Here is a 252,392-nt window from a genome sequence, read left to right on the forward strand (position 1 = left end):
ACGAAGTACATGAGGATGGAGGGTCTGTATTGAGCTCTCTGTATCCTCCTGACTGGTGTTTGTTTTTTTAAAGAAGCTGAATATGCTTCTTTGCATCTCTGCAAAAATCTGGGTAAAAGATTGAAAGGAAAGTGAGTCTTATTCATGACATTTAGTAATTTCTAGGGGAAGTCGTGAAGAGGGCACGACAAAGCCTATTCCCATTACTGTGGAATATATTGCTTTCTTGTTCTGGACACTTCTCCCAGTCATGGTTAGGGTTGGAACTGCCTCTCTGGGTGTTCTGATGCTTCTAGTTTGGAGTTGTATGCTCATGATAACATAGCTACAGTATTTCACCTTTTCATGTGTATATTATTGCTTACTAGGTGTGTCCAATTTGGTAACCACTCCCTCTTCTAATTAGGGCTAATTGGAAAAGCCTTTCAAAAGAGGACATTGTATTCTCTTTTTTCTGTACTCCCTGACGAAGGCCATGCAGCCGAAACGCGTCGGTTTTTAAACAACTTTGTTTCTATTGAACATGCCATACTAATAAAGGCATTTTAATTAATTATATGAAGAGTGCCTTGGTCCTCCTTTCTTTTTGAAAGCCTATTCCCCCTCAGGAAACTAAAAAGATTTGGCATGGGTCCTGAGATCCTCAAAAGGCTCTACAGCTGCAACATCGAGAGCATCCTGACCGGTTGCATCACTGCCTGGTACGGCAATTGCTCGGCCTCCGACCGCAACACTTCAGAGGGTAGTGCGTACGGCCCAGTACATCACTGGGGCAAAGCTGCCTGCCATCCAGGACCTTTACACCAGGCGGTGCCAGAGGAAGGCCCGAAAAATTGTCAAAGACCCCAGCCACCCCAGTCATAGACTGTTCTCGCTACTATCGCATGGCAAGCAGTACCGGAGTGCCAAGTCTAGGACAAAAAGGCTTCTCAACAGTTTTTACCCCCAAGCCATAAGACTCCTGAACAGGTAACCAAATGGTTACCTGGACTACTTGCATTGTGTGCCCCCCCCCCCCCCCCCCCTGCCAACCCCTCTTTTTAAGCTACTGCTACTCTCTGTTCATCATATATGCATAGTCACTTTAACCACACCTACATGTACATACTACCTCAATAAGCCTGACTAACCGGTGTCTGTATATAGCCTTGCTACTCTTATTTTCAAATGTCTTTTTACTGTTGTTTTCTTTCTTTCTTCACACACACACACACACACACACACACACACACACACACACACACACACACACACACACACACACACACACACACACACACACACACACACACACACACACACACACACACACACACACACACACACACACACACACACCGTTTTGTTCGCACTATTGGTTAGAGCCTGTAAGTAAGCATTTCACTGTAAGGTCTACCTACACCTGTTGTATTCGGCGCACGTGACAAGTAAACTTTGATTTGATTTGAAGTCTAGCAACCTTTTTGTTTTTGTCTAAATAGTTAGACAAGCTACTCTAACTTGATTGATAGCCTGAAGTGGCTTGGTAGCTAGTTAAAATTTTGGGAAATGAGATGAGATAGTCATTCAAAAATAATTGAAAATACTATTATTGGACACAGAGTGAGTCCATGCACCTTATTATGTGACTTGTTAAGCACATTTTTAATCCTGAATTTATTTAGACGTGCCATAACAAAGGGGTTGAATATTTATTTAAACCCCTTTATTCATTTCAGCTTTTCATGTTTTATTATTTTCAAAAATATTCTAAAAACATAATTCCACTTTGACATTATGGGGTATTGTGTGTAGATCAGATACACAAAATCTCAATTTTATCCATTTAAATTTCTGGCTGTAATGCAACAAAATGTGTGAAAAGTCAAGGGGTGTTGTCACGTTCTGACCATAGTTCTTGTATGTTTTACTTGTTTTACATTTACGTCATTTAGCAGACGCTCTTATCCAGAGCGACTTACAGTAGAGTGCATACATTTTATTACATTTTTACATACTGAGACAAGGATATCCCTACCGGCCAAGAGCAGACGCTCTTATCCAGAGCGACTTACAGTAGAGTGCATACATTTTAACATACTGAGACAAGGATATCCCTACCGGCCAAACCCTCCCTACCGGCCAAACCCTCCCTAACCCGGACGACGCTATGCCAATTGTGCGTCGCCCCACGGATCTCCCGGTTGCGGCCGGCTGCGACAGAGCCTGGGCGCGAACCCAGCCCAGCCTGGGCGCGAACCCAGAGACTCTGGTGGCGCAGCTAGCACTGCGATGCAGTGCCCTAGACCACTGCGCCACCCGGGAGACGTTTTAGTGTTGGTCAGGACGTGAGCTGGGTGGGCATTCTATGTTGTGTGTCTAGTTTGTCTGTTTCTATGTTTGGCCTAATATGGTTCTCAATCAGAGGCAGGTGTTTTGTGTTGTCTCTGATTGGGAATCATATTTAGGTGGCTTGTTTTGTGTTGGGATTTTGTGGGTGGTTGTTTCCTGTCTTTGTGTTCGTTTCACCAGAGAGGACTGTTTCGGTTTGCCACATTTGTTATTTTGTTATTTGTAAGTGTTCACGTTATTCGTTCATTAAATCATGTTGAGCACGAACTACGCTGCGTCTTGGTCCGATCCCTCTTCAGACGAAGAGGAGGAAGGCTGCCGTTACAGGTGTGAATACTTTCTGAAGGCACTTTAATCGGATTATTAAAAAAACGTTAAGTATAATCAGTTACATTATCAGCTAAAATATTGTAATCCGATTACAGATACTTTTGAAAAACAAGATGATTACTTCTAGCCTACTTTAAATTCAGAAAGCATGTTTGCAAGAAAAAAAAATGCATTATGACACCTTTCAGTTTTTTTCAATGACATTCAATTCAGCACTGAATAAAGGCCACGTTTAGGTTTGTTCCACCGGAGCGAGTCTGACCTCAAATCAGACCATTATGATGACACACCAAATCAAATGTTATTGGTCATATACACATATTTACAGATGTTATTGTGGGTGTAGCAAAATGATTGTGTTCCTAGCTCCAACCAAATGAGTTTGATGGATTAGTAAATGTAACGGATTACATTTAGAAAGTAACCTTGGTGCTGAAGAGGAGGAAGAGTGCAATCTCAGACTCACCTCCAGGCAGCTCTGCTTCCATCAGGCTCTACAATTCTTTGAGAAAGAAGGCCTGCAATAAGAGTGAGGTATTTTAATACACCACAAGATGGTAGCAATCTACAGAAGTCTACAGTAGCCCACACTGACACATGGTATTAATACTGTATGGTAATAACAGTACAATGTGGGCTCCTCCTCCCTACTCTACCTTTTGCCCACATCTGTCTATTATTGAATGGGCTTCGTCATGATGCGCCGTGCCATGAATGTTGCTTTACTCTAGCCAGGCAAGCCATTGCAAAGAAACCAAGAGGGGACAAGTCCAAGACTAGTTAAACAACTGCAAAGTGTTCTCTGAAAAACATTTATGTGTATGGTTATTATGTGTTTTCTTGCAACTACTATGCTCACTTTTCTGCTTGGAGTGGCGGACTGCGCGGGAACAGAACAGACCGGGGTTCTTGACACCGACACGGACTGCCCGTCCCTTTGTAACTGTGAAGATGACGGCATGCTTCTGCGCGTGGACTGTGTGGACCTCGGTCTCGCGGAGTTGCCGTCAAAATTGAGCGTATTTACTTCCTACCTGTAAGTTTCAATTATATTCATAACTTGTTCGTGTGCTGGCAACTGTTGCGAGTGTAAAATGTACTGTATTATGGATGCTCTCCATACACGTTTGCACCTGTCTTTTCAGCAGGGGATAAAACACTAAATACCCACGCTAAAACAAGCAACCCTGCAGGTTCTCTCGGAAGTCTGTATAGTTCTACTGTGAGGACACTCTGACCCTATCCGTGCCAGCCTTGAGTAGGATTACTGGAATGGTTCTTGACAAGAGTTGAAAGACCAAAGGACTGACCTCTTTCTGAGCCAGGTCACAGACATGACATCCAAATATCAGAACATTCACTACATACTTTTGATTGTTGATGTTTGTGTGTGTGTGTGTGTGTCAGTGGCGATTTTAGCATGTCATTTTTGGTGGGGCAAACTCCCAGATTCTTTTACAGTATTTTCCCTGTACACCAAATCAGAACCATTGGATAAGTAAAGGGGGCATATAAGCAGACAATGAAAAGCAGGCTACTGGTTGCTTTGCACTGCTTGTAGTTTGCCACTGATTCCTTCCAAACAACTCATTGTTGAATTTGCGATTTCCAAATTGTTGTGTAATCTTTATGTCCAATGGACGATGAGCACCGATACATTTTATCTATAATTTCTCTTCATATGACAAGGATTAAAAAGGATTTGCCAGTATATTGTCGACTTGATTCATGATAATGACTGCTAGCTAAGACTTTGAAAGTAAGATGTTGACAGTCCAATCAAAACTACTGTACATATGACGTGATTTGATATCATTTTATCTGTGGCCAATGATTTTGAGCCTTATTGGAAGAGCACTTGTAATCTAACTCTATGGCAGGACCCAAAGGGCTGACATTTTGGATGTCTACCCTTACTAAGGACATAAACTTCACAAACTTCCCCATGAGTGACAGAACACTGAACCAATCACGGCGCAATGCTCCTATTTTTTGCTGGCTCGCCCCACCACCACAGAAGCACTGAGCTAGGTTGAAACACCTGCTGTCACGGCCGTCAAAAGAAGTGGACCAAAGCGCAAGCTTATAGAGTTAACAAAGTTAACTACCCACACTTAAAGGAGGGGAAAGGGCTACCTAAGTATGGTTCCCAATCAGAGACAACGATAGACAGCTGTCCCTGATTGAGAACCATACCCAGCCAGAACATAGAAATAAGGAAACATAGAAAACAAAACATAGAATGCCCACCCCAAATCACACCCTGACCAAACCAAATAGAGACATAAAAAGGCTCTCTAAGGTCAGGGCGTGACACCTGCATTTTGGGCCATGTGTAAAGCGTCTGTGTGTAGCTGGTGGGATGAGTCAGGCGCAGGACAGCAGATATGAGTAATGAAAGCAATTTTACTCAAATATATCACAATACACGTCATATAAATACAAGGCCACAAATACGGACCGCAATACAAAAACATTTACTCACAAACATGGGGGAACAGAGGGTTAAATAATGAACAAGTAATTGGGGGATTGAAACCAGGTGTGTAAGACAAAGACAAAACAAATGGAAAATGAAAAGTGGATCGGCGATGGCTAGAAGGCCAGTGACGTCGACCGCCGAACGCCGGCCGAACAAGGAGATGGACCGACTTCGGTGGAAGTCGTGACACCATGTGTGTATGCAGATTTATTAACTCAAAGATATATATATATTTTTTTAAATTGTTTGCAACCTGATATGTGACATATATTAATGCCAAAATAACATGCAAAACAGTCAAGCCCCCCCAAAAAAATATTTTTATATATAAACATAAGATTCAACAACTGAGACTTAAACTGAACAAGTTCCACAGACATGTGACTAACAGAAATTGAACAATGTGTCCCTGAATAAAGGGGGGGTCTAAATCAAAAGTAACAGTCAGTATCTGGTGTGGCCACCAGATGCACTAAGTACTGCAGTGCATCTCCTCCTCATGGACTAAACCAGATTTGCCAGTTCTTGCTGTGAGATGTTACCCCACTTTTCCACCAAGGCACCTGCAAGTTCCCGAACATTTCTGGGGGGAATGGCCCTAGACCTCACCCTCCGGATCACAATGGGATTGAGATCCGGGCTCTTCGCTGGCCATGGCAGAACACTGACATTCCTGTCTTGCAGGAAATCACGCACAGAACGAGCAGTATGGCTGGTGGCATTGTCATGCGGGAGGGTCATGTCAGGATGAGCCTGCAGGAAGGGTATCGCATGAGGGAGGAGGATGTCTTCCCTGTAACGCACAGCGTTGAGATTGCCTGCAATAACAACAAGCTCAGTCCGATGATGGTGTGACACACCGCCCCAGACCATGACGGACCCTTCACCTCCAAATCGATCCCGCTCCAGAGTATAGGCCTCGGTGTAACACTCATTCCTTCGACGATAAAAGTGAATCCAACCATCACCCCTGGTGAGACAAAACCGCAACTCGTCAGTGAAGAGCACTTTTTGCCAGTCCTGTCTGGTCCAGCGACGGTGGATTTGTGCCCATGATGTCTGGTGAGGACCTTTCCTACAACAGGCCACATCTGCAGTCCTCATGCTTCCTTGCAGCATGCCTAAGGCACGTTCACTCAGATGAGCAGGGATCCTGGGCATCTTTCTTTCGGTGTTTTTCAGAGTCAGTAGATAGGCCTCTTATGTGTCCTAAGTTTTCATAACTGTGACCTTAATTGCCTATAATCTGTAAGCTGTTAGTGTCTTAACGACCGTTCCACAGGTGCATGTTCATTAATTGTTTGGTGTTTGGTGTTTTGGTGTGTGTGTGTTTGTGTAAATACACACATGCTGATCTGCTTCATACATACTGTGCTTGTCCATAATAAAGGAATGAAAAAGGACAGCTCATTAACCCATTCCCTGCTGGAGACAGCCATGCAGGAACTGGGGGATTTTCATAGGAAATGCTATGGATTCCTGACATATGTACAACATAGCAGATGGTTAACTGAAAGTTGAAGGCAAAGGGGGTCTTTGTTAGGGACCAGAGGGAACTATGTAGAGAGAGAAGAGAGAGAAAGAAAGAGGGCGAGAGAAAAATAGAGAGAGGAAATAAAGAGAGGGGGAGAGAGAAAGAGAGAGAAAAGGGGAGAAGGAGAGCGAAAAGGGGAAAGACATCATCCGCCCCATGCTTCTCTGTCACCACTAAAAGCCTGCGAACAGAATGATTTTGTCAGTCATGTTGCCTGCTTCTCACATTTCACCCTCAGCAGCACTAATGCAATGTTCCTCCAGTGCACATCCAACCATTTTGATGTTCAATTTATACAAATGTTACGCCATCAAGTTTAAGATTGAAGAATTACGTTCTTTCAGTTTAGACCTGTATAGATTCTTGGTATATGATGTACATTTTTTACAGATACCTTGGCTTCTTAACATCGCACAGTACAACATCACATGTACGGCAGTGCCTAAGGCAGACAGGCTGTCACAGATAGAGATAATCTATCTAAATCGATCCATCCCCTCTGGTCCCAGACCATAAGTGTACTGGGGTACTGGCTCATTATGTTAGCTTTCTGTTTTTTGAATGTGCGCATGCATGATATTACATTTAAAGAACATTCTGGGTTTATGTGTTTTAGACTTGAGACTATTTGAAAAAGCTTGAAGAGAGATACATTGTAGTTCTAAAAGTTAGGTTCTAGACTTCTCTTTGGAAGATTTGAGAAGTCTAAAACATTACAACTGTCTAGGGAGGAAGGGGTTAACAGGGACACGGTGGCACTGTACTAGCATGCTTTGCATCATGACACCCTTGCTAATGTCAGAGGGTCTTACTTGTGAAATGTTAAGGACTCCACACAGAATCAACGCCTCATCAACATCGTCCATCCTTTATCTAGAAAAGGGGGACAAATCCCTCCTTAAATCTTAACAGACACAGTCAGCCCTCATCCCCATGTCCAATTCTTTAGAGATAGTATAGGCCTGCAACTTCCAAAGACCACTGGTGTTGCAGTGTTTTATTACAACACATTATAATACAAGGAATTGAACAGAGAACTTTCTTTCTGCTGACATTCCTCTGCAGTATCTACTATTTTCCTAAGTGGTCCCAATTTCTAGAGCTCGTTCCTTAAATACGCCATGGAAATATCACATTTTATGACCAGTTCTTACCAGATATTGATATTGAAATGATTCCATGAAATACATGAAAGAGGACACTGTGCAAATTGTCTTTAGAGGTCATGGTCAACGATCTCCTCTGGGTTTTCAAGGTCCCAAGGCTGCAAGGCCTGACAGCCAAAGGGACCCAAAACAAAGTCCTCTGCCTAGGGCTGGCTCCGATTAAAAAAAATCTTGGTCGACCAAAAGTCGTCTGTTCTTTTTACCGGTCGATTGGCCGAAATGTTTAAACATTAATTTTTCCATATATAGACACACCCTATGTGTTTTAATAAAATCAACTATATGCATTGAGCTTGTCTGATGCTTAAAGCTTAGGATTTGATGAAATAAGACAAATGCCTCAAGAGGGCGCCAGAGATCTAGAAAACCAGAAGAAAAAAAACGGAACTTGACCCAACTACTCTCCTACCAACCCTGCTGGCTTTCGCAGATTCTGCTATTACTCTTCTGAAGTTGCCAGTAATAGGCTACATGAGGAGTCGGCAACCTTTCTCATGTGTTATTACAATTTATCTTACAATTTCCACCGATCTGCATGCCAGTTATGGTTTTCATATGAACATTTTCGTGAAAGTTTCATTTAATTTATTATAACATCTTCATATCTCAAAATCATTGTCATCTGGTTACTCAAAATTCTATCCAAATCTAAATAAAAATAATATAAACCTAAAAAGTATCTTATGTTGCCAACTATGTAAAAATAGCATACAGAAAGCCAACAAATAAAAACATTGCAGGCTGCAAGTAGAAAGTATCCTGATAAAAATAAATATACTATAAATGTCACGACTTCCGCCGAAGTCGGCTCCTCTCCTTGTTCGGGCGGCGTTCGGCGTTCGACGTCACCGGCTTTCTAGCCATCGCCGCTCCATTTTTCATTTATCCATTTGTTTTGTCTTGTTCCCTGCACACCAGGGGCCTGTTGCACAAAACTAGGATAAGGGATTAAGCCAGGATATCTTGGTGATCCTGGCTCAATTGATCCGTAATCCGGTTGCACTAAAGATGGATAGGGGGCAGGAGGATATGTTATGGTATAAATTACCATGGAGATTTATTCTGTGGAGCTAGCCTGCTCCAGACCAGGCTAAATTCCAGGATCTATTTAATCTCATCCCTAATGTCAGTCAGCAGTCACCACAAATGGAAACCAATAGTTATTTCACTGCTCACTATACATTGTTATCACATATAACTAGACCCACTGTTATTATTTAAACATTTGTGATCATTAATTTCAATGATTTTGGATAAAAAATGATTTTTAGATGATGTTGCTATCATTAGATAATTTACAGTTTCCCATAGACTATAAGGCTATATATAAAATGATAGAATATTAGGGCCACAGAGGGGAAAAAAACACAAGTCATAATATTGTAACCAGTTGTTTTAAAGGAGGACAGTTGTTAAAATGACAGATGTGGGGCATTTCGTGAAATTGTACTTCAGTATGGTTTCATAAACAAAGACATGCTGATGTGCCAGAATATTAAGTATCACATTGTCATAAGTATCAAAACTGTAAAAACAATATGTAGCTTTTCTGCAGAAAGAACCAGCCTCATAAATTTATGACTTTATCCTTTTTCTTCAGTGTGGCCCTAGTACTCTGTCATATAAACAAATACACATTCCATATGAATATAAAAACACAATGTGTAACATTATGTTCCTTTATTGAATAAGGACAAAACAAAGCAGGTAAACCATCAGCTCCTTTCGAAACTGAAGTCACAGTGACTCTACAAGATGGAAAGCACAGAATCCAAGCATATTATACAAAATGATACATACACATTCAAAGGTCTGTATATAACACACCCTGCATGTCTGCACACTAAAATAAATGCAGGACAAATCCATACACATCAACTGAACAGACAAATGAATGGATGCAGTAGCCTCCCTGCAGCCTTGTATTACACACAGTATACCGCACAAACATCATAAGAGGCCAAATTCGTCAAAAAACGAACCCAAAAAACCCCAAATTCCTCTGCCACCGCAGGACATATTTAACCAAAATTGAAAGCACACATACTAACTAAAATAATTCAACACATATTGGTCCCTCAGCAGCCGACCACTGTCGTCATCAGGGAAGATTGCCGGATTGTCCCAGTCCATGGCTGGTGGCACTCTGGGGGCCCTCTCCTTCCTCAGGCAGGCCACATTGTGGAGGACAGCACAAGCCACAGTAATATCACATGCCCTAACAGGGCTGACCCTTAATTTGTGAAGGCAGTGAAAGCGTGCCTTCAGGAGGCCAAAGGTCATTTCAACTCTGGCCCTGGTCCTGGCATGGGCATGGTTGTAGGCCTGCTGTGCTTCCTGGGGGTCTGTGAAAGGTGTCAGGAGAAAAGGCTGGCAGCCATACCCCCTGTCTCCCAGCAACACACCAGAGAATTCACCTGTCAACACAAAATCTCATCATTACTACCTCATAAACACAGTGATATTCTTGACACAGCCATGATGGTTATAAATAGGGGTTGTGTGGCTTACCTTGTGATAGGCACTGATAGATTTCAGAGGCCCGAAAGATTCTGGAGTCATGGACTGAGCCAGGCCATTTTGCCACAACATTGCTGATCACACAGTCAGCATTGCAGACCATCTGAAATCATAAGATGAGGAATATTACACCAATCAATGCACATCACTGGCAATGCAGAGTGTTCGTCAATGGACAATATCAAAAAGTTATGTTCACCTGAACATTAATGCTGTGAAAGGATTTCCTATTCACAAAATCGGCCTCATGGGCACCTGAGGGGGCTTTTATCCTTATGTGTGTGCAGTCCACTGCACCAATGACATTGGGGAAACCTGTCACACAAAGTAATGAGTATCCTACTATGTGTTAACAGTTGTCCTGTAATTTGTAGATCCTCTTACCTGCAATCCTATAGAACTCCTCTTTGATGTCACAGAGTCTTCTGTGGCCAGGGAAGGAGATGAAGACATCTGCTAATGCTTTGATAGCCAGACACACACTCCTTATTGTGCGGCAAATTGTGGCCTTGTTCAGCTGTTCTGCATCCCCCACTGAGTACAGGAAGGCTCCACTAGCAAAAAAGCGCAAGGCCACACAAACCATTTGCTCCACACTCAGTGCATGGCTCCGTGCAGTGCGGTGCTTAATCCTGGGACCCAGTAGTCTGCATAGATACCTGATGCCATCTGCAGAAAACCTGTATCTTTCATATAGATGGTCATCAGGGAAGGCCAGTGGGTCCAACCGGTCCCTGAAGACCCTTTCTCGCCTGAAGGCTCTCCTCAGCACAAGTGCTTCTTCATCCACCACATCTCGCACGAATGGGCATGCCATTGTCAGAGCAGAAAGGAACACACAATTTTGGGCCTTCATATAGGCTAGTGGCCACACCTGGTGCTGGGGGGGTGGGCAAAAGAGGGCGATGCCTTATAACGATGACTTGGTTGTACTGATTGCTGGGAAAATAAAAAAAACCTTAGAAAGATGCCACCGTCCTGTGTGCTCACAATAAGAGCTCATATGTCATGGCTCACTTGACTTTACGAGAATATACCTAATTTTTATTTTGAGCTGTGTCATCTTCTTGGAGCTGGGGGAGGAAAGAAAAATAATGAATAATACATTTGTGTTACAGTTAGCATACAGTGTACATTGAAGGCATATCTCACCTCCCTCTCAAGTTTTTTTATTTCAAGGTCCAGTTTCCTAATTGTCCTCTTTTTTATTTCGGACTCCAGTGCAAGATTTTCCATCTTTTTCTTCTTGTACTGAATGTCTATGTCTGCCAGTTCTATTTGGCGCCGGAGGTGGTTGCCATACAACTTTCTGATAGCTTGTGAGCTCTGTGAACACAATACAATTAGCGCAGCTGGAATTTGGCAGGATGTGGTGTCCTTTTATTAATACGCACTATGTTGCCAGGCTGGTTTTCCCACTGTATAGCATCTGGGTCCTGTAAAAGAAATTAGATTTTTTGATTTTGATGAGGACTCCTCACCATTGTAGAGTAAATAGTACTTTCACAGTCTTAACATGATACCTCATGCCTTCTGGAATCCAGAGAGATGGTCTCCTCCTCATCATCGTCTCCATCATGTGCTGTTGCTGCTGCACTGGGGCCTTCACCCTATCACATTTAATCGGATTCATATTGAAGCTAGTAGACAAGACATGCCAGGCCTACAGTATGCCTTTGATGGAGTACTCACTGGATCAGCATCGTCTGGTGCTTGTGCTGGTGGCTCTAACAGGAACACAGTGCTGCCAGACACTGCAAGGCAATAGGTAAACCAAAGTCAGACAGTCCAAATTGATTCAATATGAATGTGGTTGTATCCCATGTAGAGATGGAAGGACATACCTTGAATGAAGCGGGTGGCATCTTGGGAGGAACCTATGCTCGTCTCTTTCCCCCCAGGGATCCCCTCTAAGACGGGCCTGCCTTTATTTAGCTCCAAGGCCATGTCCTCTGCTGGGGTAAGGTCAGCCTTTGGTGACCCACCACCCGTGCCTTGTCTGTGGGTATTCTTTTTCACTGCTAAAACAGTACAGACAATGTGTGAGCAGGCACCTTCTGGGTACAATATATGCTTGTGCTTTGTTAAATATTAGTCAGGGACCATACCATTCTGCAGAATGTTCTTGTATTTGATTTTGACCTGCTGCCATGTCCGTTTTGGCCCGTTCATGTTTAATCTACACACACACACACACACACACACACACATTTAATGGAGTCACACTGCAAAAAATTACTTGGTATTTTTGTCTTGTTTTCAGTAAAAATATCAAAAAATGTATCATAGCTTTATACAGTGTGATGGAGTTACTTTACACAATTTCACTCATATCTGCAGTGCATTTCAATTAAAAATTTAACCGTTTCATAATTACAGTACAACTGCATTTTTGGAGATGTGAATTAAATATTTGAATTGTAATTGTGATGTTCCGGAGTTCCAAATTAAGCAGCAGCAGCTGAAAAGATGAGCTCCTACAAATATTGAAATTTAAATGTTTTTTTAGAGTAAAGTACATCGAAAAAAAATCAAAAGAAAACTGCAAACTGAATAGGAGACCAAACAAGCAGCAAACAAAGAAGAAAGGCTTTTGAAAAAGTGGTGAATCGCATCTCTGCATGTCTGGCAGACATATCAGTGTGGATGACGGATCACCACCTCAAGCTGAACCTCGGCAAGACGGAGCTGCTCTTCCTCCCGGGGAAGGACTGCCCGTTCCATGATCTCGCCATCACGGTTGACAACTCCATTGTGTCCTCCTCCCAGAGTGCTAAGAACCTTGGCGTGATCCTGGACAACACCCTGTCGTTCTCAACTAACATCAAGGCGGTGACCCGTTCCTGTAGGTTCATGCTCTACAACATTCGCAGAGTACGACCCTGCCTCACGCAGGAAGCGGCGCAGGTCCTAATCCAGGCACTTGTCATCTCCCGTCTGGATTACTGCAACTCGCTGTTGGCTGGGCTCCCTGCCTGTGCCATTAAACCCCTACAACTCATCCAGAACGCCGCAGCCCGTCTGGTGTTCAACTTTCCCAAGTTCTCTCACGTCACCCCGCTCCTCCGCTCTCTCCACTGGCTTCCAGTTGAAGCTCGCATCCGCTACAAGACCATGGTGCTTGCCTACGGAGCTGTGAGGGGAACGGCACCCCCGTACCTTCAGGCTCTGATCAGGCCCTACACCCAAACAAGGGCACTGCGTTCATCCACCTCTGGCCTGCTCGCCTCCCTACCTCTGAGGAAGTACAGTTCCCGCTCAGCCCAGTCAAAACTGTTCGCTGCTCTGGCACCCCAATGGTGGAACAAACTCCCTCACGACGCCAGGTCAGCGGAGTCAATCACCACCTTCCGGAGACACCTGAAACCCCACCTCTTTAAGGAATACCTAGGATAGGATAAAGTAATCCTTCTAACCCCCCCCCCCCCTTAAAAGAGTTAGATGCACTATTGTAAAGTGGTTGTTCCACTGGATATCATAAGGTGAATGCACCAATTTGTAAGTCGCTCTGGATAAGAGCGTCTGCTAAATGACTTAAATGTAAATGTAAATGATGTTTCAGCGGAGCGGTGAGTGTGTAATTGTGCACTACTTACGCATTCAGGCGGTCTGCAATACTTTGCCACGCTTTTTCTCTTTGCTTTATCACTGTGGCGGTGTTGCATTTCTTCTTAATTATATCTTTTACCTCCTCGTATGCCTCCATGAGGATTTGTGCTTCCGACGGGGAAAAGTACGCGGCTCTAGTTGCCATGGTAAATCAGTTAATCTGTGATCTGTGGCGGGGTCTATTTGAGTGAGCCGTGAGCGCGCACCTATCCAGGATTGGTTTCACCTGGCTTAATGAATCCGTGTCTGCTCATCCTGGCTTGGTCTTTGTGCAACCAATTAAGCCTGGACGCACATGTTTTGGCTTCATTGAGCTCAGCTGAGTCATTTATCCCGGATGTCTTAATTCTACTTTTGTGCAACAGGCCCCTGGTTTTCATTCCTTAATCACACTACATGTATTTATTCCTCTGTTTCCGCGCATGTCTTTGTGTAGAATTGTTTTGTGTTGCGTGTCATGTTTGACGTGCCAGACTGGTGTTCGTATATTCCGTGTTTTGTCAGGAGGTATGTTTATTTGTTTGAACATAATTATTGTTACTGAGCGTTTTGCACTTTTGCCAATTGGCTGGAGGTTTTGACGCAGTGGCGTCCGTCTGTTTGTTTCTCCTGCCTCAATAAAGTGTGCGCCTGTTCACAACTCTCTGCTCTCCTGCGCCTGACTTCGCTTCCAGTACGCACACACCTGACAATAAAGTAAATCACAGTTGCAGACAGGCCATTTGTAGTCTAACTTGAAATATTGTATCAACTATTAACTTGGGTCCAGCCTGAAGCTTGCGCTAGCAAACTTTAAACATGCTATAAAATATTCTGGGCCCTCAGAGTTTCCCGGGCCAGTGAATAAAACATTACATTGAGAAGCTCCACATGTCATTAGTGGTGGAGCGTTAAGCCAATCAGAAATACTATCAGATCCCCAAATGGGCACATTTATATGCCTACATTTGCGCGCAGGCCAGGTAGGCTATAGGCCTAGTTCTATGTGTGCGCATCCTTAATCAAAATTAACAGGAGCCTCCAAACAAAAGACAATGACTAAATTGACAAAATTCGTAAATGGAAAGAATTGGACCAAATCTTGTTTTTCACAAGTGTTTTTCACATAGATTGTGCACTCTGAAAACAATGTCTTCACTCCAACAATGAGAACAGGAAGACTGGAATAATAATATTTGATGCATTAAAATAAATTACTGTAACCAAAGTAACAAACATTGGAGATGACAAATTATAGGAATTAACGGTAGATGTACTACTGGTGATATATGTAATGGGGAATTGATATACACTAACAATCAAATGCAAACAATTCACACAATTAAGTTATGAAACAATGAATGTGCACAAATTGGCGGGAGAGAGCACATTCTGGAGAAAGAAGTACATTGTGCATCTGGGCGCATGGTCAATCTGGCGTCTGCATTGGCTATTGTTTTGTCTGCTCCTTCTTCTGCGCTATAGGTCGCTGGGCTCCTGCGCCCCAGCCGGCTCGACAGGTTCGCCGTCAGGGAGGGGGTACTGTCACGTATGCGCTCTCTCCGGCCTCTAGGTCACCAGGCTGCTGATTATTACGCACACTGTATTAATATTATTACGCACACTGTATCCGAATGCACTGTATCAAATATATATATATATATATATTTTTAAATTACACATTTCAAAAGTGGTGTTGAATTTCAGATCAAGAATCCTTCATCAATAAGGGTTTTGAGAATGATGTATATGGTGGGGTATCCTAATGTTTTCTGTATGTCTCCCCCCTTCAGTCTTACCATATCAGTCAGGAAGTATGATGGCTTTTACTATGTGTGAAATGGACAGCTGGAGAGCCCAGTTGTGGCGCTAACACACCCATGTCATGCTAACAAACTGCTACTGTTTTGTGTTCCTCCATCAGTGATTTGAGTATGAACAACCTCACCCTGCTGCCCAACAGAGCCCTCTCCAACCTACACTTCCTCCAAGAGCTGTGAGTACTAGTCTAGGACAGATGGCACCCCTCTTTAGTAGGAGTTTGAGAGTATAAGCTCTGTCCTTCCTGGAGATTAGATTTCTCTGTTGGAAAATTTCTCTGGTCTGATGCTGACTGCTGAAGAGTATTACACGGGTACCCAAATTGTCTGTAATAAATCCCCAAGTAAAAAACCCAGAGTTAGTGTCTGCTCACTGCTGAAAACCCCCTCTCTAGTCTACATGTAGTATGAACCAGACAGTAAATATGGGGTGAGAGACAAACACAAAACAGAAGGATCAATGTGGCTCGATAGATGTGCTAACAGAATGGGCCGGGAGCCAGAAGCAGTAATGATGTTAATATTAGACTCCATTCTCTTTACTTGCCCATGTATGAAACAGCTTTTTGTCGGAGCTGTTGAAAGGGAGTCAGGAAATTGAAATTCAGCAACAACAGGTTCAGGTTACAGTTTATGGTGCCTGGTTGGCTTATTAATGAAATAAACTGGTGCCGGGTGAATCAGTGGAAGTTCAGTTGTTAAAAAAGAATAATCTGTAATGCAGTACAGTGTGTATGAGTGTGTGTGCACGTGTATTTCCCACACCCATATCATCATTTGTATCTTTCGTCTGCTTCTCACCCTGCAGACGACTAGCAGGAAACGACCTAACAGACATCCCTGAAGGGGCTTTCTCTGCCCTCTTCAATCTCAAAGTACTGTAAGTCATACATTACTAGCTCATACATGATCAATTTCTAAAAACCTGCATCTTTGTGAATTAATACCTTCTGTCTTTCTGAACAGAATGCTACAGAACAATCACCTAAAGCAGGTTCCCAGCAAGGCTCTTGAGAACCTGAAGAACCTACAGTCTCTGTGAGTATATCTGAACAACTGAACACATGCACTATTCATAAGCTACAAGATGACACTAGCTAATTCAAGACCCAGTTAGTTTTCTCTGTATGATGTCCACCTGAATATAGCCCCTTTGCAGCGCAGTTCGAGAAGGAGCTGAGCAGGGAATAGAGGAAGGAGAGGAGGAGAGAAATGCCTCCATATTGAGTCTTGACCATAGACATTGGATAGACATCGCATCATTGTCTGTGAGAGCACGGGCAGCGCCATTGAGGCCATCTCCATTTTTAAGTAGTCCATTTTCTTCTACTACTTCTATGAGTTTGCAAACAAACTGAAAAGGTGCACACTGCCACGTAGAGTATGTTGTTTGAACAGGTATAAAGCCATTTTTTACCACCTGCCATTATGGAATGTTTCCTCATGAGTTTAATTCATTGGCTGATCCCTCCTGGTGACCTGGATGGAATTATGTGATCGTTCCTTAACCCATAGGATGTCCCACCCAGTTGACGACTTAAAATTGTCCTCAATGGCGCTGCCTATGCTAAAACTGTCCTTTAACTCTATAGTCTTGGTACATCTGTCAACAGTCTTAGCCTTCGCCAATAGCTTATTGTGTGTCATTCCATCTGAAAAAAGAGACTCCTTGTATTTAGGAATTCTGACAGTCACTGATGATAGACAGACCTTATTTGACGCTAAGCTGAATTTTCAGGTTCATTTCATATGTTTTGTTTATGCTCTCACTGTTGGGAAGTATTATTCTCCAGAGGCAGGAAACACAATGCAACATTCAAGAAAAACATTTGTGGTTAAGGTGACTCAAAGAGCCACACATGTAATTGTCCATGTCATTTGTAAACATGGCACAATGTTGGTAATGTGGGAATGTTTTTCTCTCATTTCTCTCATTTCTCTCGTCGGTGTGTATGTGCCACACACATACACACCGACCTTCTGTTACACTTAATATTGAAAGTTCAGTAGCTTTAATATGTTATAATCGAAATCATATAGAACCACGAAAAGTGTAATGGATTATAGCCACACACACATTTTAGCAGATGCTCTTATCCAGAGCGACTAGGGTTAAGTGCCTCGATCAAGGGCACATTGACAGATTTTTCACCTAGTTGGCTCGGGGATTCGAACCACCGACCTTTCGGTCACTGGCCTAATGCTCTTAACCGCTAGGCTACCTGCCGCCCCACACACACACGAAACTCACTCCGTCATTATCCTCTTACAAAATGAACGGTTGTTACACTGAGCCCTGAGGCATCCCTAAACATGTTTACCTGATCCTCTGTCCTCCACATCTCAATCAGGCTCGTGTTTGAACGCTCTGGCCGGAGTAAACAGCTATCCATGTTGTTTAGACATACCAATCTGAAGTTCACACGTTAGACAGACAGACAAAGGACGACCACAAGTAAGCTGTCTGCTTGTGGTGGTGCCAGGACCCTTTGTCAGACAGCTAAGTCCCTACAGCGAATGTCAACACCAGAAATTACTACCATGCACCCAAAGAATGCACAGACCTCCCTGATCGAGGATGTCTCTCTGGAATAAAAAGCAGCTTGGAGATGCTGTTTAATATGAGAAATGAATTAAAGCACAAGGTCTACATTTATTTTGTGTTTTCCAAACAACTTTATTTTCTACCTTTCAATATAAATGTTTTACATTCATTTACTGGACATGCATGCTCCATGTAAAAGCATGTATTTATAGAAGAAGTAGATGGTGCATGAATTTGTTTGTGAAGTTAATCTAAATGAACAGATAAATGTTAATGAATAAACATGTCCGCTCCAAAGAAATAACTTGAGAATTCTTTCAAATGCACTTTGAATGTAATTGATTACTGTATTTTCAAGGAAAATCTGACTGAATGGGACACTGTCGGCGTCACTCTCCCTCTCTCTCTGTCAGGCGGTTGGATGCCAACCAAATTGCCAGTGTTCCTGAGAGCTCCTTTAGGGGCCTGGCGTCCTTACGCCACCTGTGGCTGGATGATAATACCCTAACGGAGGTGCCTGTCCATGCCCTGGCCATCTTGCCAACCCTGCAGGCAGTGACCCTGGCCCTCAACAGCATCACCCACATCCCAGACCACGCGTTCGCCAATCTCACCAGTCTGGTGGTCCTGTGAGTAGCATGGTTGGATTGACCAACGGTTGGTTGTTATATCATTTGTTTTTGTTGTTTAAGGGCCAGCCTTGCTCTCTCCGTCTTTCAATGTTCTTTGTTTTCTACCTTTTCTCTCTTTTGCTCCTATGCATACCTACTTCCTTTCTACCAATGTGTAGAACCCTGCAGGACGTTATTGGGTCTTCGCACTTTTTTGATATCTTTCCATGCATCTCTTCCTAGGCACCTCCATAACAACCAGATCCAGTCATTGGGTGATAGGTGTTTTGATGGGCTTCTCAGCCTGGAGACTCTGTGAGTTCACCTCTACCTCAAATGTACCTTCATCACCTTATGACTTGATTGACACAATTTCTTACGGTATAGAAATGACCAGGTATTTACTGAGACATTAGATTATAAAAAGCTAATGAACTAATAACCTACTAATTAATTATTTGATTCAAGATGACACGCATCACTACGCATCATCATATGTTTTTGCAAGTCTGGGTGCCAGTCTCTCTTTGCTTCAGTCAACGTTTTGTTGTTGAACGCATAGACACTCAGGTACCCAGGCTAGACACTGAGGTACCCAGGCTAGACACTCAGGTACCCAGGCTAGACACTGAGGTACCCAGGCTAGACACTCAGGTACCCAGGCTAGACACTCAGGTACCCAGGCTAGACACTGAGGTACCCAGGCTAGACACTCAGGTACCCAGGCTAGACACTCAGGTACACAGGCTAGACACTCAGGTACCCAGGCTAGACACTCAGGTACCCAGGCTAGACACTGAGGTACCCAGGCTAGACACTGAGGTACCCAGGCTAGACACTCAGGTACCCAGGCTAGACACTGAGGTACCCAGGCTAGACACTGAGGTACCCAGGCTAGACACTGAGGTACCCAGGCTAGACACTGAGGAACCCAGGCTAGACACTCATGTACCCAGGCTAGACACTCAGGTACCCAGGCTATGGATTTGCATGCCAGATCAGAACTCTGAATTTGCTTTTTTTACAAGACGGCCACCACTGCAGTTCAAACGATCACTCAACGATTTGGTGCACGTCAGTGTGTGGCCGCATGATGCAGCACTCTACCAATTACCCTGAATCTAGCAGCACATGTTTCCTCAGTGTTAGCAGGGTAATAGCCAAACAACATCCAGGCTACCAGTACTGTACACTAACAACCCCCATTATACTACTGACCAAAGAAAACAGAGAGTCATGTTGGAAGATACAGCAGTAGTTCACAAGTTACCACTATCAAAAAGACAAACATTTAAAACATGATATGTATTTGCACTATATTTACAGTACTGACTACTGTATTTACAATGCGGGGGGGGGGGGGGGGGGCTGCTTTAAATGCATCAGGCTGAGATCTGAAATATTGCTAGATTGGCCCATTATTGCAGCCTTATAACACAGAACCACTTGCGGTCTGTGCACACATGAGATGAGCCCTGTATGAGTCAACTGAAGTAAATACTGTACCACCGACTCTATAATGACTGTAATGTACAGTACATGAGAGCCAGACTGCTATTCTGTTGCAATATTTTGTTTGTAGTTATTTTTGTCTCCCCCAGTGCCTTCAGAAAGTATTCATACCCCTTGACTTTATCCACATTTTGTTGTGTTACAGCATGCATTTAAAATGGTTTACATTTAAATTTTGACAAATTAATTAAAAATAAAAAGCTAAAATGTCTTGCGTCAATAAGTATTCAACCCCTTTGTTATGACAAGCCTAAATAAGTTCAGGAGTAAAAATGTGCTTAAAAGGTCACATAATAAGTTGCATGGACTCTGTTTGCAATAATAGTGTTTAACATGATTTTTGAATGACTACCTCATCTCTGTTCCCCACACATACAATTATCTGTAAGGTCCCTCCGTCGAGCAGTGAATTCCAAACACAGATTCGTTGAGGGATTTCACCATGAGGCAAGGGTGACTTTAAAACAGTTACAGAGTTTAATGGCTGTGATAGGAGAAAACTGAGGATCAACAACATTACAGTTACTCCACAATACTAACCTAAATGACAGAGTGAAAAGAAGGAAGCCTGTACAGAATAACAAAATATTCCAAAACATGCATCCTGTTTGCAACAAGGCACTAAAGTAATACTGCAAAAAATGTGGCAAAGCAACTTTTTGAGCTGAATACAAAGTGTTATGTTTGGGGCAAATCCAACACAACACATTACTGAGTACCACTCTCCATATTTTCAAGCATAGTGGTAGTGGCATCATGTTAAGGGAATGCTTGTAATCGTTAAGGACTGGGGAGTTTTTCAGGATAAAAAGAAACGGAATGGAGCTAAGCATAAAGGCACCAACCTTTTCTGAGTTAAGATCACTTTCATAGTCAGAAAGCAAGCCAATTTTTTTTAACATGACTAAAATGTAACATTAACCTAATATAAACAGTTTTGTAGGAATGTGGTTTGTGCAGTAAACCTAATACTTTATCAGAGAATATTGGCTATATGGCTGGCCTGACAATATTTTTCTTCTCAGACCATTATTATATTTCAAAACTGGAGCTTTGATAACAAATCAGTTGGTGTAGCACTTGCGAGGCAGAGCTGAGCATACATTGAAATAATTGGCTTTTATATTTTACTGAACTGATAGTACCTGCATCTAATGGTCATGGTGCTTCTAAGACAACTGGGAACTCTGAACGAGATCAAGTCATGACGTCAGTGATGTTCAGGTAGAGAAAGTAAGCGCTCTAGAAAGATGCCCGAGTTTCCGACTTGACTGAGATGGATGACCCTTCAAAATGATTTTTCAGAGTTTCCAGTTGTCATCAACGCACAGAAGTCGGAGATTTACGAGCCCACAGTTGTTTTGAACATGGCATTAGTCGCAGCGGAAGTAGGGAGAGAGCAGCGGAGTGTCCTCCCATCACCGTCCCTGCTCTCTCCTTCCTTTCCTCTAGTGAGACTGACCAGAGAGAGGGGTTCATGTTGTTCTCCTATGACCAGAGAAAGTTAAATATTCCTAGATATTAAAATTGACACGACGAGCTGCTAATAATAATACAATTAACTGATACACTTGGCTACTTATTCATTGCACCCGCAGCGCGAGTGGAACTAGGCTGAAGCGCGTTTTATGTTTTGTAATAAATAGTGTTGAATAAAAATAGTGTTGGCAGTGCTGAATAAATACTTAGACATCAACTGACTCATAAAAACAGAAGCACTTTGCTGTATTCTTTGACAGTCTCTCTGGTCGGTAATGGTTTTTAAAGTTATCAAATCTCAAGTAGACCAGTATCAAACTTTGTTGTGGCCGGGGTCGTGGACGCTGTAGACATGGTGATTTGAGCTATCCAATTGGCCAGTGCAGTAGGCGTACTCGATTTAGCCACAGACCTCCCGGTCCGCCGGGTAGCCGTATTGGTCTTTTCAGACAAATAAAACGGTTCAAAATGGGAACACTGTTCGTAACCGATGCACAGCGCTTCTGAATCAAGTACACATACCGCCAACAGCGCAACACACACACACACACACACACACAAAAGGAGCGCAAGCCTTTATCGTTGGCTTTTCAAAATATTTGGTGATCGACTAGGAATGCCCTGTGGTCGACTGGTTGGTGACCATTGTCCTAGAGAAAAACTTGCTTCAGTCTGCTTTCCACCAGACACCGGGAGATGAATTCACCTTTCAACAGGACAATAACCTAAAACACAATGGCAAATCTACACTGGAGTTGCTTACCAAGAAGACAGTGAATGTTCCTGAGTGGCAGAGTTAGTTTTGATTTAAATCTACTTGAAAATGTATGACAAGACCTGAAAATGGTTGTCTTGCAATGATCAACAACCAATTTGACAGAGCTTGTAGAATTTTTAAAAGAATAATGGGCAAATGTTGCACAATCCAGGTGTTGAAAGCTCTTAGAGACTTACCCAAAAAGAGTCACAGCTGTAATCGCTGCCAAAGCTGCTTCTACAAAGTATTGACTCAGCGGTGTGAATACGTATGGTAATGAGATATTTCTGTATTTCATTTTCAATACATTTGCAAAATGTCAAAAAATATGTTTTCCCTTTGTCATTATGGGGTATTAAAAAATAATAAAAATCTATTCAATTCATTTGTAATTCAGGCTGTAAGACAACAAAATGTGGAATAAGTCAAGAGGTATGAATACTTTCTGAAGGCACTTCATGTCCTCACATGGTTCCAGGAAACCCCCCTGTACTTGATGTGTGTAAATCATGTTTAGCAGTACAATAGTCCCCTGCCCACGAAGGAGCAGGCAGGTTGTGAACTACTGTAAATCCTCCTCACCCTCCGCCTGGGAGCCAATCCAGACCTGACAGTTCTTAGCATAGACCTATAGGTTCCTCGGCATCTAGTTTGGACAAACAGGAAGCAGCCTCATTTACATTTACATTTAAGTCATTTAGCAGACGCTCTTATCCAGAGCGACTTACAAATTGGTGCATTCACCTTATGACATCCAGTGGAACAGCCACTTTACAATAGTGCATCTAAATCTTTTAAGGGGGGGGGGGGGGTGAGAAGGATTACTTTCATTTCATCTCATGTGAGAAAGAGGCTCTAATATGAGTGGTGTAAACTCTGGACAGAGACAGAGGGTCTGAAACCTTTCTGTACCTCACTGCAGCCATGAATTCTTGACAGGAAAGTAGAGTAAGGGAAGTTACTGTATCAGTGCCGACAACTGTAATAATTAATGTGTTCATTTTTTCCCCCGACCCTCAGAGATTTGAACTACAACGACCTTGCCATGTTTCCCACGGCCATCAGAGCCCTCCCTAACCTCAAAGAGCTGTGAGTGAAACTCATTACACTCCAGTGCTGCCACTTATAGAACAAATCACATTTTCAGTTATCTTAAATCTTAAATATTTGCCCTCAAGGAGTTTCCATAGCAACAACATCAGATCTGTCCCAGAACAAGCCTTCGTGGGAAACCCGTCCCTCGTCACAATGTAGGTGCTCTTGCGTCAACGTCCTGATGTGAAGTTGATCGTGAATAAGTAATTAATCATTATGATCGATTCACAATGATTCGATGAGTGAGGTAATTTTGATCCCGCAGACAATCGTGCTCTATTTCCTCTCTAACAGATACTTCTACAACAATCCCATCCAGTTTGTAGGCAAATCAGCTTTCCAGCATTTACCAGCGCTACGGATGCTGTAAGTCTCCATTATCCCTCTTCATTCTGTCCTACCTCCTTTGAGAAGAAGTAGATAAAAATTGAAGAAGAAAGCTAAGCAGGTGTGATTTTAAAATTTTTGTCCGTCTTTTTTGTTATTGTATAGATCACTCAATGGAGCCACAGATATCACAGAGTTTCCAGACCTCACTGGCACAAACAGTTTGGAAACCCTGTAAGTCTCAGTCCTCAAAAGTCCCTAAATACACCGAATACACCCCAGCTCCCATGAATCAGATTCAGCACATTAGCTAGGTTTCCATCCAATTGCAGACAGATTCTCATGCGAATATTCCAGAATCCACATAAAAGAAAAAATGTGCAGTTTCCACCAAATGGACTTGTTGCGGATAAAAACCAGTGCGTTATGAAGTAATGCACACTTAATGCACTTTTTTCACTTACTTCTGGATTTTGGCAATGAGGCCCTTTACCTACTTCCCCAAGGTCAGATGAACTTGTGGATACCATTTTTGTCTTTGCGTGCAGTTTGAAGGAACTTGTTAACTAGCATGTTAGCAGATACCAATAGACTCCATTAATTGTGCTAATGCTAGTTAGCATTGGCTTACAAAACTACCTCTAACTTCTTTCATACTGGACGCAGGGACATAAAAATGGTATCCATGAGTTCATCTGACTCTTGGGAAGCAGACAAAGGGCCTCCTTGCCAAAATCCCAAAGTATCCCTTTTAGTTTTAATGTACCAAATAAAAATAAAAAGTTCAATGTATTTCCATTTCTCACAAAAACTGTTGCGTTAAATAGCAAATGTGCCAACTCTGGTCTTGGCACGTGTGCTAACAGCTCGCAGATACAGTGCGGGTTAGCTAGTCTACATGAAGAAATTATTATGGATAAATGGCAGTCAAGCTTCGATCATCATGTCACCAGAATAAGACCCCCGAAAACAAAAACTGAAAATAGTAAAACAATAAATAAAAATACAAAAATGATAAGACCATCAATATTTATTGGAAAGGAGCGTCAAGCTCATCACTGTGCAAGTTCATCCTAACTTATTTAATCCTTAGCCTAATAAACTGCATGGTTTCCCGAGTTGTAGTGGGAGGACCACACACCATATTATCGACTGACTCCAAATTTACTTTGATGTGATGGCTATTATATAAACATTTGCGCATAAAGTCGTGTCCACCGCCATTTCCCGCATAATACATTTTACAGACATAAAAAGATCTGTAGACATTTATAAAATTACACCGAAATGTCCTGTTTACATCACAGCTGTTGTGATTTAAAAAAAAATCTATATGACTTTACTCGCATAAAAACTGTGGATGTAAATGTGGTTTGAGTCTGTCCTTTCTATGACCAAATTCTCTGTCTATTCAGAGCTGTCACAGGTACACACATCTCATCACTGCCAGGTACCCTCTGTGACCAGTTACCCAACCTGATACAGCTGTAAGTCCCTATACTGATTGACCAAATATCTTTTGATATTATAATATGTCTTGGTTCAGTATCTTAGAAATTAGATGTTGTGTTATCCTAAACATCATTTTAAATAAACAATAATGAACACTGTACCTGCAGGGATCTCTCCCATAACCTGATCCAGCATCTTCCCAGCTTCAGTGGCTGCAGAAAGATCCAGAAAATGTGAGTGGTTTCGTTACCATTATTGTTAGTCCTCAACCCAGCCATAAATACAATCCAGGGGACAGTTGTGATGTGTGTTGTTGTATTTAGTCACCTCCATCAAAACCATATCCACAAGGTCCCAGCAGACACTTTCCTAGAGCTGACTGAACTCAGAACCCTGTGAGTAACCTGGGCCATTTACACTTTACATACACATAGACATTGGCGCCTGACTTTGTCTGAAATTGTGGGTGCAAAATTATATTCAGTACCAGTCAAAAGTTTGGACACACCTACTCATTCCAGGGTTTTTCTGTATTTTTACTATTTTCTACATTGTAGACATCAAAGGCATCAAAGCTATAAAATAACACATATGGAATCATGTAGTAACCAAAAAAGTATTAAACAAATCAAAATATATTTTAGATTTTAGATTCTTCAAAGTAGCCATCCTTTGCTTTGATGACAGCTTTGCACATGTAACAGTGTTGCTTCCGTCCCTCTCCTCGCCCCAACAAAAGCCACGGCCCTTGCAGAGCATGGGAAACAACTACGTCAAGGTCTCAGAGCGAGTGACGTCACCGATTGAAACGCTATTAGCGCACACCCCGCTAACTAGTGAGCCATTTCACACTGGTTACACACACTCTTGTCATTCTCTCAACCAGCTTCATGAGGTACGTTCAATAGAGTTAACTGCACCTCAGATTGCAGCCCAAATAAATGCTTCACAGAGTTCAAGTAACAGACACATCTCAACATCAACTGTTCAGAGGAGACTGCGTGAATCAGGCCTTCATGGTCGAATTGCTGCAAATAAACCAATACTAAAGTACACCAATAATAAGAAGAGACTTGCTTGGGCCAAGAAACACGAGCAATGGACATTAGACCGGTGGAAATCTATCCATTGGTCTGATGAGCCCAAATTTGAGATTTTTGGTTCCAACCGCCATGTTTTTGTGAGACGCAGAGTAGGTGAATGGAGGATCTCCGCATGTGTGGTTCCCACTGTGAAGTATGGAGGAGGTGGTGTGATGGTGCTTTGCTGGTGACACAGTCAGTGATTTATTTAGAATTCAAGGCACACTTAACCAGCATGGCTACCATAGCATTCGGCAATGATACGCCATCCCTGTTGGTTTGCGCTTAGTGGCACTATCATTTGTTTTTCAACAGGACAATGACCCAAAACCCACCTCCAGGCTGTGTAAGGGCAATTTGACCAAGAAGGAGAGTGATGCATCAATCAATCACATTTAATTATAAAGCCCTTTTTACATCAGCCGATGTCACAAAGTACTGTACAGAAACCCAGCGTAAAACCCCAAACGGCAAGCAATGCAGATGTAGAAGCATGGATGACCTGGCCTCCACAATCAACGGGACTGCCGAGTGCTGAAGCACGTAAAAATCCTCTGTCCTCAGTTGCAAAACTCACTACGAGTTCCAAACTGCATCTGGAAGCAGTGTCAGCGCAATAACTGCTCGTCAGGAGTTTCATGAAATGGGTTTCCATGGCCGAGCAGTCGCACACAAGCTTAAGATCACCATGCGTAATGCCAAGCGTCAGCTGGAGTGGTGTTAAGCTCGCCGCCATTGGACTCTGGAGCAGTGGAAATGCGTTATCTGGAGTGATGAATTACACTTCACCATCTGGCAGTCCAACGGATTAATCTGGGTTTGGCGAATGCCAAACGCAACAGCATACAATGACATTCTAGACAATTCTGTGCTTCCAAATTTGTGGCAACAGTTTGGGCATGACAATGTCCCTGTGCACAAAGCGAGGTCCATACAGAAATGGTTTGTCGAGATCGGTGTAAAATAACTTGACTGGCCTGCACAGAGCTCGGACCTCAACCCCATCGAACACCTTTGTGATGAATTGGAACGCCGATTGCGAGCCAAGTCTAATTGCCCTACATCAGTGTCCAACCTCACTAATGCTCGTGGCTGAATGGAAGAAAGTCCCCGCAGCAATGTTCCAACATCTAGTGGAAAGCCTTCACAGAAGAGTGGAGGCAGTAGAGTGCAGCAAAGGGGGGACCAACTCCATATTAATGTTCATGATTTTTGAATGAGATGCTCGACAAGCAGATGTCCACATAATTTTGGTCATGTTTGATTGATCAAGATGGTGCCAACAGAGATGGTCGCCTCGCTTCGAGTCCTAGGGAAACTACACAGTATTTTGTTTTTTAATGTATTATTTCTTACATTGTTACCCCAGGAAATCTTAAGTCTTATTACATACAGCCGGGAAGAACTATTGGCTATAAGTGCGACGTCAACTTACCAACATTACGACCAGGAATACGAATTTCCCGAAGCAGATCCTCTGTTTGGACCACCACCCAGAACAATGGATCTAATCCCAGAAGCCATCCCAAAACAACGGCGCCGCAGATGGAGCGGACTCCTGGTCAGGCTCCATAGACGTGCTCACCGCTTCCGAGTATAGTACTTGCCAATGTACAGTCTCTTGACAACAAGGTAGATGAAATGCAAGCAAGGGTAGCCTTCCAGAGAGACATCAGAGATTATAACATCCTCTGTGTCACAGAAACATGGCTGTCTCTGGATATATTGTCGGGAATCGGTTCAGCCACCGGGCTTCTCCATGCATCACGCCGACAGAGATAAACACCTCTCTGGGAACGGCGGTGATGTATGCTTCAGGATTAATGACTCATGGTGTAATCATAACAACATACAGGAACTCAAGTCCTTCTGCTCACCCGACCTAGAATTCCTCACAATCAAATGCCGGCCATATTACCTCCCAAGAGAATAATTGTCAGTTATCGTCACAGCTGTGTACATTCCCCCTCAAGCAGACACCACGATGACCCTCAAGGAACTTCACTGGACTATATGTAAACTGGAAACCATATATCCTGAGATTGCATTTATTGTAGCTGGGGATTTTAACAAAGCAAATTAGAGAACAAGGCTACCTAAATTCTATCAGCAGATTGATTGTAGTACTCGTGGGGGTAATACACTCGATCACTGCTACTCTGACTTCCGCAATGCATACAAAGACCTCCCCCGCCCTCCCTTCGGCAAATCCGACCACGACGCAATCTTGCTCCTACCGTCTTGTAGGCAGAAACTCAAACAGGATGTACCAGTGACTACAACCATTCATCGCTAGTCTGACCAATCGGAATCTACGCTTCAACATTGTTTTGATCACGTGGACTGGGATATGTTCTGGTCAGCCTCAGAGAACAACATCGATCTGTACGCTGACTCGGTGAGTGAGTTTATAAGGAAGTGCATTGGAGATATTGTACCCACTGTGACTATTAAAATCTACCCTAACCAGAAACCGTGGATGGATGGCGGCATTCGCGCAAAACTGAAAGCGCGAACCACCGCATTTAACCATGAAAGAGGTCTGGGAATACGGCTGAATATAAACAGTGTAGTTATTCACTCCGCAAGGAGTGCCGGTTCAGGGACAAAGTGGAGTCGCAATTCAACGGCTCAGACACGAGACAAATGTGGCAGGGTCTACAGGAAATCACGGACTACAAGGAAACAACATCTCCACTTCGCTGACCCTCACACCCCCAACTCAATCATCAAGTTTGCAGATGACACAATAGTAGTGGGATTGATTAACAACTACGACGAGACAGCCTACAGGGAGGAGGTGAGGGCACTCGGAGTGTGGTGTCAGGAAAACAACCTCTCACTTAACTTCAACAAAACAAAGGAGATGATCGTGTACTTCAGAAAACAGCAGAGGGAGCACCCCCCTATCCACATCGAAGGGACAGCAGTGGAGAAGGTGGAAAGTTTTAAGTTCCTCTGCGTACACATCACAGACAAACTGAAATGGTTCACCCACAAAGACAGTGTGGTGAAGAAGGCACAACAGTGCCTCTTCAACCTCAGGAGGCTGAAGAAATTTGGCTTGTCACCCAAAACCCTGACAAACTTTTACTGATGCACAATCGAGAGCATCCTGTCGGGCTGTATCACAGCCTGTTAGGGCAACTGCACCGCCCTCAACCGCAAGGCTCTCCAGAGGGTGGTGTGGTCTGCACAACGTATCACCGGGGGCAAACTACCTGCCCTCCATGACACCTACAGCATCTGATGTCACAGGAAGGCCAAAAAGATCATCAAGGACAACAACCACCCGAGTCACTGCGGGGGCACACCGCTACCATCCAGAAGGCGAGGTCAGTACAGGTGCATCAAAGCTGGGACCGAGAGAATGAAAAACAGCTTCTATCTCAAGGCCATCAGACTGCTAAACAGCAATCACTAACTCAGAGAGGCTGCTGCCTACACTGAGAACCAATCACTGGCCATTTTAATAAATGGATCACTAGACACTTTATACAATACCACTTTAAATGTTTACATATCTTACATTACCCATATCATATGTATATACTGTATTTTATACCATCTATTGCACCTTGCCTGTGCCGCTCGGCTATCGCTCATCCATATATTTATATGTGCATATTCTCATTCACCCCTTTAGATTTGTGTGTATTAGGTAGTTGTTGGGGAATTGTTAAATTACTTGTTAGATATTACTGCACTGTCGGAACTAGAAGCACAAGCATTTCGCTACACTCGCATTGACATCTGCTAACCATGTGTATGTGACCAATAGAATTTTATTTGATATAGTGTATGTTCACCTGCCCAGGGACTGCAGATGTAAATTAATAAGCTAAATCTGGTGCAACACATCACTTATTCTGAGATTTGTTTTGTTGTACATTGTCCCTGACAAATAAACGTAATAAATAAATACTACATATTGCCTATTCAGCTCAAGCGAAACAATCCTGAACCACAGATTTCATATGCAGTACAAGTTATGATAGATTGACTCTCAAATCCAAATCCAAAATTGACTCAAATTAGCCTGGTTTGATGGTTTCCCATGTGAACAGCATCAACACTTATGATGTAGGACCATAATGAAAGACAGAATGAAATTATGTGGCCATTTTAATGTGAGATATTCATCTCACAATGTACAGCCCAAACAGAATGGCATTTGGTGTATACATGAGGAGGTATTGGAGGTCTTGGAGGGGTGTCATGATGTTGTCAGTGTTATTTATCATCATGACTAAACCAGTTGGACATTACAAGCATCTATGCCTAATCTGAATCCTAAAGAAACCCACCCTTCTTAGCAGACCTCTTTTTCTACACTTGACATTTCTGACAATACAATGTACAAATTCTAGCTTGGCATGGTAACAGGACAATAATGAAAGCCAGAAAGAAATTACTGTGTGATATTTCTTGCATTTCCATGACTGATCAAAACTTGTTTTATCATGGCTCTCTCTTGTCCCTCTGCAGCAGACATATAGTGAGCAAAATGTTTGTAACATCGAATCACAGTATCGAATTCGCAATACGTATAGTATCAACACCTAAGTATCGTGATATGGTATTGTGAGGTGATATGGTATTGTGAGGTGATATGGTATTGTGAGGTGATATGGTATTGTGAGGTGATATGGTATTGTGAGGTCTCTGGCAATTCCCCGAAGAATGTCATAACTTTTTCCCGATTACACATTTTTTGAAAGAACTACTCTAAAAGATGGGCATCGTTGTGTGTCTGTGTGTATTCCCTCGAAATGTAAATGATATTAAAGAACAAAAGAACAGTCTTTAAAACAGCCAGAACACTACACAGCTGATTCGAACAATCTTTGATTATTTGAATCAGCTGTCTAATGCTAGGGCAAAAACCAAAATGTGCACCCCAGGACAGAGTTTGAGAAACTCTGACAGACATGCAGACATACAATTGAAATAAAGTATCTTCTCTTTATCTGTGTTTCTTAATCCATTCCCTCAGTGACCTCAGCTCCAACCTGCTGTCCTCCGTCCCTATGGAAGGCTTTCAGGACCTCACACACCTCAGACTCGCTGGCAACACTGCCCTGAGACACACACTACCTGTCCAGAGACTACCTAAACTCAGGTAGGGGACAGAGTTAACGATTAAACTGGGCCCCTTTAAAACTATTTCAACTCAAGGTGAGACAGCGTGTGAGTGAATGTAGTGCAGTAAGTGTTATGGGGTTGTGTGCAGCTGTCTTACCATAAGCTATGCATTGTTCTCAGGGTAGTGGAGATGCCCTACGCCTTCCAGTGCTGTGCCTTTGTACCTGGAGAAAACTCAAAATCCCCCTACATCTGGAAAACGGAGAACATCAGTAAAGATCTCATAACTGGAAAGGAAATACACATCATAGCCAACCAAAGAACATACCTTCAAAAACCATCCTTGAAATATGTTTTGTGTTTTGTTTGGTGTATTAAGTGAAAGTAATGATTACTTACCATTTGCTTATAGAGGACGCTAGAGACCAGAATAACTTCCTGGTGGAGAGTGAGGTAGACGCCAGACCCCAGCACTCTGTCCACTGTTCCCCAGCCCAAGGTAGGTCTGTAATTGGTTTAATCAGGTGTGTTCATGTTAAGCTGGAACAAAAGCCTGCACACTCTGTAGGACCGTAGTGGATTCTATGCCCATACACACTCTGTACCTCTATAGGACCGTAGTGGATTCCATGCCCATACACACTCTGTACCTCTTATAGGACCGTAGTGGATTCCATGCCCATACACACTCTGTACCTCTATAGGACCGTAGTGGATTCCATGTCCATACACACTCTGTACCTCGATAGGACCGTAGTGGATTCCATGTCCATACACACTCTGTACCTCCTATAGGACCGTAGTGGATTCCATGCCCATACACACTCTGTACCTCTATAGGACCGTAGTGGATTCCATGCCCATACACACTCTGTACCTCCTATAGGACCGTAGTGGATTCCATGCCCATACACACTCTGTACCTCTATAGGACCGTAGTGGATTCCATGTCCATACACACTCTGTACCTCGATAGGACCGTAGTGGATTCCATGCCCATACATACTTCATTTGACACTGTCATGGATCTAATACTGAGGTAGTTGATTGACAACAGTTTGTCCCCAGGTCCGTTCCAGTCATGTCAGAGTTTATTTGGGAGCTGGCTGGTGCGAGTCGCTGTTTGGATTATCGTCATCCTCTCCTTGGTGTCTAACTCCCTGGTCCTGGTATCCATCGCCCTCTCCTCGAAGTCCACGACCTCTCCTACCCAGCATCTACTGGGAGTCCTGGCCTGGGTCCACCTCCTCAATGGCGTCTCTAGCGCCGCCCTGGCTGTACTAGACGGCATTTCATTTGACCACTATACTGATTATGGTGCGTGGTGGGAGGGTGGGCCAGGTTGCTGGATATTTGACTTTTTGTCAGTCTTCTCCTCAGAGGCCAGTGTCTTCCTGTTGACGGCAGTTGTCTTAGATCGTGGATGTACTGTCCGTGGCTCACAGTGGGCAGAGACTGAGGCCAGGAAGATTCCATTGGGGTGGGGGTGTGCTCAAGGTATCTCAGCTCTGTGTTGCTTCCTGGCTGGAGCCATTGCCGCCTTACCTCCCCTCACTATGGGTGAGTATGGGGTCTCCTCTCTCTGCGTGGCCTCTCCCTACGGACACTCTTCCCGTTTGGGCTACAGCTACGCCACGGCCCTGGTGCTGCTCAACTCCCTGTGTTACCTCCTGATGATAGCCATCTATACCAGACACTACTGCCACATGGACAGAGACACAGCAGAGAAAGAGGGAGTCACTGTCCAGGAGTACTCTGTGACCAAACTTATGGCCTGCCTCCTCTTCACCAACTGCCTCCTCTCTTTCCCTGTGACACTTCCCTCCTTCTCCTCCCTCCTCCAGCTCTCCAGCCCTAAGGTGGCTAAGGCCATCCTGCTGTTCGTGGGGCCCCTGCCCTCCTGTCTGGACCCCTTGCTCTACATGCTCCTCAGCCCTCATTTCAGGGAGGATCTCAGCAGGCTTCTCTATTGGACAACACACAGGCTAAAGAAAGGGCAGCGCCGCCCCAGTTTGTTCTCAGTGAACTCCGAAGACATGGAGAAACAGTCATGTGACGCCATGCAAGCCCTCGTCTCTCTCACACTGTAATTGGAAGAGGACGCCTAACTCCTTGCTGGTGCTAGTCCCCCTGCCCACTCCTATGTGTAGTACACCTCTCTCCAGACTCTAACCCAGGTGGCAAGCAGTGTCACTTCAGCACCACCACACTGTTAACAGGTTGGGGCATGGATAAGTCATCATGAGGTATAGATAACATTGAGGTGACCCTCAGATACATACACATGGAAGTGGTCTAACAGTGTTATTTTTAAGCAACTCTCGAAGTACTTGAAATATCAGTACATACACAGTAACTGTCACCATACTTCGACAATTATATGACCTCTGTGGAATAGTTTGTAAAGAATTATAATTGTTAATATTTTTGTTGCGTCCCTTTTTTCTAGGGATAAATATATATATTTTAAAGTATTTAGAAAGATTGGACCTCCTAGTTGATCTATGGTTTGTGAATCATCAGTTGGCCTATAGAGGAAATGTAATATTGTCAAGTCGTTTACCAAAAATAATATAACGCAAACACTAATGTAAGGACATGTTTGTTGAATGATATTACCAAATGTCACAGTAAGGTCAAATAAGTTTTAAATGTTGAGTGTTTGAAATGTGGGACGTATAAAGAAAATTATTTGGATCATGTTTGTTATTTATGGTCTGACTCCTATGTGCTTGATGGAACATATTCACATCTGTTTTCACTCTAGTTGAGAAGGTTCCCTCTTTGCCCAAACCCAACCAAATCTTACAAAGCAAATGAAGACAGAACAGAATAAATTAGAAAATAATTTAATATAAACACATTCAATTTCAACATACAAAAACAGTTGAAATACTTTCATCCTTGGCTCCTCCTCAAATACTCTTAACCATTATAATATATTTTTTACAAAAACAAAATTGCACATGAGAACATTTAAACTAATAAATGTTTGACTATCATCGCCTAGTGATGCGTTTAAAGGATCTTCCCCGCTGGTCAACTGGCGGAGAGGAGATCACAGCATTCAGCAGTCTGTGGCTGGCAGTCTCAAAAATAAACGTGTCAGTGATGATAGAGGCCAAATAGAAATACTTATGCAGGCAGCCATTTTGTTGTCACCATGGCTGGCCATTTCATTTTCATGTGGTTACTTTTTTTTTTTTATCACTTAAAACAAATATCGAAATAAACTAGTCATTTATCTCTTCCCTTGGAAGACACTGGAAAACAAAAAGTTACACATACTGTAGATAGCAGCAGCGAGCGTTACTATTGGGGAAAACATCCTTTAAAAAACACTCAAGACAGACGTATGTCAACATCCCTGTCAGGATGTCATAGTCTCAACTCCTCCAACCCCGTACATAAAGGTACAAATAAAAGCCAAATTAAAATTGACAGTACGAGAAAAAAAATATGTAAATTAAAAACAGAACAGCAAAGATGTCACTTAGTTAGCAGGTCTATACTTACGTACATGATGTTAGGTGATAGAACCCTGAGTGCGTGGCCCAGAGTTTGGACAGGGAGGAGGGAGTTCATTCATTGGCTTCAGGGATGACCGAACAACCATCCTGCGTAGGGGCGGACACCTCCCGACCGCCCAGGGAGAGTGCTACTGCGGGAGGGCTGCTAAGACAGCTAGCAGCAGAGTCTGCCCCTATCTGGCTAAACTAGGCAGTGGTCTGGTCTGATAGATTGAATCTAGTTTTTTTGATCCTCAGTGCTCCTCTCCCTCCATTTTGCTCGAGCATAAATTTAGGGGCTCACTTAGACTCACTCCCACCTCTTGACACTTGTCAACAAGTTTCCTCAGTTTATCAGTTTTACCTCCCTCCGCAGCTTCAAACAGCAGGCGCTGGAAAGGGACAGAGAGGAGAGGGAAGGGGAAGGGGGGTAGTTGAACATGCGTGCATTATCTGCCAGGTGGAACAAAAAAGTAGAAACTTTTTTTTTTTGCTGAGGTGTGTGTGTTAGATAGTAACTGAATGGGGAATTACATCTTTCCATAGGGTGGCACACAGTGGAAGGTTTTGCAGGGCTTGCTGATAAAGAAGCCGGACCTACAACAAAGGAAAACACCAAACGGGGGAGCCACATGTCAGTTTAGCAGAGGACAAGGACAAAACAGGAGAAAGAGCATGGAATAAGGTCAGTGGTTTTAGTGACTAGTATAGTTTTTACTCTAATACACCAAACAACATCCAACCATTCCATTTTGTCACCGTGGTCAGATGTAAGCCTTTTAACTGTCATACATTACATTGTGGCGAACACTGATAATAGCCTGTAGGGAAGAAATAGATTACAACAAAATGAAGGGAAGATCATGGGACAGCTGGGTCAAGGTAAATATGCAAAGTGAAACACCGACACACAAGAGGTTGTGACAGCAACACAGAATCAACAGACCAACATGCATCATTTACTTTCCATCCAAACCAGCCCCTGCTGATTTACAGTCCTCTCTCCCTCCATGTCAATATTCCTCTCCCTAAACTATTACCTTCATCCATCCACTCCTTTACCAGTCTATTACTCAACCGTCTCACTGCCCCATCTCACTTCTTTCATTCCCCCCTGCCCACCTACCCCTACTAACTCACCTCGGAGCGCTCCTTCAGTTCCCTCTCCACAGCGATCACTCTGCCGAAAAACACACAGCACAAAAGCCTGTCAGCACTTGAATAGCAGGAATTGCCTGTGCAGCAGCGATTGAAGTCGGACAGAAGCCACAATATGTATGTGAAAAAGTGCATTTGATAAGTGCAGTAGAAGAACAGTGAGAATCCATCTAGAAAAAATATTCACCTTGTTGCCATACCAGCAGCACAAGTGCTGTTCAGCGAAGAGGAGAGAGTTGGACTTACATTTTCCAGTTGGCCAGACAGTTTGGAACGCTACTGCTCAACATTCTGGCTTGGAATTTCAGATGTTCTATGTTTCCATCCTGCCATTCTTGATGCAGCAACCTATACAACAACAAATCAAACCGTCTGCACACTACAGGCCCAAGACAAGAAATATTAGACCCAGCCATAACACTATAACATATACCACAAACAGATAACTGCAGACATAACAGTGACTAATAAACCCAGCAGGCTACAGTTTAACAATAACAATTCGCCAAAACATCATTCCAACGGGAATAGATTTCAACCTCTATAACCTTCTGTCTATGTCCAAGCAAGCAGAACTAGTTAGCTACAATTGGCTCCTAGTTTGTCTGCTGTGTCTATCGAGTGCTTTGCGTACCTCAGGGCAAGTTCAGCATTGGTGGGCATGGTGTATCGTAGTCTCTCCAGGACATGAGGGTGCTGGGTATGAGGCAGACAGCTCAGGTAGTGGGAGACAACCTGAACGAGCACAAGTCCAGAGGTTTGCAAATATGAACACGTTTAAATTAAAGACGCAAACAATGCCACTAACCGACGAAAGTGAAACACTGTCAATTCCTGACAAACATAGGATCTGAGGGGTTAGGTGGATTTCTGGCAGTGGAAGCTGGTGGGGGACTATAGGACAGGCTCATTGTAATGTCTGGAATGGAATCAACGGAACGGATGTGGTTTCCATATGTTTGATACCATTCAATTCTAGTCATTACAATGAGCATATCCTCCTATAGCTCATCCCACCAACCCATAGGCAAACTTTGCAGATCGAAATGAGCAGACATGATTGCTTATTTTACATTTCAGAGAGGCATGTTTGTTCTACCATTATACACTGAGTGTACAAAACAATAGGAACACCTTTCTAATATAGAGTTGCACCACACATTTTACCCTTAAAACAGTCTCAATTCATCAGGGCATGAACTCTACAAGGTGTCAAGCGTTCTACAGGGATGCTGGCTTATGTTGACTCCAATGCTTCCCACAGTTGTGTCAAGTTGGCTGGATGTCCTTTTGGGTGGTGGACCATTAATGATACACATGGGGAACGGTTGTGTGAAAAACCCAGCAGCGTTGCAGTTCTTTACACACTCAAACCAGTGCGCCTGGCACCTACTACAATACCCCGTGCAAAGGCACTTAAAACTTTTGTCTGGCCCATTCACCCTCTGAATGGCACACATACAATCCATGTCTCAATTGTCTCAAGGATTACAAATCGTTCTTTAACCTGTCTCCTCCCCTTCACCTACACTGACTGAAATGGATTTAACAGGTTACATCAATAAGAGATCATTTACATCATAGCATTCACCTGGTCAGTCTATGTCATGAAAATATTTTTTGTACACTGTGTATATTTCTATCAGAACGTTCACAATGTTATTCCCTGCTGAACATGTCCCAGTTACCTACCTTGTTGTGAAATCTGAAGCAGTTCCAGTACTGGGCTGAGCTGAACGGAACCTCAAGCCTAGACGGGACAGTTACTAGACAACGCTGAACCAGGTCTGATAACACCCGGAGCTCTCTGCTGTTGGATGGGCTCCCAGCTAGCTTACTGCTGGTAAAGAGGAGATAACTGGAGAGAGAACAGTTAGACTGTTAGTTGGGTTAGGTCTCTGGGCCCTCCCCCACCTGGATGTGTGGACATGACATTCCTATGGCAGCCCCTCAGAGGATAGCTGCTAACCAACCACACTGTGGTCTGATTAGATTGTCATCCTGATTAAAGCTTGTACTACCTCGAGGCCCTTTTATTTTATATGTGCCTGCTATAATTACTATAAGGATCTTCCAATCTGGCTTGTTAAGTATGGCTTGACTCTGTTCAGACGTGTCCCGTTCACCCCATGGGATGATAGTACTATCCTTATGGATGACAATGGTGGGTGAGAGGCTGAATGCAATGGACGCATGCTGAGAACTTGTTGTAAGACAAGACTCACTCTATCCACAGCTTGTGAAGAACATCTAGCTGCATTACGGCTCCGAGGGCTCTCTCAAATGCATCCATCGCCTCCCCAACGTTACCGTGCACCCACTGCCACAGACTGCAAGACAAGACACCAAAAAATGAAATATTGTCTCACTGTAAAAAATTATTATGATCAGGAAGCCCAACTGTCGTCGTGTCTTCTTGTATTTCTACATTTTTAATAATCTAATTATAACCTTATTGTAAACTGTTACCGATAAATGTTAACGACGGTGCATTGAACTGCCATATAAGAATAAGAGCTGGGCTTCCGTGTAGTGCAGGGTCAGCCGGCATGTCACAATACTTACCAATGGACGAGGTTTAGGTAAGGCATCTGGTGGCTAAGCTGCTCTTTAAGTTGTTTTTTGATAACTGGGCCTCTTAGGATGTCCTCTGTTGGAATACCAAGGATGTACCTTGAAAAGAAGTGGAGATCACATTAATTCATGGTACATTCAACCGTATACCACTAGAGAAAGAAAGCAACTTCGTTTACAAAAAGTCAGGTTGTTTCTGACGTTTTAGGAGTTACAACATTCATTTCTGCTTAAGTTGGAGGAGTAACTGACTAACCGTAGCACATCCACAGGTTGCTGGTCACTTCTCTCCTCGTCACAGAAAGACAGGACGAACCCCCGGAACAGAGGAGCGATGCACCTGGACTTCTCCTGTTCAGAGATACATGAGACAGGCTAGCTAGGTCATGCTAGTAACTGTGTACAAGCAACATGAGACAGGCTAGCTAGGTCATGCTAGTAACTGTGTACAAGCAACATGAGACATTCAAGCAAAAAATGGAAAGGATTCAGCTCTTAAATAGTACGGTAAAATTTCTTGTCAATTGAAAAATCTTCTGTGAATCCTGTGGAGAATGTTAGTTGAGATGACAGAATGACAGTTAAATGTAAATTGACTATGCCTTGCTTAACTGGCCCTAAGGGGATGGCTACATAAAGTTGTATTAAAAAGGAGCTCCAGACAGCCCACTGACAGGGAGACTGACCTGAGCCATGAGGAACTTGCAGGTGTGGTAGAAGACCTCTGCGTTGTGTGGACACTGGGACAGTGCCCGTAGCCACACCCCAACACCCTGCTCTCCATCACCCTTCCCCACGTACAGGCCTGACAGGGCATCCAACAGGGCACATGAATGCGGGCACAGTGCCAACAGGGACTCACACAGCTCCAGGCCTGCATCGTACCTACAGGGTGCAAGTCAGTTTTATTATGTTTTAGTTAAGACTAGCAGAAACATTAGTAGAGTTATGACAACCACAAAAACACACACACACACTAACCTTTTACACTCGTTGGAATTTGCCTATATGGATAGTGGTAAATTGAAATGTTTCTTACAGAAGAAATATGAGCAATTGAAAGAGAACAGTTTGGAGCATTTGGGAAAATGATTAGACCAAAAGGTGAGTACACAGTTTGGCTGAAAAGACTGAATCCAAACATAACACTTGATTTTATGTGCATTTTAAAAGCATGCACTTTTTGCCACATTTGTTGATAACAAAATCAGAAAATATTCTGGATACATTCATTAACATAAGAATATTCCTGGAAAATGTGGGGTAGGTGAAACATAACACAACAAAAAAATAACAAGGTTGATGGAGAGAACTAACTGGTGTCTACAAGTGGCCACACACCTCTCCAAAGTGTTCACAGTTCCTAAGCAATTTCAATGCGCTTATGACAAAGAGTCATTACACTATAAGGTGCTTTGATGAGCTTGCCTAGCCGTGCCATTGAGGAACTAGAACAAGCCATCACACAATTACTGTCGTTTACGCAATCCAGAAACGCGCCACTGTAAATCGCAATCTAGGTCAGGTGGGCGTGGTTTCAAAGCCAGTATGATTTATATTTTTTCTCCCCAATTTCATCATATCCAATTGGTAGTTAATCTTGTCCCATCGCTGCAACTCCCGTACGGACTCGGGAGAGGCGAAGGTCGAGAGCCATGCGTCCTCCAAAACACAACCCCGCCAAGCCGCACTGCTTCTTGACACAAAGCACGCTTAACCCAGAAGCCAGCCACACCAATGTGTCAGAGGAAATGCCGTACACCTGGCGACCGTGTCAGCGTCCATGTGCGCAATGGGAGAAGGACATACCGGCTGGCCAAACCCTCCCCTGCGTCGCCTCATGGGTCTCTCAGTCGCGGCCAGCTGCGACAGCCCAATATCGAACTAGGATCTGTAGCGATGCAGCGCTTTAGACCGCCAATATGAGTTTTATAAGTTATAAAATACTATGTTGCAGTGTTAGGCTTTCACAAGGCAATTCAGAGAAACAGATCGCAATTCTTGTGCGCAAAGAAATGAGTCCTGAGCTCATTCAGGTGCGTGTGACGTGGCAAATGTTCATCACAATAAACACGCTTATTCTGTTCAAAACGACTCAGAAGATGACATGGCGTCATAACCTAACTGTACATCAAACATAGTGATCATAAACGTTGACACTGTATATGACATGAGTTTTATGATTTGGAAATGTTAAGTGCACATTTGGACTCATGGGTGTTTGTCTTGCTTGTATGACATCAAATCAGTATTTATTATAATCCTCAACGTCTTATCTTTCAAAATACATGAAGTCCTCTTTTACAGCATTACCCTCACTCAGACAAGAAAAACATTTTCTAAATTTGCCCAATTAGTCGGAGGGATGGGGGAAACTTCTTGTCGAGTACGGTGCTCAAGTTCAGAACGGTGAAGCACAGAGACTGAGCTCTGATATCATTTGTAGCATGTTACTGTACAGCCACTACGTTCCAATTTAGCCGCTTGTTAGTGCCCAGATCTGCCATTTTTATCGCGTATACGTGTACAAATGTAAAGGGTTAACACCTAGCATGCCCAAACACACAAGCCTGATTTTATTGGGTTCGGCGCGCAAACACACAGCTAGCAGAAAGCCAGCGTTGAGCTTACCTTCCCAGCAGGCTATAGGTAGTGATGAGGTTAGTGTGTAGAGGCAGACAGGCCAGGGTTCTCTCACTGGGAGGCAGAGTCTGGTCTGTGCACTGACGCAGTGCATCTAAAGGGTTGAACAAACCAGTATGACATCAATGCCCCTCTCTCTCTCAGCTGTCCACTACATTTACAAGTCTACTGTGCCAGAAAAACTGAAGCCTAGTGACTGAGCGGAAATAGCACAACTAGAAGCATAATAGTTTTATGTCCAAATAACCTATAAACTACCATGAGCAACTGTGGAAAAAGTCAACATAATTGTGTGAAAAAACTAAGTAGGAAACCTGGAAAAAGCATGGTCAGTTTCTATGTGGGTGTAGCTGAACCCCGTGTCGATGGTGACGGCTCACCTTCGAACACAGCGATTAGTGTGTCAGGCTCTGTGCGGACGTCGAGAGGTGTTCTCCAAGGGAGGGTGAAGGCCTCGATGCTGACCACCCTGGAGGGGTTGGAGTTAGCTGGGTCGTACAGACTGGCCGGCAGGCGGTCAAACTCCGTCAGGTGGATGAAGGACAGCCAGACCAGGCAACGGTCACTTATGGTCAGGTAATCAGCAATGCACCGCTCAGTGACTGACTTCAAGGCATTCTGAAATGAACAGGTTATCGTTCGCCCTTGAGCATCTTGGGAACCTTTTGCATTTTGTATAGCAGTAGCTAATCTAAGAGGTATGAGTTTGTTTGGCCTGATTGCAGCAGTAAGGTGTCATATGGCTTGGAACCGAATATTGATGTACGCAGCTATATTGGTGGCGCTCACGACTGACTTTTTTTGCAGTCTCTTACCTGTAGGATGGCCAGGGCATTCTGTAGCCGGCCTGTGAACACACTGAGTTGGACCCTGTAGAGTAGAGACTCCAATAGCTGGAAGGACAGCCTCTCAGAGAGACCACTAGTCCCCACACATTCCAGCAGGTACTGCAGCAGACGACCACACACATAGTCCTTCCCCTCAAACAAGCTCTCCGTGGTTAGGTACTAGGGAAGGGGAAAAGACAGCGGTTACATCCAGTCCTGCTGATATTCCTCTGTGCTATTTAACAAAGGACTCACTTCTACCTGGGAGACCAGGTGAGCGGTCATCTTCAGCCAATCAATAACATCAAGTGTCCAAGGAAAATAAAAACCATCAGGACTGCGAAACCAAAGGTCCTGAACTATGCGCTCTACAGCCAGGCCTCAGAGATGGACACACAAAGCCCTGTAGAGGAAATGCCCCACAGTAGGTCAACAGAGGGTTTGGTTGGACATGAGAACTTACACTCCACCAGACCTGGTAGTCGGGGGCGTGCTCCACAGCCATCTCACACATCTCCTGCACCTCATCCCTCTTCCCTCGGCGGGAGAACAGAGACAGGTAATAGCACCAGATCTCTGGGTTGTCCCGGTTGTCTTCCAGGGCCCGAGACAGAGTGTTCAACGAAGCGTCCAGGCACTCAGCCGCTGACCTACAAGGAAGCAACATAACACATTATATTGCATATCACATCATATATGCATGTCAATCTCTCCTGGCTGAAAGTGGAGGAGAGATTGACTTCATCACTACTTGTATTTATGAGAGGTATTGACATGTTGAATGCACCGAGCTGACTGTCTAAACTATTAGCACATAGCTCTGACACCCATGCATACCCCACAAGACATGCCACAAGAGGTCTCTTCACAGTCCCCAGAACAGACTATGGGAGGCACACAGAGCCATGACTACATGGAACTCTATTCCGCATCAAGTAATTGTAAAAGCAGTAAAATTAGATTTTAAAAACTGATTAAAAAAAACACAACTTAACACTCCGGAGGGTCTGTATTTGAGGGGCATCCACTTACACTTCTTTCTGGCTGAGGTACTTGAAGGCCAGTTTGATCCAGAGCTGTGCGTTGCGGGGGCTCTCTAGGACACTGGTCTCCAGGTTAGATATGTCGTCAGTTTCACTAATGAAGTAGCGCTTGTCGTCTGGGGTCACACACACATCCAGGGCAACAGACAGACTTCTCTTGGAACAACCGTCTGTGACAGGGAAGGAAACAGACAAACAGCAGAGGTTTAAGGTCAGATCTCCAGTTCTGCACAACTGAAGAGAAGCAATCACTGTTAGTGCTGCTACCATTATCTACACCGCGCTTCAGATGAGCTGTAATTCTGCTTGGAAGACTGGTTTGTTGCTAGGAGATGAGCCTACTGACTAACCAGTTCTCACCGTATTTGACTGGACCAGTGTCTCTACTCTCGTCCCAGCTGTCGTCCCCTGTGTTTGGGCTAGCCTGGTGAGCGGGCGGAGGCCTCCACCTCCTGAGATCCTTACACGTGGTGAAGGGAGGGACTAGACAAAACACAAGTTGAACAAGGCAGAAGGGTTCTAGTCGTGAACATTTTCTAAAAGACATCAACTGCTCAATAGTGTGTTCAACCTTAACTGCTGAGTGTAAGGATAGTGTAGGAATGGTATGGAAATCTCACCATGTCTTTTGCTTTCGTTCACTTTGCTGACGAGTAGAACAGCCTTCTGGTCCATCCCCATGCGATCGTTGTTAGCCCCAAACAGCTGTTTTATATACTTCTCTGAAAATAGTACAACCAATCAACCATTGTCAGTAAAAGCCTCATGTATTTATCATGGAATAGTGAACTATTTGGAATAAATCAATCACCAAGATACATTCTAAGCTCAATGGTATTTAAATATTGCCAGATGGCAGTGTGGTTCTATTACCTGTGGCAACATTGATGACATCAGTAGTACTGCTCTCAGAGCAGCCAATCAGGGCCAGGTTGTACGATAGGATATCCTGGAACAGCTGGTTTCCACCAAAAGCGCAGTTTCTCATGTGCTGCCTAGAAACATAGACCAGATCACCCAAAAGGGAGAGGTTGGTTGGTTATAATGAAACAGACATGAGTCTATATTCACATGCCTGTTTACACACACACACTAGGAGGAAGGACTTACCACTGGCAGTCATCGTCATTGCATGTGCCCGTGAGGTCAAAGCGACAGAAACACGTTTTGGGCGCTACAACATTGCTGTAAGACACAGAACTGAGTGATAACTTCTCCTTGGTCCGAAAGTATGGACTGAACCTGAAGAAAGGGACAAGATGGAAAGGTTTGATTGATGGCAGGGTGTTGTTCTTGGCACGAGCAATTGGGAGCAACCCTAGCAGTGAACCAGCCACCTACCGATAAGACTTAAAGACCAGGAGAGGGCTGCGATACGGTCCAAACGGGACAGGCTTCAGCTCGGCACAGCCTGATTGGGCAGCCATGGTGTCCACATCCTCCGATATCACCTGCACATCAAAGTAATGAACACAAACATTTCAGTCTCTCAACCATGCAGAATAGATGAAAAACATAGTTTTAGACCCGACAAGTGTGCTGTATGCTACAGTAACTGCACATATCAACCAAATAAGAAAACTGTCAAGACAGCATTTTTTAAACCACAACAAAAGGGAATTTGAATTCAGTGTTTGCGAGGCCAGTTAAAGTGATATATTATGGTTTACCTTCCCAGAAGGGGGTTTCTCAACAGTGCCTCCTAGCGCCCGTAGTTCCCCCAGCAGCAGCTCTCCCAGCCTGGCCTGCTGCTGGTCCCTCCTCTGCAGGGCCTCCACCTCTAGCCCCAGGAACAGCTCCCCGGGCCCCGAGGCTTTAACCCTGACTGGCTTGGCTGGACTATCCTTGACCAGCCCAGTCCCACCAGAGTCCAGCTTAGGCTTGGTGAAGGAGCCGGTCTCTCTGAAGGAGCGTCTACGAACACTCCGGGCCGAGGGCCTGGCTGTGGCGGCAGGTTCCAAGTCGCTCTCCTCCGTCTCGGTAGGGTCTTCGCTGCTGACCAGGGTGAGTTTATCCTGGGTGAGGTCATGCAGGGAGGGCTGGGGCAGGGGGAAGGGGCTGGTGGGGGGAATGCTGGGGTGACGAGCCCTGGGGAGAGGGGTGGAGGCGGCCTGGGGTGGAGGGGGTTCAGGGACCGCCCCTCTGTTGTGGAGGGCCTGGGCCTCCTTTAGTTTCTGGATCTTGAAGGCGTATTCTGACTCCAGCTGCTGCAGACGCTGCTTCTGGGCAAGGAGGTCGGCGAAGTGCCTTTCTGAGCCGCGGGGAGCGACGGAGACTTCCACACACAGACGTTTCACAGGCTGAAGAATGGAGGGTGGGCAGACAGATGGTTTAGAGAACTCTGGCCTTTACTTACAGCTGGTTGGTGTTTGGTAGAAAGGAAATGGGAATATACATTTTGAAACAGAGGAAGTGTTAGAACAATAAGTCCAATAAGAGTCATTTTCCGCTTCAAAGCAATTTATGATGTTCCCTAGTGGACATGTCCTTGTTGAACACATTTCTGTGCTTTATCAATCAACAAGGGCCCTGGCATGGTATAGTGTGGGTCGGTAAGGTGTGGTACGGTGCTCACCGAGGAGTGGCTGATGGCCGTGCGTCGTTTCTGACCGCCTGGCTTTCTGCCTGCGGCAGCCTGGGCCTGGACCAGCACCTCCTCCAGCTTCAGGCTGTGGTTCTTCTTCACTGACACGCGGTTCTGAACACGATGAACCTACAGGGTGGAAACATACATGGCAGATGTTAAAAGGGTGGTAACAAATGAGATATATACATACACACATATCTCATCAGAACCTTGGTTAACTGAATCAGGTGTTGAGTGAAAGCCTGCACACCCAGTATCACTCCAAGGAGGAGTGTTGGCATGACCACACCTGCTATATACACTTCCAAGGCAACGGAAAAAATAACTGAATGAAATGTCTTGTCCTTTACAGACATTCCTTTAGCTTGGCATTTTCCCAAACATTACCAGGAGAAACAACTCCTATTCCATTATTCAGCTTCCACTGACTAAAACCCTCAGCCATCCGACTCATTGCTATAAACATGGCCACCCAGGCGCAAATACCTCGGCTAGGAATTTACTTCACAGCTCATTCCCATTGAGTTTCATTCCCTCTGGGTTCCTTCCTGGCTCTTAACTCCCACCTGTTCCTGGAGTCTGTTGAGGAGAGTCTTGTTGGCACTGACTATCTTCTCTGAGGCCAGGAGCTGTTCTTTGAGCTTGGCCACTTTGGCCTCAGCTGCCTTCAATGCCTCCTCCTTCTTCTGCTCCTGCTGTAAGAGCTGCCTCAGGATGGCCTCATCCTTCAGGAGCAGATTCCTGAAAGGAGGGGTAGAGTGAGAGATGGAAAACCATAAGTCCAAGTAATTCCCTAATGTGAGACAATTACTTAATATACCATTGTGTTTGGGCATCAGCCTTCATCTAGGTGTTTTTTTTCCTTCTGGTGTTTGAGGGCCTCACCCGTGTTTGGTCAGCCTAGTCTCTGCCTCGGTCAGCTGCAGCTCGACCGCTGCCTTGGCAGCGAAGTCCACATCAGGCTCAGAGCCTGCAGGAGAGGGCACACCTCTTGGACTGTGGTCCTTCAGAATCTTCTGCTTCTCCCTACTTACATCAGACAACAACAAAAAAGATTGTTTAGATTTCAGTGAGTGTAGTCCACTCTGTTCCATCAGTGACATTTTAAAGAAATATCCTCTCTCACTTTGGTGCCATTAATATTGCACTGAATTTTAATTAATCGTTAATGAATTTCCCATCCATAGACAATGCTTGGGTGGAAAAACTATATCTCACTTTGTCAGACCATTCTCTTAAAAAAAAATATACCTGGCTATTTCTTCTTTGAGCAGCCGATACTCCGTCTTCTTCTCTTCAGATAGAGCCTCCGGCGTTCTGCCTGGCTTGTTCTCCTTCTCAGGTCCTGAAGTCGGTTTGGGTTTCGCTGCCTGGAAGTTGAGAGAGAAAGAGCATTACAGCCCATCACCCTTTAACCACATACAATTATTACACATCTCAAATTAGGATTCTGCCATTCATATATAAATTGAGAGGTCGTCCTCAGAGGCCAATCTGTTGGGACACACACATGTGCGTACCTCTGCGTTCCTGCGTGCCTCCTTGATCATGAACTCCAGGCCTCCAAAGACAGACTGTGTCTGTGTAGAGCTGCTGCAGGCCTCCATGTCTGAGTCACTGTCGTCTGAACCGTTCAGTTGTACCACCACCGCCTTGTGCCGTGGGAGCTGGGGAAACAATAAAACGTATGATTTGAATTGGCCATTGTGATGAATGGGCACCGACTTCACAACTCAAAATCAATTAATCTCAAAATAGGAGTGCCAATCTAGGATCAGGTCACCTCTGTCTTATTATGATCTGAAAGGCTAAATGTATCCTATATTAGCCCCCCTACTCTGAGAAGCTTTGTGAATACGGGCCCTGGGATGCAGTCTAAGGTGAGCTTATTGTACATGGGTGAGAAACCAGAGCGCTCTGGGAACATAGCTGAGGCCGGGTGTCATTGGGCACACGTGCTGCTGTAATGTACTGTCTATGGGAGCCCACCTGTGTTGCCTATGGCAGTATCAGAGTGAGTGCCAACTCATTGTTCTCATAAGACAACACTACATGGAGTTACTGAGCACCTAGATACCCATGGCCTCCAAAGCCCTGTTTTACACAGTTCAGCTGAAAAAAAAGTAGAATGTCATTGTTGGAAAATATGACTTTGAAGTTCAAATATTTCAAAATAGCATATTTTAAAACATGTTTTCAGCACATGCAAGACAAGACAGTTTTCCCATTCAGAGAAGAATCATTCACAAATCCACAGACATTTTCTGCATATTTCAATGAGTGTTTGAAACGGTTTGGAATATAGGTCAACAAATGAACTCTATTCCAGAAAATTGTGGTTGAAAGAGTGAAAGCTCTTCAGGACGTTAACGAACGTGAACTATTTGGATCTCTACGGTTTCTTTGCCTGGCTAGGGCAGATATGTGGTCATCACTCAATGTTTTGATTTCCTCCTATGGTATTATTCTTACCATCAGTGGTAGCCTGGGAAGGTGGTGCCCTCGGCTGAACTTGTTGCTCCATGGCTGGGGTGCCGTGTTGAGGCTGACCACACTAGGGTTGCTCCTGGGCACTGGTTGGACCAGACTGACCAGGAGGGAGGGAGAGGGGGGGCTGCTGTCAAGGGTCATATCCTACAGAGGAGAAATACATTTTTAAAGCCAGATTCACCAAGTCCACTGTTCAAAGACAAAGTGCTGCTGTAGAACTGGAAAATGATATGACTGAGTTGCCCATCTGATATAGCAGGGTACCGAGATAAGTTTGAACATTGTTTAACACTTGTAAATTAACAGAAGAGTGAAAAATATGCATCTTCTGTTGAGACAAATTAACTTTCCAGAGGATGACTAGGACCTAATGGAACCCTCCTCTACTCCTAACACTATACAGATAACACAGGCATGTCACTTTGTCCTCCTGTGGAGCCATCTAGTGTTATACCTCGGGCAGTGGAACCTTCTTGTTGGCCATGGACATGAGGCAGGTCTCTCTGAGCAACATCTCCTCTTCCTCTTCCTCGTCAGCGAAAGGCGGCTTTGGGGGAGGCTCCAGCTCATCCGGGGGTGGGGGCATTGGGGGTAAGGGTGGAGGGGGCGCAGACGGAATGACGGACAGGAAGCGTGGCTGTCCCAAATCCTGGAAAGAAAGAAGCTTGTTAGTTACCCCTATAAGAGATGCATAGAACAGTTCTTGTTTAGAGTTTGGGGTGGAACGTACCATTCTGCATTGAGTGGGGGAATCCATACGGAAAGGCATAGGCATATGACTGAAGCATCCTGGGACCTCAAATGGATCATGTACTGGAGAAGACGCTGAAAGAGAAAATAACTGAATTTTAGACAAATCAGATTCAGCCGTAGAAATAAAACTGTCAAACATTGCAATAAGAGGCCTGGATTGATGGCCATGTGCTTAGCTATAAACAATCCTTTCAGCATGTTGGATGCGTTCTATAAAATCACTTCAGATATGTTCAATAGTGCAGTGAGTGCATCGGCAGGTGAGCTGGTTGCTCACCTGGGGAATTGGTCTCACTATCTGTATCCATGGCAACCTCGTCGTAGTTGTCGTACTGGTAGAGGTTCCCTGAGGTGTCCAATCCCTGTTTACCAGAAGACTTCCTGGTGTGGTCGCTGTCCTTGGACTGAGATTGAAATGTGTCATTTGTCTGTCTCTCACATTTTCTCTTCTTCAATCATGTTGCATGTCCATGCTACTGACAGTAATATAGGAGAGCTCTATTCCAATAGAGTTAAGAGAAAGAACCCCTCATACCACATTGCAGGTGTTAAGCAGAGTCTATACAGTTTAAAAAAGGTTCATATATAATTGAAGGAATCAGATAACCTAAAAGGAAATGGCTTGGGTGTGGGGCAAGGTCTTTCTCTCCCTGTCCGTCTTACCTTGCTCCGGTTGCGCGGCGGCTTAGACCCGCCCACCAGCTTCATGAAGCGGTTGTACTGCTCGTCCTGATTGGAAAGGTCCCGGATCTTGCGGATCTCTTCCTCCCTCCGGCGGCGTTCTTCCTCCTCCTGTCTACGCTGCTCCTCCTGGTCTCTCTCCTGTTGGAGCTTCCACGTCCTGAGCTGCTGCTTTCGGAACGCCTGCTTTGCTGCTGAGCCTAGGGGATCAAAACCCATTTACTTTACATCACTAAAATACATATATATTCACAGAGATAAAATGCATTATTAAAATACACAAGAACCAAGATGTGACCAATATTTCCAAAATCAGAATGTCATTGTGATGGAACGCTTGGTACCAACATAGAGGACAGTTTGGATCTGAATAAGCAGAAAGGCCCTTCTCACCTGGGCTGACTGTCTTCCTCCCTGGATACCCCTTAACCGGAGCTTTGCCCTTCTCCGCTGGAGGCTTTGCCCCAGCCTTGGTCTTCTCCTGGGGCTTGTTGGCCAGAGCTTTGGCCTTCTCCGAGGCAGCAGAGGCAGACCTGGTGGTGACTCTGCCCCTCTCTGGTGGTTTGGCACTGGAGGAGCTGGATGTCTTCTCCTGGGAGGGCTTGGCCTTGGTGATCTTATCTTTGCTCTCCTTCATCACTTGCTGTTCTTTCTGCTGCCACTTCCTGCTGGCTGACTGCAGGGCCAGGAGACGCAGCTGCAGCTCAGACAGGTCCTCATCTTCATTACTCCCCTTCACTCCAGGCTGCAGAGAGACAGAGGAGGGCCGGATAACCCAGATTCTAACTTGACATACACACAATTCAGACATTGTGTCAGCGGACATTTGGACAAACGTTCAAAAGAGCTGCAAACACACATCAAGTTAATATTTGTGCCTTGAATCACTTACTCTTGATCCATGCCTTAAGGGGATAGCTCGAGATTTTGGCTATCAAAAAAAAAACGTACCTAGAGTCAGATGAACTCATTAACCACGTTTCGATTCTCAGTTTTTTATGCGAGTAAAGTCATACTGTATAAAAAATAAAAAAAATCACGACAGCTGTAATGGAAACAGGAAGTGTCGGTCCAATTTAAAAAATCACGACAGATCAGTTGTTTGTTCGACATGGTAGGATTTACGTCGGTAAAATGTATTTAGCTAGAAATGGCGGTGGAAACGCCTATATGCACAAATATTGATATAATAACCATCCTATCGAAGTCAACATGGAGTCAGACGATGATATGGCGTGAGGCCCTCCCACTACATCTCGGAAACCATGCAGTTTATTAGGCTACAGATTAAATTAATTATAATTCACCACCAAAAGGTGCCAAGACCAGAGTAGACACATTTGCTATTTAACGCAAATGTTTGTGACAAAACAATCGGTAGAGTTGAAAATGCGATGGAAACACATTGAAGTTTACATTTTTATTCAGTACATGAAAACTTAAGCGAGAAAGTACATTTGGTGTGTACTACGTCATCACACACTGATTTTTATCTGCAACAAGTAAGCTTGGTGAAAACACTACTGGTGGGAAAATGAACATATTTTCTTTATGTGGATTTTAGAATAGTCGCATGAAAATCTGTCGCCAATTGGATGGAAACCTAGCTACAGACACCATTTTTCTACCTCTGTGTGTAGTTTGAAGGAAGTTGAAGTTAGTTTCTGGAATTACTAACTAGTTTTAGCGCAATAACTGGAAGTCTATGAGATCTGCTAGCGTTAGCACAATCAGCTAGCTGATCCCATAGACTTCCAGTCATTGCACTAACGCTACTTAGCAATGGCTCCAGAAACTAACTTCAACTTAATTCAAACTGTATGCAGAGACATAAAAATGGTATCCACAAGTTCACTTGACTCTGGGTAAGTAGAAAAAGTTTTTGCCTTTTTTAAATAGATTCATACCTTGACAGGGGATTTAGTAGAGTCCTCTGATGATTTGCTGCAGCACACACAGCAGACTTTTGTATCCTTCTCACCTTCTTTCTTCAGGTAATCTGATTCCCTGCTACAGCAAACACAACATATTTTTGCTTCCTTCTCCCTCTCTTTTTTGTCTGCCTCTTTCTCCACACCATCTTTTCCCTCCTCTCCTGAAAAGACAGAACACAACACACACAGGGTGTTAACACTGTGGCTAATAAAACAATACATTATTTATTATAGTCGAGTCAAATTTGCTTCACGGTGTTGCCACAGTTTGTTACCACATTGCTGCAGTGTTGTGTTATATAGTGGTTGTTACACACCTTTGGGAGTAGCAGCCGGGATAGCAGCTGGTTCAACTTGACCTTTTTCCACGTCACTGTCCTCCGTCTCTGAGTCTTTCTTTTCCGTTTTTGTTTTGAGCGCGTCAATTTCTGCAGGAGTGAGGAGTTTCTGACGTAGAGGTTTGAGATTGAACGCCTGAAAACCCCTTTTCTCCTCCATCTTCTCTGGGCCTGACGGGTCCTCTGCAGCGGCTTCATTGGGAATACTGTTAGCGTCGAGTAATGGCTCGGTTTGGGGAATACTTGCAGAGACCTCAGACTCGTTCTGAGCAGGCAGGTCTTTGGGCTTCAGAACCAGGTTCTCTTCTTTTCTAATACATTCCAGCTCCAGCTGAATCTGCTTGTACTTGGTGAGCAGGTCCTCAAAACTCTCGTCAAGCCCATTCTCGATTTTGGCAACATTGTTGTTGTGCATCTGTTGGTTTCTTACCTGATTCCTCCCCAGCATTACCTTCTCTATGGTCGGGGAGTGAAGGAAAGGCACGATTATGAGTTTGATGAGATGGGTAGGCTACAGACTTTGACCCTAATAGAAAAATGTATTTCAATCCAAAACCCATTTCCAGCTCAATAACACTAGGTATTTTGTTTTTGATTAATAAAAAAAAGTATTAATCAATTGAGCCTTGATGATAGGGAGGGGAATGCTGTGTAATGATCAAAAGTCATTACAAAATGGCAGATCTGTTGTTAGTTAGATGCATTATGACTACACTGAAATCGAAGGCCTATATGACTACACTGAAATCAAGGCCTATTCAAGGCTAGAAGCTACAACCAGCCAAACAAATGTTACAATGTGTAGTTACAATGTTAAGGTAAAAGCCTAACAAATGTATCACACTTTACAATTACATAGATGTCGTGAGATGAATGCCAAAGGATACGTTTGCTTCTCGAGGGAGATTCATTCTTGTTACTGTGATTCTCCCCGGGCCCATAACGACCAGGGGGAGGCCTACCAGCCTCTCTCCCTCCCCCACACCCGTCTCCCCAGCCTCCTCGTCCCCAATCCCCGCGACCGTCATCTAGTTTCCCCCGGTGCCTCAATCGATCCAGGGCTGTGTGACTTCGTTCCCAGAAACTGGAACGCGGGCTCTGGTCACAGCGTGGTCCCAGTGGCGGCCGGTCGGGTCCACTTGGTCCGCCTTGCTGTCTGTGGTTTGCGGTAAAGCCGGAACTGTGCGAATGAGGTCCGCGGTTGTATGGAATTAAAAGTTGAAAATCTGTAGGCTGGCTACCCACGACAGGTAGTACATTTCGGGCCGGTTGTTTCAATTTTCGTGTATTCCGTGAGGAGTTGCTGTTATTCATGCTACTAGGCCTCTTTTTACCCTGCTGCTGCGCAAACACATTTTCCTCGGTGTCATCATCGCAGATCTCTCCGTCTTCGAGCTCCCCTTCTTCTCTCGGAGACCGATTGATTGACTTTGAATCCATTGTGTAGTCTAATCGAGTGTGACAGTAGTTCGATTAATACGTAGACTCAACATATGTTTATAATTACAAAATTGGATTTATAAATCGGATGTTATGTCAATATTAACGAATATAAAGCTTGTTCGCTAACTAGCTACGCTCTTCCTCTTTCCCCTTCTGCCCCGCTGATCTCGCGATACTTCCCATTCCACTTGAACAAAGATTCTTCTTCTTCTATGAGATCATTGCAGTCCACAAACAATCGTTTATGTGCATGCCGCCACCTATTGTGCTGGAAAGTACGATCAATCATGATCTGCCCAAATCTGTTCTACCATGAAAATATATATATTTTTTAATTAATCCATACTAACTTCTACCACATCCTCAAGACCCTCCCCAACAATTGGCCGAGCGTCGCATGGGTTCGGCTCCATTGTAAATAAGAATTTGTTCTTAACTGACTTGCCTAGTTAAATAAAAAGGTTAAAAAAAAAAATAAACCTACCCCATTAAACTTTATCTACATCATGCTGAAACACGCCATCCTTATGATTGTCAACAACCATTTCAACAGTAACATTTTTGTTTTACTTTTATTTAACTAGGCAAGTCTTATTTACAATGACGGGCCTACCCCAGCCAAACCCAGACGATGCTGGGCCAATTGTGCGCCGCCCTATGGGACTTCCAATCACTGCCAGTTGTGATACAGCCTAGAATCAAACCAGGGTCTGTAGTGACGCCTCTAGCACCTTAGACCGCTGTGCCACTTGGGAGCCCATCTGTTAACCCCAATATCTCTTTTGCTGTCTCAGTGGAGGCTCCTCAGAGGAGGAAGGGGAGGAATAAAAATGGTAAAACATTTTAAAAGTTATCCTTTTCAGATTAAACTATCCTAAATATAAATCACATGGCACCAAATAATTAATTAAACCACACTATTTTGCAAAGGTCTACAGTAGCCTCAACAGCACTCAGTAGGGTAGCACCATGGTGTAGCCGGAGAACAGACAGCTTCCGTCCTCCTCTGGGTACATTGACTTCAATACAAAACCTAGGAGGCTCATGGTTCTCACCCCATACCATAGACTTACACAGTAATTATGACAACTTACAGAGGACGTCCTCCAACCTATCAGAGCTCTTGCAGCGTGAACTGACATGTTGTCCACCCAATCAAAGGATCAGAGAATACATCTACTACTGAAAGCATAAACTACAGCTAGCTAGCACTGCAGTGTGTAAAAAGTTGTTGAGTAGTTGACTCAAAGAGAGAGAAAGACAGTAGTTGAACAATTTAATTTATTCCAAAATGAAGGAGAAGCAAGAGAGAAATAAAGTGTCTTTTTTTTCACTTTCAGCTTGACTTACTTAGTTAGCAAATGCAGCTAGCTAGTTTAGCCTACTGAAAAACCCTGCTCAAACAGGGATGCTATGTTAGCTAGCTGGCTATGACTTTCCAACAACACTGGAACTCTTCCAAGTCAAGGTAAGCTTTTGGTTTGACTAATGTTTTGCCACCGGGGCCTGCCGGTGTAACTCCTTACAGACTGTACACTAACATTACTGCATGATTGTAGCGGGTTTACTAACAAGTTAGTTATATTAGCTATGCTGACTATGACGTTACTTTAGCTAATATGGTGACAACGATGTAAGCTGTATGTAGCGGTTTGCCTAGGTTTGGCTTTTTCGCCTGGTCACATAGAGCTGATGTGTTGTGCATTGAAGTCCACAAGTGAAGGGACATGGTGAGAGGAGGAGAGTGCATAGATGCGAGAAGTAAAACAACGTGGCTGCTATGAAAGTGAACTGTGTTAACACGTGATCAGTGGTGTATTCATTCCTCCAATTCTGTTGAAAAACATTTCTTAAATGGAAGCAAACGGAACAAAACAGGGATAAACATACCCGAATTTGTCCAATAGAAACTTGTTTGCAAATGTTAGACTAATGATAGGGAAAATTTGAGAATCATGTAGTAGCCTAAACTTATCGCTTTTACATTGAACTGGGTTAATGAAATATGAATCCAATATGCCGTAATAGAAATAAGGCCATGCTCATGAAATTTTTTGGGGGGTCTTCCCTCATCTTAAACGGCACTGACCACCACTGGTCTCCACAATAACCTTCAACCTGGCATTTCTGCTTTCCACAACCCAAGTAATATTGTTAACACCAGCCCGACATTAGGTCCACTTACAACAGGAGCAGCCATGGAAGCTCCATCATTCCACACTGTAGTTCCACCAATCTGTCTTACAGCCTCTGCATACGATACATCAGGTATTACGGCTCAGGAAAAGACCCAGATGCAGACAGTTCAAATAATGGACGATTATTATATAAACAGGGGGCAGGCAAAGGACAGGTCAAGGGCAGGCAGGGGTCGGTAGTCCAGGGCAGAGTCCCTAAGGTACAGAACGGCAGGCAGGCTCAGAGGCAGGCAGAGGTCAGTAATCCAGGGCAGTGGCAAAAGGTACAGAACGGCAGGCAGGATCAAGGCAGGCAGAAAGATCAAAACCGGGACAGCTACGAAACAGGGGCTCAAGAAAACAGGAGTACAAAAAACACGCTGGTAGGCTTGACAAGACGAACTGGCAACAGGCAAACAGAGAACACAGGTATAAATGCACAGGGGATAATGGGGAAGATGGGGCGACACCTGAAGGGGATGGAGACAAGCACAAAGACAGGTGAAACAGACATCATGACTAATTCTATACCTCTGAGCCTCTCTCTGCTCCTGGCATCCACCAAATGCTGCACTATGCCCCCCCCCCCCCAATTACAACACCTTCACATTGCTCCCACATTCACCATAATCATGTTACCCTCCACATTTGGCACATCTTTTCCTTTACATTGAACAGCTACATGTCCCATTCTTTAGCATTTAGAACGCTGCAATGGGGATGGGACAAATTCTCTGACATTGAAACTAAGGAATCCTACCTGTATTTTCCCAGACATAACCTTCTCAAACCTCAGCAGCATCGATAGGCTTTCACTTATTTGACCTTCTTTCCTACTGATCAACCTTTTGGTCTCAATCCCTATTACTCCCTTCACAAGGTTTTGGCCTTTCTAGGGAGTTTTTCCTAGCCACCGTGCTTCTACACCTGCATTGTTTGCTGTTTGGGGTTTTAGGCTGGGTTTCTGTACAGCACTTTGAGATATCAGCTAATGTAAGAAGGGCTTTATAAATACATTTGATTTGATGTTCTTCAATATCATCTATGGACATAGATATCGGGACTCTAGTGATGACTCCCCTCAATCTAGCATATCCACCGGGGAACGGTCTTTTACATTTTCAGAATCTTCTCTTGCCGAGTCTGGCAACCACATAATATTAACAATATACAATTTCCAATGAACCGAGCTAATTTGACTTCACCTACCTCCTTCTCTACGGCATTAGTTAGTCGGACAAGATCTAAGTAAGGCCCTGTGGTCTCATTAAAAACTAACACCCCTTTCCAATCCAACACATCATTGCTCTTGCTTCCTACCTTGGCACTCTTTATGCTTTCTTTACTAGACGCTCCACTGCTTTCTGTATCACAATCTCTCTTCTTCCCGTCTTTCCACTACCGACCATTCGGTTCCTTGACCCTCACCCCTGCTCCATACCATCAGAACGGACACCCATATTGTTCGCATTCCAGCACAGCTGTTGCTTCACCAACTTTTTCTCCGTTTCGTCCGCACTACTCCGCGCAATATGCTAATTAACAACATTTAACAAAACTGCAAATGGTTTAAAGTGGCAATCAGCAGCTGCTACAAAAATTGTTGCACTTCTAAATTAACAGTGGTGTAAAAATACCCGAACCTTAAGTAGTTTGAGGTGTCTGTACTTTACTATTTATATTTCTGACAACTTTTACTTTTACTTTAATACATTCCTGAAGAAAATAATGTACTTTTTACTCTATATACTTTCCCTGACATGCAAAAGTACTTGTTACATTTTGAACAGGAAAATGTTCCATTCACGCACTTAAAAAGAGAACATCCCTGGTCATCCCCTGCCTCTGATCTGGCGGAACACTAAACATATGCTTCATTTGTAAATTGTGTCTGAGTGTTCCCCTGGCTATCCGTAAATAAAATAAAGAACATGTCACTGTCTGGTTTGCTTAATATAAGGAATTTGAAATGATTTATACTTTTACTTTTACTTTTGATACTTAAGTATATTTAAAACCAAAGACTTTGAGACTTTTACTCAAGTAGTATTTTACTTTCATTTTCTATTAAGATATCTTTACTTTTACTTAAGTATGACAATTGGGTACTTTTTCCACCACTGTAAATTAATGATATATACCCATTGATTCTTGAAGAATATAACTTATAAATGTCTCATGAGCTTAGTTCAACTGTCATACCACATCATAACCCAAAATTTAAGCGTGTTTTACTCCAATGTTCGTAGACAAAATACATGTAAACAAACACTATATAACCTCAAAACATGGTTAAAACTATAATTTTGATATAATGTATGGTCAGGCGTTTGCATCCATAGCTCTGTCTATGAATTTGAAAGTGGTTACATTTCTCCAGCCCCATCCCTTAGCTTTATACCGAAACAGGGGTAGGGAGTATGCTTTGTTTTTGTTTCTACTGCTGATTGCCACTTTAACCAAAATGCTCTCTTATCTCACAGAACAATAATGATGTAGAGATAAGTGACTCCTCAGGCTTCTTGAAACCTAATTGGGAATTTCCCATTACAGTGCCTCCCACCGGTCAGCCTAGGCCCATGTCAGGACAGCACCATCACTACGCCTAACAACCTTGTGTCCTACAGCTAGCTCTGAATAGGTTGGAGATACTTGAGGCAGTGGAAAAAGAGATGGAGAGGAAATGGAAGGAGTTGCAGAGGAAGTCTCCAGCACATACTGTGCCTTTGGAAAGTATTCAGACCCCTTTACTTTTCCCATATTTTGATAGGTTACAGCCTTATTCTAAAATTGATTCAATTTTTTTTCCTCATCGAACTACACACAACACCCAATAATGACAAAACATGTTTGCAAATGTATTAAATAATAAACTGAAATATTACATTTACATAAGTATTCAGACCCTTTACTCAGTACTTTGTTGAAGCACCTTTGGCAGCGATTACAGCCTTGAGTCTTGGGTATGACGCTACAACCTTGACACACCTGTATTTGGGGAGTTTTTCCCATTCTTCTCTGCAGATCCTCTCAAGCTCTGTCAGGTTGCATGGGGAACGTTGCTGCACAGCTATTTTCAGGTCTCTCCAGAGATGTTCGATCAGTTTAAGTCCGGGCTCTGGCTGGGCCACTCATTCAGAGACTTGTCCCGAAGCCACTACTGTTTTGTCTTGGCTGTGTGCTTAGGGTTGTTGTCCTGTTGGAAGGTGAACCTTCGCCCCAGTCTGAGGTCCTGAGAGCTCTGGAGCAGATTTTCATCAAGTATCTCTCTGTACTTTGCTCCGTTCATCTTTGCCTCGATCCTGACTAGTCTCCCAGTACCTGCCACTGAAAAACATCCCCACAGCATGATTCTGCCACCACCATGCTTCACCGTAAGGATGGTGCCAGGTTTCCTCCAGACGTGACGCTTGGCATTCAGGCCAAAGAGTCCAATATTGGTTTCATCAGACCAGAGAATCTTGTTTCTCATGGTCTGAGAGTCTTTAGGTGCCTTTTGGCAAGCTGTAATGTGCCTTTTACTGAGAAGTGACTGCCGTCTGGCCACTCTACCATAAAGGCCTGATTGGTGGAGTGCTGCAGAGATGGTTGTCCTTCTGGAAGGTTCTCCCACCTTCACAGAGGAACTGTAGAGCTCTGTCATAGTGACCATTGGGTTCTTGTTCACCTCCCTGACCAAGGCCCTTTCCCCACGATTGCTCAGTTTGGTCGGGCAGCCAGCTCTAGGAAGTGTCTTGGTGGTTCCAAACAACTTCGATTTAAGAATGATGGAGGCCACTGTGTTCTTGGGGACCTTCAAATGCTGCAGAAATGTTTTGGTACCCTTCCCCAGATCTGTGCCTCGACACAATCCTGTCTCGGAGGTCTACGGACAATTCCTTCGACCTCATGGCTTTGTATTTGATCTGACATGCACTGTCAATTGTGTGACCTTATTTAGACAGGTGTGTGCCTCCAATCAAGTTGTAGAAATATCTCAAGGATGCTCAATGGAAACAGGATGCACCTGAGATCAATTCAAGTCTCACAGAAAAGGGTCTAAGTACTTATGTAAATAAGTCCATTTTAGAATAAGGCTGTAATGTAACAAAATGCAGAAAAAGTAAAGGGGTCTGAATATTTTCCGAAGGCACTGTATAATCCAGAAAATGGAGCAGGAGATGTTAATGATGATGAAGACAATAGATGAGAGGGAGAACCACAGGGTCAGGATACTTGAAACTGTGGAAAAAGAGGTGGAGAAAAAATGTATGAAGATGCAGAGCGCAGGTGAGAAGGGATATAACAGCGAGGAGCAATTGACAGAAAGTAGTTATCAAGGAAGAGAAAAACAGGGAAGAACAGGAAGAGAACAAATTGATAGAACAGATGAAAGAAAGTCAGAAATGTCTAGATGAAATTAAAATAAAACAGGCTGAGGGATTTAAGATTGGCAGAGACATTTGACAAAGAGATAGAAAGGAAAAGAGAGGATGAAGATCCTGGAGAAGTTGGGGAAGGAAAAGAAAAGGTGGAAAAACTCAGGTTGGAGGAAGAAAAAATAAAGAGAAAGAGAGGATTAAGAACCTGGAGAAGGAGAGGAAATAAACAGAAAGGGAGGAGAAATGTAAATTGGAAGAAGAGAAAAAAAGAGAAAAGGAGATATTGAAGACCCTTGAGAATGAGATTAAGGAACAACAACTGGAAGAGAAACTTAGGTTTGAAGTAGAAAAGGAGAGAATAAAGAACCTGGAGAAATAAAAAGAAAAGGAGAAGAAAAGTTTGGATGAAGCAGAGAAAAAAGAACAAGATGAGAAGAAGCGCCTGGAGAAAGAGAAGAAGGATAACAAAAAAGCTGAGAAAAGGTTGGCTGAAGCTGAGAAAAGGTTAGCTGAAGCTGAGAAAAGGTTGGCTGAAACTGAGAAAAAGAAAGCAGAAGTTGAGAAAAAGGTACAAAAGCAGGAGGAAAAAATTGAGCGCTTAAACTAAGGAAATTAAAAAGGAGCAGGAAAAGAGAGGAAAGAAAAAGAGAGAGAAGTGAAAATGAAACTGACAGAAAAGAGAATGATAGAGAGTGAGGCAAAGAGGAGGAAGAGACAAACAGACATCATCAGAGGAGGATTAAGACTGGCAGATATGGAATGAGTCTGACTAATGGTGAGTGTTGAACCAAGCGTTAGCCTTCGATAGAATCTAAATAGAACCAGGTTGACAAGGTAAAAATCTGTCATTCTGCCCCTGAGCAAGGCACTCTTCCCCGGGCTTTGAAGACGTGGATGTCGATTAAGGCAGCCCCTCCACACCTCAGAGGTTGGGTTAAATGCAGAAGACACATTTCAGTTGAATGCATTCAATTGTACAACTGACTAGATACCCCCTTTCCCTTTCCCTTTAGCTACCAATAAAATCTGAATAAAGGTTGCTATGGAGTCATTTCAACATGCACCTGCTGTTCCAGATCTGTTGTCTATCTCTCAGGCTATTTAGATATGCTATTGCCTCACTTGCCAGGCTCATAACCTTATTAAACATGATTACTTCGGAACTAGAATAGATATGATAGAACAGTATAGCTTTGCGTCTGAAAACTATCTGTTTCCACCTCCCTGGGTATTATTCCTATGCTTGCTATGCCATATCAGTCACAGCTGTCTCAGAAGTTATAATAATAAGTGTTGAATTCTGATACAAGCACTGATAAGTGTCTTAGAACCAAAGCTAACTGCTGTGTTTGTGTTACAGTGATTTGGACTGAACTTGCCAGACATGTTGGATGAAGTCGCAAGGAGAAAAGTAAATAAGAAGGCAGAGGGGGAGAAAAGTAAATCATAAAGAGGAGTAAATGGTAGGATGTGGGGGGGGGGGTGCAGGGGGAAGAACATTTTTAAAGAACCTAGGGGATTCAGAGGGAATAAAAAATAAAAAAGGACAACCACCACCCACCCGTTCATGTCATTGGCTCATTTCTTTCTTCTATACATATTCTCATTTAGTTTGATGCCAAGTTTCACGGTTATTTGCCATGGGCTTCCAATGGCTATTCTGCTACAGCTCCTCGTCCTTCTGCTGTTTCTTCTGTCTCTTTTTTAGCTGAACATTCTTGGCTTCCTGGATGCTCTTGAGGACTTTGATGGCATTGTCCATCAGAGTCACTTTCTCTCTGAGGAGAACCACATTCTGAGACTCGGTGGGCTGCCTCTGAACAAAATGTATGGAAGGAGATGACCTTGTCAAAAAGTAAAATCGTCCTGTATGTGGACAACCTGTTGAGGCAAAATAAAACAATCAATATATAGCCAAAATCATTTACTTTACAATATATTAGACAGTTTTTGTTTGAGACAAAGCATCTAAAGATTTAACTTCCTTATTCAAAATATTAAATGGCAAATAATTCACGGTTGGTTATACTTCTTGAACAGCTGTATGCAGAGCCGGCCCTAGCCTTTTGGGAGCCCAAAGCAAACATTTTAGTGGCCCCCCTCTTGACAGCGGAGAGAAAAACAAATACGTTTTAGAGTTAATTTCCTGCAATTCTACACATTCTGCCATGACTTTCACAGTGTAATATGATATCTGAGTGAGTGTTAATTAACCAAATTGATAGGGGACCCCAGGGCACATACCCTGTGTGCCCGGTCGGTAATTAGACCATGATTACTACAAGTTTAGATAGCTGGCTAGGCTAATTTACCAATCTAAAATGTTTTAGCTGACATGGGCCAATTGAGTGACTGTCAGTGACTGACATACATGTAACAAGACAGAAACTGCTGATGCACACCCACATTTCGAAATTGTACTTTATGTATTCTACTATTATAACTCTCAACAGTAAGTTGAGACCCCGACTGAGTATGCAGGCCATGGAGGAACTGGGACATTTTCAGCTTCCAGGAATTGTGAACAGATCCTTGTGACATGGGGCTGTGTATTATCATGCTGAAACATGAGGTGATAGCGGGTGAATGGCACGACAATGGGCCTCAAGATCTCGTCACGGTATCTCTGTGCATTCAAATTGCCATCGATAAAATGCAACTGTGTTTGTTGTCCTAGCTTACGCCTGCCAATACCATAACCCCACTGCTACCATGGGGCACTCTGTTCATAACGTTGACATCAGCAAACCGCTCACCCACATGACGCCATTCACGCTGTCTGCCATCTGCCCGGTACAGTTGAAACCGGGATTTAATCTTGAAGAGCAAACTTCCCCAGTGTGCCAGTTGTCATCGAAGGTGAGCATTTGCCCACTGAAGTCGGTTACGATACCGAACTGCAGTCAGGTCAAGACCCTGGTGAGAACAATGAACACAGAGATGAGCTTCCCTGAGACGGTTTTTCGGTTGTGCAAACCCACAGCTGTTTGGGTGGCTGGTTTCAGGTGATCCCGCAGGTGAAGAAGCCGGATGTGGAGGTCCTGGGCTGTCGTAGTTACACATGGTCTGCAGTTGTAAGGCCGGTTGGACATACTGCCAAATTCTCTAAAATGACGTTGGAGGTAACTTGTGGTAGAGAAATTAACATAAAATTCTTTGGCAACAGCTCTGGTGGACATTCCTGCAGTCAGCATGCCAATTGCACACTCCCTCAAATCTTGATACATTTGTGGCATTGTGATGTGTGGCAAAACTACATGTATCAGAGTGGCCTTTTATTGTCCACAGCACAAGGTCCACCTGTGTAATGATCATGCTGTTTTATCAGCTTCTTAATATGCCGCACCTGTCAGGTAGATGGATAATCTTGGCAGAGGAGAAATGCTTCCTAACAGGGATGTAAATACATTTGTGGACAAAATTTGAGAGAAATAAGCTTTTTGTGCAAATAGAACATTTCTGGGATATTTTATGTTTCAGCTCATGAAAGATGGGACCAACACCTTACATGCTGCATTTATATTTTTGTTCAGTATATGTTAGCGATGTGGTCCTGTTCCATGACATATCCAACACTTTACAGGTTTTGGCCATTTTATGGCCAATGGTTGTGACTGTGACCAAGTTTAAGGAGGTGGAGGCTGGTGGGAGGAGCTATATGAGGACTGGCTTATTGTAATGGCTGGAATACATGGAACAGTCAAACATGTGGTTTCCATGTTTGATATCATTCCATGTTTTCCCATTCCAGCCATTACAATGAGCCCAACCTCCTATAGCTCCTCCCACCTGCCTCCCTTGGTTTAGGGTAAACCAGAGCTTTATATTCCCAAGGCTCTCTCTGGGATACAGGCTATATTCAATGCACCTGCCTCTCCATCTAATCAAGAAAATCCAGAACAAAACGGGCACTTTTTAGATGGTCCCTTTATTTGGGAATTCCGTCTGCGTGGTAACACCCAAGCCTTAATGCGCATGCGCTGCTATGGAAATGCGGAAGCTGACTTGTCACTGTTGTTGTGGAAGCTGTCAGGCACGTGAGCTGTGCTACGTCGTCGTAAGTGATAATAGGCGATATGTCGGCTGATACTCCTCCCAAGGTACTGAAAATGCACAACTTGTGGAATATCTTTGCGTCAGTTTTTTCGTATTCAGATGTATCTATCAATAAATGTGAATATAACTGTGGATGGAGTAGTGTCCGTTTATACAGACGCTTGATCTTCCCCACTGTTGGTGGTTTCCATCAGCTGTTTTTCTTTCTTGCTAGCTAACGTAACGTTAGCTGGCTTACCGCCCACAATGCCACGAAAACATATCAATATATCTCGGTAGTTGAATTTATGACCTCGCCTGTGTTGTACTCTGTTTCCGGTTTCAAGTTGCAAAAAACATCAATTAATCGGCCGAGTGTTTGCTCAATTAGCATCTTACTAACGTTACCTAGCTAGCTCATTGCTGGTCTATAACACTAACTAGTTACAGTAGTTTGTTAGCTAAACTGGCTGGCTATTTGGTTCAGTTATGGATTCCCTAGCTAGCCATCTAGCTACCCTCCCACTAAAATGACTGGTTTTCGAAATTGCTCTTAGTAGTACATATTATACCGCACTGTTCTTTCTGAGATCGCTACCTCTGTCACATGAGAGCCTAACTGACCAATGAACGCAAATGTCAATAATGATGTTTCAGTGGACATCCGTATCCAACGGTCTCGTTGTTGTAGTTGGCAAGTGCACTTGGATGTAACGTGTTACTATACTGCTAGACAGTGGTGGAAAAATGATCCACTTGTCATACTTGAATAAAAGTAAAGAAACTACTTGAGTAAAATTATTTGGTTTTAAATATACTTAATTAAGTATCAAAATTATAAATCATTTAAAATTCCTTATTAAGCAAACCAGGCAGCAGCATTTTCTTGTTTTTTATATTTACAGATAGCCAGGGTCACACTCCAACACTGACATTATTTAAACAATAAGGCACGAGGGGGTGTGGTATATGGACAATATACCACGGCTTAGGGCTGTTCTTATGCACAACGCATCGCGGAGTGCCTTGACACAACTTTTAGTCATGATATATTGGCCATATACCACACCCCTCGTGCCTTATTGCTTAAATAATGGCTGAGTGGTGGAGTGTGACCTGGCAATCTGTAAATAAATGGCTGTCAGTAAAAATACATATTTTGTCATATCCGTGGTATATGGGTAGGGCTGTTCTTAGGCAAGACGCAACGCGTGGTATACGGTCCGATATGCCACGGCTGTCAGCCAATCAGCAATTATAAACTGGGTGGTTCGAGCCCTGAATGCTGATTTGGCTGAAAGCCGTGTTATGTCGCACCGTATATCACGCGTTGAGTCGTGCCTAAGAACAGCCCTTAGCCCTGGTCTATTGGCCATATACCACACCCCCTCGGGCCTTACTGCTTAAACAAAGCATGTGTGTTTAGTGAGTCCGCCAGATCAGAGGCAGTAGGGATGACCAGGGATGTTCTCTTGATAAATGCGTGAATTGAAACATTTTCCTGTCCTGCTAAGCATTCAAAATGTAACAAGTTATTTTGGGTGTCAGGGAAAATGTATGGAGTAAAAAGTACAATATTTTCTTCAGGAATGTAGTGAAGTAAAAGTTGTCAAAAATATGAACAGTAAAGTACAGATACCCCAAAAAAACTACTTAAGTACTTTAAAGTATTTTTAATTGAGTACTTTACCCCACTGCCAACTATTGTTGGCCAATATTCTTAGTGATAGTGAGGAAGAATAACATGTAGAATGTCAATGGTAGGCTTTTAAGGCAATATAAAAACACATAGCTAGCTAAGCTGTTTGGAAATAATATCACCTATTCATATTCCTGCTGTATTGTCTTTTTCTTCAGGTGTTATTTGAACATGAAGGTGTTTTCATTCACTCAAATACTGAAGACAGTGAAGAGCAAGATCTGCTTGTTTCTGGGTTCCTACGGATTATTGATAAGGTATCAGTTGTTGATTGTATTTATAATATTTAATTGCTGGTTGCATGGTTGCTTATTGTGTTTTTAATGATTACCAGGATGGTGAAATCATCGTGGAATACAAACCCTTGGAGGACACTGTTGATCCATCCAACATGCTCTGTGCTGGCAAGGTTTGAAATTTTCTTTTTTTTAAATGTTTTATTCACTGAAATGCTACCCAGTTGTTCAGCAGCAGTGTACATTTACCACCATGTAAATTGGATGGAAAACCGGTAATGCGTTTCAGATCACAAGTATTAAGGGTATTATCTGATGCATCTTTATAGAAGATTTGTGTGTATTTGTCAAAGTTTTCAACAATGGCTGATAGGGATAGACTTCACAAACAACCGCCTTTCAATAACTTTCCCATTAACATTCTTTACGATTCAGAAAATTCCAGAACTCTAACAGTTAGCAGCACCTTTCACACATCTGTTTTAAGATTCTAGAATTTAAATGATAATGATAGGTAAAGGCTTGAATCATGTTGTTAATGAGGCAAATCCATTCCATTCCCCCAGGATTCCAGCTCAGTGATGGAGTGGGCCTATTGTCCTGGGGAAGAGAGGTCGTCACCTCAGCAGGCCGTGGTGCTGGAGCAGCAGCAAAGCTACGAGACCGAGTGGGACATGATCAACGCAGTCTCCTTTCCCAAGAGGAAACCCTGCTCCAACGGAGAGGGTGGGTGAACAATTGGGTGCATTCGTTGTAGCTCGCCCAGGACCACGGTTGGAATGCAATACATCCTACATGTAACATGAGCTTTGTTGCTGAGGCTTCCTTCAGACTTATTCACTCAACACATGAGTTCATTTACAGCAGAAGTTGACTAATAGTGAGTCACTCAGTAAACCACTACTCGAGTAAAAGTCCAAAAGCAATTGGTTTTAAATATACTTAAGTATCAAAAGTAAAAGTATAAATCATTTCAAATTCCTTATATTAAGCAAATCAGGCAGCACTGTTTTTTATTTTATTTTATTTTATTTTTTTTACAGGTGGCCAGGGTCATACCCCAACACTCATACATTATTTACAATTATAAACTGAGGTTCGAGCTCTGAATGCTGATTGGCTGAAAGCCGTGATATTTCAGGATGTCATTGAAATGTGTTTCTTGTATATCCCCCTGATATATATATGAAAGAATGATAATCTCTTGCCAAGGTTTGGGCTTTCCTTTGTCAATCTCCACTTTTCGTTTATTAAGGACTGAACTTAGTTTGAATTGCATGTTGACTTAACAGATAATGTCAGAATGAAACTTTGGATTCATTCCTTTGCTTTCTTCCAGGTGCATTGAACCACACGCATGAGAAAAGCAAGTGGTCCTTCACCTTCAGTGTGTGGGACTTGAGGTCTATCACAGTGAAGGACGAGGGCTGGTCCCGTCTGGTTTTCGGAATGAAGGAGCCACTCACCTCACTGCCATCCCTCCACTTCCACCAGGGGGGTAGTGAAGGCTTCCTTGACTGCCTGAGGAGATACATCATAATCACAGAGTGAGTCTCTCAGTGTCTGGTCTGCTAAACTAGTCTGCATGGTCCAACTGGCTCTGAAATGGAAAATAGTGGTTTGACGATTAATCAATCAAATTGATTTATCAGCAGTTGTCACAAAGTGCTATATTGTAGACACCAAATAGCCAAAGAGCCAGCAGGAGCAGACGTGGTCAGTGAAAAGTTGTTAGAAAGAAGAGACCTAGAGAGGAACAAGGATCAGACGTTGATTTATTCTGATTCCATCCAATACCGTGGTTATTGCAGGAGTACAATTTTGTTTCTAAGTGGAATCGTGGATGCTAAATGATCTCTGACAATGTTATGTAGGCCAGGTAATGTTACCGTAGTGGATGCAATGTAGTGAATCACCAGCAGAGGGAGCTTCTGAGCCCATTTGAATCACATGTTGATTATTTTCTTTATTACTACTCCAAAGGACAGTGAATGAGTGACAGTGTGGACAATGACTCAGTATAAAGACACTGTATGAGTGTGTATGTTTACAGACAGTCTAAGAAAACAGTAGTTACACAGTAGCATCAATCCTATTTGTGAGACTTTCTTAGACTGGATTACAAAAAGAAAACCAGCCCCGTCGCGGATGTTGACGTCTTGCTGCCAGACAAATGAAACAACTTTGCGCGCTTTGAGGACAATACAGTGCCACCGACGCGGCCCGCTACCAAAGACTGTGGGCTCTCCTTCTCCGTGGCCAATGTGAGTAAAACATTTAAACGTGTTAACCCTCGCAAGACTGCCGGCCCAGACGGCATCCCTAGCCGCGTCCTCAGAGCATGCACATACCAGCTGGCTGGTGTGTTTACGGACATATTCAACCAATCCCTATCCCCGTCTGTTGTCCCCACATGCTTCAAGATGTCCACCATTGTTCCTGTTCCCAAGAAAGCTAAGGTAACTGAACTAAATGACTATCGCCTCGTAGCACTCACTTCTGTCATCATGAAGTGCTTTGAGAAACTAGTCAAGGATCAGATCACCTCCACCCTACCTGTCACCCTAGACCCACTTCAGTTTGCTTACCACCCCAACAGGTCCACAGACAATGCAATCGCCATCACACTACACACTGCCCATCTGGACAAGAGGAATACCTATGTAAGAATGCTATTCATTGACTACAGCTCATCTTCAACACCATAGTACCCTCCAAACTCATCATTCAGCTTGAGACCCTGGGTCTTGACGTTGCCCTGTGCGACTGGGTCCTGGACTTCCTAATGGGCCACCCCGTCAGGTGGTGAAGGTAGGAAACAACCTCTCCACTCCGCTGATCCTCAACACTGGTGCCCCACAAGGGTGCGCTCTCAGCCTTTGCCTGTACTCCCTGTTCACCCATGAATGCGTGGCTATGCACGCCTCCAACTCAATCATCAAGTTTGCAGACGACCCTACAGTGGTAGTCTTGATTACCAACAACGAAGAGACGGCCTACAGGCAGGAGGTGAGGGCCCTTGGAGTGTGGTGCCAGGAAAATAACCTCTCAACGTTGACAAAACAAAAGAGATGATTGTGGACTTCAGGAAACAGCAGAGGGAGCACCCCCCTATCCACATCGACGGGACAGCAGTGGAGAAGGTGGACTCAGTGTTCATATCACCGACAAACTGAAATGGTCCACGCACACAGACAGTATGGTGAAGAAGGCGCAACAGCGCCTCTTCAACCTCAGGAGGCCGAAAAAATGTGTCTTGTCACCGAAAACCCTCACTAACCTTTACAGGTGCACAATTTGAGAGCATCCTGTTGGGCTGTATCACCGCCTGGTACAGCAACTGCACCGCCCACAACCCTAAGGCTCTCCAGAGGGTGGTGCGGTCTGCTTAACGCATCACCGGGGGCAAACTACCTGCCCTCCAGGACACCTACAACACCCGATGTCACAGGAAGGCCAAAAAAGATCATCAAGGGCAATAACCACCTGAGCCACTGCCTGTTCACCGTGCTTCCATCCAGAAGGCGAGGTCAGTACAGGTGCATCAACGCTGGGACAGAGAGATTGAAAAACAGCTTCTAGCTTAAGGCCATCAGATTGTTAAACAGCCATCACTAGCACAGAGAGGCTGTTGCCTACACACAGACTTGATATCATTGGCCACTTTAATAAATGGAACACTAGTCACTTATAATAATGCCACTTTAAGAATGTTTACATATCTCACATTACTCATCTTATGTATATACTGTATACTGTATCCTTCACTATCTATTCTTTATCTATTGCATCTTAGCCGCTCTGTCACTGCTCATCCATATATTTTATACTTATATATTCTCATCCTATTCCTTTACTAGATTGTGTGTATTAGGTTTTGTTGTGGAATTTGTTTAGATATTAGGTTTTGTTGTGTAATTGTTAGATATTACCTGTTAGATACTGCTTCACGGTCGGATCTAGAAGCATAAGCATTTCGATACACATGGTTAGCAGATGTTATTGTGAGTGTATGTGACCAATAAAATTTGATTTGGTTTTGAGGGATAAATGCCAAAATTACCTCTTGTAGCAATGCCCACCATTAGACCAGGGGTTAATTGGTAGGTACAATTGCTTAAGCTACCTGTGTTTTTCCTTTTTTGGGCTCTGACAATGTATTTTTTTTATCATCTGAAACACTGGACTTTTCATGGTGTTTCTTATCTATATGCTAATGCTAGTGATTTGCATAAGGTGTATAGCAAACACTTGGTTTCCTTCTCCTGGTCCCCTCTTCTGTCTGACTGACTGATGTTGGGGTTAGCGGGCAGTTTCTCCTCATGAAAGAGTCTGGTTTTCTGTTTGAGGCAAATATCACAACAGATAATTCCCCCTATATAGAGGCACTGTGCTCCTCTATCGCAGTCAGAGCAGATAGCTGTTATTAAAGTTCTTATCATGGCTTTTCATAATGAAATTGTTTGGATTAAGTGCCGGCCGGCCATTTTCAGCCAGGCGTCTGGTTAGAACTGAAAACAGGCGATGAATGACATCACATCCTGTACCATGCCTTGTCTCACATTGTATATCTTATTTTTGTATGATTAATCCTTTATTAATTGACGTGAATTTGAATAATATTGAGGCTTTCATGGGCTTTGCATGACAAAGAAATCCCTCACGTTTTTGAGGTATAGGGTATATGTTGTGTTCTGTCCCTCCCCTCATATAGAATGCCTTTATCTGAAATAGAGCTCACTTGATAGGGATGGATCTCTACTTAGGCTGATGACAACAAATACATATTTTTTTAATTCTCTATTTCCTCATGTTTTCAGGGCCCCAGATGATGAAACCTGCCTGCTGGTCAGCACTCCCAACCGAGCTCTCTCTCAGTCCTTCGAGAACCTTCTGGACGACAACAACTATGGCCTTGTTACTGTATGTGTCGTACATATACCTGTTATACGAATGGCACTTACCTGTATGGAAAAAAACTTACTGTAGCAAAACGGTTTGCACAGAATTTAGTTTTTGTTATTAGATTAGTTCAGGTAGTACATCTCTGTTTCAGTGAGTTTTTTTTTTTACCTCAGTTTGGTTGCCTAATTATATTGACCCTGTTTCCCCAACAGAAGCTGAAGAAGGATCCCTATGTGACGACGTTGGGCGGCTTCTCCAAGGTCACCAACTACATCTTCGACGCGTTCCGCGGCCCCGAGCTGGAGCAACAGCAGCGGCAGCCCCATGAGGAGGTAGCTGACCTGGACATCCTGGGACTGGGAGAGGTCATCCCTGGCCTGGAGATCAACCAGCAGGAGGAACCTGGCTTTGAGGTTATCACCAGGGTGAGTAGTACATAAAAACTACGGGACCATTCTATGCCTACATTATCTTTATTTCATGACTTTACTTGTGTCTTGCACCTGGACGTTGCTGTATGTGCGTACACTACATCTGATGTGATTAGTGAGTAGGGGATCCCCTGGTCTGACTATGGCTTTATCTTCCGAGGCAAGCCAGCAGCTGGATGCAGGGTGTAATGATAACGGCTGGTGGCACAATAGGTGTTTGGTCTCCAGCTGGGGTTTGTCTTTTAACGTGGTTACAGTGCAGAAGAGTGCATGGTCTTATTGGTTGCCGTTCTGTTCTGTCTTTCTCAGATGGACCTGGGCGCCAGGCCAGAGGTAACCAGGAGGGAGCCACTGTCTGCAGAGGACTGGGCTAAGCACCAGGACCAGGAAGGAAGGGTGAAAAATGTCCCTCAACTCAAGAAAATCATATTCAAAGGCGTACGTTGAGTTTTGAGGGGATTTGTAAAATTACCAGAATGATGAAGCACCTTCTCTAGTAAATCTCCAGCGAAACTCTCTGGGACAGTTTCCCAGACACAGAATAAGCCTAGTACGGGACTAAAAGGCACTTTAAATGGAGAATCCCTATTGAACATGCTATTTAGCCCAGGGCTAGGCTTAATGTGTGTCCGCCAAACAGACCTTCTAGATACATTGGTGTGGTAACTAACTATCCATAAAAATTCTGGGTATGTCTGTAAAGTGATTCCTGTTAATGTTGTGCTGATCCTGCAGGGCTTGTGCCATGCAGTGAGGAAAGAGGCCTGGAAGTTTCTGCTGGGGTATTACACCTGGGACAGCACCTATGACGAGCGGAAAGGCCAACAGAGGAGGAAAACGTATGTGTGCTTTACCAAGAGAGACATTATATATGAAACGGACATGTTTTTCTTTTAAGACAGGAATAGCCAAATGCAGATTTTGAGCGGTTTCATTACCATCAAAGTGGCTGTTCTTACCATGAAGGTCATAAGGTCTTTGTTGACATTTTCCTTTGTTAACCAGCAGAGCCATATGTGATTGTGAAATATCAGCAAAGTAAAATGTAATTCTGAAGATATTCTCTTCCCTCTCTTGCTTCCCCCTGGTGAATAAGGGATGAGTACTTCAGGATGAAGCTCCAGTGGAAGTCGGTGAGTGAGGAGCAGGAAAGGAGAAACTCCAGGTTAAGAGACTGCAGGAGCCTGATAGGTAATATATATATATCTACCCTGCTGTCTTAGGAGAGTTGTTGTTGATGATTCATTTCAAATCAAATGTTATTGGTCACATACACGTGTTTAGCAGATGTTATTGCGGGTATAGTGTAATGCTTGTGCTTCTAGTTCTGACAATGCAGTAATATCTACAAGTAGTATCTAACAATTTCACAACATATACCCAATGCACACAAATCTACAAGTCATTTTAAGCCTATTGGCTTTTGTCTGTTTCATCACTTGTGTTGTTTTTACTGTTAAATGTGTTGTGATTTTAAATGCACTTTTACATACATTTTGTTCAGGGATGCATCTGTAATGACTGCCTTAGCATGGTGTACCTTTCCTGAACTAGGCGTTGTATGGTTCTTTATTTATCATCTGTGAATGTGTTGTCTTCTCAGAGAAGGACGTGAACAGAACAGACAGAACCAACAGGTTCTATGAAGGCATAGACAACCCAGGCCTGGTGTTACTACATGACGTCTTGATGACGTACTGCATGTATGATTTTGATCTGGGTAAGTTATAGCATTATTGCCAAGACGTGCAGCAGAGATGATCATTTATATGTGAATGAAAAGGTTATCTGATTGGCATAGATGCAATCGATGTCCCTTATTAAGAAATGATTGTAATTTACCTCTGGTAACAGCAATCATGAGCTGATAACTGCATATCAGTGTGGTTTTTGTTACGATCACCTTAATTAACGTTGTGGGAATGTTTCCTTGTACTTGTCTCCAGGTTATGTTCAGGGTATGAGTGACCTCCTCTCCCCGATCCTCTATGTGATGGACAACGAGGTGGATGCCTTCTGGTGTTTTGTCTCCTTCATGGATCAAATGGTGAGTAATCAGATTAGCTTTGTTTTGTCTGCTGCTGATAGTTTTGTTTCGTCAATGTTAACTTTGATGTGCCTGAGTGTGACCCTTTCATGACTCAACCATAACGTGTGTGTGTACGCGCGCGCAGCACCAGAACTTCGAAGAGCCGATGCAGGGCATGAAGACTCAGTTGATCCAGCTCAGTACTCTGTTGAGGCTGCTGGACCTGGCCTTCTGGAACTACCTCGGTACGTAACACATTATAAAGTATTATATACTTTTATATATTTTTATTTTGCATGAAGCCATAAAGATTGAGGCAAATCCTGAAAAGAAAACTAAGCAAATATGCAGATTATCAACCAATACCAATAGTATTTTATAGGTTGTTGTTTTTAACTAAATTAAAACTATCTTTGAAAAGGAAGTAGCGACTGACTAACATCCTTGGTCCCATCTAATTTCTCTTCATCAGTGTTTTGTTTTGGTTCCTCCAGAGTCACAGGATTCAGGTTACCTGTATTTCTGTTTCCGGTGGTTACTGATCCGCTTCAAGAGGGAGCTCAGTTATCCAGATGTCCTTCGTCTGTGGGAGGTGAGTGCTGTTCATCCATCGACCTATCAGCGTAAGTGTCTCCCTTGTAATTTAGGGGGAAGTCAATCTGTCAGTCTCGCGCTTATGAGATTTATTTAATGATTCAAGTTGATGCTTTTATTACTTTTCTTTTTGACTTCATGGTTTATCTTTATGCATTCTGATGGATCTTGTTAATAAGACTTCCTGGTTCTGCTCAGGTCATGTGGACTGGCCTGCCCTGCCAAAACTTCCATCTGCTGGTGTGCTGTGCCATCCTAGACTCAGAGAAAAGGAAAATCATGGAGGAAAACTATGGCTTCAATGAGATCCTCAAGGTAACAGCTGTTATTTGCAAGTTTCAACTGGTTTGTCAGTTGAGTTCTTTTTTTTAATCAGACATATTTTCAAGGTGGGTTGTTTGGAGTGTTTTCTAAGTTATTTAGTTTTAAATGTCATTGTTTTGTATGTTATCACAGCACATCAATGAACTTTCAATGAAGCTGGACATTGAAGAAATCCTTCACAAATCAGAGGCAATTTGTATGCAGATCAGAAGTTGTAAGGTACAGTATGTTCAATGATTGCTATTTATTTATACTTTCAATTAAGTCAATAAACTGCAGATTCATAATTACATATTGGTTATATATATCTACATTTTCTTATTTCATTTCCTTTCAGGATTTGCCTCATTCAATAAGTGAGATCCTGGGATTCAACACAGAAAGCACATTTCCCAGATTAGAAGGGAGGGAGTTTGGAACTCTTGATTCACCTCAGTCCCCCATACCCACACAGAGACAGGAGGTCTTCTCCAATGGTCACAACAGACATTACAGAGAACCCCCTACTCACAACGGCTGCAAAGTCTCCTTCATATCATAGTGAACAATTTCATTCACACAGACTTTGCAATGTCCACATACCAGAAAGAGTATTTTGGATTCAGTTATTGGATAAGTTGGTAACTGAAACCAGTTTATCAAGTACCCTTAAGAAGAAATTTGAAGAGAAAAGAATGTAAAAATGATTTCAAATTGTATTGTTTTTGTAATTTCTTGTACCATATTGTCTTTCATTGAAATGGTAAGTCATTCCTTCAATCCTTGCTAAGGATATTTTGTAAAGACGGGCAAGGTGAGTTTGCATTGTAAAGTAACAATGTGCAGTTTTTTATTTAAACTATAACCTTTTCCTGAGTCATGCACACAAGTATTAAAATATAGTCCTGGGATTTCAATGTTTATTGATTCAAAATTTGAAAAGTTAAGGAAAGGCTACAGAGTTAAGATTTGTCTGAATATTAATTTGGTAGTAAATGACAAAAGGCTGTGCAATATGTGTTGTCTTGACGCTCTGTGATAAGACACTTTTAAAGATTAAAATATTTAGAACAAAACAACAACCAACATGTCCTTGTTACTCAGCTTTCCCAGTAAATAAAAATATAGCCTTTGATTGTGTACTCAAACTCCAGTACCAATGCATGTATTTAGGTTCATAAGATTGGACCTTTTCTTAGTGATGAAAGATTTAATTTTAACTCTCATTTCATATGTATCTGGTACTGTATTGATAAAGCCTCTTGAGTAGAAGGATCAGGTCCGACCTCGGAGACGTGGCCCAAAAATACTATTTGAGCAAGGTTGGGTCCGGTCCACCCACATCACTTGTACGTAACATTTTCCTGTAAGACTTCCTTTGACCATATTTGGCAAAAACTAAACCTGATTTTTGGGCTCCAAAATATCAATGATATTACAATTTTGTTGACTGTTAATACCATAATTTTTTAATACTATGTTTTGCTTGTTTTCCAACTATTTTAATTGTGGACTGTCTATCTAGCCCAGGAAGAAAACAGTAGTGAGTTCTTCAGAACTCATTGAGTTGTGGACTAATATTTAAGGCAATAAAAGCAGTTCTTTTAAGATTTATTTCAATTTATCCCGTTGAATATGCGACTGATCGTGTTACATGTGTTGTCATTTCCCAACTTTTTTTTAGCCAAATTACTAAGAATAGGATGTATTTCTACTGTTTTGAAATACTCTTTTTAGTGATTTGGCTACAAATTTGTCATCTCATAGTTTGATAATGCACTTGACCTCGGATTAAGAATACGTCTCTATCTTCACTTGAAAATGAATAGTTCAGTTAAAATGAATGTACTGTAGTGTCTGTGCACTGATAACAGATCCATATTTACAAGAACTGTTTCCTGTCACTTTAGGCATTGTCCTAATTCACATGGGGATATAGCTTTTGTGTTGTTGGTGTGTTGCAAGAAAACCTTAACCTGTTGGATTTTTTTGTTGTTGCAATTTTCCGTAATGTCAGCAATCTGCATTAGCCTTTGTCTCAAATATTTACATGGTATACGCCCTTTTTTATTCAAATTACTTCTTCCAGTGATTCAGGAAGTTTTGCAGAAATGTCACACTGTGAGTCATTTCACTGCTGCTTGAAGTATCAGTAACTCACGTCTTCCCCCATAATTCCACTTAAAATGCAGGCCATGCACAGCTTCCAAGTGGCATTTCGCCCTTTCAAGTCTGATAGACGTCAGGACGTGACGTTCTTCAGCCTTGAGGACAGTTCACAGTGATGCCTGTGTCTTTGATGGAAGACATTTGGAGATGTCTCAGACAGATTGAGGGTCTCAGACTGGGAGGGAATGGGAAGAGTGAGGTGGAGGTAGCCTGCCTATCACAACGATCTGCTCATAATGGGCAGGCAGTTAGAACAAAGCAGCAGCACCCCGGCCTCGGCTCCTGTCTCCCAACGCTCTTTCATTTCCTGTCCCACAGGAAATTGCCTCAGTCAGCCGATAGCTTATTGCCCACAACTATGATTTATTTATCTGTCATCTCCCTGGGTTTTCATTAAAGAAGAGGCTCAGGCTGCTTTGTGTTGACTGACAGGTGCTTACTCACCTATCTGTAAACATTGGGGTTGATAATGACTGAATGGCAGAAAGAGTCTGAGTATTCAGAATGGACAGCACAATTTGTTGGGAAGCCAAACACACCCAGTCTCATCAGTTTCGGTGTGATGATACACAATATTAGTTAATCCAACTATCACCATAGATTATGTAAATTGTATATGAAGATGAGAATTTTGTCCATTACATTCACCGTCCATGATTGTCTCCATGTTGTCATTTCCAGGGGTATGATGGAAGACCACACCTTATTGGATGGGGACAACAGATGTTAAACCGTATCTGAAGTACTCCATTTTTTCCCCTTTTTCCTTTGATCAAATGCCAATCATGGTTTTGTAGATCAGGTTTAAAGTACAGTAGGCCAATACCAGAAGAGGCTGGTGGTATGAGCTATAGAAGGACAGGCTCATTGAAATGGCTAGAATGGCAGACATGAAATGGCATCAGGACCACAATGGAAATACGTCCCAGACTTACTGCTGGTGTCCTTTACAAAGAAGGAGAGCTGTTCTACGAGTGGTCTAATAAAAAAGTCTATAGAGGGGCCGTTACTGCATCAATGCCCGCTACAATAGGGCACCCTGGAGGTTTTGTAACATTCTTGTGTAATTTCGGCAAAGTATAAAAAGGCAATTTTAGGGTGTTGAATAGCCAAAAAGTTGTTATTTGGTTATCTGACCAGAACTTAAATACCCATCCAGGACAGTAGAGAACGTGTTCTGAAATTGGACAGTGGGGTCACTTCTGTGTTTCTTGTAAAAGGTGTTGTCAACCAGTTGTCTATAACACTCATTTACATAAACAGTCCTATCCATGAGTACAACCGACCCACCCTTATTAGCAGGGCGGATAAAGGCTGACGTATCGGATTGTAAATCAAGCAAAGCTTGTTTTTCATCCTTAGGTAAATTATGGAAAGATATGTACTCCTGTTTGTTCTTAAGGAGATGAACATATTTTTCAACAAGTCTGCAATATGTCTCAATAGAGTGATTGCGATTGGCTGGAGGTAAAGAAATAATAAAATAACTTGTACTTCTAAAAGGAGTCGGAGTATGTGCAAGTTTGCAGACGACACTACAGTGGTAGGCTTGATTACCAACAACGACGAGACGGCCTACAGGGAGGAGGTGAGGGCCCTCGGAGTGTGGTGTCAGGAAAATAACCTCACACTCAACGTCAACAAAACAAAGGAGATGATTGTGGACTTCAGGAAACAGCAGAGGGAGCACCCCCCTATCCACATCGACGGGACAGTAGTGGAGAGGGTAGAAAGTTTTAAGTTCCTCGGCGTACACATCACGGACAAACTGAATTGGTCCACCCACACAGACAGCATGGTGAAGAAGGCGCAGCAGCGCCTCTTCAATCTCAGGAGGCTGAAGAAATTCGGTTTGTCACCAAAAGCACTCACAAACTTCTACAGATGCACAATCGAGAGCATCCTGTCGGGCTGTATCACCGCCTGGTACGGCAACTGCTCCGCCCACAACCGTAAGGCTCTCCAGAGGGTGGTGCGGTCTGCTTAACGCATCACCGGGGGCAAACTACCTGCCCGCCAGGACACCTACACCACCCGATGTCACAGGAAGGCCATAAAGATCATCAAGGACAACAGCCACCCGAGCCACTGCCTGTTCACCCCGCTATCATCCAGAAGTCGAGGTCAGTACAGGTGATTCAAAGCAGGGACCGAGAGACTGAAAAACAGCTTCTATCTCAAGGCCATCAGACTGTTAAACAGCCACCACTAACATTGAGTGGCTGCTGCCATACATGTAAAACATGTATCACTAGCCACTTTAAACAATGCCACTTAATATAATGTTTACATACACTACATTACTCATCTCATATGTATATACTGTACTCTATACCACCTACTGCATCTTGCCAACTTTATGTAATACATGTATCACTAGCCACTTTAAACAATGCCACTTAATATAATGTTTACATACCCTACATTACTCATCTCATATGTATATACTGTACTCGATACCATCTACCATCTATGCCGTTCTGTACCATCACACATTCATATATCTTTATGTACATATTCTTCATCCCTTTACACTTGTGTGTATAAGGTAGCTGTTGTGAAATTGTTAGGTTCGATTATTCGTTGGTTATTACTGCATTGTCGGAACTAGAAGCACAAGCATTTCGCTACACTCGCATTAACATCTGCTAACCATATGTATGTGACTAATAAATTGTGATTTGATTTGATTTGAGCAACCTACATGTTCAGTAGAAATATCACGATTAGGGGAGCTAAAGTATTCCCTTAAACGGATGATTCTAAAAAACTTAAACATGTCTACCTTAACATCAAAATCGTTGCACTGAGTTGTAGGCACAAAAGATAACCCTTTATTAAGCAAGAAGATATGGGCAGGGCTCAATATCTTGCTTGATAAATTAAAAACACTCAGTCCCGTATCCTCAATGATTTAACAAAGGAAATAAGTCCCAGACTTTGTGTGTTATCCTCCATGATTTAACAACGGAAATACATCCCAGACTGTATTGTGTGTTATCCTCCATGATTTAACAATGGAAATATGTCCCAGACTTGGTGTGTTATCCTCCATGATGTTACTCATGTGCATGTATGGCTTTTTCAAGTTTGATGTGTGCTTGTTTTTTAAAAAGGCCATATTAATAAACTAAAACTAAAACTAAAAACAAATGGAAACCACGTTGGACTGTTCCATTTATTCCATCCCTGCCATAACAATAAGCCTGTCCTCCTATAGTGCCTCCCACCAGCCTCCTCTGGCCAATACAATTATGATATACAATCTGATATGTCACTTAAATTGAGGATTCCTATGTATGGTTTCAACTCTTAATGATCGGCTATGAAAAGCCAACTGACATTTATTCCTGATTATTATTTGACCATGCTTGTCACTTATGAACATTTTGAACATCTTGGCCATGTTCTGTTATAATCTCCACCCGGCACAGCCAGAAGAGGACTGGCCACCCCTCATAGCCTGGTTCCTCTCTAGGTTTCTTCCTAGGTTTTGGCCTTTCTAGGGAGTTTTTCCTAGCCACCGTGCTTCTACACCTGCATTGCTTGCTGTTTGGGGTTTTAGGCTGGGTTTCTGTACAGCACTTCGAGATATTAGCTGATGTACGAAGGGCTATATAAAATAAACTTGATTTGATTTGATTTGCTCCTCTCTCTGGTGTGAATGAATGTATATTGAGAGTCCCTCTATTCTGTTACCATGTTTGGTGGATTTGCATTCAGAAAGGTGGATTAATACAGTGAACGCCATAGGCTGCATTTATAATATTTTTTTTCACTAATTGGTCTTTTGACCAATCACATCAGATATTTTTCAGAGCTGATCTTATTGGTCAGATTAATGGGTTCACCATAAAATGTATTTCCTAATCTATTCCCATGGAGAGATGGCTCTTCACACACACACACACACACACACACACACACACACACACACACACACACACACACACACACACACACACACACACACACACACACACACACACACACACACACACACACACACACACACACACACACACACACACACACATACACGCACCCCTGCCTGGTCTATATGCATGTCAACAGCAAAGAGAGGGAGGGGATGCCTTACATCACACTATTTAAAGGAGCTTCAGTGGTGCTGGCTGGCAGAAGACGAGCCTAGTGTAGCTCAGTGGAGGAGGAGGCAGTAGTAGTAGTAGTAGTAGCTATTGTAGAGAGTAGAGACAGGGTAGTACTGTAATAGTAATTATAGTAGACACCAAACAGGAACTCTGGATCTGGAACATCCTCTCCAGTGCATTGGAAGGTAACGCGTGACTCTCCATTATAACGTTTAGTAGAAATCAAATATTGAAAACATACTGTGACGTTTGGGTCTACAAAGAGACCGTCATCAACCTTCAACTTGAATTTGATTAGAACATTCTCTCCATGCAGGCAGCCCATGGTGATGGCGTCGTCCCAGCTGAGGAAGCGGGGCGGCGGCCCGGAGAAGAGGGGTGGCCCAGAGCCGGTGCCAAGAATGCAGCCTGCCATGATGATGTTCTCCAGTAAGTACTGGTCCCGGCGGGGGCTCTCTCTGGACTCGGCCATGTTCGACCAGCAGAAACAACACCATACCGGGGGACAGATGGTAAGTGAAAGGCTGCATGGAATGAGATCTAGTGTTCTCTGCAATGGATGGTTTGTTAGTTGACTGGTTGGTTGGTTGGTTGGTTGACTGATTGGTTGATTCATTCATTTAAACTGTCTGCAATACATGGATGGCTTGAAGAATGGGTTGATTGATTGATTGGTTGGTTGAGGTTTGAGGCTCTTCTGATAACTGCATGTTCTATTTAGTGCACACCATTTTATTTATTTTTCCACTGGACTGTATATTGCTGTGGACTTTCTTTTCTGAGTGAAGCACACTTCATCAGTTTTCTAGGCAACCATATCTTAGTGTCCATCACTCAACCAGGGGGAGGAAATCCTCTTTCTCATGACATGTTCTTATGGCTAGCTAGCTCATCTCTCTGGTCATGTCAAAGATAAGAAAGCGTGTTAGTAGAACGGATGGTTTAAGGCACTGAGTGAGACTATTGATTGAAATACTCAGGCTGGTTTTAATGTGGCCTACACTTGGGAAAATGGTTTGGTAATCAACATTCTATCTTCATGCATCAATCACTTATCAGATCTTGTATGTGCTGTGTTGACTTGTTTATTGTGTATTAATAATTGTGTTAACAGGTGGACATGTGCTGGTGTAGCGACGGTGGTTCAGTGACCTCCGCTCGCATGATGAGTAACCTTGCCTGAGACCCGAAGATTGTTTCTGTCTGAGCTAATGCCTAGCTAGGGTTTAGCTCAGTGGGTAATCCAGTCTTGCAGCGGGCAGACAATCCCTGTTTGAACCTGATCAGTCACATTGGATTACATCTGGTCATCTGTATCGACATGTCTGTGTCACTTTCTGTTCCCTGTCCGACAGTCGCGCCGGCCCTCCTTCTGTCCAATAGATGAGAACCCAACCGACAAAGAGATCAGGGAGAGCAGGGAGTCGGGGAAGACGGCTGTTGTTTTCTCTCTGAAGAACGAGGTGGGCTGCCTGGTCAAAGCCCTACGCCTTTTTCAGGTGAGTATCTACTGTCCTGCTCCACTCCATCTGCCCCAACGACATTCTCTCCTCTCCTCATTGTCTATTCTCTGCTCTTCTAGGAGAAGCATGTGAACCTGGCTCACATTGAGTCGCGGATGTCCAAGCGCATCGCTACAGAGGTGGAGATCTACGCCGACTGCAGCTGCAGCAAGAAGGAGTTTAACGAGCTGCTGGAGCACCTCAAAGACCACGTCAATATCATCTCCTTCAACACGCCCCAAAACCAGTGGTCTACAGAAGCAGGTATGACCCAGGAGTTTTGTTGTAGGCTTTCAGTTTGATCGTTTTTCAGGACATATTCAGGACATAAGCCACGGCTTATTTTGTTCTCAGTTCAACATTCACATCTGTATGGGCATATGTGGAATACTGAGTGACTTACAGCAAGAACATGAAGACATTTTGCTGTTCATGGTTCAGAGTGAATGTACACATCTTATCCATATCATCTTATGTTGTTTGTTGTCTCATCTTGTAGGGGTATAAATGTATCTGAATGGAGATCTGTGAGTACTGAGTGACTTTTAACCAGACAAAATGTGCTTTTGTTGACCATTTCTTCTTTGTACAATTTAGTGCTAGTGAAAACTATTTTGACATTTTATTGAATGAGAGTTCACCAATGACTACTTGCTATATGTGAAATTCTCAGTGTGGGTAGTGCTTCAGTTGAATGTGTGTAATGCTTTACCCTGTGTATATATGATGTGTGTGTGTAATGCTTTATCCTATGTATATATGCCTATGTATATATGATGTGTGTGTGTGTAATGCTTTATCCTGTGTATACATGATGTGTGTGTGTGATGCTTTATCCTGTGTATACATGATGTGTGTGTGTGTGTGTGTGTGTGTGTGTGTGTGTGTGTGTGTGTGTGTGTGTGTGTGTGTGTGTGTGTAATGCTTTATCCTGTGTATAGATGACGTGTGTGTGTGTAATGCCCTTATCCTGTGTACACTAAGGTTCAAAAGTTTGGGGTTACTTGGAAATGTCTTTGTTTTGAAAGAAAAGTACATTTTTTGTCCATTAAAATAACATCAAATTGATCAGAAATACAATGGAGACATTGTTAATGTTGTAAATGACAGACACCTCACAAGTCCTCAACTGGTAGCTTCATTAAATAGTACCCACAAAACACCAGTCTCAATGTCAACAGTGAAGAGGCGACTCCTGGATGGTGGCCTTCTAGGCAGAGTTGCAAAGAAAAAGCCATATCTCAGACTGGCCAATAAAAATAAAAGATTAAGATGGGCAAAAGAACACAGACACTGGACAGAGGAACGCTGCCTAGAAGGCCAGCATCCCGGAGTCGCCTCTTCACTGCTGACGTTGAGACTGGTGTTTTGCGGGTACTATTTAATTAAGCTGTCAGTTGAAGACTTGTGAGGTGTCTGTTTCTCAAACTAGACACTCTAATGTACTTGTCCTCTTGCTCAGTTGTGGACCGGGGCCTCCCACTCCTCTTTCTATTCTGGTTAGAGCCAGTTTGCGCTGTTCTGTAAAGGGAGTAGTACACAGCGTTGTACAAGATCTTCAGTTTCTTGCCAATTTCTCATATGGAATAGCCTTCATTTCTCAGAACAAGAATAGACTGACGAGTTTCAGAAGAAAGTTCTATGTTTCTGGCCATTTTGAGCCTGTAATCGAACCCACAAATGCTGATGCTCCAGATACTCAACTAGTCTAAGGCCAGTTTTATTGCTTCTTTAATCAGCACAACAGTTTTCAGCTGTGCTAACATAATTGCAAAAGGGTTTTAAAATGATAAATTAGCCTTTTAAAATGATACAGTTAGATTAGCTAACACAACGTGCTATTGGAACACAGGAGTGATGGTTGCTGATAATGGGCCTCTGTACGCCTATGTAGATATTTCATAAAAAATCAGCCGTTTCCAGCTACAATAGTCATTTACAACATTAACAATGTCTACACTGTATTTCTGATCAATTTGGTGTTATTTTAATGGACAAAAAAGGTGCTTTTATTTAAAAAACAATGACATTTCTAAGTGACCCCAAACTTTTCAATGGTAGTGTATATATGATGTGTGTGTAATGCTTAATTCTGTGTATATATGATGTGTTTGCATCCTTAGATGGGGAGGAAGTTCCTTGGTTCCCCCAGAAGATTGCAGAGCTCGACCAGTGTTCTCACAGAGTGCTGATGTACGGATCAGAGCTTGATGCAGATCACCCAGTAAGTTAGTGTATTTACTGCTTGGCCGGGTCATCATCGCAAAATTAGAATTGTGACTAAACTGAATGACCAAAGGTAGTAAATAAAACTTAGATACATAGTGTTTTAATATATACTGAGTATACGAAACATTAAGACCTGCTCTTTCCATGACATAGACTGACCAGGCAAATCCAGGTGAAAGCTATGATCCCTTATTGATGTCACTTGTTAAATCCACTTCAATCAGTGTAGATGAAGGATAGGAGACAGGTTAAAGAAGGATTGTTAAGCCTTCAGAAATTAAGACATGGGTTTGGTATGTGTGCCATTCAGAGGGTGAATGGGCAAGACAAAATATTTAAGTGGTGCCTTTGAACGGGGTATGATAGTAGGTGTGTGTCAAGAACTGCAACACTGGACCATCAAGAATGGTCCACCACCCAAAGGACATCCAGCCAACTTGACACTGTGGGAAGCAGTGGAGTCAACATAGGCCAGCATCCCTGTGGATGACTCTCAACTTGTAGAGTCCAAGCCCCCGACAAATTGAGGCTGTTCTGGGACTCAATATTAGGAAGGTGTTCCTAATGTTTGGTATACTCAGTGTACAACTAATGATCATAATTACATGATTATATATATAAAAATATATGTATATTTGTGCTGATAATACTCAAGGAATTCACAGGAACTACAGTATATCACCACTGTTGGCTGGTTGACATGACAGATAACTCTGTGTGATCCTGTTCCTTATCTAACTTCTGATCCCCTGCTCTGACTCCAGGGCTTCAAAGATAATGTATACCGCCAGAGGAGGAAGTACTTTGTGGAAATGGCCATGAATTACAAATAGTATGAGTAGTCTCTTCTCTTCTCTTTCTGTTGCTTTACTGTGGAAACACTCTGGTAACCTGTTATTTTCTTACACTAATACTGTTATACTAATTGCAGTGTTAGCACACTTTTGTTGGTATTACAATGTAAATACAGATAACAAATAAAAGCTCAGTGTGCATATGATATAACAAAATAGTGTAATATAAGTGTGGTTATATCCTTATCTGCGTCCACCTCCATTCCCCAGTGGCCAGCCTATCCCCCACATCAAGTACACCCCAGAGGAGGTGAGGACCTGGGGCGTGGTGTACAGGGAGCTCACCAAGCTCTACCCCACACACGCCTGTAGAGAGTACCTGAAGAACCTACCCCTGCTCACTAAGCATTGTGGGTATCGGGAGGACAACATCCCCCAACTGGAGGACGTGTCCCTGTTCTTGAAAGGTATAGGCTGATGAATACCTCTAACAACCCTGATGACCGTAACAACACATTGTTGTCACCATTATCAGTGTACAGTAGAACCATAACACATTCACTCATAACAGGAAGACTGAATCAGCCTCAGATAGCTTGGTAACACGTTCGTCCTCACTGACACTGTGTCTCACCTGTGTAACCTCAGGCTGACCCTAAAAAACCACATCTGTCATTGAAACTTCGGTCCAAAGAAGAAGACATTTCCTTCCTTCAAAGTTCCCTAAAGGCATTGGCCATAATGATCATATATTGATCCTGTTGTTTGTGTGCGACTGTTTCAGAGACGTCTGGGTTCACGGTGAGGCCTGTGGCAGGATACCTGTCTCCTCGGGACTTCCTGGCCGGTCTGGCTTACCGGGTGTTTAACTGCACTCAATATGTCCGCCACAGCACTGACCCGCTCTACACACCCGAACCGTGAGTACATCATCACCAGAGGTATAACATGTTCCGAGTTTCACAGCATTTGGCATCGCATTACTTGTTCAAACTGAAGCGCTCAACATCAAAGTAAAATAAACTATTGTATGATTATTCGAGAGGGAGAGAGAGATGGATAACGATAACAGAGAGAAAGAGAGAGAGAGGGGATAACGATAATGTGTAGTTTAGTCTGTAGCATATTGTTAGTTTCGATAGATGCCGTTTGCATTTCACTAGGCGATATCTAATGATATCAGAATATTATCTGATATCTGGATACAGGGACACGTGTCATGAGCTGCTCGGTCATGTTCCGCTCCTGGCCGACCCCAAGTTCGCCCAGTTCTCCCAGGAGATAGGCCTGGCATCTCTAGGGGCATCTGATGAGGACGTACAGAAACTAGCCACCGTGAGTACAACACCCTGATAATGCACCTAATGCAGGGTGATTTGTAAAAAATAATACAAAAATAAGCGTGATTTGGATTTTGTTACTTTGATTTATTTTTTTATAAAGGCTGACTGACTGTTTCGTTCTATGCCGTTGACAGTGTTATTTCTTCACCATTGAGTTCGGCTTGTGCAAACAAGACGGCCAGCTGAGGGCATATGGTGCAGGTTTGCTGTCATCTATTGGAGAGCTGAAGGTAAAGCGCGCGCACACACACACACTCACACTCACACACTCACTCAGACTCAGTGACGGGCTGATTATTTCCTCACAGCATGCCCTGTCTGACAAAGCCTCAGTGAAGATGTTTGACCCTGGAACCACCTGCTACCAGGAGTGCCTCATCACAACCTTCCAGGAGGTCTACTTTGTCTCTGACAGCTTTGAAGAAGCCAAAGAGAAGATGAGGTAAAACTAAGGGCAACCCAATGGCTTAATGGATAACAGTTTATTTTTAAGGATTGGGGCAGTACCACTCCTCTCACAATTATTTGTTTGAAACCCATTCTGCAGCGGTATATGTGTTCTGGAGGCAGCGACTTAGGCCAGACCACCCTAGGACATGAAGGTTGTGTGTTTGATTCCCACATGGGCCACCTATACTGAATATGAGAGTCTAGGAATCAGGACAAAGTTATTAAAATTGCTCGTAAAAACTGCATGCTCTGGTTTAGTAGGTTACATGCTGACAAGACAGGAGTCCACTGGTTTAGTAGGTTACATGCTGACAAGACAGGAGTCCACTGGTTTAGTATGTTACATGCTGACAAGACAGGAGTCCACTGGTTTAGTATGTTACATGCTGACGAGACAGAAGTCCACTAGTTTACTAGGTTACATGCTGACAAGACAGGAGTCCACTGAAGTAACTCTTCTTTGCAGTCAAGTATATTCCTTCTACCAACAGGGAGTTTGCCAAGACGATCAAGAGGCCGTTCTCAGTGTACTACAACCCCTACACCCAGAGCATAGACCTGCTGAAGGACACTAGGAGCATCGAGAATGTGGTGCAGGACCTTCGCAGTGACCTCACCACCGTGTGTGATGCCCTAGGCAAGATGAACACATACCTGGGAATATAGCACTTGTGTATCTTGGGCATATACTTGTTGAATATAACATCTTTGTGGAAATGAAACAGACATGACCTGTACAGTGCACAGATATCTCTTAAAATAAAAATAGATAAAATAGTAAATGTTTGAAGTGACATGAAAAATAAATCAGATCTATTTTCCACTCAGAGTTTATTGTATAGAGCAGGGGTATTCAACTCATACCCTACGAGGTCCGGAGCCTGCTGGTTTTCTGTTCTACCTGATAATTACACCCGTCTAAATCAGTCCCTGATTAGAGGGGAACAAATAAAAAAAAATGCAGTGGAATTGGCTTCGCGGTCCAGAGTTGAGTTTAAGAGGGATAGAGTATAATACATTAAATAATACATGGATATGTTATGCTTGAAATATATAGTATTTGAAATTGTTGGGGGAAATTTTGAGATATTTTTGACTTATTCTGTACAGTGCATCAAATTTGAAGAATACAACAGGATATTAATGAGCTTTGCATTGTTATGCAGTCAAAATGTGTCACAAATATGTCAAATGTAACTTGGCTGCCATTTGCTTTGAAATAAAGAAATGTCCCAAATGTAATTCAAATACAATACAAACACTAGGAAAAGAGAATCATTGTTCTAATATTTTTAATGTCAGGCTTCTCTGGCCTTAATGTTATAAGTATATGTATACATGTTATGCTTGGACTGGAATGGTTTATTCTCTCTGATAAGGTAACTGATTTAATGTTCCATTTGGAATCTGTGTACTTTTGCTTTCATGTATCGTTCTACTATACTGTTTTCACTGCACATTGCAAATGTATAGTCTTCATTCACAGCTTTACAAAGAGGAAGACAATTATATTCAAAAGAATACAAATGAATGACTATTAAATGACAAAACAAATCTTTAATTCCTTTATGGTATCAAATAATGTGTACTTTATCACAGTAACACCACTGGAATAGCAACATATCTCATTAACACTACTTTCTGTTGTAATATAAAAAAAACTGTTTGTGGGATAGAGGTTCATACACAATTTCCAAAACTAACAACCTAAAGATGATTATTGTTTCATCACATACCGGCTGCAGAAATGTATTAACCATTAGATTTATTTTCCACATACAACCATTTCAAGGCAATTCATTGATAATCCACACTAAGCAGTTCATTCATAAATCACAGGTTCAATGTCATTTTAGAGTTTAAGATAAATCCAAACATCAAGAAAGCTATACATTCCGTATAGGCCCTAATATTTAAAAACTTGAGATAAGGTGACTTAACATGGACTTTAGTAAAAAAAAAAAAACTTTAGTCCATGTTTTAATGACTTAAGTCCATGTTAAGCCTGTTTATTTCAAGTCTAAATTGGGACCAATGTTCAGTATCTAACAGTACATAACTTTTGAAGGATCTCTTTAACATGAACAAAATGTAGTCAGTTTCACTAAGAAACAGCCTTATTAATGTAAGAACAGTAAGTGAATCCATAGTTTTAGGAGCAAATTAAACATTTAATATTCAGCAAAATCTTCATAAAAATGTAAATTAGTTCCCATGAATGGTTGAAGCAGCTGAAATGCCTGGCAGGTCTAATCAGTGTCTTCACTGTCAAACACGTTATTCTGGAAGGAAGAAAAGACAGAATTACAAAATGTAGAAAACAATACATTGTTTTCCCCTGTTCATTTTTCTATCTTTTCTCTCATTTAGGAATATCATCTACTTTAAGCTGTTATTCCCCTTACACTCTCCTGACAGACGACCCTGCTCTGGTTCTGCAGTACTCACCCAGCCTCCGTGTTTCTTCACCCAGGCCGTGTGGTGCTCCTGGAGGTAGCGTGTCCCAAAGCCCATGGCCCGACTCATGGGGTGGAGGTCCAGGGCAGATAGCTTGCTAGTCACCTCGCAGGCCAGGGCAATCTGCTCCCTCTGGACCCTCTCCTCCTTCTCAGGGGCAGGGTAGCCTGTCTGGGCTACAGGACCATCACCCTCTACCCCTGTCACTCCCTGGAGCAGGGTGGAGGTCACCGTCTCAAACAGACTGTAAGTGAAGGAAGTCTGGAGGTGCCTCTGCAAGATGTGGTTACTCTTGATCTGAGATGGGGGAGGGTGGAGGGAGGGTGCCGGGAGGGTGAGGTCAGTAGAGGTAGAGGGAGTTGAGAGGAAGGGAGACATTTGAACACATAATTGTGAAAGAAGAGTGTACTGTACCTGGTCTTGGACAGAGTCTTATACAGTATTTGGTATTTATGCATTCGTAACATACTGTATACTGTATGCTGTTATTGAGAGTCAAGGGATGTTTGACTATGGAACAAGCTGATCATGGACTACAGGAAAAGGAGGGCCGAACAGGACCCTATTAACATCGACGGGCTGTAGTGGAGCGGGTTGAGAGTTTCAAGTTCCTTGGTGTCCACATCACCAACGAACTATCACGGTCCAAACACGCCAAGACAGTTGTGAAGCGGGCACGACAACACCTTTTCCCCCTCAGGAGACTGAAAAGATTTGGCATGGGTCCCCAGCTCCTCAAAAAGTTATACAGCTGCACCATTGAGAGCATCCTGACCGGTTGCATCACCACCTGGTAAGGCATCTAACCGTAAGGCGCTACAAATTGTAGTGCGTACGGCCCAGTACATCACTTTTGTATTTAACCAGGTAGGCCAGTTGAGAACAAGTTCTCATTTACAACTGCGACCTGGCCAAGATAAAGCAAAACAGAGTAACACAAACAAACGTACAGTCAATAACACAATAGAAAAATCTATGTACAGTGTTTGCAAATGTAGAAGAGTAGGGAGGTAAGGCAATAAATAGGTCATGGAGTCGAAATAATTACAATTTAGCATTAACACTGAAGTGATAGATGTGTAGATGATGATGTGCAAGTAGAGATACTGGGGTGCAAAAGAGCAAGAGGATAAGTAACAATATGGGGATGAGGTAGTTGGGTGTGCTATTTACAGATTGGCTGTGTACAGGTACAGTGATCGGTAAGCTGCTCTGACAGCTGATGCTTAAAGTTAGAGAAGGAGATATAAGACTCCAGCTTCTGTGATTTTTTTCAATTTGTTCCAGTCATTGGCAGCAGAGAACTGGAAGGACAGGTGGCCAAAGGAAGTGTTGGCTTTGGGGGTGACCCGTGAAATATACCTGCTGGAGCGCGTGCTACGGGTGGATGTTGCTATGGTGACCAGTGAGCTGAGATAAGGTGGGGATTTACCTAACATAGACTTATAGATGACCTGGAGCCAGTGGGTTTGGCGACAAATATGTAGTGAGGGCCAGCCAATGTGAGCATACAGGTCGCAGTGGTGGGTAGTATATGGGGCTTTGGTGACAAAACAGATGGCACTGTGATAGACTACACCCAATTTTCTGAGTAGAGTGTTGGAGGCTATTTTGTAAATGACATCGCCGAAGTCAAGGATCGGTAGGATAGTCAGTTTTATGAGGGTATGTTTGGCAGCATGAATGAAGGAGGCTTTGTTGCGAAATAGGAAGCTAATTCTAGATTGAATTTTGGATTGGATATGATTAATGTGAGTCTGGAAGGAAAGTTTACAGTCTAACCAGATACCTAGGTATTTGTAGTTGTCCACATATTCTAAGTCAGAACCATCCAGAGTAGTGATGCTAGTTGGGCGGGAGGGTGCGGGCAGCAATTGGTTGAAGAGCATGCATTTAGTTTTACTTGCATTTAAAAGCAGTTGGAGGCCATGGAAGGAGTGTTGTATGGCATTGAAGCTCGTTTGGAGGTTTGTTAGCACAGTGTCCAAAGAAGGGCCAGATGTATACAGAATGGTGTCATCTGCGTAGAGGTGGATCAGAGAATCACCAGCAGCAAGAGCGACATCATTGATATATACAGAGAAAAGAGTTGGCCCGAGAATCGAACCCTGTGGCACCCCCATAGAGACTGCCAGAGGTCCGGACAACAGGCCCTCCGATTTGACACACTGAACTCTATCTGAGAAGTAGTTGGTGAACCAGGCGAGGCAGTCATTTGAGAAGCCAAGGCTATTGAGTCTGCCAATAAGAATGCAGTGATTGACAGTCGAAAGCCTTGGCCAGGTCGATGAAGACAGCTGCACAGTACTGTCTTTTATCGATGGCGGTTATGATATCGTTTAGGACCTTGAGCGTGGCTGAGGTGCACCCATGACCAGCTCGGAAACCAGATTGCATAGTGGAGAAGGTACGGTGGGATTCGAAATGGTCGGTGATCTGTTTGTTAACTTGGCTTTCGAAGATTTTAGAAAGGCAGGGCAGGATGGATATAGGTCTATAACAGTTTGGGTCTAGAGTGTCTCCCCCTTTGAAGAGGGGGATGACCGCGGCAGCTTTCCAATCTTTGGGGATCTCAGACGATACGAAAGAGAGGTTGAATAGACTAGTAATAGGGGTTGCAACAATTTCGGCAGATAATTTTAGAAAGAGAGGGTCCAGATTGTCTAGCCCAGCTGATTTGTAGGGATCCAGATTTTGCAGCTCTTTCAGAACATCAGCTGTCTGGATTTGGGCGAAGGAGAAGCGGGGAGTGGGGCTTGGGCAAGTTGCTGCAGAGGGTGCTGAGATGTTGGCCGGGGTAGGGGTAGCCAGGTGGAAAGCATGTCCAGCCGTAGAAAGATGCTTATTGAAATTCTCGATTTTCGTAGATTTATCGCTGGTGACAATGTTTCCTATCCTCAGTGCAGTGGGCAGCTGGGAGGAGGTGCTCTTATTCTCCATGGACTTTACAGTGTCCCAAAACTTTTTGGGAATTAGTGCTACAGGATGCAAATTTCTGTTTGATAAAGCTAGCCATTCGCTTTCCTAACTGACTGAGTATATTAGTTCCTGACTTCCCTGAAAAGGTACATATCACGGGGGCTATTCGATGCTAATGCAGAACACCACAAGATGTTTTTGTGCTGGTCAAGGGCAGTCAGGTCTGGAGTGAACCAAGGTCTATATTTGTTCTTAGTTCTACATTTTTTTGAATGGGGCATGCTTATTTAAGATGGAGAGGAAAGCACTTTTAAAGAGCAACCAGGCATCCTCTACTGATGGGATGAGGTCAATATCCTACCCGGGCCAGGTCAATTAGAAAGGCCTGCTCGCTGAAGTGTTTTAGGGAGCGTTTGACAGTGATGAGGGGTGGTCGTTTGACCGCGGACGCATTACGCACACAGGCAATGAGGCAATGATCGCTGAGATCCTGGTTGAAGACAGCAGAGGTATATTTAGAGGGCAAGTTGGTCAGGATGATATCTAAGATGGTGCCCATGGTTACAGATTTAGGGTGTACCTAGTAGGTTCACTGATAATTTGTGTGAGATTGAGGACATCTATCTTAGATTGTAGGACGCCCGGGGTGTTAAGCATGTCCCAGTTTAGGTCACCTAACAGTACGAACTCTGAAGATATTCACATATGGTGTCCAGGGCACAGCTGGGGGCTGAAGGGGGTCTATAACAAGCGGCAACGGTGAGAGACTTGTTTCTGGAAAGGTGGATTTTTAAAAGTAGAAGCTCAAATTGTTTGGGCACAGACCTGGATAGTATGACAGAACTCTGCAGGCTATCTCTGCAGTAGATTGCAACTTCGCCCCCCTTGGCAGTTCTATCTTGTCTGAAAATGTTATAGTTAAGGATGGAAATGTCAGGATTTTTGGTGGCCTTCCTAAGCCAGGATTCAGACACGGCTAGGACATCCGGGTTGGCGGAGTGTCCTAAAGCAGTGAATAAAACAAACTTAGGGAGGAGGCTTCTAATGTTAACATGCATGAAACCAAGGCTTTTACGGTTACAGAAGTCAACACATGAGAGCAACACATGAGAGCGCCTGGGGAATGGGAGTGGAGCTAGGTGCTGCAGGGCCTGGGTTAACCTCTACATCACCAGAGGAACAGAGGAGGAGTAGGATAAGGGTATGGCTAAAGGCTATAAGAACTGGTCATCTAGTGCGTTCGGAACAGAAAGTAAAAGGAGCAGGTTTCTAGGCGCAGAAGAATAGATTCAAGACATAATGTACAGACAATGGTATGGTAGGATGTGAATACAGTGGAGGTGAACCTAGGCATTGAGTGACGATGAGAGAGGTTTTGTCTCTAGAGACATCATTTAGACCAGGTGAGGTCACCACATGTGTGGGGGGTGGAACAAAAGGGCTAGCTAAGGCATATTGAGCAGGGCTGGAGGCTCTACAGTGAAATAAGACAATAATCACTAACCAAAACAGCAATGGACAAGGCATATTGACATTAGGGAGAGGCATGCATAGCCGAGTGATCATAGGATCCAGTGAGTAGCTTGGCGAGCTGGAGACACGGCGATTCAGACAGCTAGTGGGCCGGAGCTAGCAGGATAGCAGAAGGGCCTTCGGGGGACGTCGCAACAGAAGAGGCAAAGCTTTCTGACATCCTGGACCTATATACTAGGCAGTGTCAGAGGAAGGCCCCAAAAAATTGTCAAAGACTCCAGTCATCAAAGTCAAGTTGTCTGTTGTCTCTGCTACCGCACGGCAAGCGGTACTGGAGCGCCAAGTCTCGGACCAAAAGGCTCCTTATAACAGCTTCTACCCCAAAGCCAAAAGACTGGTGAACAATTAATCAAATGGCCACCTGGACTATTTACATTGACCCCCCCCACCCTTTGTTTTTACACTGTTGCTACTCGCTGTTTATTATCTATGCACAGTCACTTTACAAATTACCTCGACTAACCTGTACCCCCGCACATTGACTCGGTACCGGTTCCCCCTGTATATAGCCTCGTTATTGTTATGTAAATATCTTGTGTTACTTTTTGATTTTTTTAAACTTTAGTTTATTTAGTAAATATTTTCTTAGCTCTATTTCTTGAACAGCATTTTTGGTTAAGGGTTTGCAAGTAAGCATTTCACTGTAAGGTCTACACCAGTTGTATTCAGCATTTCACTGTAAGGTCTACACCAGTTGTATTCAGCATTTCACTGTAAGGTCTACACCAGTTGTATTCAGCATTTCACTGTAAGGTCTACACCAGTTGTATTCAGCATTTCACTGTAAGGTCTACACCAGTTGTATTCAGCATTTCACTGTAAGGTCTACACCAGTTGTATTCGGCGCATGTGACAAATAAGATTTTATTTGAAATGGGTAGTCCAATTGCATTTGAAACCCTTCCCCTTTCTCCCCATGAAAAAACACACACACCTCCTCATTCAGCTTGTCTCCAGACGCCTTCAGCAACTCCACTAGTCTTCGGATGACATCTGCAGGGAGACAAAACCAATCAGTAACTGTCCATTCACATCTGTGGCATCAGAAAAGCACTAAGTTCAAGTTCAACTTTATGCAAATCATTGCATTACCCTACTATATCATGAAAAGTACTTTGAAAGCTACAACTGTAAGGAAAATCACTTAAAGGTGCTACACATATAATTTCTCAGAATTTCTCCCCTATGTGGAAGCCAGGTAAATTGCAACAGCACTTAGCTGCATTCAAAACACATCTCCCCCTACCCCGCATCCTATTTCCCCGTAACATGGTGGTGACTCACGCTTGAGCCTTTTACTTTTGGTTTTGGTCCACCAGCTTCAAACAGCTGTAAAAATATATTTTAGGGTTATTGAAAAATATATTTCTCAGCGATTTAGATGGTACAATAATTCCCTACACAATTCAGTGCTTGATTTCTCACATAAACTGAAATTGAACAGTGTAGAATTTTTGTAACCAGGAAATGACAGAGTGACTTCTACATTGGCCGCTTGACCCATTTTCCACTAGATAACACAGCCACACAGCATTCCCATTTTGACAACAGATGCTGCTCCGGTGGGAGAAATCAATAGGCGAATATCACAGCCAATCACAACACTGGCCGGTAAGTAATACTGTGAAACACTATAATTCCACTATTACTGCACATATATTATGGCCATTTTCTGAAATTACAATGCATCTTTAATAGATCGAATCCATTTATTATCATAAACGTTATTGCTGTAAGCGTGAAAGAGACCCACCATGTTGATCATCTGTCCCGTCTGACTCTATGTCGTCTGTTGTGATCTGCACAGAGTCTGCAATTTGAGTCAACCTGTCTGCTACTCCATTCAAGTTATTGCCCACTCCTCCTGCAGCTCCAGCAGCTGCTTTACACACACACCACACACACGCACACACCACACACACGCATGCCACGCACACGCACGCACACACAGTGTTTTTAGTTGCAGGGGTTACATAAATGTGTATGTTCTAAGTAGCACAATATTCTGTGATCAATCCATATATTTGACATATAATATTCTATGGTTCCGCACCAGAGGAGGCTGGTGAGAATATCTATAGGAGGCCGGGATAATTGTAATGGTTGGAATGGAACCAATAGAATGGTATCAAACATACGGAAACCACAGGTTTGACTCTGTTCTATTCATTCCATTCCAGCCATTATAATGAGCTTGTCCTCCGATAGCTCCTCCCACCAGCCTCCACTGTTCTGCACAGAATGTTCCAGTGCACAGAAACATACCTGTAACTGTATAGATACTAGGTGTGGATACATCCCCCTGTCTTTGTTGCTCCCTTTCCCACCACCACTGTTTTCAACTACCTCTTACCTGCCACTCGGCCATGTCTGGACGGAGCACTTCGAAATCCTCGGTGTATGGGACCGGTGTCATAAAATGTAGCATTATGTCTGGATGGAGGAGGACCTTCTTTTTGAATGAGGCCTTGAAATTGAGGCATTGGGCCAGACCGCTGCCTCTTCCTCTTGCCACAGTAAGCCATGAGCAGCCGATACTCATCGCTACGTTGGTCCACTCCGCATGCATCCACGGCGGCCCCTGCTGTTGCATGGTTCTCCATCTCACTGCCACGCCACACACAACCAGACAGCCTGGAACACTGCAGGATCTGCAGAATTAAATAGAAAAATAAGAAATGTAATGTTGACTTACATTGGTCGCTAACCATTTTAAAACAATAATCTCTAGTATAAAACAGGCGCCGTTTCCCTCTTCAATAATCTTTCTGGGGGACCCACAGACAGTGCAGGGTTTTGTTCCAGCACAGCAGGATAGGCTATTAACATCTGATTCAAATAATAAAGTGGAATCAGGTGTGACATATTACTGGGCTGGAACAAAATGTTACACAGCATGTGGGTCCCCAGGACCGAAGAACACCAAACACTTACTTAGGCCTACAGTGCAAAATTAGCCTCCCTGAAGGCTGTGGTGGACAGTGGCAGCGCGTGGGCAAAATCACTAGGGAAGCCAAGCCGAGCCAGTAGAAAAATCCATATTACAACCTATGTGGTGATATTTGCTTTGTTCTCTCTATAACCCATTCGTTCATACGCCACCGTGATGCACAGTACAATAAGGTTGAGACAACAAAAAGACAACACACAGTGGCGGAATAACTTCAACTATGTTTGTTTCATCACAAAACTGGAGAGCAACATCTGTCCACAAAGCAAATATTGTATTAAACAGTTACATAACCTGAAGCATGGTCAAGAAAGTTAATGTTTTCGACAGTTTACTAAACTACTACTGATCAGGGAGTTACCGCAAGTCAGAACAAAAACAACAGGAGCACTGCCTCCACTATTCCAGCACCCTTTCAACTTAAACATCATCAAATCAACTGGGCTACATATGCTTAGTTTAATACACTGAAAACAAACTTAAAGATACCAAAAACAACTTAGTCATATCGATGTTCCTAAATATCACGTGGCTGTCCGTGGTAGGCCTACTGATTTCGGTCCGTGTGTGTGTGTCAGTGGAGGCTGCTGAGGGGAGCACAGCTCATAATAATAGCTGGAATGGAGTCAATGAAATGGTATCAAACATGTAGTTTCCATGTGGTTGATAATGTTACATTGACTCCATCCCAGCCATTACTATGAGCCATCCTCCACTCAGCAGCCTCCACTGGTGTTTGTGTGAGAGTGTGTGCACAAGTAATTAAAAAAATAACAATTGTTGACTCACGCTAGTTGTAGACTAGTTGAACACCAATACCATCCTCCTCTCTGTCATGTTGGCCAAACGGTCCATGGCGCTGTCATACAGTACACTTTTAGTTTTTGTTTTCATAGGCTACCTAGCTAAAATGCTTGCTAGCCTAACTTCCTCGCATGGGCAACAATGAACCAGCTAAGTTAGCTAGCTAGTTAACGTGAGTCTACTAGGCTACATCTAGGCTACATATTGAACTTCAATCTTCTCAAGCCAGTGGCACAATATATTAATTTATGGTTAGATAAATGGATGTGATTTGATTGGTGTGAAGCCAAATTCAAACTGGCCTCCCCTACGGGGAGTTTTGCTGCGCCAGGGCAACCCACAGTTGAGCTCACCTCAACGCTGATTGGCTAATTATTTTATATTTTATTTATCAAGGGAGGCCAAATCAAGTGCTTCACCAGCAACATGTCATACTCTTTTGGTCCAGACAGCATCAGATACGTGGGCTACCCATACTGAGACAGAGGGGCGCTGTTTCCCTCGCTCAGATGATTTTTCCGGTGAAAATTGTGAAAACACAGAGAGACCAAAGATAAATAATTTTATAGGTCAAATATTTGGGGAAGCATGGCATCCATGAATACACGCCACTGGTGGTGGACAAACTTTATTTGATGTTATTTAATTTTTTGGGCCTTTGTTTTCTAATTTTGGTTCACCATATTACAAGCTTCAGGGAGTTATGAAAGGTTTTGGTATTGTTTCACATCAAGTTAGTTTCACTTTCATGGTGAAAGTCAAATAGCGGATAAACTTGACATGTAATTGCTTATGCAAAAACATACTTACTGTAGCCATACAGTATGCCACGTAGACTAAATAATTTGCTGCTCGGTTACAGACACCGAATGTGGGTTACCTACTTGAGTAAATAAGGTTACTTTCACTGTAATAATGGAGTCACTTTCTCTGAAAAATCGATGTGGCTGTAGGACAGTCTACACAAATAACATCGACAGAAAACCAAAAGCATACAAATAGTAGGCTAAACCGTAAACACTTACCTATAAATTCTTTCACCAAATATCTGATGATGCTTTCACCTTGAATAAGGAACCATAACTAGATTTGAGATTCATAACGGGGCATTCCACGTTACATTCTACTTCCTCCTACATTTTTCTGGCGAAAACTACTCTGTACTGCCACCCCCTGGATGTGATTAACTATATTTATTGGGCGCGTTCCTCTAGTCTGGCTAACCCCGAACTCTCATGTCCTCCTGACTTTAGAGTCTGATATGGCTCTTTGATGTTTTTCTTCTTCTATGTTATATTGGCGTTCACAGAATATCATGTGCACCTACTGTGCGTAGTGGAAACAGGATTCTCCCCCCAAAACGGAACAAACTACCAAAAACAAATAAAATAAAAATATACTAAATCAAACAACTTTTCTGTTAAAAATAGGTCATATCTGATCCCTACACAGGCTCCGCCTGGGAGGGCGGGCCGTATTCCGGCGCTTGTACCCCTTGCAAGTCTTCAGATGTAAAATCGTTAACTCCCAAAAACGTTTGTGGCAGTGTGAACACTGCGTGTAACACATCCGGTGTCAGGATACATAAAAAGCAAGGTCTGTTAACTTTCTTTGATTATGTTTAATTACCGCAAACAATGAATGGCAAATGCAATTTTCGTATATACGGTTCGCTGTTTCACCGCGCATGATGAACAGGGAACTGGCAAGAAGTACGTAAACAGCTGTTCTTATACCGTGATGACGTCGTTTCAACGCGTCTGTTAGCCTATCACAGTAGAGGCTGGGCTTGGTTTAGACTTTGCCCCCCTTTGCTGGCCCCTTGGCGCGTTCCTTTGTCCACCTCTGGTTGCTGGGTAGATTAGCTCCGTCTTGGGTCTGTCGATTCTACACTAAAACAGTTCCTAATATGGTATTGTCCAGTATTCTAACCTCTTGGTTGGTCTAGAGAGCTGCACCCTTCCCCTCTCCAGACTGTCCACAACTTTTATGGCCTGTGTTGGTCAGTCCTTACACCTACACACACTATACAGAGGGGGGTGTGCGTGCATGTGTGCAACAAAACAATATTCCTCTTCAACCAATATGCTAACAGGCTATTATGCATAAACATAAATCCTAACAGCAGGCAGCCACAATAATGTCCAGTTCCTTTGACTTCTTTGAGACTTGAGCCTTACAGTTTATAACTGTGGCAAAGAACGCCACAAAATCCACCATTTCAACACACAGGGTATCTTTTGACTGGCAACAAACATTTACTACAGGCTGTGGTGCATCCACTACCATATCTTCACTAGTGTCACTTTTAATGGCCTCTGTATAGGAGATTCGATTGACTACTCAAACTTTTGCCGCCTCAATCTCATTCACCCTTAAAGGCATTACATGGTCAATCTGCTGTCTGCATTGGCCGTGCAGAATTTACAGTGATGCGGCTTCTGCAGAAGTCAGGGCATTCATAGTTCTTTCTTTTTGCGGGAGCAGCGCAGAGCTGCTGTTGCACAGAGCTGAGCACACTGCTGAGCACAGCTGTTGTGAAGGAAGTTGTCAAGGAAGTGAGTTTGTGTTTATACAGGACCTCCCGCCCCCACCTACTGTCAACCAATCAATGTGGAGCCCTCTGGATTGTTTGAATTTGAGAGGCACACAGCGATGCGGTACTGAGCTCAACTTGGCCTCTACATGCCTCCAGAGGCTCCACAATTGCATCACACCCTCCATACGGAGCCTCTGACCACATTTTCAGATCAAGCATAAATTGGCTTTTACAGGGCACTCCAGGAACTCGTGATCATGATCCCCACCACACTTGCAACACCGTCGTCCTTCTACACACCATTCTTCAGTACACTCCATCCATCTGCACACACTTGAAACATGGCCAAATTCTTTACAATTCTTACACTGCTTTGGTTTGGGGACGAAAGCACTTACTGTAGTATCATCTAAAATAAGGAGGCACGACAACAAGGTTCTAGCTTCAGTATGTTTACTAGCCTAGTCTGCGCATGTCATACATAGGTACGGATACCCACAAGGGCCATCCTATTACGTCTTCCCTCTCAAATTAACAAGAATTCAACATTCATAACCACAGGAGCATAACTGAATTGGAAGCCAGTGTTATTCTCTTTAACACCACATCCTGAAATAGTATGAAAGCATTCAATGACACAGTCTGAACTCCTATGCATTAACTTAGGTACAGTCTCTTTTAGCTGGGTATGGTCCCCAGCAGTATTTCAGCCACTCTGGTGGCTTCACATCCCCTTTTGGGTGAGCTTGTGGCTCTGTGAGAATGCTCTCTCCTTCCCCCTCTTTTTGTGCATTGTCTGTGGCCTCCTCAGCCTGTGTGGCTGGTAGATCTGGAAGAGCTATGAGGTGTGTTTTCTTCCTTCATACCTCCTCTGAGCCTGTGTCAACCACATAGGGGCGTGGGGCATCTGCTTTCCTCAGCACTATTGCTGGTGTCTTTGAGTTTGTAATCCACACACGGTGTTGCTCCTCCACACACAGTGTGGATTAGCACGGTGTCTCCAATTAAAGTCTCCAGTTTGTGTTTGTTTCAGTTATTTGTCCCTCTCAGCGAAGACCTTCCTGTTAGGCCATTTTGGTTTCAACTGAGCCGGCGAGACAGGTAATGGAGAGCGCAGCCTCCTGCCCATCAGGAGCTCGGCAGGCAACAGCCCATGATGCAGTGGTTTAACTCTGTAAGCTAACAGAGCCCTGTAAGGATCCTTGTTCTTTTTCAGCACTCCCTTGACTGTTTTCACAGCTCCCTCTGCCTCATCATTACTCTGTGCATGGTAGGGGCTACTGGTCAGATGTGTGAAGCAGAAAATAAGCTATTGGAGAACTGGGGAGCGTTATCTGTAACCAGGACCTCAGCGACCGCTTGCCTGGAAAAAAATTGACTTTAATCCATTGATAACACCAGCTGATGTGGTTATGGGTGTCTTTGCTATTTCAATGTATCTTGAAAAGTAATCTACCACTAGCAGATAAGTGTCATTTTCCCAATAGAACATATCTGCCCCTACCTTTTGCCATGGCAAAACTTTGTTGCCATCATTGGTTCAGGATGACAATATTGACATTTTGCACACACCTCACACTAGACCACCAGCTTGGCAATCTGAGTACTCAGACCAAGCCACCACACCGACTGTTGAGCCCTCAGTCTGCATTTGGTTATCCCCATGTGTCCCTCATGTTTTCCTTTCATGAGAAGGTCTCCATTACAGTGGAAGTCACTTTGGTGCACCCAATAGAGCTTCAGCAGCTGAGGCAGTTCCTCCTGCCTGGGCCATCCCTTTTTGCACTGCTGTACTATCTGTTGGCAGATGAGGTCTCGCTGTTGCTCCTCTGCAATCTGCTGCAGTTTGGTCTGAGATGCAGGTAGACTGTCTCTTACTGCATTAATGGACACCTGTACCTCACCCTCCAGACATTGCTCCTCCTCTGTTAATGGACGTTTAATTGGGGCATAGAGAGTGCGTCTGCTGTGATCAGTGCCTTCCCTGGGACATACACCATCTTGTAGGTGAACCTCAGCAATCTGAGGCAGAAGCGCAGAACTCTGGGAGGCAAGTCATACAGTGCTTTAGTCACTAACAGAGCCAACAGTGGTTTGTGGTAAGTCTCTGCTGTAAACTGCAGGCCAATAAGATATTGGCAAAGCCTTTCACATGGCCATGTAATAGCCAACGCCTCCTTCTCCACTTGTGCATACCTTTGCTCCGTGTTGGATAAGCTTTGTGAGATGTATGCTATTGGACACCACTCTATGTTGTCCTGCAGCTGTGTGAGGTCCGCCCCTAGCCCAAAGGATGATGCATCTGCTGACACCTTTGTCTTAGCATGGGGACGGTACTGGGCCAGCACTCTCTGTGAGGCCAGGTCTCCTTTGATTTTGTCAAATGCCACCTGTTGCATGTAACCCCATAACCAGTCATTCTCTTTGGCTATTAAGTTTCTCAGGGGTTTGGTTGTATCTGAAAACTGTGGGAGGAACCCAAATATGTGGCCATTCCTAAGAAGGTCCTGATTTCAGCCACGTTCTGGGGGATGGGCGTATCTGTGATGGTGCTGATCTCCTCCGGGTCCCGCTCTATTCCAGCTGCACTGATTTTATGTCCCAAGAACAATACCTTTGACTGTGCATAGCTGCATTTTTCATTAAGTGTCAGGCCAGTCTCCTGGAGTCTGGTCAGAACTGCTGTGAGCATTTCATCATGTTCTGCTCTATCCCGTCCGCACACGAGCACGTCGTCCGCATGGACTATGTTGCCACTCAGCCCATCCATCAGCTGGGACGTGTGGACTATGTTGCCACTCAGCCCATCCATCAGCTGGGACGTGTGGACTATGACGCCACTCAGCCCATCCATCAGCTGGGACGTGTGGACTATGTTGCCACTCAGCCCATCCATCAGCTGGGACGTGTGGACTATGACGCCACTCAGCCCATCCATCAGCTGGGACGTGTGGACTATGTTGCCACTCAGCCCATCCAACAGCTGGGACGTGTGGACTATGATGCCACTCAGCCCATCCATCAGCTGGGGCGTGTGGACTATGTTGCCACTCAGCCCATCCAACAGCTGGGACGTGTGGACTATGACGCCACTCAGCCCATCCATCAGCTGGGGCGTGTGGACTATGACGCCACTCAGCCCATCCAACAGCTGGGACGTGTGGACTATGACGCCACTCAGCCCATCCATCAGCTGGGACGTGTGGACTATGTTGCTACTCAGCCCCATCCATCAGCTGGGACGTGTGGACTATGACGCCACTCAGCCCATCCATCAGCTGGGACGTGTGGACTATGTTGCCACTCAGCCCATCCATCAGCTGGGACGTGTGGACTATGACGCCACTCAGCCCATCCATCAGCTGGGACGTGTGGACTATGACGCCACTCAGCCCATCCAACAGCTGGGACGTGTGGACTATGACGCCACTCAGCCCATCCATCAGCTGGGACGTGTGGACTATGACGCCACTCAGCCCATCCATCAGCTGGGACGTGTGGACTATGACGCCACTCAGCCCATCCATCAGCTGGGACGTGTGGACTATGACGCCACTCAGCCCATCCAACAGCTGGGACGTGTGGACTATGACGCCACTCAGCCCATCCAACAGCTGGGACGTGTGGACTATGACGCCACTCAGCCCATCCATCAGCTGGGACGTGTGGACTATGTTGCCACTCAGCCCATCCATCAGCTGGGACGTGTGGACTATGTTGCCACTCAGCCCATCCATCAGCTGGGACGTGTGGACTATGACGCCACTCAGCCCATCCAACAGCTGGGACGTGTGGACTATGTTGCCACTCAGCCCATCCATCAGCTGGGACGTGTGGACTATGACGCCACTCAGCCCATCCATCAGCTGGGGCATGCGTCTTTGGAAATGCTCAGGACCGAAAGCGATTCCAAATGGCAAAACGTTAAAACAGTACCGCCCAAACGGTGTTATAAACGTGAGCGCCCTACTCTCTGGTGACAGGGGTATCTGCCAGAAGCCTGAGCGGGCATCCAGCTTTGTGAAGACTTGTGAGCCATCCAACTGAGCCAGCGACTGCTCTACTGATGGTAAGATGTGTCTCTCTCTGCAGAGTGCCTCATTCAAGTTAGTCATGTCCACACAGATCCTCATGTCCCCATTGGATTTTGGGACCACCACCATCCCTGTACACCAGTCAGTGGGACTCTCTATTTAGACACAGACCCAATTTCTTCCATCCTCCCAACTCTTCCTTTACTTTGTCCAATAAAGGGATAGGCACCCGGCAGGGGGGTGGTAAGGGCATAGGGGACCGAATCCTCTTTCAGGCAGATTTTGTGGTCACCTTCTAGCCTTCCTAGGCCAGAAAATACTTTTGGGAATGTCTTTTTGAAAACCTCCCCTGGGTCTTACAGTTCGCTCACTCTCTCAATGAGTTGCAATGCTTCAATTGCTGGCAGCCCCAGCAACGGTCTGGCCAGAGAGTCAATGACGAAGACAGGCTGGATGGCACTTTTGTCTTTACTCACCAACTGCCCTACCACTGGTAATATCTTATTACTGGGCCCGTACAGTTTTTTGTTTGTAGGGAGTAAAGGGCCATCTCTGCACACAAGGGCCATCCTACTACACTTACAGCGTGTTTTACATAACCAAGCTTCACATGTGTAGGTAGGTGCTCTTTATAAAAAAACAACAAGACTGACTATCAGACCTCAGGATAACACCCAGATGTAGACAGTTCGAAATAACAAAAGGTATTTACAAAAAGACAGGTCAAGGGCAGGCAGAGGTCAGTAATCCATGGCAGAGTCCGTAAGGTACAGAACGGCAGGCAGGCTCAGGGTAGGCAGAATGGTCAAAAACCGGGAGAACTAGAAAACTGGAACAACCGGGAAACAGGAGTAGGGGGAAAAAACACTTGTAGGCTTGACAAGACAAGACGAACTGGCAACAGACAAACAGAAAACACAGGTATAAATGCACAGGGGATAATGGGGAAAATGGGCGACACCTGGAGGGGGGTGGAGACAAACACAAGACGGGTGAAACAGATCAGGGTCAAGCGCAGGGCACCAACCAGATCAGGAATTATCTTCAGGTATTCAACCTGAACATCCATCGTCACCCCTGAGATGACTCCTTTGACGGGTGCTCTGCTCCGAAATTCAAAACACACAACTTCTGTTGTCCGGATTCTTTTGAGGCCCACTGCAATCTTTCTCTGTTCTTCAGAAATACAATTAATCAAAATAAGACCATGAGCATTCCCCTGTCATTGAGGTTGCTTGTAACAGTACAGGTGGTGATCTACGCAATGTGGAAAGTTGTCTTTGTCTTCACACACATAAAAACAGGGAGGCTTCAAACACTGAGCTCTGCTAGTCTCTCTAGACAGACGGGTTGCCTCACAAAATGTACCCACAATATACCACTGTTCCAGCCGTAGGTCTCCGCTGGGCCTAGGCCTACATATATCAGGTTTTAATTGAAGTTTTCAATTATTTTAATAAATAATAAAAAGTAGCCAACCTTATGAAGTCTATGTTTTGGACGATAGATTAAACATAGCTTAATATGAAACATTGGGGATGTTTTGAGTGAGAGAGAGGAGAGTAGGCCTACAGGATAGAGTCAGGTAGCCTAGGCTGTCAATTCAACTTGACATTTAATGATCACAGCCTCAATGATTTGGCCTGATGAATAATAAAGTGATATTCTATTCTATTTGACATTATGCTGACACTTGCATTGAATTATTTGATAAATAACACAACCATAGGTTTAATTGGAGTTTGTTTATTTGACAGTGGGAATTGGTCAGATGTTCCTCAACATTAGAGGAAGATCAGTAAAAAATTGGCATGTACTGTCCAGTTCTTGTCAAGCCCATCATCATCACCAGTACCTCTCTGCTATGCCCTCCATCCACCGGGGTAAGGGTGGCCGGGGCCACATGAAGTCAAGCCGCAGAGAGAACACGGGCTCCCCGCGCTTCGTGAAGTCTGTCACCGTCCAACTGGCCTCCACGTCTTCATCCGTCTTAGGCTTGACCCGGGACAGGACCCGCACGTAGCGCCGCCCTTTGAACTCCACCGACAACAGCTCATTACTGTCACTATGATCTTCGATGGTTGGTGTGGAGCTAGGCAGGTTTGGTGATGACCCTGACCCATAATGCGGGGACATGGCGGCTGACGCCCAATGAGCACTCCGAGGGGACGGAACGGAGTCCAGAGAGGCTGCAGATGGACATGTGTAGAAATTCTCTGAACCGCTGCACAGAGACTGCTTGTCACTGCCTCTCAAATCTGGAGAGTCTATTACTGGAGAATCTTCAGGTTGTCCTGCTGAATAAAAGCAGCCCTCTGGCGAGACAGAGTTTGAGACAATCCCTGCGGGCGCATCATCTCGTGCTGAGCCCTGTACCTCTCCACCGTCCTCTCCCAAAGAAAAGCAGCTCAATGGAGGAGTGAGGAACACCCCACTGTCTTCGTCTGGTTTGTCGGCAGGCACCGATGGCAGGTTGTACACCAGTAAATGGCCATAGTGAAACAGGCCTACATGTTCCAGTGTTGTGTTGAGTCGTGTGTGAAGGCCCGGAATGCTGAAGGAAAGCGACTGCAAGTTGTCCGGTGTCAGCGGGACCCGCAGGCGGTTCGTCACGCGCACATCCACTCCCTTGCCCCAGGCGAAGCTTATGTCTTTGCCTGGCAAGAAAGAGAAGAGGTTGATGTTACTGTATGTGATAAAAACTTAGTTCCAACTTATAAGCGTGTTTTAATCAAGGGCTCAGCATGAGCTCATAGGTCATCATGCAACAAGATCCCTACGTGCTCTTGCATCATACCAGCAGAATCATCCTTTGAGTCAAGCATTGTTGTGTAGGTCAAGGTCATCAAATATCTATCCGGGCAGGGTGTTAAATAATCCATTTTTTGGCTAAAGACCCTGCCCTACCACCTTTACCCGCTTTGGAAACGTCCCGAGCGCAATTACCCAATCAAAAATAATAGAGTGTATGGGGATGGGGACTTAGGTCAGCAGTCAGGTGTCCCAAGAGGACAAGTGGTATGTTTCTTACGTTCCAAAAAAGAATTCTGTCCATGGTAGCCAAATATGACATCATAAAGACAATTAACTCAATCTTCCATTTAAAGCGGTAATCAGTGGTAAAATAAATATCTGAGGGATGGAGCTGGAGAAATGGAACCACTCTCAAATTCATAGACAGAGCTATAGATCCAAAATTATAGTTTTAACCACGTTTTGAGGCTATATAGTCTACTGCTTGTTTACATTTTCTTTGTTTACAAACATTGGTGTAAAACAATTTTATATTTTGGTCTGATGGGGAACAACAGTTGAACTAAGCTCATTAGGCATTTGTAAGTTATATTCTTCAAGAATCAATGGGTACATATCATTAATTTGTCCAAAAATGGATGTAGCAACTGCTGATTGACACTTTAAAGGTCCAATGCGGCCATTTTTATCTCAATATCAAATCATTTCTGGTTAACAATTAAGTATCTTACTGTGATTGTTTTAAATTAAAATGGTCAAAAAGAAACCAAAATTGCTTCTTAGCAAAGAGCAATTTCTCAAGCAAAAATGTTGCTAGGACTGTCTGGGAGTTGTCTGAGTGGGGAAGTGAAAACGGAAAACTAGCTGTTATTGGCAGAGAGGTTTGGAACTCTCGATCTTATTGGTCTATTGGTCTATTAACTAATGTCACCCAGCAGGCTTAAATTTCAGGACGTTTTTCCAAACAACTCTTACACTAAAAAGGGCTTATCATAATTATCACAATTTCGTTATAGTGTGGAAATATACATAAAACACAGGAAAATCACATTTTGACTCCACTGGGCCTTTAAAAACTGACAGACCCTAGGGTTAGGCTATTCACATGTAAACTGCATGTCTGTCAGAATTCACTAAATGCCGACATACAGTAGCGCAAAATAACTTACCTACAGCAGAGCCAAGACTACGACCTTCAATACAATGGGCCATAAGTACAATGGGCCATCATCAACTAGCAAACATTATCTTGTGTTTGTATATGGCCTACACTTCTGTATTCTGTGATATCAAACCAACAATATCCTAGTGATATACCTATTGAGCAACATCCCTTTGTATCTGTGGTATTATGGTGGTTCCCCTGGAGTTGCAACATGATGAGAGCCATACAAAGATAAAGTAAGGTGAAGGATGAACGTAAAGGCGAAGAAAGAACAACTAGTGTTGTTGAGAGACTTTCTTCTTGGTGTGAAGTTACCAACCCACATTGTTTCTGTGTTTCAGGGGATATTTGCATGGTGTCGTTTTAGTCAGATTCAAAATACAAAACCGAGGAGAAGAAAAGCCCTATACCTGTCCTGGCCCCTCCTGGGTCTAGCACCTTTTCCTTTTCCACAAGTCCATCACAGGAATATGCTCCCTCTCTCTTTCTCTCTTTCTCTCTTTCTCTCTCTCTCTCTCTCTCTCTCTCTCTCTCTCTCTCTCTCTCTCTCTCTCTCTCTCTCTCTCTCTCTCTCTCTTTCTCTCTTTCTCTCTTTCTCTCTTTCTCTCTTTCTCTCTTTCTCTCTCTTTCTCTCTCTTTCTCTCTCTCTCTCTTTCTCTCTCTCTCTCTCTCTCTCTCTCTCTCTCTCTGACAAATTACAAATGCAAAGAATGAGGGGGAGGGTTAGAACATTTACATTTACATTTAAGTCATTTAGCAGACGCTCTTATCCAGAGCGACTTACAAATTGGTGCATTCACCTTATGATATCCAGTGGAACAACCACTTTACAATAGTGCATCTAACTCTTTTAAGGGGGGGGGGGGGGTTAGAAGGATAACTTTATCCTATCCTAGGTATTCCTTAAAGAGGTGGGGTTTCAGGTGTCTCCGGAAGGTGGTGATTGACTCCGCTGACCTGGCGTCGTGAGGGAGTTTGTTCCACCATTGGGGTGCCAGAGCAGCGAACAGTTTTGACTGGGCTGACTAGAAAACAGACAAACACTGTAGTTACATCACAGAGTCCTCATCAGCTATCCACCTTCATCTATCTGATCAGGTTAGTTCCCTCTTTTGTATACTAAATCGCAAGTCTTCACTTTTCAATTACAAGAGATAAGATAGTACTTATTAATCCCCAAAGGTGGGAATTTGTATGTATCAACTGGTACAAACAAATTTCCCCTTTGGGGATTACAGATGTAGGATCTTAATTTGTTTCTAAGAATTTTCCTGTACTGCAGGAAATGCAAACTTGTAGTGTATTCAAGGTTTTTAAAGTATTCTAAAGTTTGTAATTTCCACTTTAAAACATCAGATTTGACTTGCCAGAACAGAAAATGTATCAACCCTGGTATATTTCTCCATTTATTATACCCACATAATAATTCACATTTCCTGATGCTGCAGGATTATTTTCCTGCTGTAACAAACTGGCTCAAATTAAGATCCTACACCTTATAATAAAGTACTATTTTATAATGTAATTATGATGTATAGGGTTTATTACTTTGGTATCATAAGTTAAAGAACCTTGGAATTATATTGTTCAATGGCTTGAAGGTTGCCCTATAAGTAGATTTTTGTGAACAATTAAGATGTTCTGTAAATGGATTTCATTATTTTACATTTTGAAATACAATCTCAGGTGTGAATGTCAGGATTGATAAGCCTTATTTGTTAAATCTCAATATATGCAGAGTGGAGGGGAGTGTTTGAGACTTACGTCAAAATGATTGAGATGCAACCTATACATAAGAGATTGATGACTTCTTAAGTGTTAATTGATTATAAATAATAGTTATGATATCCCATTACCACAGGTGTTTCCCCCATTCACTTTGAATGGTTGGTGGTACTTTTCCTTATAAACATTCATTATTATGTAAATAAGGATTTGCTTTTGTCTACTGCAGAGTCTTCTGATACGTTTCCTCAGAAGAGACACCATGGGCATCAATAGCACTTCCTCCTATGGGGGTAGCCCTACGCCACCACCCTGCAACATAAGCAACACTTCTTTTTGCAGGGACCATAACTCCAATAGCACCAATAGTTTTGCCACGTCATTTGTTGAATTTTTCTGGTCATTCTACGGCGTAGATAGCAGCATAGACGAGGTGATGCAACAGTGCCACATACTTGCCGATTCTATTGTGTGGTTGAGCATCAAGATCTTCACCCTGCTGACAGGTCTCCCAGCCAACGTGGGCCTGCTGTGGCTGTTGATGAGCAGCAAGAAGGCCCTGTCAGCCTCCAAGGTCCTGGGCCTCAACCTGTCCATCCTGGACATCCTCTACTGCCTCTGCCTGCCCATGGACATCTACACTGCCATGCACCACGACGCGTCCCAAAAGATGCTCACGGCGGCCGAAGCCCTCTCCGCCCTCAACATCTTCGGATGTCCTCTCCTGCTGGCCTGCATGTGTGTGGAGCGCTACCTGGCGGCAGCCCACCCCATGGCCTACATACGGCTGGGGAAGTGGGAGTACCGCGCCGGGGTTTGTGCCCTGGTCTGGCTCCTCACCCTGGTGGTGATGCTGCTGGCCTACTTCCAGGGGGTGTTCTCCATGGCTCTGTATTTGGCCCTCACCACTTCAGTCCTGTTCCTGATCATGCTGATGTGTCTGGTGGGCATTGTGTGGGTGCTGTGCCAGAGCGGGCCTGGGGAGGGCTCTGGGTCAGGGTCTGGGGGCAGCATGAACCTGAAGAGGAGAGCTCTGAAGAACATCTTGGCCGTGTTGGTACCCTCCGTGGTGGCCTACACTCCTCTGGTGGCCCTGGTGCCCTTCATGTCCATGTGGCACCTGGAGGAGGCGGACCAGGAGGCTAACCGCATACACTGCCGCATCCTTCAGCTTCTCCTGGCCTTCCCCAACTTCGGCCTGTTCATTGGACCCCTGTTCTACCTGGCCCGCATCAGGCAGCTGCTCCCCTGCTGCAGGAATGGAGATAATAAAGCACTAGCAGAAACCAAGACACAGGCAGAATAGGCAATCTTTCAGGTGTCTTTAGATACACAGTAAATAGTTCAATATTCCTGTGCTCCAGTATGAAATGTATATTTATGACAGTTACCAAGGTAAAGATGTTTTAATCACATTGATATTTTTCTTGCCTGGGCACCAGTCTATTTGTGTCATCATGCTACTCCTTGCCACTCCTTGTTATGAAAAATATGATGAGGAGTTGACATGATAGCACAAACAGATCTGAGACCAGGCTAATATATTTATAAGTTTAATGATATGAAGTTTAATATCATATGGAATGTTTTATTTAAAGCTGTCATCCAATTTAGTAAAAATGATGAAAAAACATGTTTTTGTTGAGATGTTGTGGTTTTGTTGCCTCACGACCTCCCTCTCCACTTCCTCCAGGCGCTCACCTCGCAGAGTCAACAGAGTTAAAAGACCATGAAAAGGTTTGCTTAATATTTTCTTGTGACGCACCGAGGACTCATCCTCATCTTTTTCCATTCAGTGTGAAACTGAACCATGCAAATATCTTAGAAATGATAAACATTTGGATCTGCCGTTTCACTCAACTCACAGAAACTGAGACCAATTTGCCTGCTGTATAATGAGCAGTGTGCTTTTTCTCTGTATAGTGCTTTCATAGAGTTAATAGATGGAAACACCACATGTACAATTCCACAGAGGTTACTTTATGTCATAAAGTAATATAAGCCAATCTGTATAAATCATCATGCGCATAGGAAATCAATTGCTAATTGTAGGAACAAGTTGTCGGCTCATCAAAGCTAGCCAGTGTTTGTCTGTGTTACTACATGACCTGATGCATTGTGATGATTACAAAGCCAAGACATCAGATGAGGGTATGTTGAAATATATTATTCAATTGAATATTTAAAAATGAGAAAACACAGAGTTTTTGTTCAGCACACATATTGTGGCTATGGGTTGGTAGTAGAGCCACACACACAATCACTTTAGGTTTGGGCATCTCATGAGCCCTCTGGCGCCTCAGACTTGAGGCTTGAGGCCTAACCTTGGGATAAAACGTTTCTATAACCTCCACACAACCGTCTTCGTGGACCACCTCCTCAAGCTTTGGTCTGTCCAGCAGCCTCTCCTTTAAGTCTACCGTATGCCTTGGGCGTGACTATATGATGACAATGCACTAGCAGTACTAGCGAAGGGCTCCCCCACTGTGTTGTAGACGGCCTGGTACTCATTGACACTCAGTCCATGGATGAGCAGAGACGGTCAGTTGGCTTGGTTGGCTTAGTGGCATCCCTTCTGCACACTTCAGATAGCAGTAGAGTTCTATATCTCCTTTGGGATATGGAGGGTAGACACTTTACACTGCTTTAATGGAATTATACATACTCCCCTTCTCATTATTCGTTTTTTCCCCCCTCTTTCCTTCTTCAGCTTCTGTACAAGAAGAAGAGTGAACAGAATGTGAACAGATGGAATAGAGTACTATTCAAGTTGTCAGTACAGAGGAAGAGAAACTGCAATCCCTCTGGGACAGATTTATTAAGCAATTGCATCAAGTGCAAAGTTGGGACCAAGCTAATACAGTAGTTTACATCATAGAAAGAGTAATTTGGGCCGGGTGTTTATAGCACTGATAACCTAGTCTCAGATCTCTTTGAGCTTTCTTGTCAGCTTTGGTATGACAATGATTAACCATAGGAGTTCACAATACATCATAAACAGATCTGGGACCAGGCTATAGTGCAGTCAGTGTAGCTCATAGAATTAGGAATTAGAAAATGGTGTAGCTTACCTGTCTCTGGGGATGGATGGCAGCCTGGTCTACAGCCTTCTCTGGTCTCCCGGTGGTTGGATTCAGAGCCAGGCATGGCTGTGTACCAACACTGACCCCCAGCTCCTCCTGCTAACCCCTGGCCTGCGTGGCACTGCTTTTTTGACCTGGCTGTTGTTTGAACCCTGGCTTAACCTTAGTGGCTGCTTCTGCCAAAGAGATAATGATAAGACATATTATTATGATTATCCATATGACTTCATAATCTGTTATTTAAAATGTTTTATTTTGTTTGGGGCTACTAACTGTAGCTAGGCCTAAGCACTATTTAAATCTGTCCAATATCAATAGATGTTATGGAAAATGCATTTGATTTAGAATGAGAAATTAATTTTACTACATTAACAAGCTACTAACTGGCTACTGTAGCCTTTTTCTAACTCAAGCTGTAATTATTTATTAAATATATCAATATAAACCATAACAATAAAACGTGTTTCAAATGCACAGCAGCAAATTATGCTTCTTTGTGAGACTAATTGCGTTATAAAACACCATTACAATAGAAGAGATTGTTTTCCCACCTCAACCATTTCAAGTTATTTCAGTGAAAAGAGCTTCAACTGTTTCACACTGTTATTTTTTCAGCGACTTGTTTTTTCTTAACTAACAAAAACACATTCAAACGCTTGTATGTTCTAGAATTTGTGGGCTGATATAGAATTCTAGTCTTGTGCAATGAATGCAGTAACACATAACAAAAGCGTCATGTCAATAACATGCACCCCGTCTCACAATGAAATCCCATAAGAATGAGGAATTAAAGGGGCTATAAAACCAAAGTCCATAATTCAGACAGACAGAAAGTTTGTGTATTTTCCTCCCTACAGCGAAGGACATTAAGTCACAATCAAACAGAGTAGATTGTGAAAAGCAAAAACTGCCTAAAGACCCTTCAGCTCAATCAATATGTGCCACCATAGAGCTATTATTTCAGCCTGATGGCTACAATTCAAGCTACATTGTTTTGAATTGAATGAATTCACAAGACAATTGAGTCATACATTATCAAGTCCCTCCATGGACAACGGCTATTGACACACTGTTAGTGAGTGTAGGCTTGTACACTGTTAAAATGAAGTGCTTTGTAACACCAAAACTAGTGGCAACTGAGCAGCCACCAACTTGAATGAGACAAAACCTTAACTTTGCTGGAGTTTTGAAACATCATTCTGAGGTGTTTTGAAACATTACATGGCGTGTTGTAACAACACTTAATAAAGTGTTGTGCAACACCTTGCCAGGGACTGGGAACACTAACAGAAAAGGGTGAAAATGCTATTTTGGTGTTTCGAGTCCTGTTTAGTGCAGAATAAGATCCCTTCTCTTTTGATGTTGTTTCCTCCCTCTAAAGCTTGTAAACACCATTATGATGTTTTGAATCCTGTCTAGTACAGAATTAGATACATTTTTCAGATGTTTCTTAATGTTTAACATTATTTTATGTATTTGATTATTTGCCACTATACTGTATGCCGTTTTGGCAGGCATTGCCAAGCACAGTGTTCAAACTATCAGCAGTAACTGGAGGTTGAACGGCAAGAACTGAAAATGTTGCAATTTCCTCTTCCATTGACAATCATGAATGTGGGAATTGGTGCTGTCCTTACTAAATATAAATTTGCCTGAATGTATATATATATACGTTCATCGTGATCCATTAAACCACAACAATCTTAATACTAATATAGACATATACTTTTATTTCTTCAAACATGCATACAACATTGTGTGAAAGAATCATAAAGTCTAAAAATGTTGAATTACCCACAATCCTAAAAACAGAGTCACGTTGCAAGATGGAAAATTCAAGGTGATTAAAACCAAAGACTTCTAATTAGTTCAATCACCCTATCTTTGTTTATCCTCATGAAAGATACTTACATTTTGAGCAAAATATTAAAGATGCACTATGCAGAAATCGCTCTGCCACTTCCTGGTTGCTAAAATTCTAATAGTTCTCCTCATTTCAATTTATGTGACAAAACAAGCAATGTATAGTGTAGAGAATCATTGACCCATCTAAACCACTGTGAAATATATTTTCAATAAACAAAAATATTGTATTTTCAGCTGTTTGAAGCTGGTGACAAAATCAAAAGAAGCAAAAACTAAACATAAGAACGGGAAGCATAGAAATAGAGCACATAGTACAGATCTACCGCTTCTTAGACATGCTTTCAATGAGAGTGATAGATCTTTAACACACATTTCTATGTGAATTTGGTCTGGTCGCCCAAAAAGTTACATATTGCAGCTTTAAATTAGATTTACATTATCTTGGTAAAATTGAATGAACAAATCATTGAAACCACTTGCATACATACATTTCTTTTTTGTTTTGGGGTATTTTTACACTTTATTGAGACTGTTATGAAATGACAGAGGATTTACAGATATGGGAGAAACAGATTGAAGGGTTGGAGCGGGGGTCTTCGGTGGGAAGCGAGGTGACGTGTCTAAGCCAGGTGCGTTACCACTAGGCCAGGGGCTCTGCACGACTTGCATTCATTTTTATTCATTATATGTATTTTTTTCCTTCAATTTCAATTCACCCCAGAATAATTTCTGACAGTGTGGCTGTGTGGTTGAGTGGGTAAAATTTCAACAAAATGTAACATCTTCCTTGCACTTTCTTTATAAACTTTCAGAATAAAGCATACATTTTTTGGGGGGGGGGATTCCACAAAAAATATTCTCCATAGACCCTTATCATCAATCAATATTTAGGCTATAAACTATTTGCATTTCTAAACCATTGATTGTATGAGAAACACAGTTTTTGTGTTTTGATGCTGCCCTTTACATGCACTGAAACCCCAAAAAGTGTTTACTGCACTCTCTTAAAAACACCAATATTCAGGTTGAATAACCAATGTGGGTGTTTCAGAGTGCTACATTTCTGTTTTAAAACATACTCTGTGTATTAAAACACTTACTTTGGGTTTACATTCAATCACCCTTCAAACACCAGATCTCAGTTTAGATGCACTACTCTTCACGGTTTCATTACACAATCATGGTGTTTTGAGATTTTTTATTTATACAGTAGGCCCAGAATGTACCCAACTAAAACAGCAGAGGGTGATCAAATGCAATGTATTGTTGTCTGTGTAAGAAATCCTGCTTTCACATAGGATTTACGGTATTTTGCCTGTAAAATAAATTGGGCAATGTTTATGACCCCCTTACATACAGGCCAATTTTTACCACATTCTTGCCTGCATAGGCCTTTTATACCTCATGCGGTGAGGCGTGGTAGTAGTGGTGTGCAGATTTGGGTGGGCATCTATTTTAATAAATCCGTTGAATATACACCATAACAAATAAACCATTATTAATTTGTTTAGGCAGGTCCTAAGAAACATAATACGAATAATAACATGTATTTCCAAACCAATAGAATGGCATATTTATAGTTTAATTATGTTACTTCCAAATGAATGAGATCAATAGTTCATTATTTTAATCATTAAACAGACAAGACACACCCACCCCATCACAGTCAACACATACAGTATATTTTGTGGTAAGAATATAATGGAATATAACAGAATATAATACAAATAATATATTTCCCACACAACTTGTGTCATCGGAACGTGTGGAACCGCTGGCATAAAAAAGCAATATTTTGAAACAGAGGCAAACACCATGCTTTTTTTGTATCCATGTTTCATCTCTTTCCTACCCTCACTCCACTTTGTTAGGGAGTAGCCGTAGGGTTTTACATTTAGAGTATCTTCATCATGATACCAATAGAACATAATAGCAATCCTATTTTCAAAAGCATTTGAGTCTGGTGTTCATATTTCACAACCTCTGCGGGATTTAGGACTTGCCTATACACAATCTAGCATAATAATTAGCAAAATAATAAGCCTACACTGGGCTACATTATTATATGCTAAACGTTTCTGATGAGCGAACGAGATGAGTTTATACCACCGTCACTTATTTGCCCAGCCATAAACCAATTAACCAAATAGGCCTAGCCTATAGGCTACAGATGGAGATTCAGTGATACAAAATCACATTGATTGAGACAAATCAGTGAAGGCACAGGCTTTTGTTCGGGATTAGGCCTAGATGCTAAACAACTGCGAGTGAAGAGTAAAATAATCTACTAGGTAAACTACATGACATGCAATCAAAATGTTTTGATAAATGATCCAACTAGACAAGATGATCATGAGCAGTACTCAGTTAAACGTAGCTATTGCTTCAAATGTATTACATAGAATGGATGATTTTGGGAGTTTCAGTAAGCAACAATTTGATAGATGCCTTCAATTGTATTAGCCTACTTTATTCCAAAATTGTTGTTAAGAAAACAGTGCATGCTGGTGGGCTATGCGAAGACGGGAGAAGTGACACGCCTTGCAAAGTTAAGAACTGGCAGGAGGATGGTTCATTCGCGCTGCCTAGCGACCATCAAAGGTTTAAGAGCGTAGTGCGTGCCAATGCCGCTGAAACATTGTGGCTACATTTCATACTAAACCCGTAGGCAGAAGTTTACCGAAATTATTTAGGCTACTATGGTCGTTAGACGGAAATAAACGTTTCGGCTATGATACCATCAATACCTTTCAGATATAAGGAAAATGTGGAAAAAAGTTGGAGGTATATTAAAGTTGCCAGAAAAACGTCTTGGTATGAAAGGGATAACTATGCACTCTGATGTAGGCCTATAGTAGCTCTATGTCCTAATGACATTTACCGGGTGTTCTGTTTCAACACCAAATGCTGGATTGCTTTAAGCAAGGTGTTACATCTCCTTCTTCATCTTGTATAAAGCAAAAGGATGACAGACAAGAGGGTTTGTTCGTCAGGTAGCCTATAAAAAAATAAAACTCAAACAAAGGACACATCACTCATTCCTGCAGTCCATTCCAAAGGTCAATGTGGAAAATCAACAATATACCTTTCTAGTGTATTATTTTACTTTCCACAATACATTTGAAATTAAAGACAAAAACTTGTCATATTTAAGGGATTATGCTTCTGATAAATTGACACTTGATACATTTGTCATGGACAGAGAGCAGGTAGATCGAATCGTGGGAGTCGCCACATGTGATATGCAAACAAACACACATACACACAAGTTGACACAACTGTAGGTCTACCTGAGAGCTTGCGGTTTCCAGACCTTTGAAGCACGAACTATTATTGTAGCGGTTGCCTGGCAGTGTCGGCAGTATCAGCTGCATCGCTTTCCCATGGGACTGCCAGAGACTTAGAGAGCAAGAAATAGAAGCAGGGAGTTGCCGCGCTGCGCTCCACTCACACATTTGGCAAACCGCCCTTGTAGGCTACCCTACTTCTCTCACCCTCGAGCTACTCTCCAATCCTCGCTAGACCTAATAAGTGAATTCAACAGACAACCAAGAACGTGACTGCGTTAATGGAACGAATGGCAAGAAGCAGTGAGGTTCATTTATTTATTTTTATTTGCAAAGATATGCGAAAGCTGAGTTTTCAGTCGTGATGCTGAGAGACATTGTTGTAAATCAACAACCTCGAGCGAGAGGAAATTGACTTTCGACGAACAGGCGCAAACTCTTCTCAGCGTCAAAGACTGATGGTTATCGCTACAGAGGTGAGTAGGCAAATCACGCCTTATTACTATGTTATTAATATGTTATATACAATGTTATACGACCTTACCTTTGTATGCTGAAATTGTCGGGGTATATTTTTGGTAACTATGTGGTACTATCTGAATGAGAAAATAATTAGCTTTTTAATTTTGTTTGAATTTCGACATAATTTCACAAAAGGGGAAATTGCATGTTTTTGCATTCAAACCAAACACTGCGCTGTGTCCTGGCTTCGGCTTCTATGTGATGAAACTCTATCTGTAGGCTGCTTTATTAATCTATTCCTGAATGGTTATCCCATCACGTGGAATGGCATTGTGCATACGTTCTCCGGAGGTATGGGAGATATGTTAAATACATATATTAATTCAAATTCATTTTACAGACTCCATTGCAGTCCCCTGAAAGTGGTATGTTATGAAAAACACCCAGTTGACATAAACCTTGCAAGCTAAGTCATATACTGTCAAATCAAGTTTCATTAATTGGCAGTAGGTTAAGATGAATAAATATCATGATTATTGGCCAGGCTTTGGCTGTGCTGCGCTATTCAGACGAAGAAGACATCCATATCTCCAGTGTCTCCCTTTGACAGCTCACAGAAAGGACTGGGGATTGAGCCATAACGCTTCTAACAGATATCATATCCCCACTGTCATGAATTGAGAATAGTGGTGGAGAGATAGAAAATATCCCCACTGTCCTGAATGAAGACTGATAGAGTGGTAGAGAGAGGAGAAGGGATATTCGTCTTGCCTGTCTCCTCTGTGAAAAGAAGATTGGGCCTGAATGGAGAGTAGAGAGAGGAGACAGAGGGGATTCAAACAGATATCACCCCTTTCATTAATGGGGAGTAGAGGTAGAGAGGGGAAAGAGAGGAGAAGTGATGTTCGTCTTTTCACTTCTCCCTGTCTCCTCTGTGAAAAGAAGACTTGAATGACCTGCACTCTGATCACACTGAATTATTTCTCTTCTCCTGGCTATAAATAGTCTCATCCTGTCTGTGCTCTGAGCACCTCACAGCCCCTGGCCGGGGAATCTGTGCACTACAGGCAGGGCTAGGAATCTGTATAGACACACACACACACACACACACACACACACACACACACACACACACACACACACACACACACACACACACACACACACACACACACACACACACACACACACACACACACACACACACACACACACACACACACACACACACTGCAGTACAGTTCACTGTAGGAGCAGTCAACTGTGTCGGCTAGTATAGAGTTGACCATTCTTTAAAATAACATTGAAAAAGTATGTCATATGTCATGACAGTTTGTCATGAACTGATATACGTTATGGTTCCTTAATATCCTAATCAAATCTACTGGCAAGTATCTTAGAGATTACTGATAGCATAGAGCTTTCTAAATGGCATTAAATTCACTTAAGCTCCACAGCATGAGCTGGAAATATCAAGCCTCATTTCAGACCCACTTTCTGTATTAGGAATCAGTTACCATAAAGACATTTAAAAGGCTGGCATATTACGTCCCCTCTCACAGAGCAAATAGTATCCTTCCACCTTCTTCTAATGAGGAAAGCTACACGCCTTGATTATTCATCCGGATGTCAAATTACCCCCCCCCCCCCCCCCCCCCCAATAACTATTTATATAAAGGGTGAGAGCCATTAATAATACTTTTTGAAGGATCCCCTTATTTCGGTCTCGGATAGAAAGGGGACAGATCTCTGCTTGTTTTGTTCCCTCTCCAGGTCAACATATCCCCCAGAGAGTAGCAGCAGCAGCGTCATCCCACAATGACCTTTGCTGCCACTGCTAGGTTGTGGTTGTTTGGTCCCTTGGGACAGAACAGAGGTGATCCGGATTGGTTCATAGTGTGCGTCCCAAATGCTCCCTACATAGTGCACAACTTTTGACCAGGGCCCATAGGGCATCTCGTCAAAAGTTGTGCATTGGACCCGAGTCAAAAGTGATACACTGTATAGGGAATAGGATGCCATTTGGGACGCAACCATGGTGGTTAGGCATGGGAGGGTTTCGATGGCTGCCTTCCATTTGAAGGAAACAAGACTCCCCAGGGATCCCTGATGCATCTTATAGCGCTATGCTAATGGCTGCTAAGCATCTTCACAGAGCTGTGATGTTTTACACCAAGTCAGTGCTTTTATGTGGAGTGAAGTTACTTTAGCTCTCCTCCTCTCAAGTTGTCTGTTTTTTTTGGTTGACTATGTGCCCATGAGTTCCTTTGAAGGGTTCCAATAGAACTCTCTGGAAACCCAAATGAATTATATTTCAGGGGAAGGAGGAAGCTGATGTGTGTGTAGTTCTATGCTTTGTGTAATTTCAGTTAGACCAGTATATGAGTGACTGAGAGTAAATGTGCATAGGCTGGATTGTTGTGTAATTACTTGAGTTCCATTTCAGTCATGGAAATATTTTATTGATTGAAAGCATCAATTGCTTTTCATCTGATAATCCATCTGATGAGGGCCACTGAGTGTGAGGTGACCTTATTCTGTTGAGACCATTAGCAGGTAGCCTAGCGGTTAAAAGCGTTGGGCCAGTAACCAAAATGTTTCACCGAGCCGACTAGGTGAAAAATCTGTCGATGTGCCTTTGAGCAAATGCGCTTGTAAATTGCTCTGGATAAGAGTGTCAGCTAAATGACACTTAAAAAAAACTATATTGTTATTGGAAAGATTGCCTTATTGCTATGAATAATGTGACTGTATTCAGTAGCTTATAGTTTGATGTAAGGATGAATCTGTGAATTGACTTTTGCAGTTTTCTAATCATGGACCTTTGTCTGACCCTGACACGTTTACAGCAATATCCCTGACACGTTTACAACAATATCCCTGAAACATTTACAGAAATATCCCTGAAACGTTTACAGCAAAATCCCTGACACGTTTACATCAATATCCCTGAAACATTTACAGCAATATCCTTGAAACGTTTACAGCAATATCCCTGAAAGGTTTACAGCAATATTCCTGAAACATTTACAGAAATATCCCTGAAACGTGTACTGCAATATCCGTAAAAGGTTTACAGCAATATCCTCATTATCAGGAAGAGCTGTGGTGTTTTGTGATAGAAGAAAGTGCATCCAGTCTTTCTCTCATCCTCTCCTCCATAAAGGGCTTTCATATGGTGGCAACAAAGCAATAAAGCCCAAACTACGGGAAAAATGTGTCATATTTACTCATGCTGGAATACACTATATATCTTACAAAGGATAAGCTTGGATGAAATGATTAATTCTTCAGAGTTAATGAAAGGGGCAAATACAGTTTCGTTCAGATCAGGACTCTATAACAGAATATGGAACTTGAGTGCAAGAAAAGGTGATGTTGAAATAGGGGTTTCCAAAGCAGTTTGATAACTGCGGCTTTCCATTTCCGCGCTCCCTTGGGAGCATGACATTTCGTTAATTCACACCAATTTATCCCTTTCTCATACTCCAACCCCTTATTTAGTATGGGTAAAGGTTTTCCAAAATCACATGTAATGACTGAAATAATATGAGAGCTCACAGAAAGAATACTAATAGAGCTGCAAGCAGCAGTAAAACGTGGTGCTGGCTTCAGAGCGGGCTGAAAGAGACAGTTGCATTGCAGCGTTATCCATCCTCCCTCGTGTACATGTAACAACTGAAAACACTTTAGGTGCACGTTTCAAGTTGATAGAGCGAAGAACAGTGGAGTTATTAGGGTTTAATTGAGGACGCAAAATATATTTTTTTTTTACGAAGATGCCAAGCAAATGTGTTCCTTATGATGAGCAACACTGACAATCTGCTAATCTGCCAAGGCTGACCTCATTACTCTCGTGTAACTTCTGGTATTACCTGGCCCTCAAATTTACTCCAGAACAGTACAACAACCTTTACAATAGCTTTTCAAGTTTTGTGTTACACTCATGCTAACGTCAAACCATAGGGCAGAGCTAACAACTTTCATTATCCTGTCTAAGTGATATACACTGAGTGTACAAAACATTAAGGACATCTGCTCTTTCCATGACATAGACTGACCAGGTGATTCCAGGCGAAAGCTATGATCCCTTATTGATGTCACCTGTTAAATCCACTTCAATCGGTGTAGATGAAGGGGAAGATACAGGTTAAATAAGGATTTTTAAGCCTTGAGACAATTGAGACATGGATTGTATGTGTGCCATTCAGAGGGTGAATGGGCAAGACAAAAGTTTTAAGTGCCTTTGAACGAGGTATGGTAGGAGGTGCCAGGGCGCACCGGTTTGAGTGTGTCAAGAACTGCCATTCTGCAGGGTTTTTCATGCTCAACAGTTTCCCGTGTGTATCAAGAATGGTTCACCACCCAAAGGACATCCAGCTAACTTGACACAACTGCGGGAAGCATTGGAGTCAACATGGGCAAGCATTCCTGTGGAACTCTTTCAACACCTTGTAGAGTCCATGCCCTGACGAATTGAGGCTGTTGTGAGGGCAAAAGGTGTTACATCTCAGTATTAGGATGATGTTCCTAATGTTTTGTACATTCAGTGTACTTTGATATTGGCAAAATTGCAATTGGGCTTTGAGATATTGCGACATGTGTGGAAGTATAATAATAAGAAAGAAGAATTCCATCAAAAACAATAGGTTTAATTAAATATCGGAGTCAGTGCAGATAGAAAGATCGATTCACAGATACTAGGAAATGTAGATCATGATATCAGCAGTATAATCTGCTAATGTTATGGGTGAAGACATCCTCCTCCTCCTCCTCCTCCTCCTCCTCCTCCTCCTCCTCCGCAGTATAAAAATGCCTTCAATGGAGATTATTAATCCCTCTTCATACTCTGATTAAACATATCATCTTATACTTAATGATGTGGAGCCAGCTACAAACGACAGTACAGTACAGTAAATCATGCTCTGTAGCATCTATGTGTGTGTTTATCCAACAATATGTTTGTTTGGACCACTAACTGAACTGAGGTAAGGTAAAGGTTACATTATGGCCAAGAACAGCAGAACACAGAACTGTGGATAAGCATCTAAACTGCAATTGTATTACGTTTCCTTTTGTCCTTTATGACCAGTTAACTTTTAAAGGACAACTACAACAACAAACTGGACTGGGAGATATGGTCTAGGCCAGGCCTATTCAACTCTTACCCTACGAGGTTTAGAGCTTGCTGCTTTTTTGTTCTACCTGATAATTCATTACACCCGCCAGGTCTAAATCAGTCCCTGATTAGAGGGGAACAATGAAAAAAAGCAGTGGAACTGGCTTTGAGGTCTGGAGTTGAGTTTGATGGGTTGTTCTTGCCGAAAAGCAGACTTCAAATCACTACTTTCGAGCAGTTTGTCTGAATTGTCAATGGTGAATCACACGGGTTTGTCTTTTTTTATTCCTCGTGTTTTCTTTCCAGTAGAGCTTTGTACCAGGATCTAAACCAATAAGTCACTGGTAGTATTGCAGCAGCAGACAGCACCGGCTGCTCTCAAAGGACCCACTTCATCCATTCTTCAAATCATAACAGCGAGAGTCACAATATTGATACAGCAAACACGTTCTGAACGGTTCAATATTACCAATCGTTTCCAATTTCAGAGTGCTGATGATCCACCTCGGGGATAAATTGTGTGGTGATCAGCTGTGTGATGGATGGATGGTTGCAATCTTTGTCTCTCTGTCCATTCTGCGGATAGAGCTATTGTCTGTAGGTTATCATCAGACAGCTCCAGACCTGGGTTCAAATACTATTGGAAAGTCATTTAAAATACTTTATCTGGGCTTGATTAAGCTTGCCTGGCGCACTGGAACCAATATAACAGTCCAATATAACAATGTGCAAACCCCGCCCATCTGGCACTCCAGTCAGGCTAAAGCATATTTTATAAGTATTTGAAAGATTTAGAATAGTATTTGAACCCAGGTCTGGATTGCTCATACAGTGGGATTGAGATCACCATGTACTGTAGACAGTTATTGATCTGAGTGAGAGTTCTCCATCTGTCACGTTAATCTGTGCACCGTGGTAGATCTATAGACCTCTATAGGATACAGTCTTCTCAGCTCCAGATCTGATAAAAGTAGCTTCCGTTCCGCCTGAAAGTTATGACTCAAAGAGGTCATAGGTCAGCAGGGAATTTACTGTAGTTAAGTCTCTCTCCTCCTCCAAGCATTTGTTTTTGTGTTTCAAGTTTCAATGTCACGTGCACAAGAAATGCCTTTCTTGCAAGCTCTAAACCCAACAATGCAGTAATTAATAACAACGTAATACAACAAAAATAACATAAGGTAGAACAAAAACACAGGAGAATTAAGAACATAAGAAAGTAAGTAAGCAAACTATACAGGGTCAGTCAGTTCCAGACCATATTTACAATATGCAGTGATACTGGCGTGATAGTGGTTGACTTATTCCACATTGTTGTGTTACAGCCTGAATTCAAAATTGATTAAATTAAATGTTTTTCTCAACCATGTACACACAATACCCTATAAGGACAAAGTGAAAACATGTTTTTAGACATTTTTGTAAATTGACAGTTTTCTTTTGTCGCTTGGTACTATTTTCACAAGTTTGAGTTTGAGTTCATTTTTGTATTTTTACAGGGAGTTAACGTTTCAATAAAAGTGCTGGTTTTAGCCAGCCGGCACATTTTCAACCGCAGTCCCGAGGCAGGTTATTAAAAACAATTACAATAATAATACAGACAATCAATGAGCAGTGAGCACACTCAGCGCAACATAGGACAAGCAACACATAGCACGCGGACAGAGAAACATAGAAGAAGCAACAGGTAGCATGCAGACAGAGAAACATAGAAGCAACACGTAGCATGTAGACAGAACAACATAGAACAAGCAACACGTAGCATGTAGACAGAGAAACATAGAACAAGTAGCATGCAGACAGAGAAACATAGAACAAGCAACATGTAGCATGTAGGCAGAGAAACATAGAACAAGCAACATGAAGACAGAGAAACATAGAACAAGCAACACATAGCATGCAGACAGAGAAACATAGAACAAGCAACACATAGCATGCAGACAGAGAAACATAGAACAAGCAACATGCAGACAGAGAAACATAGAACAAGCAACATGCAGACAGAGAAACATAGAACAAGCAACATGTAGCATGTAGGCAGAGAAACATAGAACAAGCAACATGTAGCATGCAGACAAAGCAACATAGTACAAGCAACACATAGCATGCGGACAGAACAACATAGAACAAGCAACATGTAGCATGTAGGCAGAGAAACATAGAACAAGCAACATGTAGCATGCAGACAAAGCAACATAGAACAAGCAACACATAGCATGCAGACAGAACAACATAGAACAAGCAACACGTAGCTTGCAGACAGAAAAACATAGGACAAGCAACACATAGCATGCAGACAGAGAAACATAGAACAAGCAACAAAACAAAATACATAAAAGCAACAAAGTGTTTCCAAACCTCACAAGGTACAGACAACATGGAAAGCTGCAATACATAGCTGGGGATTATGTTCACAAAACTGATTGGCCTTTAGCCATGTTTTCATGTTTTTGTGAAGGTGTGATACTGTCGGTGGTGTGTTCCAGACATGGGAAACTCTCACAGAGAAAGCAGAGTGACTAAAGGTGCTTTTCCTTAAGGGGAAAACCTTGCGGATCTGCTGCCATGGGTCTGGGGTTTTCTGTTTAACAAAAGTACTAAGTGGGGGGGGAGCCAGGCCATTTAAGATCTTGAATACAATACATGCGTCTGTGTATTGCACAAGATTTTCCCAACTCAGGAACTCATGCTCTCTGAGGATGTAACAGTGATCATGGCTATTGGGCTTCCTATCAAGCACTTTGAGAGCCTTTTTGTAGACAGACTGAATGGGTTTTAGTGTTGTACAGCAAGCCTGGGCCCAACTAGTCAAGCAGTATGTTAGATTTGAAGTACAGGTTTGCTACCTCTCTAGTCAAACAATTTAGTATGAATCGGAAATGATCTAGGTTGAATTTGGTTATTTGAGTTACCTTTTTCACCTGCTTATAAAAGAGAGGTTGGAATCAAGTATGATGCCAAGGTACTTAAAATTGGATACCACCCTGGAGCTTCTCCCCTGACACGTAGACATCTGGCTCAGTAGCATGAGTTGCCCTCTTTGTGAAGAACATGCAGACTGTTTTTTTCACATCGTGATGCAGACATGAGTCACTGAGTCACTTTGTAACTTGGACGATTACAGTAGTGAGTTCTTGTGCAGCTTGTTGTTTGCTCTTTGCATGCACATACAGTACCAGTCAAAAGTTTAGACACACCTACTCATTCAAGGGTTTTTCTTTATTTGTACTATTTTCTACATTGTAGAATAATAGTGAAGACATCAAAACTATGAAATAATACATATGGAATCATGTAGTAACCAAAAAATTGTTAAACAGCTTTGCACACTCTTGGCATTCTCTCAACCAGCTTCATGAGGTCACCCGGAAAGGATTTCAATTAACAGGTGTGCCTTATTAAAAGTAAATTTGTGGAATTTCTTTCCTTCTTAATGTGTTTGAGCCAATCAGTTGTGTTGTGACAAGGTAGGGGTGGTGTACAGAAGATAGCCTTATTTGATAAAAGACCAAGCCCATACTATATGCAAGAACAGCTCAAATAAGCAAATAGAAACGACAGACCATCATTACTTCAAGACATGAAGGTTAGTCAATGCAGAAAATTTCAAGAACTTTGAAAGTGCTATGATGAAACTGGCTCGCATGAGGAACGCCACAGGAAAGGAAGACCTAGAGTTACCTCTGCTGCAGAGGATTAGTTCATTAGAGTTAACTGCACCTCAGATTGCAGCCCAAATAAATGCTTCATGGAGTTCAAGTAACAGACACATCTCAAAGTCAACTGTTCAGAGGAGACTGCGTGAATCAGGCCTTCATGGTTGAATTGCTACAAAGAAACGACTACTAAAGGACACCAATAATAATAAGAGACTTGCTTGGGCCAAGAAACACAAGCAATGGACATTAGACCGGTGGAAATCTGGTTTGATGAGTCCAAATTTGAGATTTTTGGTTCCAACCGCCGTGTCTTTGTGAGACGCGGTGTGAGTGAACGGCTGATCTCCGCATGTGTGGTTCCCACCATGAAGCATGGAGGAGGAGGTGTGATGGTGTGGGGGTGCTTTGCTGGTGACACTGTCAGTGATTTATTTTGAATTCAAGGCAGACTTAACAAGCATGACTACCACTGCATTGTGCAGCAATGCACCATCCCATCTGGTTTGCGCTTAATGGGACAATCTTTTTTTCCAACAGGACAATGACCCAAAACACACCTCCAGGCTGTGTAAGGCCTATTTGACCAAGAAGGAGAGTGATGGAGTATTGCATCAGATGACCTGGCCTCCACAATCACCTGACCTCAACCCAATTGAGATGGTTTGGGATGAGTTGGAATGCAGAGTGAATGAAAAGCAGCCAACAAGTGCTCAGCATATGTGGGAACTCCTTCAAGACTGTTGGAAAATCATTCCAGTTGAAGCTGGTTGAGAGATTGCCAAGAGTGTGCAAAGCTGTAATCCAGCCAAAGGTTGGCTACTTTGAAGAATCGTTTGTTTAATTGTTTAACACTTTTTTGGTGACTACATGATTCCATATGTGTTATCTCATAATTGTGATGTCTTCACTATTATTCTACAATGTAGAAAATAGTAACATTAAGAAAAACCCTTGACTGAGTAGGTGTGTCCAAACTTTTGACTAGTATTGTATATCTGTATCATCTGTATCATCTACATACATTTGAACTTCCAACCCAGTACAGACAGAAGGCAGACCATTTATGTACAGGCTGAACAGGAGGGGCCCCAGTATTGTCCCTTGGGGCACGCCCACATCATAGCTCATCGCTCACCCTGACACACTGGGTTCTGCCTTCAAGGTATGATTTCATCCATCTCAAGACATCGGGGCAAAAGTTGAACTCTGACAGTTTTGTGATGATATCCTCATCACAGTATCAAAGCTTTCCTTAGGTCTAGAAATACACCACCAACAACGCCCCCTTTGTCCATCTTGGAATTCACATTTTCCAGAAGAAAGCAGTTGGCCGTTTCTGTGGAGTCTTTTGCTCTGAAGCCAAACTGCATGGAGTGTAATGTGAAGGGGCTGTTGTTGAGGTGGGCAATCAGTGGCTCTGCTACACACTTTTCAGTAACCTTCAACACCACAGGTAATATACTAATGGGCCTGTAGTTACTCACGTCAGCAGTGTCACCTGATTTAAAGATGGACGTTATTATGGCCGACTTCCATACCCTTGGAAACACCCCCTGACCAATAGATGTGTTGGTGACCTTAGTAATGGGGCCAATGAGTGACTCTGTAGTTTTTAAGAAAGTCCAGCCCAAACACATCTTTGGCTTTAGTGTTCATTAGTGAGCTAATCACCTTGTTCACCTCTGACTCAGAAACCTCCCTTATGATGAAGATAGGTTGAGTGTCATTCACTAGCGCTGAGCCCAAGACACCAGTGAAGGGGTTCTGTGTCAGTAACTTGACAGAGTCAACCAAGTAAGAATTGAAGGCTGTTGCTATTTTGACTGCATCCTGTGTTAGACTGTCATTTACATCGAATCCAAGCTTGACATTGGTCTGCATTGATGTGGTCGCATGCCTCATCTATGGCCAGAAGGAGAGTGGCACACTCATGGGGATGGTCGATCATACACCTTCCACCTCCATGCTGAAAAAAATCCTCAATAGGGTTGAGGAAAGGAGAGTATGGGGGCAGGTATGGGGTCACGAATCGGGGATGGGCCCGAACCATGCCTGAACCACCTCTGCATGGAGGAACATGACATTGTCCCAGACAATAACATACGGTGCCTTCAGAAGGTATTCATACCCCTTGACTTATTCCACATTTTGTTGTGTTACAGCCTGAATTCCAAATGGATATTATAATAATTTCTTCTCACCCATCGACACACAATACTCAATAATGACAAAGTGAAAACATGTTTTTAGTAACTTATGCAAATGTATGAAAATTAAATACAGATATATCTTATTTACATAAGTATTCACACCCCCGAGTCAATACTTTGTAGAAGAAACTTTGGCAGCGATTACAGCTGTGAGTCTTTCTGGGTAAGTCTCTATGAGCTTTCCACACCTGGATTGTGCAACATTTGCCCATTATTCTTTTAAAAAATCTCTAAGTTCTGTCAAATTGGTTGTTGAACATGGCTAGACAACCATTTTCAAGTGTTGCCATAGATTTTCAAGTAGATTTAAGTCAACACTGTAACTCGGCCACTCAGGAACATTCACTGCCTTCTTGGTAAGCAGCTCCAGTGTAGATTTGGCCTTGTGTTTTAGGTAATTGTCCTGCTGAAAGGTGAATTAATCTCCCAGTGTCTGTTGGAAAGCAGACTGAACCAGGTTTTCCTCTAGGATTTTGCTTGTGCTTAGCTCCATTCCATTTCTTTTTTTATCCTGAAAATCTCCCCAGTCCTTAACGATTACAAGCATACCCATAACATGATGCAGACACCACTATGCTTGAAAATATGGAGAGTGGTACTCAGTAATGTGTTGTATTGGATTTTCCCCAAACATAACACTTTGTATTCAGGACATTTGATTTTTTGCAATATTACTTTAGTGCCTTGTTGTAAACAGATTGCATATTCTGTACAGGCTTCCTTCTTTTCACTCTGTCAATTAGGTTAATATTGTAGAGTAACTACAATTGTCACGATCGTTGGAATAAATGGACCAAGGTGCAGCGTGCGTACAGTTCCACATGTTTTAATAAATGAAACTCACCAAAACAAATACAGAAACAAACAAAACGTGAAGTAATGGAGTGCTCACAGGCACTACACAAAAACAAGATCCCACAAACAACAGGTGGGAAAAGGCTGCCTAAATATGATCCCCAATCAGAGACAACGATAGACAGCCTCCTCTGATTGGGAACCATACCAGGCCAACATAGAAACGAAAAACTAGAATGCCCACCCTAATCACACCCTGACCTAACCAAATTGAGAAATAAAAGGATCTCTAAGGTCAGGGCGTGACAACAATGTTGTTGATTAATCCTTATGGCTTGGGGATGGAAGCTGTCTTATGGCTTGGGGATGGAAGCTGTTCAAGCTTCCATGGCTTGGGGATGGAAGCTGTTCAGGAACCTGTTGGTGTCAGACTTGATGCACCGGTGCCGCTTGCGGAAGCAGAGAGAACAGTTTACGGCTTGGGTAGCTGAAGTCTTTAACAATTTCCGGGGCCTTCCTTTTACACCATCTGGTATAAAGGTCCTGGATGGCTGGAGCTCGGCCCCAGTGATGCACTCTCCGGCCCCAGTGATGCACTGGACTCTCCGCACCACCCTCTATAGTGCCATGCGATCGAGGGTGGTGCTATTGCCATACCAAGCAGTGATGCAGCCAGTCAAGATGCTATCAATGGTACAGCTGTAGAACCTTTTGAGGACTTGAGGGCCCATGCCAAACCTTTTTATCACTGGGGCCGAGGTCCCTGCCATCCAGGACCTCTATATGGTAGTCATTGTGGGGCAACAGGTAGCCTAGTGGTTAGAGTGTTGGACTAGTAACTGGAAGGTTGCAAGATCGAATCCCAGAGCTGACAAGGTAAAATCTGTCATTCTGCCCAGAGACAAGGTAGTTTAACTCACTGTTCCTAGGCCGTCATTGAAAATAAGAATTTGTTCTTAACTGACTTGCCTAGTTAAAATAAAATAAAAAATACAATTGTGGCATGAAGCAATAAGTACACAACCCCTAAATAAGTTCAGGAGTAAAAATGTGCTTAACAAGTTATAAATTGCATGGACTTTGTGTGCAATGGTGTTTAACGTGATTTTTGAATGACTACCTCATCTCTGTACCCCTGCACACCCTGTCTCCCTGCACAGACCTGCACCTTAGAGACTATCTGCACTTTAGAGATGATTTGCACTGACTACCCAAATATCCAACCCTTACACACAAACTTACACATACTGTAAACACACAAGCACACACACTCAGAACTCTCCCATAAATGTTCCATACACACAAAGAAATTATTTCTCTCCAATTTTGGCCACACATTTGTGAGCATATCTATTTTGCCAAGATAATCCATCCACTTGACAGGTGTGGCATATCAAGAAGCTGATTAAACAGCATGATCATTACACAGGTGCACCTTGTGATGGGTACAATAATAGGCCACTTTAAAATGTCCAGTTTTGTCACAAAACACAATGCCACAGATGTCTCAAGTTTTGAGGGAGCTTGCAATTAGCATACTGACTGCAGGAATGTCCACCAGAGCTGTTGCCAGATAATTTAATGTTAATTTTTCTACCATAAGCCGCCTCCAATGTCATTTTTGAGAATTTGGCAGTGCGTCCAACTGGCCTCACAATCGCAGACCACGTGTAACCACACCAGCCCAGGACCATCATATCTGGCTTCTTCACATGTGGGATCGTCTGAGACCAGCCACCTGAACAGTTGATGAAGCTGAGGAGTATTTCTGTCTGTAATAAAGCCCTTTTGTGGTGAAAAACTAATTCTGATTGGCTGGGTGGGTGGGCCTTGCTCCCAAGTGGGTGGACCTATGCCCTCCCAGGCCCACCCATGGCTGCACCCCTGCCCAGTTACGTAAAATCCATAGATTAGGGCCTAATTAATTGACTGATTTCCTTATATGAACTGAAATTGTTGCATGTTGCCTTTATATTTTTGTTCAGTATATTTATTCTACTGCGTGACGAAGTCCCTACCCACACCACATCTCTTTCTACTTATAATAGTTGATATTTTGGACTCTTATTGTTATTATTGATTAATGTACTGCATTGTTCTGGGAGATAACACATAAGTATTTCACTGCACCTTTTATACCTGCTTTAAACAGTGTATGTGACGATTGAAATTTGATTTAATTTGAGTGTGTGTGTGTGTGGAGCTGCAGGCTGGATTGTGCTTCTCTGTCTGTCAGAACATTCTTATTCTAACTTTGTTAGACTGTTAGCCATTCACCCCCCCCCCCCCCCCCCCCATCTGAGCTCAAATGTTTCTAATCACAGTTCATTGTCATGCATCATTCTTTTTATATCATCATAATGATTAAACAATGCAGTCAAAAGAACACCAGAGTTCAACTCAGTCACGTTTCAATATGATTTCCATTTATATTGTTTTATTAGACCCTCTTTATATTGATATATTATGAGGTCAGGTCAGGTTGCTGTCTGATTATTGAAAATGAACTACACAACCTACTGCTGGGAAGAATAAGAGTCGATTCAGAGGTGCTACTTAATTAGCAGGAGGAGATAGTACGTGTATTTTCCTCGTCAAAGCCTTCCTCTCGATGACAAGGCTGTGAGGGGTAAGTGCACTACGCAAATTTCATTTTAATGAACAAAATAACTGAAAAATAGCTTGAATGTATTGTGAGGAAATTATGAAATAGAATTATAACATTTGTGTGCCATACCATAACCTGGTGAACAAATAGTCAAAATGCTAATTCTAATTAAGAATATACATTTTCTAGGCATACAACATATGTCCTTAGTGGCTTGAACCATAGCGTTTGAAATTATATAATGTTTTAGTATGTTTATAACTATATAAGTGGATTATCAGTAGTGACTAACGTGCTATGGGTTAGATGGAATGATTTATGTGCAAATGTATTTGAGGCCGGAGGCAAGGTACATACAGGGCCTGTGTTTGAGACAGAATTGGGAAAGCAGAATGGAATGTGACTGGAGGGAGATCTGTGTGGCTCATAAATGAAGGAAGTGGGTATTAGAGTCTCTGTTTATAGAGGACCACTCCTCTGTGTATAGTGATATCAGGGGACAGCTCGTAGGAGAGGAAGGACAGCTAACTGTGCACAATATAGAGACTACTATGAAGTTAAATTGAACCTCACACATACCCAGATCATGGTGGGAGTAGGTGAAATAGTGTTGTCATTTCAGACACTATTGTCAACTTTCAGGGAGGGGTTCGTCAAAGAAAATACAACGCTTGAAGGATGCTATAGTCACAGCTGGACTGTAGCTTCAATAAGGGGATTTTAAAGTATGCGTCCTGGGCAGTGTTAACTTTGGTTTTTCGTTGTATACATAATTATGCATAGCTTAACACATTATTAATACTTGTTATGTTTTGTGTTTCTTTTTGCTTTTCAAGTCTTGTGCTATTACTCTCTTAGGAACCAGAAGGAGGAAATGGAGGAAGTCAAAAGCTCCATCTGAAATGTCATTATCAGTTGTCCGATGAGAGATGGAAATAAGAGTCTGCATAGTGTGATTATAGATCAGAGGCCATAAGTCTTGGAGGTGTAAATAGACAAATCAACTGTGAATGTCAATCATGTTTTATTTTTTGTTCATTTATAAGTCATTTCAAAGTTTATGTGATGTTAAACAGTATGGAATTACTATTCAAGTAGGAGGGACTATTGGGTTGTAATTTGGAATACTTGTCACACCAGAAGTGAATGTTTATATATAGGAGGAATGTATATGGCGGGGTCAATTAAGGGTGGATATGAGCCATGGGCTTGGAGAGTTACTAAGTGAGGGAAAAGGCAATCACATGGTTGCGTTCACTGACAATGGTGGATTGCTGTGGATTAGGGAGGAATGGGGGCCGAGGTCAGGTCAGGTCAGGTCACATGAAGGGAGAAGGAACCGTTTATTAGACACATCACTTGTGTGGTCACTTGTAACTTCCTGCCTAGCAACAAAGATGTAATGTTTAGAGAAAATGAGGAGACTGCCTAAAGTGGAGTATAAATACTTGTGCTGGTGGGAACATGTCTTTGTCTGTTCAGCTGTCTGACCCATTGGGTGAATAAACTTGGTTTGAGCTTTTCCTAGTTGTCCGTTAGTTTTTACTTTTTATTTTATTTATTTTTTTAGAACTTAACAGATGTAATTGCCAAACGCAACACCAAATGGCTGCAGGTACCTCCACCATGAAAGGAACATTGATATGAATCAGAATGCCTATTTTATCCATTTTAATCTATGGGCTAGACCAGAGGGAAAAGCAATCACCGCAAGAGAAAGAGGGTAGTTGGATTTCAGGGAAAAGCAATCAACACCCAATACAACAACAAAAAATGATGAAGCATGGGGGTAGGTGTAGTGGGTGTATTTCTTACCCAGTATTTTCTTGTTTTAGGAGATATTCAAATCACCCATAGCTGAACGTTTGTTTGTTTGTGTGTGCGTGCTTGCTTCCATAGGTATGTCTGTGGTGTCTGTGTATTTGTGTGTGGACACTTGATTTGTGAAGCTTGCCACACCTGCTGAGTGCTATTCTTTGAGCATGCTCCAGAGAGACAGATGTACTCTACATGGCCTCTTGGGAACAGGAAGCCTGCAGTCAGCAGGATGCTCCTCTTCAGGACTCCTGGAGAGTACACACGCGCACGCACGCACGCACGCACGCACGCACGCACGCACGCACACACACACACACACACACACACACACACACACACACACGCACGCACGCACACACACACACACACACAAACACACACACACCAGTAATAACAACATTCACGCAACAGCTCCTCTAACCACCTCTTCTCTCTGCAGACTCCACCCTCACTGCTTCCGACACCAATCCGTGAAAATACTCACAGTATTCACACTGCCACTCTGTTTGTCGCAAATAAATATTTTCCCATCTAGGTTGTGTTTAAATTGGATCTCTGGTTTATTATCCTATTTCACCACTACCTTACTGTACACCCTGCTTTTAAAGGCTCTCCTGATCTACTGTTATAAACAATTTATTTTAAACATTTTGTACAGTCTTTTGCCTCTGGTCATCTCTGGTGTAATTCACTACACTCTTTTTGTAATCTGTATACATGGTGTTATTAATTTGTTACCTATTACGTATTTATTGTGACTAGTCTATTTGTTTTTCTGCTGTTTTCTTGTTGTAATTTCTTTTTAAAAACAGTATGCCGCAAGTAAATGAACTCTAACTCCGCCTACAGCAGGTTCCCGTGGCTGGGCTGAGGAGGGATGCTCTTGGGGGAGTGCAGTAGTACCAGTAGGTTGCTGGAGGCTCTGTGTGGCAGGAGAAGGGTGGTGGTGTCGGCCATGAAGCTGCCCTGCTCCTTCTACTGTTCCCTCTGGTTCCTCCTGCTCCTGGGGGCCGCGTCCTTACTCCTCCTAGTCCACCTCCAGGGCCTCTCAGACATGCTCCAGCAACAGACCCCAGGTCAGTGTACTAGTCTACAGCACTTTTCAAAGAGGTGTACGCACATCCAGTAACTTGCATGATGAAAACCTTTGAGTTGAAACGTTGCACAACAACACTGCAGGAGCATTCAACAGTATACTGGTATCTACCTATCTACTTTTTGTGTTGGTATTGTAATTGTAGTTTTACTGATATCAGATAATGTGGGTTGTTTTGTGTTTTTTGTTGTTGTGAATGTCCAATAAATGAAAGCTTCTGGCCAATAAGAATACAGTAGTAGTAATCATGATTGAAAAGCCATTGAAAATGTCATCAGTTTTGAGAGGACCCTTGAGACACCCAGTAAAACTGTCATCTTCAGTAAGCCTGTGAGGAGATCTTTGTATTTGTTTAGAGCTGTACTGTGCCGTACTATACTGCTGTGCCGTACTGTGTCTATACCCTGGTGTGAGTGGATGCATGATTTCTGTGGCAACAGTGTCTCTACTGATAACAGCTATGACCTGGGAGACAGCAGAGATTTCCAGAGCTGTTATATTCTACTTATGGTCTGATACACACAGGTGACATTAAACACAGACAGAGTGGATATACTGTAACTCTCTGGTATTGAATTTGGCTCAGTGTTGTGCTTTGTGACTTTGCATTTATCCTCTCATTGTTGGGATTTGGTGGAGTAATGAAGAGAATATGTTTTAAAATACGTTCTCTTTTCAATTAGGCTAAACCCATTCTAGACGTTTTTATTGAACACTCAGCTTTTTTATTATCGAGGTTGTTGAAATGGCACACCTCGTTTGTGGAATAGAAAGAAGAAAAAAAAGCTGGGCAGAAAAAGCTGAAAAGCAGTTCAGTGAAGAGAGCATGTTTTGGAAATGGCCGAGTTAGTAAATTACATTTCACAGATCAATATAGCGGCATAGAATAAGCAACACATCAGAGGCCATGTTTAAATTGCCTCTCTTTGAGAATCATCAGTGAGAAACGCACAGTACCCTGAAATTGGTTTGTAATGCCTTTATTAGAAATTGCTTTTGAAATCTTTCACACACAAAATACATTAAACAAATGCAGATGTTCAATAATTATATAACCCCATGTAAGGAAATGTATGTAATTGTCAAAGTTAGAGCGCAGTGCGGTTCCAATGTCAGAGTACCGTTGTTGTTATGCTTCTGTTGTTGCCTCATGAAATACTAAAGAAACAAATCAAATTACCCAGATGTAAACAAACTTGGAGACGAAATGTGCTCATTTGCAACTAAATGATTAGCATGCCACTAGCTGATTTACCTAACGTTAAATAATTACCACCTGTACCCCTCAGTCTGTAAATCCAGTGAGTAAATTCAGCGTCTTTCTAGCACACATAGTTGCATAGTCAAGTTTAACAGATCACCACGTCTTTAGTGTTAGTTAGAACACTTCTCAATGACCTTCGCAGACCTTCAGCTTTACAGTCCTCTGCTGTCTGTCTCCTGTGCAGTAAGGAAAGAGGCCAGGGAGTGTCCTACTCATTAATCACATACTGTAATCAGTCCAGTGGCAGTACAGTACGGCCTCACTCTCTCACTCACAGCTGAGTCAACTGTCAATGTGGGCTGCCCAAAATATCATCACCAAAACATCTGTTTGGCTCCTCTGCCCATATGGTGAGGGTTGAGGGGAGGTGAGGGGAGGCAGAGGAGGGGGGCTAAGGGGAGGTGAGGGGAGGAAGATGAGTGGGGGTTGAGGGGAGGTGAGGGGAGGCAGAGGAGGGGGGCTAAGGGGAGGTGAGGGGAGGAAGATGAGTGGGGGCTGAGGAGAGGTAAGGGAAGGAAGAGGAGTGGGGGCTAAGGAGAGGTGAGGGGAGGAAGAGGAGTGGGGGCTGAGGAGAAATTAGGGGAGGAAGAGGAGGGGGGCTAAGGGGAGGTGAGGAAGAGGAGTGGTGGCTGAGGAGAGATGAGGGGGGCTAAGGGGAGGTGAGGAAGAGGAGGGGGGGGCTAAGGGGAGGTGAGGAAGAGGAGTGGGGGCTGAGGAGAGTTGACGGTCTAGAGAGGGATCAATACAATATTCAGCAGGTTAACTCAAACCTGGGCCTGCCACTCCCTCAGCCTTCATCAGACACTGGCCCTCTTGAAATACCACAGCTAGTGGTTCTACACAGGTATGAGAGCAACTCCACCCAGCAACTCCACCCTATTAATGCATACTCAAACCAACAATAATTCAGTTCATTGTCTATCTACCACTATCCTTTATTAATCTATATTGACTTCAAGGTTTGGAGCTAAAAGTATAGTTGTCTCCTCTCAATGATTGTTACAGTGTTACTCTGGTGTTACACATGAATTTATCTGATATTTAGGCTTAGGCTACTTGAATAGGTTATTGGACAAGCTTGGATATCCTCTAGCCCCAAACTCTAATTGATTAGCACATCATTGATTGCACTGCTCTCAGGAAGGGAAGAAAGTGCACAATGAGACTACAGAGAGTGATAATAACTCACATGCCGTTTCGGATGATTGTTCCTCTTTAATTGAATCAATGCACATCTCAATTTCAGAGATGCTTGTAAAAACAGCACTGTGCAGTATTTATAATCCAAATGGCATTTTGAAGTGCCACTATTTTCTTTTCTCACTTTCACTCTTTCTTTTCCCTCTATTTTCTCCAAATGAGGCTTACTCAGTACTGTATTTTAAAAAACTGCAACTCACAGCACACAAATTCTGCTGCTAATTCAAAGGAATCTACTAAGCTACTGAAGTGCATCTCTTCCAAATGATCTCATCATTTTACACTGATAGCTTTTTATTCAATAGCTCTCATCCAGAGCATATGCTATTAATTTATTTTGCTATACATCTCTGAAACACATTGCCAGGCTTTATATATATTTTTTTGTCTTACGAGAGACTACCTCGGGTAGCTAACTGGTAGTTAACTTATCAATGGCCCTGAAAAAGTTGTGACAGGCTCTTGTTCAGAACTTGGGGCTTTTCAAACAGAAGGTGTGAACAGTGGGTATGGCTGCATTCAGCTGAGGTGAGCCCGAGACAGTAAAGCACGTTATTAAATCACTTCAAAGCTTTCCTGGCTTCTTTTTTTCCTTCTCTTTCTCCCTCTCCCTTCACATCTCCCTCCCCATCTCACTCTCTCCCTGCACATCTCTCTGTCCATTTCTCTCTCTCTCTCCCTCCCTCTATTCTCACTGTGCGACAAATTGAATTCTCTCCCTGAAGTGACCTAATGCAATTTGAAAGTTTAACTATGGGTGTGTGAGACGTGTGATGTGTGTCCTATTTGAGTCAAAACAAAAAACATGTTACAGCAAGCTAAACCCTAATTTGAAAGGCAAGATTTAATTAATGTTCACCGGGGGTGGTCCAACAGCAGCCTACCCAATACATTTTCATTGGCAGCCACCCTGCTCTTCAAGATAAGAACATTGAAATGCATATTTATTCTAGTCTGTTTGAATATCTTTAGTGACATTCCCATTATTTTCTTTTGCCATTGTTATGCCGTTCTCGGGATAAGCCGTGGGTTTACGTCCAGGGTATCAATTGTCAATTCTGCTGCTGTGTCTTGAGCAAATGCAAACTCTCTCACATTGACAAGACATGTGAGCGTTTCTATGCCTGTCCTCCTGTTAGAAAATGTCTCTGTAACAATAGGTTGAGAATACACTCAGTTTTGTTTAGAACTAAACCCACCTCAATCCAGGGATTTGTGAGCCCACACAATGGTGGTAGTCTTTTCAATCCACACAGTTCAAGATTGAGGCTAATGGTTGCTTGGCAGTAACCATTCCACACAGGGATTCAAAAGGGTTCTTCGACTGCCTACAGACTTTATCTCCCTGCTTGGCCACCTCCCTCAGATGACCATTCCGCTACCCAAGAAAAGCAAAGCACCCTTTACAGGCTCAAACAGCTGGCCTAACACCAACCCTTATTACACTTTTGGAAAAAAGTGTGTTTGACAAAGTACAATGCTATTTCACAGTAAACAAATTAACAGATATTCAGCACGCATATAGGGAAGGGCATTCAACATGTCTGGCACTTACACAAATGACTGATGATTGGCTGAGAGAAACTGATAATATTAAGATTGTGGTTCACTTGCCTCATGAGGTTATGCCAAAACAAAGTGTGTATAGTAGGACACTTTGTTTTTTCCATACTGTGTCATGACCTGTCTTTGCAAGGAGACCTCATTAAAAGAAATGGACAAACAGACAGTGAGGGAGCGTTGTATGGAATGGGCCTGTTGCACCAGGTTAGCAAGGTCACGACTCGGTGTGCTGCCTCTCTGGAGGCACCGTTGGGAGGACACTCAACAGCCCTGGGGAACACAGAGAGCAGTGACTTGCTGCCTGCCTGGCTACTGTGACTAGTGGCTGTACACTCTTATAATAAAATGTGCTATCTAGAACCTAAAAGGGTTATTTGGCTGTCCCCATAGGAGAACCCTTTGAAGAACCCTTTGGTTCCAATTAGAACTGTTTTTGTAAAACCAAAAAGGGTTTTACCTGGAACCAAAAACTGTTTTACCTGGAACCAAAAAGGGTTCTCCTATGGCAGGGTTCCCCAACTGGCGATGATTTTAGTTGTTATTTTTGTACAGTTGAAGTCGGAAGTTTACATAAACTAGTTTTAATGACTCCAACCTAAGTGTTTCAACCACTCCCCAGATTTCTTGTTAATAATCTATAGTTTTGGCAAGTCGGTTAGGACATCTATTTTGTGCATGACACAAGTAATTTTTTCAACAATTGTTTACAGACAGATTATTTCACTTATAAATCACTGTATCACAATTCCAGTGGGTCAGAAGTTTACATACACTAAGCTGACTGTGCCTTTAAGTAGCTTTGAAAATTCCCGAAAATGATGTCATGGCTTTAGAAGCTTCTGATAGGCTAATTGACAACATTTGAGTCAATTGGAGGTGTACCTGTGGATGTATTTCAAGGTCTATCCAGGATGTGGCTTTTCTGGTCTACCTGTATAGAAATTAGTCACAAAGAAATACAGAATTATAAGGTATGGGAGCGGGCACGACGGGCAACTCACAAATCAACCGCCAAGGCGTCCGCTCACCTGAACTGGGGGGGCCCTGCCTTGATTGGGTAACTGATTAACACATTTTTTAAAATAAACTGCATACTAAATTAAGTTTTATCACAAGCACATACAAGTATCTGCCAAAATTAAGGAAACACCAACATAAAGTGTCTTAAAAGGGTGCTCGGCCACCACGAGCTGCCAGAACAGCTTCCTTGATATAGGTTCTACAAGTGTACCTAAACCATGCCAGGAAAATGCACCCCATACTGTAAGGTTCTGCTTTTCTTTGTCAACCTTGTGTTCTTTTTCTTTGTGTTCTTGAACGTAGCCCTGTTTCTTTGTGTTCTGGAATGTAGCCCTGTCTTTCATTTTTGTTCATTGATTTCACCTGTGTTCGTGTCTCACCTGGTCTCATCAGCTTCATATTTAGTTCAGTTCTTTATGTTTGTATGGTTGTGAGGTATTGTTTGTTTTTGACTACCTACCTGTGTTTGACCATTGCCTGTGACTATGATTCCTGCCTTCTGCGAAGGCTTATAGACATCTGCCGTGCTCTGCGCATGGACCTACAACTTTTCTCCCTGAGTATTCATTACAGAATACCTCACCTAAAAACATGGATTCAGCGGAGCTACAGCGGCGCCTAACCCAGCAAGAGGAGCATATGGAGGAAATCTGCCATCTTCTCTGCCAGCCTATCCCTTCTCCTCCGATGCCAGGTATCGTAACCCATAGCCCTCCTTCATTCATATCCATGCCTGGAAAATATGACGGTTTGCCTGGGAAATGTCAGGGATTTCTGATGCAATGCAGCAAATACAGTGAGTACAACCCCACTAACTTCGCCACCGACAAGAACAGGGTGGATTTTGTTGTCTCTACTCACAGGCAAAGCCCTGGAATGGGCCACCGCCATATGGACTGCCAGCAGCACAGAACTGACGAGGGCTCAACAGGGAGCTTCGGGTGGAGCTGACCTGTAGAGGTGATCTTCAGGATTAAAATCAATACATTCTTATGTCCATCTCCATCGACCACCTCATCGCCGACCGCCGAAGAACTGTGCCACCCAGGAACCCGAAGCCGTCTCTTTCCATGATTCCGTCATCCCGTCCGAGTCTTCCAGAGCCCATGCAGTTGGGCCATGCTTCTCTCTCGTGTATCGAACGTCAAAAGCGGATCCAAGAAGGGCTCTGCCTATACTGTGGCGGGATAGATCATCTACTCAGCCATAAAAACTATGAAATGACACATGGAATCATGTAGTAACCAAAAAAGTGTTAAACAAATCCAAATAGATTTTAGATTCTTCAAAGTAGTCACGCTTTACCTTGGCATTTACCTCTTGGCATTCCCTTTACCTCTTGGCATTCTCTCAACCAGCTTCATGAGGTAGGCACCTGGAATGCATTTCAATTAACAGGTGTGCTTGTTAAGTTAATTTGTGGAATTTATTTTCTTCTTAATGCGATTAACAATTTTTGTTTACTACATGATTCCATATGTGTCACTATGTCTTCACTATTATTGTAGAAAATAGTAAAAATAAAGAAACCCTGGAATGAGTAGGTGTCCAAACCTTTGACTGTCATATCAAACTAGTTTTTTAAAATATTTGTAAATTTTTTTTTTTTTTTAAATGAACTTAGTTTCAAGTAGACTGGGTCAGGGTTGTGTTGACAAATCAGTCTGGGTGGGAGATTATACAATTCCTTTAACATTTTTCACATCAGTCATTAATTCAATCATTTAGACATTCAGAAAATCTCCAGGCCAGACTGGAAGAGTTGGCATGGTTTACATCAAAATGTCAGTTTGATGTCTCTGTTGACATGCTGCTCTATTCTAGTCTAGGGAAAGATGCATATACAGTGGGGAGAACAAGTATTTGATACACTGCCGATTTTGCAGGTTTTCCTACTTACAAAGCATGTAGAGGTCTGTAATTTTTATCATAGGTACACTTCAACTGTGAGAGACGGAATCTAAAACAAAAATCCAGAAAATCACATTGTATGATTTTTAAATAATTAATTTGCATTTTATTGCATGACATAAGTATTTGATCACCTACCAACCAGTAAGAATTCCGGCTCTCACAGACCTGTTAGTTTTTCTTTAAGAAGCCCTCCTGTTCTCCACTCATTACCTGTATTAACTGCACCTGTTTGAACTCGTTACCTGTATAAAAGACACCTGTCCACACACTCAATCAAACAGATTCCAACCTCTCCACAATGGCCAAGACCAGAGAGCTGTGTAAGGACATCAGGGATAAAATTGTAGACCTGCACAAGGCTGGGATGGGCTACAGGACAATAGGCAAGCAGCTTGGTGAGAAGGAAACAACTGTTGGCGCAATTATTAGAAAATGGAAGAAGTTCAAGATGACGGTCAATCACCCTCGGTCTGGGGCTCCATGCAAGATTTCACCTCGTGGGGCATCAATGATCATGAGGAAGGTGAGGGATCAGCCCAGAACTACACGGCAGGACCTGGTCAATGACCTGAAGAGAGCTGGGACCACAGTCTCAAAGAAAACCATTAGTAACACACTACGCCGTCATGGATTAAAATCCTGCAGCGCACGCAAGGTCCCCCTGCTTAAGCCAGTGCATGTCCAGGCCTGTCTGAAGTTTGCCAATGACCATCTGGATGATCCAGAGGAGGAATGGGAGAAGGTCATGTGGTCTGATGAGACAAAAATAGAGCTTTTTGGTCTAACTCCACTCACCGTGTTTGGAGGAAGAAGAAGTATGAGTACAACCCCAAGAACACCATCCCAACCGTGAAGCATGAAGGTGGAAACATCATTCTTTGGGGATGCTTTTCTGCAAAGGGGACAGGACGACTGCACCGTATTGAGGGGAGGATGGATGGGGCCATGTATCGCGAGATCTTGGCCAACAACCTCCTTCCCTCAGTAAGAGCATTGAAGATGGGTCGTGGCTGGGTCTTCCAGCATGACAACGACACGAAGCACACAGCCATGGCAACTAAGGAGTGGCTCCGTAAGAAGCATCTCAAGGTCCTGGAGTGGCCTAGCCAGTCTCCAGACCTGAACCCAATAGAAAATCTTTGGAGGGAGCTGAAAGTCCGTATTGCCCAGCGACAGCCCCGAAACCTGAAGGATCTGGAGAAGATCTGTAGGGAGGAGTGGGCCAAAATCCCTGCTGCAGTGTGTGCAAACCTAGTCAAGAACTACAGGAAACGTATGATCTCTGTAATTGCAAACAAAGGTTTCTGTACCAAATATTAAGTTCTGCTTTTCTGATGTATCAAATACTTATGTCATGCAATAAAATGCAAATTAATTACTTAAAAATCATACAATGTGATTTTCGGGATTTTTGTTTTAGATTCCGTCTCTCATAGTTGAAGTGTACCTATGATAAAAAATATAGACCTCTACATGCTTTGTAAGTAGGAAAACGTGCAAAATCGGCAGTGTATCAAATACTTGTTCTCCCCACTGTACATGCTACTTCCCTTATGCTGCTTTTCTTCCAGACAAGTTTGATCATGACATCTGATCCAGACTACTTATTAGCGACACAGCGTTAGCAGCAATGTCTGGGACAAGCCACCCACAGAGAGAGAATAGAACATCAGGATGCCAGTAGGCAAATAGTCTCCACCGCTCCCCTCCCCCTTTTAACTACATGAAATACAAGGGAGAGTGGCAGTTGCACAAAGAGAAAGGAGAGGTGACAATAAAATGTCCCAAACATAGTTTCACTGAACAGCAATGACAGAGAAAGTGATGTTTTTATTAACACTCCCTATCCGTTTTGCAGAAGAGACACAGATCACAGAACTAAATCCTATTCCCAGCTCACATAGGTGCAACACCTAACTTCTACTTAAATCACATTTTTACTTAGTCATCCATTGACATCAATGGGAGACTAATGGTGTTTTCACACTTGTTCCCTTTCTGACAATTTTTGTGACCTCAGAACTGTGTGAACACTCCAAAAGAACTCAGACCCTCAAAAGAACCCCCAAAGCTACCCGAACTGAGACCATCTTGAGAGGTGGTCTGAGTTCGGTTTGCTTGAATTCCGCGGTCTGGTTCCCTTTAAGGCGATGTGAACGCAAAGCTCCCCAGGTTCGCTTGTCATTATTCCCGCACCACACACTAGACTACTGCAACACCGTTTCCCCTGCCATAAACCCTCACACTAGACTACTGCAACACTGTTTCCCCTGCCATAAACCCTCACACTAGACTACTGTCATAACCCCTCACACTAGACTACTGCAACAACGTTTCCCCTGCTATAACCCCTCACACTAGACTACTGCAACACCGTTTCCCCTGCCATAACCCCTCACACTAGACTACTGCAACACCGTTTCCCCTGCCATAACCCCTCACACTAGACTACTGCAACACAGTTTCACCTGCCATAACCCCTCACACTAGACTACTGCAACACTGTTTCTCCTGCCATAACCCCTCACACTAGACTACTGCAACACCGTTTCCCCTGCCATAACCCCTCACACTAGACTACTGCAACAACGTTTCCCCTGCCATAACCCCTCACACTAGACTACTGCAACAACGTTTCCCCTGCCATAACCCCTCACACTAGACTACTGCAACACCGTTTCCCCTGCCATAAACCCTCACACTAGACTACTGCAACACCGTTTCCCCTGTCATAAACCCTCACACTAGACTACTGCAACACTGTTTCCCCTGCCATAACCCCTCACACTAGACTACTGTATCACTGTTTCCCCTGTCATAACCCCTCACACTAGACTACTGTATCACTGTTTCCCCTGTCATAACCCCTCACACTAGACTACTGTAATACTGTTTCCCCTGTCATAACCCCTCACACTAGACTACTGCAACACTGTTTCCCCTGCCATAACCCCTCACACTAGACTACTGTATCACTGTTTCCCCTGTCATAACCCCTCACACTAGACTACTGTATCACCGTTTCCCCTGCCATAAACCCTGACACACTAGACTACTGCAACACTGTTTCCCCTGCCATAACCCCTCACACTAGACTACTGTATCACTGTTTCTCCTGTCATAACCCCTCACACTAGACTACTGTAACACTGTTTCCCCTGCCATAACCCCTCACACTAGACTACTGTAACACTGTTTCCCCTGCCATAACCCCTCACACTAGACTACTGTAACACTGTTTCCCCTGCCATAACCCCTCACACTAGACTACTGTATCACTGTTTCCCCTGCCATAACCCCTCACACTAGACTACTGCAACACCGTTTCCCCTGCCATAACCCCTCACACTAGACTACTGCAACACTGTTTCCCCTGACATAAACCCTCACACTAGACTACTGCAACACCGTTTCCCCTGCTATAAACCCTCACACTAGACTACTGCAACACCGTTTCCCCTGCCATAACCCCTCACACTAGACTACTGCAACAACGTTTCCCCTGCCATAACCCCTCACACTACACTACTGACATAACCCCTCACACTAGACTACTGTATCACTGTTTCCCCTGCCATAAACCCTCACATTGGTGCCACAAAAGAGAGATGATGATGTGCAGGTTCGTGGGAAAAAATGTGTGCTGTTTTTGGATATGGATTACTGATTGTCAAGGACGCACAGAAATTCCATAATGTGTGGTTTTTAGTTCAGAATATTTTAATCAAATTTTCAATCAAATGTATTTATAAAGCCCTTCTTACATCAGCTGATATCTCAAAGTGCTGTACAGAAACCCAGCCTAAAACCCCAAACAGCAAGCAATGCAGGTGTAGAAGCACGGTGGCTAGGACAAACTCCCTAGAAAGGCCAGCACCTAGGAAGAAACCTAGAGAGGAACCAGGCTATAAGGGGTGGCCAGTCCTCTTCTGGCTGTGCCCGGGTGGAGATTATAACAGAACATGGCCAAGATGTTCAAATGTTCATAAATGACCAGCATGGTCAAATAATAATAATCACAGTAGTTGTCGAGGGTGCAGCAAGTCAGCACCTCAGGAGTAAATGTCAGTTGGCTTTTCATAGCCGATCATTCAGAGTATCTCTACCGCTCCTGCTGTCTCTAGAGAGTTGAAAACAGCAGGTCTGGGACAGGTAGCACGTCCAGTGAACAGGTCAGGGTTCCATAGCCGCAGGCAGAACAGTTGAAACTGGAGCAGCAGCATGGCCAGGGGGACTGGGGACAGCAAGGAGTCATCAGGCCAGGTAGTCCTGAGGCATGGTCCTAGGGCTCAGGTCCTCCAAGAGGGAGAAAGAAAGAGAGAAATAAAGAGAGAAAAAGATTTAGAGAGAGCATACTTAAATTCACACAGGACACTGGATAAGACAGGAGATATACTCCAGATATAACAGACTGACCCTAGCCCCCCCGACACATAAACTACTGGAGGCTGAGACAGGAGGGGTCGGGAGACACCGTTTGTTTGCAATAAGTGACCTATATGCAAAGAGAGCGTCATAAGCGGTTTATTGATTGTGGGGTTTGAAAAGAGTGAGAAGACAATATACAGTGCCTTCAGAAAGTGTTCAGACCCCTTGACTTTTTCCACATTTTGTTAGGTTACAGCCTTATTCTAAAATCGATTACATTTTTTTTTAAATCCTCAGCAATCTACACACAATAGCCCGTAATGACAAAGCGGAAAAAGGTTTTAAGAATTTTTTGCAAATGTATTGAAAATAAAAAAACGAATTCCTTATTTACATAAGTATTCAGAACCTTTGTTATGAGACTCAAAATTGAGCTCATGTGAATCCTGTTTCCATTGATCATTTATTTAACTAGGCAAGTCAGTTTAAGAACATTTCCTTATTTACAATGACAGCCTTGGAACAGTGGGTTAACTGCTTTGTTCAGGGGCAGAATGGCAGATTTTTACATTGTCAGCTCGGATATTCGATCTAGCAACCTTTCGGTTACTGGCCCAACTCTCTAACCACTGGGCTACCTGCCCCCCCGACATTATCTTTGAGCTGTTTCTACAACTTCATTGGAGTCCATCTGTGTTAAATCCAATTGATTGGACATGATTTGGAAAGGAACACACCTGTCCAAATAAGATCCCACTGTTGACAGTGCATGTCAGAGGAAAAACCAAGCCATGAGTTGTCCGTAGAGAACCGAGACAGGATTGTGTCGAGGCACAGATCTGGGAAAGGGTACCAAAACATTTCTGTAGCATTGAAGGTCCCCAAGAACAGTGGCCTACTTTATTATTAAATGGAGAAGTTTGGAACCACCAAGACTCTTCCTAGAGCTGGCCGCCTGGCCAACCTGAGCAATCTGGGGAGAAGGTCACCTCCCAGACCAAGGCCCAAGAACCGATGGTCACTCTGACAGAGCTCTAGAGTTCCTCTGTGGAGATGGGAGAACCTTCCAGAAGGACAACCATCTCTGCAGCACTCCAATCAGGCATTTATGGTAGAGTGGCCAGACGGAAGTCACTACTCAGTAAAAGGCACATGACAGCCAGCTTGAAGTTTGCCAAAAGGCACATAAAGACTCTCAGACCATGAAAAACAAGATTCTCTGGTCTGATGAAACCAAGATTGAACTCTTTGGCCTGAATGCCAAATGTCACTTCTAGAGGAAACTTGGCACCAACCCTACGGTGAAGCATGGTAGTGGCAACATCTCGCTGTGTGGATGTTTTTCAGTGGCCGGGACTGGGAGACTAGTCAGGATCGAGGCAAAGATGAACGGAGCGAAGTACAGAGAGATCCTTGATGAAAACCGGCTCCAGAGCACTCAGGACCTCAGACTGGGGCGAAGGTTCACCTTCCAACTGGACAACGACCCTAACACACAGCCAAGACCATGCAGGAGTGGTTTCGGGACAAGTCTCTGAATGTCCTTGAGTGGCCCAGCTAGAGCCAGGACTTGAACCCGATTGAACATCTCTGGAGAGACCTGAAAATATCTGTGCATCCAACCTGACAGAGCTTGAAAGGATCTACAGAGAAGAATGGGAGAAACTCCCAAAACACAGGTGTGCCAAGCTTGTATCATCATACCCAAGAAGACCAGAGGCTGTAATCACTGCCAAAGGTGCTTCAACAAAGTACTGAGTAAAGGGTCTGAATACTTATGTAAACTAGCAAACATTTTCCTGTTCTTGCTTTGTCATTATCGGGTAATGTATGTAGATAGATGAGAAAAAATAGATGAGAAAAAATTCAAATTTAATCAATTTTAGAATAATTCTGTAACCTAACAAAATCAAGGGGTCTGAATACTTTCCGAAGGCACTGTATTTGGTGAGAATCCCAACATAGGGTACAAAATTGATTCTAGCTCTTAATTAAAGGGGCAGTAGCCTACCTTGGGTGTACAATTTCAATTACAGCATCATATATTCTGCAGTTATTCTATTGCTATTTATTCTGTTACCAATCAAATGGACATGTTAATAGTATCTTCTGACTACAATTATTATTTCTCATAGTTTAACTAAACACAATCTATTAGCTTCCAAAATGTAAGTAGGTATATCTAGCTGTCTTGTCCTGCACTTTGTAAAAACCCAGAGTGCATGTTAGAAAAAGACCTTGGTTCCTTTCTAAACAATGCAAAGAGGACTTGGTCCACAGAATAAGTGAACTGGCAAAAGAGTTGAGTCCTCAACTCTTTTGAGGAGTTCACTTTAAAGAGGACTGAGAATGGTTATTTTCAAGAGGACTATATGATAAAACACCCTAAGTGAAAATCCACCTTAAGTGGAAGATAATACATTATAGATCATCCTGGAGACAGCCTTAGCCAAGCTGAATGGATAGAGTGTAAAAGGACCATGTCAACAGGGGAGGATTGGCTCAGATTGGTTCAGGGTCATGGAGGAAAGCCAGTCGTCCTCAGCTCCAAATGACGGGTTCAGTCACAGTTCAGGAGGTGACGGTCAGAGCGCTCATCCCGCTGAAGCATGCCCCGCTACTGAACTTCAAATAAAGGTTGCGTCCTAAATGATACCCTATTCCCTATGTAGTGCACTTCTTTTGATCAGGGCCCATAGAGCTCTGGTATATTGATCAGGGCCCATAGAGGGCCCATAGAGCTCTGGTAGATAGATAGATAGATAGATAGATAGATAGATAGGAGGGCCCATAGAGCTCTGGTAGATAGATAGATAGATAGATAGATAGATAGATAGGGAATAGGGTGCCATTTGGGATGCACACAAAAAGTTCCATCCTCATAGTCTGACTGCTGAGTCAGAAAGACATGACAAGACTGGGCCACAGCAGAGGTGCTATCCAAGGAATCTCTTCCCCTTACCATCAGGCAGGCCATTCTTCACTCCACACTACAGAGAGGAAACTATTTGCGTCAACTAAAGCAACGATTTCTCTGCCAAATTGTCATAATGATAAAAAAATTTCATGTGGTGCGCTGCACAGTACAGTAAAACAAAATGTGCATCTATGTAAAAAATAATATGTATATTGTTATGCATATGTAAGAATATCCTCTTGAGCAGTCGGTATCCTCCTCACTGGTGCCACTTTTTTCTAAAGAAATGAAATATACTTCTCTGCTAAAATCTGGGTAAAAGATTCAAAGGAATGTGAGTCTTATTCAGACAGTACGTTTAGTTACTGCTTGTTTTTCTAAAGTCTACCAAACCTTGCTTGCAGGCATGCCAGCTGAGATAGTTAGAAAAGCTAGCTAGTTATGAGGTTGAGAGATTAGGAACCTATGATTTTTCTAAATAATAGGGCAAATCTGAAGGGGCACCTGTGCACACTTTGGGCATGACGCCTCTGATAACAATCATCTAGATTTGGCAGACTACCTACACTATCTTACAGATACAGTATCATGGTGTACTGAGCAGGACTGTTAATTACAGCCAGCCTACTATACATGGCAACATCAAGGTGCCATTTCTGCTGAGCTTTTCACTGCTTCATTTGTTTGTGTACTTCTGAAAAAGATGAGACACTGCACCATATGGAGAGAGAAACTGCAGTCGTCGTAGTGTCAGCGTCTCAGGAAGCGTGTGTTGCACAGCAATGGCTCATTAGCACTGGATTCTCTAAAAGACACATACCGGATTCCTCTCAGGAGTGTCATGAGAATATTGGGTTGTACGGGAAATGTGTCTGGTGTGTGCTTGTGCACTTGTTTGAGGGAGATGACGGCCAAAGCTGGGACAATTGTGCGCCGCCCTATGGGACTCCCAATCACAGCCGGTTGTGATACAGCCTGGATTCGAACGAGGGTGTCTGTAGTGACACCTCTAGTACTGAGATGCAGTGCCTAAGACTGCTGTGCCACTCAGGAGCCTATGTGATCAGGACTATTTTATAAGTAAGAGAACATTTAACTTTTTTTTTTTACTGAAAGATATGAATTGCCACAATTATGTTTGTTCTTCAAATTATGTATTTTATTCAAACAGAAAAATGAAGTAAATAGCCCAAAGTATCTTGAAACAAATAATTCAAGGTTACATTTAAAATCAAACAAATTGTGTGATGGGCACTTTTTCAATGGAAAAATTAGTCTAAAATAAACAGAACAGATGCTCAATTAATTTCTGGGTCCATAACTGTTAAGGGAAGAGATAGAACAACATCAGTTAAATTAGTGAAAGAATTTCAACAAGTGTTTGCAACTCTCTTTGTGGAATTGCAGTTTGTCATTTATCCTAAACAATATTTTTTTAACAACTGACCCACAGATTTCTTGTGAAAGAATCTTGTAAGAGTCTGCAGACTTCCACAGTCTTCAAGCTTCCCTTTAAGAGTCATTTTCTCAACTATCTGCAATACAGGTATGATTGAAGAATAAAGCAGGTGTTAATCATGGGCTTTGCTACACAGGAAGCAGCAGTCGACTATTCCATTGTCAACACTTTCATTAAATCAGCAGACCTATATCAATGTATTTGACAATACCATATAAAGTATTCATACCCCTTGACTTATTCCACATTTTCTTGTGTTATATTCTGAATTCAAAATGTAGTAAATTGATTTTCTTTCTCACCCATGTACACATAATTCCCCATAATGACAAAGGGAAAACATGTTTAGACATTTTTGCAAATATATTTAAAATTAAATACAGAAATCTCTCATTTACATAAGTATTCACACCCCTGATTCAATACTTTGTAGAAGCACCTTTGGCGGCTATTACAGCTTTCAGTAGTATTGGGTATTTTTGTATCAGCTTTGCACTTCTGGAGATGGGGAGCAGCGGTTATCAGCAATATTCAAATCTTTCCACAGATTCAGTCTTTCACGTGCCTTTTTGCAAACTCCAGGCGTGCTGTCATGTGCCTTTTTCTTACGAGTAGCTTCTGTCTGGCCACTCTCCCTTAAAGCCCATATTGATGAAGTGCTGTAGAGACTTTTGTCCTTCTGGTAGATTCTCCCATCATAGCTGACTTTGAAAAGGGTTTTGATAAAGTATGACTGGAGTTTATATATAAATGCCTGGAATATTTCAATTTTGGAAAATCTCTTTTAAAATGGGTTAAAGTTATGTATAGTAACCCTAGGAGTAAAATAGTAAATAATGGCTGTCTCAGAAGGGTTTAAACTGTCAAGAGGAGGAAAACAAGGCTGTCCACTATTGGCATATCTATGTATTATTACCAGTGAAATGTTAGCTGTTAAAATTAGATCCAACAATAATATTAAGGGATTAAAAATCCATGGATTAAAAACAAAGATGTCATTGTACGCTGATGATTCAGATTTTCTTTCAAAACCACAATTAGAATCCCTCCCCAGCCTCATAGAGGATCTAGATACTTTTTCTAACCTCTCTGTATTAAAACCAAATTATGATAAGTGTACTTACGTATTGGAACTTTTACATTACGGTGTAGTTTACCAATAAAATGGTCTGATGGGGATGTGGACATACTCGGTATGCATATCCCGAAATAAAGAAATTCTCACTCCAATACATTTTTATAGAAAGTTAGCAAAGGTACCATGGAAATGCTACCATGGAAAGGAAAATACCTGTCTATGTGGAAAAATCACCCTGATTAACTCTTTAGTCATATCAGAGTTTACAGTTGAAGTCAGAAGTTTACATACACTCAGGTTGGAGTCATTTAAACTCATTTTTCAACCACTCAACACATTTCTTGTTAAACTATAGTTTTGGCAAGTCGGTTAGGACATCTACTTTGTGCATGTCACAAGTAATTTTTCCAACAATTGTTTACAGATTATTTCAATGTATCACAATTCCAGTTGTTCAGAAGTTTACATACACTAAATTGACTGTGCCTTTAAACAGCTTGGGAAATCCTGTCATGGCTTTAGAAGCTTCTGGTAGGCTAATTGATATCATTTGAGTCAATTGGAGGTGTACCTGTGGATGTGATTCAAGACCTACCTTCAAACTCAGTGCCTCTGCTTGACATCATGGGAAAATCAAAAGAAATCAGCCAAGACATCAGAAAAGCAATTGTAGACCTCAAAAGTCTGGTTCATCCTTGGGAGCAATTTCCAAATGCCTGAAGGTACCACGTTCATCTGTACAAACAATAGTACGCAACTATACACACCATGGGACCACGCAGCTGTCATACCGCTCAGGAAGGAGATGCGTTCTGTCTCCTAGAGATGAACGTACTTTGTTGCAAAAAGTACATATCAATCCCAGAACAACAGGAAAGGACTTGTGAAGATGCTGGAGGAAACAGGTACGAAAGTATCTATATCCACAGTAAAATGGGTTCTATATCGACATAACCTGAAAAGCCGCTCAGCAAGGAAGAAGCCACTGCTCCAAAACCGCTATAAAAAAGCCAAACTACAGTTTGCAACTGCACATGGGGACAAAGATCGTACTTTTTGGAGAAATGTCCTCTGGTCTGATGAAACAAAAATAGAACTGTTTGGCCATAATGACCATCGTTATGTTTGGAGGAAAAAGGGGGAGGCTTGCAAACCGAAGAACACCATCCCAAACGTGAAGCATGGGGGTGGCAGCATCATGTTGTGGGGGTGCTTTGCTGCAGGAGGGACTGGTGCACTTCACAAAATAGATGGCATCATGAGGATGGAAAATGATGTGGATATATTGAAGCAACATCTCAAGACATCAGTCAGGAAGTTAAAGCTTGATCGCAAATGGATCTTCCAAATGGACAATGACCCCAAGCATACTTCCAAAGTTGTGGCAAAATGGCTTAAGGACAACAAAGTCAAGGTATTGGAGTGGCCATCACAAAGCCCTGACTTCAATCCTATAGAACATTTGTGAGCAGAACTGAAAGAGCGTGTGCGAGCAAGGAGGCCTACAAACCTGACCAGCTCTGTCAGGAGGAAAGGGCCAAAATTCACCCAACTTATTGTGGGAGGCTTGTGGAAGGCTACCCGAAACGTTTGACCCAAGTTAAACAATTTAAAGGCAATGCTACCAAATACTAATTGAGTGTATGTAAACTTCTGACCCACTGTGAATGGGACGATAGACATAAAAGCTGAAATAAATCATTCTCTCTACTGTTATTCTGACATTTCGCATTCTTAAAATAAAGTGGTAATCCTATCTGACCTGAGACAGGGAATTGTTACTAGAATTTAATGTCATGAATTGTGAAAAACTGAGTTTAAATGTATTTGGCTAAGGTGTATGTAAACTTCCGATTTCAACTGTACCTTCTTTGGTTTGCAAGCCTCCTCCTTTTTCCTCCAAACATAAAGATGGTCATTATGGCCAAACAGTTCTATTTTTGTTTCATCAGACCAGAGGACATTTCTCCAAAAAGTACAATCTTTGTCACCATGTGCAGTTGCAAACCGTAGTCTGTTTTTTTATGGCGGTTTTGGAGCAGTGGCTTCTTCCTTGCTGAGCGGCCTTTCACGACATAGGACTCGTTTTACTGTGGATATAGATACTTTTGTGCCTGTTTCCTCCAGCATCTTCACAAGGTCCTTTGCTGTTGTTCTGTTATTCTGGGACTTTTCTCACCAAAGTACGTTCATCTCTAGGAGACAGAACGTGTCTCACTCCTAAGCGGTATGACAGCTATGTGGTCCCATGGTGTTTTCACTTGCGTACTATTGTTTGTACAGATGAACGTGGTACCTTCAGGCGTTTGGAAATTGCTCCCAAGGATGAACCAGACTTGTGGAGGTCTACAATTGTTTGTCTGAGGTCTTGGCTGATTTCTTTTGATTTTCCCATGATGTCAAGCAAAGAGGCACTGAGTTTGAAGATAGGCCTTGAAATACATCCACAGGTACACCTCCAATTGACTCAAATGATGTCAATTAGCCTATCAGAAGCTTCTAAAGCCATGACATCATTTTCTGGAATTTTCCAAGCTGCTTAAAGGCACAGTCAACTTAGTGTATGTAAACTTCAGACCCACTGGAATTGTGATACAGTGAATTATAAGTGAAATAATCTCTCTGTAAAGAATTGTTGGAAAAATGACTTGTGTCATGCACAAAGTAGATGTCCTAACCGACTTGCCAAAACTATAGTTTGTTAACAAGAAATCTGTGGAGTGGTTGAAAAATGAGTCTAAATGATTCCAACCTGAGTGTATGTAAACTTCCGACTGTATTTGCTTATGGTTTTGCTTACACCTAGTGACCAGCTTTTTAAATCATATGAACAAAAAATATTCAATTTTATTTGGAATGGCAAGCCCGACAAAATTAAAAGGGCCTATTTATATAATGAATATGAATTCAGAGGGCAGAAATTATTAAATTTAAAGCATTAGACCTCTCACCAAAGGCATCATTCATACAAAAGTTATGCTCAAATCCAAAATGGTTCTCTAGTAAATTAGTAAGAATGTCTCAGCCCATGTTCAAGAATGGCCTTTTTCAGATTACAACTGCTCACTTTCGGTTATTTGAAAATGAAATCATTTCCAAAATGTTGTTATTTTTTAAACAAGCCTTAGAAAGTTGCTTAAACTCAAATATACAAATTTATTTAAAAAAACATATTTTTCAATACATTTAAAAAAAAAAGTATAATCTTTGTAAATGATATCATAAATAGGACTGTTGGAGTTTTGTCACACATGCAGCTAACACAGACATATGGAAATGTCTGCTCTACCCAAAATTACACCCAACTAATTGCAGCATTACCACAAAAATGGAAGAGGCAAGTGGAAGGTGAAAAAAGTAAGGAAGACCAACAATGGATAAAGAAAATTGTGATAAGTAAAGATATATACCAGTTTAATTTAAGGACCAAAAAATTGACAGCTGTGCCATATAAATTGCAAAATAGTTGGGAAGAGATTTTCGATGTACCGATTCCATGGCACATGGTTTATGAATTGACACTCAAAACGACGCCGGATTCAAAACTTCAAATTTTTCAATTTAAGTTATTATTCAAAATTCTTGAAACCAATAAAATGTTAAATATATGGGGGATACAATCTTCCCAGCTCTGCAGATTTTGCTGTGAGGAGGCAGAGTCATTAGATCATTTATTTTGGGACTGTCCATATGTATATCGTTTTTGGCCACAGGTCCAGGAATGGCTGAAGAATTGCAACATTTACCTAGAACTAACGCTGCAGATAGCAATACTGGGTCATTTGAAAAGTCGTAGTCAGTCGATCAATAATATAATAATTATTTTAGCAACATTTTTTATCTTTAAATTACAATATGTAGAAACTATGAGAATAGAAAGGTTCAGTACTTTTGTGAAGCATCACAGCACAGTTGAAAAATATATGGCAAATAGAAATCCAGAATGGATGGTGTCAGGAGATAGATGGGAGGGGTTGAATGGAGCTGAAGGGTGGGACTAATAACAACAAGATAACAAATGTAAAACATACAGAGTCTGTGGAATATATATAGGTTTGGAACTTTTGTGAAATAGCACAGTTACAAATAGAAATCCAACCAGATGGACATCAGAAATAGAGAAAGGCCAGGACTAAAACCAAACAAAATATAACTATTGTAAAATAGATGGGTGGGTGAGCTGAGACAAGGCAGGGCTTAACCTAGCAAAGACTTATAGATGACCTGGAGCCAGCGGGTTTGGCGACGAATATGAAGTGAGGGCCAGCCAACGAGAGCAAACAGGTCGCAGTGGTGGGTAGTGTATGGGGCTTTGGTGACAAAACGGATGGCACTGTGATAGACTACATCCAATTTGTTGAGTAGAGTGTTGGAGGCTATTTTGTAAATGACATCGTCGAAGTCAAGGATCGGTAGGATAGTCAGTTTTACAAGGGTATGTTTAGCAGCATGAGTGAAGGAGGCTTTGTTGCAAAATAGAAAGCCGATTCTAGATTTTGGATTGGAGATGCTTAATGTGAGTCTGGAAAGAGAGTTTACAGTCTAACCGGACACCTAGATATTTGTAGTTGTCCACATATTCTAAGTCAGAACCGTCCAGAGTAGTGATGCTAGTCGGGCGGGCGGGTGCGGGCAGCGATCGGTTGAAAAGCATGCATTTAGTTTTACTAGCATGTAAGAGCAGTTGGAGGCCACGGAAGGAGAGTTGAATGGCATTGAAGCTCGTCTGGAGGTTCGTTAACACAGTGTCCAAAGAAGGGTCAGATGTATACAGAATGGTGTCGTCTGCGTAGAGGTGGATCAGAGAATCACCAGCAGCAAGAGCGACATCATTGATATATACAGAGAAAAGAGTCGGCCCGAGAATTGAACCCTGTGGCACCCCCATAGATACTGCCAGAGGTCCGGACAACAGGCCCTCCGATTTGACACACTGAACTCTATTTGAGAAGTAGTTGGTGAACCAGGCGAGGCAGTCATTTGAGAAACCAAGGCTGTTGAGTCTACCAATAAGAATGCGGTGATTGACAGAGTCGAAAGCCTTGGCCAGGTCGATGAAGACGGCTGCACAGTACTGTCTTATATCGATGGCGGTTATGATATCATTTAGGACCTTAAGCGTGGCTGAGGTGCACCCATGTCCAGCTCGGAAACCAGATTGCATAGCAGAGAAGGTACGGTGGGATTCAAAATGGTCTGTGATTTTTTTGTTAACTTGGCTTCTGAAGACTTTAGAAAGGCAGGGCAGGATGGATATAGGTCTATAACAGTTTGGGTCTAGAGTGTCTCCCCCTTTGAAGAGGGGGATGACCGCGGCAGCTTTCCAATCTTTAGGGATCCCAGACGATATGATTGAGAGGGTGAACAGGCTAGTTATAGGGGTTGTAACAACTACGGCGGATAACTTTAGAAAGAGAGGGTCCCGATTGTCTAGCCCAGCTAATTTGTAGTGGTCCAGATTTTGCAGCTCTTTCAGAATATCAGCTTTTGGAGAAGTGGGGGGGGGCTTGGACAAGTTGCTGCGGGGGTTGCAGAGCTGTTGGCCGGGGAATGTAATAGTCCGGTGGCCATTTAATTAATTGTTCCGCAGTCCTATGGCTTGGGGGTAGAAGCTGTTAAGGAGACTTTTGGTCCTAGACTTGGCGTTGCGGTACCGCTTGCCGTGCGGTAGCGGAGAAAACAGTCTATGACTTGGGTGACTGGAGTCTCTGACAATTTTATGGGCTTTCCTCTGACACCGCCTATTATATAGGTCCTGGATTGCAGGAAGCTTGGCCCCAGTGATGTACTGGGCCATACGCATTTCCCTTATGGTCAGATGCCTTAGCAGTTGCCATACCAGGCGGTGATGCAACCAGTCAGGATGCTCTCGATGGTGCAGCTGTAGAACTTTTTGAGGATCTGGGGACCCATGCCAAACCTTTTCAGTCTCCTGAGGGGAAAAGGTTTTGTTGTGTCCTCTTCACGACTGTCTTGGTGGGTTTGGACCATGATAGATCGTTGGTGATGTGGATACCAAGGAACTTGAAACTCTCAACCTGCTCCACTACAATTTAAATATATTTTACCCCTTTGCAATGTTATCAGAGAGCACAGCATTGATTTTCACTGCTACGGAGACGATACACAACTTGACATTTCTGTCGGATAAATTGTTAGACTGCATTAGTGATTTAAATACTTTGATGGCTCACAACTTCCTCCAACTTAATGAAGGCAAGACCGAGGTACTTATTGTTGGAGCCAAAGCACAGAGAGAGAATCTAGAAGCACATTTTAATTCACGAGCAATTAACATAAAACACCAGGTAAAAAATACCAAGGTGTTATTTTAGATTCTGAACATTTAGTGGCTTTTGTTAAAGAAAATGGCTAAAAGCATAGGACTACCCCTTGTTAGTTTAAGATTTTTTTTAAATGTATGGACCTGATATAACGACGCTTTAGCAACCCTTTATGCTAGAAACAAGCTGTAAAATACAGGGGAAAGACATGACTCCGATGCATATAGAAAACCTTTGGTTTTTCTGAGGCTGCGCTACAACCTTCTACAGCCGAGGAGACAAAAAATTGACTTTGCTTGGGAAGTAATTTGTGATTCTGTCACTATCAATTGACGTTCAACATTTCAACAACGTATTAAACAAAATACTAACTCAAAATCAGTCAGGAGCAAGCCAGGTAACCTCAGAAGAAACGAAAATGTATTATTTAGGCTATATTATTTTGAAGGCTATAGCCTGCCATTTGTGTCTCGATTCAGGAAACTAGGCATATTTTTTAAAATAAATTGTGAAGCATTTGTGACACGCTACGGGCTGATAGGAGTGTTCAGCATTTCAACAACAGACTAAGAAAATCACTTCAAAAACATGCCTATAAATTTAGCATTTAAGCTTTTTAAAATGAAATTTGTTTTGTTTAACTTAAAATTACACTACCAGTCAACAGTTTGGACACACCTACTCATTCAAGGGTTTTTCTTTATTTGTACTATTTTCTACATTGTAGAATAATAGTGAAGATATCAAAACTATGAAATAACACATATGGAATCGTGTAGTAACCAAAAAAGTGTTAAAGAAATCAAAAGATATTTTATATTTCAGATTCTTCAAAGTAGCCACCTTTTGCCTTGAAGACATCTTTGCACACTCTTGGCATTCTCTCAACCAGCTTCATGAGGTCGTCGTCTGGAATGCATTTTAATTAACAGGTGTGCCTTGTTAAAAGTTAATTTGTGAAATTTCTGTCACAATTCCAATGGTGAAATGAAGGAGTCAGGTGCAGAGAGCAGGGTAGTCCCGAGCAAGTGGAATTTATTATTTCAACCAGAAATAATCTAGGAGACGGCTACGCCACACAACAAAGGGCGCGTCAAAAATTACAGTCCAACATAAAATAGGACTGAATCCACTACATCAATCACCACCACAAAAAACAGAATAACAAGCCCGCACAAAAGTCGGCGGGCCAACTGGGTTTAAATAACACCCTAACCCTAAACACAAAACAGGTGTAACCAATTAGACAAACCTAAATGAAAACAGAAAAGGGGATCGGTGGCAGCTAGTAGGCCGGAGACGACGACCGCCGAGCGCCGCCCGACCGGGAAGAGGCACCATCCTAGGCGGGATTCGTAACAATTTCTTTCCTTCTTAATATGTTTGAGCTAATCAGTTGTGTTGTGACAAGGTAGTGGTGGTATAAATAATATAGCTCTATTTGGTAAAATACCAAGTCCATATCATGGCAAGAACAGCTCAAATAAGCAAAGAAAAATGACAGTCCATCATTACTTCAAGACATGAAGGTCAGTCAATACGGAAAGTTTCAAGAACTTTGAACGTTTCATCAAGATCAGTCGCAAAAACCATTAAGCGCTATGATGAAACTGGCTTTCATGAGGACCACCACAGGAAAGGAAGACCCAGAGTTACCTCTGCTGCAAAGGATAAGTTCATTATAGTTAACAGCCTCAGAAATTGCAGCCCAAATAAATGCTTCACAGAGATCAAGTAACAGACACATCTAGACATCAACTGTACAGAGGAGACTGTGTCAATCAGGCCTTCATGGTCGAATTGCTGCAAAGAAACAACTACTAAAGGACACCAATAATAAGAAGAGACTTGCTTTGGTCAAGAAACACGAGCAATGGACATTAAACCGGTGGAAATCTCTCCTTTGGTCTGATGAGTGCAAATTTGAGATTTTTGGTTCCAACCGCTGTGTCTTTGTGAGACGCAGAGTAGGTGAACGGATGATCTCTGCATGTGTGGTTCCCACTGTGAATCATGGAGGAGGAGGTGTGATGTTGTGGGGGTGCTTTGCTGGTGACACTGTCTGGGATTTATTTAGAATTCAAGTCATACTTAACCAGCATGGCTACCCCAGCATTCTGCAGCGATACGCCATCCCATCTGGTATGTACTTAGTGGGACTATCATTTGTTTTTCAACAGGACAATGACCAAACACACCTCTAGGCTGTGTAAGGGACAAAGAAGGAGATTGATGGAGTGCTGCATCAGATGACCTGGCCTCCACAATCACCAGACCTCAACCCAATTGAGATGGTATGGAATGAGTTGGACTGCAGAGTGAACGACAAGCAGCCAACAAAATAAATGCTTAACACTTTTTTGGTTACTACAATACATGATATGTGTAGTTCATAGTTTTGATGTCTCCATTATTATTTTACAATGTAGAAAATAGTAGAATAATGAGTAGGTGCGTCCAAACGTTTGACTGGTACTGTATATTACTATGAATATGAGAATAGGCTGACCCATAGCAGATCTCAAACCCAGGCCACCAGCACCAATAACAACCATCCTAACCACTGTCCCAATAAATTATATCTCCATGGCATATGCTTATTCAGAAAGTATAGTTAGGCCCTGTCCAGAAAAGACCCTAACCCCTCCTCCCTAGGCACTGTAAATCTGAAATAACTTGATAGGTGTAAGCAACAGGGTAAATGCACTTTGAAGTAAGTCTCAGCTCTGTCAAAAGTATACTCAATAAAAACTTGTATTGATCATTGTGATTCAGGAGTATCATTAAACAGGTTAATATAACCCACCAACATTAGACAACTATACATAAAGCCTTTCAATTGTTGAAATAAATAAATCAAATCAATGGTGAGAGAATAAACAAAGTAACTGATAACTGACACAGACATGGTGGTATAGCAGGAAAATTTTAATGCTGCGAACCAAGAAGTTGTGAGGTCAAATCCTAGATAAATACATGTTGAATAGTAGTTACTGTATAAATGAATATGCACAATGTATTTGTGTGTTAAATATGTAAGTTGAAAACACTGTAGGTTAAAAATACTGTGTGTGAGTAATCCTGACCTTGCCAAAAGACAGAAAGAGCTGTGAGTGGTTCACCAATCAGGGTTTAGATGGGTTTGGCAAAGGTACGTGACGTGTAAGAACTTTTTTTGGGAGGGAGAACGTTTCTTTGGGACCATCAGGTAACGTCCTGACAACTGATACACAGAAATGTTATTGCAACGTTTCAATGAAATGTGTCTCGGACATTAGTATTTTACATTCTGAGAACATGGCATGGTCTGTGTATGTTTGGTGGGACATTAATGGAATATTCTCCTAACCCTCAGAAAACTGGACACATAAATGTTCTTGCAACATCCCATAAAACATGCCGAGAACATTAATGTTGTATATTTTGAGAACATTGTAACCACGTTCTAGATAAGTTCTGCTTGACATTAAGGGATTGTTCTCTGAACTTGAACACCAAAACATGGTAAAAAGATTATCAGAATGTTTTGCTAACATACTGTAGATTGTTCTCCTAACTAATGGAAAACTGGACACTCAAACATTAGGGGAAGATTGCGGGTAATATTACAAAAACTTTCTCTCTCCGTAGAATTGTTAGCTGGGATAGGGCTCTGAAGGATTTGGGTCAGTCATCAGGCTCATCACTAAAGTCATCAGTGGGTTTCCTTAGTTTCCTCAAAATACAAATTAACATGAATACTATCTGTCATGGAATATTACCTATCATCATCTCACAAGTATCAGACACGAAGCCTCCAGTGATGATCCATGGCAAGAAGCCTCCAGTGATGATCTATGGCACGAAGCCTCCTGTGATGATCCATGGCACGAAGCCTCCTGTGATGATCCATGGCACGAAGCCTCCTGTGATAATCCATGGCACGAAGCCTCCAGCGTCGCCCTCTAGTCTGGAGCCTCCAGCGTCGCCCTCTAGTCCGGAGCCTCCAGCGACGCCCTCTAGTCCGGAGCCTCCAGCGTCGCCCTCTAGTCCGGAGCCTCCAGCGACGCCCTCTAGTCCGGAGCCTCCAGCGACGCCCTATAGTCCGGAGCCTCCAGCGACGCCGTCTAGTCCGGAGCCTCCAGCGACGGGCTTCAGTCCGGAGCCTCCAGCGACGGGCTTCAGTCAGGAGCAGCCAGAGTCTCCCTCCTGTCCGGAGCAGCCAGAGTCTCCCTCCTGTCCGGAGCAGCCAGAGTCTCCCTCCTGTCTGGGGCCCGCTGCGAGGTTCCCCGGTCCGGCGGTAAGGGTCCCCGCTCCAGAGGCGCCACCTAGGTGGGCCAAGACTAAGGTGGAGCGGGGTCCACGTCCCAGAGGCAGCTGTCTATCGTTGGCTCTGATTGAGAACCATATTTAGGTAGCCTGTTTTCCCACTTTGAGTTGTGGGTGACCACTGGAGGCTTCGTGCCATGGATCATCACTGGAGGCTTCTTGCCATGGATCATCACTGGAGGCTTCTTGCCATGGATCATCACTGGAGGCTTTGTGCCATGGATCACCACTGGATGCTTCTTGCCATGGATCATCACAGGAATGGAGAGACACATAGGAGGCCTGGCTCTGGGAGCAGGCACAGGACTCACCAGGCTGGGGAGACATGCAGGAGGGTTAGGGCTTAGCACAGGCACAGAACTCATCAGGCTGGGGAGAAATGCAGGAGGCCTTGTCCTTGGCCGAGGCACCGGATGCACTGGACCGTGGAGGCGTACTGGCGGTCTCGAGCGCAGAGCTAGCACAACTCCTCCTGGCTGGATCCCCCCTGTAGCCCGGCAAGTGCGGGGAGTTGGAACAGGCCGCACTGGGCTGTGCTGGCGAACCGGGGACACCGTGCGTAGGACTGGTGCAGTATACCCCAGGCCGAGGAGACGCACTGGAGACCAGATGCGCTGAGCCGGCATCATCCCTCCTGGCTCGCTGCCCACTCCGGCCCGGCCGATTCGAGGAGCTGCGATGTAGCGCACCGGGCTATGCGTGCGCACTGGGGACACCGTGCGCTTCACCGCATAACACAGTGCCTACCCAGTCACTCTCTCGCCACGGTAAGCACGGGGAGTTGGCTCAGGTCTCCTACCCGAGTCCGCCAATCTCCCCGTGTTCCCCCCCCAAAAAAATTCTGGGGCTGCCTCTCGTGCCCGTTACCTCGCGCCAATTCCTCGTAGTGTCGCCGCTCCGCTCTAGCTGCCTCCAGCTCCTCTTTCGGATGGCGATACTCCCCCGGCTGTGCCCAGGGTCCCTTGCCATCCCAAATTTCCTCCCATGTCCAGGAGTCCATTTTCCCACGCTGCTTGGTCCTTTGGTGGTGGGTGATTCTGTAACGAACGTCGTCGGGAGAAGGAGAAGAGGACCAAGGTGCAGCGTAGTAACTATTCATAATACGTTATTTTAATAAATATGAACACTCAAACAAAACAACAACACGACAAACGAACAATTCTGTAAGGTGACGAAAAACACTAAAGAGAAAATAATCACCCACAACTCAAAGTGGGAAAACAGGCTACCTAAATATGGTTCTCAATCAGAGCCAACGATAGACAGCTGCCTCTGATTGAGAACCACACACGGCCAAACACAAAGAAATAGACAACATAGAACACCAGACATAGAATGCCCACCCAAACTCACACCCTGACCAACCAAAATAGAGACATAAAAAGGATCTCTACGGTCAGGGCGTGACAACTATCCGATCCTTTCCACATTGACATTATCCCACCCCTAGTTAACCACAATTGGCTTAAAAAGCCAAACGTAAAACAATATCTGCCAAATAATTTCCAGCAATATTGCCTCCTTATGTCTGTGTGGTGCACGTGTTTGTCTATCATTCACTTCATGTAGCTAGTATGTCTGTGTGGTGCATGTGTTTGTCTATCATTCACTTCATGTAGCTAGTATGTCTGTGTGGTGCGTGTGTTTTTCTATCATTCATTTCATGTAGCCAGTTAGCTATAATAGCTGTCTTCTGGGTAGACAGAAAGACTTTCCCCAAACCTTCTCAAATAAATGTTAACTGCAAAGTTAGCTTACCTGGCAGAATTATATAATGATTAATTGTATCAATCGGATGGGCTTTGTATTGCAAACTCTGTCATGACATATGCAGCAGCAAAAACATGGCTAGACCAGCACATTCCTCTCGTGCAAAACAAAATGCACAATTTCAGGGGTATTACACTCAAATCAAAATGTGTCCGTTTTTTTTCCAGCCCTCAAAAATTGTCTTCAGATGGGATTTAAGCATTGACATCGACTCAGAACACCACATTTCATTGTTTCTCTATAAATAATGGTAATTTTGAGAGTTAAAAATAAATGAGAGAAAACTGAATTTGTGAAAATACAAAGAGTGTATTTGAAATCTAGGAAAAATTAGTAGCTCAAAACATAATTTAAAAGTAGCTTGTGCTAGAAAAAGTTGGAGACCCCTGGTCTAGACACTCCAGTTTCATGGGCTTCACCCTTATGGGCCCTTGTCAAAAGTAGTGCACTAAATAGGGAATAGGGCCTTATTTGGGATGCACCACTAGTAATCAAATTGACGCAGTCTGAAGTCTTCATAACATCACACAGTTACACAGTGATTGATTGGGTGAAATGCATTAGTCTGGCTTTTAGCTGGAGTCTGGACCACAACACATTATCTCATGCTGTTAGCGGATCTCAATAAAACGACTTCCTGCCATGCTGGCTTAATTGTCTTTTTCACCTTTCTGACACTGGGCCCCAATTCAATTTATGGCCATTTCCTTATGAGCGAAGATGTCAAGGGGTAGATAAAAGGTCTGTGTTTTGATAGACTAGTAGTGGGATACCATTCGATTTAGTCATTAATGTGTACATGTTACGCATCTCAATCAGATTGCAGTCTGTACTTTTATGAATAAAAAGAGTCGCTTGTGTTGTGAGGCCAGGATGACTAGAGAAGATGTGTCTAACCATTACGCTACTTATGACAGGGTTAATGTAAATTGGTATCTATGCAGCAGGCTATTAGATTGATATACAGAAGAGAAGTGCTACAGTGTGCTACACTATGCAGGCGTGTGGATTGATACTGTACACAGAGAGTGCCTGTTTCGTTCCTCTGCCATAAATAGTACCTTTGTTCTCAAATAGTCCATAGAGAATCCTCTTGAAAGTCACCCACACTGCATTGTCAACAAGTAAGCCGCTCGTCTGCCTGTACAGAAATATTGACTCTCTTCCTCACATTGTGGTTCATGATCAAAGTCTTACTGGTGTAGATCTCAGGAACTAACTATCTCCACTGATCAATAATATAAAACGCACTTCATATAGGGAAATCAGTCAATTTAAATAAATTCATTAGGCTCTAATCTATGGAAGAAATGGGTCATTTTCAGCTTCCAGGAATTGTGTACAGATCCTTAATAACGATAATAGGCCATGCATAATCATGCTGAAACATGCGGTGATGGCGGCTGATGAATGGCACCACAATGGGCCTCAGGATGTCATCACGGGGTCTCAGTGCATTCAAATTGCCATTGATAAAATGCAATTGTGTTCGATGTCTGTAGCTTATGCCTGCCCATACCATAACCCCACCACCACCATGGGGCACTCTGATCACAACGTTGACATCAGCAAACCACTCGCCCACATGACGCCAAAAATGCTGTCTGCAACCTGCCCGGTACAGTTGAAATTGGGATTAATCCATGAAGAGCACACTTCTCCAGCGTGCCAGTGGCCATCGAAGGTGAGCATTTCAAATCAAACCATCAAATCAAATGTTATTTGTCACATGCGCCGAATAAAACAGGTGTAGACCTTACAGTGAAATGCTTACTTACAAGCCCTTAACCAGCAATGCAGTTTTAAGAAAAATAAGTGTTAAGAAAGTATTTACTCAAATAAACTGAAGTAAAAATATATATAACAATAAATAAATAATTAAAGAGCATCGATAGAATATCAGTAACGAGGCTATATACAGGGGGTACCAGTACAGAGTCAACGTGCGGGGGCACAGGTTAGTCGAGGTAATTGAGGTAATATGTACATGTAGGTAGAGGTAAAGTGACTATGCATAGCTAATAAACAGAGAGTAGCAGCAGCGTAAAAATGGTCCGGGTAGCCAGTTGTTTAGCTGTTCGGGAGTCTTATGGCTAGTCTTGGAGCTCTGGTACCACTTGCCATGCTGTATCAGAAAGAACAGTCTATGACTAGGGTGGCTGGAGTCTTTGGCAATTCTTTGGCAATTTTTAGGGCCTTCCTCTGACACCACCTGGTATAGTAGTCCTGGATGGCAGGAAGCTTGGCTCCAGTGATGTAATGGGCCATACGCATTGCCCTCTGTAGTGCCTTGCGGTAGGAGGCCGAGCAGTTGCCATACCAGGCAGTGATGCAACCAGTCAGGATTAGAGGTCGACCGATTATGATTTTTCAACGCCGATACCGATACCGATTATTGGAGGACCAAAAAAGCCCATACCGATTTTTTTAATTTTAATGTATTTATTTATTTGTAGTAATGACAATTACAACAATACTGAATGAACACTTTTATTTTAACTTAATATAATACATCAATCAAATCAATTTAGCCTCAAATAAATAATGAAACATGTTAAATTTGGTTTAAATAATGCAAAAACAAAGTGTTGGAGAAGAAAGTAAAAGTGCAATATGTGCCATGTAAAAAAGCTAACGTTTAAGTTCCTTGCTCAGAACATGAGAACATATGAAAGCTGGTGGTTCCTTTTAACATGAGTCTTCAATATTCCCAGGTAAGAAGTTTTAGGTTGGGGTTGTTATAGGAATTATAGGACTATTTCTCTCTATACCATTTGTATTTTATATACCTTTGACTATTGGATGTTCTTATAGGCACTTTAGTATTGCCAGTGTAACAGTATAGCTTCCGTCCCTCTCCTCGCCCCTACCTGGGCTCGAACCAGGAACACATCGACAACAGCCACCCTCGAAGCATCGTTACCCATCGCTCCACAAAAGCCGCCGCCCTTGCAGAGCAAGGAGAACAACTACTCCAAGTCTCAGAGCGAGTGACGTTTGAAATGCTATTAGCACGCACCCTGCTAACTAGCTAGCCATTTCACATCGGTTACACCAGCCTAATCTCGGGAGTTGATAGGCTTGAAGCCATAAACAGCGCATTGCTTGAAGCATTGCGAAGAGCTGCTGGCAAACGCACGAAAGTGCTGTTTGAATGAATGCTTACGAGCCTGCTGCTGCTCAGTCAGACTGCTCTACCAAATATCAAATCATAGACTTAATTATAACATAATAACACAGAAATACGAGCCTTAGGTCATTAATATGGTCAAATCCAGAAACTATCATTTCGAAAACAAAACGTTTATTCTTTCAGTGGAATACGGAACCGTTCAGAATTTTATCTAACGGGTGGCATCCCTAAGTCTAAATATTGCTGTTACATTGTACAACCTTCAATGTTATGTCATAATTATGTACAATTCTGGCAAATTAATTACGGCCTTTGTTAGGAATAAATGGACTTCACACAGTTCGCAATGAGCCAGGCGGCCCAAACTGCTGCATATACCCTGACTGCTTGCACGGAACGCAAGAGAAGTGACAATTTCCCTAGTTATACATTTACATTACATTTAAGTCATTTAGCAGACGCTCTTATCCACTTACAAATTGGTGCGACTTACAAATTGGTGCATTCACCTTATGATATCCAGTGGAACAACCACTTTACAATAGTGCATCTAACTCTTTTAAGGGGGGGGGGGGGGGTTAGAAGGATTACTTTCTCCTCTCCTAGGTATTCCTTAAAGAGGTGGGGTTTCAGGTGTCTCCGGAAGGTGGTGATTGACTCCGCTGACCTGGCGTCGTGAGGGAGTTTGTTCCACCATTGGGGTGCCAGAGCAGCGAACAGTTTTGACTGGGCTGAGCGGGAACTGTACTTCCTCAGAGTTAGGGAGGCGAGCAGGCCAGAGGTGGATGAACGCAGTGCCCTTGTTTGGGTGTAGGGCCTGATCAGAGCCTGAAGGTACGGAGGTGCCGTTCCCCTCACAGCTCCGTAGGCAAGCACCATGGTCTTGTAGCGGATGCGAGCTTCAACTGGAAGCCAGTGGAGAGAGCGGAGGAGCGGGGTGACGTGAGAGAACTTGGGAAAGTTGAACACCAGACGGGCTGCGGCGTTCTGGATGAGTTGTAGGGGTTTAATGGCACAGGCAGGGAGCCCAGCCAACAGCGAGTTGCAGTAATCCAGACGGGAGATGACAAGTGCCTGGATTAGGACCTGCGCCGCTTCCTGCGTGAGGCAGGGTCGTACTCTGCGAATGTTGTAGAGCATGAACCTACAGGAACGGGTCACCGCCTTGATGTTAGTTGAGAACGACAGGGTGTTGTCCAGGATCACGCCAAGGTTCTTAGCACTCTGGGAGGAGGACACAATGGAGTTGTCAACCGTGATGGCGAGATCATGGAACGGGCAGTCCTTCCCCGGGAGGAAGAGCAGCTCCGTCTTGCCGAGGTTCAGCTTGAGGTGGTGATCCGTCATCCACACTGATATGTCTGCCAGACATGCAGAGATGCGATTCACCACCTGGTTATCAGAGGGGGGAAAGGAGAAGATTAATTGTGTGTCGTCTGCATAGCAATGATAGGAGACCATATCCATGTGAGGATATGACAGAGCCAAGTGACTTGGTGTATAGCGAGAATAGGAGAGGGCCTAGAACAGAGCCCTGGGGGACACCAGTGGTGAGAGCACGTGGTGCGGAGACAGATTCTCGCCACGCCACCTGGTAGGAGCGACCTGTCAGGTAGGACGCAATCCAAGCGTGGACCTTGCCGGAGATGCCCAGCTCGGAGAGGGTGGAGAGGAGGATCTGATGGTTCACAGTATCAAAGGCAGCCGATAGGTCTAGAAGGATGAGAGCAGAGGAGAGAGAGTTAGCTTTAGCAGTGCGGAGCGCCTCCGTGACACAGAGAAGAGCAGTCTCAGTTGAATGACTAGTCTTGAAACCTGACTGATTTGGATCAAGAAGGTCATTCTGAATACGAAATTCATGTTAGTAGGCAATATTAACTAAATATGCAGGTCTAAAAATATATACTTGTGTATTGATTTTAAAGAAAGGCATTGATGTTTATGGTTAGGTACATTGGTGTAACGACAGCGCTTTTTTCGCGAATGCGCTTGTTAAATCATCACCCGTTTGGCGAAGTAGGCTATGATTCAATGAGAAATTAACAGGCACCGCATCGATTATATGCAACGCAGGACACGCTAGATAAACTAGTAATATCATCAACCATGTGTAGTTAACTAGTGATTATGTTAAGATTGATTGTTTTTATAAGATAAGTTTAATGCTAGCTAGCAACTTACCTTGGCTTCTTGCTGCCCTCGCGTAACAGGTAGTCAGCCTGCCTCCTCGTGGAGTGCAATGTAAGGCAGGTGGTTAGAGCGTTGGACTAGGAGCCGGAAGGTTGCAAAAACGAATCCCCGAGCTGACAAGGTAAAAATCTGTCGTTCTGCCACTGAACAAGGCAGTTAACCCACTGTTCCTAGGCTGTCATTGAAAATAAGAATGTGTTCTTAACTGACTTGCCTAGTTAAATAAAGGTGTAAAAAAAAAAAAAAGGCAAATCGGTGTCCAAAATTCCCGATTGTTATGAAAACTTGAAATCGGCCCTAATTAATCGGCCATTCTGATTAATCAGTCGACCTCTAGTCAGGATGCTCTCGATGGTGCAGCTGTATAATTTCTTGAGGATCTGAGGACCCATGCTAAATCTTTTCAGTCTCCAGAGGGGGAATTGGCGTTGTCGTGCCCTCTTCACGACTGCCTTGGTGTGTTTGGACCATGATAGTTCGTTGGTGATGTGGACACCATGGAACTTGAAGATCTCAACCTGCTCCACTACAGCCACATTGATGAGAATGGGGGTGTGCTCGGCCCTCCTTTTCCTGTAGTCCTCAATCATCTCCTTTGTCTTGATCACGTTGAGGGAGAGGTTGTTATCTTGGCACCACACTGCCAGGTCTCTGACCTCCTCCCTGTAGGCTGTCTCATTGTTGTCGGTGATCAGGCCTACAACTGTTGTGTCTTCGGCAAACTTAATGATGGTGTTGGAGTCGTGCTTGGCCATGCAGTCATGGGTGAACAGGGAGTAGAGGGGACTGAGTACGCACCCCTGAGGGGCCCCAGTGTTGAGGATCAGTGTGGCAGATGTGTTGTTACCTACCCTTACCACCTGGGGGTGGCCCGTCAGGAAGTCCAGGATCCAGTTGCAGAGGGAGGTGTTAAGTCCCAGGGTCCTTAGCTTAGTGATGAGCTTTGAGGGCACTATGGTGTTGAACGCTGAGCTGTAGTCAGTGAATAGCATTCTCATGTACACTACCGGTCAAAAGTTTTAGAACACCTACTCATTCAAGGGTTTTTCTTTATTTTTACTATTTTCTACATTGTAGAATAATAGTGAAGACATCAAAACTATGAAATAACACATATGGAATCATTTAGTAACCAGAAAAGTGTTAAACAAATCTAAATATATTTGAGATTTGAGATTCTTCAAATAGTCACATTTTGCCTTGATGACAGCTTTGCACACTCTTGACATTCTCTCAACCAGCTTCATGAGGTAGTCACCTGGAATGCATTTCAATTAACAGGTGTGCCTCCTGTGACAAGGTAAGGGGGTATACAGAAGATAGCCTTATTTGGTAAAAGACAAAGTCCATATTATGGCAAGAACAGCTCAAGCAAGCAGAGAAATGACAGTCCATCATTACTTCAAGACATGAAGGTCATTCAATAAGGACATTTCAAAAACGTTGAAAGTTTCTTCAAGTGCAGTCGAAAAAACCATCAAGTGCTATGATGAAACTGGCTCTCATGAGGACCGCCACAGGAATGGAAGACCCAGAGATACCTCTGCTGCAGATGATACGTTCATTGGAGTTACCAGCCTCAGAAATTGCAGGCCAAATAAATACTTCACAGACTTCAAGTAACATACACATCTCAACATTAACTGTTCAGAGGAGACTATGTGAATCAGGCCTTCATGGTTGAATTGCTGCAAGAAACCACTACTAAAGGACACCGATAAGAAGAAGAGACGTGCTTGGGCCAAGAAACACGAGCAATGGAAATCTGTCCTTTGGTCTGATGAGTCCAAATTGGAGATTTTTGGTTCCAACCGTTGTGTCTTTGTGAGACGCGTTTTGGGTGAACGGATTATCTCCACATGTGTATTTCCCACCGTATAAAGCATGGAGGAGGTGTTATGGTGTGGGGGTGCTTTGCTGGTGACACTGTCTGTGATTTATTTAGAATTCTAGGCATACTTAACCAGCATGGCTGTCACAGCATTCTGCAGCGATACGCCATCCCATCTGTTTTGGGCTTAGTGGGACTATCATTTGTTTTTCAACAGGACAATGACCAAACACACCTCAAGGCTGTGTAAGGTCTATTTTACCAAGGAGGAGAGTGATGGAGTGCTGCATCAGATGATCTTTGTAGTCTGTAATAGTTTGCAAGACCTGCCACATCCAACGAGCATCGAAGCCGGTGTAGTAGGATTCAATCTTAGTCCTGTATTGACGCTTTGCCTGTTTTATGCTTCGTCGGAGGGGATAGCAGGATTTCTTATTAGCGTCCGGGTTAGAGTCCTGCTCCTTCAAAGAGGCAGCTCTACCCTTTAGCTAAGTGCGGATGTTGCCTGTAATCCATGGCTTCTGGTTGGGGTATGAACGTACGTCACTGTGGGGATGACATCATCAATGCACTTATTGATGAAGCCAGTGACTAATGTGGTCTACTCCTCAATGCCATCGGAAGAATCTAGGAACCTATTCCAGTCTGTGCTAGCAAAACAGTCCTGTAGCTTAGCATTTGCATCATCTGACCACTTCCGTATTGAGTGAGTCACTGGTACTTCCTGCTTTAGTTTTTGCTTGTAAGCAGGAATCAGGAGGATAGAGTTATGGTCAGATTTTCCAAATGGAGGGCAAGGGAATGCTTTGTATGCATCTCTGTGTGTGGATAAAGGTGGTCTACAGTTGTTTTCCTCTGGTTGCACATGCTGGTAGAAATGAGGTAAAACGGATTTCAGTAACTTGTTTCAAAAAATTCAAAAAAATAAAAAATAGAAAAGTGGTGCGTGCATATGTATTTACCCCTTTTGCTCTGAAGCCCCTAAATAAGATCTGGTGCAACCAATTACCTTCAGAAGTCACACAATTAGTTAAATAAAGTCCACCTGTGTACAATCTAAGTGTCACATGATCTGTCACACTATCTCAGTATATATACACACACCTGTTCTGAAAGGCCCCAGAGTCTGCAACACCACTAAGCAAGGGGCACCACCAAGCAAGCGGCACCATGAAGACCAAGGAGCTCTTCAAACAGGTCAGGGACAAAGTTGTAGAGAAGTACAGATCAGGGTTGGGCTATAAAAAAAATATCAGAAACTTTGAACATCCCACGGAGCACCATTAAATCCATTATTAAAAAATGGAAAGAATACGGCACCACAACAAACCTGCCAAGAGAGGGCTGCCCACCAAAACTCACAGACCAGGCAAGGAGGGCATTAATCAGCGAGGCAACAAGGAAACCAAAGAGAACCCTGAAGGAGCTGCAAAGCTCCACAGCGGAGATTGGAGTATCTGTCCATAGGACCACTTTAAGCCGTACACTCCACAGAGCTGGGCTTTACGGAAGAGTGGCCAGAAAAAAGCCATTGCTTAAAGAAAAAAATTAGCAAACATGTTTGGTGTTTGCCAAAAGGCATGTGGGAGACTCCCCAAACATATGGAAGAAGGTACTCTGGTCAGATGAGACTAAAATGTAGCCTTTTGGCCATCAAGGACAATTCTTTGTCTGGCACAAACCCAACACCTCTCATCACCCCGAGAACACCTTCCCCACAGTGAAGCATGGTGGTGGTGGCAGCATCATGCTGTGGGGATGTTTTACATTGGCAGGGACTGGGAAACTAGTCAGAATTGAAGGAATGATGGATGGCGCTAAATACAGGGGAATTATTTCGGGAAACCTGTGAGGCCAGTTGGACGTACTGCCAAATTCTCAAACTTGACATTGGAGGCATAGCCATGGGAAGGAGGGGTGCTGAGGGTGCACCCCTCGAAAATAAGGGAATAAAAAATATATATTAATAAAAAATAGAAATAAACACGATTAAAATGCAATGGCTGTTTACTGTAATGGCAGACTTTAGGACCATGGAGAGCATTCCACGGAGAGCAGCTGCCAGCCTGTGCTCCTTTTCTGTCACTTTTAGAAAGCAGAGGGCAGACACAGTGCCATTTGCTTTGCCGGTCAGCTGTTTAGGCAGTGCGTCGATTGCTTTGAATTTGATGTTGGCATTTGAAATTGGCCTTGTAAGCCTTGTTGTAATCTGATAGTCAGGGGTTAATTTAATTGGGAATTGGGAGGTGGGGGGCCCTCCTTTTTGGTGACCATTCGAAACCATTTTTTAAAAATTGTTATTAAAATATAGGTTGTGATAGCTGTAAGCCTAATTGTTATTTTCATTTTTTTGCCCTGTAGGCTAGTGCAATTTTGATTTAATGTAGGCCTATTGGTATGAAAATAAATAACTGAACAATTTGGTATTTAGAGCATTTCCCCAAAATACATGTCTTCTTTTTGGCTTCAAAGACAATAACAATTGTAGGCTATAACAAATGTGCGTTGTCATGCAGTGACAGAATGATAATTGAGATAATGCAAATAATTAATGATAACCTAGTTGGGATAGCTTTTTTAACTTCTTGCTGTAGGCCTACATCATCATCCTCTGCCTGCACCCCTACCTGTAGCCTACCTGCCTCTGGTATAATGCATTTCCACCTCTCACTCTATCAGTCTTACTTGTCCATCTTCCTGAATTAAAATGTGATATTCTAGCAGATCAATCTTGCTGGCAAAACGTAACTCAATATAGCTAAGTTATTTAGCTATAGTGTGGATGTAGGGCTGTTTTTGTACATAATGAGCACCCAGATGCTGCGTAGGCAACACAATAATATCAGACAGAGACAAGCTGGTCTGGGGATTTTTTTTTGTGTTGGCTACTATGTTGCAATATTAATATTCTCAGAGCAGTCTTATTCCATTGCGAATAATGCAGACAGGCAAATACAAAAATGAGCTGAGCGTACACATTATAAGGAACATCTCTGAATGCAGAGCAACAATTTTGGTGTGGAGCGCACGAGACAATCACAATGTCATAGTACACTGTATGCGCCGTTACACAAGGGGGATTTCCTATAGCCTATTGCAGGGGGTCTGCAACCTTTTTCATATGAGTGACAATTTACAATTGATCCTACAATTTCTAAAGATCTGCGTGCCAGTTATCATTTTAATTTAAGCGTTGTAGGCTACTCAACTGTGCCCAGAAAATGTCTAACTGCCCACAAACTGAATAGCCTGATTCTAGCTGGCTACTAGACAGAGACGCTGTACATTCAGCCACACCCCATGGAGCTCCACTATGCCTACCTGTACCGAGGCGCTTAGTGTGTAGATGTTTCTTCATTCCTTGGTTGAGTTTGTTTGTCTTTATGTGTCCCTGTCGATTGTAGGCCTAAGTCATTCCTTTGATGCATACCTTTTATTTCAATGCATGTGTAGGATTTATCTAGCATAGTTTGCATTTGCATTTAGCTGTTTTATGCTCTGGTTACGTTTACATTGATATCGGTATTTGAAGTCAGCCTTGATAGCGTGTATAATGAATCTACTTCATGTTGCATTGTATGCACTGTTCCACAAGTAGGCTAAATTAGTCAATTTAGCCTAAGTATGATGAGGTTGAGTAGTACATTGTACACGCCATTCCACAGATTTTAAACCAAATATATTGCAGTGATAATTTCCAGGGGACATTTTTGTTTGTTTTTGCTGTTCTCTCACCCCACAAATCGGCGAAAAAATGCAGCACACGCAAAAAACGTCCGCAGGTATGGTTGGAGGCGGCTTATGGTGGAGAAATTAACATTACATTCTCTGTCAACAGCTCTGGTGGACATTCCTGCAGTCAGCATGCCAATTGAACGCTCCCTCAAACTGTGGCACTGTATTGTGAGACAAAACTGCATATTTTAGAGTGGCCTTTTTATTGTCCACAGAACAAGGTAAACCTGTCTAATGATCATGCTGTTTAATCAGCTTCTTGACATGCCACACTTACAGTGAGGGAAAAAAGTATTTGATCCCCTGCTGATTTTGTACGTTTGCCCACTGAGAAAGAAATTATCAGTCTATAATTTTAATGGTAGGTTTATTTGAACAGTGAGAGACAGAATAACAACAAAAATATCCAGAAAAATGCATGTCAAAAATGTTATTAATTGATTTGCATTTTAATGAGGGAAATAAGTATTTGACCCCTTCTCAATCAAAAAGATTTCTGGCTCCCAGGTGTCTTTCATACAGGTAACGAACGGAGACTAGGAGCACACTCTTTAAGGGAGTGCTCCTAATCTCAGTTTCTTACCTGTATAAAAGATACCTGTCCACAGAAGCAATCAATCAATCAGATTCCAAACTCTCCACCATGGCCAAGACCAAAGAGCTCTCCAAGGATGTCAGGGACAAGATTGTAGACCTACACAAGGCTGGAATGGGCTACAAGACCATCGCCAAGCAGCTTGGTGAGAAGGTGACAACAGTTTCTGTGATTATTCGCAAATGGAAGAAACACAAAAGAACTGTCAATCTCCCTCAGCCTGGGGCTCCATGCAAGATCTCACCTCGTGGAGTTGCAATGATCATGAGAACGGTGAGGAATCAGCCCAGAACTACACAGGAGGATCTTGTCAATGATCTCAAGGCAGCTGGGACCATAGTCATCAAGAAAACAATTGGTAACACACTATGCCGTGAAGGACTGAAATCCTGCAGCGCCCGCAAGGTCCCCCTGCTCAAGAAAGCACATATACATGCCCGTCTGAAGTTTGCCAATGAACATCTGAATGATTCAGAGGACAACTGGGTGAACGTGTTGTGGTCAGATGAGACCAAAATGGAGTTCTTTGGCATCAACCCAACTTGCCGTGTTTGGAGGAGGAGGAATGCTGCCTATGACCCCAAGAAACCATCCCCACCGTCAAACATGGAGGTGGAAACATTATGCTTTGGGGGTGTTTTTCTGCTAAAGGGACAGGACAACTTCACCGCATCAAAGGGACGATGGACGGGGCCATGTACCGTCAAATCTTGGGTGAAAACCTCCTTCCCTCAGCCAGGGTATTGAAAATGGGTCGTGGATGGGTATTCCAGCATGACAATGACCCAAAACACACGGCCAAGGCAACAAAGGAGTGGCTCAAGAAGAAGCACATTAAGGTCCTGGAGTGGCCTAGCCAGTCTCCAGACCTTAATCCCATAGAAAATCTGTGGAGGGAGCTGAAGGTTCGAGTTGCCAAACGTCAGCCTCGAAACCTTAATGACTTGAAGAAGATCTGCAAAGAGGAGTGGGACAAAATCCCTCCTGAGATGTGTGCAAACCTGGTGGCCAACTACAAGAAACGTCTGACCTCTGTGATTGCCAACAAGGGTTTTGCCACCAAGTACTAAGTCATGTTTTGCAGAGGGGTCAAATACTTATTTCCCTCATTAAAATGCAAATCAATTCATAACATTTTTGACATGCGTTTTTCTGGATTTTTTTGTTGATATTCTGTCTCTCACTGTTCAAATAAACCTACCATTAAAATTATAGACTGATCATTTCTTTGTCAGTGGGCAAACGTACAAAATCAGCAGGGGATCAAATACTTTTTTCCCTCACTGTATCAGGTGGATGGATTATCTTGGCAAAGGAGAAATACTCACTAACAGGGATGTAAACACATATATTTTTGTTCAGTATAAATACCTTGTCACGTTACTGATATCATAAAGGAAGGTTCAGGAATTTATATTTATTGCAGACGCATTTTGGAATGCGCTCCTTCGTCACTTTATTAGTGGTCTGCTCTCTGTGTCTGCAGCCTGTAGCCTGTGTATTCAGACTGTAAAGCTTCCAGTGTTTTAACATTTAGTTGTACATTTCTCACAGTAATCATCTGGTCGTTTACCTAAACAGATTAGTTCCTACTGATGTTTTATTCAAAAGATTTTTTCTCTCAGAGGCCTTGCTTCATATCATATCGCTTGTCGTTGCCTTGAATAGACGTGAGCTCAACAACTGTCATATGAATAACACAAAGCCCAATGAATAATACATTACAGAGGACTGTGTGTGTGGGTGAGTGTGAGTGTGGGGTTGAGTGGAATGGTGCCAAACAAACCATGAGCTCACTTTACAGGTTAATTCTTGGAACTATAGGGGGTGCTGTTCCGCATTAGCATATTTTGGTCTCCAAATTAAACTGCCTCGTGCTAAATTCTTGATCGTACAATATGCATATTATTGTTATTATTGGATAGAAAACACTTTCTAGTTTCTATAGCCGTTGGAATTTTGTCTCTGAGTGGTACAGAACTATATCTACAGCACTTTTCATGACAGGGGTCAGATTTCAGAAATTTTTACCCCTGATCTGGAGTCTGTTTTTAAGGTGACAGTGAATGCTATGAAGAAACCGACACTGCCTACGTCTTCCTCTGGGTGTCTGTACGTCATCACGTTTTGAATGGAGTCGATTGCACAATCACAGCCACTATAAAAGAAGAAAACGTGGAGTTACCTCCCTTTCTCGTCGCGCGCCTGAAGCGTGAAGGACATCGGACTTGCCTCATTCCAAATCGTTGTTTAGGCGGCAATATTTCTCTGGTCATGTTTTTACTCGTTATAGTTGTTAAAAACATCATAATGTAGTTAATTTGAACCGTTTTATAGCAATTTATATCCGTTTAGTGCGATTCTGAGGAATTTCTTTGTCGTGCACTTTCTAGCTTTGGGAACGTTTCGGGGTCTCGGTCGTTGTTAGTGGACATTTCGAAGGACAGAGGACATCTATCGACCAAAAGAAGATTACAACATAGAAAGGATACATTGCCCAAGAATCTGATGGAAGAACAGCTCAAAGTAAGCAATATTTAATATGATAAATCGTTGTTCTGTCGAAATATTTTAAACGCATATTTCGCCATTTTGTTTGTTATCGCGTCACTTGGCGAACCCTGTATTGAAAAGTAAGGATAATTTTAAAAATGTAAGTCAGCGGTTGCATTAAGAACTAATTTGTCTTTCGATTCCTGTCAACCCTGTATTTTTTAGTCAAGTATATGATTAGCTTTCAATTAAACTAGATCACTCTGAAAGATGACGTCAGACATTTTGAGGCTTGATTTCCTAGTATTTTCATTGTGTAACCACGGTTTTGTATGGCTAAATATGCACATTTTCGAACAAACTGTATATGTATGTTGTAAAATGATGTTACAGGAGTGTCATCGGAAGAATTCTGAGAAGGTTAGTGAAAAAATTAATATATTTTGGCGGTGATTACGTTATAGCGCTCTTTGGCTGGAATCGATGCTCTGGTAACGTTTTCACATGTGGTATGCTAACTTATCGATTTATTGTGTTTTCGCTGTAAAACGCTTAGAAAATCTGAAATATTGTCTGGAATCACAAGATCTGGGTCTTTCCATTGCTATGCTTTGTCTATTCTTATGAAATGTTTTATTAAGAGTAAATTGGTCATACACGTTGCTCTCTATAGTAATTCTAGTCGTCTTGTGATGGTCGGTGCAATTGTAAACTGTGATTTCTACCTGAAATATGCACTTTTTTCTAACAAAACCTATCCTATACCATAAATATGTTATCAGACTGTCATCTGAAGAGGTTTTTTCTTGGTTAGTGGCTATCAATATCTTAGTTTAGCCGAATTGGTGATAGCACCTGAAGTAGTAAGAAACTGATGGAGTTAGAAAAGTGGTGTATTTTGCTAACGTGTTTAGCTAATAGATTTACATATTTTGTCTTCCCTGTAAAACATTTTAAAAATCTGAAGTGGTGGCTTTATTCACAAGATCTGTATCTTTCATCTGGTGTCTTGGACTTGTGATTTAATGATATTTAGATGCTACTATCTACTTGTGAAGCTATGCTAGCTATGCTAATCAGTGTGTGGGGGGGTGGGGGGTGATCCCGGACCCGGGGTAGAGGCTTGTTAGAGGTTAAAACACTGACCCCCTCTCATATATACAGTACCAGTCAAAAGTTTGGACACACCTTCTCATTCAAGGGTTTTTCTTTATTTTTACTATTTTCTACATTGTAGAATAATAGTGAAGACATCAAACCTACGAAATAACACATATGGAATCATGTAATTATAAGGGCACAAGGCGAGAACCAGATGCAGACAAGGGAGGCAGATGGTTAGAATCCAAGATGTTTATTAACAATCCAAAAGGGGTAGGCAACAGAATGATCGTGCACATACCCTTCTCATTCTCTTCCCACATATCCTACATTGTGCCACCCATAAGTAAGAAATATACAAGTATGCACTGATCATGGCCCATGTTGACTCCAATGCTTCCCACAATTATGTCAAGTTGGCTGTGTGTCCTTTGAATGGTGTACCATTCTTAATACACACAGGAAAATGTTGAACGTGAAAAACCCTGCAGCATTGCAGTTATTGACACAAACCGGTTCGCCTGGCACCTACTATCATACCCCGTTCAAGGGCTCTTACAGTCAAAGGCTCTCCCCATTCACCATCTGAATGATACAAATACACAATCCATGTCTCAATTGTCTTAAGGCTTAAAACTCCTTATTTAACCTGTCTCCTCCCCTTCTTCTACACTGATTGTACTGGATTTAACAAGTGACATAATAAGGGATCATAGTTTTCACCTGGATTCAGTTGGTCAGTCTACAATATGTCATGAAAAGAGCAGGTGTACTTAATATTTTGTGTACTCAGTGTAGGCCATATATTGGGTTCCCTACAGGTTATAGAAAATAGTAGAAATGCTGAACTATCTGTTTAGACCCCAGTCCTGCCTATCGACAGGTTATGAAAAATGTGCTCTTTTAGTATTTCTCCAGTAGGTTTCCTCAAGGAGAAAGCCTCTGCTTCTATGTCAAATGTAATATAACAAAAACACTATAGTAAATGCTACAGTAATGCCTGCATAAACACTACAGTAAATACTAGAGTATACTACAGTCCGCAAAAACACTAGAGTAAATTCTACAGTATACTACAATCGTCAAAACCACTCCTTTAATTACTATAGTATATACTACAGTTTTATTTTACTACAGTATTTATACTATAGTTAACTATTAATTTATTCCATATCATAAACTGGGTGGTTCAAGCCCTGAATGCGGATTGACTGACAGCCGTGTTATATCAGACCGTATACCATGGGTATGTGTCACGTTCGTTATAGCGATGAGACCAAAGCGCAGCGTGGTTTGAATACATCTTCTTTAATGAAGAAAGAACACAGAACGAACTATACAAAAACAATAAAACGAACGTGAAGCTATATAATAATAGTGCTGACACAGGCAACTAACCATAGACAATCACCCACGAAATACTCAAGGAATATGGCTGCCTAAATATGGTTCCCAATCAGAGACAACGATAAACAGCTGCCTCTAATTGAGAACCAATCTAGGCAACCATAGACATAACAAAACACCTAGACTAGTAACAACCCCATAAACATATAAAAACCCTAGACAGGACAAAAAACATATATCACCCCTTGTCACACCCTGACCTAACCAACAATAATAAAGAAAACAAAGAATATTAAGGTCAGTATGACAAAACATTTATTTTTACTGCTCTAATTACATTGGTAACCAGTTTATAATAGCAATAAGGCACCTCAGGGTTTGTGGTATATGGCCAATATACCACAATATCCAGGCACTCCGCGTTATGTCGTGCTAAGAACAGCCGTGGTATATTGGCCATATACCACACCCCCTCGTGCCTTATTGCTTAAATATACTGTACTATTTCTTCATGTGGGAAGGTAGGGGTTTGCAATGTGGGGGATGTAGGTAGGGAGAGAAATAGAGAGAGGGAAGGAAGGAAGTGGAAGAGATGAAGGAGCTTGAGTAAGGCACGGTGTTGGCAGGGCGTTGTAATGTGGGCGAAGACGAGGGAGAGTGTCCAAAGTGTTGATTCATTCTAAAAAGAACTGGCAGAGACACAATAGACTAGACACCGTCCAGCAGCGAAGACACTGTGACCTGTTGGCTGGGCAGAGTCATGGAATGTAGAGCGTCCACACTGTGTCACGACACAGACACTGTCTGAACAGACGGCTGCACTGCAAAGACAGTCTAGATCAGGGGTGGGCAACTGGCCCCCCTTTTAGTAGACCCGCAAACCAATAAAATAAAAAAATCTACTTTAAAACTAAAAACATTTCTCTTCACTGTCACGAGGGAGACCGTTAAACTGTTTTGCTCGCAAGGTGGGGTGCGTATGGATGTGGGTACGCAGACCCACAAGCCTCTGTGACCCCTTATGATGAGTTCAGTTTTTTTTGTGGCCTCCACCCCCATCAAAGTTGCCCATCCTTGGTCTAGACACTATATAACCCCAACAGGACTCCAAAGACAGTCTAGACACTATATAAGCCCAACAGTACTCCAAAGACAGTCTAGGCACTATATAACCCCAACAGGACTCCAAAGACAGTCTAGACACTATATAACCCCAACAGGACTCCAAAGACAGTCTAGACTCTATACAACCCCAACAGAACTACAAAGACAGTCTAGACACCACATAACCCCAACAGGACTACAAAGACAGTCTAGACACCACATAACCCCAACAGGACTACAAAGACAGTCTAGACACTATATAACCCCAACAGGACTACAAAGACAGTCTAGACACTATATAAGCCCAACAGTACTCCAAAGACAGTCTAGACACTATATAACCCCAACAGTACTCCAAAGACAGTCTAGACACTATATAACCCAAACAGGACTACAAAGACAGTCTAGACACTATATAACCCCAACAGGACTACAAAAACAGTCTAGACTCTATACAACCCCAACAGAACTACAAAGACAGTCTAGACACTATATAAGCCCAACAGTACTCCAAAGACAGTCTAGACACTATATAACCCCAACAGTACTCCAAAGACAGTCTAGACACTATATAACCCCAACAGTACTCCAAAGACAGTCTAGACACTATATAACCCCAACAGTACTCCAAAGACAGTCTAGACACTATATAACCCCAACAGGACTCCAAAGACTGTCTAGACACTATATAACCCCAACAGGACTACAAAAACAGTCTAGACTCTATACAACCCCAACAGAACTACAAAGACAGTCTAGACACTATATAACCCCAACAGGACTTCAAAGACAGTCTAGACACCACATAACCCCAACAGGACTCAAAAAACTGTCTAGACACTATACAACCCCAACAGAACTACAAAGACAGTCTAGACACCACATAACCCCAACAGGACTCAAAAAACTGTCTAGACACTATACAACCCCAACAGGACTCAAAAGACAGTCTAGACACCACATAACCCCAACAGGACTCCAAAGACAGTCTAGACACTATACAACCCCAACAGGACTCAAAAGACAGTCTAGACACCACATAACCCCAACAGGACTCCAAAGACAGTCTAGACACTTTAAAACCCCAACAGGACTACAAAGACAGTCTAGACACTTTACAACCCCAACAGGACTACAAAGACAGTCTAGACTATATACAACCCTGGATGCTTTGGTATGGACTTGACATTTAAAAAAACATATACCATAATAGCATTTAACATGATTTTTGAATGGCTACCTCCTCTCTGTACCCCACACATACAATTGTCTGTAAGCCGAGCAGTGAATGTCAAACACAGATTAATCCACAAAGACCAGGGAGTTTTCCCAATGCCTTGCAAAGAAGGGCACCTATTGGTAGATGGGTAAAAAAAAAGAAGCAGACAGTGAATATCCATTTGAGCATGGTGAAGTTATTCATTACACTTTGGATGGTGTATCAATAAACCCAGTCACTACAAAGATACAGGCGTCCTTTCTAACTCAGTTGGCAGAGTGGAAGGAAACCGCTCAGGGATTTCACCATGAGGCGAATGGTGACTTTAAAACAGTTACAGAGTTTAATGGTTGTGATTGGAGAAAACTGAGGATGGATCAACAACATTGTAGTTACTCCACAATACTAACCTAAATGACAGAGTGAAAAGAAGGAAGCCTGTACAGAATAACATAAGGCACTAAAGTAAAACTGCAAAAAATGTGGCAAAGAAAGGAACTTTATGTCCTGAATACAAAATGTTATGTTTGGGGCAAATCCAACACAACACATCACTGAGTAACACTCTTCATATTTTCAAGTATGGTGGTGGCTGCATCATGTTATGGTTATTCTTGTCATCGGCAAAGACTAGGGAGAATTTCTGGGGTTAAAAATAATTGTAATATAGCTAAGCACAGGCAAAATCCTAGAGGAAAACCTGGTTCAGTCTGCTTTCCAACAGACACTGGGAGACAAATTCACCTTTCAGCAGAACAATAACCTAAAACACAAGGTCAAATATACACTGGAGCTGCTTACCAAGACAATATTGCATGTTCATAAGTGGCCTATTTACAGCTTTGACTTAAATCTGCTTGAAAATCTATGGCCAGACTTGAAAATGGCTGTCTAGCAATGATCAACAACCAACTTGACAGAGCTTGAAGAATTTTTAAAATAATACTGTGCAAATATTGTACAATCCAGGTGTGCAAAGCTCTTAGAGACTTACCCAGAAACACTCCCAGCTGTAATCACTGCCAAAGTTGATTAGAACATCTACTGACTCAGGGATGTGAATATTTATGTAAATTTGACATTTATGTATTTCATTTTCAGTAAATTAGCTACAATTTCTAAAAACATGTGTTCACTTTGTCATTATGCAGTATTGTGTGTACAGTCGTGGCCAAAAGTTTTGAGAATGACACAAATATTAATTTCCACAAAGTTTGCTGCTTCAGTGTCTTTAGATATTTTTGTCAGATGTTACTATGGAATACTGAAGTATAATTACAAGCATTTCATAAGTGTAAAAGGCTTTTATTGACAATTACATGAAGTTGATGCAAAGAGTCAATCTTTGCAGTGTTGACCCTTCTTTTTCAAGACCTTTGCATTCCGCCCTAGCATGCTGTCAATTAACTTCTGGGCCACATCTTGACTGATGGCAGCCCATTCTTGCATAATCAATGCTTGGAGTTTGTCAGAGTTTGTGGGTTTTTGTTTGTCCACCCGCCTCTTGAGGATTGACCACAAGTTCTCAATGGGATTAAGGTCTGGGGAGTTTCCTGGCCATGGACCCAAAATATCGATGTTTTGTTCCCTGAGCCACTTAGTTATCACTTTTGCCTTATGGCAAGGTGCTCCATCGTGCTGGAAAAGGCCTTGTTCGTCACCAAACTGTTCCTGGATGGTTGGGAGTAGTTGCTCTCGGTGGATGTGTTGGTACCATTCTTTATTCATGGCTGTGTTCTTAGGCAAAATTGTGAATGAGCCCTCTCCCTTGGCTGAGAAGCAACCCCACACATGAATGATCTCAGGATGCTTTACTGTTGGCATGACACAGGACTGATGGTAGCACTCACCTTGTCTTCTCCGGACAAGCTTTTTTTCCGGATGCCCCAAACAATCGGAAAGGGGATTCATCAGAGAAAATGACTTTACCCCAGTCCTCAGCAGTCCAATCCCTGTACCCTTTGCAGAATATCAGTCTGTCCCTGATGTTTTACCTGGAGAGAAGCTTCTTTGCTGCCCTTCTTAACAACAGGCCATCCTCCAAAAGTCTTTGCATCACTGTGCGTGCAGATGCACTCACACCTGCCTGCTGCGATTCCTCAGCAAGCTCTGTACTGGTGGTACCCCGATCCCGCAGCTGAATCAACTTTAGGAGACGGTCCTGGCGCTTGCTGGACTTTCTTGGGCGCCCTGAAGCCTTCTTCACAACAAGCCTTCTGCTCTTCTTGAAGTTCTTGATGATCCGATAAATGGTTGATTTAGGTGCAATCTTACTGGCAGCAATATCCTTGCCTGTGAAGCCCTTTTTGTGCAAAGCAATGATGACAGCACCTGTTTCCTTGCAGGTAACCATGGTTGACTGAGGAAGAACAATGATTCAAAGAACCACCCTCCTTTTGAAGCTTCCAGTCTGTTATTCAAACTCAATCAGCATGACAGAGTGATCTCCAGCCTTGTCCTCGTCAACACTTACACCTGTGTTAACGAGAGAATCACTGACATGATGTCAGGTGGTCCTTTTGTGGCAGGGCTGAAATGCAGTGGAAATGTTTTTGGGGGATTCAGTTCATTTGCTGAAGGCAGCAGACTTTGTGAAAATGTATATTTGTGTCATTCTCCAAACTTTTGGCCACGACTGTAGATCGGTGAGAGAAAAATATATATTTAATCCATTTTGAATTCAGGCTGTAACAACAAAATGTGGAATAAGTCAAGGGGTATGAATACTTTCTGGCATGTAAATACTTCAGGGAATTAATGTTCATGGGATGTCCCTCAGGCTATGGCAATCATGTACAGTGAGCTCCAAAAGTATTGGGACAGTGACACTGTTTTTGTTGTTTTGGCTCTGTATTCCAGCACTTTGCATTTTAAATTATACAGTCACTATGAGATTAAAGACTGTCAGCTTTAATTTGAGGCTATTTTCATCCATATCGGGAGAACCGTTCAGAAATTACAGCACTTTTTGTACAAAGTCCCCCCATTTTAGGGAACCAAAAGTATTGGGACAAATTCACCTATATGTGTATTAAAGTAGTTTAGAATTTGGTCCCATATTCCTTGCACGCATGGTTACGTCAAGCTTGTGAATGTACAAACTTGTTTGATGCATAGGGTTTTGTAATATAATCCATCCATATGGTTTCAAAAGCATTCTTAAAATCAACAAAACATGCAAATACTTTTCCTCTGCTGTTGTGATGAACATACTGGCTTATTAGTGTGTGTAATGTGTGTATGTGGTCTGTTGTTCTGTGTTTGGGTAGAAAGACAATGAGTTTTTTGCAGAGAGCGTTGTGTGAGGAATGTTTGTATTCGGTCATTGAGAATACAGCAGAAACGTTTCCCCATGTTACTGGTGACACATATTCCCATATTGTTATTAGTGTCTAATTTGTCACCTTTTTATACACGGTACCATTTTGGACTCACCTACTCATTCAGGGGTTTCTCTTTATTTTTACTATTTTCTACATTATAGAATAATAGTGAAGACATAAAAACTATGAAATAACACATATGGAATCATGTAGTAACCAAAAAAGTGTTAAACAAATCAAAATGTATTTTATATTTGAGATTCTTAAAAGTTGCCACCCTTTGCCTTGATGACAGCTTTGCACACTCTTGGCATTCTCTCAACCAGATTCACCTGGAATGCATATCCAACAGTTTTGAAGGAGTTCCCACATATGCTTAGCACATGTTGGCTGTGAGGTTGGATGATTGTGGAGGCCAGGTCATCTGATGCAGCACTCCATCACTACCCTTCTTGGTCAAATAGCCCTTACACATGACTGGGGGGTCAGGCCCAGCCAATCAGAATGAGTTCCCCACAAAAGGTCTTTATTACAGACAGAAATACTCCTTCGTTTCATCAGCTGTCCGAGTGTCTGGTGTCATACGATCACGCAGGTGAAGAAGTCGGATGTGGAGGTCCTGGGCTGGTTCAGTTACACGTGGTCTGAGGTTGTGAGGCTGGTTGAACGTACTGACAAATTCTCTAAAACGACGTTGGAGGCGGGTTATGGCAGAGAAATTAACATACAATTCTCTGACAACAACTCTGGTGGACATGCCTGCAGTCAGCATGCCAATTGCTCGCTCCCTCAAAATTTGATACATCTGTGGCATTGTGTTGTGCACATTTTAGAGTGGGCTTTTATTGTCCCCAGTCCAAGGTGTACCTGTGTAATGATTATGTTGTTTAATAAGCTTCTTGATATGCCACACCTGTCAGCTGGATGGATTATCTTGGCAAAGGAGAATTGCTCATTAACATGGATGTTAACAAATGTGTGCACAAAATTTTAGAGAAATAAGCTTTTTGTTCATATGGAACATTTCTGGGATCTTTTATTTCAGCTCATGAAACATGTTTTGTTCATATTCTTGTTTAGTATATATGGGCCCCATTCTGCATGGAGAGCTCTCAGCTCTGTTTTTTAAGCATTGCGCTCATGGTATGCTCTTATCTATGCAGCTGTAGGGGTTTGGAGTCGGACAGGCTCTGCTATACAATAGACAGTTTAGTTTGAGTTAAGTCGGGTCTCTTTCTCTCTCAGTCTCTGTCCCTCTCCTCTCACTCACTCTCTCCCTCTTCTCTTCTCTCCCCCTTGAGGTGGATATCAAGTGATCTGGAGCAGTCCTTGCAATAGATTCCCACTTCTATTTTCTATTAGTTTACAATTCTAAACTTGACGAAAAGGGAATGGGAATAATATCAAATAAGGAACATGGCATTCTCTCGCCCTCAGCTTGCAGGCCTGCTCTTGCCCATGTCAAACATGTAGGTGTACTAGCCTAGCAAGCAACACAGCGCTGGGCACGGCCCAGCGAGTGGTGCTTTCCACCCACTGGTGCTGGATCGAGGTTAGTGCTTTAGCTGTCCATTTCTGTTCAGTTTTAATAGGCACAATCTTAATTACAACACCCCTCTTGTTATCTCTCTCACACACACCTGTTGTAATTACAGTGCCTTCGGAAAGTATTCAGACCCCTTCACTGTTTCCACATTTTGTTACTTTACAGCCTTTTTCCAAAATGGATGAAATAAAAAAATGGCCAATAAAATCATCAATATACACACAATACCCCACAATGACAAAGAAAAAAAAGAAATTCCTTATTTACATAAATATTCAGACCCTTTGCTATGAGTGTAACGGCTTTCTTCTGTGGACGAAGAATCGGACCAAAGCGCAGCGTGGTTAGTGTTCATCATGTTTAATTAAAGCCAATAAACGTGAACACTACAAAATACAAAAACAACAAAATGTGAAAAGCCGAAACAGTTGTGTCTGGTGCAGACACACGAAGACATGAAGACAACCACCCACAAAACCCAACACAAAACAGGCTACCTAAATATGGTTCCCAATCAGAGACAATGACTAACACCTGCCTCTGATTGAGAACCATATCAGGCCAAACATAGAAACGGGAAAACTAGACACACAACATAGAATGCCCACTCAGTTCACGTCCTGACCAACACTAAAACAAAGAAAACACAAAAGAACTATGGTCAGAACGTGACAATGAGACTCGAAATTGAACTCAGGTGCATCCTGTTTCCATTGATCATCCTTGAGATGTTTCTACAACTTGATTGGAATCCACCTGTGGTAAATTCAATTGATTGGACATGATTTGGAAAGTTACACACCTGTCTATATAAAAGGTCCCACACTTGACAGTGCATGTCAGAGAAAAAACCAAGCCATGAGGTCAAAGGAATTGTCCGTAGAGCCCTGAGACAGGATGGTGTCGAGGCACCGATCTGGGGAAGGGTACCAAAATAATTCTGCAGCCTTGAAGGTCCCCAAGAACACAATGGCCTCCATCATTCTTAAATGGAAGAAGTTTGGAACCACCAAGACTCTTCCTAGAGCTGTCCTGAGCAATCGGGGGAGAAGCGCCTTGGTCAGGGAGGTGACCAACAACCCAATGGTCACTCTGACAGAGCTCCAGAGTTCCCCTGTGGAGATGGGAGAACCTTCCAGAAGAACAACCATCTCTGCAGCACTCCACCAATCAGGCCTTGATGGTAGAGTGGCCAGATGGAAGCCACTACTCAGTAAAAGGCACATGACAGCCCGCTTGGAGTTTGCCAAAAGGCACATGAAAGACTCTCAGACCATGAGAAACAAGATTCTCTGGTCTGATGAAACCAAGATTGAACTCTTTGGCCTGAATACCAAGCGTCACGTCTGGAGGAAACCTGGCACCATCTCTACAGTGAATCATGGTGGTGGGGGGATGTTTTTCAGCGGCAGGGACTGGGAGACTAGTCAGGATCGAGGGAAAGATTAACAGAGCAAAGTACAGAGAGATCATTGATGAAAACCTGCTCCAGAGTGCAAAGAACCTCAGACTGGGGCGAAGGTTCACTTTTTAACAGGTCAATGACCCTAAGCACACAGCCAAAACAACGCGGGAGTGGCTTTGGGAGAAGTCTCTGAATGTCCTTGAGTGGCCCAGCCAGAGCCCAGACTTGAACCCGATCAACATCTCTGGAGAGACCTGAAAATAGCTGTGCAGTGACACTCCCCATCCAACCTGACAGAGCTTCAGAGGATCTGCAGAGAAGAATGGGAGAAACTCCCCCAAAACAGGTATGCCGAGCATGTAGCGTCATACCCAAGAAGACTTGAGGCTGTAATTGCTGCCAAAGGTGCTTCAACAAAGTACTGAGTAAAGGGTCTGAATACTTATGTAAATGTGATATTTCAGATTTGTTTGTTGTTGATACATTTACAAACATTTCTCGAAACCTGTTTTTGTTTTGTCATTATGGGGTATTGTGTGTAGATTGATGAGGTGGAAAAAAATACATTTAATACATTTTAAAATAAGGCTGTAACATAACATAATGTGGGAAAAGTTAAGGGGTCTGAATATTTTCTGAATACACTGTCTGCAGTTCAAAGAAATGTGCGCTCTGTTCACAATGGTCTATTCTTAGGCGCCGAGTGAAGTGCAACATTGTAGCCTATCAAATCAATCAACTGGGTCCGACCCAATGACTGTATATATGAACGTCCGGCCGAAAGCTGTCGCTAGCGAACTTGCAACATTGTATATCAACTAGCCTATTCTGGGGCCTCAGAGTTTCCCACATCAGTGAGCTCGGGGCAGATACAGCTGTTTTTTGCGCAAAGTGTTCAGGTATTATAGGATGTTTCCACTGGATACTTTATATGGGATCCTCAGAGCATGACATTTTGCACCTTCACACCGAGGCCCGGTGATTATCATTGGAAAGATTTTTCAAATACTGTAGCTAGGGTTCCATCCAATTGGTGACAGACTTTCATGCAAATATTCTGATATCTGCATAAAGAAAATATCAGCTTAAAGGACTTTCTGCGGATAAAAATCAGTGGCCTACACGAAATGTACTTCAATGGGTTTCCATCGCATTTTCAACTCTACAAATAGTTTTTTTCACAAAAACTGTGCCTACTGTGGTCTTGGCACGTGTACTCTAGCCAACAGCTCACAGATACAGTGCAGGTAGGATAGTCTACATAATGAGATTATAATGGATAATTATTGTTATTATGGATTATGGATATTATTATGGATACGATTATTATGAATAAGAATAATGCAAATAATATTTGTATTTGTCAAATGGCAGTCAATCATCGTTCATCATGTCACCAGAATCAGAGGCTTGATATTTATTGGAAGGGAGCATTAAGATCTCCATGCACTTTCACCATCCTGTGAAGTTATTTCATCTGTAGCCATAGCCGCGGGACGTAGGGGTGCTGAGAGTGCTATAGCACCCCTTGAAAAAGCAGAATAAAATAAAAAAATTACAAAATATAACATTGGGGGTTGGATTATTATTATTATTATTATTATTACTAGTCCTGTATTAGTGGACTGATATAACCGTCTGTAGCGCAGGCAAAACATTTATAATTTTATAAGGTATGATTATACACGCATAAAAACTGTGTATGGAAACATGGTTAGTAAGAAACTACTATCTTTCACAATGGATATATATATACAGATGAAGTCGGAAGTTTACATACACCTTAGCCAAATACATTTAAACTTAGTTTTTCCCAGTTCCTGACATTTAATCCTCGTAAAAATTCCCTGTCTTAGGTCAGTTAGGATCACCACTTTCTTTTAATAATGTGAAATGTCAGAATAATAGCAGAGATAATTATATATTTCAGCTTTTATTTCTTACATCACATTCCCAGTGGTCAGAAGTTTACATACACTCAATTAGTATTTGGGAGCATTGCCTTTAAATTGTTTAACTTGGGTCCAACGTTTCGGGTAGCCTTCCACAAGCTTCCCACAATAGTTTGGGTGAATTTTGGCCCATTCCTCCTGACATAGCTTTTGTAACTGAATCAGGTTGGTAGGCCTCCTTGCTCGCACACGCTCTTTCAGTTCTGTACACACATTTTCTATAGTTTTGAGGTCAGGGCTTTGTGATGGCCACTCCAATACCTTGACTTTGTGGTCCTTAAGCCATTTTGCCACAAGTTTGGAAGTATGCTTGGGGTCATTGTCCATTTGGAAGATCCATTTGCGACCAAGCTTTAACTTCCTGACTGATGTCTTGAGATGTTGCTTCAATATATCCACATAATTTTCCATCCTCATGATTCCATCTATTTTGTGAAGTGCACCAGTCCCTCCTGCAGCAAAGCACCCCCACAACATGATGCTGCCACCCCCGTGCTTCACGGTTGGGATGGTGTTCTTCGGCTTGCAAGCCTCCCCCTTTTTCCTCCAAACATAACGAGGGTCATTATGGCCGAACAGTTTTATTTTTGTTTCAGCAGACCAGAGGACATTTCTCCAAAAAGTACGATCTTTGTCCCCATGTGCAGTTGCAAACCGTAGTTTGGCTTTTTTATGGTGGTTTTGGAGCAGTGGTTTCTTCCTTGCTGAGCGGCCTTTCAGGTTATGTCGATATAGGACTCGTTTTACTGTGGATATAGATACTTTTTTACCTGTTTCCTCCAGCATCTTCACAAGGCTTTGCTGTTGTTCTGGGATTGATTTGCACTTTTCGCACCAAAGTACGTTCATCTCTAGGAGACAGAGCGTGTCTCCTTCCTGAGTGGTATGACAGCTGCGTGGTCCCATGGTGTTTATACTTGCATACCATTGTTTGTACAGATGAACGTGGTACCTTCAGGCATTTGGAAATTGCTCCCAAGGATGAACCAGACTTGTGGAGGTCTACAATTGTTTTCCTGAGGTCTTGGCTGATTTCTTTAGATTTTCCCGTGATGTCAAGCAAAGAGGCACTGAGTTTGAAGGTAGGCCTTCAAAGACAGGTACACCTCCAATTGACTCAAATTATGTCAATTCGACTATCAGAATCTTCTAAAGCCATGACATCATTTTCTGAAATTTTCCAAGCTGTTTAAAGGCACAGTCAACTTAGTGTATGTAAACTTCTGACCCACTGGAATTGTGATACAGTGAATTATAAGTGAAATAATCTGTCTGTTAACAATTGTTGGAAAAATGACTTGTGTCATTCACAAAGTAGATGTCCTAACCGACTTGCCAAAACTATAGTATGTTAACAAGAAATTTGTGGAGTGGTTGAAAAACGAGTTTTAATGATACCAACCTAAGTGTATGTAAACTTCCGACATCAACTGTATATATTTGACTGACTTTGTTGACGTACTGTGTAAGGTGAAGGAAAATTGCTGAGATTCTCAGCTTATTAGTGGTGATGAGTTATGACAGTCAGAAATCACCAAATGGGTACTTTCCTACATTTGCACACAGCAGGCTAGTTAGCCTACTTACTTGTTTAATTAGGCAAGTCAGTTAAGAACAAATTCTTATTTACAATGATGGCCAAGGAACAGGGGGTTAATTGCCTTGTTCAGGGGCAGAACAACAGATTTTTACCTTGTCAGCTAAGGGATTTGATCTTGCAATCTTTCAGTTACAGGCCCAACACTAACCACTAGGCTACCTGCCGCCCCAAGTTTATACGTGTGCTCTGTCAACATTAAAAGGACAGTGAAACCAGACATATGCTCATTGCTCACATGGAGCTCTCCAAACAAAATACAATGGAAGAAATTGACCAAAATCGTAAATTACAGTACGAAATAAAACAAAAGTTGTTATTCAGAAGTGTAACAGGTTGTGATCTCTGCAAACAACGTTTCCACTCTGAGAATGAGAACGGTAAATGACTGTAGGCCAACATCTTCGCCACACACCCTTCCTCTTCTTTTCTTAACATTTCAAATTATACTCACGACACATTATCTTCACGCATATTTTAGATGCATTGCTTTTCACTGACAACCGTATCTCAATAATCAGGTAGGCCTATTGCCACTGCCCAAATTGTGGGCTTCCAAACTAGGCATATACTTGTGATTTGAAACAATCCACAGCGTTAAAATAAGCTAATGATTCTCTGTGGCTAAGTCATGCTCTCTGGTGAAGTATTAAAAGGTTCTGGATAGAACCAAAAAGGGTTATTTTGCTTGCTTCATATGGCACTCCTAAAGGTTCTATGTACAGTAGGAACCCTACAAACCCCACAGCGGGTTCTGATAGAACCGTAAGGGGTACCATATATTTTGAAGAGTGAATCTTATCCTATGCTTAGACTACTCATCACATTAGTAATTGTATTTTATTGGTAGCCTGTAAGCACTTTATTATAAAGGCGATTTTTTTCAAACCCCGTGCTCAGCACCCTCTACTCAAAACTTCTTCCCCATGGCTATGACTCTATTAGTAACATCCATAACTCTGCACTGGGCTCTTTCTAGTCCTCATCATCTACTACTCTCTGTATCAAAATCTACTGTAAAATACTCTAGTTGTGTCAACTTGAAAAGGATAAGTTACCCCTCAAGAGTCGATGTCCAGGCCCCCGCTGAAATCTAATTAGCACAATAAAAGAATCCCCATCAAATTCCGTCTGTTTAAGCCAGAAATATCTGTTTCTTTGCGTGGGCTGTGTGTCTCAGTCCACCCCATCCACCGATTACGACCTTCCGCATTCGTATGAAGTCGGTACCGCCGATCTGCCAACTTCTGTCTGTGGCATCCAAACAGTATGGGCTACACACTAATATGACTCTCACGAACACATACATGTCAGTTGTTTTGCTCTAGGATGTCCACATGCCTCACAAGACTTGTCTTATGGTAACCCACTACCAGTTAAAAACATTAATGGAAGTATACTGTATATGGAAGTAGTTTAGTGCCAAAAAAAGGGTTAAGAATGGGTTAAATATTTATAAAAAATTATTTCCTAATCTTTCTTATAATCCCTCAGATATAGGACAGACACTTCAAAACAAACTTCCTGTAGATTTTTTGGACTGTCTGTTTTTCCAGATCTGTTATTCAATGTGTTTTTATGGGCTAATCGCAGTAAGGCAAATTCAATGTTTAATCAAATATTTTTTCTTTTTTTTTCTTTAATACCTAAAGGGGTACTAAAAATCCTTGGTAAGATGATCTTAAAACAATTCCATATGTTAGCTTTGTATAATCTCATTAGATCAAGTTGAGTAGACTAATCGTATTCTGTCTTTATTTTCTCTCTCACCACTGAACAAAAACGGACACCACAACTCCATAGAGACTAAAACTTTCCCTCTTAACTCAAAGAAGTGCAACTGTAGCTAAACATTAATGTAGCAAAACAAAGCAACAAAGCCAACTCAAACTCCTCCTGATCATCGTCACAGCACAGGTGCGTTTACTGACATGTGACCTGGGCTGATGGTGTTCCTTCATTCCTGTGGGAACCTAATTAATTACACTCTGTCATGTTTTCTGCTCAGCTCAGCACCTGCTTCGGCCCAGCCAATCCCAGTGGAGCCTGTGTGGTGTTCTACAGCTGAGGCTTTGGCCAGTGACCTGGGAATGCAGTGGTGCTAATGATAGTGGGGGGGGGGGGTTCTCACTGTCCCTGACACATGCACATACACAGAGTAAACACTTGTACAGACACACACAGAGACACTTGAACAGACACACAAAGACAATCTTGCTGATACACACACATACTGTATACAAACACATGTTCACACACGTATACGTAACAATGGCGCCGGAGAAGAAGGCTGACGTTTTACGTGTCCCCAACCGATTGTGTTTATTTATTTTTTTTTGCGTTTTTTGAAACATATTTTTTAACTTATTTTGGACATAATGTTGCCGCTACCGTCTCTTATGACTGAAAATAACCTCTGGACATCAGGACTGCGATTACTCACCACGGACAGGCAGAATCCTTTTTTTCCTTTAGCGTGTCTGACGAGCCCGACACAAATAATATACTGCTTTCTCGGGAACAGGCCCAGATCCCTGTGATTTGCATGAAGAGGAGGTCGGAGAAAAAGGGGCCAGAGGGCGCCTGCCTTCTGAGAATTCGTAGGCGATCGAATAAACCCCCACTTCCTTCCATTCTGCTAGCAAATATGCAATTTTTGGAGAATAAAATCGATGACCTACACGAAAGATTAAACTACCAACGGGACATTCAAAACGGTAACATCTTATGCTTCACGGAGTCGTGACTGAACGACGACACTATCAACATAGAGCTGGCTGTTTATACACTGTACCGGCAGGACAGAACAGCGGTGTCTGGTAAGACAAGGGGCGGCGGACTATGTATTTTTGTAAATAACAGCTGGTGCATGATATCTAAGGAAGTCTTGAGCTATTGCTCGCCTGAGGAAGAGTATCTCATGATAAGCTGTAGACCACACTATCTACCTAGAGAGTTTTCATCTTTATTTTTCATAGCTGTTCACATACCAACACAGATGGAGGCTGGCACGAAGACAGCATTGAATGAGCTGTATTCCGCCATAAGCAAACAAGAAAACGCTCACCCAGAGGTGGTGCTCCTAGTAGCCGAAGACTTTAATGCAGGGAAACTTAAATTTATTTTACCAAATTTCTATCAGCATATTAAATGTGCAACCAGAGGGAAAACAACTCTGGACCACATTTACTCCACACACAGAGACGCATACAAAGCTCTCCCTTGCTCTCCATTTGGCAAATCTGACCATAATTATATCCTCCTGATTCCTGCTTACAAGAAAAAAATGAAAGCAGGAAGCAACAGTGACTAGATCAATAAAAAAGTAGTCAGACGAAGCAGATGCCAAGCTACAGGACTGTTTTGCTAGCACAGACTGGAATATGTTCCGGTATTACTCCAATGGCATTGAGGAGTACACCATGGTCCCCACACGGTCCCCACAGTGACCGTACGCACAGTTGAAGTCAGAAGTTTACATACACCTTAGCCAAATACATTTCAACTCAGTTTTTCACAATTCCTGACATTTAATCCTAGTAACATTCCCTGTCTCAGGTCAGTTAGGATCAGCACTTTATTTTAAGAATGCGAAATGTCAGAATAATAGTAGAGAGAATGATTTATTTCAGCTTTTATTTCTTACATCACATTCCCAGTGGGTCAGAAGTTTACAAGCACTCAATTAGTATTTGGTAGCATTGCCTTTAAATTGTTTAACTTTGGTCAAACGTTTTGGGTAGCCTTCCACAAGCTTCCCACAATAAGTTGGGTGAATTTTGGCCCGTTCCTCCTGACAGAGCTGATGTAACGGAGTCAGGTTTGTAGGCCGCCTTGCTCGCACAAGCTTTTTCAGTTCTGCCAACAAATCTTCTATAGGATTTAGGTCAGGGCTTTGTGATGGCCACTCCAATACCTTGACTTTGTGGTCCTTAAGCCATTTTGCCACAACTTTGGAAGTATGCTTGGGGTCATTGTCCATTTGGAAGACCCATTTGCGACCAAGCTTTAACTTCCTGACTGATGTCTTGAGATGTTGCTTCAATATTTCCACATAATTTTCCATCCTCATGATGCCATCTATTTTGTGAAGTGCACCAGTCCCTCCTGCAGCAAAGCACCCCCACAACATGATGCTGCCACCCCCGTGCTTCACGGTTGGGATGGTGTTCTTCGGCTTGCAAGCCTCCCCCTTTTTCCTCCAAACATAACGATGGTCATTATGGCCAAACAGTTCTATTTTTGTTTCATCAGACCATCAGACCACAATCTTTGTCCCCATGTGCAGTTGCAAACCGTAGTCTGGCTTTTTTATGGCGGTTTTGGAGCAGTGGCTCCTTCCTTGCTGAGCGGCCTTTCAGGTTATGTCGATATAGGACTCATTTTACTGTGGATATAGATACTTTTGTACCGGTTTCCTCCAGCATCTTCACAAGGTCCTTTGCTGTTGATTTGCACTTATCCAAAGTACGTTCATATCTAGGAGACAGAATGCGTCTCCTTCCTGAGCGGTATGATGGCTGCGTGGTCCCATGGTGTTTATACTTGCATACCATTGTTTGTACAGATGAACGTGGTACCTTCAGACATTTGGAAATTGCTCCCAAGGATGAACCAGACTTGTGGAGGTCTACAATTGTTTTCCTGAGGTCTCGGCTGATTTCTTTTGATTTTCCGATGATGTCAAGCAAAGAGGCACTGAGTTTGAAGGTAGGCCTTGAAATACATCTACAGGTACACCTCCAATTGACTGAAATGATGTCAATTAGCTTATTAGTCAATTATCAGAAGCTTCTAAAGCATGACATAATTTTATGGAATTTTCCAAGCTGTTTAAAGGCAGTCAACTTAGTGTATGTAAACTTCTGACCCACTGGAATTGTGATACAGTGAAATAATCTGTCCGTAAACAATTATTGGAAAAATGACTTGTGTCATGCACAAAGTAGATGTCCTAACCAACTTGCCAAAACTATAATTTGTTGACAAGAAATTTGTGGATTGGTTGAAAAATTAGTTAAAGACTCCAACCTAAATGTAAATCCGACTTCAACTGTACATACCCCAACCAGAAGCCATGGATTACAGGCAACATCCGCACTGAGCTAAAGGCTAGAGCTGCCACTTTCAAGGAGCGGGACTCTAACCCGGAAGCTAATAAGAAATCCCGCTATGCCCTCCGACGAACCATCAAACAGGAAAGGCTTCAATACAGGACTAAGATCGAATCGTACTACACCTACTCTGACGGTTGTCGGATGTGGCAGGGCTTGCAAACCATTACAGACTACAAAGGGAAGCACAGCCGAGAGCTGCCCAGTGACACCCAGTGCCTACCAGACGAGCTAATTATATGCTCGCTTCGAGCAGATAACACTGAAACATGCATGAGAGTACCAGCTGTTCCAGAAGACTGTGTGATCACGCTCTCCGCAGCTGGTGTGAGTAAGACCTTTAAACAGGTCAACATTCACATGCCCGCAGGGCTAGACGGATTACCAGGACGTGTACTGCGAGCATGCGCCGACCAACTGGCAATTGTCTTCACTGACATTTTCTAATACAATTTGATTTGATTTGTATAAACAACGCATGCTCACCATTGTGTATAAAGGCACATGTACACACACACGATCAAAAATGCAGACTTATATAGAATAAACACATACTGTAAACTAATCTGTAAATCCTATCATTACACAGTCCTGTCCACTCTTCCATCGCAATCATGGATGTAATATTCTAGAGGGATACCAGTTGCTTATTAAAAGGCCTTTAGGATCTTATTTATTGGTGTGTGATGTATGACTCATGCATGCAAAGACAACGTATCTATAGACCAAAGCAAAGCCAACAAAACATGACAAAGCACAGAGACAGATTTTTTACATTTAACATTTAAGTCATTTAGCAGACGCTCTTATCCAGAGCGACTTACAAGTTGGTGCATTCACCTTATGATGTCCAGTGGAACAGCCACTTTACAATAGTGCATCTAACTCTAAGGGGGGGGGGGGGGGGGTTAGAAGGATTACTTTATCCTATCCTAGGTATTCCTTAAAGAGGTGGGGTTTCAGGTGTCTCCGGAAGGTGGTGATTGATTCCGCTGACTTGGCGTCGTGGGGGAGTTTGTTCCACCATTGGGGTGCCAGAGCAGCGAACAGTTTTGACTGGGCTGAGCGGGAGCTGTACTTCCTCAGAGGTAGGGAGGCGAGCAGGCCAGAGGTGGATGAACGCAGTGCCCTTGTTTGGGTGTAGGGCCTGATCAGAGCCTGAAGGTACGGAGGTGCCGTTCCCCTCACAGCTCCGTAGGCAAGCACCATGGTCTTGTAGCGGATGCGAGCTTCAACTGGAAGCCAGTGGAGAGAGCGGAGGAGCGGGGTGACGTGAGAGAACTTGGGAAGGTTGAACACCAGACGGGCTGCGGCGTTCTGGATGAGTTGTAGGGGTTTAATCGCACAGGCAGGGAGCCCAGCCAACAGCGAGTTGCAGTAATCCAGACGGGAGATGACAAGTGCCTGGATTAGGACCTGCGCCGCTTCCTGTGTGAGGCAGGGTCGTACTCTGCGAATGTTGTAGAGCATGAACCTACAGGAACGGGTCACCGCCTTGATGTTGGTTGAGAACGACAGGGTGTTGTCCAGGATCACGCCAAGGTTCCTAGCGCTCTGGGAGGAGGACACAATGGAGTTGTCAAGCGTGATGTCAAGATCATGGAACGGGCAGTCCTTCCCCGGGAGGAAGAGCAGCTCCGTCTTGCCGAGGTTCAGCTTGAGGTGGTGATCCGTCATCCACACTGATATGTCTGCCAGACATGCAGAGATGCGATTCGCCACCTGGTTATCAGAAGGGGGAAAGGAGAAGATTAATTGTGTGTCGTCTGCATTGCAATGATAGGAGAGACCATGTGAGGATATGACAGAGCCAAGTGACTTGGTGTACAGTAATCCCTCGTTTATCGCGGGGGTTACGTTCCGAAAATGACCCGCGATAAGTGAAATCCGCGAAATAGAAAACTTTTCTTTTTTTTTACAATTAGCAACTATTACATGTATACAAATACAGTGACTCACGTGTAGGCCGTTTCGTCGACATTATGGGTTTAGGAGATGTTCGAAATTACAAGATAATTTGGCCAACTTAATGTAAATTTGCCAAGCTGTTTTATGTACGTACACATAACTGCACGAGACGACAAAATGATAGCACAATTCGTAGCATGTTTTGATACAAGAAGCGGGAGTGAGTTTTTAGCGAATCAGAATGCAGAGCACAATGCACCAAAAAAAAAAAAAAAATGCATTATGAAAATCCGCGAAATAGCGAATCCGCGATAAGTGAACCGCGAAGTGGCGAGGGATCACTGTATAGCGAGAATAGGAGAGGGCCTAGAACAGAGCCCTGGGGGACACCAATGGTGAGAGCACGTGGTGCGGAGACAGATTCTCGCCACGCCACCTGGTAGGAGCGACCTGTCAGGTAGGACGCAATCCAAGCGTGGGCCGCGCCGGAGATGCCCAACTCGGAGAGGGTGGAGAGGAGGATCTGATGGTTCACAGTATCAAAGGCAGCCGATAGGTCTAGAAGGATGAGAGCAGAGGAGAGAGAGTTAGCTTTAGCAGTGCGGAGCGCCTCCGTGACACAGAGAAGAGCAGTCTCAGTTGAATGACTAGTCTTGAAACCTGACTGATTTGGATCAAGAAGGTCATTCTGAGAGAGATAGCAGGAGAGCTGGCCAAGGACGGCACGTTCAAGAGTTTTGGAGAGAAAAGAAAGAAGGGATACTGGTCTGTAGTTGTTGACATCAGAGGGATCGAGTGTAGGTTTTTTCAGAAGGGGTGCAACTCTCGCTCTCTTGAAGGCGGAAGGGACGTAGCCAGCGGTCAAGGATGAGTTGATGAGCGAGGTGAGGTAGGGGAGAAGGTCTCCGGAAATGGTCTGGAGAAGAGAGGAGGGGATAGGGTCAAGCGGGCAGGTTGTTGGGCGGCCGGCCGTCACAAGACGCGAGATTTCATCTGGGGAGAGAGGGGAGAAAGAGGTCAAAGCACAGGGTAAAGCAGTGTGAGCAGAACCAGCGGTGTCGTTTGACTTAGCAAACGAGGATCGGATGTCGTCGACCTTCTTTTCAAAATGGTTGACGAAGTCATCCGCAGAGAGGGAGGAGGGGGGGGGGGGGAGGAGGATTCAGGAGGGAGGAGAAGGTGGCAAAGAGCTTCCTAGGGTTAGAGGCAGATGCTTGGAATTTAGAGTGGTAGAAAGTGGCTTTAGCAGCAGAGACAGAAGAGGAGAATGTAGAGAGGAGGGAGTGAAAGGATGCCAGGTCCGCAGGGAGGCGAGTTTTCCTCCATTTCCGCTCGGCTGCCCGGAGCCCTGTTCTGTGAGCTCGCAATGAGTCGTCGAGCCACGGGGCAGGAGGGGAGGACCGAGCCGGCCTGGAGGATAGGGGACATAGAGAGTCAAAGGATGCAGAAAGGGAGGAGAGGAGGGTTGAGGAGGCAGAATCAGGAGATAGGTTGGAGAAGGTTTGAGCAGAGGGAAGAGATGATAGGATGGAAGAGGAGAGAGTAGCGGGGGAGAGAGAGCGAAGGTTGGGACGGCGCAATACCATCCGAGTAGGGGCAGTGTGGGAAGTGTTAGATGAGAGCGAGAGGGAAAAGGATACAAGGTAGTGGTCGGAGACTTGGAGGGGAGTTGCAATGAGATTAGTGGAAGAACAGCATCTAGTAAAGATGAGGTCAAGCGTATTGCCTGCCTTGTGAGTAGGGGGGGAAGGTGAGAGGGTGAGGTCAAAAGAGGAGAGGAGTGGAAAGAAGGAGGCAGAGAGGAATGAGTCAAAGGTAGACGTGGGGAGGTTAAAGTCACCCAGAACTGTGAGAGGTGAGCCATCCTCAGGAAAGGAGCTTATCAAGGCGTCAAGCTCATTGATGAACTCTCCAAGGGAACCTGGGGGGCGATAAATGATAAGGATGTTAAGCTTGAAAGGGCTGGTAACTGTGACAGCATGGAATTCAAAGGAGGCGATAGACAGATGGGTCAGGGGAGAAAGAGAGAATGTCCACTTGGGGGAGATGAGGATCCCAGTGCCACCACCCCGCTGACCAGAAGCTCTCGGGGTGTGCGAGAACACGTGGGCAGATGAGGAGAGAGCGGTAGGAGTAGCAGTGTTATCTGTGGTAATCCATGTTTCCGTCAGTGCCAAGAAGTCGAGGGACTGGAGGGAAGCATAGGCTGAGATGAACTCTGCCTTGTTGGCCGCAGATCGGCAGTTCCAGAGGCTGCCGGAGACCTGGAACTCCACGTGGGTCGTGCGCGCTGGGACCACCAGGCAGCGGCCACGCGGTGTGAAGCGTTTGTGTGGTCTGTGCAGAGAGGAGAGAAGAGGGATAGACAGACACATAGTTGACAGGCTACAGAAGAGGCTACGCTAATGCAAAGGAGATTGGAATGACAAGTGGACTACACGTCTCGAATGTTCAGAAAGTTAAACTTACGTTGCAAGAAATCTTATTGACTAAAATGATACAGTGCTGCTGAAGTAGGCTAGCTAGCAGTGGCTGCGTTGTTGACTTAGTTTGAAAGTGTAGCTGGCTAGGTAGCCTCGGTAACTGGCTAGGTAGCCTCGGTAACTGGCTAGGTAACCTAGACAATTACTCAAAACTACACAATTATCTTGACAGCAAAGACAACTATGTAGCTAGCTAACACTACACTAACCAAGTCGTTCCGTTGTAATGTAATGTAAATGTAATAGTCTCTACAGTGCTGCTATTCGGTAGACGGTGGCTAGCTGGCTAGCTGCTGGCTAGCTAGCAGTGTTTCCTACGTTAAGAGGGACGACAAATAGCTGGCTAGCTAACTTCGGTAAATTACGATAATTACTCTAAACTAAACTACACACTCTAAACTACACAATTCTCGGATACGAAGACAGCAAAGACAACTATGTAGCTAGCTAACACTACGGTAATCAAGTCGTTCCGTTGAATGTAATAGTTTCTACAGTGCTGCTATTCGGTAGACGTTGGCTGCAGTCAGGGCCGGTCAGGGCCGGCTTACCGAACGGGCACGTGCCCCAGATGTATAAAATCGAGTACACAGCCATTAGGCTTATTAGGCTACAGCAGGTGCAAGCTTTACAATCGCCCCTAAATGGATATGTAAACAATACAGTAACTAACTGCCAGTAGGTATTGAAGCTACACTATATATACAAAAGTATGTGGACACGCCTTCAAATTAGAGGATTCGGCTATTTCAGCCGCACCCATTGCTGACAGGTGTATACAATTGAGCACACAGCCATGCAATCTCCATAGACAAACACTGGCAGTAGAATGGCCTTACAGAAGAGCTCAGTGACTCAATGTGGCACCGTCATAGGATGCCACCTTTCCAACAAGTCAGTTTGTCAAATTACTGCCTTGCTAGAGCTGCCGTGGTCAAATGTAAGTGCTGTTATTGTGAAGTGGAAACGTCTAGGAGCAACAATGGCTCAGCCGCGAAATGGTAGGCCAAACAAGCTCACAGAACGGAACCGCCGAGTACTGAAGTGCGTATTCCTTAAAAATGGTCTGTCTTCGGTTGCAGCACTCACTTCCAAGTTCCAAACTGCCTCTGGAAGCAACATCAGCACAATAACTGTTTGTCTGGAGCTTCATGAAATGGGTTTCCAAGGCAGCCGTACACAAGCCTAAGTTCCCCATGCGCAATGCCAAGCATCGGCTGGACTCTGGAGCAGTGAAAACGCTGGAGTGATGAATCCCGCTTCACCATCTGGAAGTCCGACAGACGAATCTGGGTTTGGCGGATGCCAGGAGAACGCTACCTGCCCCAATGCATAGTGCCAACTGTAAAGTTTGGTGCAGGAAGAATAGTGGTCTGGGGCTGTTTTTCATTGTTCGGGCAAGGCCCCTTACTTTCAGTGAAGGAAAATCTTAACGCTACAGCAGACAATGACATTCTAGATGATTCTGTGCTTCCAACTTTGTGGCCACAGTTTGGGGCTTTCCTGTTTCAGCATGACAATGCCCGCGCTCACAAAGCGAGGTCCATACAGAAATGGTTTGATGAGATCGGTGTGGAAGAACTTGTCTCGCCTGCACAGATCCCTGACCTCAACCCCATCGAACACCTTTGAGATGGGGTTGGGGCGGCAGGTAGCCTAGTGGTTAGAATGTTGGACTAGTAACCGAAAGGTTGCAAGATCAAATCCCCGAGCTGACAAGGTAAACATCTGTTGTTCTGCCCCTTAACTAGGCAGTTTCCCTGCTGTTCCTAGGCTGTCATTGAAAATAAGAATTTGTTCTTAACTGACTTGCCTAGTTAAATAAAGGTTAAAAATAAATAAATAAATAAAAGATGAATTGGAACGCTGACTGTGAACCAAGCCTAATCGACCAACATCAGTGCACGACCTCACTAATGCTCTTGTGGTTGAATAGAAGCAAGTCCATGCAGCAATGTTCCAACATCTAGTGGAAAGCCTTCCCAGAAGAGTGGAGGCTATTATAGCAGCAAATGGGGGACCAACTCCATATTAATGCCCATGTTTTTGAATGTGATGTTCGACGAGCAGGTGTCCACATATTCTTGGTGATGTAGTGTATATATAAATGAAGGTTGGGGGCCCCCAGATAGCATATGAACACACCATAAGCACACCATGTCAAAACTGCACAATTTTCTCTGTCTCATGTCAAAATCAAATCAAATGTTATTAGTGCTTCGTTAACAACAGGTGTGAACTAACAGTAAAATGCTTACTTACTGGCCAGTACAAAAAATTCAGAAAGAAAGAAAATAGAGAAATAATAGAAAATAAGTCATAATAAATACACAATGAGTAATGATAACTTGGCTATATACAAACTATATACAAGGGGTACCAGTATAGAGTCAATGTGCAGGGGTACGAGGTAATTGAGGTAGATATGTACATATAACTAGGAATAAAGTGACATATAGTAAACAGTAACAGCAACGAATGTGATGAGTGAATAAAGTTAGTGCAAAAAGGGTCAATGCATATAGTTCTGCTAGCTATTTAGTTAATGATTTAACTAACTATTTAGCAGTCTTATGGTTTGTGGTAGAAGATGTTCAGGTTCCTTTTGGTTCCAGACTTGGTGCATCGGTACCACCTGCTGTGCGGTAGCAGAGAGAACAGTCTATGACTTGGGTGGCTGGAGTCTTTGACAATTTTTAGGGCCTTCCTCTGACATCGCCTGGTATAAAGGTCCTGGATGGCAGGGAGCTTGGCCCCAGTGATGTACTGGGCTGTACACACTACCCTTTGTACTGCCTTGCGGTCAGATGCCAAGCAGTTGCCATACCAGGCGGTGATGCAACCAGTCAAGATGCTCTCAATGGTGCAGCTTGTTTTTTACTTGTCCATTCCAAATCTTTTCAGCCTCCTGAGGGTAAAGAGGCATTGTCGTTCCCTCTTCAATGACTGTGTTGGTGTGTTTGGGCCATAATAGATCCTAAGTGATCTGGACACAGAGGAACTGAAAGCTCTCGACCCGCTCATCTACAGCCCCGTCGATGTGAATGAGGGCGCACTCGGCCCTCCGTTTCCTGTAGTCCACGATCATCTCCTTTGTCTTGCTCACATTGAGGGAGAGGTTGTTGTCCTGGCACCACACTCTCATCGTCGTCGTTGATCAGGCCTACCACCGTCATGTCATCAGTAAACTTAATGATAGTTTTGGAGTTGTGCCCGTCCACACAGTTGTGTGTGAACAGGGAGTACAGGTGGGGACTAAGCACGCACCCCTGAGAGGATGCTGTGTTGAGGGTCAGAATGGCAGATGTGTTGTTGGCTACCCTCGTCAACTGGGGGCACCAGGAAGTCCAGGATCCAGTTTCAGAGTGAGGTGTTAAGTCCCAGGGTCCTTAGCTTAGTGGTGAGCTTGGAGGGCACTATGGTGTTGAACTCTAAACGGTGGTCAATAAACAGCATCCTCAAGTAGGTGTTCCTTTTGTCCAAGTGGGAAAGGGCAGTGTGGAGTGCAATAGAGATTGTGTCATCTGTAGATCTTTTGGGGCGGTATGGGAATTGGAGTAGGTCCAGGGTGTCTGGGATGATGGTGTTGATGTGAGCCATGACCAGCCTTTCAAAGCATTTCATGGCGTCAGATGTGAGTGTTATGGGATAATAGTCATTTAGACAGGTTACCTTGGCGTTCATGTGCACAGAGACTATGGTGGTCTGCTTGAAACATGTAGGTATTACAGACTGGGTCAGGGAGAGGTTGAAAATGTCAGTGAAGACACTTGCCAGCTCGTCAGTGCATTCTCTAAGTACGTGTCCTGGTAATCCTTCTGGCCCTACGTTGCTTGCCTCGAAGTGAACATAGAAGTAATTTTGCTCATCTGGTAAGCTCGCATCACTGGATGTTCATAGCTGGGTTTCCCTTTGTAATCTGTGATAGTTTGCAAGCCCTGCCACATCCAACGAGCTCCAGAGCCAGTGTAGTAGGATTCGATCTTAGTCCTGCATTGACGTTTTGCCTGTTTGATGGTTTGTTGGAGGGCATAGCAGGTGTCCGGGTTACTGTCCGGGTTACTGTCCCGCTCCTTGAAAGCGGCAGCTCTAGCCTTTAGTTCATCACGGATTTTGCCTGTAATCCATGGCTTCTGGTTGGGATATGTATGTACGGTCACTGTGGGGATGACGTCGTCGGTGCACTTATTTATGAAGCCGGTGACTAATGTGATAAACTCCTCAATACCATCGGATGAGCCCCGTGAAACATATTCCGGTCTGTGCTAGCGAAACTGTCCTGTAGCTTTGCATCTGCTTCATTGGACAACTTCCGTATTGAGCAGGATATGAAGACTAGCATGAGAGGAGCTATAAAACTGCAAATAAAAGTCTCTGCTCCATGGAAAAATCGGTTGAAATCCATGAAGATAGCTGCTTTTCAAAGAAAGTGACAAAGCACACAAACTCATTGCTGTACTGTATGTAAATATATGCATTCTGTCGACATTGTTTCTTGTGTGAAGGATGTATACTACTTTCTGCATGAAAGTATGGAGAAATCAAAGAGTACCAACAATTTATTCATGCTCAATCTTTTATTTCATTCATGCATCAGCCATGGCAGGGGTCGATTGAACTTAGTTCTCTGCATAATTGCTATCCTCCCACTTTGGCCCACATAACCTGAATTGAATGTATAGTAGAGCTGCAGCTCCAGCTCACCTGGTCACAGTCAATAGTTGTGTGCACAGAAGACCAGTCATGTAAATGTAAGTCACGCATTCATCAGTGAAGAGCCTGGAGAATGTAGGCTACTATACGATACGGTTGGTTTCTTGCTAGTGTGTGACATAGTGTTCCCATTTTTTCTCTACAATGGCGAATCACTTGAGAATGTGTATGTATACATACTGTATGTACTGCATGCATAGTGTATGTCAAAATGTTTAAAGCTAGAATCCTTAGTTGCTACATCCATTTTGGGATTTATAAATTAATGATATATACCTATTGATTCTTTAAGAATATAAATTATGAATGCCTCATGAGCTTAGTTCAACTGTCGTACCCCATCAGAACCCAAAATATAAGCTTGTTTTATTCCAATGTTTGTAATCATGTAAACATATCTAAACAAACACTGTATAGCCTCAAAACATGGTTAAAATTATACATTTGATATCATGGATGGCCAGTCCTTGCATCCCTAGCTCTGTCTTTTAATTTGAGAGTGGTTGCATTTCTCCAGACCCATCCCATAGCGTTTTAACGAAACAGGGGTGGGGCGAACACCTTGTTATTTTTTCAATTAAGGATTCTAGGTTTAAGTGCACTTACGCAATGAAACCTTTTCCATTTGGTTTGGACATTGTTCCCAGCCAGTCACACCAAATCAGAAAGATATTCTGATCTTCACAAAAAATTCACACCCCTTGACTTTTTCCACATTTTGTTGTATTATAAAGTGGGATTCAAATGGATTTAATTGTTGTTTTTTGTCAATGATCTAAACATAATACATTGTAATGTCAAGAAAAATTCTAACATTTGTAAAAAAAAATATGAAAAATAAAACACTAATATATCTTGATTACATAAGTGTTCAACCCCCTGAGTGATTGCAGCTGTGAGTCTTTCTGGGTAAGTCTCTAAGATCTTTGCTCCACCTGGATAGTACAATACATATTTGTACATTATTCTATTATAAATTCTTATAGCCGAATTAAGTCAAAACTGTAACTAGGTCACACAGGAACATTCACTGTCATCTTGGTAAGCAACTCCAGTGTATATTTGACCTTGTATTTTAGGTTATTGTCCTGCTGAAAGGTGAATTTTTCTCCCAGTGTCTGTTGAAAAGGAGACGGAACCAGGAACCTCTAGGATTTTGCCTGTGCTTAGCCCTATTCCGTTTCTTTTATCATTTAAAAAAACTAGGAAGGACGTCTGTATTTTTTGAGTGACTGGGTATGTTGATACACTATCCAAAGTGTAATTTATAACTTCACCATGCTCAAAGGTATATTCAATGTCTGCTTTTAACATGTTTTACCCATCTACAAATAGGTGCTCTTCTTAGCGAGTCATTGGAAAACCTCCCTGGTCTTTGTGGTTGAATCTGTGTTAGAAATCCACTGCCAGACTGAGGGACCTTACAGATAATTGTATGTGTAGAATACAGAGATAAAGTAGTCATTTAAAAATCATGTTAAACACTGTTATTCCACACAGAGTGAGTCCATGCAACTTATGTAGGTGTGCCATAACAAAGGGGTTAAATACTTATTGACTCAAGACATTTCAGCTTTTCATTTTTAATTAATTTATACAAATTTTGAACCATAATTCCACTTTGACATTATGAGGTATTGTGTGTAGGCCAGTGACAAAACAACTCAATTCAATAAATGTAATTTTGTGGAAAAAGTCAAGGGGTGTGAATACTTTCTGAAAGCACTGTAAATTATCCAGTGGAAGGACGCTCTTACCCTTGCTAAGAAGAATTGAGACTGAAATCTACACCAACAATCATTGACTCACTTTTTAATGTACTCAGCTCTTGGTCCATTGGGTGCAATTCTGCTGAAGCAGGCCTTATCACTCAAATGCCTTTGCATCAGGAACAACAACTAAGGGGGACCTAAGTGATATTGCACTGTAGAGAAATGTTTCACTCTATACCCTGAAAATGTTGACTACAAACAGTACAGCAATATTGTGATAAGAAAGAACCATCCTAAGGGGATGAGTTTGAGTTTTATTCAGGTTCTGACACATCACAGCTTGTATTGCACTATCTTCTGACAGAGTCATTTTGTATACCCCATCAACTAATGTATGTGAGATTCTCTATGCATGAGAGTACCTGCGCTATGTGTACAGTTGGTTTCTGACCCTATCAGTGCACATGCCCATATGACTAGTCAGAACCCGCTATTCTTTGTCTGTCGACACCAAAGCTTCCATATAAATATAATTGAATGGGAATATCTGTTCTAGTAATCCTACTTCTATGGAAACTCATCAGATTCTCCATTCCAACTCAGTGCCTTGACTCATTACCTCTGCACTGAGCAGGAGACACTGTGACAGGGATGGCTCTCTCACCACACAGCGCAGAGCACTGTGGAAGCCTTTCAAGTCACGCTGAAACACCCTCCAATATTTATAACCTTTCCATCAATTAAAGATACCCCTTCGGTGAGGTAAGAGCGGAGAAAAGCAGGAATGGGGAGCATGAGAGAGAGAGAGAGAGAGAGAGCATTTAGCCATGCACTGGATTGTACTATAGGGGTAGGACAAATAGTGGCCAACAGGAGGGTAACCCAGACCCGACCATAGCTCAGCCTCACTGCCAGCCCACATATGCAGAGGCAGCCTCCGGTAAGAGTCAAGAATCAAGAATGGTCCACCACCAAGCATTGGAGTCAACATTGGAGTCAACATGGGCCAGCATCCCTGTGGAATGCTTTTGACACCTTGTAGAGTCTATGTCCCAATGAATTGAGGCTGTTCTGAGGGCAAAAGTGTGTTCCTAATGTTTGGTATGCTCAGTGTATAAGATAAAAGAGAAATTAGTTTCACATTCTGAAATGATATGAAGATATAGTCATTTTCTTGTTGTCTATTTATAAAAATATATATTTCCTGCTACTGAAGAATGCTCTTAGTTGAAACACACAGCACAACATTCACTCTTGTGTTGGGCATGGTTGGTGCACTGTTGGGCGTGGTTGGTGGACTGTTGGGCGTGGTTGGTGCACTGTTGGGCGTGGTTGGTGGACTGTTGGGCGTGGTTGGTGGACTGTTGGGCGTGGTTGGTGCACTGTTGGGTGTGGTTGGTGGACTGTTGGGCGTGGTTGGTGCGCTGTTGGGCGTGGTTGGTGGACTGTTGGGCGTGGTTGGTGCGCTGTTGGGCGTGGTTGGTGCGCTGTTGGGCGTGGTTGGTGCGCTGTTGGGCGTGGTTGGTGCGCTGTTGGGCGTGGTTGGTGCGCTGTTGGGCGTGGTTGGTGCGCTGTTGGGCGTGGTTGGTGCGCTGTTGGGCGTGGTTGGTGCGCTGTTGGGCGTGGTTGGTGAGCTGTTGGGCGTGGTTGGTGCGCTGTTGGGCGTGGTTGGTGGACTGTTGGGCGTGGTTGATGCGCTGTTGGGCGTGGTTGGTGGACTGTTGGGCGTGGTTGGTGCGCTGTTGGGCGTGGTTGGTGAGCTGTTGGGCGTGGTTGGTGCGCTGTTGGGCGTGGTTGGTGCGCTTAGTCTAAATATTGTGCGGGTGTATCAACCACACACATAATACAACACACATACCATACTCTATTTCCTCAGTCACATCAACTGCTGGAAATAACACACGTTTGGATGTTCCTGTTCTATATTTGCTTGTGTATTAATTTCCTATGTACTTTACTATAACCAAATTATATATAGATATACTGTATATATTTATAAACTCAGCAAAAAAAGAAACATAACTTTTTCAGGACCCTGTCTTTCAAAGATAATTCGTAAAAATATAAATAACTTCACAGATCTTCATTGTAAAGGGATAAACACTGTTTCCCATGCTTGTTCAATGAACCATAAACAATTAATGAACATGCACCTGTGGAACGGTTGTTAAGATACTAACAGCTTACAGACGGTAGGCAATTAAGATCACAGTTATGAAAACTTAGGACACTAAAGAGGCCTTTCTACTGACTCATAAAAACACCAAAAGAAAGATGCCCAGGGTCCCTGCTCATCTGCAATGTCCGTACTGTGAGACGCCTAAGACAGCGCTACAGGGAGACAGGACGGACAGCTGATCATCCTCGCAGTGGCAGATCACGTGTAACAACACCTGCACAGGATCGGTACATCTGAACATCACACCTGCGGGACAGGTACAGGATGGCAACAACAACTGCCCGAGTTACACCAGGAACGCACAATCCCTCCATCAGTGCTCAGACTGTCCGCAATAGGTTGAGAGAGGCTGGACTGAGGGCGTGTAGGCCTGTTGTAAGGCAGGTCCTCACCAGACATCACCGGCAACTACGTCGCCTATGGGCACAAACGCACCGTTGCTGGACCAGAAAGAACTGGCAAAAAGTGCTCTTCATTAACGAGTCGCGGTTTTGTCTCACCAGGGGTGATGGCCGGATTCGCTTTTATCGTCAAAGGAATGAGCGTTACACCGAGGCCTGTACACTGGAGCGGGAACGATTTGGAGGTGGAGGGGCCGTCATGGTCTGGGGCGATGTGTCACAGCATCATCGGAATGAGCTTGTTGTCATAGCAGGCAATCTCAACACTGTGCATTACAGGGAAGACATCCTCCTCCCTCATGTGGTACCCTTCCTGCAGGCTCATCCTGACATGACCCTCCAGCATGACAATGCCACCAGCCATACTACTCGTTCTGTACGTGATTTCCTTGAAAGAGAGGAGTGTCAGTGTTCTGCCTTGGCCAGCGAAGAGCCCGGATCTCAATCCCATTGAGCACGTCTGGGACCTGTTGGATCGGAGGGTGAGGGCTAGGGCCCTTCCCCCCAGAAATGTCTGGGAACTTGCAGGTGCCTTGGTGGAAGATAGGGGGATCTCACAGCAAGAACTGGTAAATCTGGTGCAGTCCATGAGGAGGAGATGCACTGCAGTACTTAACCTCTCTGGGATATGTGGGACGCTAACGTCCCACTTGGCCAAAAGCCAGTAAAAATGCAGAACGCCAAATTCAAATAAATTACTATAAAAATCTAACTTTCATGAAATCACACATGAAAGATACCAGATTAAAGCACACTTGTTGTGAATCCAGCCAACATGTCATAATTAAAATAGGCTTTACGACGAAAGCACACCAAACGATTATGTTAGGTCAGAGCCAAGTCACAGAAAAACACAGCCATTTTTCCAGCCAAAGAGAGGAGTAACAAAAAGCAGAAATAGAGATACAATTAATCACTAACCTTTGATTATCTTCATCAGATGACACTCATAGGACTTCATGTTACACAATACATGTATGTTTTGTTCGGTAAGGTTCATATTTATATCCAAAAATCTGAGTTTAGGCGGGACGTTACTGTCTCACTTGGCCAAAAGCCAGAGAAAATGCAGAGCGCCAAATTCAAATAAATTACTATAAAAATCTAACTTTCATTAAATCACACATGAAAGATACCAAATTAAAGCTACACTTGTTGTGAATCCAGCCAACATGTCAGAATTCAAATAGGCCTTTCGGCGAAAGCAAAAAATGCTATTATCTGAGGATAGCAACAGAGTAAACAAAGAGAGAGAAGCATATTTCAACCCTGCAGGCGCGACACAAAACACAGAAATAAAAATATAATTCATGCCTTACTTTTGACGAGCTTCTTTTGTTGGCACTCCAATATGTCCCATAAACATCACAAATGGTCCTTTTGTTCGATTAATTCCGTCGATATATATCCAAAATGTCCATTTATTTGGCGCATTTGATCCAGAAAAACACCGGTTCCAACTTGTGCAACGTGACTACAAAATATCTCAAAAGTTACCTGTAAACTTTGCCAAAACATTTCAAACTACTTTTGTAATACAACTTTAGGTATTTTTTTAACGTAAATAATCGATCAAATTGAAGACGGGATGATCTGTGTTCAATACAGGATTAAAACAAACTGTAGTTAGCTTTCTGGTTACGCGCCTCTAACAAACAGGACACTTCGAGTGACCCTCGTTCAAGATGGGCATACTTCTTCATTACACAAAGGAAAAAACCTCAACCAATTTCTAAAGACTGTTGACATCCAGTGGAAGCGGTAGGAACTGCAAGAAGGTCAATTAGAAATCTGGATTCCCAGTGAAAACCCATTGAAAAGAGTGACCTAAAAAAAAAAAGGGATCCATTATTCCACTTCTGTTAGTCACATGTCTGTGGAACTTGTTCAGTTTATGTCTCAGTTGTTGAATCTTGTTATGTTCCTACAAATATTTACACATGTTAAGTTTGCTGAAAATGAACGCAGTTGACAGTGAGAGGACGTTTCTTTTTTTGCTGAGTTTGTGAAATGAGATCATTAACATTCAGTTCTTGGTATATCCAGGGCTTGTACTCCTCTACCTTACGTCTTAAGACCAAAACCCAGATTTTCTTAAAAACACCAACAGTCAAGACATAATAATACTTCTAGAAACATGGTGTCGTGGTAGCATAGATCCTCAATGTCCTTCAGGCTATAGGGACATTATACTCCCATCATTAAAATGTAACTCACGGTAGGTACTCGGGAGGAATGATCATATGCAGTGGCGATTTTAGCATCTTGGTGATTTTAGAGTGGGATGCATGCCAGCAAAGCCACTACAACACAACACTAAACAATATATTAATTGCACTATAACGGTGACAAAACGGTGCCCACAAACTGTTAGGGCCTTCATAAAGCTGTCCCAACAACAGAGTCCCAACAGCAGTCCCAACATCTTACCACTGCTACACCTGGCTTTCAGCAGAACTTTGTCTGGCAGCGAAACAGTTCGTTCAGCCTCATTTACTGCCTTTAAAAAAAACATAGCTTATATGGCAGACTTGGGGCATACAAACAGACAATGAGAGCTCTTACAATATTCAATGATTAAAAACAGGTTCTAGGCTATTTGTGAACCACCAAGTTAGAACAGTAGGCGAAATGAAGTGGTGAAAATATACCAAATTATTAGGGTGAGGCACATTGAATGCCGTTTGGGTCTTTGTGTGTCAAAAAAGATACACGTCATATAACACTATTTGACGCGTTAAATCGGCTTTTAACTTGACACGTCAAATAACACAATTATATTATAGAATGTTGTGTGTGTTGAATTTGCACGTGCAAGCCGAGCACCACAACTACTAACGTTATGTGTTTACAATACCGCGTTGGTGAAAATAGACCAAATTATTAGGGTGAGGCACATGGGCTACTAACAGCTTACTACACAACATACACTTAATATTACTTTCTTAGCAACAGTATATATTTCTCCCTTGCATATTACATCATTTATGCAGCAGCATACAAGACATTTTTGGACTCACCTTGTGGAGGTGGCGCAGCGGTCCTTTGTGGGCAAATGTTGTCATCAAACTTTGTCATCAAAGTCTGGCATTCTCTGGATTTATGGTGGTAACTCGGGGGGAAAAACACAGCCACTCCACTGAATAACAGGCTAACATTAGTGGTTTCTTTGCAACGCTTACAGTTAGCCACTGAGTCCTTCCAAACGACTCATTAATGAATTTGCGATTTCCAACTTGTGGTGTAATCTTTGTTTACAATGGCCGATGAGCACCGATACGTTTTATCTATAATTTATCTTCATATGACAAGGATTAAATAGGATTTGCCAGTAGAATGTCGACTTGATGACAACTGATGATGACTGCTAGCTAAGACTTTGAAAGTAAGATGTGACAGTCCAATTAAAGCTACTGTAGCTATAACGTGATTTGATGTCATTCTATCTGTGGCCAATGACCTTGAGCCTTATCGGATGGGCACTTCTAATATAACCCTATGGCAGAACCCAAGGGGCTAACATTTTAGAGCTCTAACCTTAGATTTGGGGATGACGTACTGTCCCATGAGTGACAAAAAACTGAGCCAATCATGACAGAAAACTGAGCCAATCAGGCGCAACGCTCTGTATTTTGTGCTGGCTTGCCCCATCACCACAGAAAGCACTGCGCTAGGCTGAAACACCTGCATTTTGGAGCTGCCTTACTCAAGAAAGCAAAAAAGAGATCATGTTTGTATGCGGCCTTATTATCTCAATGACTTTTTTTGCAAACTGATAAGTGACACGTATTAATGCCAAAATAACAAGCAAAACAGGCAAGCCCCCCAAAAAGTCATTTGGGGGATTTTAATGGTAGAACAGGTTCTGAATCTGAATGTGTAGTAGACCCTGAGGGTAATAGACATATATTTGACATATACCCGAGTCCCATCACTAGTAATAGAAATAGCTCTGACCAGGTAGCGAACAAAAATGTAAAGGAGTTAGTGCATCTCTGTTGAGCCTTAGGCCTGTGTTTTTCTAATGGTAGGATTAGATGGGATTCTAACTTACTGCTTAACTCTTGGGACTAGTGTTGTTGACTATGCAATCTCAGACTTGGATCCCTCCTCTATTAGTGCATTCACTGTCAGACCACAGACACCATTGTCTGACCGCTGCCAGATTGTCTTTTTGAAAAGACTTCGCCACCCAAAGACCACACAAACAGAGCCCTGTACACTGCTTCATCCAAATTAAACATACAGATGGGCCACTGACAGCGCAACACACTTCAACACAACAATGCACTGCCCAGAAATTACAGCCTGTATAAATGATTTCCTTTCAAGTGCATTCAGCCCAAACCTCCCTGACATAAATTTGGCTGTGAATAAATTAAATGAGATCTATCAAAAAGCTGCCACAAAAGAAAATTTATGCAAAATAAAAACTGTTCTAATTGGAAAATGTAAAAAGAGAAATGGTTTGATGCTGAATGTAATCTCATAAGGAACAAATTGAGATATTTATCAAATAGAAAACATCACTAACTACAGGTTAGAGACGTTCGGTAAGAATATTGTGTCACATTGAAAGAATATAAACATAACCTAAGCTGGAAGAAACAGAAGCATTATGACAACACTCTGAAAGAGATTGAAGACTCCATTGATAGAAGCCAGTTGTGGGAGAAATAAAATGGTCTAAATGGACAACAGAGGAATGACCTAGTCATTCAAAATGGCAACATTGTAAAATATCGTTTTGAACGTCTTGATGGAATAATACCATCAGAAGACCTTACTTTAAAATTCAGCTCCCTAGAACACACATTTAAAAACAACAAGAACCCAATTGACTACCAAATTACACGATTGAAGAAAATACAAAGCATGTTGCCCTGACAGCATCAGGAATGAAATGCTTAAACACAGTCCTCCTGAGCTGTAGACTGACAGTGGAGAGACCTTAGACAGGGGGCCTAAATCTGGTGCTTGGCTGGGAAGTAAGTAATTGTCACACACACGCGCGCACAAACACAGTCACTCACATCACACAGTACAAACACAGTCACTCACATCACACACAGTACAAACACACACACCTCTCTCTCTCAGTCCGTCACCAGCAGTAAGCCTCCACAGCTCTGGCATGTAATCGATCCTGTGACGATCAGTGTGACGGCCTTGACACAACTCTCATGTCCTCCCCGCTGACACGTGCCGTCAATCAGGTCGCCCCCCTCTCGTCATCTCCGTCACAGGCAGGCCAGGGTCATTACAGGGTTGACAGCAGCAGTGTCTCCTCACCTGTCTGCCTGCCTACCTGTCTGTCTGTCTGTCTGTCTGCCTGTCTGTGCGTGTCGTTAAGTTGCTCAGAGCAGAGAGTAAAGTTTAAGCCCCAGATTTGAGCTTAGTTAGTGATTGCCAAAGAGGGTAAGCTAAATGACAGGTGTAGAAGTGGTGGAAGTCCTGATTCAACACTGACATTGAGGAAGGGGGCTGGTGGTGTGTGTGTGTGTGTGTGTGTGTGTGTGTGTGTGTGTGTGTGTGTGTGTGTGTGTGTGTGTGTGTGTGTGTGTGTGTGTGTGTGTGTGTGTGTGTGTGTGTGTGTGTGTGTGTGTGTGTGTGTGTGTGTGTGTGTGTGTGTGTGTGTGTGTGACAGGGGGTTATCGGGGTACAGCAGGTGCAAGCTTTACAATCGCCCCTAAATAGATATGTAAACACTACAGTAATAACCTTAAATGCAAGTAGGTACTGAAGCTACTGTATGTGGACAGGACAAACTTAACACATTCTATTTCTTAGACAGCCAACACAGGGGCCATTGACAACTTAACACATTCTATTCCTTAGACAGCCAACACACTGGCCATTGACAACTTAACACATTATATTTCTTAGACAGCCAACACACTGGCCATTGACAACTTAACACATTATATTTCTTAGACAGCCAACACAGGGGCCATTGACAACTTAACACATTCTATTCCTTAGACAGCCAACACACTGGCCATTGACAACTTAACACATTCTATTCCTTAGACAGCCAACACACTGGCCATTGACAACTTAACACATTCTATTCCTTAGACAGCCAACACACTGGCCATTGACAACTTAACACATTCTATTCCTTAGACAGCCAACACAGGGGCCATTGACAACTTAACACATTATATTTCTTAGACAGCCAACACAGGGGCCATTGACAACTTAACACATTCTATTCCTTAGACAGCCAACACATTGGCCATTGACAACTTAACATATTCTATTCCTTAGACAGCCAACACAGGGGCCATTGACAACTTAACACATTATATTACTTAGACAGCCAACACAGGGGCCATTGACAGAAGCATTACTTACTGTTAATGTATGCCTTTGTAGACATTCTTCATTCTCTTTTATAATGCTTCATTATATCCCCTCATACAATGGATAGTCTTTGTGATTTGCTTTCATTGGGCCAAGCTCACCCAGATATATTGTTCCTTGCAAGTGTGCAAAAAGTGGGTGACTTCTTGAGAGCAGTGAGAGATTCTTGATGGCTCTTTTGACACGGCAGCAGTCGGAAAGCAGTAACCTTCAGTGTCAAGATGATCCCAGGGCTGCCGCTGTGAAGCCATCTGGATCCCCCATTACCCCTGGCACATTCACATTAGCAAGCCTCCTGTGTGTGTGTGTGTGTGTGTGTGTGTGTGTGTGTGTGTGTGTGTGTGTGTGTGTGTGTGTGTGTGTGTGTGTGTGTGTGTGTGTGTGTGTGTGTGTGTGTGTGTGTGTGTGTGTGTGTGTGTGTGTGTGTGTGTGTGTGTGTGTGTGTGTGTGTGTGTGTGTGTGTGTGTGTGTGTGTGTGTGTGTGTTCTAGTAAGGAGTAAGCAAGGTTGTCATTGTTATGTAGAGGATCAGTCACCCCCCATGGAGCGGCCCAACAGCCCTGCATGTATTCAGTTTTGTTTTCTTGTAGCCGTCTAGTGCTATCGAGCGATAACACATAAGATATTGAGAACTGGCACTGTGTCATTATACTGTAAATTCTAGATGAAACATTACATGAATGTATGTAAAAAATAGCACTGTAGTTACTGTAGTTCTCACTAGCAACATCTCTAATGACCATGTGATGTCTTGAACATCTGCTATGGTGACTAATTATGTTTTCTGATGTTTTCCTCCATCTCTTGGGTGTCTACTTCCCTCCCCCAAAAATATGTATTATTCTATGACTGATTTATAATCACAATCTGAAAGACATAATTGTTCTGTGCATCCCTTGACTGTTTTGTTTGAGGCTGATTTTAAGTTCTTCTCTAACAAATCTGTTTTGTGATGACAAAGCCATTTTTGACATCCCCATTCCCCTGTCCTGTAACGATTTCTGTCCTATTATGTATGGTCACGTTCCTCAGTCTGAAAAATATCACTTGGCTGCACTGGGAAGAGAGAATCTGTTCTCAGTAACTCAACAATAATACAATAGGTGAAAGTGTTGATAAAACGTGATAGGTGGCCGGTAATCTAAGCGTCGCCAAGGTAACATGAGCATCACTCTTTATTTCTCTCTTTCTATCACACACACACAAAGTCAAACAAACACACAAAGTCAAACAAACACACACACACACCTGGCCTCTCTATCAAAAACCTAATCTTGTGATAAAATGGAGTCTTGTCCTATAGCCCCATCTGTAATAGACACCATCTCTCCTCTAGGCTCTGTCTTGATACCTATTTCAGCTCGGCTGGAGAAGCTTGTTACAAGCAAAATACTTTTTGTAATACGTAATGTAGGATTCTCTCTCTCTCTCTCTCTCTCTCTCTCTCTCTCTCTCTCTCTCTCTCTCTCTCTCTCTCTCTCTCTCTCTCTCTCTCTCTCTCTCTCTCTCTCTCTAGGTGCGAAGTTCATGGTTGCTCCAAGGTGGCCAATTCAAAAGGTAAGATTACTTGATCAGATCAAATGCCTGCTTACATTCAGCTCACTGAGCTGCTGAGCTCCCTCAAAATAATGTAATGACGCCATCTTGTGGATTATTGAGGAACAAGCAATATCTCCATCTTGTGTAAAGTTGAGCTTCTGTTAACAATTGTTCCATGTGACACAGGATCAGCCCTCAGACAGTGCAGTCGTTGAGGGCATCAACCTAGGTGGAGGTCTCCATGGAGCTCCAGGGGAAAAGATATCCTCTAACCCCAGCCTCCCTAGTCCTAGCCCCAGACAGCCCCCTTCCTTACAGTGGCTGCCCCACTCATCCACCCCAACTTCCGGAGACCAACAAGCCGAAAGCCCCAGGCCACCGGTCACTAAACGCCACAGGAAGCTGCTGTTAAAGAGCGGTTCTGTAATTCCTAGTGGTGCCCCCCCTGGTGAGGAGGACCGTCAGTTACAGGGCATGGCTCATACCCAAGTGTCCCGCCACCACCTGCTGAGGGAGGTCTGCACCAAATACCAGCCGGGCGTCACCGAGCACCCCGTCTCCAGCCGGCAGGTGTCCCGCGTCTACGTGGAGGATAGGTGTTGTAACTTTAGTGGTTAATTTCATTGAGCATTATTTACAGTACATGTAAATAGTAAATACATTACATGATTTACATGTATAATTGTATTTCATTGCAATTCATGTTCAGGGCTGATCTAGAGGTCCCCCTGTCCATGTCATTTTATTCATTGTGATCTAAAAGGCCTAACTGATCCTAAATCAGGACTCCCACTCTGAGATGTTAGCCCCAGATAACTATTCATATATTTCTGTTGTATTGGTTAATTAATAATAGGTCAGGCCTGCTGTACTGTGAGGTGCCCAAAGCTGGCTGCTCCAACTGGAAGCGGGTGCTGATGGTCCTGGGAGGCAGTGCCACCTCCACGCACGGCATCGCCCACGACGACGCCCACTATGCCAACCAACTCCGTCGACTGGACGCCTACAGCCAGGCGGGCGTGGCCGAGCGCCTCCGCTCTTACACCAAGGTCCTCTTCGTACGGGAGCCTTTCGAGAGGCTGGTGTCGGCCTTCCGTGACAAGTTCGAGAGCCCCAACTCGTACTACCACCCGGTGTTTGGCCGGCCCATCATCTCCCGGTACCGGGCCAACGCCTCGCTTTCTGCCCTAAGGACCGGCGCCGGGGTCACCTTCAGGGAGTTTGTCCAGTACCTGTTGGATGTGAGGCGACCCGTGGGCATGGACATCCACTGGACGCCGGTCAGCCAACTATGCAGCCCCTGCCAGCTGCACTACGACTTCATCGGGAAATTCGAGAGCCTGAAGGAGGAGGCCAACTTCCTGCTACGGAGCATCGGGGCACCTAGCAACCTCACTTTCCCTGACTTTAAAGACAGGAACCCCAAAGCAGAAAGGACTTCCTCCACCATTACCCAGAGATATTTTGAACAGTTGAACGCCACGGAGAGACAGAGGGCCTATGACTTTTATTACATGGATTATCTGATGTTTAAATACCCCAAACCCTATAAAGACCTGTACTGAAGTACAGGCTGGATTGACATGTTTAGATGATTCATTTAAGATTATAAATATGAACCACTACAGAAGAGATTATTATCCTGTGGGACTTGAATAAGCACTACAGATACATTGATGTAAAGTATTCTACGTGTCTTATTTATATCTGGTTACAATTATGATTTGATGTGATTACTTTGAGCATAGGTTGTACAGCTTTTGGTCATAACACTTTGTATAGTGTGCAAACTGATGTGCTTTCTTTGTAAAATGCACTTTTATTGATTGGCAGACATAGCCTACATACAACATCCTCTCAACAATCAACGAGATATTGCTCTCAATCAACAGCATAATGACTTCTATGAAGTGACCTATACTCTGAGTGAAGACTTTATCATCTGTTCATTTTCTTCTTTTTTTCAGCCTTGTTATATGAAGGTATACTTGTCATTTTGGGTCACCGTCAATCATGTGACTATTAAAATGGAAAACGTGTCTTGTTTTTCTGCAGACTTTTATAAAAAGAAGGAAAAGAAGAAAAAAAAGGGGAAAAAAGCTATAATCTCCCAAAGCAAAGACTAGTGTTTGCAGATACTGTAGCAGATTTCACAGTTACTGAAATCCTACATTGCCTACTGATGAGAAGTACCATGTGTCTTAGACCATTTTAATATCATTCAATTTGATTTCAAAACCACATTTGCTCTTGAGGTATTTGTTTTCTATTTTACATACAGAACATACAATAAACTTGTTACAGAACGTACCTCAAGGCGGAAGGTAGCCTAGCGGTTAAGAGCGTTGGGCCAGTAACTGAAAGGTCGCTGGTGCAAATCCCGAGCCAATTAGGTGAAAGATCTGCCGATGTTCCCTTGAGCAGGACCCGTAACACTAATCGCTCCTGTAAGTCTTTCTGGATAAGAGCATCTGCTAAATGAAAACAAACTAAGGGACAGGAAACACATGAAATAAGGGACAGTAAAAGTATATCAATGTCAGTTGGTAGCTCAGTTGGTAGAGCATGGCGCTGCCAGGATTGTGGGTTCGATTCCCACAGGGGACCAGTACGAAAAAAGTATCAAAATGTATGCACTCACTAATGTAAGTCACTCTGGATAAGAGTGTCTGCTAAATTACTAAAATGTAAAATATTGCCTTTCAGATACAACTGTGGGTTCATGATCTTTGATTCTGTAATGTACAATAGGGTTTCTGGGTAACTGTATGGGCCTCATGTTACAATACTAATGATTACACTGTAAAGAGTGAATGTATTGTTTTACATGTCTGTGCAGAAGTGTTCTATCTACAAACACGATTTCAATCCCCCAGCCTTAACACTGCCAATTTGGCTAATTTTGTTTGGGTTTTCATTTGTTTGGGTTTTCAAGCACCATTACCATTAATAAATGTTTTATCAAGCCTTTACTAATTAAACAAAAATATTTCTCTGTTGTTTTTCCACATCTGGTTTTAGGAAAAGTGACAAAAATGTGTTACAAATCTTTTACGTTGTTCAAGCTAAAAATCATTTCCTAACAGACACAATAAAGTCATTATCAAGCATCATCAATTATCAAGCATTATCAATACATCCCTCTCCTAGAACAGCCAAATCAAATCAAATTTGATTTGTCACATACACATGGTTAGCAGATGTTAATGCGAGTGTAGCGAAATGCTTGTGCTTCTAGTTCCGACAATGCAGTAATAACCAACGAGTAATCTAACCTAACAATTCCCTAACTACTACCTTATACACACAAGTGTAAAGGGATAAAGAATATGTACATAAAGATATATGAATGAGTGATGGTACAGAACGGCATAGGCAAGATGCAGTAGATGGTATAGAGTACAGTATATACATATGAGATGAGTAATGTAGGGTATATAAACATAAAGTGGCATAGTTTAAAGTGGCTAGTGATACATGTATTACATAAAGATGGCAAGATGCAGTAGATGATATAGAGTACAGTATATACAGTGGGGAGAACAAGTATTTGATACACTGCCGATTTTGCAGGTTTTACTACTTACAAAGCATGTAGAGGTCTGTAATTTTTATCATAGGTACACTTCAACTGTGAGAGACGGAATCTAAAACAAAAATCCAGAAAATCACATTGTATGATTTTTAAGTAATTAATTTGCATTTTATTGCATGACATAAGTATTTGATACATCAGAAAAGCAGAACTTCATATTTGGTACAGAAACCTTGGTTTGCAATTACAGAGATCATACGTTTCCTGTAGTTCTTGACCAGGTTTGCACACACTGCAGCAGGGTTTTTTGGCCCACTCCTCCATACAGACCTTCTCCAGATCCTTTAGGTTTCGGGGCTGTCGCTGGGCAATATGGACTTTCAGCTCCCTCCAAAGATTTTCTATTGGGTTCAGGTCTGGAGACTAGCTAGGCCACTCCAGGACCTTGAGATGCTTCTTACGGAGCCACTCCTTAGTTGCCCTGGCTGTATGTTTCGGGTCGTTGTCATGCTGGAAGACCCAGTCACGACCCATCTTCAATCCTCTTACTGAGGGAAGGAGGTTGTTGGCCAAGATCTCGCGATACATGGCCCCATCCATCCTCCCCTCAATACGGTGCAGTCGTCCTGTCCCCTTTGCAGAAAAGCATCCCCAGAGAATGATGTTTCTACCTCCATGCTTCACGGTTGGGATGGTGTTCTTGGGGTTGTACTCATCCTTCTTCTTCCTCCAAACAGGGCGAGTGGAGTTTAGACCAAAAAGCTCTATTTTTGTCTCATCAGACCACATGATCTTCTCCCATTCCTCCTCTGGATCATCCAGATGGTCATTGGCAAACTTCAGACGGGCCTGGACATGCGCTGGCTTGAGCAGGGGGACCTTGCATGCGCTGCAGGATTTTAATCCATGACGGCGTAGTGTGTTACTAATGGTTTTCTTTGAGACTGTGGTCCCAGCTCTCTTCAGGTCATTGACCAGGTCCTGCCGTGTAGTTCTGGGCTGATCCCTCACCTTCCTCATGATCATTGATGCCCCACGAGGTGAGATCTTGCATGGAGCCCCAGACCGAGGGTGATTGACTGTCATCTTCAACTTCTTCCATTTTCTAATAATTGCGCCAACAGTTGTTGCCTTCTCACCAAGCTGCTTGCCTATTGTCCTGTAGCCCATCCCAGCCTTGTGCAGGTCTACAATTTTACCCCTGATGTCCTTACACAGCTCTCTGGTCTTGGCCATTGTGGAGAGGTTGGAGTCTGTTTGATTGAGTGTGTGGACAGGTGTCTTTTATACAGGTAACGAGTTCAAACAGGTGCAGTTAATACAGGTAATGAGTGGAGAACAGGAGGGCTTCTTAAAGAAAAACTAACAGGTCTGTGAGAGACGGAATTCTTACTGGTTGGTAGGTGATCAAATACTTATGTCATGCAATAAAATGCAAATGAATTACTTAAAAATCATACAATGTGATTTTCTGGATTTTTGTTTTAGATTCCGTCTCTCACAGTTGAAGTGTACCTATGATAAAAATTACAGACCTCTACATGCTTTGTAAGTAGGAAAACCTGCAAAATCAGCAGTGTATCAAATACTTGTTCTCCCCACTGTACATATACATATGAGATGAGTAATGTATGGTATGTAAACATTATATTAAGTGGCATTGTTTAAAGTGGCTAGTGATAAATTTTTAAATACATTTCCATCAATTCCCATTATTAAAGTGGCTGGAGCTGAGTCAGTATGTTGGCAGCAGCCACTAAATGTTAGTGGCCAGCTATGTCCCAGATGTTCCGGTTGCACCTGGGCAACACGCGTCACAGCATCAGTGACGCAGACCTGTGTAAGCTCGCCAAAAAGACAGAAAGCTACTCTGGGGCCGATATCAGCGTCATCGTATGAGATGCCCTCATGCAGCCTGTCAGGAAACTGCAGTCAGCCCCACACTTCAAAAAGGTCATTTATACACACAATAGTAACTCTATTGCAGTCAACTCTTGCTTACAACACTAAAGGTACATCTCTTTCTCAACCTTTAAGGATATTTAAGATAGTGTGTTGTTGTAATGGTACTCTAGGTGCAAGGTCCATCCAGTGCCAACAGTCAATTGATGGTGGATGACCTTCTGACCCCGTGCTCGCCTGGGGACCCGGGAGCCATAGAATTGACCTGGATGGATGTGCCTAGCGACAAAATTCCAGAGCCCATCATCTGCATGGTAAGAAACACACATTGTCAAAGACTCCAGACACCCTAGTCTTAGACTGTTCTCTCTGCTACCGCACGGCAAGTGGTAAGGAACGCCAAGTTTAGGTCCAAAAGGCTTCTCAACAGCTTCTACCCCCAAGCCATAAGACTCCTGAATAGCTAATCAAATGGCTATTTGCATTGACCCCCCCCCCCCCCCCTTTACGCTGCTACTATTCTGTTTGTTATCTATGCATAGTCACTTTAACTCTACCTACATGTACATTTTACCTCAATTACCCCGACTAACCTGTGCCCCCGCACATTAACTCTGTACCGTTACCCCCTGTAAATAGCCTCGCTATTGTTATTTTACTGCTGCTTTTTAATTATTTTTAACTTTTTATTTTCAATTATTTACTTATATATTTTTTTACTTAACACTTATTTTTATTTTTTTCTTAACTTCTTAAAGCATTGTTGGTTAAGTAAGTAAGCATTTCACTGTAAGGTGAAATGCATCTGTTGCACCTACTGTCTACACTTGTTGTATTTGGTGCATGTGACAAATAACATTTGATTTTATTTTATTTGACATTCACAGCACAGACATACTCACTGTGTTCATTGACATTCACATTCACAGCTCACAAACATGCTGGAACATGTTGTTTCAACATACACATCCTGGCATTGCACACTGACTCTCACATTTGTGTAATTGCTGAACCATGCTAATGCTTTTGTTTGTCTTCTCTGTGTCCCTCTGCCCTCCAGTCTGACATGCTGCGCTCACTATCCACCACACGGCCCACAGTACAACTGAGGACTTGTTCAAGGTCAGGAAGTTCACAGAGGACTTTGGACAGGAGGGCTGAAAGGTCCTGGTCACCCGGGGGGTTCAGTTCTCCTTACCCTGTCTCTCCTCCTCTCAAGCCCCATTCGTACAACCTCCTGTCAAATACAGTAGTAGCTACAGAAGCTACAGTACTACCACACTACAAACTTGGACTTGTTTGGCTAACCTGCATTGGCAAGAATGATGGAGCATTTTAACTTCATGCATATTCTTTCCCTGTGATCATACACAGATTCCTGTAGACTAAAATACTATTTCTTTCTTTGCCATCCTGCACTTTTTGAAGTTGTTTTTTGAAGTGACTCATTATGACGGAGTGGTGTTGAAGCGCTTTGAACAATTACGTTACGTCATTTTCTTGTCTTGCATGTGTGTAATTGCATGTGTTTTATTCAATGTGTAAGTCTTAATGTATGTATTTTATGTGTTTGATTGCTCGCTTTACTTTGCTTTTAAATTCATTGAGTATTGTCTGACCATAGCTGCACCAGGTTTGCCACTTGTCCCAGTCCCCACTAGAGCTACCCCTTCATTACAGGCAGTGTTACTTACAGTATTTAAGATTATTCATTATATTTCATTTCATCAAGATTTTTGTTGTGAATACATGACTGATGATGTACAGAGCTCATCATTGAGTGGGAGAGGTGTTTACATTTAAGTATTTCTCTGTATTTTTCTGTATTATATTTTTATTTTGATATGACTGAAGACCTTTTTAATTGCTGGATTTGAACATTGAAAATAATAGTTCCACGATACACTATCATATTGTTCCAATACTGTTGTCATAATAGTATTGCTATGTCTCTGTATAATTGGGGGAATATTGGTTGAGTAATACTGAAGTCAGTTCTGGTACCAGAGGGGATCTCACTGCTGTTACACGTAGCCATGATGACCAAGTTACCCTGACTTAATAAAAGATGAATAAAAAAATAAGATGTGCCTGTTATTACTTTATTTTAACTTTACATTAAACTTACATCTTACTTTTGCTGTCATACCTGTAAAGAAGAAAATGGCTGCACTTCAGTTACACATTCATTTAGTACAGAGCTCATATAATAGAGTTATATAACACAGACTACAGAGAGACTGGGGCAGTGTAAAGTAATAAGGCAAAAATAAAAAATAAAAATCCCAATCCCAATCCCATCATTAGTTAGGCTTTTTAACTGACACTAGATAGGGTAGTTGTTCAAATTGAAATGTTGTATTACTAGGTCTCTCTTTATGTTATGTAAGCTGCACTGCAATTGAGTTTTCTTTAACTGCCAATGTGCTCCATTGTGGCACATGTATTTGTGTAAATAAAATCTATCTATTCAGCCTGGTCTCATAGACTAAACGTAACATAGTAAATGGAAATCCGGGACATTCAAATTAGTATGATATGTTACGTTTAGTATGGTTACATAAGACAAAAGATTACTTAAGGCAAAAACTAAAGGAGGGTGGTTGGTCGGGTGGGCGTATAATACCAATGTCTGGCAACTCAAAGGTTGCGTGTTTCAAATCTCATCACTGGCAACTTTAGCATTTTAGCTAATTAGCAACATTGTAACTACTTACTATTATTTAGCTACTTAGCATGTTAGCTAACCCTTCACCTAACCCTAACCGTAACAATTTAACCTATCACCTAACCCTAACCTTAAAACCCCTTGTCAAGCTAACTTTAACCACCTATCTAATGATAGTGTTAGCCACCTAGCCACCTAGATAACATTAAATACAACAAATTGGAATTCATAACATATCATACTTATTGCAAATTTGTAACATATTGTACGAATTGCAATTCATAACATATCATACGAATCAGTGGCGGGTGGGTGCCTTTTAAGATGAGGGAGGGATTTCTTTATTTCTATTACAGCATATTGGATGACTGTCATTAATATTACGTTCACCCATCTCAACGTAACATCGATAGGTATAGGCTACTAAATTAAACTCAAATTTCCCCTGTACCCGAATTTCTCTATACCCATCATGAGGTTGCGACAACAGATCGAGAGAAAAATGTGAGTAATCCAGACAGTGACACATTCAATATCATTTTGCACACTCTTGCCTGCATCTGGCTAATCTAGGGTGTAATCATTAGACCAACAGTTGCAAATTAGAGTTTCTCTTGAACAAATTCAGGTATGTTTATCCCCGTTTCATTCTGTTTGCTTCCGTTTAAGAAACGTTTTCCAACAGAATCGGTGGAATGAATACAGCACTGATCACCACAAACACAATTCACTTTCATAGCAGCCACATATAAACAGCATGATCATTTGATCTTCATATAATTCCTTCTCGCATCTACGTGCTCTCCTATTCTCATCTTTTCTCTTCGCATGAGGATTTCAGTGCACAATAAGCTGTCTTTGACCTTGCAAAAACAACTTTCCAATCCAAACCTTCATAACATAACTGCTATCCGCTACACACAGCCTACATCGTTGTCACCTAACGTTATAGTCAACATAGCTAGCTACTAGAACTAATGCGTTAGCCATGCAGCCATGCAGCCATGCAGTACAGCCATGCAGTACAGTGTACAGCAAGAGGTTAAGCAGTTACACCGGTGGACCCTGGTGGCAATACATTTATAAATCCAAAAGCTATCTTGACTTAGAAGAGTTCCAGTGTTGGATAGCCATAGCCAGCTAGCTAACATAGCATCCCTCTCCGTTTGAGCCGGGTGTTTGAGTAGGCTAAACTAGCAAGCTGCATTTGCTAGCTAGGTAAGTGAATGTGAAAGTGGGGGAACAAATACAACATATATAGCTAGCTCTCTCTCTCTCTCTCTCTCTCTCTTGTTTCTCATTCTTTTTTGAAGAAATGAATTTGTACAAAACTGTTCAACTATTGTCTTTCTCTCTCTTTGAGTCATCTACTCACCACATTTGATGCACTGCTGTGCTAGCTAGCTGTAGCTTATGCTTTCAGTACTAGATTCATTATCTGATCATTTGATGGGTCAACAACATGTCAGTTCATACTGCAAGAGCTCTGTTGGGTTGGGGGATGTCCAGAAGTTATCATAATTTCTGTATAAATCCATGGAAAGGGGTGAGAACCATGAGCCTCCTAGGTTTTGTATTGAAGTCAATGTACCTAGAGTAGGACGGAAACAAGCTGTCCTCCAGTTACATCATGGTGCTACCCCAGAGAGTGCTGTTGAGGCTACCATAGACCTTCATTGCAAAACAGTGTGTTTTAATCACAGGAGGTTGGTGGCACCTTCATTTGGGAGGACAGGCCCCGTGGTAATGGCTGGAACAGAATTTGTGGAATGGTATGAAATACATTAAACACATGGTTTAATGCCATTCCATTCGCTTCGTTCCAGCCATTATTATGACCCGTCCTCTCCTCAGGAGCCTTCACTGGTTTTGATCAATTATTTGGTGACGTGAATATATCTAGTATAGTTTTATCTAAAAAGGATGCCTTTTTTATTGTTTCACTATTTAAAAAAAAAATGAAATTCACTGAGGGGGATGGTCCTCCCCTTCCTCCTCTGAGGAGCCTCCACTGATACGAAATGGAATTCATAACATATCATACGAATTGTAATTCGTAACATGTTATACAAGATGGACATCCACAAATTAATACATACCAGAGGTGGGACCAAGTCATTGTTTTACAAGTCACAAGTAAGTCTCAAGTCGTAGCACTCAAGTCCCAAGTCAAGTCCCAAGTCAAGACAGGCAAGTATCAAGTCAAGTCTTAAGTCCTAAACTTTGAGTTTCGAGTCCTAAGCAAGTCATAATGTGCTCTTCACCAAATGTAATACCGTTTCATATTTTTAACAAGAGTAATAGTTAGTATATTACATTTACGCAAATCATGAATGCTTTTAAAAAGATCTATATATTTATTACTTTCCAAATAAACGTTATATTTCCATGGAAATACATAGCCATGAGAAAGAACCCCCCCCAATATTGATCGACTATCGAGGACCGCTATGGGGCGCAATTGGGCGATGTAGGCTTGTACACAATCGCCCAACCGGCTACAGTCCGGTTTAAATATTATCGATTATTTATTGTAAAAACAACCCGAGGATTGATTATAAAAAACAAACATTTATTGTGTAACTGGGAGTCTCGTGAGTGCAAACATACGAAGATCATCAAAGGTAAGTGATTAATATCTCCCGGGTGGCGCAGTGGTCTAGGGCACTGCATCGCAGTGCTAGCTGCACCACCAGAGTCTCTGGGTTCGAGCCCAGGCTGGGCTGGGTTCGCGCCCAGGCTCTGTCGCAGCCGGGCGCAACTGGGAGATCCGTGGGGCGACGCACAATTGGCATAGCGTCGTCCGGGTTAGGGAGGGTTTGGCCGGTAGGGAGGGTTTGGCCGGTAGGGATATCCTTGTCTCAGTATGTAAAAAAAATTAAAAAAAATAAAATGGAATAAAATGTATGTAAGTCGCTCTGGATAAGAGTGTCTGCTCTTGGCCGGTAGGGATATCCTTGTCTCAGTATGTAAAAATGTAATAAAATGTATGCACTCTACTGTAAATCGCTCTGGATAAGAGCGTCTGCTAAATGACTAAAATGTAATGTAAATGTAATTTTATTGCTTTTCTGACTTTCGTGACCAATCTACTTTGCTGCTAGCTGTTTGTAATGTTTAGTCTGCTGAGAGCTGTCCTCACATAATCGCATGGTTTGCTTTCACCGTAAAGTCTTTTTGAAATCTGACTTGCCGGTGGGATTAACAACAGGTTAAGCTGTGTTTTGGTGTATTGCCCTTGTCATTTCATGAAAATTAAATATTTTTAGTAATTTAATTTTAATTTGGCACTCTGCAATTCACCGGATGTAGACGAAAATGATCCCGCTAAAGGGATCGGAGTGGCAAGAGGTATTTAACTTAAATAGCGAGGCGAGTTTGATGTGATACGTTGTCTGTTGCCTAAATGGTCTGCTGAAATAACATTGGTAAAAAATAGGAGTCATATTTAAATTACTGAATCAAGGAAGAGACAGTTACCTAAATCTAATGAATAAATGTGGCGCTGTACATGTTATTTTTAAAGTCTTGGACATTTCATAAGTGTGAAGCCGAAAGAGAAAAGAAAGTTGTAAAGTTTGATTTCAATCTTACGATAGAGGTAAGGCAGAACGTTGTTTGAGTAGGGGTTATATTTTTACCCACTGGTAAAAAAATAGGAGAGTTGTGTGTGTTGGGATATGTTGAGCTGAAAGTGATTCAGGTGTGAATAAGGAAACATTTTGTGATAATGTATTCTGATGATTATTGTTGCTTGGTTTATTGTTTAGGTAACACCGGTGAATTTGAACAGGAAGTTAATGTATTCTAACATTATAATCTGTTTCCAATACGCGGAACAATGTCAGGTCATTAAAGTGGATTGCAGTTTGAGTTAATTTTTTATTTTATAGGGACAGTGCACATTAATCACAGTTGTGTGTGTCTAACGGCAGGGTATTCCAGACATGGGAAGCTCTCACACTGAAAGCAGATTGACTAAAGGTGCTTTTCCTTAAGGACATACAGTCATCTCTCATGGCGGATCTTGTGGATCTGCTGCCATAAGGTTTGAGTTTTCTGTTCAACAAAAGTACTGAGTAGAGGGGGAGCCTGGACATTTAGAATCTTGAATACAAGATAGGCGTCAGTGTATTGCATAAGATTTTTTCCAACTCAGGAGCTTATGCTTTCTATAGCTATTGGGTTTCCTATCAAGTACTTTGAGAGCCTGTTTGCAGACAGACTGAATGGGTTTTAATGTTGAACAGCAAGCTTGGGCCAAACTAGTCAAGTAGTATGTTAAGTGGGGGAGTATCATAGATTTGAAGTATAGTTTTGTTACCTCTGTAGTCAAAACAATTTCATATGTTTTGGAAATTAGCTAGGTTGAATTTGGTTATTTGAGTTACCTTTTTCATTGCTTTTTAAAAGAGAGGTTGGAATCAAGTATGATGCTGTGGTACTTAAAATCAGATACAACCTGGAGCTCTTCCCCTGATACATAGACATCTGTCTCAGTAGCATCAGATACCACCTGGAGCTCTTCCCCTGATACATAGACATCTGTCTCAGTAGCATCAGATACCACCTGGAGCTTTTCCCCTGATACATAGACATCTGTCTCAGTAGCATCAGATACCACCTGGAGCTTTTCCCCTGATACATAGACATCTGTCTCAGGGGCATCAGACACCACCTGGAGCTTTTCCCCTGATACATAGACATCTGTCTCAGGGGCATCAGACACCACCTGGAGCTTTTCCCCTGATACATAGACCTCTGTCTCAGGGCATCAGATACCACCTGGAGCTCTTCCCCTGATACATAGACATCTGTCTCAGGGCATCAGATACCACCTGGAGCTTTTCCCCTGATACATAGACATCTGTCTCAGGGGCATCAGATACCACCTGGAGCTTTTCCCCTGATACATAGACCTCTGTCTCAGGGGCATCAGATACCACCTGGAGCTCTTCCCCTGATACATAGACATCTGTCTCAGGGCATCAGATACCACCTGGAGCTTTTCCCCTGATACATAGACATCTGTCTCAGGGGCATCAGATACCACCTGGAGCTTTTCCCCTGATACATAGACATCTGTCTCAGGGCATCAGATACCACCTGGAGCTTTTCCCCTGATACATAGACATCTGTCTCAGGGGCATCAGACACCACCTGGAGCTTTTCCCCTGATACATAGACCTCTGTCTCAGGGGCATCAGATACCACCTGGAGCTTTTCCCCTGATACATAGACATCTGTCTCAGGGGCATCAGACACCACCTGGAGCTTTTCCCCTGATACATAGACATCTGTCTCAGGGGCATCAGACACCACCTGGAGCTTTTCCCCTGATACATAGACATCTGTCTCAGGGCATCAGACACCACCTGGAGCTTTTCCCCTGATACATAGACCTCTGTCTCAGGGCATCAGATACCACCTGGAGCTTTTCCCCTGATACATAGACATCTGTCTCAGGGGCATCAGACACCACCTGGAGCTTTTCCCCTGATACATAGACATCTGTCTCAGGGCATCAGATACCACCTGGAGCTTTTCCCCTGATACATAGACATCTGTCTCAGGGGCATCAGACACCACCTGGAGCTTTTCCCCTGATACATAGACCTCTGTCTCAGGGGCATCAGACACCACCTGGAGCTCTTCCCCTGATACATAGACATCTGTCTCAGGGGCATCAGACACCACCTGGAGCTCTTCCCCTGATACATAGACCTCTGTCTCAGGGCATCAGACACCACCTGGAGCTTTTCCCCTGATACATAGACCTCTGTCTCAGGGCATCAGACACCACCTGGAGCTTTTCCCCTGATACATAGACATCTGTCTCAGTAGCATCAGATACCACCTGGAGCTTTTCCCCTGATCCATAGACATCTGTCTCAGGGGCATCAGATACCACCTGGAGCTCTTCCCCTGATACATAGACATCTGTCTCAGGGCATCAGATACCACCTGGAGCTTTTCCCCTGATACATAGACATCTGTCTCAGGGGCATCAGACACCACCTGGAGCTCTTCCCCTGATACATAGACATCTGTCTCAGGGCATCAGTTGTTTTCTTTGTGAGGGACATGCATACTGTGTTTTTATTTTTATTTTTTAGATGCAAACATGAGTCATTGAGCAAGTTTGTCATCTGAACCATTACAGTAGTGAGTTCTTGTGTAGCTTGTTGTTTGTTATTTGCATGCATTTATCACTGTATCATCTGCATACATTGGAACTTCAGACCCTGTACAGACAGAAGGAAGATCATTGATGTAGGAGCTGAACAGTATTGACCTTTGGGGAATGCAAACATTGTAGATATGAATGGAAAAAAGTTAGTTTTGATTTTTACGCTGATGTGACAGCGCCAACTTTGAAAGATTTTAGATTTGTTAAAAATCAGTTTTTACTAAACATATCAACAGGTTGAAATTATGAGATTGCTGATTAAAGGGGTTATGGGTTTGTTTATTGTTTATTTTAGGTGTTGATTTTACTTAATTAAACATTGTATTATCTGATGTGTTTGAGTAGGATTCTATCTTCCGGAACAGATGGAAGTTACCTAAAGTATGTACTGTATGTTAAAGGAGACATGAGAGAACACGTCTACATTTTTATTAAATGCCTGGAATTAAATATCACTGATTCCTTACGCTGAGAAATGTACTACATTTGCGACATTTAAAACATTTAGATAGTAATGATATCAGGATAATTGTATCTAAGGGGAGCGTATGTTCAATTAAGCATACATATACATTGATGTAGATTAAAATGTATGATGAATGATTTGAGGTACAGTGGAATTATCATTATTATTAGGTTTTGTTTATAGTTAACTTTTGGGTTTCTGAATTGGTGTAGTATAATGAATGCTAACAGTGTTTTGTGTTTTTTCTGAGAAAATGGGGGTGTCATTGTCTCTCTTTGAAATGTTTCCTGGGACTATAATCTTGGGGAGAGTGAGTGAGATTGAGGCCGTAAACTACCAAATTGAAAAGGGCCTGGAAGTTTTTGTTTTTACCTTAAGGTTTGTAAATACACACACACAACACATTTGTTATTACTATTTGTTACTGTTTTTAAAATACTATGTTTGATTTGTTTTTTAAAATTTCCTTTGGGTTTGGTGAGTTTTCCATTTGTTTTAGTGCCAAGGTATCTTGAAGGGGCACGCACGCACATGGCATTTTTATGAGTTTTTATTTTCTGAAGTTTTAATTAAACACGTGAATTATTTTGATAAAGGACTGTTCTGGGAACCTGGGATACAACATGTAGGAAATGTTTGACAATTTTTTTTTTTATTTGTCTAATATAGTAAGAAACCCTTCTTTGAAGGGTTTGTATGACCTATGACCTCTATCATGACTTTCCGTCGTGGCTTGACCACCCTCATTGGAAAGCCATTTGGATAATGAATTTAAGGTAATTTGTAATACTGATTTCAAGGTCATTTGTGTAATTGATAAATATGATGGAGTTTATAGTTCTTAGCCGTATTAAGTAACAATCTGTCTTATGTAACCATACCAAATGTAACATATCATACTAATTTGTTTCCCGGATTTACGTTTACTGTATTACGTCTAGTCTATGAGACCAGGCTGGTTTTGCAGGTAAATTTAAGTTGTGGCAAAAACACAACCAGTTTTGATGTTTTCATCTGATTGTCAAACAATCGCTTCAAAGTGCTCCTTTTTTTATTAGCGCACATTCATCCCCAAAAAAGGTATGGGCGTGGATCAGAAAACCAGTCAGCAGTGGTGTAAAGTACTTCAGTAAAAATACTTTAAAGTACTACTTAAGTACTACTACTACTACTTACTACTTAAGTAGTTTTGGGGGGTATCTGTACTTTATTTTACTATTTATATTTTTGACAACTTTTACTTCTTACAACTTCACTACATTCGTGAAGAAAATATTGTACTTTTTATCCCATATATTTTCCCTGACAACCCAAAGTACTCGTTACATTTTGAATGCTTAGCAGGACAGGAAAATTGTGAAATTCATGCACTTATCAAGAGAACACATGGTCATTCCTACTGCCTCTGGTCTGGCGGACTCACTAAACACAAATGCATCTTTTGTAAATAATGTCTGAGTGTTGGAGTATGCCCCTGGCTATTTTAACAAGAAAATGGTGCCATCTGCTTTGCTTAATATAAGGAATTTGAAATGATTTATACTTTTACTACTTTTTTTTACTTTTACTACTTTTGATACTTAACTATACTTTAGCAATTACATTTACGTTTGATACTTAAGTATATTTAAAACCAAATACTTTTAGACTTTTACTCAAGTAGTATTTTACTGCGTGGCTCACTTTTACTTGAGTAACTTTCTATGAAGGCATCTTTACTTTTACTCAAGTATGACAATTGGGTACTTTTTCCACCACTGCCAGTCAGTATCTGGTGTGACTACCATTTGAACCGTGACATGTCTGTTGAGTATTCAGGCCATGGAAGAACTGGGACATTTTCAGCTTCCAGGAATTGTGAACAGATCCTTGTGACATGGGGCCGTGCATTATCATGCTAAAACATGAAGCGATGGCGGTGGATGAATGGCACCACAATGGGCCTCAGGATCTCGTCACGGTATCTCTGTGCATTCAAATGACCATCGCTAAAATACATTTTTGTTCGTTGTCTGTAGCTTACGCCTGCCCATACCATAACCCCACCTCCACCATGGGACACTCTATTCACAACGTTGACATCAGCAAACCGCTCGCCCAAGCAACGCCATACACGTGGTCTGTGGTTGTGAGGCCGGTTGGATGTACTGCCAAATTCTCTAAAACGACATTGGAGGCGGCTTATGGTAGAGAAATTAACATAAAATTCTCTGGCAACAGCTCTGGTGGATATTCCTTCAGTCAGCATGCCAATTGCACTCTCCTTCAAAACTTCTGTGCTGTGTGTAATGATCTGTGTATTGATCATGCTGTTTAAATGAATTCGTCTTTCAATTTGAACCAAACAAGCTATGAAAACGTTCAGTTTATATCTTAAACAAACACTAGCAACCGTATCTTTCCAGGCAAAACATACCAATAGTTGAATTACAATCAGAAACTCAGATTTTAGTCAGTGCATTGGCTGGGAACCGAACTCGTGCCTCTTGCTTGGAAGGAAATAATTCTACCACTGCACCAGCAATGCTATTTGAATGACTAAGACTCCCCGTAAATAAACCCACTTTACAATGGTCTGTAGTCGTAAAATCAGGCACGTACTACCGAGACAATTCCCAGAAAATAGCCCTAATTTAAAGGTCCAAGCGTTACTCCGGCAATGATTATCACATGCCAAATGAATAGATCAGCAGTCAGAGTAAAATCGACATTCATAGACTAGGAAACAGATCTTGCGCCTTTTAATAAAAGTAGATTATGGTTTCTCATGCAACGTATTTCAATTACTTTAATACATCACATTAATCACGCAATGATAATTAGTTTGATGGATACCCTAGGCTTTGTACGACATTATAAATTACGTCGAGATTCCATCTTAATTCGCTCTAACTTTATGGAAAGCGGTTAATTCAATAAATCCCGCAACTCCTCTCATACTGGGAAGAAAAAATTAAACGTTTTCAGACCTTAAGGGCAGTTTTATTTCAAATGTTGTACCCAGACGGAGATAATCCAATAACCATTCATAGTTACATCGTTACGGTAAATTAACCAAAAGTGGACACAGTCCAATCAGTTTCTAGAGCACAATTGCCCAGATCTTTTTAGACAGTTTAATAGTGCTTAAAACCTTATCTTTATCAAATTATCCATTAAAGATACCAACTCAAAACCTACGTACGTCTACGAATGGGTGGTTTAAATTGTATCTAATTATATTATCAGCATTACTTTCATCGTTATCACTAGTAATCGATTATACACACATACAATTTATCATATTTTCATATATTCACAGAATCCATATAAAACGTAAGAAATTCTTAGGTACTCACACAGAACTTTAAGGATCACCCACACAGGATTGGTCAGATGCTCACACAGAACTGGTCAGATGTCCACACAGAACATCAGAACATAATTTTAAGGTTACCCACACAGAGTCAACCTACCGCGCTCACATAGAACGTCCCTACAAAGATTACCTAGTGATCCCATAACAAAATACTCACACAGAGTAACCCAGGGCATACCTGGCTAGCACATTTAACATAATTGGAATTCACCACCTCTGAGGGTCACTTAGACAGTCACACAGACACTTTCAGAATGAGGTCTTTCTTCCAATAGGGCTTCACCAAGTACCGTGTTTCACACAGAACGCACAGTCACCCTGGCCCCTCACCCCCACAGACCGCACCAATCCCCACTGTGATCAATTCAGTGTCAGGACGGCTCTAGGTGGCCCGCAACCGACCAGTGATAGGTGTCTTTGAGTCGACTGACTCTCAGATCATCCTCCACTGACTCGGCCCTGCTTACGCCTCCAAGGTGCCCCCCTCACAAAGGAATACACACTCAGAGCCTACGTAACAGAGGCTTCTCTAAAAACTCGACTTCAAGTGTGGTTTGCTCACCTCTTTCTTTAAAAAACTAAGTTTGAGATGTGGTATCCACTCAGCTCGCTGCCTCTAAGATCAAAGGTGGGTCCATCTGCTTCGTTCCCGAAGTGTGGTTTCCCTGAGATCCCAAGTTTGAGAAATCCCTCGTGCACGATTTGCCCAGATCTTCAGGAGCAGTCACCGAGTGAAGATTCATATCCCATTTTCGTCGCCAAATGTGCCGGTCATGTGGGAGCTGGATGCGGACATTGAGCAGGCGTTGCGTACAGAGCCCGCTCCCCTCCAGTGTCCCGTTGGGCGTATGTACGTTCCGTCTGCTGTCCGTGACCAGTTGATCTATTGGGCGCACACGTCTCCCTCCTCTGGTCATCCGGGGATCGGTCGGACGGTGCACTGTCTAACTGGGAAGTACTGGTGGCCCACCTTGGCAAAGGATGTGAGGGTTTATGTTTCCTGCTGCTCGGTGTGTGCCCAGTGTAAGGCTCCGAGACACCTGCCCAGAGGTAAGCTACATCCCTTACCCGTTCCACAACGACCTTGGTCACGTCTGTCAGTGGATTTCCTAACAGATCTTCCTCTTTAACAGGGAAACACTACAATCCTGGTCATTGTGGATCGTTTTTCTAAGTCCTGTTGTCTCCTCCCTCTGCCCGGTCTTCCTACGGCCCTACAAACTGCGGAAGCCCTGTTTACTCACGTCTTCCGGCACTACGGGGTGCCTGAGGATATAGTGTCTGATCGGAGTCCCAAGTTCAGGTCAAGAGTCTGGAAGGCGTTTATGGAGCATCTGGGGGTCTCGATCAGTCTCACCTCGGGTTTTCACCCCGAGAGTAACGGGCAGGTAGAGAGAGTCAACCAGGATGTGTGCAGGTTTCTGCGGCCCTATTGCCGGGACCGGCCGGGAGAGTGGGCGGCGTTCGTGCCCTGGGCCGAGATGGCGCAGAACTTGCTTCGCCACTCCTCCACTGGCCTCTCCCCCTTTCAGTGCGTATTGGGGTCCAGCCGGTTCTGGCACCTTGGCATCAGGGTCAGACCGATGCTCCTGCGGTGGACGACTGGTTCAGGAACGTGGAGGAGACATGGGAGGCCGCCCATGTTCACCTCCAGAGAGCCGCGCTACGCCAAAAGACCAGCGTGGACCGTCACCGCTGTGAGGCCACGGTGTTTGCACCGGGGGATCATGTCTGGCTCTCGACCCGAAAACCGCCCCTCCGCCTGCCCTGCCGGAAGCTGGGTCCGCGGTTTGTGGGGCCATTCAAAGTCCTGAGGAGGGTGAACGAGGTGTGTTACAGATTACAGCTTCCCTCTGATTACCGTATTAACCTCTCGTTCCATGTGTCTCTCCTCAGGCCGGTGGTGGCTGGTCCACTCCAGGAATCTGAGGTGCGGGAGGTTCCTCCACCCCTTCTGGACATCGAGGGGGCCCCGGCGTACTCCATTCGTTTCATCCTGGATTCGAGGCGTCGGGTAGGAGGCCTACAGTACCTCGTGGAGTGGGAGGGGTACGTCTGGAGGAGAGGTGCTGGATTCCGGTTGCGGATGTTTTGGACCCCGAACTGCTGCGGGAGTATCACTGTCGCCGGCCGAATCGCCCTGCACCTCGCCCTCCGGGTCGTCCGCGAGGCCGGTGTCGGGGCGCCGCTGGAGCCGCGTGTCAAGGGGGGGTACTGTCACGATTTCCGCCGAAGTCGGCTCCTCTCCTTGTTCGGGCGGCGTTCGGCGATTGACGTCACCGGCTTTCTAGCCACCGCCGCTCCATTTTTCATCTTTCCATTTGTTTTGTCTTGTTCCATACACACCTGGTTTTCATTCCCTAATCATACTGAATGTATTTAGTCCTCTGTTCCCCTACTTGTCTTTGTGTGCAATTGTTTATTGTTTGATGGCGTTTTGTCTGGCGCTATACTTTATTATTGTTTCCGTGTTATTTTGGCACGTTGATTTTTCATTATGTCATTTGTGGAACGGAATTAAAGTGCACCTATTTATTTCACTCTGCTCTCCTGCACCTGACTTCGCCTCCCTTATACACACCTAACACTTACGGAAGAGCTCAGTGACTTTCAACGTGGCACCGTCATAGGATGCCACCTTTCCAACAAGTCAGTTTGTCTCCTAGATCTGCCCCGGTCAACTGTAAGTTCTGTTATTGTGAAGTGGAAAGATCTAGGAGCAACAACGGCTCAGCCGCAAAGTGGTAGGCCACACAAGCTCACAGAACGGAAGACTCGATTGCTGAAGCATGTAGCTCGTAAAAATCGTCTGTCCTCGGTTGTAACACTCACTACCGAGTTCCAAACTGCCTCTGGAAGCAACGTCAGCACAATAACTGTTCGTCGGGAGGTTATTCAAATGGGTTTCTATGGCCTAGTATCTGCAAACAAGCCTAAGATCACCATGCACAATGCCAAGCGTCGGCTGGAGTGGTGTAAAGCTTGCCGCCATTGGACTCTGGAGCAGTGGAAACGCATTCTCTGGAGTGATGAATCATGCTTCACCATCTGTCAGTCCGATGGACAAATCTTGGTTTGGCGGATGCCAGGAGAACGCTACCTGCCCCAATGCATAGTGCAAACTGTAAAACTTTGGTGAAGGAGGAATAATGGTTTGGGCTAGACCCCTTAGTTTAAACATTATGAACACCTGCTCTTTCCATGACATATACTGACCAAATGAATCCAGGTAAAAGTTATGATCCCTTATTGATGTCACTTGCTAAATCCAGTTCAATCAGTGTAGATGAAGGGGAAGAGTCAGGTTAAATAAGGATTTTTAAGCCTTGAGACAATTGAGACATGGATTGTTTGTGTGCCATTCAGAGCGTGAATGGCCAAGACAAAATATTTAAGTGCCTTTTGAATGGTGTGTGGTAGTATGTGCCAGGCGCACCGGTTTGTGTCAAGAACCGCAATGCAGTTTCCCGTGTGTATCAAGAATGGTCCACCGCCCAAAGGACATCCAGCCAACTTGACACAACTGTGGGAAGCTTTGGAGTCAACATGAGCCAGCATCAATGTGGAATGCTTTCAATACCATGCCCCGACTAATTGAAGCTGTTCTGAGGGCAAAAGGGGGGGACTCAATATTAGGAAGGTCTCCTTAATGTTTTGTACACTGTGTGTTTCTCACAAGCAATATCTTTAATATCCATGTAATGTCTTGAACATCTATTATGCTGACTAATGATGTTTTCCTCTCTCTCTTGGCTGTCTCTTCCGCAAAGAATGTATTAATTATTCTATGACCGATTTATCATCACAATGTGAAAGACATTTCAAACTGTTCTGTGCATCCTTTGACTGTTGTCGTGTGTGTAGTGACTCTTGTATTCCCCTGTAATGAATCTTGCTTTGTTTAAGGCTGATTTTCAGTTCTGCTCAAATAAATGTGATTTGTTATGACAAAGGCACTTTTGACATCCCCACTCCTGTAATGATTTCTTTGCTATTATGCATTGTCACATTTCCCAGTCGGAAGAATATCACTTGGCAAGGCTGCATTGGAAAAAATATAATTTGTTCTCCGTAACTCAACAGTAGAACAGTACAGTAAGAAAAAGTGTTGATGAACCGTGATAGGTGGATGGTCATTTAAGTGTTGTTTAGGTGCGGTGTTGTGCTTTGTGGGTGACAGTAACCTCACTTCATCTTTCTGTTACTCTCCCCCTCACACTACTCTTGGTAACTATTTCAGCTCGGCTAGAGATTACCAGCAAAGTACTTTTGGTAATACGTAATGTAGGATTCTATCAATCTCTCTAACTCAACTTTTTTTCTCTCTGTCAAGGTGTGAAGTGCATGGTTTCTACAAGGTGGCCAATTCAAAAGATAAGATTACTGGATCAGATCTGATGCCTGGTTACGTTCAGCTCACTGAGCTGCTGATAGCACAGTTCACTGAAAATAATGTAATGACGCCATCTATTGGTTTCTTGAGGCACAACCACTATATCCATCCTCTGTAAAGATCAAATCAACGTTTGTTGGTGGATTACACAGTTTAGCAGATGTTATAGCGGGTGCAGTGAAATGCTTATATTACTAGCTCCTAACAATACAGTAAAATGTTAATCAAGTATAAAAATAATCAGAATGGAAAAAAACAAGAAGAAATCAAGAAATGTCGGATCAAATTAAATGAGCTAACGCCCCAAATAGCACTATAACAGTATAATCCAAATGCAATCTGTGTATATACACCAAAAGAATTTACACAAGATATACTAAGAATGTACAGCAGTAGATATATTAGACTGACAGAAGAATCCAGTATATCCATAAATATGTGGTGAGTATAAGCAGTGTAACTAAAATGCAATGTACAGTCGTAGAAAAGTGCAGGGTAGCGTACCAGGTGATAGCCGGAGAGTGACAGTGTCTAAGGTTCAGGTCAGGGTACTGGGCGGAGGCTGGCTATTGGTGAGCGTTTAACGGTCTGATGGCCTGGAGATGGAAGCTGTTTACAGTGTCTCGTTCCCAGCTTTGATGCACCTGTTCTGAACTCACCTTTTTAGATGGTAGCAGGATGAACAGGATGTGACTCGGGTGGCTATGGTCCTTGACTATCTTCTTGGCCTTCTTGTGATACCAGGTGCTGTAGATGTCTTGGAGGACAGGCAGTGTGCCCCTGATGATGCATTGGGTTGACCGCACTACCCTCTGGAGAGCCCTGCAATTGTTATGCGGTAATACAGCCCAACAGGATGCTCTCGATAGTGCATCTGTAGAAGTTTTGAGGGTCTTCGGGGCCAAGACACATCTATATTTCATTTTTTTTGTAATATTTAACTTTAACATTTAATTGTTTTACAATAAACAAAAACATACATAGACAAAAATAATAGGCAACTTCACATTTCCACAAACATTAATGACATCACTCTTGCTCAGACCCATATGTTCCCACGGTATCCACATCCAATGTTGTTTCTCATGCTTGTAAGACTGCCCCATATGACTTCAATTTGTGTTATGTTGTTTCTGTATGTAGACAGATTTTAAAGAATTAAGCGTTTGATTCTTCCATTCTCTTAGTGGCAATATAACTTTTTGGGAGACCTGACCATATTCACATAGAAATATGAGTTATAGATCATTGAAAGCAAGTCTAAGAAGGGGTACATCTGTTCTATGTGCAGTATTTCTATGCTTGGCGTGCTTAAGTTTTGTTTTTGCGTCTTTTACTTTCGGTTTTATACATCCGCTACAAACAGCTGAAAATATTATATTTTTGGTTATGGAAAATATATTTCATAGCAGTTTAGATGGTACAATGATTCTCTACACTATACTAGCTGATTTTGTCACATATAAACTGAAATTAGGCAAATTATTTGAATTTTAGAAACCAGAAAATGAATATGATTCTGCATAGCGCAACTTTAACGTTGGAGTATGGTTTGACTTCCAGTATTTAAGTAATAGACCACCACAGTTGACGTGGCATAATACCCTAGCGGTCAAACAGCGAAATGGTTTCAATCTTTTTACATTTTTCTGATAGGGGATTTTAGAAACACTTAAAATAAGGGCTTTGTTTTGTTGGCTTGCCCTGGAGTGATAACCATTTGATAACCATGTAAATCTCTTTCAGACAAGGTGACTTTTTGTATAAATATACAATGACTTCTGAAAGTAGTCATACCCCTCAAATGATTCTGCATCTTGTTGTTACAGCCTGAATTCAAAATTGATCAAATATGTATTTTTTCTTATCAAAGTGAAAACATGTTTTTAGACATTTTTGCAAATGTATTAAATTAAATAGAGAAATATCTAATATACTAAAGTATTCACACCCCTGAGTTAATACATGTTAGAATCACCTTTGGCAGCGATTACAGATGTGAGTCTTTCCAGTTAAGTCTCTTAAGAGCTTTACACACCTGGATTGTACAATATTTGCACATTATTCTTTTAAAAATGATTCAAGCTCTGGCAAGTTGGTTGTTGATCATTGCTAGACAGCCATTTTCAAGATTTGCCATAGATTGTCAAGCCAATTTACAGTAACAGTCAAAAGTTAGGACACACCTACTCTTTCCAGGGTTTTTCTTTATTTTTACTATTTTCAGACATTGCAGAAATTGCAGCTCAAATAAATGCGTCACAGAGTTCAAGTAACAGACACATCTCAACATCAACTGTTCAGAGGGGACTGCGTGAATCAGGCCTTCATGGTAGAATTGCTGCAAAGAAGCTACTACTAAAGGACACCAGTAAGAAGAATACTTGCTTGGGCCAAGAAACACGAGCAATGGACATTAGACCGGTGGAAATCTGTCCTTTGGTCTGATGAGTCCAAATGTGAGATTTTTGGTTCCAACCGCCTTGTCTTTTTGAGACGCAGAGTAGGTGAACGGATGCTCTCCGCATGTGTGGTTCCCACCGTGAAGCATGGAGGAGGACGTGTGATGGTGCTTTGCTGGTGACACTGTCAGTGATTTATTTATAATTCAAGGCACACTTAACCAGCATGGCTACCACAGCATTCTGCGGTGATACGCCATCCCATCTGGGTGGGGTTATATCCTGCCTGTTTGGCCCCTATCCGGGGGTATCGTCGGATGGGGCCACAGTGTCTCCGGGCCCCTCCTGCCTCAGCCTCCTATATTTATGCTGCAGTAGTTTATGTGTCGGGGGGCTAGGGTCAGTCTGTTATATCTGGAGTATTTCTCCTGTCTTATCCGGTGTCTTGTGTGAATTGAAGAATGCTCTCTCTCTTTCTCTCTTTTTCTCTCTTTCTTTCTTTCTTTCTTTCTTTCTTTCTTTCTTTCTTTCTTTCTTTCTTTCTTTCTCTCTCTCGGAGGACCTGAGCCCTAGGACCATGCCTCAGGACTACCTGGCCTGATGACTCCTTGCTGTCCCCAGTTCACCTGGCCGTGCTGATGCTCCAGTTTTAACAGTTCCGCCTGCGGCTATGGAACCCTGACCTGTTCACCGGATGTGCTACCTGACCCAGACCTGCTGTTTTCAACTCTCTAGAGACAACAGGGGCTGTAGAGATACTCTGAATGATCAGCTTTGAAAAGCCAACTGACATTTAATCCTGAGGTGCTGATCTGTTGCACCCTCAACAACTACTGTGATTATTATTATTTGACCCTGCTGGTCATCTATGAACATTTGAACATCTTGGCCATGTTCTGTTATAATCTCCACCCGGCACAGCCAGAAGAGGACTGGCCACCCCTCATAGCCTGGTTCCTCTCTAGGTTTCTTCCTAGGTTTTGGCCTTTCTAGGGAGTTTTTCCTAGCCACCGTGCTTCTACACGTGCATTGCTTGCTGTTTGGGGTTTTAGGCTGAGTTTCTGTACAGCACTTTGTGACATCAGCTGATGTAAGAAGGGCTTTATAAATAAATTTGATTGATTGATTGGTTTGCGCTTTGTGGGACTATAATTTGTTTTTCAACAGGACAATGACCCAACACACCTCCAGGCTGTGTAAAGGGCTGTTTGACCAAAAATGAGAGTAATGGAGTGTTGCATCAGATGACCTTGCCTCTCCAATCACCTGACCTAATTGAGATGGTTTGGGATGAGTTGGACCGCAGAGTGAAGGAAAAGCATCCAACAAGTGCTTAGCATATGTGGGAACTCCTTCAAGACTGTTAGAAAAAAAGGGGTTTGCAAATCAATATTAGGAAGGTGTCCTTAATGTTTTGTAAACTCAGTGTACACGTCCATGTTCCCAGTCACCTTGCCGTGGTTAAATGTGGTGGTTCACACTTTCAGTTTTGCTCGAATGCTGCCATCTATCCATGTTTTTTAAATTTTCTAGCATTATTACTTACAGACAAATAACTTTGGGAAATTAGATCGGCGGTCACTCACCTGACTTGGATCTTTTGTTTGAACTTACAGAGGAAACCCCATGAATCCAGGGTGCTCTACCAAAACATTGGTGCCAGAGAAGAGGGAGGAGAAGTAGGGTTCTTGTCTTCAGAGGATATTACTCACTAACGTTCAGTCCCTGGACAATAAAGTAGACAAGCTCAGGATGAGGATCTCCTTCCAGAGAGACATAAGGGACTGTAACATACTCTCTTTTACGGAATCATGGCTCTCTAGGGATATAATGTCCCCGTCCATACAGCCAGCATGGTTCTTCGTTCATCGCACGGACAGGAAGAAGGAACTCTCTGGGAAACACAGAGGTGGAGTGGTATGTCTCATGATTAACTACTCATGGTGTGATTGTGGTAACGTAAAGGAACTCAAGTTTTTTTCATTCTCCCGATCTGGAATACCTCATCAAATGTCGAGGGGAAGAGATGTCCTCTAACCCCAGCTTCCTTATTCCTAGCCCCAGGCAGCCCCCATTATTACAGTGGCCGCCCCACCCAATCACTACAACCTCCGGAGACCCAGCCGACAGCCACAGGAAGCTGCTGCTAAAGAGCGGATCTCTAACCCCTAGTGGCGCCCCCACTGGTGAGGAGTACCATCGGTTACAGGGCATGGCCCAAACCCAGGTGTCCTGCCGCCACCTGCTGAGGGAAGTCTGCTCCAAATACCAGCCTGGTGTCACAGAACACCCTGTGTCATGCCTTCAGGTGTTCTGTGTCTTCGTGGAGGATAGGCATTGTAACTATAGTGATTAATTTCATTTACAGTATATGTCACTACAGTACATGATTTACATGTATAATTGTATTTCATTGCAATTCATGTTCAGGGCTGATCTAGAGGTCCCCCTGTCCATGTAATTTTATTCATTGTGATCTAAAAGGCAGAACACGTCTGAAGTCAGAACTCCTACTCTGAGGTGCTAGATGCATACAGCCCCAGATAACTATTCATATTTTTTTTAAATTAATAATAGGTCAGGCCTGCAATACCGTGAGGTGCACCGCCCACAACGATGCCCACTTCACCAACCAGCTCCGCCGACTGGACGCCTATGACCATGCGGGCGTGGCAGAGCACCTCTGCTCCTACACCAAGGTCCTCTTCGTATGGGAGCCCTTAGAGGGGCTGGTTTCGGCCTTCCGCGATAAGTTTGAGAGCTCCAACTGGTACTACCACTCAGCGTTCGGCCGGCTCATCATCTCCCGGTACCGGGCCAAGGCACCTTCAGGGAGTTTGTCCAGTACATGTTGAACGCGAGGCAGCATGGATATCCACAGGAAGCCGGTCAGCCAGCTCTGCAGCCCCTGCCTGCTGCACTACGATTTCATCTGGAAGTTTGAGAACATGACGGAGGAGGCCAACTTCCTGCTACAGAGCATCGGGTGCCTGCCAACGTCAAGGCAGAAAGGACTTCTTCCACCATTGCTCAGATATACTTTGAACAGCACGGAGAGACAGAGGGTCTATGACCTTTACTACATGGATTATCTGATGTTTAACTACTCCAAGCCCTTTCTGTACTGAGATACTGGCTGGAGTGCCAGGTTGAGATGATTAATTTGAGATATATTAATATGAACACTACGGAAGAGATTGTTATCTTGTGGGACTTGAATAAGCACTACAGACACTGATGTATTTCTTATTTATATCTGGTTACAATTATGATTTGATGTGATTACTTTGAGCAAAGGTTGTACAGATTTTTTTTCTCTTTTACCCCTTTTTTTCTCCTCAACTTCATGACATCTAACTCGTAGTTAGTCTTGTCCCATCGCTGCAACTTCCCTACAGACTCGGGAGAGGCGAAGGTAGAGAGCCATGCGTCCTCCAAAACACGACCCTGCCAAGCCGCACTGCTTCTTGACACACTGCTCGCTTAACCCGGAAGCCAGCCGCACTAAAGTGTTGGAGGAAACACCATCCAGCTGGCGACCAATGTCGGCTTGCAGGCACCCGGCCTGCCACAAGGAGCTGCTAGAGTGCGATGGGACAAGGAAATCCCGGCCGGCCAAACCCTCCCCTAACTCGGACGACCCTGGGACAATTGTGCGCCGCCTCATGGGTCCCCTGTCATGGCCGACTGTGACACAGCCTAGGATCGAACCCGTTTCTGTAGTAATGCCTCAAGCACTGCGATGCAGTGCCTTAGACCGCTGCGCCACTCGTGAGGCCCCGGGGTTATACAGCTTTTAGTCGTAACGCTTTTTATAGTGTTAACACTGATGTACTTTTTGTCAAATGCACTTTTATTGACTGGCATACAGCCAACATACAACCTCCTCTCAACAATCAACAAGATATCTCTCTCTACTTGTTTTGTATTTTGCATGCAATAGACTTGTTACAATATATTTCTAAAATACAGAAACACAGAAAATAAGGGACAGGGAAAATATATAGAGTTGAGTGGCATTACTGTATAATATCTTGGTTCATCACATATGGCCTTCCAGATGTATCTGAGGGTTCATGATATTTTAATCTGTTGGTAATGTACATTGAAACATATGTTTGAGGTTTTCTGGGTAATTGTATGGGCCTCGTTACAGTACAGATGATCACACTAAGTGTAAAGAGTTAATGTACAATTGTTCTACATGTCTGTGCAGAAGTGTTGTATGACAAATTATTTAAATCCCCTAGCCTTAACACTGCCAATATACATGTACATTTTTGTTTGGGTTTTCAAGCACCGTTACCATGATTAACAAGCCATTTCAACAAAACATTTATTTGTTGTTTTTCCACATCTGGTTTAAGAAAGTGACAGAAATATGACAATTTTAATTCATTTCAAAATGTTCAGTGTACAATAGAGCCGTGTCTCACTACCCTAGCCCTGGGGGGCTGCAGGCCCCCTCCCCCCAGTGTCTGGAGGGGGGCACTCTGCTGCCTTGTATTGGCGCATAGGAAATGAGATAAGATATATTTCATTTGAGCCATCAGCTCTTAGGACATAAAGACAACTGATCTGTTTCTTCTCTTTCCACATCCTTCTCACATCAGACATTCAGCATAAAATTCATAAATTAAGAAAATGAACTGCCAGTGCCTGGGGTGACTTTGCCAGCTATTTAAATCTGTAAATTCACAACATCTTTCTCATACGTCATGTAATTGAACTAACTGCAGGGTTTCTTTTAAGTAGAAAAAAAGAGAATAGTATGTCCCAAATGACACCCTATTCCCTATATAGTGCACTACATTTGATCAAAGCCCTATGGGATCTGGTCAAAAGTAGTGCATTATATAGAGAATAGGGTGCCATTTGGAACAGAGACAGAATCAAGTCCTTCTGTTGGTTTGCACCAATGCAGAGTAAGACACATGCACAGCATCACCCTGGGGCAAAAACAAATGGAAGAGCAGGATTTAACACTGGAGTCTTGGTGTCGAACAGACGTTGTGTGTATGGATTGCTCTATTTCCTAGTTCGATTAAACCAATGAAGAGAACGCATGACTTTCATGTAAAAATAAATTGGAAATTAATAAAGCAATGTATTTTATGTCCATCCCATCCTTCTCACCCATAGCTTCATAAGAGAGGAAATGCATTGGGCAATGCTTGAAATGGTTCAGTTAGGCTAGCCTATGTATATTTTTCAGGTAAATTTTTATGTCAGACATTATTTTGTTGTGTGCTCTCAAAATGTTTTGTCATGCATCCTTAGAATATTAATACAATTGAGAAAAACTAGTTGACAATAAATCTAAACATATGAGCAATTCATATCTGTGCTGTATACAGTACCAGTCAAAAGTTTGGACACACCTACTCATTCAAGAGTTTTTCTTTATTTTTACTATTTTCTACATTGTAGAATAATAGTGAAGACATCAACACTATGAAATAACACATATGGAATCATGTAGTAACCAAAACACTTGTTAAACAAATCAAAATATATTTTATATTTGAGATTCTTCAAAGTAGCCACCCTTTGCCATTGTGACAGCTTTGCACACTCTTGGCATTCTCTCAACCAGCTTCATGAGGAATGCTTTTCCAACAGTCTTGAAGGAGTTCACACATATGCTGAGCACTTGTTGGCTGCTTTTCCTTCACTCTGCGGTCCAACTCATCGCTAACCATCTCAATTGGGTAGAGGTCGGGTGATTGTGGAGACCAGGTCATCTGATGCAGCACTCCATCACTTTTCGTCTTGATCAAATAGCCCCTTACACAGCCTGAAAGTGTGTTGGGTCGTTGTCCTGTTGAAAAACAAATTATAGCCCCACTAAGTGCAAACCAGATGGGATGGCGTATCGCTGCTGAAGGCTGTGGTAGCCATGCTGGTTAAGTGTGCCTTGAATTATATATAAATCACTGACAGTGTCACCAGCAAAGCACCATCACACCACCTCCTCCATGCTTCACGGTGGGAACCACACATGCGGAGATCCTCTGTTCACTTGCTCTGCGTCTCACAAAGACACGGCGGTTGGAACCAAAAATCTCACATTTGGACTCATCAGACCAAAGGACAGATTTCTACCGGTCTAATGTCCATTGCTCGTGTTTCTTGGCCCAAGCAAGTCTCTTCTTATTATTATTGGTGCCCTTTCATATTTTATTATTTAGTATTTTTTATTTAACCTTTATTTAACTAGTAGTGGTTTCTTTGCAGCAATTCGACCATGAAGGGCTGATTCACGCAGTCTCCTCTAGAACAGTTGATGTTGAGATGTGTCTGTTACTTGAACTCTGTGAAGCATGTATTTGGGCTGAAATTTCTGAGGCTGGTAACTCTAATGAACGTATCCTTTGCAGCAGAGGTAACTCTGGGTCTTCCTTTCCTGTGGCGGTCCTCATGAAAGCCAGTTTCATCATAGCGCTTAATGGTTTTTGTGACTGCACTTGAAGAAACTTTCAAAGTTCTTGAAATTTTCCAGATTGAGGGACCTTCATGTCTTAAAGTAATGGACTGTTGTTTCTCTTTGCTTATTTGAGCTGTTCTTGCCATAATATGGACTTAGTCTTTAACCAAATAGGGCTATCTTCTGTATACCACCCCTACATTGTCACAACAGAACTGATTGGCTCAAACGCATTAAGAAGGAAAGAAATTCCACAAATTAACTTTTAGCAAGGCACCCCTGTTAATTGAAATGCATTCCAGGTGACCTTATGAAGCTGGTTGAGAAATGACCAAGAGTGTGCAAAGCTGTCATCAATGCAAAGGATGACTACCCTTTTTGGTTACTACATGATTCCATATGTGTTATTTCATAGTTATTCTACAATGTTGAAAATAGTAGAAAAACCATGGAATGAGTAGGTGTGTCCAAACTTTTTACTGGTACTGTATATCAATTTCCCATACGTTTAGATGTTTTTTCTCAATTGTATTAATATTCTAAGCATGCAAAAAGGGACATCACAGGTTCTCAAATCAAAATCAAATCAGAGTGTATTGGTTGTGTACACAGTTTAGCAGATGTTATAGTGGGTGCAGCGAAATGCTTATGTTATTAGCTCAAAGCAATGCAGTGAAATGTCAAACAAGTACACAAATAATCAAACATTTGGAATTTCTCTGTGCAATGCTGTGTGCAATGGAACACAAAGTGGTGACCATATGGATAGATCATGCTGTGACCAATTTTGATGGATTGCAACAGATTTAAAATTGGCCTATATTTTGTTACCAATAGCGTACCAAACTGAGCTTGTGTTTGAGGAGTAAAATGGATCTGCCTGCAAGCGCTTGGGGCAAACATCTCCATCTAACAGCGCACAATAATTGAAATGGTGCATTTGACCGGAGGCACCTGAAAGGGGGCCTTTTGCAAT

General features: G+C 42.9%; 7 protein-coding genes and 1 non-coding gene across 18 annotated transcripts; 5 read left to right on the plus strand and 3 right to left on the minus strand.

Annotated features, from left to right (window-relative positions):
• The first annotated feature begins 3,356 nt into the window (after positions 1-3,356).
• LOC139584375 (leucine-rich repeat-containing G-protein coupled receptor 5-like) lies at positions 3,357-34,413 on the plus strand. The gene is made up of 16 exons (XM_071416125.1): positions 3,357-3,697; positions 15,876-15,947; positions 16,580-16,651; positions 16,738-16,809; positions 18,730-18,945; positions 19,171-19,242; positions 23,696-23,764; positions 23,854-23,925; positions 24,065-24,136; positions 24,263-24,331; positions 25,513-25,584; positions 25,717-25,782; positions 31,628-31,753; positions 31,897-32,023; positions 32,134-32,215; positions 32,785-34,413. Exons 1-16 carry the CDS (start codon positions 3,477-3,479, stop codon positions 33,804-33,806), a joined length of 2,502 nt encoding a protein of 833 aa, XP_071272226.1. The 5' UTR covers positions 3,357-3,476; the 3' UTR covers positions 33,807-34,413.
• On the minus strand, positions 9,509-12,772 carry LOC139584374 (uncharacterized). Of its 2 annotated transcripts, XM_071416123.1 has the most exons (10): positions 12,472-12,772; positions 12,208-12,384; positions 12,056-12,117; positions 11,887-11,973; positions 11,758-11,799; positions 11,516-11,689; positions 11,401-11,436; positions 10,748-11,302; positions 10,355-10,466; positions 9,509-10,260 (listed from the first exon to the last, which is right to left on the minus strand). In XM_071416123.1, exons 1-7 carry the CDS (start codon positions 12,572-12,574, stop codon positions 11,401-11,403), a joined length of 681 nt encoding a protein of 226 aa, XP_071272224.1. In that variant the 5' UTR covers positions 12,575-12,772; the 3' UTR covers positions 9,509-10,260; positions 10,355-10,466; positions 10,748-11,302. The 2 variants fall into 2 exon arrangements, with proteins under 2 accessions (XP_071272224.1, XP_071272225.1); XM_071416124.1 differs by having other exon boundaries at positions 12,208-12,772.
• A 138-nt stretch (positions 34,414-34,551) lies between the features above and the next one.
• On the minus strand, positions 34,552-53,916 carry LOC139584376 (zinc finger C3H1 domain-containing protein-like). Of its 3 annotated transcripts, none has more exons than XM_071416128.1 (35): positions 53,141-53,916; positions 52,233-52,709; positions 51,889-52,076; positions 50,375-50,726; positions 49,964-50,181; positions 49,596-49,704; positions 49,278-49,372; positions 49,002-49,196; positions 48,530-48,691; positions 47,578-47,724; positions 47,309-47,427; positions 46,943-47,086; positions 46,624-46,798; positions 46,046-46,183; positions 45,141-45,770; positions 44,812-44,921; positions 44,581-44,712; positions 44,344-44,465; positions 44,091-44,192; positions 43,831-43,953; positions 43,460-43,640; positions 42,891-43,077; positions 42,416-42,607; positions 41,981-42,218; positions 41,589-41,694; positions 39,644-39,842; positions 39,214-39,308; positions 38,949-39,056; positions 38,609-38,713; positions 38,076-38,241; positions 37,018-37,118; positions 36,630-36,731; positions 36,366-36,405; positions 35,760-35,822; positions 34,552-35,617 (listed from the first exon to the last, which is right to left on the minus strand). In XM_071416128.1, exons 1-35 carry the CDS (start codon positions 53,691-53,693, stop codon positions 35,480-35,482), a joined length of 6,312 nt encoding a protein of 2,103 aa, XP_071272229.1. In that variant the 5' UTR covers positions 53,694-53,916; the 3' UTR covers positions 34,552-35,479. The 3 variants fall into 3 exon arrangements, with proteins under 3 accessions (XP_071272229.1, XP_071272228.1, XP_071272227.1); XM_071416127.1 differs by having other exon boundaries at positions 46,943-47,083; positions 49,578-49,704; XM_071416126.1 differs by having other exon boundaries at positions 49,578-49,704.
• Positions 53,917-64,209: 10,293 nt separating this feature from the next.
• On the plus strand, positions 64,210-76,080 carry LOC139584377 (TBC1 domain family member 15-like). 3 transcript variants are annotated; one of them, XR_011676753.1, is made up of 17 exons: positions 64,210-64,334; positions 66,127-66,225; positions 66,303-66,377; positions 66,771-66,930; positions 67,544-67,751; positions 71,025-71,127; positions 71,322-71,534; positions 71,850-71,978; positions 72,276-72,379; positions 72,637-72,731; positions 73,144-73,260; positions 73,487-73,587; positions 73,715-73,814; positions 74,042-74,161; positions 74,362-74,478; positions 74,620-74,706; positions 74,825-75,548. XR_011676753.1 is itself a non-coding variant. In XM_071416129.1 (17 exons), exons 1-17 carry the CDS (start codon positions 64,311-64,313, stop codon positions 75,026-75,028), a joined length of 2,034 nt encoding a protein of 677 aa, XP_071272230.1. In that variant the 5' UTR covers positions 64,210-64,310; the 3' UTR covers positions 75,029-76,080. The 3 variants fall into 3 exon arrangements, 2 of the variants coding, with proteins under 2 accessions (XP_071272230.1, XP_071272231.1); XM_071416129.1 differs by having other exon boundaries at positions 74,064-74,161; positions 74,825-76,080; XM_071416130.1 differs by having other exon boundaries at positions 71,850-71,936; positions 74,064-74,161; positions 74,825-76,080.
• A 4,697-nt stretch (positions 76,081-80,777) lies between these two features.
• Positions 80,778-88,626, plus strand: tph2 (tryptophan hydroxylase 2 (tryptophan 5-monooxygenase)). The gene is made up of 12 exons (XM_071416132.1): positions 80,778-80,932; positions 81,064-81,259; positions 82,103-82,246; positions 82,330-82,513; positions 84,373-84,473; positions 85,243-85,310; positions 85,543-85,739; positions 86,057-86,192; positions 86,481-86,607; positions 86,750-86,845; positions 86,924-87,057; positions 87,557-88,626. Exons 2-12 carry the CDS (start codon positions 81,071-81,073, stop codon positions 87,729-87,731), a joined length of 1,551 nt encoding a protein of 516 aa, XP_071272233.1. The 5' UTR covers positions 80,778-80,932; positions 81,064-81,070; the 3' UTR covers positions 87,732-88,626.
• LOC139584379 (apoptosis facilitator Bcl-2-like protein 14) lies at positions 88,603-99,430 on the minus strand. Of its 5 annotated transcripts, none has more exons than XM_071416137.1 (7): positions 98,754-99,430; positions 97,714-97,783; positions 96,328-96,625; positions 95,728-95,853; positions 94,909-94,967; positions 89,514-89,819; positions 88,603-89,347 (listed from the first exon to the last, which is right to left on the minus strand). In XM_071416137.1, exons 3-7 carry the CDS (start codon positions 96,575-96,577, stop codon positions 89,315-89,317), a joined length of 774 nt encoding a protein of 257 aa, XP_071272238.1. In that variant the 5' UTR covers positions 96,578-96,625; positions 97,714-97,783; positions 98,754-99,430; the 3' UTR covers positions 88,603-89,314. The 5 variants fall into 5 exon arrangements, with proteins under 5 accessions (XP_071272238.1, XP_071272235.1, XP_071272234.1 ...); XM_071416134.1 differs by having other exon boundaries at positions 95,728-95,856; positions 98,754-99,400; XM_071416133.1 differs by lacking the exon at positions 97,714-97,783 and having other exon boundaries at positions 95,728-95,856; positions 98,754-99,398.
• An 18,764-nt stretch (positions 99,431-118,194) lies between these two features.
• On the plus strand, positions 118,195-222,121 carry LOC139584380 (carbohydrate sulfotransferase 8-like). Of its 2 annotated transcripts, none has more exons than XM_071416140.1 (5): positions 118,195-118,657; positions 135,702-135,925; positions 220,053-220,093; positions 220,262-220,671; positions 220,932-222,121. In XM_071416140.1, the coding sequence occupies exons 2-5, from the start codon at positions 135,727-135,729 to the stop codon at positions 221,638-221,640; spliced, it is 1,359 nt and encodes a 452-aa protein (XP_071272241.1). In that variant the 5' UTR covers positions 118,195-118,657; positions 135,702-135,726; the 3' UTR covers positions 221,641-222,121. The 2 variants fall into 2 exon arrangements, with proteins under 2 accessions (XP_071272241.1, XP_071272240.1); XM_071416139.1 differs by having other exon boundaries at positions 118,196-118,657; positions 135,699-135,925.
• Positions 181,060-181,112, plus strand: LOC139531167 (U7 small nuclear RNA). Its single transcript, XR_011666273.1, has one exon. It is a non-coding gene; the product is annotated as a U7 small nuclear RNA (small nuclear RNA).
• Positions 222,122-252,392: the final 30,271 nt, after the last annotated feature.

The sequence above is a fragment of the Salvelinus alpinus genome, chromosome 9 (genome assembly GCF_045679555.1).
Source record: "Salvelinus alpinus chromosome 9, SLU_Salpinus.1, whole genome shotgun sequence".
NCBI classification, from domain to species: Eukaryota; Metazoa; Chordata; class Actinopteri; order Salmoniformes; family Salmonidae; genus Salvelinus; species Salvelinus alpinus.

Coding starts and splice junctions, on each gene's coding strand:
- tph2 (XM_071416132.1), top strand. CDS start 81,071: ATGGTGATGGCGTCGTCCCAGCTGAGGAAGCGGGGCGGCGGCCCGGAG. Junction 81,260..82,102: donor ACCATACCGGGGGACAGATG/GTAAGTGAAAGG, acceptor CCTGTCCGACAG/TCGCGCCGGCCCTCCTTCTG. Junction 86,608..86,749: donor ACGTACAGAAACTAGCCACC/GTGAGTACAACA, acceptor TGCCGTTGACAG/TGTTATTTCTTCACCATTGA.
- LOC139584380 (XM_071416140.1), top strand. CDS start 135,727: ATGCTCTTGGGGGAGTGCAGTAGTACCAGTAGGTTGCTGGAGGCTCTG. Junction 135,926..220,052: donor GCTCCAGCAACAGACCCCAG/GTCAGTGTACTA, acceptor CTCTCTCTCTAG/GTGCGAAGTTCATGGTTGCT. Junction 220,672..220,931: donor CGCGTCTACGTGGAGGATAG/GTGTTGTAACTT, acceptor AATTAATAATAG/GTCAGGCCTGCTGTACTGTG.
- LOC139584376 (XM_071416126.1), bottom strand. CDS start 53,693: ATGGATTCAAAGTCAATCAATCGGTCTCCGAGAGAAGAAGGGGAGCTC. Junction 48,692..49,001: donor AGAAGGTTCCACTGCCCGAG/GTATAACACTAG, acceptor TCTCCTCTGTAG/GATATGACCCTTGACAGCAG. Junction 45,771..46,045: donor CGGCCATCAGCCACTCCTCG/GTGAGCACCGTA, acceptor TCCATTCTTCAG/CCTGTGAAACGTCTGTGTGT.
- LOC139584374 (XM_071416123.1), bottom strand. CDS start 12,574: ATGTGTGTGTGTGTGTGTGTGTGTGTGTGTAGATTAAACATGAACGGG. Junction 12,385..12,471: donor CAAGAACATTCTGCAGAATG/GTATGGTCCCTG, acceptor GTACTGTTTTAG/CAGTGAAAAAGAATACCCAC. Junction 11,437..11,515: donor TAAAAAAACTTGAGAGGGAG/GTGAGATATGCC, acceptor TTCCTCCCCCAG/CTCCAAGAAGATGACACAGC.
- LOC139584379 (XM_071416134.1), bottom strand. CDS start 96,577: ATGGAGAACCATGCAACAGCAGGGGCCGCCGTGGATGCATGCGGAGTG. Junction 95,857..96,327: donor CAGACATGGCCGAGTGGCAG/GTAAGAGGTAGT, acceptor GTGTGTGTAAAG/CAGCTGCTGGAGCTGCAGGA. Junction 94,968..95,727: donor CGGGACAGATGATCAACATG/GTGGGTCTCTTT, acceptor GTCTCCCTGCAG/ATGTCATCCGAAGACTAGTG.
- LOC139584375 (XM_071416125.1), top strand. CDS start 3,477: ATGTGTATGGTTATTATGTGTTTTCTTGCAACTACTATGCTCACTTTT. Junction 18,946..19,170: donor CTCACCAGTCTGGTGGTCCT/GTGAGTAGCATG, acceptor ATCTCTTCCTAG/GCACCTCCATAACAACCAGA. Junction 32,216..32,784: donor CCACTGTTCCCCAGCCCAAG/GTAGGTCTGTAA, acceptor GTTTGTCCCCAG/GTCCGTTCCAGTCATGTCAG.
- LOC139584377 (XM_071416129.1), top strand. CDS start 64,311: ATGTCGGCTGATACTCCTCCCAAG. Junction 66,378..66,770: donor ACATGCTCTGTGCTGGCAAG/GTTTGAAATTTT, acceptor CCATTCCCCCAG/GATTCCAGCTCAGTGATGGA. Junction 73,815..74,063: donor GGCCTTCTGGAACTACCTCG/GTACGTAACACA, acceptor TGGTTCCTCCAG/AGTCACAGGATTCAGGTTAC.